Consider the following 260682-nt stretch of genomic DNA (forward strand, 5'->3'; position numbering starts at 1 on the left):
GCTTTCAATTAGTCCCTGTACTGATGGACAGCAAAATGTCTGCTCGAGCTTTTTCATCTTGTGTTTGCCACGCCGCTCGATCCGCTGTCGCTTCTGGGCATACCTTGGAGCCGTGCACATAGTGCCATAAATCGTTTTTCACGAGAATGGCACGCATTCGCAATTTCCACGTGTCATAGTTTTCCGCGTTGAACGGTTCTATTTTTATGAGTGCACTTGCCATATTGCACAGCTTTTGCTTTCACTTATTGTCTTTTCAATTACACATATGGGTCTGGGCCCATAACCTGTTGGGAAGATATGTTTCCGAGAGAATCCGCGATATTGATCGCGCAGCTATGTATAAGTGAAAAGTCAATACACTTATTTGCGAATATACATATGTAACTTTATTAGAACTTAACTACACATTTGTACAGTGCCAAGAACAGAAGCCAACTCTCTTTCTCTGTTAAACGCTGGCAGATCTCCTTAATAATACTAGGGATGCCAGATTGCCACTTTGATATAAACAGCTGGCGCTAATATCGAACAGTAATACGCCTGTGTCCTTAGATCGGAGTGGGTAGACGTTGTACCATTAACTTTACTTAGGGTTATTCGTAACAGGCCCGGGCCTGGTGTCATATGGGCCACTTGTTCGTACTGAGCGTTGTTCTATTATATTAAAGTAGATAATAACGCAGTACCACCATTGATATGTGGACTGACCAATATGTAAATAGAAATTTTTATACCATACACCCATAGGGTGAAATGGTATATTAAAGTCGCCAAAATGTATGCAACAGGCAGAAAGAAGCTTCTCCGACCCTATAAAGTATATATATTCTTGATCAGGATGAACAGCCGAGTCGATCTGTATGAACACGAAGATCTCGGAGACTATAAGAGCTAGAGCCACCAAATTTGGTATGTATATATATAGAGTTAATTGGAATTTCGGCCACGCCCCCAGGAATCACATAAAACTATTTTTCTTAAAAAGTATAACAGCTAGAGACATCAAATTTAGTTTTTATACCCGTTTAGTTAGCGCGTAGAAATTAATTGTTCAAACTTTTTGCCACGCCCCCTTAAGCCCCCAGGAATCACATAAAACTGTTTTTCTTAAAAAGTATAATAGCTAGAGACATCAAATTTGGTATGTAGACTAGTTTAATAGACGCGCAGAAACTGGCTATTTAAAAATTTTGCCACGCCCACTTCCGCCCCCTCGCAAATTAAACAAAACTGATTTTATCAAAAACAAACAAAGCTAAAGTCACAAAATTTAGTATGTATACTAGCTTAGTATGCGCGCAGAGTATATATATTTTCATATTTTGCCACGCCCACTTCCGCCTAATTAAGAAAAAACCGATTTCCTCCTGTAGTTTTTTAACTATCGCATTCAAATTCGGCAGCCTAATTAATCTTATCTATTTCTACAAATTTGAAATTTGAATTTTATTGAAATCGGACTAGAAACATGCAAAATATGCGTATGAACGTATTTTACAAAGCAGTCCACAAGGCCAGACCTTGGCCGTTGGCTAGTGGCGGCGCTAGAGTGCTCGTGTGTTTGTAGAATGAGCGAGATGGCACATAGTATGAAGCATGTTTGGTTTTCGAAATTTGAAATATTTGTTTCACCTGGTGTATGGTATACCCAAATCGACGAGTCGACTTAAAGGCTTCATTTTAGATGTCACTCTGCTTTATTTAAAAGATTTTAAATTGAATGACTTAATTTTGGGCCTAAAATCGATGTACTTTGTAAAATCGAGAAATCGATTGAAATCCATTTTTACATTTAATATTGTAAAAAGTAAGTCATTTATAAGTCATTTATTTTCAAATGCTTTAGTTTTAATCATAGCTTGCAAATAACTGTTAACCGTTTATTTCCTTACGCTCTGTTCGCGAGAACAACCGAAAGAAATCATACTTTGTCGCTCTCGCTCTGAGCAAGACCCTTTGGTTGTTTTCGATCAGGTTTTCGGTGGAGCGCTAACAGTTGAGCAATTTGCTTGTCAGTCTTTGAGTGAACAGCGCGTAAATAGTGAAACGATTCACGCTCACACAGTGAGGCTCACCAACAGACCGATTGACTGAAAAACTCAACGCAAACGGTCTTTTTAACTATTTGTCTTCTTTTCGATGCACAGTGGTACGTTGTGTAAAATTGCGACATTAAATTTCACTTAAGATCTTCTTGAAAAAATTGTATGTATTTCAGACTAATTTTTTGTTTAAAACAGGAATAGTTTTATTTTTTTAAGTATTTTATTTTGAATTAAGCTTAACAACTAATAATGAATTTATGTTTTGGGAACTTAGTGAACTACGTTGCTCGCTTAAAATAAAGTGCAAAGCTGAAAATGCTCTTTCAACGGAGACTTGAGTAGCTGGAGTGGCTAATACAACCTGTGCCAGAGCACTCAAATGTGGCGATTTAAGCTTCACGTTTTGAAAAAAATGTAATATATCCTGGTTTAATGGTAAGCGGCGATATATTTTGTCGAAGTCCTCCACTTCAGCATATAACTTGACATGCGCGTCAGAAACCGGCACTTCTTTTGCTTCTGGAACAGTTTGCACATCATCCAAAAATGCCGAGAAAAGTGACTTTTCTTCTGGCATGGATAACAATGAGCACTCCATGTCCATATGCTGCGATGCAACAGTTTCATTGGAGTCAACCTTTAATAATAAAGCCAAATTATGTTAAAATTTATTGTTTGCAATTATGGCTTAAAACAGGTGTTAGTGTATGACGAGGACAATTTTACTTATTAAAACTAAGAACACGTATCTAAAGGCATCTATAACATAAAGGACACAGGACCTAAACTTCAATTATACTCCGTCTTACGTGCTTCAGTTCAAACAGGCGAAAAGCAATTTTTTTAGGTTCTGCTTTGCCAACCAGTTTTGGTGATCTGTTAAAATACAGTTCACTCGCGGGTCCATGTATATAGCAGATAATAATGCTTCGTTTTCGAGCAACTTACTTTCCCGCAGTTTAATTTGTGCCAACAATTTTTTTTAAATCCAATTTTTGCTGTTTTCGCACTGCAACTTCAGTTCCATCCATATAATGAAAAATTCACTATATACTAGTTTTTCCTCCTGCAGCTTTAAAGTCGCATTATATGCGTCCTTGAATGCGTCGACATATGTCTCCATCCAGTCCCATTCAATATCGTTATTAATACTACTCTGAGTGGCCACAAACTCTTTTAGTTCGAGTAGTTTTTTCACCATTGAGTGGAATTCCACCTAGTGATAACGTCGAGCGATGGTATATTTTTTTTGTGCTCGATTAAGATACGTCTGTACAAGTTACATATAGTATTTATTTTATACATGTATATAAAAAAAACATGTATATTTGAACTTTTCTTACCTATAAGTTTCAGTGCGCAATGTTTTGCATAATTTGCGGCAGATACTAATTTTTTTGCTAATCTCATCCAGCTTGTTTACATCATAGACGCATAGTTGAAGAGTGTGCGCAGCACATCGTACAAGATGAATATTTGCCAAATTCGGGTCATCAAGCTTATCCATAAATTTTTCACTCTCAGTGTCATGTTTAAAAAGAGACCCCTCCGTGTCGTCATTAAGAATTTCTATGGCTTTGACCATGTTTCTCCCATTGTCAGAGGTAACACTGTGTGTATACATTTTCTTTAGTAATAAACATGTTAAAAATTATCTAAAATAACATTTTTACCTGAAGATTTGATCCAGAGTTATCACATAATCGTCAAGAATTTCTAAAATTTTGTCTCTAATGTAGACTCCAGTGTGTGAATAAGTGAGCTGGATCATGCCCAACGTCTTGACAACAATCTCCGACTTGTTTACATTTGTGTGAATAATTTGCAGATTTATACCTAGAATTGCTTTGTCCATTCTAGTTGCCACGTCGATTTTTAGCGACAACAGTTTTCCATTGACTAAAACCCTTATGCCGTCTTTGATGGCCTGTTCTCTTACGGACACGAAGCTCATAATGTTCCTCGATGTGATTGGGTTCATACCAAGGGCATTACAAATGGGATCAACAATTTCCCTAAATCCCTCGCTGTCCAAGAATACAAACGGCTTTCCATCAGTTGTCACAATTTTAATAAGTGAATTCACAACTGTTTCTTCACTTGTTTCATATGTTATTTTTTTCACAACTTTTATTTTGGTGTCTTCTTCACTGTCGCACTCTCTAAATATTTCATAATGTTTAGTTGTCAAGTGGCGATTCAAATTTGTAGTATGAATGCCAGCTAATTTCACGTCGCATATTTTACACACTAATTTTTTGCTTACTGCATCAAATTTAAAAAATTTATGTACTTTTTTATTAGTTTCACGTCCCATTTTGTTAAAACCACTGTGCTCAATCGAAACTCACAAAGCAAATTGACGCGTAAAACCCACGAAACTTCACATACACACATACATGCGCAAAAGACTTTTTGAATCGTCGTTCAGAAGCAAACGGTCCCGGAATGAGCAGAGCAAAAGAGAACAGAAAAAAGTGTTCTTCGAAAAATTTATTTACGAACAATCCAATCGGTTGCTCTCAGACCTTTTGCTCAAAGTCTCAAAGTGAAACGGTTAACATTTATTTGCGTGCTATGGTTTTAATACATATATTAAGTGAAACAGAAACAGGTAAAAAATTTATAGCCGTAAATATATCGACTTTAAAAATAATATTAGTACATCTTGAAGATTTTGAGAGAATCTTTAAAGAATTACAAACATGTAGCTCTTTTTCATTGTGCAATATTTTGCAATCAATAACGAAAATAAAGGTTCTTTGCCAGCCAAATGCTGAAGATTTTTCGTCAATATCTGTTCTTAAAGCAAGAATTTTAGTGAATGTAAACACGATTTGGAGGGAAAATTTAGGCTTTTGGCACAATTCGGCTTTTTTCTTATATCCTCCTCTTAACCGCGTCAAAGAAGTCATTTATATAATGACGCGGATCACTACCCTCACACATACGGGATAGCGCCACTCGTTTGAGTAAACTGGCCTTTCGTACCGGCCCTTGGATTGAAATGATCCACAGCTTTCAATTAGTCCCTGTACTGATGGACAGCAAAATGTCTGCTCGAGCTTTTTCATCTTGTGTTTGCCACGCCGCTCGATCCGCTGTCGCTTCTGGGCATACCTTGGAGCCGTGCACATAGTGCCATAAATCGTTTTTCACGAGAATGGCACGCATTCGCAATTTCCACGTGTCATAGTTTTCCGCGTTGAACGGTTCTATTTTTATGAGTGCACTTGCCATTTTGCACAGCTTTTGCTTTCACTTATTGTCTTTTCAATTACACATATGGGTCTGGGCCCATAACCTGTTGGGAAGATATGTTTCCGAGAGAATCCGCGATATTGATCGCGCAGCTATGTATAAGTGAAAAGTCAATACACTTATTTGCGAATATACATATGTAACTTTATTAGAACTTAACTACACATTTGTACAGTGCCAAGAACAGAAGCCAACTCTCTTTCTCTGTTAAGCGCTGGCAGATCTCCTTAATAATACTAGGGATGCCAGATTGCCACTTTGATATAAACAGCTGGCGCTAATATCGAACAGTAATACGCCTGTGTCCTTAGATCGGAGTGGGTAGAGGTTGTACCATTAACTTTACTTAGGGTTATTCGTAACAGGCCCGGGCCTGGTGTCATATGGGCCACTTGTTCGTACTGAGCGTTGTTCTATTATATTAAAGTAGATAATAACGCAGTACCACCATTGATATGTGGACTGACCAATACGTAAATAGAAATTTTTTAACCATACACCCATAGGGTGAAATGGTATATTAAAGTCGCCAAAATGTATGCAACAGGCAGAAAGAAGCTTCTCCGACCCTATAAAGTATATATATTCTTGATCAGGATGAACAGCCGAGTCGATCTGTATGAACACGAAGATCTCGGAGACTATAAGAGCTAGAGCCACCAAATTTGGTATGTATATATATAGAGTTAATTGGAATTTCGGCCACGCCCCCAGGAATCACATAAAACTATTTTTCTTAAAAAGTATAATAGCTAGAGACATCAAATTTGGTATGTAGACTAGTTTAATAGACGCGCAGAAACTGGCTATTTAAAAATTTTGCCACGCCCACTTCCGCCCCCTCGCAAATTAAACAAAACTGATTTTATCAAAAACAAACAAAGCTAAAGTCACAAAATTTAGTATGTATACTAGCTTAGTATGCGCGCAGAGTATATATATTTTCATATTTTGCCATGCCCACTTCCGCCTAATTAAGAAAAAACCGATTTCCTCCTGTAGTTTTTTAACTATCGCATTCAAATTCGGCAGCCTAATTAATCTTATCTATTTCTACAAATTTGAAATTTGAATTTTATTGAAATCGGACTAGAAACATGCAAAATATGCGTATGAACGTATTTTACAAAGCAGTCCACAAGGCCAGAATTGGCCGTTGGCTAGTGGCGGCGCTAGAGTGCTCGTGTGTTTGTAGAGTGAGCGAGATGGCACATAGTATGAAGCATGTTTGGTTTTCGAAATTTGAAATATTTGTTTCACCTGGTGTATGGTATACCCAAATCCACGAGTCGACTTAAAGGCTTCATTTTAGATGTCACTCTGCTTTATTTAAAAGATTTTAAATTGAATGACTTAATTTTGGGCCTAAAATCGATGTACTTTGTAAAATCGAGAAATCGATTGAAATCTATTGTTATAATGAAAAACAGAATGCGTGTGGTTGGTTGTGCAGTTTATTCGCGACTGACTTCTATTTGTCTCTCATCGAGTCATTGTTCTCTTTAACGCATCTCGAGAGAGAGCATACAAAGTTACATATATATATTCATGTGTGTGATCATGCATGCATTGAGTTGAGAGAGAATTATTTCAACACCCTTCCTCAATGCAAGTATGTCCACAAATTTATCTTATACTTAACAAATTCGTAAACTCTACATGCTTCTTCTTTGCAAGATTCTTGGTTAGGATATCAGCTATCATTTCATTAGTAGACTTATACTTTAAAATAATCTGACCATCATTAACTACTTGTCTAACAAAATGATATCTAATGTCCACGTGCTTCGTCCTTGAATGGTGTACCGGGTTCTTAGCCAATTGCTGCGCGCTGAGGTTATCGCCATACAAAACGGTAGATGTATCTTCCTCTCCGCAACCAATCTCGATGGTTAATCGACGCAATACAATGGCTTCTTTGCACGCTGTTGATAACGCCATGTATTCTGCTTCGGTGCTGCTAAGAGCAACACTCCGCTGCTTCTCCGATTTCCATGATATCGGTCCGCCAGCCAGAAAATATACATATCCTGTATAAGACTTGCGATCAATCCTATCGCCTGCCCAATCTGCGTCCACGAAACCAGTAAACGCCGCATCCGACTGCTTGTAATGAATCTTGAAGCCAACTGTCGAAGCCAAATATCTTAAAACATGCTTTATGGCTGCAAGGTGTTCATTATGGGGGTCCTTGTTACGTTGAGCCAACTTCGATACTGAGTGGAGAATATCTGGTCTAGTAGTCAACGCAAGCCACATTAGCTCGCCTATCATTGACTGATAAAGAGTTGCATCAACCCTTTTACACTCCATTTTATCGCAGGCTACCTGATACCCTGCTTCTAACGGTGTTGCGGCTCTTCTGCACTGAGCATAGCCATATCGTTCCAGTAGATCCTTGATGTACTGTGAATGACCCAATGATATTTCGCCAAGCTCGCCATCACGGTGAACCTCCATGCCAAGGAACAAACGCACAGGTCCCTTGTCAACACATTCAAACGCTGCCATAATAGCTGACTTAATCCTGTCAAGATCCGATTTCTCCTGGCATCCTATGAGAAGATCGTCTACATAGACAAGGATTAGAGATAGGTTACCTTTTGCTTGCTGTTTGTATAGACATGGTTCATTGTCGCAAGGTATGAAACCATTAGCTCGCAAAACACTATCGAGTTTGGAGTTCCACTCCCGTCCCGACTGTTTGAGTCCATATAACGCCTTTTTTAACAGAAGTACCTTGCTTTTGTCTTCAGTTGCGTATCCTTCGGGCTGCCTCATGTATACGGTATCGCCCAAATCACTGTTTAAGTAAGCCGTGCATACATCCATCTGGTGTAAATACAATTTTAACTGCGCTGCTAGGGCCAAGATGAATCGAACACTCTCCAAGCGACATACAGGCGAGTATGTTTCATTGTAGTTCACTCCATAGCGCTGTGAACATCCTTTTGCTACTAGTCTCGCCTTAAAACGCTCGACTTCTCCCTTTGCATCACGCTTTACACTGTAGACCCACTTGCAGCCAACAGGTTTATACCCTTCCGGTAGCGTACTAAGCTGCCAAGTGTGATTTGACATCAAGGAGTCATACTCCTTTTGCATAGCCTCACGCCAATACGAAGCAAACGGACTACTAACCGCCTCATCATAGGTCTCTGGTATGATCACCTCACTTGTAATCAATGCGCTTAAAATGTTGAACTGCTTCTTTGGTCTACCAGGCCTTCCAGTTCGAATCAGCTTCGGCCTACCGGGTCCAACCCGTTGTTCAACCACAGGTTCTGCCACTTCTTGTTCAACTGCCATGTCGAAATCTTCGCTACTGCTGCCCTTCTCGGTGACCTCTGCATCAGACTCGTCTGTATTACTTAAGTGATCTGCTGCATCAACAAATACTGCATCCTGATCATCCGTATATGGAAAATCAAACTTGACGATATCACCATTCGAATCGCCATTGCCGAAACGCTCGTCGAACAAAACGTCTCGCTTCTCAACAACTTGCCTGGTTTCGGCGTCGTACAACCGATACCCTTTCGCATTTCGAGAATAACCAACCATTCGGTATTCTTTGCCCTTTGGATCAAACTTGCCCTTATGATGTCCTTTGTCCAGTGCCACTGCAATAGACCCAAAAACTTTTAAATGACTTATTGATGGTTTCTTACCATTCCATGCTTCCATTGGAGTCATGTTAACCAGGGCTCGAGTTGGTGACCTATTCCGCAGATAAGCAGCTGTATAAACTGCCTCAGCCCAAAGAGATTGATGTAGACCAGACTGGATGAGCAAGCATCTTGACATCTCCACAAGAGTTCTGTTAACTCTTTCTGCTACACCGTTCTGCTGCGGCGTGTATGGTACCGTGAGCTGCCGCAATATTCCATTGCCCTTGAGAAACTCGTCAAACGATTTATTGACGTACTCGCGACCATTGTCGCTCCGAATGCACTTTAGCTTCTTTCCAGTTTGCCGCTCTGCCATGTTTTTAAACTCGACAAACTTTCCAAACACTTCATCCTTTCCCTTCAGGAAATATACAAATATGCGACGAGACCTGTCATCGATAAATGTCAAAAAGTATCTGCTGCCTCCAAGGCTTTTTGTATCAAACGGACCGCAAACATCTGAATGCACCAGCTCCAAGATTTCCTTAGCTCTGTTCTTGGTCGAATCTGGAAATGGCTGTACTGTGATCTTGCTTACCATGCAGATCTTGCAGGGTTCCAACGACGTTGAGTCAAACGTTCCCATGCCACAGGCCAAATCCTTTCGTGCAATTTCAGCTAAACTGCCATAGTTGAGATGTCCGTACCTTTTATGCCACAAATCTTCGTAAGTCTGTTCAATGGCATAGCATTCGCTCGGTGCTGTTCCAAAAATATACAAACGGCCAACTTTGTCCGCTTTCAAAATGCATTCGCCCTTTTGGATCACTCGTGCATACTTTAGTCCAAATTCAACGATGCTTCCATGTTCAACTGCTTTGCTCACCGACACGAAATTACCTCTCATTTTGGGGTACATACAATACATTCTTTAATGTAAGTATACGTGAAACCATATTCAGCTTTACCTCGCCCTTTCCGTCAGCCTGAAGAAAGTTATTATCAGCCAAAACAATTTTTTCCGAATGTTTCTCAAATTTTGAAAACAAATTTCTGTTACAACACATATGGCTGGTGGCGCCACTGTCCAGACACCAGTTCGATCGTTCCAAACATTTCGCGTCCAACGCGTTCAGCAAACCTAACGATGACTGTACTGCCTTATTCGGGTTCGATGCAACCTTCCGACCGTTTACACTGGGACAATTTGCTTTAAAATGGCCTTTGCCGCCACACGCAAAACAGTTCCAAACTTTTTGCTTTTTCTTCCAATTGTCTCTCTGCATCGATTGCTTTTCCACCACTGTAAATGCTTTTGCGCTCTCGATCCGTTTTTCGCTCTCTCTTTTGCGTTCTCCTTCTTCTCTCAGCTTTATGCATAACATGTCGAAACACGGTAAACTGTCGCGTGTCTCTATGGCGACAACGAAATTGTCGAATTCGTCTGGAAGACTGGAAAGCAAAATAATCGTCGTGAGCTCGTCCAATATTTCGATTCCAACGCCAGCAAGTTTGTCCAAGATTTCCTTGAAATCCGACAAATAACTCGATATGCTTTGACCCTCCTGAATGCGTTTACTTAGCAATTTCTTGAAAAGTGCTACTTTTCTAACGGGTCCTCTGGGTTGATGAGCTTCCTGAGGCTTCTTCCAAGCATCATGTGCACTTGCACAGTGCTTCACATGTCCCAACTGTGAAGTCTTGACGCTTAAGGTGATCATTGCCAATGCCTTCTGATCCAGCGTCGTCCATTCGGTGTTCTCCCCCGTAGTTGGCCTTGCCAATATGCCTGACGCCACATTCCACAAATCCGCATGCACCAGCACACTTTTCATCTGGATGCACCACGAGTCATAATTACTGTCCTCGAGTTTATCAATCTGATATAACGCCGACATTATACTTGTTCATATATACTTTGTGAAAAAACCGTCTAGAACACAGCGCGAAAACAAATTTCTTCTAAAAATTACCACAGCAACCACATAGGCACGTTGCCTGGGCCCATAACCTATTGTTATAATGAAAAACAGAATGCGTGTGGTTGGTTGTGCAGTTTATTCGCGACTGACTTCTATTTGTCTCTCATCGAGTCATTGTTCTCTTTAACGCATCTCGAGAGAGAGCATACAAAGTTACATATATATATTCATGTGTGTGATCATGCATGCATTGAGTTGAGAGAGAATTATTTCAACAAAATCCATGTTTACACAATTTAATGTCGAAAACGTAACCAACATAAAATTTGTGACAGATAGCTAATATTGTAAAAAAGTAAGTCATTTATAAGTCATTTATTTTCAAATGCTTTAGTTTTAATCATAGCTTGCAAATAATCTGTTCGCGAGAACCACCGAAAGAAATCATACTTTGTCGCTCTCGCTCTGAGCAAGACCCTTTGGTTGTTTTCGATCAGGTTTTCGGTGGAGCGCTAACAGTTGAGCAATTTGCTTGTCAGTCTTTGAGTGAACAGCGCGTAAATAGTGAAACGATTCACGCTCACACAGTGAGGCTTACCAACAGACCGATTGACTGAAAACTCAACGCAAACGGTCTTTTTAACTATTTGTCTTCTTTTCGATGCACAGTGGTACGTTGTGTAAAATTGCGACATTAAATTTCACTTAAGATCTTCTTGAAAAAATTGTATGTATTTCAGACTAATTTTTTGTTTAAAACAGGAATAGTTTTATTTTTTTTAAGTATTTTATTTTGAATTAAGCTTAACAACTAATAATGAATTTATGTTTTGGGAACTTAGTGAACTACGTTGCTCGCTTAAAATAAAGTGCAAAGCTGAAAATGCTCTTTCAACGGAGACTTGAGTAGCTGGAGTGGCTAATACAACCTGTGCCAGAGCACTCAAATGTGGCGATTTAAGCTTCACGTTTTGAAAAAAATGTAATATATCCTGGTTTAATGGTAAGCGGCGATATATTTTGTCGAAGTCCTCCACTTCAGCATATAACTTGACATGCGCGTCAGAAACCGGCACTTCTTTTGCTTCTGGAACAGTTTGCACATCATCCAAAAATGCCGAGAAAAGTGACTTTTCTTCTGGTATGGATAACAATGAGCACTCCATGTCCATATGCTGCGATGCAACAGTTTCATTGGAGTCAACCTTTAACAATAAAGCCAAATTATGTTAAAATTTATTGTTTGCAATTATGGCTTAAAACAGGTGTTAGTGTATGACGAGGACAATTTTACTTATTAAAACTAAGAACACGTATCTAAAGGCATCTATAACATAAAGGACACAGGACCTAAACTTCAATTATACTCCGTCTTACGTGCTTCAGTTCAAACAGGCGAAAAGCAATTTTTTTTAGGTTCTGCTTTGCCAACCAGTTTTGGTGATCTGTTAAAATACAGTTCACTCGCGGGTCCATGTATATAGCAGATAATAATGCTTCGTTTTCGAGCAACTTACTTTCCCGCAGTTTAATTTGTGCCAACAATTTTTTTTAAATCCAATTTTTGCTGTTTTCGCACTGCAACTTCAGTTCCATCCATATAATGAAAAATTCACTATATACTAGTTTTTCCTCCTGCAGCTTTAAAGTCGCATTATATGCGTCCTTGAATGCGTCGACATATGTCTCCATCCAGTCCCATTCAATATCGTTATTAATACTACTCTGAGTGGCCACAAACTCTTTCAGTTCGAGTAGTTTTTTCACCATTGAGTATGTGGAATTCCACCTAGTGATAACGTCGAGCGATGGTATATTTTTTTTGTGCTCGATTAAGATACGTCTGTACAAGTTACATATAGTATTTATTTTATACATGTATATAAAAAAAACATGTATATTTGAACTTTTCTTACCTATAAGTTTCAGTGCGCAATGCTTTGCATAATTTGCGGCAGATACTAATTTTTTTGCTAATCTCATCCAGCTTGTTTACATCATAGACGCATAGTTGAAGAGTGTGCGCAGCACATCGTACAAGATGAATATTTGCCAAATTCGGGTCATCAAGCTTATCCATAAATTTTTCACTCTCAGTGTCATGTTTAAAAAGAGACCCCTCCGTGTCGTCATTAAGAATTTCTATGGCTTTGACCATGTTTCTCCCATTGTTAGAGGTAACACTGTGTGTATACATTTTCTTTAGTAATAAACATGTTAAAAATTATCTAAAATAACATTTTTACCTGAAGATTTGATCCAGAGTTATCACATAATCGTCAAGAATTTCTTAAATTTTGTCTCTAATGTAGACTCCAGTGTGTGAATAAGTGAGCTGGATCATGCCCAACGTCTTGACAACAATCTCCGACTTGTTTACATTTGTGTGAATAATTTGCAGATTTATACCTAGAATTGCTTTGTCCATTCTAGTTGCCACGTCGATTTTTAGCGACAACAGTTTTCCATTGACTAAAACCCTTATGCCGTCTTTGATGGCCTGTTCTCTTACGGACACGAAGCTCATAATGTTCCTCGATGTGATTGGGTTCATACCAAGGGCATTACAAATGGGATCGACAATTTCCCTAAATCCCTCGCTGTCCAAGAATACAAACGGCTTTCCATCAGTTGTCACAATTTTAATAAGTGAATTCACAACTGTTTCTTCACTTGTTTCATATGTTATTTTTTTTCACAACTTTTATTTTGGTGTCTTCTTCACTGTCGCACTCTCTAAATATTTCATAATGTTTAGTTGTCAAGTGGCGATTCAAATTTGTAGTATGAATGCCAGCTAATTTCACGTCGCATATTTTACACACTAATTTTTTGCTTACTGCATCAAATTTAAAAAATTTATGTACTTTTTTATTAGTTTCACGTCCCATTTTGTTAAAACCACTGTGCTCAATCGAAACTCACAAAGCAAATTGACGCGTAAAACCCACGAAACTTCACATACACACATACATGCGCAAAAGACTTTTTGAATCGTCGTTCAGAAGCAAACGGTCCCGGAATGAGCAGAGCAAAAGAGAACAGAAAAAAGTGTTCTTCGAAAAATTTATTTACGAACAATCCAATCGGTTGCTCTCAGACCTTTTGCTCAAAGTCTCAAAGTGAAACGGTTAACATTTATTTGCGAGCTATGGTTTTAATACATATATTAAGTGAAACAGAAACAGGTAAAAAATTTATAGCCGTAAATATATCGACTTTAAAAATAATATTAGTACTTCTTGAAGATTTTAAGAGAATCTTTAAAGAATTACAAACATGTAGCTCTTTTTCATTGTGCAATATTTTGCGATCAATAACGAAAATAAAGGTTCTTTGCCAGCCAAATGCTGAAGATTTTTCGTCAATATCTGTTCTTAAAGCAAGAATTTTAGTGAATGTTAACACGATTTGGAGGGAAAATTTAGGCTTTTGGCACAATTCGGCTTTTTTCTTATATCCTCCAGCAGCAAAATGGAACCCATTGAGTGGTGGAAAATCAAAGAAAATTGTTATCCCCTATTAGGTAAGTTAGCATTGCAACTTCTTGCAATACTATCAAGTAGTGCTGCAGCCGAAAGGGTATAACCAATAACGGAAAAAAAGAAATAGATTAGGTCCGAAAACGGTAGATAATTTGCTCTTTTTGCACTCCTTTTTCAAAAACAATAATTTGTAATTTAATTTATATTTTTAACTTCACTGAAGAAAAAACTAATTTTTTTTATTTGCACTGAAGAGATAAAATGCTTATATTTCCTTTATGTTTAAGCTTCGTCCGTACGTATGCGTTTTACTCAGCCATTTTAAGAGCTATTGGGTGTGCTTTTTGTGTGTTTTTTATTATCTGGAGCAGATCAAGTATGTAAATTGTCTCTAGAAGAAACATTTTCATAAAAATTGGAGTATGCCCATGAAATTTACTACTATGATAGTATTGGATAGAAAAACGCAGATTCCTAAATTTGAAACTGATCGGATAAATAAAACACAAGTTACAGTCAATATAAATCGGTTCAATCGCTGCCGGCAGCGCTGCTTTCTGTCTACTACGTCATCATCAAATCAACAGAGTACATGCACACACACGCACACGCAAAGCTACATGAACTGTATGTGTATGCGTGCGTTTGTTTGCTTAGGGAATGAGGGAAGAAAGAAAAAGAACAAATTGTAGTATGAAGAGTAAAATTATTTTGTTTGTATATTGATGAATTGAATTGCAGAAAACAAATTTTGAACATGTAAAATTATTATTGTCAAGGACTGCAAGCCGAATTTAACTTCTTTGATATTTTTATATTTTTTTTTATTGTTTACTATTTTTTCTCTTGTGCACGCTAATGCAGCTACATGCACAAAAGAAACCGCAACATCGGCAACACTACATATTTTATGTCTCAATTTTTCTAAACAACTTTTCACCCAACCTTCTTTAGAGGCTCAAGCGCCAGCATATGCCGTACACACATAAATACATATGCAAAAAAATACCAAGTCACTTTTGCAGCTTGTGTGCACAAACACTAAAGTATTTTTGTGAGGCGAGCGATTGTACACATTTGTGCGGTGGGTAAAAACACCCGAGTGTCAAAATCAAACAACATTTACCCGGTGCACCTTGAGTACTGGTGGCTTGTTGCAGTTTTCTGGTTCTTACCTTACCGGTTACCTGAAAAAATTAATCACCTTTAGAGCTTATCCAGACAGAGAATCGCTCCAACAAAGTTTGTAAAACGATATCATAAACCCGTAGCTTTCGAAAGGCAAAAAGCGAAGTTCGTGTCTGTTGTTTTCTTTGAAGAATATAAAGTGCATTCGTCATGTTCAAAATAAAGAGACTCAGATGGCCACTATGCCATCATAAAAGAAACATGTAGATGCGAAACACTATTAACCGTTTGACTACAAACTAATTTCCTAAATATGAATAACCTTAGTATCCATTTACCAAATTAAATAAAGTAAAACAAATAATTACAAAAGTATAAATATAAATAATAAACACAAAATATTTAGTGTAGAAATCCGTTTATGTTAATACTTAAAATTACGGCTAGTCTTATGAAATATATTATAATTTCTTTGGTAGATTCGAAAAAAAAAGCGTATATAGCATTTTATATTGCAAGTTCACGGTAAACTAACTAAATTAAAACAAAAAAGTCACTTGCATACATTTGCCATAGATACATATGTATATATTATTTGTTAAGACTTTAAGAGCTATACACTTTTTGAGTTGTTTTTATCCTAATATTAAACGTAGGCAATTTGTATATCCATTCATACGTATGTATGTACATACATAGACTCTTAATCTATTGTGTTATCCATTATATGATGCAGATCTGAATAGTTAATAATGGCGCGATGTAGGAACTCGTATTGTGCCTGAAAAAAGTAAAAAAATAAAAAGATATTACATTCAATTAACAAATGTTTGCAATACAAAAAATTTGTCTGTAATTGGAAATAATATTAATAGTTCTATTATTTGTATACCATGTACCAATGGTATATTAAATTTGCCAAAATGTATGTAACAGGCAGAAGGAGACGTTTCCGACCCCATAAAGTAAAAATATTCTTGATTAGCATGAAAAGCTCATACGATATATTTTAAAAGCTATTTATTACCCGGTGGTCCAGATCGGACCACTAAATCATATAGTGATATCGCAATAAAATTTACTAAAATGACAGTTTTTTATATCAAACAAATATCCCATAAGATTCCAAAATTTCAAACAGATCGGATAACTATAACACGGCCAAACAAAATTAACTGTCTATTGGCGAAGAAGGTTGTGCTTCTCCGCGAATTTAGCACATTTCACAAAAAGTATTAAACAGTTTTCCGATCAAATAAACTCAGTTAAGTCAAAATGACATATCTTATCCGAACCCGAGGTCTCTGTTAATCGCCTGCGCCCAAAACATAATCAACAAAACTCTTACAATTTGAATGTCATAATCAAAAAATATTAAGTTAAGTCGGAAAACCCAAAACAGCTCGAATACGTTTAGGCATGCTTTATACTAAATTTATCCAAACTTTTTTGTTATTAATTTGTATTGTTGGTCAGGATTTTTTTTGAAAACTCTCCCAGCCATTCTCTCTGCTCAAAATTATGAATTTTACATCTATTCGAAAGTGATCAATACGCATAAATACACGTAATGGTAGTGACTAATCTAAGTGTTCAATTTTTGATCAGTACACCATCTTTTTATCTCGTTTTGAAACATGCCTGGAATGTGTAGAAAATTATCCTCCTCACTTTTTTTTTTCCTATTACCCTCTTTTACTGAATTTGAGGTCCAAAATTGAAAGATCTTGCATTCAATCCGACATCAACCCTCTCATACTTATTATATTATTAAATATTTATTTAAAGAGAGTGTGTCTATGGACACGCGTTAAGAACCAAGTTCCTTACGCATGTGTACTGTTTATGTCAAGCAGAGGTCAGTAATGAAGAAATGGTGATTTTTGATTTATTTCTATTCTTTGCTCCCAACCGCGCTCTCAATTTACAGTTCACATTTTGTTTTTGTTTGTGTGGTGCTGGTGCTCTCTATTCTTTTGTTTTCTCTTTTGATCGCGCTCGCGGCCGTTAACTTCGCGCTTGTGTCAAGTTTTTTAATACAAAAATATTCTCTTTTTTGTTTCTTTTTCATTTGCATATTGCAGTTAGCTTTTGCTTTCGTTTGTATACACCTCACTTAACATTTACATCTTTCCCTTTTAATTTACATATTGATTTATAATTTGTTTTTGATAAATAAATTTTTTAATTTTTTTTTGTTGCAAATACATACATGTAATTGCAATAATCTCAGCAAGACCAGTGAAGACTTTTTTTTTACTGTTGGCTGTGTCACAATGTAATGCACTTAAAGTGTGCTAGATATATAGTCAAGGTGCGCGGTAGTATTGCACAGGGTGGTGGCCTTAAATGGGGCTGTGATTCGTGTCGTGGCTAGGAGCTGGAGATGCGGGGTTTTATGAAACGCACTGGGGATGCATTTAAAACCCTGTCAGCTGGCGAACATAAGCTCCAAGAGGAGCTTTTGGCGATGTAGGTTCAATTCAGAAGTTCTAAACTTTTGATTGAATGTCCAACGCGTAAGAAGGCCAGATTTCAGGGCGCGTCCCTCAGTCCGTCGGCATATAGATCTCTAGCAGTTCCGGCTTCGGACAATGACCCTATGTCACCAAATGTACAGCAGCTGATATCGTTTAGGAGTCCGGCTTTGGCAGGTGTGGAGTCTCTTCCCATTTCCCCTGGAGACAGTATCCCACCTACTAGCATGATATCTGTTGTAGTTTCCGAACCGTCCGGGCAAACATCCGTTCCCAGAAATATTGCCAATAAAGTAGTTACAAGAGGAGCTAGTAAAGTGTTGGCTGCTTCTGCTCCTACTGTTCCTGCTGTTGCAGCTACTGCTGTACCTGGCACTTCTAGTTCCCTTGTTGTAGTCCCACCCAAAAAACAAATTTTTATTTCGAGACTTGATCCCAACTTTACTTCTGATGAAGTCATTGCCTACATCCAAAGTTCAAGCCCCTAACATTGGGGTGGAAAAGTTCCGTTTTTCATATACTCGGGACATTTCGTCCTTCAAAATATGTGTCTCACCAGATCTTTTTGGCCAAATATGTCATAAAGATTTCTGGCCAGAAAATCTTATTGTAAAAGAGTATACAATAAAATAGAAGAATCGGCTTCCGATTAGCCTGCTACCTCCTTCTGGCTCGTCGGCACTTGTTGGCGAGTCAAAAAACTAACTTCGTCCCTAACTCTGGCCTATCAGAATGTATGGGGACTAAAGTCTATACTCTCTAGACTCTATGTAGATAGTTTGGCTTTTGACTTTCAAATTCTTGCCTTTACTGAACTTGGCTGAAGCCTGATATTGCCGATGCTTCAATTTTCACCTCAAAATATTTAACATACAGACATGATCGGACTATCCGTATTGGTGGTGGTGTTTTGATCGCTGTTGATTCAGCGTTCTCGTCTGAAATTGTCCAGTCGTCCAATCAGGAGATTGAATTTGTTTGTGTTAAAATTTTGTTAAATTCTTTTTCTGCCTATATTACTTGTTCGTATGTTCCACCAAAGTCCGACTGGGCACTATACATTCACGATTTGTAAGCTATTCAACTTATTTCCTAATATCTCTCTGACAAAGACTTGCTCGTTGTTTTGGGAGATTTTAGTTTAACTGAGATTACCTGGACCCTTTCATATGATTCTTTATTACTGTTGCCCTCCTCGTCACATTGTTTCATGGATGGTCTGCTGGAGTTGTCCCTAACTCAAATAAATCCTGTCCGGAATAGTCGTGACAGATCACTAGATCTGGTATTTTTGTTGGATTTTTCCAACTGCGATGTTTCCAGGACTGATCCCTTAGTTATCCCCGAAGACAACTTTCATCCAACTCTGGATGTAAACATTGACCTTCCTCTTGGGGTTATGTCTTGTTACACTAGCTCGATGCCTCTATCCCTATGTTTTCGCAAGGCAACCTTTATTAAACTTAGTAAACTATTTTTAGTTAGCATTGGTCATATCTGTATAGTTGCACGGATATGGACTCTGCCATTTCTGTCTTCTATAAAACTCTTAAGTCGTTCTTCGATGTTTGTGTCCCGCGTGTGACCCAAGGATGGTGTGATAGAGCTCCTTGGTTCTCAAGTGAGTTATGTAACTAAAAGAACGTAAAATCAAGATGCTATAAAAGATTTAAGAAAGCTGGTAAAGCATCGGATTTTCACTTTATGTAATTGCTCCGTCAAATTTTATCTTGCTGAATTCACAATGCTATAAGGATTATCTTCAGCGTTGTAAACTTAAGTTTTCTCGCGATCCTAAGCAATTTTATAACTTTGTCAATGTAAAACGTAAGACATCAGTGCACCCGTCTTACTTGTCTTTCGAAAACAATAAAGCTGACACTGATCAGTCAATTGACGATATGTTTGCTGATTTCTTCAAAACAACTTATTCCTCTTCGATTTATCAAGCAAATCCACCTTATACTCATCACTTGCAATCGTCTAACTAAATTTTAGACCCTGTGCTTGATGAAAGTTCGGTTCTTAGCGTGCTCAGTTCCGTAAAACCAGTATATGCACCTGGCCTGGACGGAATACCAGGCTGTGTGTTAAGGTTTTGTGCGGAGGCAATATGTAAGCCAATACTTAAGTTATTCATACTGTCCGTCATATCTTCCGCCTTCCCGTCTTTTTGAAAGGAATCATATATTATTCCTCTTCATAAAAAGGGGAAAAAGACCGAAGTCTCCAATTATAGGGGCATTTCTAAATTGTCTGCCATACCTAAAGCATTTGAGAAAATAATAACTCAATTGCAGCTTTTTGTAGCTCAATTATTTCTTATTATTATTTCGAAAACTACTAAATACTAGAGTTCACATCTAACTCGATCAAAGGATTCAAGGCTGCCGTGCAAACTGACGTCATTTATACTGACATCAGCAAGGCCTTTGACTCTGTTAATCCCCAGCCCTTTGCTACATTCGATTTTTCAATATCTTTCTAAGCGTACACAAAAGGTCCTCTATAAGTCTTCATTTTCTAAGACCTCTGGTGACCTCTGGAGTACCTCAGGGTAGACATTTGGGTCCATTGCTATTCACTCTTTTTATAAATGATCTTTCATTGGTAGTGACACATTGTGTGCTTATGTACGCGGATGATGTTAAGCTTTACCTCAGTTTTAAAAACATATCGTCTTCTTGCCTGCTTCAATCCGATCTTAATGATCTTCAAAGTTGGTGTGAAACCAACCTATTAAACCTCAACGGCTCTAAATGTAAAGTTATGTCTTTTCATAGATGCACTCCATACTTAGCAACTTATTATCTTAACGACACTCCCTTAGAGCGGTTAGATATTATCAATGACTTAGGTGTTCTTATGGACTATAAATTAACTTTTAATCCTCATATTTCTGCTACAGTTAGTAAAGCTCTGAATGTTCTTTGGTTTGTGAAACGATGGTCAAAAGAGTTCGACGATCGGTACACAACCAAAATTCTGTATACTTCTTTAATCCGTCCTATCTTAGAGTACGGATCTTGCATATGGTCACCTCAATATGAGACGCACCAAAGTAAAATTGAATCTGTGCAAAAGCAATTTCTGCTTTTTGCTCTTCGCGGTCTAAATTGGGATCGCAATGTCAATTTGCCATCATACTCCAGTAGGCTTCTTTTAATCAATCTTCCTTCTTTAATTAATCGTAGAATAATGCTTGGTGCTATCTTTATTCATAAACTTTTAATAGGTGAAATAGACTCTCCTGAGCTATTGAACCAGTTAAACCTATCTGTACCCCGTAGACCTACTAGAAATTTTATTCCTCTATCCTTAAAACACTGTAGCTCTAACTATTCTTTGCATGAACCTTTTCGAGTCCTATGTTCTGATTACAATCTTCTGTATCCCGTAATCAGATCAGAAGCCTCTCTTCCCCTTGTAAAAACCTAATTAATTAATGTAATTAGCTTTAATTAATCATATTTTAATTCTTTGTCCGTTTTATTTGTATTTGTCCACGCGATCGTGCCGTCCGATATACGGCTGCGCCCCACGGTCGGTCGGGCAAAAGGTGGATAGCTTGAGCTCGAGCAAAACAGGCTGTCCCAGAACACCAGTGTCGTATGGGCCACTTGTACGTTCTTCGCATTTTCCGCGTCAACGTCCAGACAATAAATAGAGAATTGCTTTTTATTTATTGTGGGTTAATAAAGGTAATCATTTATTTTAATCATTGTAAATGGCTAATGGTTACTAAAGTAAGATACGAATGTCTCAGATTCTATTTTGTCCAAGTATCTCGAAAAAACTGCATTAAAAGTGGTAATGAATTTTGCATTTAATGTTGTCGGGTCGTTATTGATTTTTAAATTAAATTCTTCAAAAAGAAACTGTTTCATTGGGTCTGATTTTTATTACAAAAGTTGATCACCTGATAAAATTAGAGGATGAGTTTGAAATCGAGAGACTGCTTTAGTATATTTTATTACTACTCTGTGAATGAATAGTTGAATATCTAAAATATTTTTATTCGGTGAAACGTAGATGACTGCAATGATCACTGTGATGCCGTTTTGCAATACACACTCAGCTGCACAAAGATGGGCAACTACAGTACGTCTTAAAAGAACGTCCTGAATATTGTTCAACGCATCAATATTTGGCGTTACAATGTTTTGCGTATATCCAGTGTTAGAAAACGCTAAAAGATCGTGTTGAACAGATTTTTGGTGTTAGGCATAAAATCGGCGGTGTTGCTCGCTCACTCGCTCGCATTTTTGAGAAACTTAAGATAAACTTTTGTTTTGAAAACTTTTGATTATCCGTTGCACGAAAACAATTTACTATTTTCTTCATACATTTTTTTAAACTAACACTAAGAGCTAATAAATTAATAAACTTTATGTTACATTTGTGAATCAATTTGCTTTAAACAATACATAAATGCTGCATAATATATATATATATATATCTCTCTTTCTCTGAGACTCTCTTTTTGTGTGTTCGTGCCTTTGAGAGAGTGACTTTCTCCAGGGCCCGGGACGAACACGAGGGTGGATTTAGTTTTCATCAGCATTTCGATGCAAGCAGATCTACATATGTCGCTTTGTTGAGAGAAAACACATGAAAAAATTGATCGCTGCTTTGTTTTTTCTATCTTTTTCTTGTATCAGATTATTGGCTGTGCTCGTTTTCTTGATTTAAGGCAAAGTTTCATGAAGTTTCATTTTTCGCAGTGTATAGCAACATTCGCGCACAAGTGCACACAAACTACGCTTTGATCTGTTTAGCCCCCCTCTTCATAACGCGCCATAAGAAACTTCGTTGCAAAAAACTGAAGTCCTTGTATTTTTCCCAAAGTAGTCGATTTTACCACATTGCGTATTTTCGAAATAAAGCAAAACATCTTAAAAAAATATTTCATCTAGTATCTGAAACATCAATACTTATCATTTGATTAAAAAAAAAATAACGAAATAATTTTTAACTTTTGTGCTTTAACTAGTGTTATCATTTTAGTTTAGTTGCGTAATCAAAAGGTTGAGTCACTGTATAAATCGCTTAATACACATAAAAACTCTAATTAAAGCCTTATTATTCAGATATATAAATATATTATTGCTCTTTTCCCGCAAAACACTGTTTCGTCTCTTGCATTAACGTCTAACTCAATTGTTTGAAATTCAACCAGATTCCGCCCTAATTAAATTAACAACGTAAACTTTTTATTATCTAATTATTGGAAAGTGGCAAACTGATGTTATACGGTTGATCATTCTATGCTTCTTACGAAACTTAACATTAGAACCCAAAAGGTGTCATTTCGTTCCTCAAAATCTAAAACTGTTCGAGTTACCTCAGGTGTCCCCCAAGGCAGTCATCTGGGCCCACTATTGTTTACCTTGTTTATAAATGATTTGCCTTTGGCCTTGGCTCATTCAAGTGTGCTTATGTTTGCGGATGACGTCTAGATTTGTTATTCCTATAATGATCCTTCTCTCCAACAGTACTTGCAATCAGATCTCGATGCATTCTGTGATTGGTGCCACGTTAATAAATAACAACTTAATGCCTCAAAGTGCTTCGTTCCTAGCTCATTACTCTACTAAGTCTGTTCTATTAGATTGTGTATCATCATTCAAAGACTTAGGCATTATTTTTGACCCAAAACTTTAATTTAATATATATATATCTTCAATTGTCAATAGAGTATGGAGGCTTCATAAAACGTTGGGCCAAAGAGTTTGATGACCTCTACGTAACAAAGGTTTTATACACTTAGTTAGTTCGCCCTACTCTAGAATATTGCTTGCCAGTGTGGAACTCTCAATATGATGTTCACCAACGTAGTATTGAATCGGCTCAGAAGCAATTCCTTAAGTTTACATTATGCATTAACAACTCTATATACGAACGTTTTCGGGTTCTTTGCCAATCTTTTAACAACCTTGCTCACCTTATCTCTTCTCATCTTTCTGTCACTTCTCTACGCTCTATGCTTTTCAATAATCTAGAACGTTACGGATGAATATATATTGGACATCGCATTACTTGCGCTGACCACATTGGCTGTAAGCCGGGGAATAGCTGTCACTTTGTGCAAATAAAATTTTTTTAATTTATGCTTAAATATCAAAGAAGCTAACCTCGACTAGGCCGAAGTTTTTATACCATTGCAGTCCTTGGCAATAATATTTTTACTTTTTCAAATTTCTCTCCCTGCACCTCAATTCATCAATACACTAACAAAACATTATTACTCTTTTTACTAAATTTTTTTCTTTCTTTTCCATCTTTCCCTAAGCAACGCACGTCACGCATACACATACAGTTCATGTAGAGTTGCGTCTGTGTGTGTATGCATGTACTCTATTGTTTTGATGATGACATAGTAGGCAGCAAGCAGCGCTGCCGGCAGCGGTTGAACCGATTTATATTGACTGTAACTTGTGTTCTATTTATCCGATCAGATTCAAATTTTGGAATCTGAGTTTTTATATCCAATTCTATCATCGTAGTAAATTTCATGAGGATACTCCAATTTTCATGAAAATGTTTCTTCTAGAGCTATATGATATAGTGGTCCGATCCTGACAATTTTCATACTTTATTTGCTCCGGGATACAAGTAGCTCAAATACCAAGTTTCATCTCGATATCTGACCAATTTTATAATACACTCTGCAAGGGTATAAAAATGTGTCCCAAAATGAAAAAAGGGTAAACTTTCTGTAAAGTAGGTCAGCCTCCAACATTTTTTTTCAAAATGTTAACTATACTATCGTGTTTTCTAAAGATGTATGTAAGGTACGATGGAGAGTTACAGAGGCTTAACAGCAGCAAGCGGACAGATGATCACGAACAGCAGAGTTTAACAGCAGAACAACAGAGAGTACAGCAGACAGCAGAAGTGATGAGCACGAGAGAGAGGCAGTTGAAGTTGTAGAGTCGACGAAGCAGCAGTGAGAGAAAAAGGAAGTGAACCGAAGCAGCAGATTAAGACCTAAACAATTGTAACTTTTCCAAACTACTTTAAATTAAATTAATTAATAAACTTAGTTGAGTAAGCCTACTCAACTCACATTTGGGGGGCTCGTCCTAATTTGGAAAGTGCAAGTTATTTGGAGTTGTCCGGAGGTGTCTCAAAATTGGCCAGAGGAGTCTCAAGAGTTTTGCCGCGAATTTGCCGAGTGACGCTGATGAAAGGGACGGAAGTACAAGCAAAGCGTTCTAGAATACCGATAGTGAGAGTGAGACAACCATACTACACCAGATCAAAAGCAAAGAAGGCAGTTCAGAGAATGGCAGACGAAGCGGGTGGCGTGTTGAAGTTGGATGAAGTTGCATCTGGTGGCGAAGTTAGTGCTACTGGAATTCAGGCCATGGCTGATAACACCAAAATTCTGCAGGAACTGGTGCAGTTGCTCGCTTTGAAGGTTGGATCAGACGAGCAAAATAGAAACAGTGGTACAATCGCAGCGGAAAGCTTTGAAAAAATAATCCCTGAGTTTGATGGCGAAACGATTCCGGTAAAACATTGGTTTCGGAATTTCGAATTAAATGCTGAGGCATATGGCTTAAATATAAAGCAGATGTATGTACAAGCACGTGCCAAAATGACCAAAACGGCAAAGCTGTTTTTGGAGGCCATACAGGTGTGTGCCAATATTCGGAGCTACGGATGACGCTGGAGAGTGAATTTGGCCAACGAAGCAAATGCAGCGCCGAGATTCACGCAGAGCTACGGGATCGGAAAAAGCACAATCAGGAGTCATTTCACGAGTATCTTCTTCAGATGAGAAAGCTGGCAGCGGTTGGTGACGTTGATGTGTAGTTCGTAATACGCTATATTGTCGACGGCTTGCAGTTGAAAAGCGACTTTAGATATACTCTCTATGGTTGCAAATCCTTTCAAGAGCTTCAGGAGCAGTATGCTGTGCCGCGTTGCCGAAAGATCGGCGAGACCTTTTTGGCCAACGAGACGAATCAGAAGAGATCGCCTCATTTCCCAAATAAGCAGAAGCACTGCTTTAATTGTGGATCGGTTGAGCATTTTCGTAAAGATTGCGATGCTGCAACGAAATGCTTTCGGTGCAATAAAGAGGGACATATGACGAAAAATTGTCCTGGCTCAGCTGCAGACATTAATGTTGTTCGTGATGCTACACGTGTGAAGAGGATAGCTGTCAATGGTTCGATGTGGAATGCTTAGTGGATACGGGAGCCGATGTATCCCTGGTGACCAAGTCGGTTTTCAACAATATTCCAGGCGTCATGATGACGAAATGGACTTCGAGGCTGCGAGGTCTGGGAAACAATATGATACGCCCAGTTGGATGCTTTGAAGCAGAGGTTACCGTTGATCAAGAGACGACTTCGCACAAATTTGTTGTTATTGCGGATAGAGACATTCAATACGACGCGCTGCTCGGATTTGATTTCATATCTAAATTCGATCTTTCATCATCGGCAGGGGGATACAGTGAAGATTTTGGGCAGCCGTCCGTTTGAGGGATACAAGATGAAAGGTGGACTTCTTTACAGGGAAGAAAACGGTAACGATCTCCTTGTTGTGACGAAGCAGATGGAAAAGGAGGTGATTATCGACGCTCATAATGTTGGTCACTTCGCCGTGCAAAAAACCCTTCATGCTTTGTATCAATCTTATTGGATTCTCCATCTCAAACAAAAGGTTCAGCAGATTGTGAATAACTGTGTGAAATGTATAATTTTTAACAAAAAACTGGGCAAGAAAGAGGGTTTCCTAAATTATGTTGATAAAGGAGACCAACCACTTCATACGTTGCATATTGACCACTTAGGCCCCATGGATGCCACTACGAAGCAGTATAAATACATCTTGGCGATGGTTGATGATTTTACAAAGTTTATTTGGCTGTTTCCGACCAAAACTACAAGCTGCGAGGAAGCGCTAAAAAAAATAGATATTTGGTCACAAATCTTCGGAAATCCTGTGCGTATAGTTTCCGACAGAGGCTCAGCATTTACGGCCAACTTGTTTGCGGAGCATATGAAAACGAATGGCATAGAGCATGTATGGACCACAACGGGAGTTCCTCGTGGAAATGGACAGGTGGAGAAAGTAAATCGAACAATTTTGTCGGTTATTGCAAAGATTTCCGAAAGCGATCCAACCAAGTGGTTTAAGGCAGTTCCAGAAGTACAGAGAGCTGTAAACGACAAAAAAATCGCCGTTCGAGCTCATGTTTGGTGTGAAGATGAACAATAAACCAGCAGACCGTTTAATACAGCTACTTGAAGAAGAGATGTACCAACGCTTTGATGAAGAACGCCAACTAATGAGACAGAACGCGAAAGCTGAAATTATACAAGCGCAGAAGTCTTATAAGAAGTACTTTGACAATAAAAGAAAGCCTGAGGCCGGATATCAGGTTGGAGACTTAGTCGCCATACGCAGGACGCAGTTTGTCGCAGGAAAAAACTGTCCAGTGAATATTTAGGTCCTTATGAGGTGACGCAAGTAAAGAGGAATGGTAGATACGACGTAAGGAAAGCAGCGGATGTCGAAGGGCCTACAAATACTTCTACCAGTTGCGACTATATGAAAATGTGGAGCTATATTAAGGACAACAAAGACGATTTATCATCTGGGACAGATGAATGATCAGGAATGGCCGAATGTAAGGTACGATGGAGAGTTACAGAGGCTTAACAGCAGCAAGCGGACAGATGATCACGAACAGCAGAGTTTAACAGCAGAACAACAGAGAGTACAGCAGACAGCAGAAGTGATGAGCACGAGAGAGAGGCAGTTGAAGTTGTAGAGTCGACGAAGCAGCAGTGAGAGAAAAAGGAAGTGAACCGAAGCAGCAGATTAAGACCAAAACAATTGTAACTTTTCCAAACTACTTTAAATTAAATTAATCAATAAACTTAGTTGAGTAAGCCTACTCAACTCACATTTGGGGGCTCGTCCTAATTTGGAAAGTGCAAGTTATTTGGAGTTGTCCGGAGGTGTCTCAAAATTGGCCAGAGGAGTCTCAAGAGTTTTGCCGCGAATTTGCCGAGTGACGCTGATGAAAGGGACGGAAGTACAAGCAAAGCGTTCTAGAATACCGATAGTGAGAGTGAGACAACCATACTACACCAGATCAAAAGCAAAGAAGGCCGTTCAGAGAATGGCAGACGAAGCGGGTGGCGTGTTGAAGTTGGATGAAGTTGCATCTGGTGGCGAAGTTAGTGCTACTGGAATTCAGGCCATGGCTGATAACACCAAAATTCTGCAGGAACTGGTGCAGTTGCTCGCTTTGAAGGTTGGATCAGACGAGCAAAATAGAAACAGTGGTACAATCGCAGCGGAAAGCTTTGAAAAAATAATCCCTGAGTTTGATGGCGAAACGATTCCGGTAAAACATTGGTTTCGGAATTTCGAATTAAATGCTGAGGCATATGGCTTAAATATAAAGCAGATGTATGTACAAGCACGTGCCAAAATGACCAAAACGGCAAAGCTGTTTTTGGAGGCCATACAGGTGTGTGCCAATATTCGGAGCTACGGATGACGCTGGAGAGTGAATTTGGCCAACGAAGCAAATGCAGCGCCGAGATTCACGCAGAGCTACGGGATCGGAAAAAGCACAATCAGGAGTCATTTCACGAGTATCTTCTTCAGATGAGGAAGCTGGCAGCGGTTGGTGACGTTGATGTGTAGTTCGTAATACGCTATATTGTCGACGGCTTGCAGTTGAAAAGCGACTTTAGATATACTCTCTATGGTTGCAAATCCTTTCAAGAGCTTCAGGAGCAGTATGCTGTGCCGCGTTGCCGAAAGATCGGCGAGACCTTTTTGGCCAACGAGACGAATCAGAAGAGATCGCCTTATTTCCCAAATAAGCAGAAGCACTGCTTTAATTGTGGATCGGTTGAGCATTTTCGTAAAGATTGCGATGCTGCAACGAAATGCTTTCGGTGCAATAAAGAGGGACATATGACGAAAAATTGTCCTGGCTCAGCTGCAGACATTAATGTTGTTCGTGATGCTACACGTGTGAAGAGGATAGCTGTCAATGGTTCGATGTGGAATGCTTAGTGGATACGGGAGCCGATGTATCCCTGGTGACCAAGTCGGTTTTCAACAATATTCCAGGCGTCATGATGACGAAATGGACTTCGAGGCTGCGAGGTCTGGGAAACAATATGATACGCCCAGTTGGATGCTTTGAAGCAGAGGTTACCGTTGATCAAGAGACGACTTCGCACAAATTTGTTGTTATTGCGGATAGAGACATTCAATACGACGCGCTGCTCGGATTTGATTTCATATCTAAATTCGATCTTTCATCATCGGCAGGGGGATACAGTGGAGATTTTGGGCAGCCGTCCGTTTGAGGGATACAAGATGAAAGGTGGACTTCTTTACAGGGAAGAAAACGGTAACGATCTCCTTGTTGTGACGAAGCAGATGGAAAAGGAGGTGATTATCGACGCTCATAATGTTGGTCACTTCGCCGTGCAAAAAACCCTTCATGCTTTGTATCAATCTTATTGGATTCTCCATATCGAACAAAAGGTTCAGCAGATTGTGAATAACTGTGTGAAATGTATAATTTTTAACAAAAAACTGGGCAAGAAAGAGGGTTTCCTAAATTATGTTGATAAAGGAGACCAACCACTTCATACGTTGCATATTGACCACTTAGGCCCCATGGATGCCACTACGAAGCAGTATAAATACATCTTGGCGATGGTTGATGCTTTTACAAAGTTTATTTGGCTGTTTCCGACCAAAACTACAAGCTGCGAGGAAGCGCTAAAAAAAATAGATATTTGGTCACAAATCTTCGGAAATCCTGTGCGTATAGTTTCCGACAGAGGCTCAGCATTTACGGCCAACTTGTTTGCGGAGCATATGAAAACGAATGGCATAGAGCATGTATGGACCACAACGGGAGTTCCTCGTGGAAATGGACAGGTGGAGAAAGTAAATCGAACAATTTTGTCGGTTATTGCAAAGATTTCCGAAAGCGATCCAACCAAGTGGTTTAAGGCAGTTCCAGAAGTACAGAGAGCTGTAAATTCTCAGACGCATACAACGACAAAAAAAATCGCCGTTCGAGCTCATGTTTGGTGTGAAGATGAACAATAAACCAGCAGACCGTTTAATACAGCTACTTGAAGAAGAGATGTACCAACGCTTTGATGAAGAACGCCAACTAATGAGACAGAACGCGAAAGCTGAAATTATACAAGCGCAGAAGTCTTATAAGAAGTACTTTGACAATAAAAAGAAAGCCTGAGGCCGGATATCAGGTTGGAGACTTAGTCGCCATACGCAGGACGCAGTTTGTCGCAGGAAAAAAACTGTCCAGTGAATATTTAGGTCCTTATGAGGTGACGCAAGTAAAGAGGAATGGTAGATACGACGTAAGGAAAGCAGCGGATGTCGAAGGGCCTACAAATACTTCTACCAGTTGCGACTATATGAAAATGTGGAGCTATACAAACAAAGACGATTTATCATCTGGGACAGATGAATGATCAGGAATGGCCGAATGTAAGGTACGATGGAGAGTTACAGAGGCTTAACAGCAGCAAGCGGACAGATGATCACGAACAGCAGAGTTTAACAGCAGAACAACAGAGAGTACAGCAGACAGCAGAAGTGATGAGCACGAGAGAGAGGCAGTTGAAGTTGTAGAGTCGACGAAGCAGCAGTGAGAGAAAAAGGAAGTGAACCGAAGCAGCAGATTAAGACCTAAACAATTGTAACTTTTCCAAACTACTTTAAATTAAATTAATCAATAAACTTAGTTGAGTAAGCCTACTCAACTCACATTTGGGGGCTCGTCCTAATTTGGAAAGTGCAAGTTATTTGGAGTTGTCCGGAGGTGTCTCAAAATTGGCCAGAGGAGTCTCAAGAGTTTTGCCGCGAATTTGCCGAGTGACGCTGATGAAAGGGACGGAAGTACAAGCAAAGCGTTCTAGAATACCGATAGTGAGAGTGAGACAACCATACTACACCAGATCAAAAGCAAAGAAGGCAGTTCAGAGAATGGCAGACGAAGCGGGTGGCGTGTTGAAGTTGGATGAAGTTGCATCTGGTGGCGAAGTTAGTGCTACTGGAATTCAGGCCATGGCTGATAACACCAAAATTCTGCAGGAACTGGTGCAGTTGCTCGCTTTGAAGGTTGGATCAAACGAGCAAAATAGAAACAGTGGTACAATCGCAGCGGAAAGCTTTGAAAAAATAATCCCTGAGTTTGATGGCGAAACGATTCCGGTAAAACATTGGTTTCGGAATTTCGAATTAAATGCTGAGGCATATGGCTTAAATATAAAGCAGATGTATGTACAAGCACGTGCCAAAATGACCAAAACGGCAAAGCTGTTTTTGGAGGCCATACAGGTGTGTGCCAATATTCGGAGCTACGGATGACGCTGGAGAGTGAATTTGGCCAACGAAGCAAATGCAGCGCCGAGATTCACGCAGAGCTACGGGATCGGAAAAAGCACAATCAGGAGTCATTTCACGAGTATCTTCTTCAGATGAGAAAGCTGGCAGCGGTTGGTGACGTTGATGTGCAGTCCGTAATACGCTATATTGTCGACGGCTTGCAGTTGAAAAGCGACTTTAGATATACTCTCTATGGTTGCAAATCCTTTCAAGAGCTTCAGGAGCAGTATGCTGTGTATGAGCGCGTTGCCGAAAGATCGGCGAGACCTTTTTTGGCCAACGAGACGAATCAGAAGAGATCGCCTCATTTCCCAAATAAGCAGAAGCACTGCTTTAATTGTGGATCCGTTGAGCATTTTCGTAAAGATTGCGATGCTGCAACGAAATGCTTTCGGTGCAATAAAGAGGGACATATGGCGAAAAATTGTCCTGGCTCAGCTGCAGACATTAATGTTGTTCGTGATGCTACACGTGTGAAGAGGATAGCTGTCAATGGAGTCGATGTGGAATGCTTAGTGGATACGGGAGCCGATGTATCCCTGGTGACCAAGTCGGTATTCAACAATATTCCAGGCGTCATGATGAAGAAATGGACTTCGAGGCTGCGAGGTCTGGGAAACAATATGATACGCCCAGTTGGATGCTTTGAAGCAGAGGTTACCGTTGATCAAGAGACGACTTCGCACAAATTTGTTGTTATTGCGGATAGAGACATTCAATACGACGCGCTGCTCGGATTTGATTTCATATCTAAATTCGATCTTTCATCATCGGCAGGGGGATACAGTGGAGATTTTGGGCAGCCGTCCGTTTGAGGGATACAAGATGAAAGGTGGACTTCTTTACAGGGAAGAAAACGGTAACGATCTCCTTGTTGTGACGAAGCAGATGGAAAAGGAGGTGATTATCGACGCTCATAATGTTGGTCACTTCGCCGTGCAAAAAACCCTTCATGCTTTGTATCAATCTTATTGGATTCTCCATCTCGAACAAAAGGTTCAGCAGATTGTGAATAACTGTGTGAAATGTATAATTTTTAACAAAAAACTGGGCAAGAAAGAGGGCTTCCTAAATTATGTTGATAAAGGAGACCAACCACTTCATACGTTGCATATTGACCACTTAGGCCCCATGGATGCCACTACGAAGCAGTATAAATACATCTTGGCGATGGTTGATGCTTTTACAAAGTTTATTTGGCTGTTTCCGACCAAAACTACAAGCTGCGAGGAAGCGCTAAAAAAAATAGATATTTGGTCACAAATCTTCGGAAATCCTGTGCGTATAGTTTCCGACAGAGGCTCAGCATTCACGGCCAACTTGTTTGCGGAGCATATGAAAACGAATGGCATAGAGCATATATGGACCACAACGGGAGTTCCTCGTGTAAATGGATAGGTGGAGAAAGTAAATCGAACAATTTTGTCGGTTATTGCAAAGATTTCCGAAAGCGATCCAACCAAGTGGTTTAAGGCAGTTCCAGAAGTACAGAGAGCTGTAAACGACAAAAAAATCGCCGTTCGAGCTCATGTTTGGTGTGAAGATGAACAATAAACCAGCAGACCGTTTAATACAGCTACTTGAAGAAGAGATGTACCAACGCTTTGATGAAGAACGCCAACTAATGAGACAGAACGCGAAAGCTGAAATTATACAAGCGCAGAAGTCTTATAAGAAGTACTTTGACAATAAAAGAAAGCCTGAGGCCGGATATCAGGTTGGAGACTTAGTCGCCATACGCAGGACGCAGTTTGTCGCAGGAAAAAAACTGTCCAGTGAATATTTAGGTCCTTATGAGGTGACGCAAGTAAAGAGGAATGGTAGATACGACGTAAGGAAAGCAGCGGATGTCGAAGGGCCTACAAATACTTCTACCAGTTGCGACTATATGAAAATGTGGAGCTATACAAACAAAGACGATTTATCATCTGGGACAGATGAATGATCAGGAATGGCCGAATGTAAGGTACGATGGAGAGTTACAGAGGCTTAACAGCAGCAAGCGGACAGATGATCACGAACAGCAGAGTTTAACAGCAGAACAACAGAGAGTACAGCAGACAGCAGAAGTGATGAGCACGAGAGAGAGGCAGTTGAAGTTGTAGAGTCGACGAAGCAGCAGTGAGAGAAAAAGGAAGTGAACCGAAGCAGCAGATTAAGACCTAAACAATTGTAACTTTTCCAAACTACTTTAAATTAAATTAATCAATAAACTTAGTTGAGTAAGCCTACTCAACTCACATTTGGGGGGCTCGTCCTAATTTGGAAAGTGCAAGTTATTTGGAGTTGTCCGGAGGTGTCTCAAAATTGGCCAGAGGAGTCTCAAGAGTTTTGCCGCGAATTTGCCGAGTGACGCTGATGAAAGGGACGGAAGTACAAGCAAAGCGTTCTAGAATACCGATAGTGAGAGTGAGACAACCATACTACACCAGATCAAAAGCAAAGAAGGCAGTTCAGAGAATGGCAGACGAAGCGGGTGGCGTGTTGAAGTTGGATGAAGTTGCATCTGGTGGCGAAGTTAGTGCTACTGGAATTCAGGCCATGGCTGATAACACCAAAATTCTGCAGGAACTGGTGCAGTTGCTCGCTTTGAAGGTTGGATCAAACGAGCAAAATAGAAACAGTGGTACAATCGCAGCGGAAAGCTTTGAAAAAATAATCCCTGAGTTTGATGGCGAAACGATTCCGGTAAAACATTGGTTTCGGAATTTCGAATTAAATGCTGAGGCATATGGCTTAAATATAAAGCAGATGTATGTACAAGCACGTGCCAAAATGACCAAAACGGCAAAGCTGTTTTTGGAGGCCATACAGGTGTGTGCCAATATTCGGAGCTACGGATGACGCTGGAGAGTGAATTTGGCCAACGAAGCAAATGCAGCGCCGAGATTCACGCAGAGCTACGGGATCGGAAAAAGCACAATCAGGAGTCATTTCACGAGTATCTTCTTCAGATGAGAAAGCTGGCAGCGGTTGGTGACGTTGATGTGCAGTCCGTAATACGCTATATTGTCGACGGCTTGCAGTTGAAAAGCGACTTTAGATATACTCTCTATGGTTGCAAATCCTTTCAAGAGCTTCAGGAGCAGTATGCTGTGTATGAGCGCGTTGCCGAAAGATCGGCGAGACCTTTTTGGCCAACGAGACGAATCAGAAGAGATCGCCTCATTTCCCAAATAAGCAGAAGCACTGCTTTAATTGTGGATCCGTTGAGCATTTTCGTAAAGATTGCGATGCTGCAACGAAATGCTTTCGGTGCAATAAAGAGGGACATATGGCGAAAAATTGTCCTGGCTCAGCTGCAGACATTAATGTTGTTCGTGATGCTACACGTGTGAAGAGGATAGCTGTCAATGGAGTCGATGTGGAATGCTTAGTGGATACGGGAGCCGATGTATCCCTGGTGACCAAGTCGGTATTCAACAATATTCCAGGCGTCATGATGAAGAAATGGACTTCGAGGCTGCGAGGTCTGGGAAACAATATGATACGCCCAGTTGGATGCTTTGAAGCAGAGGTTACCGTTGATCAAGAGACGACTTCGCACAAATTTGTTGTTATTGCGGATAGAGACATTCAATACGACGCGCTGCTCGGATTTGATTTCATATCTAAATTCGATCTTTCATCATCGGCAGGGGGATACAGTGGAGATTTTGGGCAGCCGTCCGTTTGAGGGATACAAGATGAAAGGTGGACTTCTTTACAGGGAAGAAAACGGTAACGATCTCCTTGTTGTGACGAAGCAGATGGAAAAGGAGGTGATTATCGACGCTCATAATGTTGGTCACTTCGCCGTGCAAAAAACCCTTCATGCTTTGTATCAATCTTATTGGATTCTCCATCTCGAACAAAAGGTTCAGCAGATTGTGAATAACTGTGTGAAATGTATAATTTTTAACAAAAAACTGGGCAAGAGGGCTTCCTAAATTATGTTGATAAAGGAGACCAACCACTTCATACGTTGCATATTGACCACTTAGGCCCCATGGATGCCACTACGAAGCAGTATAAATACATCTTGGCGATGGTTGATGCTTTTACAAAGTTTATTTGGCTGTTTCCGACCAAAACTACAAGCTGCGAGGAAGCGCTAAAAAAAATAGATATTTGGTCACAAATCTTCGGAAATCCTGTGCGTATAGTTTCCGACAGAGGCTCAGCATTCACGGCCAACTTGTTTGCGGAGCATATGAAAACGAATGGCATAGAGCATATATGGACCACAACGGGAGTTCCTCGTGTAAATGGACAGGTGGAGAAAGTAAATCGAACAATTTTGTCGGTTATTGCAAAGATTTCCGAAAGCGATCCAACCAAGTGGTTTAAGGCAGTTCCAGAAGTACAGAGAGCTGTAAACGACAAAAAAATCGCCGTTCGAGCTCATGTTTGGTGTGAAGATGAACAATAAACCAGCAGACCGTTTAATACAGCTACTTGAAGAAGAGATGTACCAACGCTTTGATGAAGAACGCCAACTAATGAGACAGAACGCGAAAGCTGAAATTATACAAGCGCAGAAGTCTTATAAGAAGTACTTTGACAATAAAAAGAAAGCCTGAGGCCGGATATCAGGTTGGAGACTTAGTCGCCATACGCAGGACGCAGTTTGTCGCAGGAAAAAAACTGTCCAGTGAATATTTAGGTCCTTATGAGGTGACGCAAGTAAAGAGGAATGGTAGATACGACGTAAGGAAAGCAGCGGATGTCGAATGTAAGGTACGATGGAGAGTTACAGGGGCTTAACAGCAGCAAGCGGACAGATGATCACGAACAGCAGAGTTTAACAGCAAAACAACAGAGAGTACAGCAGACAGCAGAAGTGATGAGCACGAGAGAGAGGCAGTTGAAGTTGTAGAGTCGACGAAGCAGCAGTGAGAGAAAAAGGAAGTGAACCGAAGCAGCAGATTAAGACCTGAACAATTGTAACTTTTCCAAACTACTTTAAATTAAATTAATCAATAAACTTAGTTGAGTAAGCCTACTCAACTCACATGTATGCATGTGTTCGTATTCTTAAACAAAAAAAAACGGTTCTGCCCAAACGCTGCCGGGTATAATATGTATTGATTTAATACATTGTGACATTTTGTCATAATAAATACAAATATTTAAATACCCAAAGTACGGTAAAAGTTCACATAGAAATATATAAACATTCCAATGCAAAAGTAATGCGATCTACCGCTTATATACAACCGATCGCAGCGCGTGGGAAACGCTGAGCATGCACTTCGCAGCTCTAGTGGGCAGCCCATATTTAAGATAAGCATGCCTTTTGCCTACATATGTATGTATAGGTATATACAAAATTTATGAAGATATAAGAAAACAATGTATCTACATCACATTTGAGATAAACAAAGGTATAAAAGATTCTGAGTATACGAGTACTATAGGATATACGAGATTGTCATTGTTTTGGAATTTTGACCACGACCACACCAACCGTCCACATGCACAATGTAAAACAAATGGGATATACTATACCACGGATATTTCGTTAAAAACAATTGAAGAGTTTTCTTATAAAGATTATTAAATTTCATTACATCAATTTCAAACTCGCATAAAGGAACTACTAATATTGTTTAAAAATTCTTCAATAGTTTTTCGTCTACATCTAATAAGCGAATCCATGCGTATAGAGGACTCCGAACTGCAAAGTATTTGGTTTTGGCTTAAAAACTTTGCAGTTAATATCCGTTACTTTCAAGAAATAGGACTCTATTGGGTTGATGTTGTCCCGGTTAATACATTTTAATCTTTGCCATCTATAAGAGTCATTTGTAAGTCGTAAGCAATTTCTACTTTAATTTGTTCTTTCTAAAAATGATTCCCAGTTTTTTATATGCATATTTATGAGTTTTTCGAATATAAAATATGCTCCCGACTTTCCTTAATGAATTCGATCTTTAATGGCCTGCAATACATAATACACTGTGGCTTAGGGTTTCTCCAGATAATTCGTCCAATTTGATCAATCATTTAATGAGGAACTATTGTCGTGACAAACAAAGACTGGTCGAGGCTTTTAGGTTCCTGTTCATTAAATCGTTGCTTATATACACCTTGTCCGGAAACATCAAAGCCATAGCTTACGAATAACCTTGTTTTAGATATATTAGTAATTTGTTCAAAAACAGGCTGCTAATGTAAAATTATTCTTGAAGCAGTGTGGTCTAATAAGTTCTGCAGCGGTACTTCAGCAACAGTTTCTGATACATTTACTTCAAGACGCCTGCTGAGACGAACGGACGGACGGATGCACATGGCTAAATCGACTCGGCAGTTGATCTTGAGCAAGAATATATATATAAAGACGCTTGGTCGTTAATTTCATTAAATTATATTGCTAAATTGTATGATTCGATGCCTAATCGAATTTTCGAAGTAATAACAAAAAAAGGCGGGACCACCCATTATTAATTCGTTAAAAATATCAAGTATTTTAGTTATAAACTAAAAAAAAGTGTCTTACATGTCTTACACTAAGACTTATATTTTTTGATATATCTCTGATGGCGCTAACCTGATGAACAAATTTTCAATACCCTTTTTTCATACTTATTTCAAGAAAAATTATAATAAATTAATCTCATAACATTCAATATTTAAATTTGTCTTATTTTAAAGAGAATTCACTGAACTATGGTGTAAAAAAATTTCAGTCAATTATTTTAAACGGTTTGGAAAATATTTAACATTTACGGTGAGTGTAAGGGGGGCGCTAACCTGATGAGGCGCAGTGTATGTATACTTATAATGGGGTCGAAAAAGCTTCCTGTCTGTTACATATATTTTGTCAACTTCAATATACCGTTTCACCCTATAAGTGCAGTAATATAAAAAAGCGAGGGCCGGGGCTAATGTTGTTTACTCTTGCAAGTTTTTTGTTAAATGGAAAAATGAACTCTTAAGTTCGCCAAAAAAAATTTGCGTTTATTAATTCGGACGGACAAACGGACGGAAGTAATGAGGTAATGTGTTCAAAGGATTCCCAGACTTAATTTTAAGTTCAAGGAATATGTGAACATGTTTGAAATAATATATGTACATATATTATATTCTTTAAAATTTGTAATAATATTAAAAGAATAGGGCACTCGAAGCTGTAATTGTCACGATACCTTTTAAAATTAACAGTACTTAAAACCCTTTATCCCACTGATGTGAATGTTTACTTACGTATGAGTTGATAAGTCCCTCTCGCTGAGATCGTAATTTTCTTGTTATTGAACATATGTCAACACTTTTCTCTAATCGTAAATGCTGAACCAAAATGCACATTGCTACAAAAATCGAACTTCGATCAGTGCCCAAGCTGAAAAATAAAAAAAAATTAATTAAACAAGGAAACCATTAGTTTGTTTTATCTACAAACACAGTCATGACTAGCTTTTTTGAGTGCGCACGTCAGTAACTAATAGCGCCGCAACGACATTCGCCTTCATCCGATATCGTTACTTTCCTGAGCTGAGAATACAGTTAAACAAAAATTTGCTACTCGCCTGATGTAGTTTATCACCCGTATCAATTAAATCTTAGAGAATTAAATAGCTTTCACGCGACAACAGAGCACCTCTGATGCTTTGCTTTGATTTAACTAATATCACTTCAGACTTCCATACCCATACCCCGTAACCCCACCAAACTATACTTTTAGAGATCACTGACTAGCTTTTAAATATAATCACACTCATCTTAAACATAATCGCAGTGTAGAAATTTATAAAAGAATGTAATATAACAAGCTAGTACCAATATTTTTATACCCTTGCAAAAAGGGTAAAGTATATATATTCTTGATCAGATCGGCGAGGCGAGTTCATATAGCATTGTCCGTCCGTCCGTCCGTCCGTCCGTCCGTCCGTCCACCCGTCTGTCCGCCGTTTGTCCGTCTGGATCAACGCAAACTTATCCTAGACCGTAAGAGCTACAAAGAAATTTTGCATGTTTCTTTATACTGCAGGGGTTGTATATCTCGGGTTCAGCCGGATCGGACCACTATATCATATAGCTCCCATACAAATGACAAAGTCACGAACAGTGACTTTTCTTAATAGCTTCGTTATTTTCAGAGCTATTCGTGAAATTTAATATTAGTAAGCTTATTACAATTATAAAAGACTGTGCCAAATTTGATCAAGATCGTGTGACTATATCATATAGCCCAAATACGAATGATTCGTGGAATACAGTGACTTTGTGCTTCTTTATACTGCAGGGGTTGTAAATCTCGGGTTCAGCCGGATCGGACCACTATATCATATAGCTCCCATACAAATGACAAAGTCACGAACAGTGACTTTTCTTAATAGCTTCGTTATTTTCAGAGCTATTCGTGAAATTTAATATTAGTAAGCTTATTACAATTATAAAAGACTGTGCCAAATTTGATCAAGATCGTGTGACTATATCATATAGCCCAAATACGAATGATTCGTGGAATACAGTGACTTTGAGCAACAACATCGTTATTTGGCATGCTAAGATTGTAGGCTGTCCATTAGACTTTTTAGATGAAATGTTTTTCTGCTCTGACGGCGGAAGGAAACAGTAACAAAAAACTTGCAAGGGTATACAAATTTCGGCGCGGTCGAAGTTACCCTCGGCCCTCTGGTGAAATATAATGTTATCTCTATAATAAACTAGCTTCCCAGTATGCTTCGCTACACATAAGTAAATTTTAGGAATGGTTTTTAAACCTTGGCAGAGGGTATTATAAACTCTTTGTAATGCTCAGAAGGAGACGTAAGAAGTATTTTTGTACTGAAAATATACATAGAATATAGCATATTACATAAATTACAGTACATCGTCACTTAACGGGGTAGAATATACAGCTGTGTTCACGAAAATAGCAGTGCCCTTAAGCTTTGACTTCAAAGTTGTTAAATCATATTAAAATGAAGCAAGTAAGTCGACTCGTCGACTTGGGTATACCATACACCTGGTGAAACAAATATTTCAAATTTCGAAGACCAAATGTATGTCTATTAAATTGTTTTTACATGTCTTATACTATGTGCTATCTCGCTCACTCTACAAACACACCAGCACTCTAGCGCCGCTACTAGCCAACGTCCAATTCTGGCCTTGTGGACCGCGTAGTAAAATACGTTCATACGCATATTTTACATGTTTCTAGTCCGATTTCAATAAAATTTGGTAGTTTGGTAGAAATAGATAAGAATAATTAGTCTGCCGAATTTGAATAGTCATATAGTCAAAAAAACAAAAAAACAGTCGATAGTCAAAAAAATACAGGAGGAAATCGGTTTTTTCTAAATTATGGAGGCGGAAGTGGGCGTGGCAAAATGTGAAAATATCTAAATTCTCCGCGAGTACTATGCCAGTATACATACATATAATTTGGTGACTTTAGCTTTGTTAGTTTTTGATAAAATCAGTTTTGTTTAATTTGCGGGGGGCGGAAGTGGGCGTGGCAAAATGTTTAAATAGCCAATATCTGCGCGTCTATTAAGCTAGTCTACATACTAAATTTGATGTCGGTAGCTATCATAGTTTTTAAGGAAATCAGTTTTATGTAAATTCCGGGGGCGGAAGGGGGCGTGGCAAAAAGTTTAAACAATTAGTTTCTGCGCGCTAACTAATCGGGTATACAAACTAAATTTGATGTCTCTAGCTGTCATACTTTTTAAGAAAAACAGTTTTATGTGATTCCTGGGGGCGTAAGGGGGCGTGGCCGAAATTCCAATTAACTCTGAACATGTGCATACTACACGAGTATACATACCAAATTTGGTGGCTCTAGCTCTTAAAGTCTCCGAAATCTGCGTGTTCATACGGACGGACGGACGGACGGACGGACAGACGGACATGGCTAGATCGACTCGGCTGTTCATCCTGATCAAGAATATATATACTTTATAGGGTCGGAGAAGCTTCCTTCTGCCTCTTACATACATTTTGGCGACTTTAATATACCATTTCACCCTATGGGTGTATGATATAAAGACCATAATTGCCCCAATATTTTTTAAATTCATAATCTATATTTATATATAATAAAATTACTACCATTTTGGACTAAACAAAATGCCTCCACTTTCAGAAATGAGCAAAATAGTAAAGAAAAGGGCATTTTGAGCTGTTCATAAAAATAGCAGTGACAACTAAGAATTAAAATCTGTCGTTTCCAAATTATTTGAAACTTAAAATTCAGGTCACCTTTGGTTCTTAGAACTTAATACTTAGTTGTGAACCACTTTTTGGCAATATTCGCTTGGCACCTGCGCCGCACCGAATCCTGCAAAGCTGAACTGGGATCTGCTGCTTTGTTTCTTGGATGACTTCCCAGAGTTGAGCTGTACTGAACGGTTTTTGTTTTGTGACACTTCTCTGAATGTTACCCCATTCATTTTCAATGGGTTACCAATCCAGCGACTAAGCGACCAGCGACCTGGCATTACATCGATTCGTTCGAATTAAAAACAACTTTTCCGAGATTGCTTCTATATTTTGGGTCATTGGACCGGTGATATGTCTATATTATAGACATATTCCAGATGATATAGGAGAACATAACCTTCTTAATGATGTTCATGTAGACTTTTCGATCCATACTACCATCAATCTTAAGAATAGGACTAAGTCCAATATGCAAAAAACAATCCCAAATCATTCCCTATAGCCTAGACGCTGTTTGCGTGTGGTTAGGGTGGTAAACTCTGTATATTCTGGGCGACGTACCCTGTTTAGAACCTGCACCACCAAACAAGACTACTTTGCGGTAATCTGCCCGAGAATGTTACCCATTTTGCAATTGGATGATTCATATGGAGTTTTATGGAAATACAAACGTGCTTTTATATTACGTGCTGAAAATATAAATGAAGTAGAATACCTATTTGGTTAAAAGGGTTTTTTGATATTCGTTATAGAAACATAAGCATAGCGCTTAAAAAGTATTAACCAGCGCCAGACGTGGAGTGGCGTTGAAACTTTATATATGTGACTTTATTACACCTATAAACAACAGTACCAAATTTGATCAAGTGACTATATCATATAGATCCCATAGGATCAATCCGTGGTACACAGTGAGTTTGCTCAGTAACTTCGCTATATGCTTTGAATCATCGATTTGGATGAATTTTGGATATGTTGTAGAAGACCCCGTCATTTGAATCAGTATATTTTGGCGCCCTAATCTGTATTTTCTCAATCAAACGTGTTAAAGCTATATTTTCCTGAAAAATCGCGTTTAAAGTTATAGCTTCGGTGAGTTATAGGTAAAACACCGAGTGGGCTTCAAGCAACTCGGCGGTGTAAGAGGGAGATGTCCTAAAATTGAAGAAACCCTGGTTCAATCCCCAACCGAATCTATTATGGCCAAATCTATTTCCATTTATTTTTTTCATTTTTAATAATTATTTTTTCCAATAGCAAAATATGTCTTGATGATTTCTCATTGTATTCATTCATTAAGACGAGAGCTGGTCATTTAGGTAATTTTGGATGCTTTCGTTTTCTATGTACCACGGAGCCCGAGTTGTTGTTCTCAAAATCTTCGACTGCGCCCGTTTTATGGCTTTGATATGGGTGGCATTTGCATTACCCGCCGTAAGTCCAAATGGGCTAGTTCGTTCTGTAGTTGTATAGGAGGACTTTATTCTCCAGACGTAGAGGGGAGCGAGCATTGATGATCCAATGTAAGCTACTCGTCTTCAGTTTTAGCTGTGATTTTTTTGTTTCGATGTGCTTGCGCCAAGTTAGCCTTCTGTCTAGGTGGATGCCAAGGTAAGTGTTTAAGAATAAACAAGGTAAGTGTTTTAAGAACAATTGTCGCCTCTTAGAGTCTAAGAATTCTTTTATATACATATACGTTTGTTAATAAAATCAGTTCATATTTTGAATTCAACGAATGAAGATTGGGTTATTCTTCTCCTCCGGAATCCCTATTCATTTTGGTCCTTCGAGAAAAAAGGAACTCTGTAGTTTTCCCCCACCAGTGCTAAGAGACTCAGAGAGTGAATCAGCTCCTTAAGAGTTTGAGATCTAATGCAAGTGTAAATGCTTAGACCAGCTAAAGGTAGCAAAATAAATTAACTCTTGTTTTCCCCCACCAGTGGTAAGAGACAGAGTATAAAATAAAAGCAAAATATTATTGCTTAATAAATAAAAAGTGCGTGCGTTCGAATTTAAAGGCAGTTTGGCTAGCGGAGCAACTGTAGTAATTTCGGCGGCGGAGTGTTTTTTTGTGTGCGGCGTAATCGAAGCCCAATATTAAAAAAAAAGTGCGTGCGACCTAATATATAAAGGCAGTTTGGCTAGTTGAGCAACTGCAATAATTTCGGCGGCGGTAAAAAAAGAAGAACTATATAAACTTGGTGTGTGGCGTATTTGAAGCCTAATATCGAAAAAAAAAGTGGCTGGCAGTGTATGTAGTTGCAAGTCGGCAACTACCAACAGCAGCAGAGCAAGAGGATATATAGCTGCAAAGCTAGAAACTGAAGAACGCGCAGTGGCAGTATACGAAATTCTGGTGCGATGTCCGGCACCGGTACCGCCTGAGCCCATAGGCCCTGGACAACTGCAGCTGAGCGACGAAACAATAAAAAATAAAACGGCGAACTCTACCCATTGGCGGACAAGCAGCAGCGAACAGGATCATCAGATAAGATATAATTTAAAATAGTTATAAGTACTACATATTTTATTATTATCATTATAAATTATATCGATATCCTATAAGACAAAAATGTTCACTAATAAGGCTGCAAAAGTGTTGGAGAAGCAGGCAGAGTTACATGCCAGGTTAAGGCAGTTAGAAGCACTAGATCCTAGAAGCATAACTGGCAAAGTTGTAGAGGAAGTAAAAGAGATAAGGAATCAATGGATACCTAATAACAAAAAATTGATCCAGTCTGCTCCAAATTTCGAGCATGATTATTTCAGAAATAAAATACATGAAGAAGCTTTAACGATAGTTGCCAAAATTATAGCCATAGGAGAGTCAGAAAAACCAGGCACTTGTAAGTCGGTGTGCGTTGAAACGGAGGCAAACATGTCAGAGATAGTTGATGATAGCATCGCGCGGGAATGCGACCTCCAGTAATGAAAACCCTAAGGTTAACCAGGAGATATTTATGGATAGAGTCCAACAGCTCCAGGAATATTTGGATAGAATAGTCAAAGATTTACACACTTTAGACAATTCAACAGGCAATGAGACATGCATAGTGTATGTTAATAAGATCAATTATTTATGGGAGAAAGTTCAGGCGTGCCAGGTACTGACAAGTAATGCAAGATTTAAGAATACTATGGATGATTTAGAATTCGATGTCCGGAATTCGCTATCAGCGTTAGAAATGAAAATAAACAATAAGGAAAATTGTAAGAGTTAGAATGTTACCGTGGGGGCGAATTACCGGTGTTGCCAAAGATTCAGGTACCCACATTTTCTGGAGAGGCAAGAGAATGGGACCTGTTTGTAGAGTTACTTGCAGAATTAATTGAAAAAAAAAAGATTTAAGTCTTGCTCTTAGAGAGTTTAATTATTTAAAATCCGCGTTAAAAGGCGAAGCTAAGAGCATGGTAGCTCATCTATCGTCAGGTTCAGCTGACAATTATAGTGCCGCTTGGGAACTGTTAACCAAGCGGTATGAAAATAATCGGAGGGTATTTTCCGAGCAATTAAATCGGATCATTGATTTACCGATGATCAACAATGAATCCGCAAAAAATATAAAGGTAGTGATTGACATAGTTAATGAGTCAGTGCACTTAATTATAATTAAAACAAATTTGTCCGATGAAGTGGACATAATATTTGCACAAATACTACTAAGGAAATTTGACAGAGATACTCTACAATTATATGAGAGTCAAATTAGAAAAACAAGGCAGATACAATTGCTATCTGATGTCATGGAATACTTGGAGCAAAGATATTGTTCGCTAAGTGCCATGAGCAAAGAAGAGAAAAAAACCGTTACAGAAAACGTCGGGTTCGGTGTTCCAAGACAATTGTCCGATTTGCAAAGTTGCAGGGCATAAGGCGTATAAGTGTTATAAATTTAAAGGTTTGACACCCATGGAAAGGTATGAAATGCCCAAAGAAGTACAGATTTGCACAAGATGCTTAAAGCATTCAAGCAATAAAGTATGCACAAATGAAATGGTCTGTTCATTGTGTAGTAAGGGACACCATACCTTACTCCATTTTGAAGAAAAACAGGAGAGAGTTAATACTTGTGTAACGGCACAATCAACACTGTTGGCTACAGCTCTAATACAAGTAAAAAATGTAAATGGAGGAGACTCTAAGAGCCCTTATTGATAGTGGTTCACAGAGTACCATTTTGTCTGCAAAGGCGGCTCAAATACTAAATTTACATAAAATTAAACAATATACAGAAATAAGTGGCGTGTCGTCAATAAAATCCAAAAAATCAAAATATAAGGTAAAAATAGATGTGAGGACGCGGAATCCACGGGATAAACCTCTTAAGGTTGAGGCAATTGTATAATGAAAGCTCTTCCATTAAAAAGGGTAAGCGTGGATATGTCAAAATGGCAATCCTACGTACTTGCTGATCCTACCTTTAACAAACCTGGTAAGGTTGATATAATAATGGGGGTAAACGTATATACCCAAATCATAAAAGAAGGAGTTACAAAGATTGATGGCCTACTAGGTCAAAATACTCAATTTGGTTGGATCGTCTCGGGATGCAACAAATCAAAAAGTAATAAATCTGTAGTCGCAACAACAATAGATGTCACAGGTTTAAAAAAGCGTTGGGAAAAGAAGAAGAATGGTAATAGTGAGGATAAATACAAGACATTTCAAAACAAACTCAACCACAAAACTCAAGATCCGCACTTGACTCCCCCGGCAGGACCTCACCTTAGAGGTAAGATAAAAGCTGAGGTAAAAGAAATAATTTTTGAAAGTAAAAAAGAAATAAGTTTATGTCCCCCGGCAGGACCTCACTTTGGAGGTAAAGTAAAATGTGGGGAAGAAAAAGTATATATCCCAGTACAAAATGAAAATATTCAGATGGCAATGGTTAAATTAAATAATGATCATCTAAAAAATAGTCACAAAATAGATTGCGGTAACAAATTGTCCGAGTCTATAATACAAAAAAGGCAGATATTGCAAAATGTTCATAAAGGGGCAACATTTAAACAGAATAAACGCTCAAAGGTCAGCTATCAGCGAAATGTCAAAACGGTGGAGCAAAAGCCGAGAGGTAGAAGTTGTTGGTCTTCAAAGTCTCCACCGTATAAAAAGGCTAGAAGTCAACACAGTAATACAGATCAGGAGTGGGTAGATATCCCGAAACAAAAATTGTTAAGCATCGGGCGATATTAGTAAACAAATTTGGTAAATCATACAAAATAATAAGAAGTCAGTTTATAAGAAGGATAACATTGATTTGCTAGGGTTAACTTCTCTCATGTAGCTCGTCATGCTTCTTTAACAAGAGTTATCTTACTAATGACAATATTAAAATTAATTTGTATAAGACAACTAACTATTTAAATCAAAAACGTCACATTTGGCGGCCCTTTGGCAGAATGTTTAAGAATAAACATCGCGTTCATCTGAAATGGCTTTACCAAATCAGATTGAACAAAGAAATAAACAATGAAGCAAGTAAGTCGACTCGTCGACTTGGGTATACCATACACCTGGTGAAACAAATATTTCAAATTTCGAAGACCAAATGTATGTCTATTAAATTGTTTTTACATGTCTTATACTATGTGCTATCTCGCTCACTCTACAAACACACGAGCACTCTAGCGCCGCTACTAGCCAACGTCCAATTCTGGCCTTGTGGACCGCGTAGTAAAATACGTTCATACGCATATTTTACATGTTTCTAGTCCGATTTCAATAAAATTTGATAGTTTGGTAGAAATAGATAAGATAAATTAGTCTGCCAAATTGCGATAGTCAAAAAACTAAAGGAGGAAATCGTTTTTTTCTAAATTATAGAGGCGGAAGTGGGCGTGGCAAAATGTGAAAATATCTAAATTCTCCGCGCATACTATGCCAGTATACATACTAAATTTGGTGACTTTAGCTTTGTTAGTTTTTGACAAAATCAGTTTTGTTTAATTTACGGGGGGCGGAAGTGGGCGTGGCAAAATGTTTAAATAGCCAATATCTGCGCGTCTATTAAGCTAGTCTACATACTAAATTTGATGTCGGTAGCTATCATAGTTTTTAAGGAAATCACTTTTATGTAAATTCAGGGGGGGGAAGTGGGCGTGGCAAAAAGTTTAAACAATTAGTTTCTGCGCGCTAACTAACCGAGCATATAAACCAAATTTGATGTCTCTAGCTATTATACTTTTTAAGAAAAACAGTTTTGTGTGATTCCTGGGGGCGTAAGGGGGCGTGGCAAAAAGTTTGAACAGTTAATTTCTGCGCACTAACTAATCGGGTATACAAACTAAATTTGATGTCTCTAGCTGTCATACTTTTTAAGAAAAACAGTTTTATGTGATTCCTGGGGGCGTAAGGGGGCGTGGCCGAAATTCCAATTAACTCTGAACATGTGCATACTACACGAGTATACAAACCAAATTTGGTGGCTCTAGCTCTTATAGTCTCCGAGATCTGCGTGTTCATACAGACGGACGGACGGACGGACAGACGGACATGGCTAGATCGACTCGGCTGTTGATCCTGATCAGGAATATATATACTTTATAGGGTCGGAGAAGCTTCCTTCTGCCTGTTACATACATTTTGGCGACTTTAATATACCATTTCACCCTATGGGTGTATGGTATAAAAATAGCTGATACAGATTCATGGCTCAAAAACCAAACCAAACATGCGTCCACACTCTGTGGAAAAGCACTTAAGATTTAACAACGGCGCAATATCAAGTCGCCAATGCTGTGCATGATATAAACAAGCATTAATATAAACATTAGAGTAAGCATTTTTAAGAACAATTGTCGCCTCTTAGAGTCTAAGAATTCTTTTATATACACATACGTTTGTTAATAAAATCAGTTCATATTTTGAATTCAAGAGATGAAGATCGTTTTTTAGTTTGCGGTGCTGAAAATCCTCTTCAGTAAGTGATATCATCGGCTTGAGGATGACTGTTTCTTTTGTTAAGCGTAAATATTTGTACATGTTTGCATTTCTGCTCGTTAACCCGGATACGCTGGGTTGCTAGCCATTCCTCTACCACCTTTAGGTGTTCCTTTAATTTTGCATAGGCTGTGTAGGGCATTTGGATCGGCGGTGAATTGGCGTGTTTTCGGCTTAAAAAGACGTTGTAAGCCCTAAACACGTTGATAAGTGTGCAGTGTACATCAGCTTTAATTTTGAAGTCAGCTGAAACGTTTTCATTGCATCTAACAACGGATTGTAAAGGTATGATTCCATAAAAATTACCTAGACTAAGAAGGAACATTTGCAACTTGTGCCGTGAACATTTAAAATTAAGTAAGACGTCGCTCCGACCTAGGTATACCATACACCAGTAAAACAGTTTACATGTTCAAAATTTGTTTTCTGCAACTCAATTCATCAATATACAAACAAAACAATTTTACTTTTCATACCACAATTTCTTCTTCTTCCCTCATTCCCTAAGCAAAGCATCGCACGCATTCACATACAGTTCATGTAGCGTTGCATCTGTGTGTGTATGCATGTGCTCTGTTGATGACGTATGACGTAGTAGACAGCAAGCAGCGCTGCCGGCAGAGCTAGGAGCAGAGCAAAGATTATTATATTAACTGTAACTTGTGTTATATTATATTTATCCGATCCGATTCAAATTTTCGGATCTGTGGTTTTATATCCATGTAAGGGTGCGCTGTTTCAAACATTAAATTATATAAATCTACTAGCTAGACGAATATATTTGGCATATACTATTTCTACGGCGAATTGACCTTGAGCTTTTTTTTTTGGAACCGAGCTTACACGATCCACTTCCATAGAAAAGCTCATGCCAGATAAGGGCCCAAAAAGTGAGCTTGAATAGTGTGGGGGGAGTCTAGAATGGTCTGAGATAGAGTGCAGTTGTGCGAATAAGAGGAGGGCGAAAAAATCCGCAAGTGCAAGCAATGCACGTGGTGTGACGTAACACACCGGTACCCTCGTGGACGTTACATAAGTCCACGCCTTTTTTTTCGGGTTTCAATTTTAATTAAGGAACGAAATTAAAACGCCACTGCCAGCGCTGTCTTGCCTCCGTTAAATGCAAGCGCGTACTCATTGTGTTAGCCACCATAAGGCCAGAAGACGACCCCATCAATGGTTTCATGTCGGATTTCTGGGGACTACGACCAAATAAATGTCGACCCGGTCCATGAACTGACCATCGGAAAATTGTTGGAGAGCGATTTGGCCATAAGTGCGCACACATATTGCTGTGTGGGGCGTAGCCAGCCAGCCTAATTCCTAGGTGAACCCTCGTTGGAGTGAACGTTTCACCTGAGGACACGGGATAACCCTCGCAACAAAGACTGGAGATTACTGCTGGGAAGGCGTTGCCGCAGATTCAAAAACCCAGCATTGATGACCCCAACCTCACCCCCCCAGCCCGTAGGGGGCCCTCAATCAGCCGTTTTTCTTTTTCTTTAAGTATCGTAGAAACATGTGTTTAAAATTATAAGCATAAAATTTATAATGAAATTTCTATATAGTAGGTTCTAAAAGTCATAACATTGGTAACGAGAAGCATGTTATATTTTGGTACCCTTCTTAATAATTTTAACAGCCTCTAGTGCTCCACCCATCATCAGGCCTGCTGACTGGATTGGACTCTACAAACTGTAAGTACGGCATAGCCGCATAAAATCTATTGGCGAAATATAACCGCTTGCCGCGACCACAGAGTTAGTTGGTTTTTTTTACTTTTTCAAATTGAAATAAATGCTTAACGTAAAATTTAGTTAGATCAAATTTATACTTATAAATCACCCACATTTTTGTACGATTCCTCTCACCGAATTAATTAGGAATTATATATATTTGAAATTATTGTTAATGCTTCTATTTTATAAGTGGTATACGAAATCCGATGTTATGTTCTTATCTTAATGGCATATGCCTATTCTTGCCTTGAATTGAATATATGTATGAAATGATGAATTGCTGAGTTAGTTTATTTGGGCACCTGACGTAAGAAATTTAACAGCCACAATATGGGTAATAACGGGTTTCCTTAGGTATTACAAGGTTGGGTGGGTAAAGAGAAGGCAATGACATCTAGGTCCTTCGAATAACACCCATCACTTCTGCATAAAAATTCCTATTTAGGTGTAGTCCTTTATTCCTTATCTCTGTCTTCGTTTTACTTATGTAGCGCATGTTTTGGGAGAGCACAAGAACCACCCCATTTTCCCTGAGCTCAGCCGAGCCACATGTTAGAAATACAGAGAGTGCACTCCGACACCCGCGTGTTCGTTACATCCAATATTATCACATATGTAAATTGCATAGCGATACTCCAATGAAATGAAAATGTTTGTTCTGGAGCTATATGATATAGTAGTCCGATCCTGATCATTTTCATACCTGATCTGCTCCAGATAATAAAAAGCACAGCCCGATAGCTCTTAAGATGGCTGAGTAAACCGCATACGCACGGACGGACAGACGGATACCCTTGCAGAGGGTATTATAAAATTGGTCAGATGTTTGTAACGCACAGAAGGAGGCGTTTCCGACCCCATAAAGTATATATATTCTTGATCAGCATGAGAAGCTGAGTCTATATAGCCATGTCCGTCTGTCCGTTCGTGAGTATGCGTTTTACTCAGCCGTCTTAAAAGCTATTGTGTTGATTTTTTTTCTCTGCTTTTTATTACCTGGAGCAGATCAAGCATGAAAATTTTGAGGGTCGGACCACTATATCATATAGTTCTATACGAACAGTATATATAAACTTTGGCATAGCCGAAGTTAGATTTTTTTATATATTTTTTTAAAATCTTTACCATTTGAAGAACGTTGTATAAAAATTTGAATTCGGAATAAAACAGACAAAGATATAGCGCTTCAACTGGCTGGCCTTCAGTGAAGCTATTCGAGTATAAACCAGAGGACCGGGGCTAACTTCGACCGCGTCAAAGTTTGTAAACTCTTGCAACTTTTTTGTTAACTCTTTCCTAACCTATAGCTATCAAAAAGGAAAAACGTTTTTTCTAAAAAGGCTAAAGCTTGCGAAGTTTGCCTACAATCTTAGCATAGGAAATAACTAAGATATTGATCAACGTTACTGTTTTCCACCGATCGTTCCTATGGGAGCTAAATGATAGTCTCACCCGATCTTTATAAAATTCGGCACAGTCATTAACAGATATATTAAACTAAAAAATGTTTAATTTGAAAGCAATCGCGTTAAAAGTAACGAAGTTATTTACAAAAGTCACTGTTTTCGACCGATCGTTCCTATATTATAAACTAATAATATTAAGTTTCACGACAATAGCTCAGAAAATAACGAAGTTATTGAAATAAGTCACTGTTCGTGACTTTGACGTTTGTATGGCAGCTATATGATATAGTGGTCCGATCTGGCTGAATCCGAGATATACAAACTGTGCACTATACACAACCCTACGTGCAGCTCTGTAGCTCTTACGGTCTAGGAGGAGTTTGCGCTGATCCAGACGGACGGACAGACAAACGGACGGACGGACATGGATATTTGAACTCGTCTCGTCGTGCTGATCAAGAATATATATACTTTGTATGGTCGGAGATGCTTCGTTCTATGCGTTGCACACTTCTGACCAAAATTAATATCCCCATTTTGCAAGGGTATAAAAAAATACATTTTAGAGAAGATAGAGGACTATGGTGCGCAGTACAAGACAACCAATGTTGTGTGAACACCTACAAGCAGTTGCTCAAAGGTTCTGAGATTGTAATCTGTTGAGGAACAAGTATTTAATATGGCTCTTAATAAGGACTCCAATCTCACAATGCCGTGGGATATGTCGCGTACAAGGCATATTTTGGTTTTTAAAAATTTTTTTAGCTGTCAAATGTGTTTCTGATTTCAGCATGACGATGATCTCACGTGGGGCTAGGAATAATGACAGCTTGTTTCTGGTATTGGGGATGCCATTAGCATTCCTAAGGAAAGCCATTAGCTATTGTTGCAAAGAGCTGGTTCTAACACGAAAAATATTCCAGGTGTGATTGGGGAGGCGTTGTAGGTAGGTAACAGACGGTTGCTGGTGGTGTGCGACCGTTTAGATCAAGTATGGCCACGTAGTGGCTCTTTTTGGCTCCCGTGGCTCTTTACCGGCAGAGGCTGAGCAGAGAAAAAGGTAACTTTTGCGAGTCGACGCACACAAAAATTTGTGTGTCTCGAGTTTTATGACGGGTCATAAACGACCTTTTTTGGTCGAGCGAGCGATCGTCGTCGAACTTTTAGGCACAGGGACGGCCAAAAACCGATTTTTGCGGGGAGGGGGAAAAGGGTCACGATCTCGAGCTCGCAACTTAGCGACAGAGGGACGGCCAAGTACTGAATTTTACCGGGAGGGGGGAAAAGGGTCGCGATCTCGAGCACTCATCAATAACAACCCTTATTTTTTACTTGTCCCTCACTCCCTTTGCCAACAAGTTGCGAGCTCGAGACCGCGACCCTTTTCCCCCTCCCCGTAAAATTCGGTTTTTGGCCGTCCCTCTGCCTAAAAAGTTCGACGACGATCGCTCGCTCGACCAAAAAAAGGTCGTTTATGACCCGCCATAAAACTCGAGACACACAAATTTTTGTGTGCGTCGACTCGCAAAAGTGACCTTTTTCTCTGCTCAGCCTCTGCTGCTGATGCTCTGGCTCCCAAGTTAAATTTCCGTGGCCACCCTTGGTTTAGATGTCGTTTAGTGTCATTAAGTACAGTACATCCTCTGTAGTTGGTCGTACGGTTCCATCTACAGTTACTGCATAGTCTTTTGTCCTAAATGTCAACTTTATGCGTTTGCGATTGTTAGTCGTGTGGTTCTAGTCTTGGTAGTTTTTGCACTGAGCTAGGCCACCTTTAAGGTGATTCTGCATTTAATTATTACACGGATATTTAGTGGATAGCATTAGCGCCAATTTGGGCGTCTTGCTGATCGGCAAGAATCTTAAACCGATTCTCGCTTAAGGGTGCCCCGATTTCATTTGGTTAAGTTATCTTTTGCGAATCCAACTTCCGATTAGTTATTTTAATATATCTATCCTCTCCAGTTTGGGTAGAAGGCGTTAAGTTTACTGATTTGGTTGGCTTTTGGTTACTTGATGTTGACAGCATGAGACAGGTCAATACTTCAACAGACGTTGCTGTAGTTACTGTAGACATAGTTGTTTTTTCTTTTTGTTGTAGTCGTTGTTGTGGTTGTCAACGAGCTGCCGGTGCTAACCGTGAAATCGGTGACTTAGTTAACAATATTGATGGAGAAGAACATTGCTCTCTCCACGACAGCAATGTTATAGGTAAGTAAAAGTGTCTGGCAAACCGATCGAAATAGATTTAAAAGATAATGATCATTTTACGTAAAGTTGGATGTTTGATTTGTAGTGTAGGTTCTGGAAAACAAGTTCGATTATTCGTTGAATAGCTTGAACTTAACCAAGAGGCGAGACTTGTAAATTTCCATATTGCTCTTCCCTCACTTACGCACTAGCATTCAACAATGAAACAATTCCGACTGCCAGCAATGTCACATATTTGGGCGTTACAATGGACAGAAGATTAAATTGGAAAAAACATGCTCAAAAAACAATAAGCAAATGTACCAGAAAACTCCAAATGCTGGACTTGATGCCCAGAGGGTCCAGCACGTTGTCCCTCGAAAGAAAAGTAAAAATTTAAACAGCGATCGTGGTCCCAACATTCACATATGCCCTTCCTATTTTGCACTCTGCAGCTACGTACATCAACTGTCAAAAATGTCCAAGCCATGCAAAACAAAACGATCTGGGCCTACCCAAGATAGCTGAACTAATGGACCGACACAGCACGCGCTATAGAGACCGCGAAACTCATCCGAATACAGTAGCCAACGACTTGGCCGTCAACAACTCTAGGCGTTGGCTGAAGCGTCTGCATCCATTGGATTGACGACCAACACCGATTGCTCGTTAACATTTGATTCAGCTTAATTTATAAAGCTCACCTATTCATAATATTTAATATTATAAACACAAATTAGATATAGAATTAATGTGCAAATTCGTTGTAAAAGCTGTCTGAAAGTAAGACTGCACAAATGAAAATAAAAAACCAGAGGGCCGGGGCTAAGTTTGACCGCGTCAAAGTTTGTATACCCTTGCAACTTTTTGGTAACTCTTTCCTTAACTATTAGCCATCAATGTGGAAGAACGTTTTATCTAAAAAGGCTTATGTTTGCGAAAGAATGGCCTACAATCATAGGAAATAACGAAGATATTGACCAAAGTCACAGTTTTCCACCGATCGTTCCTATGGGAGCTATATGATATAGTCACCCGATCTTTATGAAATTCGACACAGTCATTAACAGATATATTAAATTAACAAATGTTTAATTTGAAAACAATCACGTTAAAAGTAACGAAGTTATTTACAAAAGTCACTGTTTTCGCCCGATCGTTCCTATGGGAGCTATATGATATAGTCACCCGATCTTTATCAAATTCGGCACAGTCATTAACAGATATACTAAACTAACTGTTGAGGAACGGTTGCTGAATTCTTAAACTTAAATTTATTTGAATGTAAACGATCTTTGTATTTTATTATTTTTAACTTTAAGTTGCATGGTCACACCGTTTTGGCTGATGCAATAGGTAGCGTGTGGTGAAAACGAGAAAATGTGTGTTGAGTTAGTTAATTGCTTATTGGCCAACCGAAACCATCACATGGAGTGAAATAAAAGTTATTTATTATTTTTAAACGAACCAGCAAAGTTAATTTATGTATCATCACTAACAAATGTTTAATTTGAAAGCAATCGCGGTAAAAGTAACGAAGTTATTTACAAAAGTCACTGTTTTCGACCGATCGTTCCTATGGGAGCTATATGATATAGTCATCCGATCTTGATCAAATTTGGCACAGTCGTTTATAAGCGTAATAAACTCTTTAATATTAAGTTTCACGATAATAACATAGAAAATAACGAAGTTATTGAGAAAAGTCACTGTTCGTGACTTTGGCGTTTGTATGGGAGCTATATGATATAGTGGTCCGATCCGGCTGAATCCGAGATATACAACGCCTGCAGTATAGCCTAGGTGCAAAATTTCAGCTCTGTAGCTCTTACGGTCTAGAAGGAGTGCGTTGATCCAGACGGACGGACGGACGGACGGACGGACGGACGGACGGACGGACGGACATGGCTATTTGAACTCGTCTCGTCGTGCTGATCAAGAATATATATACTTTGTATGGTCGGAGATGCTTCGTTCTATGCGTTGCACACTTCTGACCAAAATTAATATACCCTTTTTGCAAGGGTATAAATATATAACATAGTTTGTAAAACGCAACAAAGCTATTAATAAAAGTCAATGTTTTCATCAAGAGGTATGCATATTACACTGACAAATTTAAACTTGTATGACAATGGCTTGGAAAATAACGAAGGTATTATAAAAGACATTTTGTGTGAGAGCTACATATGTATTTGACATTCTGACTCCGAGATATATGATGAATAAGACGGACGGACAGACGGACGAAAGGATATGGCTATTTCAACTATTCTCGTTGTGCTGACCAAGAACATACTTTATATGGTCGAAATTGATTTCTTCTATGCGTACTTTTTATGCAAGATAGCAAAATATCTATTATGAAAAGGATCAAAACTTTCCTTGGAGATTACATTCAATATGGACTTAAAAAAATGTTGTTGTATACCTGCAATGAACAGTAAGAGGAGATCTGCATCCAGTGTTTTTCTGGCTTTTGTAATGACTGTAGGCCTGATCTACAAGTTCTATTATGCCTCTGCATACTTCTGGAACTTCTCCGTCAACAGTAGGCCAACCGTTGTATTGAAATTGTGTAACTTTTAGGGTATCGTCAATTTTACAATTTGTAACGTAGAATTCCCTACGTGTATAATAAGGACAATTTTCACTATGGACATATTTCACAAGGATATGATCATATTGAATTTCATCATCTGCCCAGTAACGTGGGCAGCGTAAGCCGTCTCCAATCTGAAAAGAATAAAAAATTTATATATTTTTTAATCTTATCTAATCAATAAATAGTTAATTAAATCAAAGTGTATATTTCGTGACAAATATAAAAACGGGCAACTTTATAAGTAATGTAACATATTCATTTTTGATTTTAATTTTTTTTTTTTTTTTTTTTATGGAAAGCACCATCCAAATGTGTCGAATTTTGATTATCTAGAAGTATATTTTCCAGTGTTTCGTAGCTCAATCTAAGGTAATTTTACAAAGATTGAATTAAACATACATACATTGTCTTTTATTATTATAAATAAAACCTTTGAAAACTGGCACCAAATAGCATGGCGAGTCTTACAAGGGGAACTTAAGGTATGCGAATCACCGATTTGGATGAATTTTGGATATGTTGTAGAATACCCCCTGTGTGAAATATTTCGGCGCACTATTCTATATTTATCTGAAAAATCGCTTTTAAATTTATAGCTTTGGTGACTTATAGGTAAAAGCCGAGTGGTCTTCAAGCATCACGGCGGTGTAAGGGGTAGAGTTCCTGCCTAAATGTCAAGAAATCCTGGTTCAACCGCCGCCCGGAACTAGATAGTTTTGGTTTTTCGTTCTTTTTTTTTTTTGCATTATTTAATAATAGCATATTTCACGATAATAGCACAGAAAATAACGAAAATATTGAGAAAAGTCACTGTTCGTGACTTTGGGGTTTGTATGGGAGATGATATAGTGGTCCGATCCGAGATATACAACCCCTGCAGTATATACAAGCCTACGTGCAAAATTTCAGCTCTGTAGCTCTTACGGTCTAGGAGGAGTTTGCGTTGATCCAGACCGACGGACGGACGGACATGGCTATTTGAACTTGTCTCGTCGTGCTGATCAAGAATATATATACTTTGTATGGTCGGAGATGCTTCGTTCTATGCGTTGCACACTTCTGACTAAAATTAATATACCCTTTTTGCAAGGATATAAAAAATTATTTACTTAAACATAATAGCAATATCCAAAATGAAAAAAGGAAGTCGACTCGCCGACTTGGGTATACCATATATGTGAAGAGGTGTTGTGCAGATCAGAATGGTTATGCCCGTCCCTGGTAATTGAGAAGGCGTCTACAAGAACATTGATAAAGCGAATTGGAGCGAGAGTCGTCAGTAGTCAGTTGCAGTTGAGAGTTGAAAGTCGTCAGTCGAAAGTTGTCGCGAAGCTCAGTTAAGTTGTTCTCAGTTGTATTTCACAAAACCAATGTATTGTAACCTAACCACTCAGAATCGTCTATAATACTTTAGTTAATAAACATAATCAATATAATAAACTTTACATTTGGGGGCTCGTCCCGTTCTGAGTTGGATCAGGAGTTACAATTGTGTACTCAGGTTCGTCCCGTTCTGAGTTGGATTAGGAGTTACAATTGTGTCCTCATGGGATTGGCATTCTGGAAAAATCGTTGCCTAGTGGAGGAGAGGTGTAAGGAGAACAAAAAGTGGACAAAGTTGAACCCGTAGCAAGCAGACAAACTACCCAATGACAGAACGCACACCACCTTACAAGTCGAAGTCTCAGAAAACGCCAAGAAAAACGCGAAACGCAGTGGCTGTGGCGCCAGCGTCAGCAGAGAAAGCACCGTTATTGTTGCCAAAAAATCAGCGTCAGAAGCCGAAAGAGGAAAGAGAGAAACAGATAGATACAGTGCCCGAAACAGTGATCGAAACACCGATACAGTGATCGAAACAGCAAGCGAAGAAATCACAGAAGCAGAAACCGAAACAGCGCTTGACCTAATGAACAAAATTGAAACAGTGGAAACGGAACAAGCTAACGCCGTCGAAATGCAAAGTCAATTGCAACAGATGATGCAATTACTAACGCTTAAAATAAAAGCCGACGAGCAGCGAGAAAGCCAAGTTCATATGGCACCGAATTGCCTTGAAAACATTGTTGGAGAATTTAATGGAACTGGCCCAAGGAAATGGTTTGAAGTTTTCGATCACAATGCGGATGCATTTGACGAAAAGCAAATGTACGCACAGGCGAGAGGCAAGATGAAAGGTGCTGCCAAACTGTTTTTGGAATCAGTAAGTGTTAACAATTATGCCAATTTGAAAAGCTGTCTAATCGAAGAATTTGAGTGCGAATTAAATAGCGCGGAAGTCCACCAACTGTTGAGAGAACGGAAAAAGCATAAACTACGCCGTTTGGATTTAAAAATTCACCTGCCGCATTTATAAGATTTGTCAATTATGTCTTTCAAAACTTAATCAACGATAATATAATGCAGTTGTACATGGACGATATAATCGTGTATGCCCATTCCGCTGATGACTGCTTAGAGAAGACACAGAAGGTTCTGCAATTGGCTGCAAAGTATTAGTTCAAAATCAAATGGAAAAAATGCAGTTTCTTACAGTCACGAATAAACTGTCTTGGACACATCGTTAGCGGTGGAAAGATTTGGCCAGGCAAAGAAAAAACGGATGCCGTCAATCGATTTGGAACGCCCAAAAATGTTAGAACAGTTCAGTCTTTTCTTGGACTCAGCGGATTTTTCCGAAAATTCATTAAAGACTACTCTCAAATCGCAAGACCATTAACAAATTTACTTCGAAAGGATGTAAAATTTCATATAGGTACAGCTGAACTACAATCTTTGCAGAAGCTAAAGGAGTTGCTAACGAGCGAACCACTGTTGCATCTATACTGGGATTCACTTTAAAGTAGTGACGGACTGTTCAGCGTTCAAGCAGAGGACAAAGAAGGAGACATTTCCAAGAGAGGTGACCACGAGAGGTGACATTTCACCTGCGATATCATTCACAAACCAGGAAAAAGTATGCAGCACTTGGATCATCTGAGCTGCTATCCACAATCAATTTATAATATATCAACGGAGGTATCGGCACGCATCAAAAAGGCGCAAAGTATTGATAACCATATTTAGGCTGTGGTAACTATTCTCAATCAACAGTCGTACGAGAATTACAAGATGAAAGGCGGTGTACTGTACAAAGCAATAGATGGAAATGATTTAATGCCAAAACAGATGGAGAATGAAATAATTCGAGAAGCGCACGAAATTGGCCATTTTGCTACCTGCAAGACAATGCATGCGATTCGTCAGCAGTATTGGATCCCCCATTTAGAGCGTAAAGTGTCTAATTTTATTGATAACTGTATCCGTTGTATAATTCACAGCAAAAAAACTTGACAAGCAAGAAGGTCAGATGTATTTAATTGATAAAGGTGACACCCCGTTGCATACTCTGCATATCGACAATTTGGGGCCGATGGATGCCACGTCTAAGTCGTACAAATATATCCTTGCCATGGTAAACGGATTTGCAAAATTTGTGTGGCTCTTTACCACGAAGTCAACAGGCCACGATGAAGTCATAAAAAAGCTGACAGAATGGTCTCACATATTTTGTAAATGTGTGCATAAGCAGGAGATCGAGTATTATGTCTAATCAATGAAGAATTCATCAATAACTTAAATGCTGAGCGAGAGAGTTTGCGTGACGAAGCCAAGAAGAATATATTAGAAGCACAGATGACTTACAAACGCAACTTTGACAAAGGACGCAAGCAGGATCATGGGTACTTGTTGGGTGATCTCGTCGCAATCAAGCGACCCCAATTTGTCGCAGGCCGAAAGTTGGCCAGTTGTTCTCTTGGCCCTTATGAGGTAACTAAGATAAAGAGGAACGGCCGCTATGATGTACGCGAAGCAGCCCAAGTGGAAGGACCAAATCAGACCAGCACAAGTTCCGACAATATGAAGCTGTGGAGGTATGTTGTTGACAATGACGATCCGGAATCATCTGGGACAGATGATGATGATCAGGAGGGCCGAATGTGAAGAGGTGTTGTGCAGATCAGAATGGTTATGCCCGTCCCTGGTAATTGAGAGAGCGTCTACAAGAACATTGATAAAGCGAATTGGAGCGAGAGTCGTCAGTAGTCAGTTGCAGTTGAGAGTTGAAAGTCGTCAGTCGAAAGTTGTCGCGAAGCTCAGTTAAGTTGTTCTCAGTTGTATTTCACAAAACCAATGTATTGTAACCTTGCCACTCAGAATCGTCTATAATACGTTAGTTAATAAACATAATCAATATAATAAACTTTACATATATGGTAGTAAAATACGTTCATACGCATATTTTGCATGTCCGATTTCAATATAATTTAATAGTTTGGTGGAAATAGATAAGACAATTTAGTCTGCCGAATTTGATTGCGATAGTCAAAAAACTACAGGAGCAAATGTGTTTTTTCGAAATTATGGAGACGGAAGTGGGTGTGGCAAAATATGAAAATATATACTCTGCGCGCATACCAAGCCAGTGTACATACTAAATTTGGTGGCTTTAGCTTTGTTAGTTTTTAATTAAAATCAGTTTTGTTTGATTTGCGGGGGGCGGAAGTGGGCGTGGCCAAATTTTCAAATAGCTAACATCTGCGCGTCTATTAATCTAGTACAACATACCAAATTTAATGTCGGTAGCTGTCATAGTTTTTAAGAAAATCAGTTTTATGCAAATTCCGGGGGCGGAAGTGGGCGTGGCAAAATGTTTGAACAATTAGTGTTTGCGCGGTGACTAAACGAGTATATAAACCAAATTTAATGTCTCTATCTGTTATAGTTTTTAAGAAAAATAGTTTTATATGATTCCTTTTGGTGGCTCTAACTCTTATAGCCTCCGAGATCTGCGTGTTCATACAGACGGACGGATGGACGGGCGGACAGACTGACATGGCTAGATCGACTCCGCTGTAGATCCTGATCAAGAACATATGTAATTACTTTATAGGGTCGGAGAAACTTCCTTCTGCCTGTTACATACAATTTAGCGACTTTAATATACCAGTTCACTCTTTGGGTGTATGTTATAATGATTATGATGAGAGTTGTAGCAAAAAAAATATATATATAGGTATATTTCATTTGCTCTCATCGCGCTCTAGGTTTTAATATACGGCTACGTACGAAAATTCTTTCTTTTTTTTGCTATTGCTTTTGCTATAGATTTTTTTAACGCCATAAACTATAGCAGAGAATGGGGAGCGGTAGCACGAGCATAGCAAAATTTACATTGCTCTTGCTGCTACAGAGTAGATTTTGCAAGCCCTGGTTTTAATTGACATTTAAAGTATCATTGGAAAATTTTGGAGTTATGTATATATGTTTATACTGCCGCCGTGTACAGACGTGCTTTTTAATCCACTCCGCAAAAATCCGAAATACGAACAGCATTCGAACTAAAAGAATACTGTGCGGCTGTCTTTCTCGACGTTGCCCAGGCTTTCGATAAAGTTTGGCTGGAGGGTCTAATGTTCAAAATCTGGCAAAAACTGCCACAGTACACCCACAAACTCATGGAATCTTACCTTTACAATAGGAAATTTGCTGTAAGATGTAATGGCTCCGTCTCGGCTGATTTTGAAATCAAAGCTGGTGTACCGCAAGGCAGTGTACTCGGCCCATTGCTCAACCTACTGTACACTGCAGACTTACCAACGAGTTTTGGACTTACAACGTCCACTTTTGCCGATGACACGGCAAACCTCAGCAGATCCAAATGCCCAATACAAGCCTTTGCAAGATTAGAGGAACACCTCAAGGTGGTAAAGGAATGGCTAGCAACCTGGCTTATCCGGGTCAACGAGTAGAAATGCAAACATGTTACATTTACGCTGAACAGAAGAAACTGTCCAGCTCTAATGCTAAACAACGTACCAGTTCCTCAAGCCGTGGATGTCACTTACCTTTGCATCCACCTAGACAGAAGATTAACTTGGCGCAAGCACATCGAAGCAAAAAAGTCACAGCTTAAACTGAAAGCGAGTAGCCTACATTGGATCATCAATGCTCGGTCCCCTCTACGTCTGGAGTATAAAGTCCTCCTATACAACTCCGTACCGAAACCCTTCTGGACTTACGGTGCCGTACTATGGGGAAATGCAAGTACCAGCAATGTCGACATTATACAAAGGGCGCAGTCGAAGATTTTAAGATCAATCACGGGGGCCGCGTGGTATATACGGAACGACAATATTCAAAATGATCTAAATATACCTAGCGTAAAATCTGAAATAGGAAGTCAACAACTAAAGTATTCTGCGAAACTGGATGCACACCCTAATGTTCTTGCCAATTCCCTTAGGCGAACTAATTATAGAACTCGTCTTAAAAGAAATGACAGACCAACCCAATAACAAGTGATTAGGGCCGCCTGCAATATCCCCAGGATTCATCTGAAGTACTAGATTAAAAAAAATATCTCAAACTTGTTGTTGGGCTCTAATTTAAGAGTAGATTCAACAAATATATTTTAAACGTTAAAAAAAATGAAGCAAGTAAGTCGACTCGTCGACTTGGGTATACCATACACCAGGTGAAAGAAATATTTAAAATTGCGAAAACCAAATGTATGTCTATTAAATTGTTTTTACATGTTTCATAGTATGTGCTATCTCGCTCACTCTACGAACACATGAGCACTCTAGCGCCGCCACTAGCCAACGGCCAATTCTGGCCTTGTGGACCGCTTAGTAAAATATGTTCATACGCGTATTTTGCATGTTTCTAGTCCGATTTCAATAAAATTTGGTAGTTTGATAGAAATAGATAAGAATAATTAGTCTGCCGAATTTGAATGCGATAGTCAAAAAAATACAGGAGGAAATCGGTTTTTTCTAAATTATGGAGGCGGAAGTGGGCGTGGCAAAATGTGAAAATATATAAATTCTCCGCGCATACTATGCCAGTATACATACTAAATTTGGTGACTTTAGCTTTGTTAGTTTTTGATAAAATCAGTTCTGTTTAATTTGCGGGGGCGGAAGTGGGCGTGGCGAAATGTTTAAATAGCCAATATCTGCGCGTCTATTAAGCTGGTCTACATACCAAATTTAATGTAGGTAGCTGTCATAGTTTTTGAGGAAATCAGTTTTATGTAAATTCCGGGGGCGGAAGGGGGCGTGGCAAAAAGTTTAAACAATTAGTTTCTGCGCGCTAACTAAACGAGCATATAAACCAAATTTGATGTCTCTAGCTATTATACTTTTTAAGAAAAACAGTTTTGTGTGATTCCAGGGGGCGTAAGGGGGGCGTGGCAAAAAGTTTGAACAATTAATTTCTGCGCGCTAACTAATCGGGTATACAAACTAAATTTGATGTCTCTAGCTGTCATACTTTTTAAGAAAAACAGTTTTATGTGATTCCTGGGGGCGTAGGGGGGCGTGGCCGAAATTCCAATTAACTCTCTAAGTGTACATAATACACGAGTATACATACCAAATTTGGTGGCTCTAGCTCTTATAGTCTCCGAGATCTGCGTGTTCATACGGACGGACGGACGGACGGACAGACGGACATGGCTAGATCGACTCGGCTGTTGATCCTGATCAAGAATATATATACTTTATAGGGTCGGAGAAGTTTCCTTCTGCCTGTTACATACATTTTGGCGACTTTAATATACCATTTCACCCTATGGGTGTATGGTATAAAAAATGTATATATGTAAAGACGAGATGGGCACACTGCTCTCAGATTACTCCTATTTTGCAACAGCTGAGTGAGAGGCATCTATCGTGCAACAGCTGAGTGAGAGGCATCTATGCGAGAGAGTCGAGGAGTAAAAGTGCAGACGTCGTCGAGAACGGGCAAGAAGTAAAGAAATTACGAGAGGGTTCGGCAGTAATGAAATTAATTATTAACTTTGTACTACACCGCAATTTTAAAAATTTCAGTTAATATTATGTACAATAAACTATTATAAATATAATGTTAACCTCATTTGGGATTAATAAATACTGAAAATAATTTACTGACTTCATTTACGATTTTTTTTATGTTTGTATATCAACATAGTTACCTTTTAGCTTAATATTCATTGTCGGCGTAAAAACGTCAAAAATTTTAAGCAAAAGCCTACCATTTAAGTGCCTTGAGCAATGAAAAATCTTCGTTTTTTAGCGATAACTTGAAACTTAATCCGATTTTATAATTTTTTATTTTCGTATTCGATGCGTTATGAATCAAAGATTGGTATAAGGTAAAAGACTGTTTATAATCTCATCTAGAAGAGGGAAATATTTTGATTTTTCTTAATATATTCTGAAATTACGCGGACCAAAGAAAAAAAAACTATTTTTAGATACTTGCCTAATAAGCAACCAGGCTAAAAAAAAATTTTAGATATAGGCAGCGAGTAAGAAGAAAAAAAGTGTTTAAAGTAGCATGCAACGAAATATGGCTGCTACTAACTTTATTCATATGAATCGACATAGATACTTTTAAATAAAAACCAGAGGGCCGGGGCTAACTTCGACCGCGTCAAAGTTTGTATACCCTTTCCACTTTTTTGGTAACTCTTTCCTTACCTATTAGCCATCAGTGTGGAAGAGCGTTTTATCTAAAAAGGCTTATGCTTGCGAAAGAATGGCCTACAATCATAAGAAATAACGAAGATATTGAACATAGTCACTGTTTTCCACCGATCGTTTCTATGGGAGCTATATGATATAGTCGCCCGATTTTGATCAAATTCGCCACAGTCATTAACAGATATATCAAACTAACAAATGTTTAATTTGAAAGCAATCGCGTTAAAAGTAACGAAATTATTTACAAAAGTCACTGTTTTCGACCTATCGTTTCTATGAGAGCTACATATATGATATAGTCGCCCGATATTCATTAAATTTGGCACAGCTCTATAAACAGCCTATATACGCGTAATAAACTCTCTAATAACACAGGCCGACATTTTTGAGGTCATGAAAAAGTGTTTGAAGTTCAATAGGTCTCCTATAGTAATTGGGGGCTGCTAATCACGGCCCTGTACTTAGTTTTTCTCCATCACGTCAGGATTTCGAAAAAAATGCGTTCAAATTATTCAAAAGGACCTAATTTGCAATATATTTTTCCATGATATAAGCATAATATTGTACTAAAAACATTATTATTTTATCCTATTAATATATTAGGCTTGATTGAAAATGAATTTACAAAATATCAAAGAGTTATTTCTTTGTTATAATGGATAATATCTTACACTCCGGATATAGTTCTATAATGAGTTAAATTTCAACCAAACAGTATGCTATACAGATTTCAAGAATTGTCTGCTTTTAAATTTTAAAGAATTGTGGGAATTTGCTGCGTCTTACAAATTGTATATTAGTTATATGTGCAAACAAGAACTAATTTTCTTACACAAAATATTCTAAAATCCGTAAAAAGGTTGAAAATTTTTGTTTTAAACTTTCTATAGTATACTTTTGGGTGCCTATTTTTCAACCCCAGATCTCCAGATTTCACAAAATCTAGACGTGATGGACAAAAACCAAGTATGCAGTTAGAATCAGCGTACCCGAATTAGTTAAGAACACCTCTTAAGTTAACGTCAGCAAAAATCATGTCGGCCTGTGTAATAGGTTTCACGATAATAGCACAGAAAATAACGAAGTTACTGAGAAAAGTCACTATTCGTATTGGCGTTTGTATGGGAGCTATATGATATAGTGGTCCGATCCGGCTGAATCCGAGATATACAACCCCTGCAGTATATACAAGCCTACATGCAATTTCAGCTCTGTAGCTCTTACGGTCTAGGAGGAGTTTGCGTTGATCCAGACGGACGGACAGACGGACGGATGGACGGACGGACATGGCTATTTGAACTCGTCTCGTCGTGCTGATCAAGATTATATATACTTTGTATGGTCGGAGATGCTTCGTACTATGCGTTGCACACTTCTGACCAAAATTAATATACCCTTTTTGCAAGGGTATAAAAAAACATAGTATGTGCAGTGCGGAGTCACCGGCTCATACATATAACCTACAAATAAATGTGTATGATTTTAATGACTTATTACACCCTGCCTGTCATCATATTTTCTTATGACGCTGAGAAAAGCAATGATCATTGAAACGAAAACAGCGGCTAAAAGGAACGACTAAACAGTTATTTATATGGATCGCACTTGTTCATATGGTCATAAAAGAAGTCAAGTCAGAAGCAAAAAAAATTGAGGCAGAAAAGAAAATTGCAAACACAAAAAATAGGTTTTGATTGAAAAAATATTAAAGAAGCTAACTTCGGCTATGCTGAAGTTTATATACCCTTGCAGTCCTTGGCAATTATATTTTTACATGTTCAAAATTTGTTTTCTTCAACTCAATTCATCAGTATACAAACAACACAATTTTTTTCTTTATACTACAATTTTTTTCTTCTTCTTCCCTTATAAGAAGCTTTCTGCTCTCTGACGTGACGGTCGTGTTTTTGCATAGCTCCTGAGTTTTTATTAATATTTATTGTTTTTTCTCAATTTTTAATTGTGCTTAGTTTGTTTACGCTTTCGCTGGTATTGTTCGCTTGACTCCCTTGTGTTTTATTTCCATAATTCGCCAAATTAATCAGTTTAAACAGTTTTTACTTTTTCGTGATTAGTGTTTGGTGCATTTACATATTTTTTTATTTTTTTCTTTCATCATTGCTTCTGCAGTTACTCCCCTCATCGCCCAGCTTCTCTCCCGCGTATTCACTTTTGTAAGGCCGCCTCTCAAAGCTCGGCTTATAACTGTTCTTGCACTCTCTGTTGTGCTGTGCACTCTAGCTGTCTCTTTGTTTTATTTGTAATTATTGATTTTTTATCAATAATTATCTTTGTGCTGTGTATTTAAATTTTTCTATATATTCTTATATATATATATATTTTTTTTTTTTTGCCTTGTGTTTCTTTCGGCTTTTCAATGGCTTGTTGTCTACCTAATTGCAAGCATTCTGATCGTTTTGATGATCAGTATAGAGCAATATCTTGTTGGCTCTGCGATAATCTGATTCACTTAAAATGTGCTGGCCTCAATGGCCGCGACTACGACAAATTTTCTGGTTTGTCTGTGTCTAAGCCTGAGCTTGGCTTAATGCGCTGGACTTGCCCATCTTGTGCCAGCCAGCAGCTTGATTTCCCGGCATCTTTCCCGGTAATTTCTAACTACCGTGGCATTGTCAAACTTTCGGCAATACCTAAACTGTTTGAGAAAATTATTACGTGTTCCCTTCAACATCTATCCAGATCCACTATTTCTCCTTGTCAGCATGGCTTCATGAAAGGTCGTTCGTCGCTTTCCAACCTTTTAGAATTGACTACCCTTGTACACCATGGCTTCCGCAAAAAGTGTCAAACTGATGTTATTTATACTGACTTTAGTAAGGCTTTTGATACGGTTGATCATTCTATGCTTCTCGCGAAACTTAACATCATGTGTTTTTCCCCAAAACTATTGGCTTGGTTAAAGTCGTATCTTATTGGCAGAACCCAAAAGGTGTCTTTTCGTTCCTCGATATCTAAAACTTAATAAATTACACCTTAGTGCCTCTAAGTGTTCTTTTATGACTTTTAGTCGTTTGTCTCCGCTCCTAGCCCATTACTCTATTAAGTCTGTTCTGTTAGATTGTGTACCATCATTCAAAGACTTAGGCGTTATGTTTGACCCTAAACTTTCATTAATTGTTCATATTTCTTCAATTGTCAATAGAGCATGCAGCCTTCTTGGCTTCATTAAACGTTGGGCCAAAGAATTTGATGATCCCTATGTAACAAATGTTTTATACACTTCGTTAGTTCGCCCTACTCTAGAATATTGCTCGCCAGTGTGGAACCCGCAATATGATGTTCACCAGCGTAGTATTGAATCGGCACAGAAGCAATTCCTTAAGTTTGCGCTACGCGGTCTAAATTGGGACTCGGGTCTTCGCCTACCTTCTCATTCTGACAGACTTCTTTTTATTAATCTTCCTTCACTTTATAACCGTAGGCTTGTTTTTGGCATTCTCTTTCTCCATAAACTAGTCAACGGCGAAATCATTTCTACCAATTTACTAGATACGCTATATTTTTTGTGTTCCCTCACGTCGGACCAGAAACTTTTTTCCTATTCACCTTAGTAGATGTCTGACTAACTACTCTCTTCACAAACCTTTACGTGCTCTTTGCCAATCTTTTAACAACCTTTCTTATCTCTCCTCATCTTTCTGTCACTTCTCTTCACGCTATACTTTTTAATCATCTACAGCGAAACCAATGAAAATATTCTGGACTTGGATTGTCTGCAACTCATCCCTGACCACATTGGCTGTGAATCGGGGCATAGCTGGCACCTTGTGCAAATAAAACACCTCCACCGGGTCGGGGATGTTTAGTTGTGTATAAAGCTAAGCTACCTTCTTCATTTAATTACTATCTGTCTTTAGCTTAAGCTGTGGATGACGAATGTAGACATCAGGCAGCGCTGCCGGCAGAGCTGGGAGCAGAGCCGATTATTATATTGACTGTAACTTGTGTTCTATTTATCCGATCAGATTCAAATTTGGGATCTGAGGTTTTACACCCAATTTCATAGCGATACTCCAACTCCTTCAACTACTTTTCGTATAGAACTATATGATATAGTGGTCCGATCCTCAAGGTTTTCATACTTTAGAGATAAAGTGAGTGCCCGGGTAATAAAAATCCTAGCGCCGCACCTGACAACGGACATCTGGAACGGCCTTATGGAAAAACGTTTATTTGCATGTTAGCACAGGCGTCTCTCTGTGATACAACGCCTTCTATTGAACAAATAGAAGCATGCCCTGCACCCCGACCAACTATGATGCAGCGAGATGTAAATGAAACGCAATACCAGAAACCGCTGAATAAGTTCCGGATAGTATACCCGCCCTCATTAGAAGTCACGTAGGCAACACACACATCCCATAACCTTAAGTACATTGTGACCCATCTCAACCCAAACTATCCACTTGTTCCATTATTGAATTCCTATACCTCGAGGAAGCACTTTACCGCTTAACCCAATACTAACTTCCAATCACATAGCATAAACACTCTTCTATCATTTTTTGTAACCAAGACGTTTCTGCTGAGCTCACCGGAAGAGCTGCCTACTCCCACGATCGGCCACAGTACGATCAATAGACGTTGATCAGCCCGCTTGAGTTATATTTAAGGCCTAATCTCTGGAAGAATGGCAGAAGACCTCTGGAAGAAGGGCAGTCTTTTTATACTCTTGCAAAAGGGGTATATTAATTTTGGTCAGAAGTGTGCAACGCATTGAACGAAGCATCTCCGACCATACAAAGTATATATAATCTTGATCAGCACGACGATACAAGTTCAAATAGTCATGTCCGTCGGTCCGTCCGTCTGGATCAACGCAAACTACTCCTAGACCGTAAGAGCTACAGAGCTAGCTTGCATGTAGGCTTGTATATACTGCAGGGGTTGTATATCTCGGATTCAGCCGGATCGGACCACTATATCATATAGCTCCCATACAAACGCCAAAGTCACGAACAGTGACTTTTCTTTTTCTTCTTTTCCAATAACTTCGTTGTTTTCTGTGCTATTGTCGTGAAACTTAATATTATACAGTTTATTACGCCTATACACTGTGCCAAAATTTGATCAAGATTGGGTGACTATATCATATAGCTCCCATAGGAACAATCGGTCGAAAACAGTGACTTTTGTAAATAATTTCGTTACTTTTAACGCGATTGCTTTCAAACTAAACAGTTGTTAGTTTAATATATCTGTTAATGACTGTGCCGAATTTGATAAAGATCGGGTGACTATATCATATAGCTTCGTTATTTCTTATGATTGTAGGCCATTCTTTCGCAAGCATAAGCCTTTTTTAGATAAAACGCTCTTCCACATTGATGGCTAATAGGTAAGGAAAGAGTTACCAAAAAAGTTGCAAGGGTAAACAAACTTTGACGCGGTCGAAGTCAGCCCCGGCCCTCTGTTTTTTTATTTACGTCAACTTACCAGCAATCGAAGAAAAAGCTTAAGGGGTTATATACCTTTTTTATTTTCAAAAAATCGAAAATAAAATATAACCCAATTTAACCGCCGCCGTGTGCGGACATGTTTTTTAATGCACTCCGCGAAATTTAGTGTAAAAATAAAAAAGTGCAAAAATTGTGTAGGGCTCTCAGTTGCCTCAGAGGCGCCTATTTACAATTATATTGCTATTAGTTTGTTCTAAGAGCAATAAATACTAAGTTGCAACAACAAAGTGCGTAATTTTTACAAAAGCCATGTCCACCAATTCGGGCCCAAGCTCTCTCGATCCCCAACAGCAACAGCTACAATAACTAATTGTACAACAACAACGTGAGCGTCGACTCTCGGTCCAACGCAACAACGCGTACTTTTCGGTGGTGTCGCCGACCCCACGCAATGCTAACGTAAGCAATAACACCGAAAGTGCCAGCCACTCAGCAATCAAAAGCAACTTACCGTGGAGAGAGCAGTGTGCTTCTCCATCAATAACCATAGCTGGGTCACCGATTGCACCGACCAGCACCGTCAGCTCGTTGACAGCAACTACTGCAACGTCTGCCGAAGTATTGACCTGCCTCAAGCCGTCAACGACAAGTCGCCCTGAGTCAGCCACAATAGTAAACCCAACGACTTCTGTCCAAACTGGAATGGATAGATATATTAAAATAACTAAGCGGAAGCTAAGCCCGCAAAAGAAAAAAAGTGGCAATACGGCGAAAATAACCAAACCAAATGAACAAGTAGCACCCCTTAGCGGGAATCGTTTTAAAATTGTAGATAAAGTCAAATCGGCTAGACCACCCCCTTTATACATCCGTAGAGCCAACTGCAGCGCCCTGATTTCGAAGCTAGTAGAAACAGTAGGGGCAAATAACTTTGTTGTAACCCCTCTCAATAGGGGTAACATTAAAGAAATTAAATGTCAAACCCAAACTAAGGACAATTTCCGCATCATCGAAAAGTACCTCCATAATGCTAACATCAACTTCTATACCCACCAGGTTGTGTTAAAGGGGATTGAGCCACCGGTCCCAACTCAAGAAATGGCAGACGCATTGGCCGAAAAAAACTTTGCGGTTAAGTCTGTGTTCAACATCATCAACAGGAACAAAGTCGCACAGCCGCGCTTTAAAATAGAGCTCCAACCAGTTGCAAAGCGGTCGAAGCCAAATGAAGTGCACCCAATCTACAACCTTCAGCACAGAAGAATCACCGTAGAGGGGCCCCATAAGATATACCAACCACCGCAGTGTAAAAACTGCCAGGAATACAACCACACCTCTAACAATTGCAATCTTAGGTCAGTGTGTGTTGGCTGCGGCGAACATCATAAAGGCATTTGCACCAAGGACAGAAACAACGTCGCACTAAGGCTATGCAGTAACTGTGGAGGGAACCACACGGCCAACTACAGAGGATGTCCTGTCTTCAAAGATCTTAAATCACACCTAAACGGGCGCAAACCCCCCGCTGGACCAAAAATCACCTTCAACGCCTCCAAAACTACACCGGAGGTACTCTTCGCCAAGGCGAAGAGATTATGCCGTCTACAAACAGTCCTAGTGTTTCCTTCGATAGTGTGCTCCGAACTGGACAGACGGAGCCCGCGAAAGAGATCCCGTCACTCCACCAACTACAGAATCCGCAACCTAGCGCACCAGAACTTGGCCAGCAAACTCCAAGTGGCTTAGAGGCACTATTGATCTCACTGAATCAAAACATGACTCAAGTGAAATCGACGTTTTGCTGATATCGGAAACACATTTAACATCAAAAAATAATTTTCATATATCAAAATATACCTTCTACGCAACAAACCATCCAGACGGAAAAGCTCCGCGTAATCGGATCACTGCGGATACACTGCTAGATTTATCTTCCGATCACTCTCCAGTGCTATTTACACTCTTAACAAGACCTCAAGTACTTGATCCCCCATATAGGCTTACAAACAAAAAAAAAACAAAACATTGACTGTTCGCCGAAACTGGATGCTGCAGAGGACATTGATATGTGCGTCTCTGCACTTGAGACGATGATGGGAGCTGCACCAAGAGTGTCTACTCCACCTGCCCCTACTTACACGAAACCTGTTGACAGGCCTACGAACCGGCGGATAGAACAATTAGTAACGGAAAAACGACGTCTAAGAAGAGAATGGCAGATTACTCGCTCACCAGCAGCGAAACTTCGCCTAAGGCATGCTAATCGCAACCTCTTCAAGGCGTTAAGACAAGATGAAACCTGGGCTCAAAGGACATACATAGAAAAGCTCAGTCCAACCAGCACTAAACATCCTGTGTGGAAAGCCCATCCAACTTTAAGCGCTCCTGCAGAGACAGTTTCACCGATAAGGGGTCCAACCGGATGGGCCCGCAGTGACGAAGAGAGGGCATCCGTATTTGCCACACATCTTAAAATGGTTTTCCAGCCAAATCCAACATCAAACTCATTTGTACTACCCCTTCGAGCACATTAACGGATAGTAAGTACTCGAAACTTCAGTTATTAAAAACCAAAGCCGAAAAGAGCCCCTGGCCATGACCTAATTACACGAAAATTATCCCAGAACTCCCTATCATCGCCTTAATATATCTTCAAACTGTTCAACGCTATAATAAAAATTGGCTACTTCCCAAGAACATGGAAAAGGTCCACTATCATCATGATTCCCAAAGTGGGAAAGGACAAAACCCAGCCATCATCCTATAGGCCAATTAGTTTGCTGTCATGTCTTTCGAAGCTTTTTGAAAAGGCCCTGCAGATCCGACTAAATTCATTTCTGGCTTCGGAGAACACAATCCCTTCACACCAGTTCGGCTTCCGCGAAATACATGGAACAATTGAACGAGATACGAACAGCATTCGAACTAAAAGAATACTGTGCGGCTGTATTTCTCGACGTTGCCCAGGCTTTCGATAGAGTTTGGCTGGAGGGTCTGATGTTCTCAATCCGGCAAAACTCCCACAGTACACCCACTCATGAAATCTTACCTTTACAATAGGAAATTCGCTGTAAGAAGTAATGGCTCCGTATCGGCTGATTTTGAAATCAAAGCTGGTGTACCGCAAGGCAGTGTACTCGGCCCATTGCTCTACCTGCTGTACACTGCAGACTTACTAACGAGTTTATAACTTAAACCGTCCACTTTTGCCGATGACACGGCAATCCTCAGCAGACACCTCAAGGTGGTAGAGGAATGGCTAGCAACCTGGCGTATCCGGGTCAACGAGCAGAAATGCAAACATGTCGCACATTTATTTACGCTTAACAGAAGAAACTGTCCAGCTCCAAAGATAAACAACGTACCAATTCCTCAAGCCGTGGATATCACCTACCTTGGCATCCACCTAGACAGAAGATTAACTTGGCGCAAGCACATCGAAGCAAAAAAGTCACGGTTTAAACTGAAAGCGAGTAGCTTACATTGGATCATCAATGCTCGGTCCAGTCTACGTCTGGAGTATAAAGTCCTCCTATACAACTCCGTACCGAAACCCATCTGGACTTACGGTGCCGTACTATGGGGAAATGCAAGTACCAGCAATGTCGACATTATACAAAGGGCGCAGTCGAAGATTTTAAGATCAGTCATGGGGTCTCCGTCGTACATACGGAACGACAACATTCAAAATGATCTAAATATACCATTCGTAAAATAGATAGTTTTCACTCGTTGCAGAAAACGGACGTGATTTTTTTGCGCTTATCAAATTTTATTTTTTTCTCGCGATTAAATACTTTTCTATAACTTTTAATCGGTTTAATAATAAGTTCAGCATTCGAATTTTATTTTCATTTCGCGAATTCTTGTAGTCGCTTTTGTGATTTTGTTTAAATATACATAAATCAAAACTTTCTACAAAACTTGCATTAGCGGTGTTGTTGTTTTGCTTATTTCTTTTGCCTTTTTGTCTTTACCGTTGTAACTAACTCTCGCGCTCTTGCGTACAAATTGTTGCATGTGTTCAATTTGACGCGCTCTCCCGCTCTTTCCTATTCTTTTTTGATTTGCGATCTCGTCTTTTGCCTACCCGCGACTCTGTGTTACGTGTTTTTTGTTTGTGTGCATACTTGCTCTTTTAATTCTTTAGTTGTGAAGGCTTACTCTGCACATTAACCCTTGTGTCAGAACTGGTCAGTATATTCTTATACACAGAATTTTTTACCTTTATAATTTGTATTTTATTTTTATTTTTTTGTATTTCCTTTTTTAATTAAATTAAACGTTTTTGATAAAATGGCTGTCTGCTCAAAAAATAATTGCGTAGTTGCCACTAATGCGGTTGACTCCCATGATTATATTCTTTGTTGGTTGTGTGATAATGCGGTTCACGTTAAGTGTGCAGGTTACACAAGCAGAATCAAGGAGTCTATTGCTAAAGGTGGTGGCTTAAAATATGGATGTGATGCTTGCCGCGCTGTTTCATGAGGCGGACTAGAGATAGTTTTGACACTTTAAGGGCAGGTTTTAATAAACTCCAAGCGGAGTTTACTGCGGTGGCGACTCAGTTCAGAAGTTTATCGCTTATGAATGATTCTCCGAAACGTAAAAGGACCAGTCCCTGGGGTGTTTCTGTATCTGTTGATCCGCCAGCATCTCTTATCGTTCCCGACCGGTCTCATGCACCGTCCACTCCTAATATACAGCAATTGATATCGTTTAAGGGGGTTTCTACCTTGTGTTATAAAAAAATTCGATTTTTTTTTTTTTGCATTTTCGGATAGGTATGTGTTTCAAGAATACTGTGTAAAAATCAAGTTGAAATCTATAAAATTACGAAAGTTATCGGCCGTTAAGTGGAGCGTTGTCAAGCGTGCTGGGCTCGTTCCTAATTTTCAAAGGCATTTTTCCCAAAACTAAATTTTTAGAGCTCATGGAAGTCCTACAGGGCGCAAAAATTAACCAATCGCTATGAAATTTGTTACACATGTTCTTTAGGATATTGTTCATCGGTTGGAGTTAGAATTGGCGAAAAATATTAAAAATTGTTAATTTTAAAAATTAATTAGTAACGAAAAATAGGCAAATTTTAAATTTTTTTCTAAAAAAAGCTCATAACTTTTAAATTTTTCATCCTTTTTTCCCAATTCTACCACCAGCGCTGCGGAAAAGTGTCGATTAAAAAAATTTTTCATTTTGAAATTCAGACTTCATTTGCGAACGGTAGGACTTCCATAAGGACGAAATAGGGATGCCATTGGAAAATTCCCCCCCTGTATTTTTATACATAGAATAAAGTTTTCCCAACAACTGTGGAAAATTTCATTCCTTGATCTATTATACTTTTCTCAAAAAAAAATTCTTACTAAAAAGCGCCTTTTCGGCCCAACAAGGTAGAAGCCCCCCTTAAGAGCCCGGTTGTGAATGCGATTAGTAAGGAATTACCGGTATCACCTGGGAATGATCTCTTCAAAACGATGCCTATTGTGGTGTCCGATGTGTCCGGGCAATTACCCATTCCAATGGAAATTGCCGATAGTTCTAAAAGTATCGAGGGCCCAGTAAACAAGTTGACATGACTTTATTGATGGCCTTTTAGGCTTGTCTTTATCCCAAGTCAATCCTGTCTTGAATTCTAATGGAAAATCGTTAGATCTTATTTTTGTATTGGATTCTTCTTATTGTGATGTTTCTAGGATTGAACCATTTGTTCTTCCCGAAGACAAATTTCATCCTACATTAAATTTAAAAATTGATCTGCCCTTGCTTTCACCATTACTTGGTTCAAATGAGTTACCTCTAACTAGGTGCTTTCTCAAGACGGACTTTGCCAGCCTTAATGAAAACATTACTACTACCGATTGGTCTTATTTGTACAATTGTAGAGATATGAACTCAGCTGTTCGTTTTTTTTATGATACTCTGAATTCACTCTTTGATATTTGTGTGCCTCTTGGTAAGCTGGAGCGGCTCAACAAACCTCCCTGGTTCTCTCGTGAGTTATCCAATTTGAAAAATGTGAAGACACGATATTATAAGAAGTTTCAAAAAACACGTCGTTCATCAGATTATGCTCCGTATACAGTCGCTCGTTCAAAATTCATGATGCTTAATACACAATGCTGTAAGAATTATCTTCAGCAGTGTAAGCTTCAGTTTTCTTCTGACCCTAAACAATTTTATAATTTTGTTAATTCTAAACGTAAGACCTCTGAGCACCCATCTTTTTTGTCTTTTCAAAATAAAAAAACGAGCACTGATCAGGCAATTGCCGATATGTTTGCGAGTTTTTTCAAAACAACCAAACAACCAGTGATTGATGAAAGTTCTCTTCTTAGCGAACTTAAACTAGTTAAACCTGTTTATTCTCCGGGCCGGATGGTCTTCCTGGATGTGTACTCAGGTTCTGTGCAAACGCATTATGTAAACCCATTTTAAAATTGTTTCTTTTGTCTGTGGAATCTTCCTCTTTTCCATCTATTTGGAAAGAGTCGCATAAAAATGGCAAAAAGTCCGAAGCCTCTAACTACAGGGGGTATCTCAAAATTGTCCGCTATTCCGAAAGCTTTTGAGAAAATTATAACTTCTCAATTGCAACATTTTTGCAGCTCTATTATTTCGCCATCCCAACATGGGTTTGTGAAACGTAGGTCTACTACCCTTAATTTAGAATTTACCTCTATAATTATCAAGGAGTTCAAAAATGCTAAACAAACTGATGTAATATACACGGACTTCAACAAAGGCTTTGATTCTGTTTATCATACTCTATTACTTTCTAAACTGAACGACATTGGATTTGCACATCTTTTCCTCTCTTTGGTTCGAGAATATTTAACAAATAGAAAACAGAAGGTACTTTTTAAGTCTTCTTTTTCCAATTACATTCCTGTGACTTCTGGTGTACCTCAAGGTAGTCATCTTGGCCCTCTGCTTTTGACACTATTCATTAACGATCTTCCATCAGTCATTGATCATTCGCGCGTGCTTATGTATGCTGACGATGTCAAGCTTTGTCTTACTTATAATGATACAGATTCATTTAGTCGGCTACAAGCTGATCTTAAAAACTTTCAATCCTGGTGCCAGTTTAATCTATTAAATCTTGACACTACCAAATGTAAGGTAATGACTTTTTTTCGTAACTCACCTCAACTGGTCACAATAGTCCTTTAGAACGTCTAAATAATATGAATGATTTGGGCGTACTTATGGACCATAAGTTAAATTTGAACACCCATATTTCCACCACGGTCGCAAAGGCCATGAGTGTCCTGGGTTTCATTAAAAGATGGTCAAAAGAATTTGATGACCCCTATACAACTAAAGTTCTTTTTACTTCGCTTGTCCGTCCTATTTTAGAGTATGGATCTTGCATTTGGTCACCTCAATATGAGTCGCACCAGATTAGACTTGAATCCGTTCAAAAGCAGTTCTTGCTATTTGCTCTTCGTGGCTTAAGCTGGGATCGCAATGTCAATTTGCCTTCGTATTCTAGTAGACTTCTCTTGATTAACCTTCCGTCCCTAACTAACCGTAGAATTATGCTTGGTGTCATTTTTATGCACAAGCTCCTAATTGGTGATATTGACTCGCCCGAGTTATTGGCTCAGGTTAATCTGTCGGTACCATGTAGACGGAGTAGACATCCTTTGATACCTTTATCCCTTAGTCGTTGTTCTTCTAACTATGCCATGCATAAACCTTTTAGGGTCCTCTGCTCTGATTACAACCTTCTATTCCCTGTAATCGGCTCAGAGTTTTCTATTAATATGCTTAAAACATCTATCCTATCCCATTTAGTTAATAGATAGCTATAGTATTATTTGTTTGTCTGTTTTTTCTATTGTGTATTTGGCCACGCGATTCGTGCCGTGCGATATACGGCTGCACCCCTCGGTCGGTCGGGTGGGAGGTGGCCAGTTATCTGCTTGGGCTCGCGCGTAACAGGCTTGGTCCTGGTGTTGTGGGGTCCACTTGAATGTACTGCGCATAGTATCGTCAACGTCCGCTAAAAAAATCTGAAATAGGTAGTCAACAACTGAAGTATTCTGCGAAACTGGATGCACACCCTAATGTTCTTGCAAGTTCCCCTACGCGAGCTAATAATAGAACTCGTCTTAAAAGAAATGACAGACCAACCCAATAATAAGTGATTAGGGCCGCCTGCAATATCCCCAGGATTTATCTGAAGTACTAGATAAAGAAAAATATCTCAAACTTGTTGTTAGGCTCTAATTTAAGAGTGCATTCAACAAATATATATTAAACGTTAAAAAAAAAAAAAAAAAATCGAGAATTATTTTTTATTGCTTTATCTTAAAGAACAACTCCTTGAGAACCTTTTTCCAAATTTTCATAGAGATTGGAGCAGTAGAAAAAAATTACAGCCATCCTAACCGCGCCCCTCGTCGCGGCCCAGAACCTGAACTTGAAACTTTAAATGCGAATATCTCGAAATATATATATTTTTTTAAATGACTTTGCGGTGATATGGATTGGCAGAAAACTACTGAACCGATTTTCTTCAAATTTTTTTTCAAATGTTCGTAATGATATACTTATTTCGGTGCTTGAACGATCGACTTTTCACCCACAAAATTTTTTTTCGCCAAAATGAACTTTTTAGTGAAATTTTTAGCGACCAAAAAGTTCATTTTTACCATAAAATGAAATACACAAAACTAATTAAATTTGTTTTTTTTATGGTTTCAATTGACCTGTTCGACCTGGGAAATTATCACCGCCAGGATCTTCCAAAAAAAGGCCTTTAAGGGAAACACCCACACCTTAAAAACTATTAAATATTTTTCCACAAACATGTTCAGCGGTTTCGTTGATTATGATTAAAAAGTAAAGCGCGAAGAGAAGTGACAGAAAGATTAGGAGAGATAAGGTGAGAAAGGTTGTTAAAAGATTGGCAAAGAACACGAAAAGGTTCCTGGAAAGAGTAGTTAGTCAGACATCTACCAAAGTTAATAGCAAAAAAGGTTCTGGTCCGTCGTGAAGAACACAAAAATATAGCGTATCTAGTAAATTAGAAGAAATGACTTTACCATTGACTAGTTTATGGAGAAAGAGAATGCCAAATACAAGCCTACGGTTGTATAGTGAAGAAAGATTAATAGAAGAAGTCTATCAGAATAAGAAGGTAGGCGAAGATTCAATACTACGCTGGTAAACATCATATTGCGGGTTCCACACTGGCGAGCAATATTCTAGAGTAGGGCGAACTAACAAAGTGTATACAACCTTGACCCCTACATCAAATTCTTTGGCCCAACGTTTTATGAAGCCAAGAAGACTGCATGCTCTATTGACAATTGAAGAAATGTGAAAATTAAATTAAAGTTTTGGGTCAAACATAACGCCTAAGTCTTTGAATGATGGTACACAATCTAACAGAACAGACTTGATAGAGTATTGTGCTAGGAACGGAGACAAACGACTGAATGTCATAAAAGAGCACTTTGAGGGATTAAGTTTTATTAACGTGGCACCAATCACAGAACGCATCGAGATCTGATTGCAAGTAGGAATAACAAATCTTGACGTCATCCGCAAACATAAGCACGCGTGACTGAGCCAAGGCCAAAGGCAAATCATTTATAAACAATGTAAATAATAGTGGGCCCAGATGACTGCCTTGGGGGACACCTGAGGTAACTCGAACGGTTTTAGAAAATTAGGAACGAAAACACACCTTTTGAGTTCTGCCAATAAGATACGATTTTAATCAAGCCAGCAGTTTCGGGGAGAAGCCCATAATGTTAAGTTTCGTAAGAAGCGTATCGAAAGCCTTGCTAATGTCGGTATAAATAACATCAGTTTTACACTTTTTCCGAAAGCCGTGATTTACAAGGGTAGTCAATTCCAAAAGGTTGGAAAGCGACGAACGACCTTTCATGAAGCCATGCTGACAAGGAGAAAAAGTGGATCTGGATAGGTGTTGAAGGGAAGACGTAATAATTTTTTCATACAGCTTAGGTATTGCTAAAAGTTTGGCAATGCCACGGTAGTTAGAAATACCCGATTTGTTGAACTTTTAAAAAATCGGAATTATAAAAGACTCCTTCCAAACATCAGGAAAGCTACAAGTCTCACTCGATATAAAGAATAACCGAGATAAAGGGCTAGATAGGGAAATCGAACACATTTTAAGGATGCAACTAGGTATATTATCAGGCCCAGGTACGAAGGAAGACTTCAGAAATGATAAGCTAGAGATAGAGCCGTCTTCAGTAATACTAGGAAAAAACATTTAATTTAAATGTGAGATTGAGAAAGGATAGGATGTGGGATCCGAAACAGTAGTAGAATAAGTCGACTGAAAGAACTTAGCAAACAGATCTGCAATATCTGAATCATTATTAGCATTCTGGTCATTAAGTCTGAAGGTGGATGCTAGTAAATTAAAAACATTTATATAAGGAACGCATTTATCAATTAGAAAATTAAGAGCAGAGTAGAAAAACTCACTGCACAATCTATATCACAGCACTCAAATAAAAATAACAAATCAAAAGAGGAAATAAAGTTGTTAAGAAGATTAAAATTTGTTTTACGAAAACATCTACGACGAGAAACTGAGATGTTATTAAATGAATTAGTAACGAAATTGTAAGAAATAATAACTTCAATGGTAGGGTGATAAGGATCTTCAGGCTTCACAAGGAGCTGTGTTTAAGATACAGAACTAACAGTGGGATCTGAGACAAAAACAAGATCGAGGATTATTTTAGAAGAGTTAAGTAAAGAATTCCGATTTTAATCAAATTTGATATGTTTGTAGAAATTAAAAGGGCTAATTAGTGTGCTAAACTTGGGTTTGATATTTCAAAATTTTTTCATAATTTTAATCTGTGCGCATACCGAACAAATCTAAGTTCCAAATTTGTTGTGTCTCGTTGTGTTGGTTGTCAATAAAAACCAACAAATAATGTCTGCGCGATTAAAAAAAATCCTATTATAGTCTTTCAGAGAGTAGGTTTTGTTCAATTTAAAGGATTACTCAAACCAAATTTGTTGTCTCTATCTATTATAGTCTTTAATAAAATCAGATTGCAGAGGCGGAGGGGCAATTAATTTTTAATGTATACGTGCTTACTAAGAAATTATTCATACCAGATTTGATGTCTCTGGCTTCTTTCAGCAATTCGGTTTTTATGAGTATATATACTTATACTTAATGGATGGTCGCCCAATCTTAATCTGATGAGAAGTTCTATTTTTGAATAATTAGAGTGCTCGTTTTAGTTTTAGAATTAATATTAACACTCCGGAAAATAAGTGTGCATACTAAAAACTTCCGATCAATCAATTTTTTCAAGCGAGAGAGAGCGTTGCTACTTTTTTTTTTTTTTTTTTCCTCGCAGCTTTCAGCCTTCCAGACGATATAGGTTTCCTAATTTTGATGATTATGTTTATTATGCTTGGGCTCGCACAAAATTTACCATGTAGTGTACGCGTCGACGTCCAGTTAATTACACGTAATCTTTTAAATATTTGGCTTTGGTTCCCCAAAGTCTTTGTTTCGCCTGTTCATGCGATAACTGACTGTGCGTCTCTGACTGTACTTACCTCTGATATCATCACCAGTGTGGAGATACTCTGTTCTGAGACCATTCTCCAAAAATCGTTAATTGTAGTATCCAGGGGATCTTGTGCGATTATGAATGTTTCGGTATTGTCATATCCCTCAACGAAGGACGCATTAATATACGTTGAATTGTCTCTCATGGGCAATGGACTTAAAATTACCTAAAAATAAAATTAAAAGATGTGGTGGTTAGTTTATACGAAAAATTAAGTAAGTAAGCCGTCTCGCCGACTTCGGTATACCATTTATTAAGTAAAAAATATATTTTAAACTTATAACAACAAATGCATTTATATATTTATAAACATTCTGTTCAAATGCTTTTTACAAGCATAACTCAGTATCTTGCTCACTCAAGCATTTGCGCACCCTAGCCCCCTCACCAACCAACGGCCAACTCCGGCCTTATGGAAAAATGTTTATATGCATAACTTGGCTCTTTTTTGTCCGATTTGGATTTTGCTATGTTGCTAAGTGTGCCAATTGGATGGCATAGGGTGAAATTACGAGAGATAATTATTCAAACTATTAAGCAAATATACATACATACCAAATATGGAGTCTCTAGCTAGAATAGTCTTTTAGATAAACGTTTTTTTTTAACTTTGGGGGCGAAAGAGGGGCGTGGCAAAAATTTTGAATAAACTCGATCACTTTACATACTACACGAATCTACATACCAAATTTGGTGGCTCTATCTTTAATAGTCTCTATCTTTAATAGTCTAGACAAACGGACATGGCTAAAGACTCGGCTGTTAATACTGATCAAGAAAATATATAAGTACTTTATGGGAAAGTATATAAAAGCTTTCATTAGCCTGTTAGATACAGTTTGGCGACTTTGATATACCATTTCACTCTATGAGTGCATGGTATAAAAAGAAAATGTTTAAGAATAAAAATCGTGTTCATCTGAAGCGGCTTCACCAAATCAGATGCACTAAAGAAAACATAATACAACTGTACTTTTGTCACAAACAAGTAATCTAGCATATGACTACAATTACAATCAGCCACACACATTGTAGAAAAACACTTGTAAATTTAAACTAACCCAAAATATCACAACGGCAGGATGTCAAGTGGCCGAAGCCGTGCCCAAAAATAATAATAATTTTCAACCCCCGAAATCTTGGGTTTGAGTCTCATTAGAATAAGATATTTTAAGAACAATTGTTACCTCCTAGAGCCTAAGATTCCCTATATAAACTCCATACTTTTGTTAATAAAATCAGTTCATATTTTGAATTCAACGAATGAAGATTGGGTTATTCTTCTCCTCCGGAATCCCTATTCATTTTGGTCCTTCGAGAAAAAGGAACTCTGTAGTTTTCCCCCACCAGTGGTAAGAGACTCAGAGAATGAATCAGCTCCTTAAGAGTTTGAGATCTTATGCAAGTGTAAATGCTAAGACCAGCTAAAGGTAGCAAAATAAGAAAGAACTCTGTAGTTTTCCCCCACCAGTGGTAAGAGACTCAGAGGTTCAATCAGCTCCTTAAGAGTTTGAGATCTAATGCAAGTGTAAATGCTTAGACCAGCTAAAGGTAGCAAAATAAATAACTCTTGTTTTCCCCACCAGTGGTAAGAGACAGAGTATAAAATTAAAGCAAAATATTGCTTAATAAATAAAAAGTGCGTGCGACCGAGTATATAAAGGCAGTTTGGCAAGTCGAGCAACTGCAATAATTTCGGCGGCGGTAAAAAAAAAAGAACAATATAAAGTTCGTGTGTGGCGTATTCGAAGCCCTAATATCGAAAAAAAAAAAAAAGTGGCTGGCAGTGTATGTAGTTGCAAGTCGGCAACTACCAACAGCAGCAGAGCAACAAGATAGATAGTTGCAAAGAAGAGGCTGGAAAAGTGCCAGTATAAGAAAATCTGGTGCGAAATCCGGCACCGGTACCGCCTGAGCCCAAAGGCCCTGGACAACAGCAGCTGAGCGACGAAACAGTAAAAAAAAAAAACGGCGATCTCTACCCATTGCACTTTGGGCGATTTTTCATAATGGGCGGCATAAAGTCATAAAATTTATGGTGAAATATTAAGAAAAATGTTATTTTTTATTAATAGTAAACACTTCAGTTAGCTGAAAAACAATTTTTTTTTTATGGGGTGGCAACTCTCTTTTTGTGGCAGCCCTTCAAACCACCTGATCTGTTGAAGCTCGCAATTATATAAATTGGCGCGAAAAATTTCATGCTGTTGAAAGTGCTTAAATTATTGTTGGTTTCGTTTAAATAAATAAGTTTAATATGGATAGCAAAGCTCAAGGTATTTAGAATCTTTTATTTACGCTAAATGTGTATAAATGTTCGTGGTGTTTTTAATGTCCAGTGTTATTGTTGATTGTATTTTTAGCGAAAATCTAACAATTTTAATTGTGTTCCGTGGAGTATTTCTTGAAAATTGCATATCAAAACATGCAACTAAAAATGGCAAGTTACTAACGGATGTGTCTAGTTTATTGTAGTAATCATTTTTTTTGCTCATTTTTGTTCCTTTTAAAAAAAATTGCACTTGAAGTTTCCTTTACGTTCAACAACAACACGCTTGTTGATATTTGGAACAACAACAATCGCAATGCTGATGCTGTCGTAGCGTACATAATGGAAGAAATAAATGAAGATAATTTGAACAAATCAAACATACAGCAAATTAAGGCAAAAGTGACTAATTTTGAATATTATATAAAACGATACTTGCGCAAATACAATCGAAATCTTGAGCGATTCAAGTCAATTCATACAGAATGGTTTGCAAAATGTATGGAAATAAAAATTGAAGTGGAGGATACTGCTAAGCCATCACCATCGAAGATGGGTCGTCCAAAAGTAGGGTATGCCAAGGCCGGGCCTAGACTACGAAGGCAAATGGCATCAGAAGTTGCCGTTCAAAATGACTGCTCTACTGCATTACTTTTGCATGCCGCCTCTGCGTCTGCCCGTAAAAGTAATGAAAATAAATTGGTTGGCGTATTGCGAAATGTAATGACTGAGGAAAATGTTGTAAATCCCGAAATAACAAATCAAGCGGGACCAGATCGCATTTCTAATATTGAAGCATTAGCTTTTTTATTGGAGAATAATTTAACAAAGCAGCAATATATCAGTTTTACACAACTCAACAAGGCGCACGGCTGCAATATATGTCCCGGGTACGACTTAATAAGATCTACAAAATTGCAATGCAGACCGTCAGGAATTAGTATTTCCGAAACTGTGGCAAAGGTTTCTCTGCAGGATTTGCTAAACCACACAGCTGAACGAATATTGACCTTACAAAATGATGTTTTAGAGAAAATGGAAAATGTAACGGACTGCACCCTTATTATTAGCTATGGGTTTGATGGATCGACGGGTCAAAGTTCATATAAACAAAAATTTGATTCAGATCAACCTGATTTCTTAGATCAATCGTTGTTCGTATCCACTGTCATACCAATACGTCTAATTGATTCTTTAAATCGCGTAATATGGTTAAATAGAAGCCCACAGTCAATAAGGTTTTGCAGGCCTTTAAAAATTGAATACGCGAAAGAGAGCTCCACAAAAATCTTATGCGAAAAAGAAAATTTAGATATGCAAGTAGCGAAATTGGAAAAGTTCAAATGGCAACCTAAAAATATTTCTGTGGATTTTAAAACATATATGTCATTAATTGATGGAAAGGTATTAAACGTCATAACTGGTACAAAATCCAATCAATGTTGCCCAATCTGTGCCGTAAATCCCAAAAAACTTATCGAAATCACAGATTTTAATTCTGAAACCTTTCAACCTCAGCCTGGCTCTTTAAAATACGGCGTAAGTCCATTACATGCATGGATTCGATTTATGGAATTCGTCTTGAATATATCGTACCGTATGGATATAAAGACCTGGCATATCAAAGGCGATGATAAAAATAAAATGATGATAAGAAAGAAGGAAATTCAGCAAACAGTATGGAAGGTAATGGGTTTGCATATTAGCATCCCAAAACAGAACGGAAGTGGTAACAGCAATGATGGTAACACGGCGAGACGAATCTTTGGAAATACAAAACTGTTTGCATCCATAACATTGTTTGATGAGGTCATTTTGAATAATTTTTACTATATATTAATAGCAATATCGTGTGAATTCTCGATCAGCCCAAAAAAGTACCGACAATTTTGTAAATACACTTTTAATCTATATATGAAAACATATCCGTGGTACCCAATGTCTCCAACTGTACATAAAATATTAGTTCACGGAGCAGACATTATAAATTTGTGTATAGTTCCAGTTGGATGTTTGGGTGAAAATGCATCAGAAGCTCGTAACAAACATTATAAAATGGACCGACGTTCTCATGCCAGAAAAAATTCTAGATTAAGTAATATGGCTGACGTTTTTAATAGAGCCATGGACTCATCTGATCCATTAATATCAAGCTACTATATAAATAAGAGGCTGCAAAATTTGAAAAAGAAACCGCTTCCAATAGAAGTTATAAACCTTTTAGAGTGTCCAACATCAGAGCTGAGTTCATACAATTTTGGAAATGATGAAGACACCGAATCAGACAACGAAAGCGATGACAAACATGAGAATTCTTTTGTTTTGGATGAAGAAGATTATTAACTTTTTGATTTTTTGAGTTTGGAATATTGTTAAAACATGGTAAAATATTATTTTTTCTATTTTTATGCTTTGTTTTATAATAAAAATTTAAATTTTTGTACAGGTGCCGGGGTTATAAAGGGGCGGAAAATAAAGGCGTGGTCAAATTGACTAAAAAAAAAATCCGAAATTAAACTAAAATATTAGTAACACTTAAAAAAAAATTAAGCGCCTAGCTCTATGTGTGGACTTTATGCCGCCAAAATCAACTAATCGCCCATAGTGCATTGGCGGACAAGCAGCAGCGAACAGGATCATCAGATAAGATATAAATTAAAATAGTCATAAGTACTTACATCAACCTACATATTTTAATATTATCATTATAAATTAAATCGATATCCTCTAAGACAAAAATGTTCCCTACCAAAATCGAAAAATTGTTAGCGAAGCAGCACGAGTTGCATAAAAGGGTAAAGAAGATAGAAGAAATAGACGCTAGTAAGTTCACTAGCAAAGTTCTTAATGAATTAAGAGACATACAGAAGCAATGGATTAGTTACAATAACCAAATGCTAGAGAGTGGAGCAACCGAACATATCTATTTTACAGATGGAAAATATGAGGAAGGCTTAAATATGATTAATAGATTAATAGCCAAAGGAGAATCAATCAGGCAGGGCACTGTTGATTCAGAAAACATTGAAGCAGATGCAACGATGTTAGAGGAGTTTGATGACAGCAGCGGAGAGTCGCGGGGAAACGCGACCTCCAGTAATGAGAATGCTAAGGTTAGCCAGGAGAAGTTGCAAGAAAAGGTTCGTCAGCTGCAGGAATATTTGGACATGGTGAGCAAAGACTTACGTACGATAGACAATAGAACAGGTGAAATGTATGTTAAAAAAATAAAATTCTTGTTCAGGAAGGTACAGATGTGCCAAGCTTATTCAGTTGAGTTTATAGTTAACGATACGTTTAAAGAGGTCATAGAAGAATTAGAGTTCGACCTTCAGAATACCTTGGTAGCATTAGAAGAAAAAATAAACGATCAGAAAAATTTGAAAGTTGAGAATGTTACCGTGAGAGGCGAACTACCGGTGTTGCCAAAGATTCAGGTACCCACATTTTCTGGAGAACCTAGTGAGTGGGACCTGTTTGTAGAATTATTTACGGAGTTAATTGAAAAAAAGAGAAGATTTAAGTCTTGCTCTTAAGTTCAATTATTTGAAATCCGCGTTAAAGGGCGAAGCAAGGAGCATGGTAGCTCATCTATTGTCAGGTTCAGCTGACAATTATAGTGCCGCTTGGGAACTGTTAATCAAGCGGTATGAAAATAATCGGAGGGTGTTTTCCGAACAGTTAAATCGGATCGTTGATTTACCGATGATCAACAATGAGTCCGCAAAGAGTGTAAAAAGGAGTGATTGACATAATTAATGAGTCAATACACTTAATTAAAATTAAAACAAATTTATCCGATGAAGTTGACATAATATTTGCTCAACTTATACTTCGGAAATTTGATAGAGACGCTCTGCAATTATTCGAGAGTCAGATAAGAAAAACCAGGCAGATACAATTGCTATCTGATGTCATGGAATACTTAGAGCAAAGATATTGCTCGCTAAGTGCCATGAGCAAAGAAGAGAAAAAACCAATAGAAAAAAACGTCGGCTGTGGGGTTCAATGATAGTTGTCCGATCTGCAAAGGCCCCTGGCATAACGCACTTCAGTGCTATAAGTTTAAAGCGCTAACACCTATAGAAAGGCTGGAAATAGCAAAAAAAGTACAATTGTGTACACGATGCTTGAAGCATTCAAGCAACAAGAGATGCAATAATGAAATGGTCTCCTCATTTTGCAGCAGAGGACACCATACGTTACTCCATTATGAAGAAAATCAGGAGAGCGTTAATACCTGTGTAACGGCACAACAAAAATTGTTGGCCACAGCCCTAATACAAATTAAGAAAATAAATGGAGGGTTTCAAACATTAAGAGCTTTGGTTGATTGTGGTTCTCAGAGTACTATATTATCTGAAGAAGCCGCTCAAATATTGAAATTACGTAAAATTAAACAATATACAGAGATAAGTGGCGTGTCCTTAATAAAAGCCAAAAAATCAAAATATAAAGTAAAAATAGATGTGAAGACGCGGAATCCACGGGATAATCTTCTTAATGTTGAGGCAGTTGTGTTGCCAAATTTAATGAAAGCTCTTCCGTTAAAAATAGCAAACGTGGATATGTCAAAATGGCAATCCTACGTACTTGCTGATCCTACCTTTAATAAACCTGGTAGGGTCGACATGATAATAGGGGTAGACTTATATACCCAAATCTTAAAAGGGGGAGTTAGAAAGATAAATGGCTTACTAGGTCAAAATACTAAATTTGGTTGGATCGTCTCGGGATGCACCAAATCAAAAATGAGTAAATCTATAGTGGCACCAACAATAGATGTCACAGTTTTTAAAAAGCGTTGGGAGAAGAAAAAAGGTAAATATGAAAATATTTACAACACAAGTCCTAACAAACTCAACAACAAAACAAAACAAGAAATAACCTTTCGGGCCCCGGCAGGACCTCACCTTAGAGGTAAGATAAAAGCTGAGGTAAAAGAAATAATTTGTGAAAGTAAAAAAGAAATAAGTTTGTGTTCCCCGACAGGACCTCAGTTTGGAGGTCAAGTAAAATCTGGGGAAGAAAAAGTATATATCCCAAAGCCAGTAAAAAATGAGAATATTCAGTTGGCAAACGTTAAATTAAATAATGATCATTTAAAAAATAGTGTCATAATAAATGCAGGTAACAAATTGTCCGAGTCTATAGTACAAAAAAGGCAGATATTGCAAAATGTTCATAAAGGGGCAACATTTAAACAGAATAAACGCTCAAAGGTCAGCTATCAGCGAAATGTCAAAACGGTGGAGCAAAAGCCGAGAGGTAGAAGTTGTTGGTCTTCAAAATCTCCACCGTATAAAAAGGCTAGAAGTCAACACAGTAATACAGATCAGGAGTGGGTAGATATCCCGAAACAAAAATTGTTAAGCATCTAGCGATATTAGTAAACAAATTTGGTAAATCATACAAAATAATAGGAAGTCAGTTTATAAGAAGGATGACATTGATTTGCTAGGGTTAACTTTTCTCATGTAGCTCGTCATGCTTCTTTAACAACAATTATCTTATTATTGACAATATTAAAATTAACCTGTAAGACAACTACTATAAAAATAAATTCCAAAACGTCAAATTTGGCGGCCCTTTGCAGAATGTTTAAGAATAAACATCGTGTTCATCTGAAGCGGCTTCACCAAATCAGATGCACTAAAGAAAACATAATACAACTGTACTTTTGTCACAAACAAGTAATCTAGCATATGACTAGAATTACAATCAGCCACACACATTGTAGAAAAACACTTGTAATTCTAAACTAACCCAAAATATCACAACGGCAGGATGTCAAGTGGCCGAAGCCGTGCCCAAAAATAATAATAATTTTCAACCCCCGAAATCTTGGGTTTGAGTATCATTAGAATAAGATATTTTAAGAACAATTGTTACCTGCTAGAGCCTAAGATTCCCTATATAAACTCCATACTTTTGTTAATAAAATCAGTTCATATTTTGAATTCAACGAATGAAGATTGGGTTATTCTTCTCCTCCGGAATCCCTATTCAGAAAATATAAATGTGAAATGGTATATTTACCAAGAAAATATACTAAAATCATTGGATTTTCGAAAAAAAATCCGTTTTCAAGCATTTCTTGTGAAGATATGAATATTTTGGAGCTGTATCTTTTCTAGTTTTTCGAATTTTGTTAATTCACATTTAAAGTATCATTGGTAAAATTTTGAACTCTACATAAACAGCTGCGAACTTAAAAATAGCAGCACTTGCTAAGGTAATGTGTTCTAAGGGTTCTTAGATATACATATACATATACATTCGGAAGAACTTTTCAAAAGCCTGCCGCGGAAAAAAGGCTCCACTTTTGAACTCAAGACATATTGACAATCAATTTATCAAAAATCTTAAGAATTGGCCTGTCCAAAAGTGGAGAAGCGTGATATGGGGTGATGAAAGTAAAATTATCATGTATGGTAGAAAATGTTCTAAAGCTTACGTCTAGCGTACACATAACTTGGAATTCAACTAAAAAAAAAAACCCCTTGAAGAATGAGAACAGTGTCATGGGATGGGGCTGTTTTTCTTATTATAGTGTCAGTCTCATTTAGTGACTCTAGTCGGGCAAGTTTATGTAAACATCTTGGAGACGGTTATATCACCGTAATATGTATAATATGCCACTAATATGAGTCTTTCAACAGGACATTGACCCAACGAGTAAGAAAGCCAGGTAATGGTGCTTAGAGAATTATCTAAACGTAATAGAGTGGCCGGACTGTGCCAGTTCCAAAACCCATTGAAAATCTTGACTCAATTCCAAGATGTTGAGCAACGGTTATTGCCAATAAGGGCAATGCAACCAAGTATTGAGTTTATAATTTAATAGTATGTATTTTCAAAATGTTTGTAACACACAGAAGGAGACGTTTCCGACCCCATTAAGTATATATATTCTTGATCAGCATGAGAAGCTGAGTCGATATAGCCATGTCCGTCTGTCTGTCATTGCGAATGCGTTTTACTCAGCCTTCTTAAAAGCTATTGAGTTGAATTTTTTTCTGTGCTTTTTATTACCTGGATTAGTTCTACTATGACCAACTATACCATATATACGAAAAGTAAGTGAAGGAGTTGGAGTATCGCTAATAATTTACATATAATATTGGATATAAAATTTCAGATCCCAAAATTGAAATCTGATCAACAGAAGTTACAGTCAATATAATAATCGGCTCTGCTCCCAGCTCTGCCGGCAGCACTGCTTGCTGTCTACTACGACATTCGTCATCAACAGAGTTAATGCATACACACACAGACGCAACTCTGCATAAACTGTAAGTGTATGCGTGCGTTGCTTTGCTTAAGGAATGAGGGAAGAAATAGAAACAATTCTAAGGTAAATATTTACTTAAGCTACTCGGGCCCAAAACGCGCTTAAACTACATAAATCTGCTTAAAATTGGACTAAAACACGCGAAATATACGTATAAACGAGTTTAACTAGGAGGTTGACGGAGTTGGCCGTAAGCTAGTGGGGGCGCTAGATTGTACGTGTGCTTGTGAGAGTGAGATGGCCTATGCTATGTTGTTACATGTAAAATAATTTAGTAAACATACACTCATGATGAAAATAATAGGTACACCCCATAAAATTTAATTTTTTTGACTTTAAATTAGCACAACTTTTTTTCTATTACCTTAATCAACAAAATTTAAATGCACTTTTCTTTATTAAACATTTGTGTATTGTTTACCTGAATTTGGAAAAGAAAAATTATTTTATTCAAAAGTTACAACCAAAAATATGAAATTTCAGAATTCCGTGCTTGATGAAAATAATAGGTACACTTTAATTGACTAAGTTTTATTTTTTTTTTTTTGGTTTTGAAATCACTGAAAATCTATTTTTGTTTTATTATCTGATTAATATAAAATGTATCCACCTTAATTTTACCGTTACTTTTCTCATCCGATTGGGGATACTCTTAATCAAAGCTTGGCAGGACTCTATCGAAGTCTTCTTCGACGCACTCCCACAATTGTCGGTTGTTGCCACTTTTTTCTGTTCGAGACTGATCCTATAGCTCACCCCACAAGTTATGGTGTGTTTTACGTCGGTGTCCTGTTGATAAACCCACCACAGGGACTTTTTTTCCTCTAAATATGCTAGCATAATATTTTCCAGGACATCCCTATAGTCAGCTGCTCCCATCATGTCAGATATTAGGAATATTGGATAGTGTTCTGACCAAGACAAACAACCCCACACTATAATATTTTTAACACCATGCACCACTGTAGCGGTGATCAAAGTTTTTGGTTATAGGGCGCCTTAAATGTTAGTTAAGCGGACGTTGACGATACTATGCGCAGTACGTTCAAGTGGCCCCTACGACACCAGGACATAGCCTGTTACGCGCGAGCCCAAGCACCACCTCCCACCCGACCGACCGAGGGGTGCAGCCGTATAACGCACGGCACGAATCGCGTGGACAAGTACACAATAGAAAAAACAGACAAACAAATAATACTACAGCTATCTATTAACTAAATGGGATAGGATAGATGTTTTAAGCATATTAATAGAAAACTCTGAGCCGATTACAGGGAATAGAAGGTTGTAATCAGAGCAGAGGACCCTAAAAGGTTCATGCATAGCATAGTTAGAAGAACAACGACTAAGGGATAAAGGTATCAAAGGATGTCTACTCCGTCTACATGGTACCGACAGATTCACCTGAGCTAATAACTCAGGCGAGTCGATATCACCAATTAGGAGCTTGTGCATAAAAATGACACCAAGCATAATTCTACGGTTAGTTAGGGATGGAAGGTTAATCAAGAGAAGTCTACTAGAATACGAAGGCAAATTGACATTGCGATCCCAGCTTAAGCCACGAAGAGCAAATAACAAGAACTGCTTTTGAACGGATTCAAGTCTAATCTGGTGCGACTCATATTGAGGTGACCAAATGCAAGATCCATACTCTAAAATAGGACGGACAAGCGAAGTGAAAAGAACTTTAGTTGTATAGGGGTCATCAAATTCTTTTGACCATCTTTTAATGAAACCCAGGACACTCATGGCCTTTGCGACCGTGGTGGAAATATGGGTGTTAAAATTTAACTTATGGTCCATAAGTACGCCCAAATCATTCATATTATTTAGACGTTCCAGAGGGCTATTGTTTAGAAAATAAGTGACCAGTTGAGGAGAGTTACGGAAAAATAGGAACAGTCATTTCCGAAAAGATAAATTTTAGTTAAATAAAATTTAGAAGGATATTAGGCCGGTTTTTTTGAACTTCAGATGCTGCCCATGTGAAGTAGTCGTTAAGAAATCTTTGCTACATGATGAAATCTTTGGTTCGCATCAAAGGAACCCTTCTTGCAATACGAACTGATAGATTAGCCATTTGTAGTCATATCCTAATTGGAAAAACATTAATATCATTGTCCATTTTGGATCCAATGGCTCTCAAGGACTCGAAAGTGTCCGAATTTTCTAGGTTAGGAGTTGTTTTCGCTTGGCCCAGTTAGTCTCTGGATCTGAATCTCATCGATAACTTGTGGGGTGAGCTATAGAATCAGTCGGGAACAGAAAAAAGTGGCAACAGTCGACAATTGTGGGAGTGCGTCGAAGAAGATATCGATAGAGTCCTGCCAAGCTTTGATTAAGAGTATCCCCAATCGGATGAGAAAAGTAACGGTAAAATTAAGGTGGATACATTTTATATTAATCAGATAATGAAACAAAAATAGATTTTCAGTGATTTGAAAACAAAAAAAATTAAATATGACTTAGTGAATTAAAGTGTACCTATTATTTTCATCAAGCACGAAATACTGAAATTTCATATTTTTTGTTGTAACTTTTGAATAAAATAATTTTTCTTTGGCAAATTAAGGTTAATAATAAAAAAATGTTCAATAAAGAAATGTACATTTAAATTTTGGTGATTAAGGCAATAGAAAAAAAGTTGTGCTAATTTAAATTAAATTTTAAAGGGTGTACCTATTATATTCATCATGAGTGTACATTTGGTTATCTAAATTTAAAATATTTGGTTCACCTGGTGCATGGTAGTATATCAAAGTCTGCGAAACGACTAACTTAGTTTTAAGTAAATATTTGACAACACATAACCTCAGCAAGTAGTACTATTGTCAGCTGTATATATTTCGATCCAAGGTAGTGCATTTGCTGAGGCTCCATGAAAATACAGGATCATCGAAACATCGGAAAAAATAAAATTGCTTCTAAAAGCTACAAATTCTTTTATTTTTGACACTTTCAAACTACGGCCAAATTTTTGACTAATTTTAAATTCTAAAAAAAACTTCGTCAATAACTGTTTAATTGTGTGCTTAATTTTTGTGACAAATTTAAAAACGATCGGTCAAATCAACATATAATTTTTTTATACTCAAACAGCTTTACTGAAGGCAAATCAGTTGAAGCGCTATATCTTACAAGGGGAACTTCAGGTATGCGAAGTTCCCCTTGTTAGTCTGTTTTATTTTGATTTACTTCAAAACTGCACATAACATTCTTCAAATGCTAAAGACTAAAAAAAATGAAGCAAGTAAGTCGACTCGTCGACTTGGGTATACCATACACCAGGTGAAACAAATATTTCAAATTTCGAAAACCAAATGTTTGTCTATTAAATTGTTTTTACATGTCTTATACTATATGCTATCTCGCTCACTCTACGAACACACGAGCACTCTAGCGCCGCCACTAGACAACGGCCAATTCTGGCCATGTGGACCGCTTAGTAAAATACGTTCATACTCATATTTTGCATGTTTCTAGTCTGATTTCAATAAAATAATTTGGAAGTTTGATAGAAATAGATAAGAATAATTAGTCTGCCGAATTTGAATGCGATAGTCAAAAAAATACAGGAGGAAATCGGTTTTTTTCTAAATTATGGAGGCGGAAGTGGGCGTGGCAAAATGTGAAAATATATATGGCAAAAAGTTTAAACAATTAGTTTCTGCGCGCTAACTAAAGGAGCATATAAACCAAATTTGATATCTCTAGCTATTATACTTTTTAAGAAAAACAGTTTTGTGTGATTCCAGGGGGCGTGGCAAAAAGTTTGAACAATTAATTTCTGCGCGCTAACTAATCGGGTATACAAACTAAATTTGATGTCTCTAGCTGTCATACTTTTTAAGAAAAACAGTTTTATGTGATTCCTGTACATTTGCATAATACACGAGTATACATACCAATTTTGGTGGCTCTAGCTCTTATAGTCTCCGAGATCTGCGTGTTCATACAGACGGACGGACGGACGGACGGACGGACAGACGGACATCGCTAGATCGACTCGGCTGTTGATTCTGATCAAGAATATATATACTTTATAGGGTCGGAGAAGCTTCCTTCTGCCTGTTACATACATTTTGGCGACTTTAATATACCATTTCACCCTATGGGTGTATGGTATAAAAAATTTAAACCTCATCCCTTACATAGAGCCATTGCACAAAACCCCAATACTCAGTCGGGTATTCCAGCAGGGCCAGGTAATCCTTCATTAAACGCAGGATTTAAGATGCAATTAGACGTTTTTAAGTGATGAGGATGAGAAGGATTCGCTTGACAAATCGTAGAGGAATAAGTTGTTTCAAAAATATCAGAGAACATATCGGCAATAGCCTTATCAGGGTCAGCTTTATTGTTTTCGAAAGACAAGTAAGACGGGTGCACTGATGTCTTACGTTTTACATTGCCAAAGTTATAAAATTGCTTAGGATCGCGAGAAAACTTAAGTTTACAACGCTGAAGATAATCCTTATAGCATTGTGAATTCAGCAAGATAAAATTTGACGGAGCAATTACATAAAGTGAAAATCCGAAGCTTTACCGGATTTCTTAAATCTTTTATAGCATCTTGATTTTACGTTCTTTTAGTTACATAACTCACGTGAGAACCAAGGACGTCTATCACACCATCCTTGGGTCACACGCGTGAAGACAGAAATGGCAGAGTCCATATCCGTGCAACTATACAGATATGACCAATGCTAACTAAAAATAGTTTACTAAGTTTAATAAAAGTTGCCTTGCGAAAACATAGGGATAGAGGCATCGAGCTAGTGTAACAAGACATAACCCCAAGAGGAAGGTCAATGTTTACATCCAGAGTTGGATAAAAGTTGTCTTCGGGGATAACTAAGGGATCAGTCCTGGAAACATCGCAGTTGGAAAAATCCAACAAAAATACCAGACCTAGTGATCTGTCACGACTATTCCGGACAGGATTTATTTGAGTTAGGGACAACTCCAGCAGACCATCCATGAAACAATGTGACGAGGAGGGCAACAGTAATAAAGAATCATATGAAAGGGTCCAGGCAATCTCAGTTAAACTAAAATCTCCCAAAACAACGAGCAAGTCTTTGTCAGAGAGATATTAGGAAATAAGTTGAATAGCTTACAAATCGTGAATGTATAGTGCCCAGTCGGACTTTGGTGGAACATACGAACAAGTAATATAGGCAGAAAAAGAATTTAACAAAATTTTAACACAAACAAATTCAATCTCCTGATTGGACGACTGGACAATTTCAGACGAGAACGCTGAATCAACAGCGATCAAAACACCACCACCAATACGGATAGTCCGATCATGTCTGTATGTTAAATATTTTGAGGTGAAAATTGAAGCATCGGCAATATCAGGCTTCAGCCAAGTTCAGTAAAGGCAAGAATTTGAAAGTCAAGAGCCAAACTATCTACATAGAGTCTAGAGAGTATAGACTTTAGTCCCCATACATTCTGATAGGCCAGAGTTAGGGACGAAGTTAGTTTTTTGACTCGCCAACAAGTGCCGACGAGCCAGAAGGAGGTAGCAGGCTAATCGGAAGCCGATTCTTCTATTTTATTGTATACTCTTTTACAATAAGGTTTTCTGGCCAGAAATCTTTATGACATATTTGGCCAAAAAGATCTGGTGAGACACTTATTTTGAGGGACGAAATGTCCCGAGTATATGAGAAACGGAACTTTTCCACCCCAATGTTAGGGGCTTGAACTTTGGATGTAGGCAATGACTTCATCAGAAGTAAAGTTGGGATCAAGTCTCGAAATAAAAATTTGTTTTTTGGGTGGGACTACAACAAGGGAACTAGAAGTGCCAGGTACAGCAGTAGCTGCAACAGCAGAAACAGTAGCAGCAGAAGCAGCCAACACTTTACTAGCTCCTCTTGTAACTACTTTATTGGCTATATTCCTGGGAACGGATGTTTGCCCGGACGGTTGGGAAACTACAACAGATATCATGCTAGTAGGTGGGATACTGTCTCCAGGGGAAATGGGAAGAGACTCCACACCTGCCAAAGCCGGACTCTTAAAAGATATCAGCTGCTGTGCATTTCGCGAAATCGGGTGATTGTCGGATACCGGAACTAGTCAAGTGTTTTTCTGCCCTTTGCTATGCTACGTAGCCGTTCGAAATCAGAGCAATAACGGAAGCAAAAAAAAAAATATCAAAGAAGCTAACTTCGGCTATGCCGAAGTTTATATACCCTTGCAATCCCTGGCCATAAAATTTTTACATGTTCAAAATTTGTTTTTCCAACTTAATTCATCAATATACAAACAAAACATTCTTACTCTTTTCACTGCAATTTTTTTCTTCTTCTTCCCTCATTCCCTAAGCGAAGCAACGCACGCATACACATACAGTTCATGTAGCTATGCGTCTCTGTGTGTATGCATGTGCTCCGTTGATTTGATGATGACGTAGTAGGCAGCAAGCAGCTCTGCCGGCAGCGATTGAACCGATTTATATTGACTGTAAGTTGTTGGGATCTAGGGTTTTATATCCATTATTATCACATACGTAAATTTCATAGCGATACTCTAATTTTTATGAAAATGTTTCTTCTAGAGCTATATGATATAGTGGTCCGATCCTGACAATTTTCATACTTTATCTGCTCCGATAGCTCTTAAGATGGCGGAGTGAAGTTGATTTGCACAGACGTACGGACGGACAGACGGACATGGCTATATCAACTCAGCTTCTCATGCTGATCAAGAATATATATACTTTATGGCGTCGGAAACGTCTCCTTCTGTGCGTTACAAACATCTGACCAATTTTATAATACCCTCTGCAAGGGTATAAAAATAAATAGACTTACCTTTTAATATTACTTCACTTATTGGGAAAAAGTTGATCTCTGTAGGGTGTTTGAACCCGATAATAACAATATTGAAGTCTGAGTAGGTCCCCCCCCGGTCCCCACTGAGCCGCCGACCACACTAGTTTGAACATATAGCAATCACATATAGTTCAAAAATATACGTTACAAATTAATACTAAAATCAGCATTGGGATTCAAATGTATTCGAATCATAGCAACTCATTGTATTACTTTCTTACTTATTCAATTCGTGTTGTTTCGTTTAAATGTTGTGCTACTGAGTTGTACGTCGGCACACTTATTCACTTTTTATTTTTTTTATTTTAACGTTTAACATATATTTGTTGAATCTACTCTTAAATTAGAGCCTAACAACAAGTTTGAGATATTTTTCTTAATCTAGTACTTAAGATAAATCCTGGGGATATTGCAGGCGGCCCTAATCACTTGTTATTGGGTTGGTCTGTCATTTCTTTTAAGACGAGTTCTATTATTAGTTCGCGTAAGGGAATTGGCAAGAACATTTGGGTGTGCATCCAGTTTCGCAGAATACTTTAGTTGTTGACTACCTATTTCAGATTTTACGCTAGGTATATTTAGATCATTTTGAATGTTGTCGTTCCGTATATACCACGGGGCCCCCGTGATTGATCTTAAACTTTTCGACTGCGCTCTTTGTATAATATCGACATTGCTGGTACTTGCATTTCCCCATAGTACGGCACCGTAAGTCCAGATGGGTTTCGGTACGGAGTTGTATAGGAGGACTTTATACTCCAGACGTAGAGGGGACCGAGCATTGATGATCCAATGTAGGCTACTCGCTTTCAGTTTAAGCTGTGACTTTTTTTGCTTCGATGTGCTTGCGCCAAGTTAGTCTTCTGTCTAGGTGGATGCAAAGGTAAGTGACATCCACGGCTTGAGGAACTGGTACGTTGTTTAGCATTAGAGCTGGACAGTTTCTTCTGTTCAGCGTAAATGTAACATGTTTGCATTTCTGCTCGTTGACCCGGATACGCCAGGTTGCTAGCCATTACTCTACAACCTTGAGGTGTTTCTCCAAATTTGCAGAGGCTTGTATTGGGCATTTGGATCTGCTGAGGATTGCCGTGTCATCGGCAAAAGTGGACGTTGCAAGTCCTAAACTCGTTGGTAAGTGTGCAGTGTAGAGTAGGTAAAGCAATGGGCCGAGTACACTGCCTTGCGGTACACCAGCTTTGATTTCAAAATCTGCCGAGACGGAGCATTTACATCTTACATCGAATTTCCTATTGTAAAGGTAGGATTCCATGAGTTTTTGGGTGTACTGTGGCAGTTTTTGCCGGATTTTGAACATCAGACCCTCCAGCCAAACTCTATCGAAAGCCTGGGCAACGTCGAGAAAGACAGCCGCACAGTATTCTTTTAGTTCGAATGCTGTTCGTATTTCGGATGTTATGCAATTGACTTGTTCAATTGTCCCATGTTTTTCGCGGAAGCCGAACTGGTGTGAAGGGATTGTGTTCTCCGATGCCAGGAATGAGTTTAGTCGGATCTGGAAGACCCTTTCAAAAAGCTTCAAAAGACATGTCAGCAAACTAATTGGCCTTTCCCACTTTAGGAATCATGATGATAGTGGACCTTTTCCATGTTCTTGGGAAGCAGCCAATTCTTATTATAGCGTTGAACATTTTGCAGATGTATTGTATGGCAATGATAGGGAGTTCCAGGATCATTTTCGGTGTGATTAGGTCATGGCCAGGGGCTTTTTTCGGCTTTGTGTGGTTTTTAATACCTGCAGTGATCTCGTCCGATTGGAGTTCCGAGTACTCACTATCCGTTAATGTGCTCGAAGGGGGAAGTACAGATGAGTTTGATGTTGAATTTGGCTGGAAAACCATTTTAAGATGTTTGGCAAATACGGATGCCCTCTCTTCGTCACTGTGGTTCCATCCACCGGTTGGACTCCTTATCGGTGAAATTGTCTCTGTAGGAGCACTTAAAGTTGGGTGGGCTTTCCACAGAGGATGTTTAGTGCTGGTTGGGCTGAGCTTTTCTATGTATTTTCTTTGAGCCCAGCTTTCTTGTCTTAACGCCTTGAAGAGGTTGCGATTAGCATGCCTTAGGCGAAGTTTCGCTGCTGGTGAGCGAGTAATCTGCCATTCTCTTCTTAGACGTCGTTTTTCCGTTACTAATTGTTCTATCCGCCGGTTCGTAGGCCTGTCAACAGGTTTAGTGTACGAAGAGGCAGGTGGAGTAGATACTCTTGCTGCAGCTCCCATCATAGACTCAAGTGCAGAGACGCACATATCAATGTCCTCTGCAGCATCCAGTTTCGGCGAACTGTCAATGTGGGCACTCATGTACATTTTAAATTTAAGCCAATTTGTTTTGTTGTTTGTAAGCCAATATGGGCGATCAAGTACTTGAGGTCTTGTTAATAGTGCGAATAGCACTGGAGAGTGATCGGAAGTTAAATCTAGCAGTGTATCCGCAGTGATCCGATTACGCGGAATCCTCTTGACTACTGCGAAATCAATCAAGTCAGGCACTTTCTGTGGATCTGTGGGCCAATAAGTAGGCCTACCCGGTGTGACGCAATCCATCTTATTGAGAGGGTTGACTATTGTGTTGTACAACTGCTTGCCTTTAGGATTTACCAGGCGAGATCCCCAGTGCGTATGTTTGGCGTTATAGTCCCCTGCTGCAATGAAGCGGTCTCCGAGTGTGTTAAAGAAATCGGTAAATTCATTTTCAGAGATTGAGAAGCGTGGTGGGCAGTACAGGGCAACCAATGTAGTGTTGCCGCAGCTGGTTTGGACGGTTATAGCAGTTGCTTGTAGGTGCTGTGTTTCAAATCTGTTGAGGAACGAGTGTTTTATACGGTTCTTGATTAGGATACCAGTCCCGCCATGAGCTTTTCCATCTGGATGGTTTGTTGCATAGAAGGTATATTTTGGTATTTGAAAATTATTTTTTGATGTTAAATGTGTTACCGAAATCAGCAAAACGTCGATTTCACTTGAGTCTAGGAATAGTTGCAGTTCATTTTTGTGCTTGGAGATGCCGTTAGCATTCGATAAGCTTCTGGATAAGCAGGTTTTGATTCCGCATCAGTTCGTGCATACAGTTTTGCATGAACGTCATAAAAGTGGTCATGTTTTGATTGAGTGAGATCAATAGGGCTTCTAAGCCACTTGGAGTTTGCTGGCCAAGCTCTGGTGCGCTAGGTTGCGGATTCTGTAGATGGTGGAGTGACGGGGTCTCTTTTTGCGGGCTCCGTCTGTCCAGTTCGGAGCACACTAGCGAAGGATACACTAGGACTGTATGTAGCAGGCATGTTAGATGATCTAACAGCCTTGGCGAAGAATACCTCGGGTGTAGTTTTAGAGGCGTTGACGGTGATTTTTGGTCCAGCTGGGGGTTTGCGCCCGTTTAGGTGAGATTTAAGATCCTTGAAGACAGGACATCCTCTGTAGTTGGCCGTGTGGTTCCCTCCACAGTTACTGCATAATCTTAGTGCGACATTGTTTCTGTCCTTGGTGCAAATGCCATCTTTATGATGTTCGCCACAGCCAACACACACTGACCTGAGATTGCAGTTGTTAGAGGTGTGGTTGTATTCCTGGCAGTTTTTACACTGCGGTAATTGGTGTCACTTATGGGGCTCCTCTATGGTGATTCTTCCGTGCAATAGGAGCTGTAGGTTGTAGATTGGGTGCACTACATTTGGCTTCGACAGCTTTGCATCTGGTTGGAGCTCGATTTTAAAGAGCGGCTGTGCAACTTTGTTCCTGTTGATGATGTTGACAACGGATTTGACCGCAAACCCTTTTTCGACCAACGCGTCTGCTATTTCTTGAGTAGGGACCGATGGCTCAATCCCCTTCAACACAACCTGGAGCCCTTTACTGCTTTTTAGTTGGTAGGTATAGAAGTTGATGTTAGCATTACGGAGGTACTTTTCGATAATGCGGAAATTGTCCTCAGTTTGGGTTTGACATTTAATTTCTTTAATGTTACCCCCTATTAAGAGGGGTTACAATAAAGTTATTTGCCCCTACTGTTTCTACTAGCTTCGAAATCAGGGCGCTGCAGTTGGCTCCACGGATGTATAAAGGGGGTGTTGTAGCCGATTTAGCTTTATCTACAGCGCCGGCTTGATCATCTTGCTGATCGGCAAGAATTTTAAAACGATTCCCGCTAAGGGGTGCTACTTGTTCATTTGGTTTGGTTATTTTCGGCGTATTGCCACTTTTTTTCTTTTGCGGGCTTAGCTTGCAGTGGGGTCGGCGACACCACCGAAAAGTACGCGTTGTTGCGTTGGAACGAGAGTCGACGCTCACGTTGATGTTGTACAATTAGTTCTTGTACCTGTTGCTGTTGGGGATCGAGAGAGCTTGGGCCCGAATTGGTGGACATGGCTTTTGTAAAAATTACGCACTTTGTTGTTCCAACTTAGTATTTATTGCTATTAGAGCAATCTAATAGCAATATGATTGTAAATAGGCGTCTCTGAGGCGACTGAGAGCCCTACACAAATTTTTGCAAACGCGGTCTTTTTTTTTTTTTTTTTCTGTTTTACACTCAATTTTTGCGGAGTGCATTAAAAAACACGTCTGTACACGGCGGCAGTTAAATTATTAATTATTATTATTATTATTCACTTGAAGTCTATTTTTAAAGACATTCAATCACTTGTCTCACTAGATTTTAATATAGCTTTCGACAGAGTCGTAGTCCACTCAGTACTCAACCAACTTTTAGAATGGAAAACCGGCCCCTGAATTTTACACTATGTTAAAAACTTCTTTAACATTCTCTTAAGTCCAGGGGTCCCCACCCTGTGTGATACTCTTCATAATAATATAATACAAATTAACCACAATAATAGTTCAGCACCCTAACATCAGATTAAGCGCCTACGCGAATGATTTTAACAAAACAAAGCCAAATGAAGAACATAAAAAATACTACTATCGACCTACTGCCCATCTTAAACACAGATTTAAACTGATGCAACTATTCAGGGGCTAAGCTTTTAAAACCAAAATGTAAACACATGCATATCTGTAGAAAACACAACTGCAATAACTATAATGTATGGCGATTTACTTCTAACAATATTTAGGACAGGTGTTGACATAGGTTAAATAAGTAGAAAAAAAAAACAGAAATAAGTAGAGAAAGTTTTTTTGCTGCCATGCGAATCTTGCGGAACTGCCTTGCGGTATTGCGTTGCAGGGATCATGGCGGGCATCAGTTATGCCCCTCCAGCGTGACGTTCTCGCTCAAGGAGCCTTAGCTTGCTCATAGTCTCGAATGCGTAGTTGCACACTGCTGACCATGACCGTTTTGTTGTCATCATGCATTTCGTCAAATTGGCGACTGTGGGTGTCTTGCATTTCCACCGCCAGATTCCGTCGCTCTTTTTGGAACCTCGGGCACTCGAATATGATGTGTTCCGGTGATTCCGCCACATCTTGGCATCATGTGCATTCATCACTGGTTTCATGTCCAAACCGGTGCAGGTATGTCCTATAACAACCATGAACACCAAGGAACTGCGAAACCTCATAGGTGACTTCGCCATGACGCCTATTTATCCAATCATTGATATCAGCTTGTGGGGCCATTGAACTTTTGTTGAGACTGCCCATCGATGCTGCCATTCTGCCAGGCTGGCTTCTTTCGCCATTTTGGTAATTGTTCCCCTGGTCGAGGGGGTCCATATTGTCCCTGCCGTTGCTGGAAGATCGTTTGCGCCTGTTTTGCCAATATGTCCAGCGGTGTCATCACTGCAATGGCTACTGCAGCGTCATCGGAAATAATCCGGAAACCACGACAAACACGCAGAGCGCCAAGACGGTATGTAGAGTCAAGTCCTCTTCTGTATGTTTTTCGCTGCATCGCTTCTGCCCATACCGGTGCACCATAAAGTATGGTCGATTTGACGACATTCATAAGCAACATTTTTTGTGCTTGCCGTGGGCCCTTTGCATTCATCATTATGCGGTTCAATGCGCTACATGTTTCTGCTGCCTTTTTGCTGACATGTCGCAGGTGCTCCTTAAATGAGAGTCTTGTGTCATGTAAGACACATAGGTATCTTATCGATCTAGTAGATTCTATGGTACACGTTTCCAGTTCGGTTTTGGCAACTTCTACCATCTTGCGGCTGCTTACAAGGACAGCCTCTGTTTTATGGTCCGCTAGGGTCAGTCCTGCATCAAAAAGCCACTGTTTTGCTGCGCCCATGGACACCACCGTTTTCACCTCAGCCTCACTAAGATGTTTTGCAACGACAACTAGCGCTACATCGTCAGCAAATCCTACGATGTGGCATTCTGGTGGCAGATTTATGCGCAGTATGCCATCATACATGGCGTTCCACAGAAGCGGGCCAAGTACTGAGCCCTGCGGTACGCCTCCCCTGATTTCAAGAGAGCGTACGCCATTTCGTGTATCGAAATTTAATATGCGGTTCCGCAAGGAATCATTTACGGTGAATATGAGATTTTCCGGTACTTGGAATCTGCCGATTGCATCAATGATATTTGTCCAGTTGGCCGTATTAAAAGCGTTTTTAAAGTCGAGTGTGGTTATAAGGCAGTACTTTTTCCCGCCACCTTTCCACCGTTGCCCTTCAATCGCCTTCTCCGCTATGTCGACTACTGTCGATAGTGCATCCAACGTGGTTTTGGCCTTTCTGAACCCAAATTGCATGGGCGAAAGTTCTCCAGCCTGTGAGATGGCGGTTTCCAGCCTTGTGCTGATGATTTTCGCTAGCATTTTCGCCGCAGTGTCAAGCATGCAAAGCGGTCTGTATCCAGAAGGATCTTCAAGCGGCTTGTTCGGCTTCAGAATAAGCACCAGGTTCTGCTTTTTCCAAATTTCAAGAAACGTGCACTCTTTAAGACATTTGGAAAATACATCCGCAAATTTTTCCGTCTGCAAGCGGGCAGCTAGCTTAATGGCTTTGTTAGGAATTGCATCGGGGCCTGGGGCTTTGTTGTCTTGCAGGTGTCCTGCTGCTAATAGCACCTCCTCTCTGGTTACCGGGCTGTATTGGCTTAATATGGGACTCGCGTTCCTTGGCAATACCGTTGACGTACTTGGGAACAGCGTTTTAACGATACGCTCCATATGTTGTTCTAACGGTTCTAACGGCGCTGCTGGCTTTATCGCCTTAAGCTTCTTCATTGCTAGCTTGTGTCGTAATAATGTCGATGCAAATGTTTCCGGATTAAGTGTGTCCACCCTGTACATTTTTGGTTTGTCCGATGTAACTGCAGCTGCTGCTGGACTTTCGCCAATAGTGCAGATGATTTCTGTATGGTCGCTGGCTGTATAATGGCTGCAAAGCTCCCACTTAGCTGTGTTAAAAATTTGCCTGCTGGTGAAGGTCACGTCGATGACAGAGCCGTAGCCCGCTCTGTTAAATGTGAACTCGCTGCCTGTGCTCAACACTACCAGATCTGAGGTGGCGAATGCTTCGAGTATGCTTCACGTATGTTTAGGCTTATTGCCAAAAAACAACTGTAGAGCCATACTTAATCTATTTTTGATCGCACAAAACAGTTGTTTCGTTGCACAGACTGGACTGGATGAGCAGTGAGTTTTTGCCACAGGTCTAAATAGCCGCTTGTGCGAGCAAGTTTTGCGCAGCTGCACAATGATTAAAATCCAACTGCATGAACCTAACCATTATAGACAGGTTGGTTGCTCTACTGTTTTGCCCTGAGGGCACTCTTTGCTGGGGTCGCGATCTGTCGCTGCGCAGTTAAAACAATTTTGGGCTTCGTTGCATGCCACAGACTTGTGGCCTGTCTGTCTGCTGTTGCATTTAGCGGCAACGTGTCCAAAGTTTAGGCACTTATAGCACCTTTGTGTGGCTGCTCTCTGTTTAACTTGGCACAGGCCAACGACGAAGTCCTTTTTCCTCAGAAGAATTGCCGCACTATTCTGTGTTAAGCAAACAATGGCCATCTGGGTTTCGTTGTATGTGGGTCTCACCATTATTTGGCTTGAGCCGGGGTGCCAGGTGCCCTGGTTATAGCAGCAATAATATCTACTTTTGTTACCAGGCAGTCCAGTTTGCGAAGCTCGAGATGCGTCACATCAGTGAATGTGCGAATTTTGACGCCTGTTCCCAGTACACTGCTCAGTTCTTCTTGTAGCTTGTTGCCTCCATCCTTAGTTTTTAGCTCCAACAACAGGTCGCCATTCTGAGTCTTTTTGGCCCTTGTAACGCTATCTTTTACGCAGCTTAGCCGCCCATCTTCGCGCCTGGTGACCATCCTGAGCATATCCGCGTAAGAAGTCCCCTCGTCCGCCTTAATTATTATGGCATCAGGCTTGCCTCTGCGCATAGTTGGCTTGCGCTTTGCGCCTACCATTTGTCACTCTGGGCCAGAGTCATCTTTTCCTGCAGATTTTGCACTGGTGCTATCGCAATCTCTGCGATATGATTTCTCGCTGTGTTTCGCCGAGATGCGCCGCCTCTTAATTTGGATGCATACGTCTGCCCGCTGCTACGTTGCTTTTTTGGCGGAGTATTTCTTTGCGCCACTGCATCTTCTCTTTGCCGCTTTCGGCTGTCAGCATGGCAAACTGTGGCTCCAATGTACTGAGCTTTGACGGTGACCGGCAAAGTTTGCGTGGCCACCTCAACTTTACATACTGCTTGGCTTTTGTCACCGAGTACTTTGTAACAGATGACAATTTACATACAGTTTATGTAGAGTTGCATGTGTGTGTGTGTGTGTGTTTTTTTTTTTTTTTTTTTTAATTCCTTTATTTATAACATAAAAATATCAAAGAAGTTAAATTCGGCTATGCCGAAGTTTATATACCCTTGCAGTCCTTGACAATAATAATTTCACATGTTCAAAATTTGTTTTCTGCAACTCAATTCATTAATATACAAACAAAACAATTTTACTCTTCATACTATGTACAATTTGTTCTTCTTCTTCCCTCATTCCCTAAGCAAAGCAACGCACGCATACACATACAGTTTATGTAGCGTTGCGTCTGTGTGTGTATGCATGTGCTCTGTTGATTTGATGATGACGTAGTAGGCAGCAAGCAGAGCTGCCGGCAGCGATTGAACCGATTTATATAGACTGTAACTTGTGTTCTATTTATCCGATCAGGGTCAAATTTTGGGATCTGAGATTTTATATCAAATTCTATTATATTGGTGAATTTCATGGGGATACTCCAATTTTTGCAAAAATTTTTGTTCCAGAGCTATATGATATAGTAGTCCGATCCCAAAGATTTTCATACTTTATCTCACCCGGGTAAAAAAAAGCTCCCAAAAAAAATTTCATCCCGATAGCTCTTAAGATGGCTGAGTAAAACGCGTACGCACCGACGGACAGACGGACAGACGGACATGGCTATATCGACTTAGCTTCTCATGCTGATCAAGAATATATATACTTTATGGGGTCGGAAACGTCTCCTTCTGTGCGTTACAAACATCTGACCAATTTTATAATACCCTCTGCAAGGGTATAAAAACAATAACATAAGAATATACAATGTTTCCTATCGGACTGCAGGCATAATACGAAACAAATTTTTGCGGGACGTCCCAGGGGGAATTGCTTCGCAAAAACGTGTTGCTAGCATACTTATCCGTTTCTTGCGCGTTCCTCTTGTCTAAGGACTTGACAGACCACACCCGCAAAGCCGCATACTGCGTCCCAGTTCGCCGATTTGGCCAGCATAGCTGTGACCAAGTTGTCAGGTGTAAGGGCAGTGTTGATCAGGTCTGCCACCCTTTGTCGCTCGTTGTTGAACCTGACGCATTCAAACAGGATATGTCTTGCGTCTTCGACTGTGCTGCTGCCGCAGACCGAGCAGAAGGGTACATGCTCATGCCCAAACCGGTGCAGATATGATCTGCAGCATCCGTGACCTGAAAGCAGTTGTGTGAGTTGGAAGGAAACTTGCCCATGTTTTCTCTCCGTCCACTCCGTTACGTTGGGGATCAGGAGATGCGTCCACCTTCCCTTGCTAGAGGCATCCCAGCGTCTTTGCCAGTTCACAAGACTCCGAATTCTCGCCTCAGAGCTGGCCTCTTTTTTGGGTGTGCCGCGGCTGACAGCTACGGCGATCACCTTGGCTTCATCGGCAAGTAGGTCGATTGGGATCATACCCGCAATTACCAACGCAGCGTCCTCCGAAACGGTCCTGTAAGCGCTGCACACTCGAAGTGCGCATAGACGATATGTGGCTTTAATGCCTCTGCTGTATGACGTGCATAGCTTGCGACCATACTTGCGCTGAGTACAATATCACTGACTTTAGCACACTCGCTAGCAGCAGCCTGCGCTCCTGTTTCGGGCCTCTGGTATTTAACATGATTCGGGACAAGGCCTGCCCAGTACTCGCCGCCTTGGTATGTACGTGATTCAGATGTTCCCGAAAGCAAAGACGAGTGTCTATCCATACGCCCAGGTAACGTATGGCCAGCTTTGAGACAATCGCAGATCCCTCTACTAGTATCCTCGCCACTTCCACTGTCTTCCTACTACTAATAAGCACCGCCTCCGTTTTGTGCACTGCCAGTGAGAGACCGACTGAGTGAAGCCAGTTCGTAATTTTTTCAATCGCGCAGGATGCAAACGCTTCAGTCGTCGCAAGATCCTTGGCTACGATCACTAACGCCACGTCATCTGCGTATCCGATTGTTTCGCATCCTGGTGGTAGAGGGATCCTCAGAATGCCGTCGTACATTATGTTCCACAGTAGCGGGCCCAATACGGACCCTTGTGGAACCCCGGCGGAAATGTGGCGACTGTCGCAGCCCTCATCTGTGTTGAATCGCAGCACTCTCCCTTCAAAATAACTCCGTATGATGGCTTGCAGGTATACCGGCGCTTCCAGCCTACACACCGAGCTCAGGATGCAGCCCCAGTCCGCTGTGTTGAAGGCGTTCTTAAAGTCTATTGTGACGACCAGGCAGTATTTTTTAGAGCCGCCCTTCCACCGGGAGCCCTCGATTGCATTTGCAGCAATATTGACTACTTTGCTGATTGCATCTATCGTCGACCTTGCCTTCCGAAAGCCGAATTGGTTTTCCGAGAGGCCATTGCTCCTGCTGATTAGCTCGTTTAACCTAGTGTTGATTAGTCCTTCCAGGACTTTGCCGACTGTGTCTATTAGACAAATCGGCCTGTAGGAGGATGCTACGTCAGGTGGCTGCCCCGGCTTTGGCAGCAATACCAGTTTTTGAACTTTCCACTGCGATGGAAAAACTCCCAGTAAGCATTTATTAAAGGTTTCAACAAATGCTTCTGGGCGTAGCGTCATAGCCAGTTTGACTGCACGATTCGGGAATAAATCCGGGCCTGGGGCCTTACCGGGCTTAAGCGATTTGGCTGCGACTAAAATTTCTTCTGTGGAGACTGCATTGATGCTAGAAAGCCTTACAGGTGCGATGGGCGATGCGCTAAAAAGGTTCGATCGGCTTGGAAAGAGAGCGTCGACTATTTTTTTGAGGTCTGCGGCACCTGTTGGCGCGGATTGCCGGTTTGCATGGATACGTTTTACTACTAGTTTATAGGCCTTACCCCAGGGGTCGTGCTCAGCTGAGTCACACAGATTGAGGAAAACCTCTTTTTTGGCTGCTAGGATGGCCTTCTTCAGGGATTTTCTCGATTGGCTAAAAGTGGAGTGCATCTGTGGCCAGTTTTCCAGCCGCTTCCTTGCCCTTTGGTAACGCCTTCTTGCGGTTAGGCAAGCCCTTCGCAGATTTCCAATTTCATCATTCCACCAGAAGACTGGTTGGTGATGTTTGTTGAAAGGTCTGGAGCGGGCCATACTCGCATCGCAGGCTGATGCCAGCATGCCACATAGCTGGTCTGCCATGCCTTGAGCAGATCCCGCAGCCAGCGTCGCATCGTAAATTGCAGTTGTAAATGCCTGGGTGTTAAGCGTGTCAGCCTTATATGGTAATTCCACTGCCTGGGTACGCGTCTCTTGTGGTCGAGCTGCCTGTCCAAGGGAAAAAATGATGGCCTCATGGTCGCTGGCTGTGTAGTTGTCATCCAGCCGCCATGCAGCAAATCTCGCCAAGCTGTTGCTGACGAAGGTAAGGTCGATTATTGATCCTCTGCCTGCGCTGTTGAACGTGTTGCGAGAGCCGCAGTTTAGAAGTGCGACGTCTAATGCGGCTAGCGACTCTAGAACGGCGCGCCCGCGAGCATTTGTTATGCTGCTGCCCCATTCTTGGGCCCACGCATTGAAGTCTCCAGCTATTACGAACGGGATGTGCGCTCTCGCGTCCGCCGCTAGTTCGTCCAGCGATTCGCAGAAGTCCAGATAGTCTAGACTAGGCGGGAAATAGCAGCTGTAGATCCACTTGCCGTTTATTAAGGCTCTGACAAAATGCCCGCCTGCTAGCCTCGAACGCAGTTGTACATTGGGATTGCCACATGCCCAAAGCACTGCCTTGCCGGAATTACTGCATATCCAATTCTCAGCAGACATCCTACGAAAAGGCTCACTTATGATTGCCACGTCAGACCTCGTTTCGCGCACCCGCTGCTTCAGCAGCTCGTGAGCCGCTTCGCAGTGATTCAAGTTTAATTGGATAAAATATATTTCTGCTTTGGTGGCCTCTTCATCCATTTCCAACACGTCCAATCTGACAAGATTTGCCAACGATTTAGCCTCGACTTGGCCTTCAAGTGCTGTGTCGATGTCCTGCTGTCTCTTGCTGACATTTTCAGCGCCGACTTGGTTTAACTCTAGCAAGAGATTACCTTTTGCGGTACGCCTCACCTTTTGAACGCTATCGCCAACAGCCTGCAACTTTGCATCCTGGCTTCTGGTCACCAGCTTCAACATATCGCTGTATGACATGCCGCCCTTGCTTTGTACCGGAATAGCGGCCTTAGTTTGTCATTTATATGACGTTGCCGCTTTACCTCGCCCTTAGAGGCATCTTCAACTTGTTTCTCCTCATCGGAGTTTTTCTTTGCCTCGCTCAATGGGCTGGTGGCTTCGATTATATGCTGCAACAGGGATCCCTTTTCCTCGATTTCATCATCAATCGTGGCGCCACGCTGTTGCATTGACTTGGCTCTTTTCGGAAAATTTCCGCCTGGAGAACCTGCCTCCTTTCTGACTCGCTTTGCTGGTGCATGCAAAATACTCGTATGGGCGCCTGCCGACAGAATTGTCGTAGCCGCCGGTGACGCTGCTATTAAGCCGCTTTGCAGTGCCACAATCGATCCATTTGCTCTTGCGCTGCTATTGGCGACATCAGCTTCTGCTATGACAGGTCGCACCATGGGAGAGTTGCTCTTTGGGGCAACAGCTGCTCTGCTCTGTGGCGGCGGGGAGCGTAACATCGCACCACACTGTGGCTGAGCAACCTCGTCTGTATTGTCTTCAAGGTCGAAAAGATTGGCAGGGGGGTGTGGCAAGTATAGAATAATAGTTATAAACAGATACAATATATATTTATATAAACAGATGAATATAAATATATATATATATAAAATATAAATATAAATATATTTAAATTATTCCAAGTGGCTGACGGCACAGCGGGGGTTCGAACCTGGACCCACGGCCAGGTGGCCGCTTGCTTACCGGCACCGCTAGCGATCAGTTGTTCGCCGCGAGGCTGAAAAGTCTGCTATATACTGCTGGAGCTTGGCTTAGGGGAAGAGGGGAGCTTAAAAGCTCGGGTTGTTGCGGTGCAAAAGCTCTGCTCGCTGATGATGGGTCTCCAAGAGCGGCTTGGCAGGGCCGGCAGTCAGCTGGTAACCACACCACTTTTAGTTTTATTTTTCCTTGTGTGTGATTCCTGTTCCTGCTCCTCTTTGCTTTGTGTGTGTGTGTGTATGTGTGTATGCATGTACTCTGTTGATGACGAATGGCGTAGTAGACAGCAAGCAGTGCTGCCGGCAGAGCGGGGAGCAGAGCCGATCTATATTGACTGTAACTTATGTTCTATTTATCCGATCAGATTCAATTTGGGATCTGAGGTTTAAGTCCAATATTATCACATATGAAAATTTCATAGCGATACCCCAACTCCTTCACCTACTTTTCGTATAGAACTGTATGATATAGTGGTCCGATCCTCAAGACTTCATACTTGATCTGCTCTTAGGTGCTAGGGGGTTAAGTTTTAATACTCACTCTGTTGCGGTCGTATGGTAAAACATCTGGGTTTCGATTTTTTGCAATATTATCTTCATGCTCGCCTACCGAACAGGACTTATTAATTTCATCCGTAATGTCAATCAGTTTCTGTAATAACACACAATTTGAATCATTAGTTGTATAAACTTATTTTTTAAAAATATCAAAGAAGCTAAATTCCGCTATGCCGAAGTTTATATACCCTTGCAGTCCTTGGCCATAATATTTTTACAAGTTTCAAACTCTTTTTCTGTAACTCAATTCATCAATGCACAGACAAAACCTTCCAAATATCATTTCCATTTCTTGATCTCCTTTTTTCCCATTACATTTTACATGCTTACAGCGATTAAAACGCATTCACATACAGTTTATGTAAAGCTGCCTCTGTGTGTGCATGCGTGTTGACGTAGTAGGCTACCGGCCGCAATTGAGCAGAGTTGATTTATATTGACTGTAACTTGTGTTTTACTTATCCGGTCTGATTAAAATTTCGGGGTCTGGTGTTTTATATTGAAAACTATCATACTAGTTAATTTCATAAGATATTCTAATTTCTTCAACTATTGTTCTTTTATAACTATATGATACGGTAGTCTTTTTAAAAAAAAAAAAAAAAAAAATTATGTGCCATAGAACTTCGAGTGATTTAGTTTTTTTTGAACAGAATTGATTGGTTTTGATGTTGTGCATCAATTTATTTTTATACCCTTGCAAAAAGGGAATATTAATTTTGGTCAGAAGTGTGCAACGCATAGAACGAAGCATCTCTGGCCATACAAAGTAGGTATATATATTCTTAATCAGCACGACGAGACGAGTTCAAATAGCCATGTCCGTCCGTCCGTCTGGATCAACGCAAACTACTCCGAGACCGTAAGAGCTACAAAACTGAAATTTTGCATGTAGGCTTGTATATACTGCAGGGGATTCAGCCGGATCGGACCACTATATCAGATAGCTCCCATACAAACCCCAAAGTCACGAACAGTGACTTTTCTCAATAACTTCGTTATTTTCTGTGATATTATCGTGAAATATTAGAGAGTTTAAAACTACTGTGCCAAATTTGATCAAGATCGAATGACTATATCATATAGCTCCCATAGGAACGATAGGACGAAAACAGTGACTTTTGTAAATAACTTCGTTACTTTTAACGCGATTGCGATCAAATTAAACATTTGTTAGTTTAATATATCTGTTAATGACTGTGCCAAATTTGATCAAGATCGGACGACTACATCATATAGCTCCTATAGGAACGATCGGTGGAAAACAGTGACTTTGATCAATATCTTCGTTATTTCCTATGATTGTAGGCCATTCTTTCGCAAACATAAGCCTTTTTAGATAAAACGTTCGTCCACATTGATGGCTAATAGGTAAGGAAAGAGTATTAGAAATGTTAAGCTTTATTTGTAGACTTAAGATTTTTCCATATTGGCCTCGACCTTTTTTTAAAAATTATTTTTCTGAGTCACTCACACGACATAACTCACACGACATTTTCTCCAGTACAGTTTTCAATGCATTTTCATAGAAAGTTTTTGTTAATTTATTAGTATTTCAGCTATTAATATAAACCAAAATAAGAAAGAGATTATTTATGAGTTGATACCGACTAATAAATACTCTATTTATTTAATGTTAGAGAAAGAAAAATTTATTTTCAAATTGTGCCCAAGAAATATATATTAATTTATGTAGGACTTTTGGGAATATAAAGTTCGGCCCACATTTATTTTCTTTTCGGTGTCATATTCCCTTAGGTTAAAAAAAACCTACTTTCGACGTCAATTGGATTCTCTGCCTTTGATTTTCACTTTTTTTTATTTATATTTTCTTTCTCCATCTAAATTTCAATTAAAAAAAAGATAACAATAACTTTACAAACAAATATATATATAAGGGTTTCCACTTATGGTCACTCACATGACAAACTTTCGTAGTTAATAAAACAAAAAATGATTTGGCCAAAGAATTTTTTTTTTTTTTTTTTTTTTTATGATTGTTTGACGAATTTGACGCAAAAGAAATATTTTCATCTATTCTTTTTTTTTTTTTTTTTGTGTAGCAAATTTACAAAAAACACAAACTCAACTTTTATTACAAATATTTTGTACATTTGAAATTTTTGTCACTATATCTATCCAAAAATATAAAATTGGAACATTTCTTAAGAAAATATAATGGAAAAAGGACAGATCTTTGGTACTTTATGTTTGAATCTTGTGGTTAACCTTTTTCCGGAAATGCCCATATAGAAAATTACTTAAAAATTTGTCTTTTATTATACCCTTGCAAAAAGGGTATATTAATTTTGGTCAGAAGTGTGCAACGCATAGAACGAAGCATCCCCGACCATACAAAGTATATATATTCTTGATCAGCACGACGAGACGAGTTCAACTAGCCATGTCCGTCCGTCCGTCCGTCCGTCTGGATCAACGCAAACTCCTCCTAGACCATAAGAGCTACAGAGCTGAAATTTTGCACGTAGGCTTGTACATACTGCAGGCGTTGTATATCTCGGATTCAGCCGGATCGGACCACTATATCATATAGCTCCCATACAAACCCCAAAGTCACGAACAGTGACTTTTCTCAATAACTTCGTTATTTTCTATGCTATTATCGTGAAACTTAATCTTAGAGAGTTTGTATTACGCCTATAAACGACTGTGCCAAGTTTCATCAAGATCGGGTGACTATATCATATAGCTCCCATAGGAACGATCGGTCGAAAACAGTGACTTTTATGAATAACTTCGTTACTTTTAACGTGATTGTTTTCAAATTAAACATTTGTTAGTTTAAAATATCTGTTAATGACTGTGCCAAATTTTATCAAGATAGGATGACTATATCATATAGCTCCCATAGGAATGATCGGTCGAAAACAGTGACTTTTGTAAATAGCTTCGTTACTTTTAACGTGATTGCTTTCAAATTAAACATTTCTTAATTTAATATATCTGTTAATGACTGTGTCGAATTTGATAAAGATCGGGTGACGATATCATATAGCTCCCATAGGAACGATCGGTGGAAAACAGTGACTTTGATCAATATCTTCGTTATTTCCTATGATTGTAGGCCATTCTTTCGCAAACATAAGCCTTTTTAGATAAAACGTTCTTCCACATTGATGGCTAATAGGTAAGGAAAGAGTTACCAAAAAAGTTGCAAGGGTATACAAACTTTGACGCGGTCGAAGTTAGCCCCGGCCCTCTGGTTTTCAGAAGTATGCAACGCATAGAACGAAGCATCTCCGACCATACAAAGTATATATAGTCTTGATCAGCACGACGAGACGAGTTCAAATAGCCATGTCCGTCCGTCTGTCCGTCCGTCTGGATCAACGCAAACTCCTCCTAGACCGTAAGAGCTACAGAGCTGAAATTGCATGTAGGCTTGTATATACTGCAGGCGTTGTATATCTCGGATTCAGCCGGATCGGACCACTATATCATATAGCTCCCATACAAACCCCAAAGTCACGAACTGTGACTTTTCTCAATAACTTCGCTATTTTCTGCGCTATTATAGTGAAACTTAATATTAGAGAGTTTATTACGCCTATAAACTACTGTTCCAAATTTGATCATCGGGTGACTATATCATACAGCTCCCATAGGAACGAACGGGCGAAAACAGTGACTTTTGTAAATAACTTTGTTACTTTTAACGTGATTGTTTTCAAATTAAACATTTCTTAATTTAATATATCTGTTAATGACTGTGCCGAATTTAATTTATCAGATAGATAGGGTGACTATATCATATAGCTCCCATAGGAACGATCGGTGGAAAACAGTGACTATGATCAATATCTTCGTTATTTCCTATGACTGTAGGCCATTCTTTCGCAAACATAAGCCTTTTTAGATATAACGTTCTTCCACATTGATGGCTAATAGGTAAGGAAAGAGTTACCAAAAAAGTTGCAAGGGTATACAAACTTTGACGCGGTCGAAGTTAGCCCCGGCCCTCTGGTTTTTTGAGTATTTTAAGAACTTTTATAAAAAATTTTTGGAAATTAATATAATTTTTTGTACATGTTCCTTAAACCATAAATCATATCTAATAATCCTTTAAACTCATTACCTTAGCAAGTGGTGCTATTTTTAAGTTCGCAGAAATATATTCTTGATTAACATAAACCGGATTTGCATACTGCATCTCACCCAGGTATATATAGCTTAAATACCAAATTTTATCTCAATCAAATTGACGGAGTAAAGTGCAGAGAAGAATTTATGACGTTTTTTTTTTATCTTTGACTTAAGTTCTGATTTTCTCGGCGCCTAAGTAACTAAATGGAATCATTTTTTCTGTAATTTGTTGGTTATTGTATGTCGTTGTCCAGATCAGAACCTGAATGAATCTCTGTCAATGAAGAGAACGAGAACACAGAGAGAGAACGAAATGGAGCAAGTATAGTCAGTCATCAGTAGCAGTTGAGAGTTGAAAGTCGTCAGTCGCAGTCGTCAGTTATCTGTTAAAAGTCGTCGCGAAGCTCAATCAGGCCCCAAACTTTACGTTTGAGGCCTCGTTCGGCTCTGAGTTGAGTTAGGCTTGTACGATCGATGTGCTACGATATTTTAGAAAACGTCTAATAATACAATACGTATATGTACATATGTGCAAAAAAAAAAAAGAACAAAAGTTGACAAAGTGACACCCGCAGCAAACATCTAAAGTATCTAAAGTAACAGAACGCACACCACCTCACAATCAAAGGTGAGAGAAAGCACCGTCAGTGACGACAAAAAATTGGCATCAGAAGCCGAAAGAGGATAGAGAGAAGCAGACAAAAACAGAGCCCGAAACAGCGAACGGACAATTAACAGATGCAGATATCGAAACAGTGACTCAAACAGCTCTTGACCTAATAGACAAAATTGAAACAGCGGAAATGGAGCAAGGGATGGATGGCTAACGCCGTGAAAATGCAAAGTCAATTGCAACATATGATGCATTTACTAACGCTTAAAATACAAGTCGGCGAGCAACGAGATATGCAAATCGTTGGAGAGTTCAATGGAACTGTCCCAAGGAAATGGTTTGAAGTTTTCGAATACAGTGTGGCTGCATTTGAGCTTAACGAAAAGCAAATGTACGTACCGAAGAAAAGTAAGATAAAGGGTGCTGCCAAGCTTTTTTTGGAATTAGTAAGTGTTAACAATTATGTCAGTTTGCAAAGCTGTCTAATGAAAGAATTCGAAGAAGGCTGTTCTGTTTTCAGTGCGGACCAGCTGAACACAAAATAAAACATTGTGTAACGACAAATTCTTGTCCTTCGGGATATTATCAATATCTCTTGGGGCTAGGTTCGGCACAACAAAATTTGTTTTGTGCCCTGGTGAAATTAGAACTCGTTTGTGTTGTGAATTGATTTCGAAGTTTATATTTCTATATATATTTAGAGTTTCTTTGGAGAAGTCTCGATCTTGGTCAGCGTTGAGCATATATTGTTGGTCCCTCGTTGCTTCCGCCGGGTCTCTCCCTTGCTTCGTGTGCTTCCGCTGTTTGCCACACCAGGCTCGTGATTTTAATGCTCCACTTGTAGTCCTCTTCGCAAGACCCTCTTAAACGTCGATTGGCCCTCGGATGCATCCTGTGACTTTTTTCTCTTTGCGCGCTCTTTTGCCACCAGGATAAATACCGTGGCCGTTACCTTTCAGCAGGCTTTTCCTCAGTAATTTGAAATCTTCAGGATATATAGATCCTGGAATTCTGGCAGTAGGATTTATCCTCTTGCCTTCCTTCTCCATGTGTAAATGTTTGGGTACGGTGTTTTAGTCCTGTTCTGAGAACTTATTGTTGTCTGACAAACTTGAAAGGTTACTCGTAAGGCCTTCTATGTTCTTAGACTTTTATCTAGACCCTTTTCTCAGAATTTGTTTTCACTTGATAAGTTTTTAAGGTTTTTCGTAAGGCCAAAATAAACTTGTTGCTTGATCACGACTTGACGACTTGATGATCTTTCCTTGAATTATGCCGCCTTTATATATGCAGATCCTATGACCTCAGGAATTGATTGGTGGAATACCGCTATACAGGTGGTATTTTTCCATCGGCCCATTGCTTTCACCCACGCATTCCCTTTGTCCCTCTGCCTTGCCTGCATGGCGTCACTATCGCTATGCGGCATCTGTCATTTTCTTTTTCATTTGCGGCGACTTCCTATTCCTTCCTTCCTTCCGCCCAGCTTCACCCGTTGACTTTTGATGGTTTCTCTCCACTCGTCATACCAGTTTTGCCCTCTCACCCATACTGGAACTTTTATTTATTTTATTTATTTATTTATTTATTTACGTCAACTTGTTAGCAGTCGACGAAAAAGCTTAAGCTAAAGACAGACAGTAATTAAATGAAGAAGGTAGCTTAGCTTTATACACAACTAAACATCCCCTACCCGGTGGAGGTGTTTTATTTGCACAAGGTGCCAGCTTTGCCCCGATTCACAGCCAATGTGGTCAGGGATGAGTTGCAGCCAATCCAAGTCCAGAATATTTTCATTGGCTTCGCTGTAGATGATTAAAAAGTATAGCGCGAAGAGAAGTGGCAGAAAGATGAGGAGAAATTAGGTGAAAAAGGTTGTTAAAATATTGGCAGAGAACACGAAAAGGTTCGTAAAGAGAGCAGTTAGTCAGACATCTACCAAAGTGAATAGCAAAAAAGTTTCTGGTACGTCGTGAGGGAACACAAAAATATAGCGTATCTAGTAAATTGGTAGAAATGACTTCGCCGTTGATTAGTTTATGGAGAAAGAGAATGAAAAAAACGAGCCTACGGTTATAAAGTGAAGGAAGATTAATAAGAAGAAGTCTGTCAGAATAAGAAGGTAGGCGAAGACTCGGGTCCCAATTAAGACCGCCTAACGCGAACTTAAGAAATTGCTTCTGTACCGATTCAATACTACGCTGGTGAACATCATATTGCGGGTTCCACACTGGCGAGCAATATTCTAGAGTAGGGCGAACTAACGAAGTGTATAAAACATTTGTTACATAGGGATCATCAAATTCTTTGGCCCAACGTTTAATGAAGCCAAGAAGACTGCATGCTCTATTGACAATTGAAGAAATGTGAAAATTAAATGAAAGTTTTGGGTCAAACATAACGCCTAAGTCTTTGAATGATGGTACACAATCTAACAGAACAGACTTGATAGAGTAATGTGCTAGGAACGAAGATAAAGGACTGAATGGCATAAAAGAGAACTTTGAGGCATTAAGTTGTAATTTATTAACGTGGCACCAATCACAGAACGAATCGAGATCTGATTGCAAGTACTGTTGGAAAGAAGGATCATTATAAAAATAACAAATCTTGACATCATTCGCAAACATGAGCACGCGTGAATAAGCCAAGGCCAAGGGCAAATAATTAATGAACGGGGTAAATAACAGTGGGCCCAGATGACTGCCTTAAGGGACACCTGAGGTAACTCGAACAGTTTTAGAAAATGAGGAACGAAAACACACCTTTTGGGTTCTGCCAATAAGATACGATTTAAATCAAGCCAACAGTTTCGGGGAAAAGCCCATAATGTTAAGTTTCGTAAGAAGCATAGAATGATTAACGGTATCGAAGCCTTACTAAAGTCGGTATAAATAACATCAGTTTTACACTTTTTCCGAAAGCCGTGATGTACAAGGGTAGTCAATTCTAAAAGGTTGGTAAGCGACGAACGACCTTTCATAAAGCCATGCTGACAAGGAGAAAAAGTGGATCTGGATAGGTGTTGAAGGGAAGACGTAATAATTTTTTCATACAGCTTAGGTATTGCTAAAAGTTTGGCAATGCCACGGTAGTTAGAAATACCCGATTTGTTGCCCTTTTTAAAAATCGGAATAATAAAAGACTCCTTCCAAACATCAGGAAAGCTACAAGTCTCACTCGATATAAAGAATAACCGAGATAAAGGCTTAGATAGGGAAATCGAACACATTTTAAGGATGCAACTAGGTATATTATCACGGCCAGGTACGAAGGAAGACTTCAAAGATGATAAGCTAGAGATAATACTGTCTTCAATAATACTAGGAAAAACATACAATTTAAATGTGGAATTGAGAAAGGATAGGATGTGGGATCCGAAGCAGTAGTAGAATAAGTCGACTGAAAGAACTTAGCAAACAGATCTGCAATATCTGAATCATTATTAGCATTCTGGTCATTAAGTCTGAAGGTGGATGCTAGTAAATTAAAAACATTTACATAAGGAACGCATTTATCAATTAGAGAATTAAGAGCAGAGTAGAAAAAATTCACTGCACAATCTATGTAAAGTACGATGAAGAGTTACAGAGGCTTAACAGCAGCAAGCGGACAGATGATCACGAACAGCAGAGTTTAACAGCAGAACAACAGAGAGTACAGCAGACAGCAGAAGTGAAGAGCACGAGAGAGAGGCAGTTGAAGTTGTAGAGTCGACGAAGCAGCAGTGAGAGAAAAAGGAAGTGAACCGAAGCAGCAGATTAAGACCTAAACAATTGTAACTTTTCCAAACTACTTTAAATTAAATTAATCAATAAACTTAGTTGAGTAAGCCTACTCAACTCACATTTGGGGGCTCGTCCTAATTTGGAAAGTGCAAGTTATTTGGAGTTGTCCGGAGGTGTCTCAAAATTGGCCAGAGGAGTCTCAAGAGTTTTGCCGCGAATTTGCCGAGTGACGCTGATGAAAGGGACGGAAGTACAAGCAAAGCGTTCTAGAATACCGATAGTGAGAGTGAGACAACCATACTACACCAGATCAAAAGCAAAGAAGGCAGTTCAGAGAATGGCAGACGAGGCGGGTGGCGTGTTGAAGTTGGATGAAGTTGCATCTGCAGGCGAAGTTAGTGCTACTGGATTTCAGGCCATAGCTGATAACACCAAAATTCTGCAGAAACTGGTGCAGTTGCTCGCTTTGAAAGTTGGATCAGACGAGCAGAATAGAAACAGTGGTACAATCGCAGCGGAAAGCTTTGAAAAAATAATCCCTGAGTTTGATGGCGAAACGATTCCGGTAAAACATTGGTTTCGGAATTTCGAATTAAATGCTGAGGCATATGGCTTAAATATAAAGCAGATGTATGTACAAGCACGTGCCAAAATGACCAAAACGGCAAAGCTGTTTTTGGAGGCCATACAGGTGTGTGCCAATATTCGGAGCTACGGATGACGCTGGAGAGTGAATTTGGCCAACGAAGCAAATGCAGCGCCGAGATTGACGCAGAGCTACGGGATCGGAAAAAGCACAATCAGGAGTCGTTTCACGAGTATCTTCTTCAGATGAGAAAGCTGGCAGCGGTTGGTGACGTTGATGTGCAGTCCGTAATCCGCTATATTGTCGACGGCTTGCAGTTGAAAAGCGACTTTAGATATACTCTCTATGGTTGCAAATCCTTTCAAAAGCTTCAGGAGCAGTATGCTGTGTATGAGCGCGTTGCCGAAAGATCTGCGAGACCTTTGTTGGCCAACGAGACGAATCAGAAGAGATCGCCTCATTTCCCAAATAAGCAGAAGCACTGCTTTAATTGTAGATCCGTTAAGCATTTTTGTAAAGATTGCGATGCTGCAACGAAATGCTTTCGGTGCAATAAAGAGGGACATATGGCGAAAAATTGTCCTGGCTCAGCTGCAGACATTAATGTTGTTCGTGATGCTACACGTGTGAAGAGGATAGCTGTCAATGGAGTCGATGTGGAATGCTTAGTGGATACGGGAGCCGATGTATCCCTGGTGACCAAGTCGGTATTCAACAATATTCCAGGCGTCATGATGAAGAAATGGACTTCGAGGCTGCGAGGTCTGGGAAACAATATGATACGCCCAGTTGGATGCTTTGAAGCAGAGGTTACCGTTGATCAAGAGACGACTTCGCACAAATTTGTTGTTATTGCGGATAGAGACATTCAATACGACGCGCTGCTCGGATTTGATTTCATATCTAAATTCGATCTTTCATCATCGGCAGGGGGATACAGTGGAGATTTTGGGCAGCCGTCCGTTTGAGGGATACAAGATGAAAGGTGGACTTCTTTACAGGGAAGAAAACGGTAACGATCTCCTTGTTGTGCCGAAGCAGATGAAAAAGGAGGTGATTATCGACGCTCATAATCTTGGTCACTTCGCCGTGCAAAAACCCCTTCATGCTGTGTATAAATCTTATTGGATTCCCCATCTCGAACAAAAGGTTCAGCAGATTGTGAATAACTGTGTGAAATGTATAATTTTTTACAAAAAACTGGGCAAGAAAGAGGGTTTAATAAATTATGTTGATAAAGGAGACCAACCACTTCATACGTTGCATATTGACCACTTAGGCCCCATGGATGCCACTACGAAGCAGTATAAATACATCTTGGCGATGGTTGATGCTTTTACAAAGTTTATTTGGCTGTTTCCGACCAAAACTACAAGCTGCGAGGAAGCGCTAAAAAAAATAGATATTTGGTCACAAATCTTCGGAAATCCTGTGCGTATAGTTTCCGACAGAGGCTCAGCATTCACGGCCAACTTGTTTGCGGAGCATATGAAAACGAATGGCATAGAGCATATATGGACCACAACGGGAGTTCCTCGTGTAAATGGACAGGTGGAGAAAGTAAATCGAACAATTTTGTCGGTTATTGCAAAGATTTCCGAAAGCGATCCAACCAAGTGGTTTAAGGCAGTTCCAGAAGTACAGAGAGCTGTAAACCACCAAAAAATTGCCGTTCGAGCTCATGTTTGGTGTGAAGATGAACAATAAACCAGCAGACCGTTTAATACAGCTACTTGAAGAAGAGATGTACCAACGCTTTGATGAAGAACGCCAACTAATGAGACAGAACGCGAAAGCTGAAATTATACAAGCGCAGAAGTCTTATAAGAAGTACTTTGACAATAAAAAGAAAGCCAGAGGCCGGATATCAGGTTGGAGACTTAGTCGCCATACGCAGGACGCAGTTTGTCGCAGGAAAAAAACTGTCCAGTGAATATTTAGGTCCTTATGAGGTGACGCAAGTAAAGAGGAATGGTAGATACGACGTAAGGAAAGCAGCGTTTGTCGAAGGGCCTACAAATACTTTTACCAGTTGCGACTATATAAAAAATTTGGCGCTATATTAAGGACAACGAAGACGATTTATCATCTGGATGAATGATGAATGATCAGGAATGGCCGAATGTAAGGTACGATGGAGAGTTACAGAGGCTTAACAGCAGCAAGCGGACAGATGACCACGAACAGCAGAGTTTAACAGCAGAACAACAGAGAGTACAGCAGACAGCAGAAGTGAAGAGCACGAGAGAGACACAGTAGAAGTAGAGTCGACGAAGCAGCAGTGAGAGAAAAAGGAAGTGAACCGAAGCAGCAGATTAAGACCTGAACAATTGTAACTTTTCCAAACTACTTTAAATTAAATTAATCAATAAATTTAGTTGAGTAAGCCCACTCAACTCACATCTATATCACAGCACTCAAATAAAAATTACAAATCAAAAGAGGAAATAAGGTTGTTAAGAAGATTAAAATTTGTTTTACGAAAACATCTATGACGAGAAACTGAGATGTTATTAAATGAATTAGTAACGAAATTGTAAGAAATAATAACTTCAATGGTAGGGTGATAAGGATCTTCAGGCTTCACAAGGAGCTGTGTTTAAGATACAGAACTAACAGTGCGATCCGAGACACAACAATATCGAGTATTCTTTTAGAAGAGTTAAGTAAAGAATTCAACTGATATAGTGGACATTCAAGTAGGCTATCAAGAAAAACATGTTAATATGAAGGAATTAAGAAAGATAGATTGTCATCAACCAGCCAAGAAATATATGGCAAGTAAAAATCACCTAAAACTATAAAGAAATCACGATCTTTAAGACGACTAAAAATAGTTTGCAAAGCATCACCATGGTACATGTAGGTCATGACATCAGAAGCTGTAACTTCAACGCAAATAAACTCAACACCTAAGAGCAGATCAATCGGCACAACACTTGAACACAGATTTGAGATGACAGCAATGAGCACTCCACTGCCACGACGACCAACACGATCAAGCCTATTAGAAATAAAGTTATTAGAAAGAATTTCGTTATCCAAAACAGAGGAGTTGAGCCAAGTTTCAGAAAAAGCTTATATGTCAGCCGAATAAGATGTTTCAAAAATATCAGAAAACATACAGGCAATAGCCTTATCAGGGTTAGCTTTATTGTTTTCGAAAGACAAGTAAGACGGGTGCACTGATGTCTTACGTTTTACATTGACAAAGTTATAAAATTGCTTAGGATCGCGAGAAAACTTAAGTTTACAACGCTGAAGATAATCCTTATAGCATTGTGAATTCAGCAAGATAAAATTTGACGGAGCAATTACATGAAGGGAAATTCCGATGCTTTACCGGATTTCTTAAATCTTTTATAGCATCTTGATTTTACGTTCTTTAAGTTACATAACTCACGTGAGAACCAAGGTCTATCACACCATCCTTGGGTCACACGCGGGACACAAACATCAAAGAACGACTTAAGAGTTTTATAGAAGACAGAAATGGCAGAGTCCATATCCGTGCAAGTATACAAATATGACCAATGCTAACTAAAAATAGTTTACTAAGTTTAATAAAGGTTGTCTTGCGAAAACATAGGGATAGAGGCATCGAGCTAGTGTAACAAGACATAACCCCAAGAGGAAGGTCAATGTTAACATCCAGAGTTGGATGAAAGTTGTCTTCAGGGATAACTAAGCGATCAGTCCTGGAAACATCGCAGTTGGAAAAATCCATCAAAAATACCAAATCTAGTGATCTGTCACGACTATTCCGGACAGGATTTATTTGAGTTAGGGACAACTCCAGCAGACCATCCATGAAACAATGTGACGAGGAGGGCAACAGTAATAAAGAATCATATGAAAGGGTCCAGGCAATCTCAGTTAAACTAAAATCTCCCAAAACAACGAGCAAGTCTTTGTCAGAGAGATATTAGGAAATAAGTTGAATAGCTTACAAATCGTGAATGTATAGTGCCCAGTCGGACTGTGGTGGAATATACGAACAAGTAATATAGGCAGAAAAAGAATTTAAAGAAATTTTAACACAAACAAATTCAACCTCCTGATTGAAAGACTGGACAATTTTAGACGAGAACGCTGAATCAACAGCGATCAAAACACCACCACCAATACGGATAGTCCGATCATGTCTGTATGTTAAATATTTTGAGGTGAAAATTGAAGCATCGGCAATATCAGGCTTCAGCCAAGTTCAGTAAAGGCAAGAATTTGAAAGTCAAAAGCCAAACTATCTACATAGAGTCTAGAGAGTATAGACTTTAGTCCCCATACATTCTGATAGGCCAGAGTTAGGGACGAAGTTAGTTTTTTGACTCGCCCACAAGTGCCGACGAGCCAGAAGGAGGTAGCAGGCTAATCGGAAGCCGATTCTTCTATTTTATTGTATACTCTTTTACAATAAGGTTTTCTGGCCAGAAATCTTTATGACATATTTGGCCAAAAAGATCTGGTGAGACACTTATTTTGAGGGACGAAATGTCCCGAGTATATGAGAAACGGAACTTTTCCACCCCAATGTTAGGGGCTTGAACTTTGGATGTAGGCAATGACTTCATCAGAAGTAAAGTTGGGATCAAGTCTCGAAATAAAAATTTGTTTTTTGGGTGGGACTACAACAAGGGAACTAGAAGTGCCAGGTACATCAGTAGCTGCAACAGCAGAAGCAGTAGCAGCAGAAGCAGCCAACACTTTACTAGCTCCTCTTGTAACTACTTTATTGGCAATATTCCTGGGAACGGATGTTTGCCCGGACGGTTCGGAAACTACAACGCCAGCTGACAGGGTTGTAAATCAGTGGTCGGCACGGCCCATTCCCCGGAATAGGGCCTAGCTCTGCCGCAGCGCTGTCTTCTCACATACACTGTAAATGCTCGTGTAGGTTCGGCAATGACACTTCGGAAACAATTCGACTCGTGCTTGTCAGAAAAAAAATGATTCTCAAAAAAAAAAAAAAATTGGTCCACATTACAAAACTACACTTAAAAAATGTTTGTTGACGAATGGAAAAATTAGTTTTCTCTTAATTGACAATTTGAATTCGATGTGCAATGCGTTATTTGCTTTCAAGTTTCTTTAAAGTAGGTTATAATTAAACGAAAAATTAAAAAAAAAGTTTCGGACTTCGTGTTTGTTGCAACACACAAATCAGTTGCTGTTCAGCAAGAAATATTTCTTTTTGCTATACTTTTTTTTCAGTGTAAAGCAAGAAAAAGTTTCGTACTTCGTGCTTGTTGCCACACACACAAATGCAAAACCTAATTTTTGATTGTATGCGTGCCGACCCCTGTTTTAAAAGCATCCCCAGCCCGTTTCATAAAACCCCGCATCTCCAGCTCCAAGCCACGACATGAATCACAGCCCCATTTAAGGCCACCACCCTGTGCAATACTACCGCGCACCTTGACTGAATCACACAGCCAATAGTAAAGAAAGTCTTCACTGGTCTTGCTTAAAAAACTGATTTATCAAAAACAAATTACAAATCAATATGTAAATAAAATGAGAAAAATGTATATGTTAAGAAAGGCGTATACAAACCAAAGCAAAAGCTAACTGCAATTAGCAAATGACAAAGAGACAAATAAAAGAGAATAGTTTTTTGTTTTAAAATACACAACAACAAAAACATGTCACAAGCGCGAAGTTAACGGCCGCGAGCGCGATCAAAAGAGAAAACAAAAGAATAGAGAGCACCAACACCACACAAATAAAAACAAAATGTGAACTATAAATTGAGAGCGCGGGTGGGAGCAAAGAATAGAAACAAATCAAAAACTAAGCAGCGCAACAACAAAATAATAATTTCGTTTGCAGCGCAACAACAAAATAATAATTTGGTTTGTTAATGTTTTAATGTTTATCAAAATGTAAATGAAAATTTAACTTTGAACTTCGCGATGAATATGGCGATTATAAAAATTGGTTGAGATCATTTAATTTAATGTAAATGTTATAAATTAAGTGCACAAAAGAACGAAAAAAAAAGTAGTTGAGCGAGAGCGCAAAAAAAACACGACCGACTTCGACGAGTGACAATAATGTGACAATATTCACCCGATCTTGATCAAATGACTGTCATTAACAGATAGATTAAACTGTGGAACTGAGAAATATAAATTAAAGTATATATATTCTTGATCAGCACGACGAGACGAGTTCAAATAGCCATGTCCGTCCGTCCGTCTGAATCAACGCAAACTCCTCCTAGACCGTTAGAGCTACCGAGCTAAAATTTTGCATGTAGGCTTGTATATACTGCAGGGGTTGTATATCTCGGATTCACTTGGATTAGACCACTATATCGTATAGCTCCCGTACAAACGCCAAAGTCACGAACAGTGACTTTTCTTAATAACTTCGTTATTTTCAGTGCTATTATCGTGAAACTTAATATTATACAGTTTATTACGCCTTTAAAAACTGTGCCGAATTTGATCCAGATTGGGTGACTATATCATATAGCTCACATAGGAACGACCGGTCGAAAACAGTGACTTTTGTAAATAACTTCGTTACTTTTAACGCGACTGCTTTTAAATTAAACATTTGTTAGTTTAATATATCTGTTAATGACTGTGCCAAATTTGATCAAGATTGGGTGACTATATCATATAGCTCCCGTAGGAACGATCGGTCGAAAACAGTGACTTTAATCAATATCTTCGTTATTTCCTATGCTAAGATTGTAGGTCATTATTTCGCAAACGTACGATAAAACGTTCTTCCACATTGATGGCTAATAGGTAAGGAAAGAGTTACCAAAAAAGTTGCAAGGGTATACAAACTTTGAGGCGGTCGAAGTTAGCCTCGGCACTCTGGTTTTAACTTTGAATGTGTACAAACGTCCGTAGCTAAACCACGAAAATGTCCATATACTTTATTTTAAAAATATGTAAAGAATTTTATGCTGTATTGGTGTATTGTGATGTTTGATTTAATGTGTCTTATGTGGCGATAGCACAAAAAATAATATTATTTCTGTGCGGGACTGGTGTTTTTGCTACGCAAAATAAAAAAAATTAAATTAAAATAATGTTAGAGTAATTTAAGCTTGACGCAAAAAATTGTATTCGGATACAAACCTCAAATTCGATTTCCAACTTGCATTTGCCATCATTGGCCTTTCTTTTAAGGGATTCAATTGTTGACTGCATGGCATTAATAGATATATCTGTATTTCCAAATGTCGCAGTGTCCAATAGAGCACGATAAAGGAAAATATATTGCTTCTGCAAATAGAACGTATGTTTAATTTGAATTCGCACATATAAAAACAGTCTTACTTAATATACAATAATATTTTAATAAAATAACTACCGCAACTGCAATGAAGTAAATAAGTCGTCTCCCCAATTTTGGTATACCATGCACCAAATGAAAAAATCTTTAAAATTTATAAGTCCATAAAAATAACAGTGATTATTAAATATAAAAATCTGTCGATTCTAAATTATTTAAAACTTAAAATTTTATGTAACCTTTGGTTCTAAGGACTTTATACCTATTCTTGGCAATAAGGGGTGGCAGCAACTGCTTTCATTAAATCCACCAAAGTTGAACTGGGATCTGCCGCTTAAGATCTTATTGTTAGATAATTTCCCAATAAAAGCTTTACTTTCCTTCTTTCAATGCTTTTGTCTGTGCCGAGAACACTACTCCTCTTTGCAGTAGTCCAATTCATATGGGTTTTGGCAAAATTCAAAAGCGCTTATATATGTTTCGAAGTCTCGTTCAAGGAGCCTACTATGAACAGTAAGATCGCTTACCGACAGCTTTAGACCTTATTTGATTAAATTGGAGGGTGCAAACACATAGACCTACTGAATTAAAGAATGTGCCAGTCATCTAAAGCTGATTTTGCACGTTTTACGCTAAGTGTTTCGGGTTTTATTTGGTAATCTAGGGCATTGGCGACCAACCTTGCAGAGTATCCAACAAAACTTTATTTTTTTTATACCATACACCCATAGGGTGAAATTACCATTAAAGTCGCTAAAATGTATGTAACAGGCAGAAGGAAGCATCTCCGACCCTATAAAGTATATATATTCTTGATCAGGATCAACAGCCGAGTCGATCTAGCCATGTCCGTCTGTCCGTCCGTCCGTCTGTATGAACACGCAGATCTCGGAGACTATAAGAGCTAGAGCCACCAAAATTGGTATGTATACTCGTGTATTATGCAAATGTACAGGAATCACATAAAACTGTTTTTCTTAAAAAGTATGACAGCTAGAGACATCAAATTTAGTTTGTATACCCGATTAGTTAGCGCTCAGAAATTAATTGTTCAAACATTTTGCCACGCCCCCTTACGCCCCCAGGAATCACACAAAACTGTTTTTCTTAAAAAGTATAATAGCTAGAGACATCAAATTTAGTTTGTATACCCGATCAGTTAGCGCGCAGAAACTAATTGTTTAAAAATTTTGCCACGCCCCCTTCCGCCCACGGAATTTACATAAAACTGATTTTCTTAAAAACTATGATAGCTACCGACATTAAATTTGGTATGTAGACTAGCTTAATAGACGCGCAGATATTGGTTATTTAAACATTTTGCCACGCCCACTTCCGCCCCCGCAAATTAAACAGAACTGATTTTATCAAAAACTTACAAAGCTAAAGTCACCAAATTTAGTATGTATACTGGCATAGTATGCGCGGAGAATTTAGATATTTTCACATTTTGCCACGCCCACTTCCGCCTCCATAATTTAGAAAAAACCGATTTCCTCCTGTAGTTTTTTGACTATCGCATTTAAATTCGGCAGACTAATTAATCTTATCTATTTCTACCAAACTACCAAATTTTAATAAATCGGACTAGAAACATGCAAAATATGCGTATGCCATATGCGTATTAGGCCAGAATTGGACGTTGGCTAGTGGCGGCGCTAGAGTGCTATCTCGCTCACTCTATAATCACACGAGCACTCTAGCGCCGCCACTAGCCAACGGCCAATTCTGGCTATATGGATCGCGTAGTAAAATACGTTCATACGCATATTTTGCATGTTTCTAGTACGATTTCAATAAAATTTTGCCAAATTTGAATGCGATAGTCAAAAAACTACAGAAGGAAATAGGAAGATGTATACTCTGCGCGCATACTAAGCCAGTGTACATACTAAATTTGGTGACTTTAGCTTTGTTAGTTTCTGATAAAATCTGCTTTGTTTAATTTGCGGGGGCGGAAGTGGGCGTTGCAAAATTTGTAAATAGCCAGTTTCTGCGCGTCTATTAAACTAGTCTGCATACCAAATTTGATGTCTCTAGCTATTCCGGGGGGCGGAAGGGGGCGTGGCAAAAAGTTTGAACAATTAGTTTCTGCGCGCTAGCTAAGCGAGTATATAAACCAAATTTGATGTCTCTAGCTGTTATATTTTTTAATAAAAATAGTTTTATGTGATTCCTGGGGGCGTAAGTGGGCGTGGCCTAAATTCGAATTAACTCTATAAATTTACAACCTACACGAGTATACAATGTATAAAACCCGTATAACCGTAATAACATTAATAGAGAACATCAGAGCGGTCAGTTCAAGCGTAAAAACGGAGAAACCTTCAGTGGACAAACAAGAAAAACTAATTTTTCCCAACATTCATTCCCAACAGGATAAGGTCAAATAAAATAACAATCAGGGAGAAATACATAATATTTAACGATAGCAGCCAATAACCAATTAGCAGTCAACAACCAACCAGGGTGTATAACCAGAGACAGGCAGGGAACCGAACTACCTTATATTTTAATAAAAAAACGTGTTTGTTAAACAATTGAGTTTTCTTGTTGATACAGGATCTATCTTTATTTGTTCGACCAGAACACCATGTAAGATTAAACGAACCAAAAGTAATAAAGACAATAATAAACTCACACAAATTAGATTTAGCCTGCACATTGGAAATATTTGATGAGTTTCAACAACGCGGAACATTAAAATTTTTTATACCCTTGCAGGCGGTATTATAAAATTGGTAAAATGCTTGTAACGCACAGAAGGAGACGTTTCCGACCCCATAAAGTATACATATATATTCTTGATTAGCATGAGAAGCTGAGTCGATATAGCGATGTCCGTCTGTCCGCCCGTTCGTCGTTGCGTATGCCTTTTACTCAGTCTCAGCAGTTGAAGTAGTCCTATGATATACTTGATAGTATTGGTCATCAACGTTCATTGGTCATCACCAGAGTACGTGCATACACACATACACGCAATGCTGCATAAACAGTTTTTTTTTTTTTAATTCATTTATTTATAACATAACAACACATATGATTAAGAATCTTAATTTATCGGACTGCAGGCATAATAAGAATCAATTTTTACGGGACGGCCCAGGGGGAATTGCTTTGCAAAAACGTGATGCTAGCATACCTATCCGTTTCTTGCGCGTTCTTTATTTCTGAGGACTTGACAGACCACACCCGCAAACCCGCATACTGCGTCCCAGATCGCCGTTTCTGCCAGCATCGCTGTGACCAAGTTGTCAGGTGTAAGGGCAGTGTTGGTCTGCTCTGCCACCCTTTGTCGCTAGTTATTGAATCTGACGCATTTGAATTGGATGTGTCTTGCGTCTTCGACTGTGCTGCCGGTGAAGATATGATCTGCAGCATCCGTGACCTGATAGCAGTTGTGTGAGTTGGAAGAAAACTTGGCCATGTTTTCTCTTTATCCACTCCTTTACGCTTGGGAAGAGGAGATGCGTCCACCTTCTCTTGCTAGAGGCATCCCAGCGTCTTTGCCAAGTCGCAAAAATCCGAATTCTCGCCTCAGAGCTGGCCCCTTTTTTAGGTGTGCGGCGGCTGATTTTTGTCAATTGCGCAGGATACAATCGCTTCAGTCGGAGCAAGATCCTTAGCTACAATCACTAACGCCATGTCATCTGCGTTTCCGATGGTTTCGCATCCTTGTGGTTGAGGGATCTGCAGAATGTCGTCGTACATTATAACAAGATTTGCCAACAATTTAGCCTCGACTTGGTCTTCGAGTGCTGTGCCGATGTCGTGCTGTATCTTGCTGACATTTTCAGCGACGACTTGGTTTAACTCCAGCAAGAGTTCGCCTTTTGCGGTACGCCTCACCTTTTGTACGCTTTCGCCAACAGCCTCCGACTGACTTTGCGTCCTGGCTTCTGGTCACTAGTTTCAACATATCGCTGTATGACATGCCGCCCTTGCTTTGTACCAGAATAGCAACAGGTCGCTTTTTCGGGACTGATCGCTTTGCTGGTTTAGGTGCCACTATTTGCCAGTCAGTACTGTGCCGCTGCTCATGCTGTTGCTGCTGCTGATGCACTAGAGATGGAGAACCATCGATGGGACCATCGATAGTATCGATGGAAATTTGCCGATGTCGATATATCGACGCTTCAGAAAAACTTGAGAAGTTTTGCATGTAAGTCAGAAATTTAGTCTTTTTATTTTATTTATATTTATATACATACATATATAACTATTTTAATTTAATATTAAAGCGAACGAAACCAGGCAACCTCTTGTTCTATCTGGCAGTTCCTCATTAAAAATGGACAAATTTGTCGCTACATCAAGTAAGTCTTTTTATGCAAAAGTAATTGTAGTCTAATTCTAATACATTCTGTTATTTTTTAGAAAAAGATTCTGCTTGCTCTTCACCAAAGCCTTCTAATATAACTGATGACGCTGCTGTTGCAAAACCCGATCATAAGCGAAAAAAATGCGTGTCGGAAGTTTGGTTTCATTTTGACCGATCAAAACATAAAATGTTTGCCAAATGTCGACATTGCCAAAGAGAATACCGCACAAGTGGCAATACATCTAACTTGATGGAACATCTAAGACGAGTCCACCCATTTGTTAATTACGAACAGAGGAGTACCAATACAATGAAGCAATTGTTTGCCCGAAGCGAATGTTACGGCTCCACATCGACCAAGAAGGCACAGATTGACAAGTCTCTTGCTCGCATGGCGGTACTTGACTTGCAGCCTTTTAGCATAGTCGAAAATGTCGTCTTTAGGCATTTTGTACGAACATTAGATGAAAAATATGTTTTGCCAAGCCGACCATATCTGAAAGACGTTCTGTTAAAAAATATGTACGGGGATTCGTTGCAGAAGCTTAAAGTTATATTAAATACAATTGATTATTACTCATTAACGACCGATACTTGGACATCCCGAGCCAATGTAAATTACCTTACGGTGACATGTCATTTTATAGACAATTTTAAACTGAGTTCTGCTGTATTGTCTACGCTCCCTCTTGTTGACCAAACGAATCACAACAGTGAAAATATTGCCACAACACTGCGAGCAATTTGCGAAGAATGGGCCATATTTGACAAAATTCAAACTATTGTCACAGATAATGCATCGTCTATGATACGAGCATGTGATATTTTGAAGAAAAAGCACTTGCCATGTGTCGCTCATACCTTAAATCTTGTTGTGCAAGACGTTTTGGCTAAAAACCAGAGGGCCGGGGCTAACTTCGACCGCGTCAAAGTTTGTATACCCTTGCAACTTTTTTGGTAACTCTATCCTTACCTATTAGCCATCAATGTGGAAGAACGTTTTATCTAAAAAGGCTTAAGCTTGAGAAAGAAAGGCCTACAATCATAGGAAATAACGAAGATATTGATCAAAGTCACTGTTTTCCACCGATCGTTCCTATGGGAGATATATGATATAACCACCCGATGTTTATCAAATTCGGCACAGTCATTAACAGATATACTAAACTAACAAATGTTTAATTTGAAAGCAATCGCGTTAAAAGTAACGAAGTTGTTTACAAAAGTCACTGTTTTCGACCAATCGTTCCTATGGGAGCTATATGATATAGTCACCCGATCTTGATCAAATTTGGCATAGTCGCTTATAGGCGTAGTAAACTCTCTAATATTAAGTTTCACGACAATAGCTCAGAAAATAACGAAGTTATTGAGAAAGTCACTGTTTGTGACTTGGCCGTTTGTATCGGAGCTATATGATATAGTCACCCGATCTTGATCAAATTTGGCATAGTCGCTTATAGGCGTAGTAAACTCTCTAATATTAAGTTTCACGGTAATAGCATAGAAAATAACGAAGTTATTGAGAAAAGTCACTGTTCGTGATTTTGGGGTTTGTATGGGAGCTATATGATATAGTGGTCCGATCCGGCTGAATCCGAGATATACAACGCCTGCAGTATACACAAGCCTACGTGCAAAATTTCAGCTCTGTAGCTCTTACGGTCTAGGAGGAGTTTGCGTTGATCCAGACGGACGTCCGGACGGACGGACGGACGGACGGACGGACGGACGGACGGACGGACGGACGGACGGACATGGCTAGTTGAACTCGTCTCGTCGTGCTGATCAAGAATATATATACTTTGTATGGTCGGAGATGCTTCGTTCTATGCGTTGCACACTTCTGACCAAAATTAATATACCCTTTTTGCAAGGGTATAATAATGTGAAGCAAATATTACAAGTCGTTAAACGCATTTTTACATTCATTAAGAGCAGCTCAATCGCCAATGCCAAGTTTATGAAAGCTCAGGCCACCGATAATCCTCTTAAGTTGTTGCAAAAGGTGCCAACAAGATGGAATAGCTCATTTTATATGCTGCAACGGGTCCTACGTACGAGGGAACCGCTTATTGCGACTCTTTTAAAATCGCAAAATGCGCCGATTCCTTTATTGGAGGACCAATTTCGTGTGATCGAGTATCTTTGCTCTCTACTTGAGCCCTTTGAGACAGCAACAAAACACTCTTCATCGTCAGATTCTGTAATGATTTCGCTAATCATTCCTTGACAAAAAAATTTGGAAGAGTTGTTACCTAAAATGACCACAGTTGGCACGGAAACCTGTTCATTTTTAATGAACTCGGTGAAAAAGAGGCTATACCCTTACGAGAATCGGTCTGGTCCAAGACTTGGAACCCTTCTTGATGCTCGCTTCAAAAAGGAGGGATTCCAAAATGCAGGAAATGTGGAACAAACTGCATTAGCACTAGAAGAAGAGTTGTGTACCTTTAAAGATTATGCGATAAAACCCAACAATGAGGAACTGCCAAAGGAGAACAGATCACCATTTTTGTTTAAATTTGTGGAGCAAAAATTTTGTGATAAAGTATCAAATCGCCGGGCGGATGCGATTGTAATGCTGCGACAGTACATGGAGCAACGCAATGCATCTCACGATACCGATCCGCTTCAGTACTGGAAGGTAACCAAAAACATTTTTTTACTTAATTGGTTTTAATTTTCTCTTCTTTTAGATTAATGAACATCAATTAAATGCCCTTAGTCGCATTTTTAGTAAGGCAGGGGCGATTATCACGGACCGCCGGAGTTCCTTAAAGGAAAAGCACGTTAACCTAATAATTTTTTTGAATAAGATTTAATGGTTGGAAGAATACGATCATTAATGAAGATTTTAAACCAAACATAGATCTCTTAGACTAACAATAAGTACATATGAAATATGAATGTTAATTTGTTTTAAATTTTAACAATTTAACAAAAAACTGAATGAAATTTTGTATTATAGCTGTAAAAAAAAAACAGGTATCATCAATAAACTTGTTTTGTTTTCTTATGAATTTTAGACTTCATTGCATGAAAAAAAATATTTTTGATTTTCCAAAAATTCAAATTTTAACAGCAAATAAATCTTCGATGGTTAAAACCATCGATGGAAAAACTATCGACTAACGCCACTATCGATGGTTCTCCAGCTCTAGAATACATACCACTTTTGGTGGCTCTAGCTCTTATAGCCTCCGAGATCTGCGTGTCCATACAGACGGACGGACGGACATGGCTAGATCGAATCGGCTGTTATGAAAATCAGCTCATGATGCCGAAGTCACTTACATGTGTACATAAGTGTGAAATTTTTTTTTTATTTTATTTCATTAATTTTTTAATTTTTATACCATACACCCATAGGGTGTATACTCGTGTATTATGCAAATGTACAGAGTTAATTGGAATTTCGGCCACGCCCCGTTACGCCCCCAGGAATCACATAAAACTGTTTTTCTTAAAAAGTATGACAGCTAGAGACATCAAATTTAGTTTGTATACCCGATTAGTTAGTGCGCAGAAATTAACTGTTCAAACTTTTTGCCACGCCCCCTTACGCCCCCAGGAATCACACAAAACTGTTTTTCTTAAAAAGTATAATAGCTAGAGACATCAAATTTGGTTTATATGCTCGTTTAGTTAGCGCGCAGAAACTAATTGTTTAAACTTTTTGCCACGCCCCCTTCCGCCCACGGAATTTACATAAAACTGATTTCCTTAAAAACTATCATAGCTACCGACATTAAATTTGGTATGTAGACTAGCTTAATAGACGCGCAGATATTGGCTATTTAAACATTTTGCCACGCCCACTTCCGCCCCCGCAAATTAAACAGAACTGATTTTATCAAAAACTAACAAAGCTAAAGTCACCAAATTTAGTATGTATACTGGCATAGTATGCGCGGAGAATTTATATATTTTCACATTTTGCCACGCCCACTTCCGCCTCCATAATTTAGAAAAAACCGATTTCCTCCTGTGGTTTTTTGACTATCGCATTTAAATTCGGCAGACTAATTAATCTTATCTATTTCTACCAAACTACGAAATTTTAATAAATCGGACTAGAAACATGCAAAATATGCGTATGAACGTATTTTACTAAGCGGTCCACAAGGCCAGAATTGGCCGTTGGCTAGTAGCGGCGCTAGAGTGCTCGTGTGTTCGTAGAGTGAGCGAGATAGCACATACTATGAAACATGTAAAAACAATTTAATAGACATACATTTGGTTTTCGAAATTTGAAATATTTGTTTCACCTGGTGTATGGTATACCCAAGTCGACGAGTCGACTTACTTGCTTCATTTTTGTTAATTTTCTTTTCGTTGTCATTGAATATGAAAATATATGTATAATCTTTTGTGAAATTGATTTCCTTGACTTAGCACATGAACAAACTCATACGTGTTGATTTAAATAAATGTTGAGCCGATACAACATACGCCCAAAAGATCGGTAGCACATTGATCATGAATAAACTCAACAGTGAATTCGTGTACATATGAATGTTTCATCGGTTGAGCCGAATGGCACGATTATTCGGATAAGCCGAAATGTGTACCGAAGGCTGTGCATATACGCAATTCGTATGGTCATCAGCATGAGCTGATTTCCACTCAACGCTGACTTTCGTTCAGGGAGTGGAATTGAGTCAGAATTTTAACGTATGAGTAAATCAAGAAAAAAAGTGAATTTTGCAGATCTCTTATACTTTATAGGGTCGGAAAAGCTTCCTTCTGCCTGTTACATACATTTTAGCGACTTTAATATACCATTTCACCCTATGGGTGTATGGTATAAAAAAAAAAAATTCAACATATGTCATTAAAATAAAGCAAGTTAGATCTCTCGCTGACTTATGTATACCATGCACCAGTTAAACAAATATATGTATTGATAAAAAATTCTGTTGACAACCATTTCTCAGTATCTCGCGCACTCTGACATACATATAAGCTCCATAGCGTCAAACTCCGACCTTATGAGAAAAACGTTTATATGAATAACATGTTGCCTGTTGATACTGATCAAGAATATATATACTTTATGGGGTCGAAAAAGTGTTGCCTGTTACATACATTTTGGCGAATTTAATTTACCATTTTATCGTATGGGTGCATGGTATAAAAAGTGAAATATTATTAAAGTAAATTTTATTTATAGTTAAAGTAAATGTTAATGTAAATGTTCGGTGCAGTTTATTGAAATTTGTGCCCTTAGAAGAATGCCGCCAATCTAAGCAATGTTGGACAAAATTTTACTAAAAATATGAAACGACGAAGTGAGGTGCAAGATTTGCTTCAAAACTCTTAAAACATCAGGAAACACCTTTAACATGTATAAGCATAAAAAGAAAGAAGATATTTATATTGGGTGCATGTCATAACGCCCAGTGTCATAAGGCCCATGGTGCGAAGAAGGGAGTAGCTGCTGCAAATCCAATCACTAAAAGAGGTCCATGGACTGCTATAGAGCGTAAACGGAAGGCCATGACACCAGAAAGGTGCCAGAAACTGGTAGACTTCATGCCGCGTCACTGCGCAGCCGTAATGGGGATCAGTGGACATGCCACTTAATAAAAATAGGCTGATATTGAATAGGTCTAGGTTATTTTAAAACTACTTCCCTGAAATAAAATTCTATACTTTGAAATTTTGTGGTCTTCAAAATTTATGCTACTATTATTTTTCTCGTCCAATTTGGCACTATTGAAACCTAACCTCATTATTTTCGAAAAATCAAAATGGAGCGATTGTTTTTTGTTTATAATATAATTAATAACAGTCCGAATAATTAATTTGCATACCAAAAAATCTTGGTCTAGCGCAGATAACATAACTTTCAATGCTATATGTAAAAGGGGCGATATATCTCCCTAATTAGTGAAATTTATACAAGCATGCCAGCGATGCGTCGACGAGAAAAGCAAGCTCATTCTCTATTCTCTAAAGCTGAGGGTACTATTACAAAAACTTGCCTCCGACTTTCACCGAAACGACTTGGCAAACTGCTCTTCTTAGGCGATTGCACGGAGACGGAGTAATTTAAAATTTACTTTTATTTTTTCATAAAAATCTAACTCGGATTTAGTAAACATTTGGCCCGAGTATAAATACTCGATACCTTGCTTTATTTTGTTAGTATGTTTTTTGTGTGTTATTTGTGTCGTCCAATTGTAGAGAAACCTAACCCGTCTGTCTATTATGGTTAATAATTGTGTGCGATATTGTGCGAGAAAGTATATCAGTGCAAACTGTTTACAAACTAATCCTAGTCACCGTTTTTGCGGAAATTGGCGGCCGTGTGCGTATATTCTTTTTTTTTCAGTTGAGATAGAGTTCGCCTATGAAATGTTGCTTAGTATTTACCTTGAGAACAGTCGAAGCGCCGAAGCTGTTTCGAGTTGGATTGTGGATGAACTGAAGGCACACAACATAAGCACGGAGAAAAGGGATGGAATAAATACTAATGTTAGAAGCTTTTACCTACAAATCCAAAAGTATTTGGCAAAATGCAGCAGAAATATGTCATTTAAAAAATATCAAAGAAGGTAATGCCGAAGTTTATATAGGTACCTTTGCAGTCCTTGGCAATAATAATTTTACATGTTGAAAATTTGTTTTCTGCGACTCAATTCAACTCTTTACTCAAATTTTTCTTCTTCTTCCCTCATTCCCTTAGCAAAGCAACGCACACATACAGTTTTTGTAGCGTTGCGTGTGTGTGTGTTTGTTGTCATGTACTCTGTTGATGACGAATGACGTAGCAAGCAGCGCTGCCGGCAGAGCCGATTTATATTGACTGTAACTTGTGTTCTATTTATCCGATCAGATTCAAATTTTGAGATCTGAGGTTGTTTATACTATCACAATTAGTAAATTTTATATACTCCATCTGCTTCACCTACTATATAAAACTATATGATATAGTGATCCGATCTTAAAGATTTGCATACTTGATCTCACGAAGGTAATGAAAAGCCCAAGAAAATTCATCCCGATAGCTTTTACGATGGCTGAGTAAGACACATACTCACCGACGGACAGATGTACAGACTGATCGACTCAGCTTCTCATGCTGATCAAGAATATATCCTTATACTTTATGGGGTCGGACACGTCTCCTTCTGTGCGTTACAAACATCTGACCGATTTTATGATACCCTCTGCAAGGGTATAAAAATAAAATAGGGTTGCAAAGGAGATGGAACAGGAGCTTTGGAGACAGAAATAGATTAAAACATTCAAAGTTCTGCAAGGTTATATGAACTTCGGCATAACCGATGTTAGTTTTCTTGATATTTTGTTTGCATTTCCCATATGTTTTGTTTTCATTCTACAGTCATTTGCACGATTTCCTACCTTAGCACAGTAGTAGCATTTACCCTTATATATTCTCGTCTCTTCAGGTGTATTTTCTTCGTGCTTTCTGCAGTGTTGCTTGCTTGTGTCCTTTTTCTTTGTATATGTGGGCACTGTTTCATTTTTTATTTCGCCCTCTTCTCTTTCTTCTAAAAATGTTATTTTTACCGTTTAAAATAATGACAGTTCAAGTGCCTCAATTAAGATTACAAAATTACAGTATTCAAAGAAAAAAATTTTTTAAGTCATAATCTACATTTATATAGTATGTTATACGGAACAAAAAGTTAACCATTTTTAGAAATGAGCAAGATAGTACAAAACAGACATTTTGAGCTGTTCATAAAAAAAAACCGCAATGACAACTAAGAATTTGAATCTGTCGATTCCAAATTAATGTTATTATTTGAACTGAAAGTTCCTATGTTTTGGGTCGATTTACTGAAAATATGTCCATTTTATGGGCTTATGTTTGCGAAAGAATGGCCTACAATCATGGGAAATAACGAAGATATTGATCAAAGTCACTGTTTTCCAGCGATCGTTCCTATGGGAGCTATATGATATAGTCACCCGATCTTTGTCAAATTCGACACAGTCATTAACAGATATATTAAATTAAGAAATGCTTAATTTGAAAACAATCACGTTAAAAGTAACGAAGTTATTTACAGAAGTCACTGTTTTCGCCCGATCGTTCCTATGGGAGCTATTTGATATAGTACCCCGATCTTGATTAAACTTGGCACAGTCATTAACAGATATACTAAACTAACAAATGTTTAATTTGAAAGCAATCGCGGTAAAAGTAACGAAGTTATTTACAAAAGTCACTGTTTTCGACCGATCGTTCCTATGGGAGCTATATGATATAGTCACCCGATCTTGATCTTATTTGCCACAGTCGTTTATAAGCGTAATAAACTCTCTAATATTAAGTTTCACGATAATAACATAGAAAATAACGAAGTTATTGAGAAAAGTCACTGTTCGTGACTTTGGGGTTTGTATGGGAGCTATATGATATAGTGGTCCGATCCGGCTGAATCCGAGATATACAACCCCTGCAGTATATACAAGCCTACGTGCAAAATTTCTGTAGCTCTTACGGTCTAGGAGGAGTTTGCGTTGATCCAGACGGACGGACGGACGGACGGACATGGCTAGTTGAACTCGTCTCGTCGTGCTGATCAAGAATATATATACTTTGTATGGTCGGAGATGCTTCGTTCTATGCGTTGCACACTTCTGACCAAAATTAATATACCCTTTTTGCAAGGGTATAAAAAATCTCTGTTAGCATCTACTGCGCCGCTATTTGTTGAAACACAGCTGTGTGAATAAATTAGCGTACTAAGCAGCGCTGTTACCATGTTCCATTTTCAGCCATAGCCATTTTTAGTATAACTGGACTTTTTTTAATTGGATCTTGAGGCAAATGAGGTAAAGACTTTGCATCAACTGCGTTGGTTTCATATTCAGTATTAAACTTGCCAAAATCATTTGATTTTTTTTTATCTCTGTTAGCATCTACTGCGCTGCTATTTGTTGAAACACAGCTGTGTGAATGAATTAGCGTACTAAGCAGCGCTGTTACCATGTTCCATTTTCAGCCATAGCCATTTTTAGTATAACTAGACTTTTTAAATTGGATCTTGAGGTAAATAAGATAAAGACTTTGCATCAACTGCGTTGGTTTCATATTCAGTATTAAACTTGCCAAAATCATTTGATTTTTTTTTATCTCTGTTAGCATCTACTGCGCTGCTATTTGTTGAAACACAGCTGTGTGAATGAATTAGCGTACTAAGCAGCGCTGTTACCATGTTCCATTTTCAGCCATAGCCATTTTTAGTATAACTAGACTTTTTTAAATTGGATCTTGAGGTAAATAAGATAAAGACTTTGCATCAACTGCGTTGGTTTCATATTCAGTATCAAGCTTGCCAAAATCATTTGATTTTTTTATATCTCACTGTTGCACAGCCTCCTATTTGTATTCTCAATGTTTTTTCTATTTCCAACGTTTTCTAGTCTTTTATTTTCACAAATCATTTGGAATCTGGGCCCATAACCTTTGTTGAGATATTTAAATTTAAAAGGTTTTATTTTGGTTCGAAGAATTACGGAATTTCGATATTCAACAAAATATTAGAAAGCTACCTGAACGCAAAAGTCGCTAACTACAGTAGAAGATTGTTAAAATTGAGTTCAAAGTCGAAAAAGGTCTGGCAGAACCAGGTTTGCAGCGGAGGTTCAATATTATAAAAAAAAACAACAAGATTTTGGTTTATTTTCGCTGGATTCCGTGGTTAACTTTTTTGCGGGTCTTTATTAGAGCCCAAATGCAACATATCGTTATTTTTTTATTATTTAAAAACTTTTAAGAAATTATTAATATTTAATATTATTCTTTTGTTGATTATTTTGAACTCATAATTTTGTGATTGATCATTAATTTAAACACTCTTTTGCACTAGTCCCATTCTTTTTAATACTGAAAATTTCTTCAGACTATTTGTTCTACGAGGTTTATACTATCATACCATGGGTATAAAGTACACACACTACATTAAAAATTATTACTTACCAATGATTGGACCAAAAAATTACGCTGGTGACGCAGATCACAAACGGTATTATAAATTGAAACCGTATCTTCCTCTTCCAGTTGTTGAATGAGTGAGTCTAGCGCGACAAGTGTGCCAGTTCTGCCTACACCAGCACTGCAATGTACCAAAATAGGTCCTCTTTGAAGCGAGTAAACAGAGTTTATTTGCCGAATAAATTTAATAATGCCGTGTGGATACTCAGGTGCCATAAAGTCTTTCCAAGTTAGATAGTGATACTGAGTTATTTGTCTACGGTCCTCCTCCTCCCCAATAAGATTTGCTTTCGATACATTTAATGACCGCACAACATAATCACCAGTCTTTCGCTCTTGGGTAAATTTAATAATAATATCTCCAAATTGCTTGCTATCAAAAACTTTTTCCGGCCAATATTTCGCACATTTCGCCTTGTTATATTCTTCTAGGTTGGTAAGCATAACAATGATTTCTAAATGTTGCTCCCAAATCATTCGCCAAAAATCATCGATTGTACTTTCCATTGGCCCTTGTGCACAAATAAATTTTTTCTCTCCTTGTAGCCAATTACGAAATTTGCATTAATATAATCGGAAGATTGAACTCCGTTAATAGGAGACAACCTTACTCGAGTTTGGTCATAAGCTTTTATATCAGGATATCTGTTCTTAGATGAGTTTTCTTTAATATCACTATTTTTAGTAGTTCGATCACTGAACCTATTAGGAAGCATTTCGTACTCCCGTAAAAATCCGTAGTCCGTATCCTTGTGACGGTTTTTATAGGCACTTATGAGGTCAAATTTATGAATTGGGCCGACATCAAATCCTTTATGATTTCCAGAGCTAATAAAGTGACTGTGATTATTGCTTCGTCGTCCAAAAAGAACCCTAGTAATAAATAAATAAAAGCAAAAATATATTATAAACATCAAAGAAAATAACATCGGGTTAACAAGAATTTTTTTTCAAAATTTTAAAGATTTTTTTTTAGTCTTTAGCATTTGAAGACAAACAGACAAGCATATAGCGCTTCAAATGACTGGCCTTCAGTGAAGCTGATCGAGTATAAAAAACTTTAAGAACTTTCGATTTTCTGACGAGCATTTTAATAGCGGGAAAACCACTAGACCGATCGTTTTCAAATTCTTCACAAAAATTCTACACGTAAATAAGCAGGTATATATAATTTAACTGCCGCCGTGTACAGACGTGTTTTTTAATGCACTCCGCAAAAATTGAGTGTAAAAAAAAAAGACCGCGTTTGCAAAAATTTGTGTAGGGCTCTCAGTCGCCTCAGAGACGCCTATTTACAATCATATTGCTATTAGATTGCTCTAATAGCAATAAATACTAAGTTGCAACAACAATGTGCGTAATTTTTACAAAAGCCATGTCCACCAATTCGGGCCCAAGCTCTCTCGATCCCCAACAGCAACAGCTACAAGAACTAATTGTACAACAACAACGTGAGCGTCGACTCTCGGTCCAACGCAACAACGCGTACTTTTCGGTGGTGTCGCCGACCCCACTGAATGCTAACGTAAGCAATAACACCGAAAGTGCCAGCCACTCAGCATTCAAAAGCAACTTACCGTGGAGAGAGCAGTGTGCTTCACCATCAATAACGATAACTGGGTCACCGATTGCACCGACCAGCACCATCAGCTCGTTGACAGCAACTACTGCAACGTCTGCCGAAGTATTGACCTGCCTCAAGCCGTCAACGACAAGTCGCCCTGAGTCAGCCACAATAGTAAACCCAACGACTTCTGTCCAAACTGGAATGGATAGATATATTAAAATAACTAAGCGGAAGCTAAGCCCGCAAAAGAAAAAAAAGTGGCAATACGGCGAAAATAACCAAACCAAATGAACAAGTAGCACCCCTTAGCGGGAATCGTTTTAAAATTGTAGATAAAGTCAAATCGGCTAGACCACCCCCTTTATACATCCGTGGAGCCAACTGCAGCGCCCTGATTTCGAAGCTAGTAGAAACAGTAGGGGCAAATAACTTTGTTGTAACCCCTCTCAATAGGGGTAACATTAAAGATATTAAATGTCAAACCCAAACTGAGGACAATTTCCACATCATCGAAAAGTACCTCCGTAATGCTAACATCAACTTCTATACCTACCAACTAAAAAGCAGTAAAGGGCTCCAGGTTGTGTTGAAGGGGATTGAGCCATCGGTCCCTACTCAAGAAATAGCAGACGCGTTGGTCGAAAAAGGGTTTGCGGTCAAATCCGTTGTCAACATCATCAACAGGAACAAAGTCGCACAGCCGCTCTTTAAAATCGAGCTCCAACCAGATGCAAAGCGGTCGAAGCCAAATGAAGTGCACCCAATCTACAACCTACAGCTCCTATTGCACAGAAGAATCGCCGTAGAGGAGCCCCATAAGAGACACCAACCACCGCAGTGTAAAAACTGCCAGGAATACAACCACACCTCTAACAACTGCAATCTCAGGTCAGTGTGTGTTGGCTGTGGCGAACATCATAAAGATGGCATTTGCACCAAGGACAGAAACAATGTCGCACTAAGACTATGCAGTAACTGTGGAGGGAACCACACGGCCAACTACAGAGGATGTCCTGTCTTTAAGGATCTTAAATCTCACCTAAACGGGCGCAAACCCCCAGCTGGATCAAAAGTCACCGTCAACGCCTCTAAAACTACACCGGGGGTATTCTTCGCCAAGGCTGTTAGATCATCTAACATGCCTGCTACATACAGTCCTAGTGTATCCTTCGATAGTGTGCTCCGAACTGGACAGACGGAGCCCGCAAAAGAGACCCCGTCACTCCACCATCTACAGAATCCGCAACCTAGTGCACCAGAGCTTGGCCAGCAAACTCCAAGTGGCTTAGAGGCCCTATTGATCTCACTCAATCAAAACACGACCACTTTTATGACGTTCATGCAAAACTGTATGCACGAACTGATGCGGAATCAAAACCTGCTTATCCAAAAGCTTATCGAGAATAAATAATGGCTTCCCTACGTCTATGTCTTTGGAATGCTAACGGCATCTCCAAGCACAAAAATGAACTGCAACTATTCCTAGACTCAAGTGAAATCGACGTTTTGCTGATTTCGGAAACACATTTAACATCAAAAAATAATTTTCAAATACCAAAATATACCTTCTATGCAACAAACCATCCAGACGGAAAAGCTCATGGCGGGACTGGTATCCTAATCAAAAACCGTATAAAACACTCGTTCCTCAACAGATTTGAAACACAGCACCTACAAGCAACTGCTATAACCGTCCAAACCAGCTGCGGCAACACTACATTGGTTGCCCTGTACTGCCCACCACGCTTCTCAATCTCTGAAAAAGAATTTACCGATTTCTTTAACACACTCGGAGATCGCTTCATTGCAGCAGAGGACTATAACGCCAAACATACGCACTGGGGATCTCGCCTGGTAAATCCTAAAGGCAAGCAGTTGTACAACACAATAGTCAACCCTCTCAATAAGATGGATTGCGTCTCACCGGGTAGGCCTACTTATTGGCCCACAGATCCACAGAAAGCTGATCAAGAATACATATACTTTGTATGGTCGGAGATGCTTCGTTCTATGCGTTGCACACTTCTGACCAAAATTAATATACCCTTTTTGCAAGGGTATAAAAAATCTCTGTTAGCATCTACTGCGCCGCTATTTGTTGAAACACAGCTGTGTGAATAAATTAGCGTACTAAGCAGCGCTGTTACCATGTTCCATTTTCAGCCATAGCCATTTTTAGTATAACTGGACTTTTTTTAATTGGATCTTGAGGCAAATGAGGTAAAGACTTTGCATCAACTGCGTTGGTTTCATATTCAGTATTAAACTTGCCAAAATCATTTGTTTTTTTTATCTCTGTTAGCATCTACTGCGCTGCTATTTGTTGAAACACAGCTGTGTGAATGAATTAGCGTACTAAGCAGCGCTGTTACCATGTTCCATTTTCAGCCATAGCCATTTTTAGTATAACTAGACTTTTTTTAATTGGATCTTGAGGTAAATAAGGTAAAGACTTTGCATCAACTGCGTTGGTTTCATATTCAGTATCAAGCTTGCCAAAATCATTTGATTTTTTTATATCTCACTGTTGCACAGCCTCCTATTTGTATTCTCAATGTTTTTTCTATTTCCAACGTTTTCTAGTCTTTTATTTTCACAAATCATTTGGAATCTGGGCCCATAACCTTTGTTGAGATATTTAAATTTAAAAGGTTTTATTTTGGTTCGAAGAATTACGGAATTTCGATATTCAACAAAATATTAGAAAGCTACCTGAACGCAAAAGTCGCTAGCTACAGTAGAAGATTGTTAAAATTGAGAAAGTGCCTGACTTGATTGATTTCGCAGTAACCAAGAGGATTCCACGTAATCGGATCACTGTGGATACACTGCTAGATTTAACTTCCGATCACTCTCCAGTGCTATTCACACTATTAACAAGACCTCAAGTACTTGATCGCCCATATAGGCTTACAAACAACAAAACAAATTGGCTTAAATTTAAAATGTAGATGAGTGCCCACATTGACTGTTCGCCGAAACTGGATGCTGCAGAGGACATTGAAATGTGCGTCTCTGCACTTGAGTCTATTATGGCAGCTGCAGCAAAAGTATCTACTCCACCTGCCTCTTCTTACACTAAACCTGTTGACAGGCCTACGAACCGGCGGATAGAACAATTAGTAACGGAAAAACGACGTCTAAGAAGAGAATGGCAGATTACTCGCTCACCAGCAGCAAAACTTCGCCTAAGGCATGCTAATCGCAACCTCTCTAAGGCGTTAAGACAAGAGGAAAGCTGGGCTCAAAGAAAATACATAGAAAAGCTCAGCCCAACCAGCACCAAACATCCTCTGTGGAAAGCCCACCCAACTTTAAGCGCTCCTACAGAGACAATTTCACCGATAAGGAGTCCAACCGGTGGATGGGCCCGCAGTGACGAAGAGAGGGCATCCGTATTTGCCACACATCTTAAAATGGTTTTCCAGCCAAATCCAACATCAAACTCATCTGTACTTCCCCCTTTGAGCACACTAACGGATAGTGAGTACTCGGAACTCCAATCGGACGAGATCACTGCAGTTATTAAAAACCACATAAAGCCGAAAAAAGCACCTGGCCATGACCTAATCACACCGAAAATGATCCTGGAACTCCCTATCATTGCCATACAATACATCTGCAAACTGTTCAACGCTATAATAAGAATTGGCTACTTCCCAAGAACATGGAAAAGGTCCACTATCATCATGATTCCTAAAGTGGGAAAGGACCAAACCCAGCCATCATCCTATAGGCCAATTAGTTTGCTGCCATGTCTTTCGAAGCTTTTTGAAAAGGTCCTGCAGATCCGACTAAACTCATTTCTGGCATCGGAGAACACAATCCCTTCACACCAGTTCGGCTTCCGCGAAAAACATGGTACAATGAACAAGTCAATCGCATAACATCCGAAATACGAACTGCATTCGAACTAAAAGAATACTGTGCGGCTGTCTTTCTCGACGTTGCCCAGGCTTTCGATAGAGTTTGGCTGGAGGGTCTGATGTTCAAAATCCGGCAAAAACTGCCACAGTACACCCAAAAACTCATGGAATCTTAGCTTTACAATAGGAAATTCGCTGTAAGATGTAATGGCTCCGTCTCGGCTGATTTTGAAATCAAAGCTGGTGTACCGCAAGGCAGTGTACTCGGCCCATTGCTTTACCTACTCTACACTGCACACTTACCAACGAGTTTAGGACATGCAACGTCCACTTTTGCCGATGACACGGCAATCCTCAGCAGATCCAAATGCCCAATACAAGCCTCTGCAAAATTAGAGGAACACCTCAAGGTGGTAGAGGAATCGCTAGCAACCTGGCGTATCCGGGTCAACGAGCAGAAATGCAAACATGTTACATTTACGCTTAACAGAAGAAACTGTCCAGCTCTAATGCTTAACAACGTACCAGTTCCTCAAGCCGTGGATGTCACTTACCTTGGCATCCACCTAGACAGAAGACTAACTTGGCGCAAGCACATCGAAGCAAAAAAAGTCACAGCTTAAACTGAAAGCGAGTAGCCTACATTGGATCATCAATGCTCGGTCCCCTCTACGTCTGGAATATGAAGTCCTCCTATACAACTCCGTACTGAAACCCATCTGGACTTACGGAGCCGTACTATGGGGGAAGGCAAGTACCAGCAATGTCGATATTATACAAAGAGCGCAGTCGAAAAGTTTAAGATCAATCACGGGGGCCCCGTGGTATATACGGAACGACAACATTCAAAATGATCTAAATATCCCTAGCGTAAAATCTGAAATAGGTAGTCAACAACTAAAGTATTCTGCGAAACTGGATGCACACCCAAATGTTCTTGCCAATTCCTCTACGTGAACTAATAATAGAACTCGTCTTAAAAGAAATGACAGACCAACCCAATAACAAGTGATTAGGGCCGCCTGCAATATCCCCATGATTTATCTTAAGTACTAGATTAAGAAAAATATCTCAAACTTGTTGTTAGGCTCTAATTTAAGAGTAGATTCAACAAATTATATATTTGTTTGTTAAAAGTTAAAAAAAAAAAAAATAAGCAGGTCTTGACGAAGCGTTTTTATACCCTTGCAAAAAGACTATATTAATTTTGGTCAGAAGTGTGCAACGCATAGAACGAAGCATCTCCGACCATACAAAGTATATATATTTTTGTTCAGCACGACGAGACGAGTTCAACTAGCTAGTCCGTCCGTCCGTCCGTCCGTCCGTCTGGATCAACGCAAACTCCTCCTAGACCGTAAGAGCTACAGAGCTGAAATTTTGCACGTAGGCTTGTATATACTGCAGTTTCACGATAATAACATAGAAAATAACGAAGTTATTGAGAAAAGTCACTGTTCGTTTGTATGGGAGCTATATGATAGTGGTCCGATCCGGCTGAATCCGAGATATACAACCCCTGCAGTATATACAAGCCTACGTGCAAAATTTCAGCTCTGTAGCTCTTACGGTCTAGGAGTTTGCGTTGATCCAGACGGACGGACATGGCTAGTTGAACTCGTCTCGTCATGCTGATCAAGCATACAGCAAATATCACACCCCACGCCATTACTAGAAACGTATGGTAACCTATCGTCCGATGAAAGACATCTTAACTTTTAATTTACCCTATCTGAGCTTGAGTTAGCCCTAAAACCCGGCAGAGGCAAAACCCCGGGGATTGACCGCGTGTCATACCCAATATTAAAGAACCTCCCTATCGTAGTGAAAATCAAAATGCTAGAAATGTTCAACATGATCTTTGAAGCGGGATATTACCCTCACGTGTGAAGATCTGCTACAGTTATTCCTATTTTAAAAGCTACCAAACCAACCGACGAACATACGTCAGCGCCTGATCTCATTGGTTTCATGCCTTAGCAAAACCTTAAAAATATATTAACAAAAAAAGTTCGTAACTAAACAAACTAATCAGTCCCACCAAACCGCCTTTAAAAAACAACACAGTAGATTAGACACCCTTCTGCATCTCCACCAATACGAAACCGATACCCTTTCGGAAAAAATCATGGCAACTTCTTAGCGACTGATTTGGAAAAGGCGTTCGACCGTGTTGGAGTGCACCCCTTCAATATGGTGAAGGCATTCATGACCAAGCGTTTTATCCGTGTAAGAGCCATGAAAAAATTTCAAAATTTTACAATAACACATTCAACAAAATACTGCATGAAATTGAAATTTAGAAGAGAGCCTCGGTTGCCTGTCTCTCTATTGATAAATGTATATTATCCTATTGTTTTCTGACCGTGAGTCGCGTGCCATTGCAGAGTTTTAACTTATTAATATTACGGAGCATGATTATTGTCACACATATTTTCAATTTCAATATGTGTGGTGGCATTCTAGGCAGACCAAGTGAGTTCGAAAATTCCGTTGGATGTCTATCGCCTTATATGTAATTTCCTCTGTTTCTATGCTGGATTGAATAAAATGATTAAGTTGATAGACATCTTCATTCTTGGCGGCGAGAATCGCTCGATTACTGATCCAATCGTGATTGGATTTGGTATTGGCTTCGTCTCTATCATCACCGATGAAGTACATTTAAAGAAATTTATGTTCACTATCTGGGAAGGAGAGCACGGCGCCAGCTTTGTGATAGATTTGCCCTGTGACTTTGAAAGTTGGCATGAATTGGGCTGTCGAAATTTCCGCCCCAGATGACGTCATTTGGAAGCAGGAATTATATTTCCTAATGTTTGATAGAATATGCTTCGATTCAGTAGTGGATCCGGAAAGTAGAGTTCGCAGTGGCTCTGGTAGTGCTTCAAGTTGAGGTAATTTGATTTTGCCGCCAGCACAACACATTAATTTCGTTTCATTATTGAACTTCAGAGCCTGACAGTAAGTGTAGACATGACACATCTGGCCAATGACGACATAGCGGCTGAAGCCATAATCAGCAGCTGGGTCATATCGAAATGCAAAACGATGGTATTGCTCATGTCGATCTATCTTATCTGTGCGCGGGATTCAGCTACACTTTCCCTATCCAGTTCACTTCTTGGCGAGCGAAGCAATTGCATTGCTGCAGACCGCTTCATGCTCAAGCGTGGCTGCACGCCTTTCGCTCCATAAGAATGCTCTGCCTTTGGCTTAGCCGCTCTGTCTCCCGTACCAATTCCCGCTCTTCTTCAGTCCTATTCGAAACATTGCATCTGATTCTTTCTGCCCTGCGAGTAAGACGACCCAAATTCGCTTTTTTCAGGAGGCATTATTTCGTTAGTAACTTTTCGTTTGTAACTGAAATAGGAATGAATGAATTTCCTACCACGTTGTTGACATGTAACTGCCCCGCCTACTGCGGTCGATACACGGAAAGCCATTATAAAACCATTTTTATTCGCGCTCATGAGTATGATATTGACATAAAAAGTAGACAAAAACCATGCTTGAACCTGACTCCACAGTGTGTCAAAATTTAAACGCAATTGGTTCAGTAGTTTCTGAATGCATAGCGGTTGTAGGTACTCACACAACATTTTTATCCCTTGCGCAAAAAGGGTATATTAATTTTGGTCAGAAGTGTGCAACTGATAGAATGAAGTATTTCCGACCACATAAAGTTTATATATTCTTGATCAGCACAATGAGACGAGTTCAAATAGCCATGTCCGTCCGTCTGGATCAACGAAAACTCCTGTATATACTGCAGGGGTTGTATATCTCGGACCATATCATATAGCTCCCATACAAATTGTAAAGTCACGAACAGTGACTTTTCTTAAAAACTTCGTTATATTCAGAGCTATTGAAATTTAATATTAGTAAGCTTATTACACTTATAAACAACTCTGCCAAATTTGATCAACATCGGGTGATCTTATCGGTATATCATGTAGCTCCCATAGGACCGATCGGTCGAAAACAGTGACTATTGTCAATAACTTCGATACTTTCTACGCGATTGCTTTCAAATTAAACTTTTGTCAGTTTTATGTATCTGTTAATGACTGTGCCATATTTTATCAAGATCGGGCGACAATATCGTATAGCTCCCATAGGAACAATCGGCGGAAAACAGTGACTCTGATTAATAACTTTGTTTTTTCGTTTGTAAGCCATTTCTCAAACATTCGACTTTGAAGAAACCCTTAAAAACGGTTTTCCCACTTTGAAGACCATAGGTAAGGAAAGAGTAAAAAAAAACTTGCAAGGGTATACAATTATTGACACGGTCGAAGTTAGCTCTCGCCCTCTGGTTATATATATAAGATAGATAGTTAATGTAAATAAATAAATAGAATAAATATATGATATACCCCATAAGATCAATTGTACTTATGCTATGATATAAAGTAATTATAAGTTTACGCATAAAAGTGTTAGTGTTAAAGATTGAATCTTTTCTATGTAAACTATATTTTTCGCAAACTCTGCTATCATCTATTAAGTATTCTTAATCTTCTCTTTCTGAAACATAGAATTTCAACCCATCTAATGGTGAAGCATTAGCACAACACTAATGATAACTTCGTTATCATTTTATCTAAAAATTTTAAAGATATTGTAATTGCATTTCTTAACGAGCTCGAAGCGGAGCTTAATTTAATATCATATATATGCCCAGACTTCGACAATGATTAAATTCGATGAAAAACATATTAAACATGGCATTATTAGAAGTACACTTAAAAAGCAAAGCCGCAGAAGTGTTCAGTGTCTTTAATCGTCATCTGCTGAGACCAAGGAGACTAGCCCTACAGACAAGATCAAGCCTGAAAGGTAGATACAGAGGGCGCAATCCTTTTTAGTCTGCGAGGATAGTTTTCATTTGGCAAGTCTGCTGCCAGCCGGTTGGGGTGATTGGTGAGTCTGCAGAGGTGGGGACCTCCGAATCTCAGGACCTCCTTGTGGACTGAGGGGATTTGTAAGTCCCTGTGTAGAACAGAGTTACGGATATAAAATGGGGCACCAACCAATCTACGTAGCAGCTTGTTTTGGAACCTTTGTAGTATTTCCACGTTGGAGTGACACGCTGTACTCCACAGCTGGATGCCGTATGTCCAGTGGCAATTGGTTAACCCACGGTACTTGTAATCAGTATTCTATCATAATATCAAGTAAAAATAAATAATAGGGTAGAATAATATAATAATGCAGAGGTAAAAGCACGGGCGAAACTTTTAATAAGTCCTATTTAGGTAGCTAGTAGTAGACGCAGATAAACGAACGAGAACGAAAGAGAAAACTAATGCATTGTTTGAAAAAATTTCAACTAACGATAAATGGGTTTCCATTAAGGCACTGAGCATATACATAATAGAGGCAGCCTTAAGTCAAACAACAACAACAATATTGGATATATTTGGACTTTTGCCTTTTTGCGTATGAAACGAACTCATACATTTAAAGTTTCGAACTTTGTTGTGCGAAGAAATATAAAAACAAAAACATTACTTTCTGCTTACACCACTAATTTTTATACCCTTGCAAAAAGTATATTAATTTTGGTCAGAAGTGTGCAACGCATAGAAGGAAGCATATATATACTTGTTCAGCACGACGAGACGGGTTTAAATAGCCATGTCTGTCCGTCCGTCCGTCCTTCTCATAGACCGTTAGAGAAATTTTGCATTTTTTTAGGCTTGTATATACTGCACAGTTTGTATATCTCGGATTCAGCCGGATCGGAGCATTATATCATATAGCTCACATACAAAGACTTTTCTCAATAACTTCGTTATTTTCTGAGCTATTGTCATGAAATTAAATATTGGTGAGTTTATTACACTTATAAACAACTGTGATAGATTTGATCAGGATCGGGTGACTATATCATATGGCTCCCATAGTAACTATCGGTCGAAAGCAGTGACTTTTTTAAATAACTTCGTAAGATCTGACGCGATTGCTTTAAACTTTTGTCAGTTTTATGTATCTGTTAATGACTGTGCCAATTATGATCAAGATCATATAGCTCCCATAAGAACGATCGGTGGAAAACAGTGACTCTGACCAATAACTTCGTTGTTCCCCATGTAAGGCTTTTTTTCGCAAACATTAGAAAAAACTTAAAACGTTTCTTAACTTTGAAGACCTTTGGTAAGGAAAGAGTAACAAAAAACTTGGAAGGGTATACAAACTTTGACACGGTCGAAGTTAGCCCCGGCCCTCTGGGTTTCAATCGCTTCTTTTTGCCTTAATAATCAAAATATTTTTCTCAAAATAGGTAAAGCTCATCTAGAGTCCAATACCTACATCATAATTTTTTAATTTTAACTCTTTACGTTGGACTTTTAACGCTCCAGAGCTGTTGGAAGAAAAGTGCTTGTCATGTAATAATAAAGACACATTTTTTTCTTTAGAAAAAAATCCATTTCTTCCCTTCTTCACGCGGTGGCGTGAGCAAGATTACTTCACGAACAAATTTTCTGCCAGGCTAATAATACTTAACATTCAATACCACAATTACCTTAATGAATCTCGCAGCGTTACAGTGTCATCACCAGGTACAGTGTTTTTTGTTTGATGGTGGTGAAAAATCCATAACGTTAGAAAAACGACTACACCTCCTAGTAATATTCCACCAACTTTGATCCAAATATTGAAATAATAATCCATACTCAATTCATGAATTTGTTCTGCTTCGGTAGCTGGCGTTATCATGTCAAAGTAATCACTATAAGCCATAAAAACGGAGTCTTTGTCCCTAACTGTAATAAATATAGGTCTTTGTTGTTAGTTTAAGCAATGACAGCAAAAAAAAAAAACGAGTAAATTTACTTACCAATTATCTCTAAGAAACCGGTGTAATTAGCGGTAATGTCGATTTCACCATCCCAAACATTTACTTGTGTATCTCGATTATAATTCTGATTCTGCGTACTTAAATTTGTTTCGGTTTTCATGACTGCAGCTGTGGGACTTCGCAGTACTCTTCCTTTATTTTCTAAAATTTTAAATGCATGCTCGGTTAAATTTCCAGATTTAAATAACTGCTCCTTTTGTGATAATATAGGTAAAGCAGGATCTGTGTAAATGTAGAAAAATAATCATAAGTTTATATCACAACATCAAATTCAAACACAACATCTCACAAAATAACCAAAAACATTGCATTGGGAAACAAAAAAAAATGCAGCTGGGACTCGCTAACATTGCCTTTTATTAAATCCGCAGATACTTTTCATTCCGGTTAAAAAGTAAATTCTTTTGCACTTTATACTACCGCCATGTTATATTCAGTCTGAATACTTGGATAATTTACTTTCCTTAATGAAAACAAACATATAAAAGCAATAGTCTAAAATGACGTTGAATCTTGCATCGAAGACAATGACCAAAAACATTTATAGATAAATTTGCTTATTGTTGATTTTTTGCGACCTTTTATTGTTAAATGTATGTTTTGCCGGCTCGAGGTCAAATTTTCTTTTGTGAATAAAGAATAATAATATTTTGTGTTGTTCTTTTCCGATATATTTCGACCACTCATCGGTGGTCGTCTTCAGGGCAACTATAAAAACATTTAATTGTGATTAACTTTAACATAATATAATTTAACAACAAACCAGAGAGCCGGGGCTAACTTCGACCGCGTCAAAGTTTGTATACCCTTGCAACTTTTTTGGTAACTCTTCCCTTACCTATTAACCATCAATGTGGAAGAACGTTTTATCTAAAAAGGCTTATGTTTGCGAAAGAATGGCCTACAATCATAGGAAATAACGAAGATATTGATCAAAGTCACTGTTTTCCACCGATCGTTCCTATGGGAGCTATATGATATAGTCACCCGATCTTTATCAAATTCGACACAGTCATTAACAGATATATTAAATTAAGAAACGTTTAATTTAAAAACAATCACGTTAAAAGTAACGAAGTTATTTACAAAAGTCACTGTTTTCGCCCGATCGTTCCTATGGGAGCTATATGATATAGTCATCCGATCTTGATCAAACTTGGCACAGTCATTAACAGATATATTAAACTAACAAGTGTTTAATTTGAAAGCAATCGCGTTAAAAGTAACGAAGTTATTTACAAAAGTCACTGTTTTCGACCGATCGTTCCTATGGGAGCTATATGATATAGTCACCCGATCTTGATCAAATTTGGCACAGTAGTTTATAGGCGTAATAATCTCTCTAATATAAAGTTTCACGATAATAACATAGAAAATAACGAAGTTATTGAGAAAAGTCACTGTTCGTGACTTTGGGGTTTGTATGGGAGCTATATGATATAGTGGTCCGATCCGGCTGAATCCGAGATATACAACGCCTGCAGTATATACAAGCCTACGTGCAAAATTTCAGCTCTGTAGCTCTTACGGTCTAGGAGGAGTTTGCGTTGATCCAGACGGACGGACGGACGGACATGGCTAGTTGAACTCGTCTCGTCGTGCTGATCAAGAATATATATACTTTGTATGGTCTGAGATGCTTCGTTCTATGCGTTGCACACTTCTGACCAAAATTAATATACCCTTTTTGCAAGGGTATAAAAACACCTACTTATTTTTACACGTCCGCACACTGTGACGTGGAGCTACACACTGACTTGTCCCTAATAAATGTCTGTATAAATGCGCGCAGTTGTCTGTATCTACCTTATAATTAAGTCTTATATTTGTACTCTTGTCCATTGTATCAATCTTGCTTTTTGTCCTGTTGAAAATACTCCGTAGCGTGTTGTTGGGTTTATGTGCTATCTGTATTTGTTCTTTGTCATAGCAATCCGAGTTTGCCAATCTTTCGGACAGTTGTGGGACATATGTGACAGACATAAAGCGTTTTGTCAAAACCTCTTTATTGGTTTTCTTATTGTTGGATTTTAGTAAAGTCCTTATGGTGTAGTTTGGAAAGTCATTAGCCTTTAAAATTCGTCGTATTTCTTTCTTCGTTTCTTCGTGAAAAATTGGGTCCGATATGTTGAGCATCCGTTGTATACAACCTCTTGCTGTATTCATTATCATCGACTTCGGATGTTTGGAGTTGAAGTTGATGATTCGTCCTGATGATGTTGGCTTTTTGTACCATTTTAATTTTAGCTCGTTTCCTCGTCTGTGTATTGATGCGTCTAGATATGTCAATTTGTTGTCATTTTCTAACTCTATTGTAAACTTTATGTTTCTGTCAAATGAATTTAGGTTGTCAAGTGTGTTTTGGATCTCGTCTTCTTTAATTATGGCAAAAAGGTCATCTACATATTGTGTCATTGATCCTTGTCTTAAATTCTGAGGCGTTCTTTACGTTGTATGTTGAGTCTGCTGTTATATTTTTTAATATGTTGACTATGTATTTACATAGTCCGTATGATGGAGAACCAATTGATGAGCAGATTGGTCTCAATGGCGTACCTTCTTTATGAATTTTAGGTAATCCATATATTCTTGGTGGAATTGATGTGTTTATTATAAGCTTATTTCGTTCGGTCCGTGAAATAAGTTCTTTTTTGTATAATTTTTCCACCAATTCGTTGTTTCTGGTCTGTAGTCTTGTGGTCGGGTCCTTCCTTAAAGTTCTATATGTATTTAAATCGTTAAGTATATTATCCATTTTATTGTCATACTCAGTCTTATCCATTGCAAAAAAAAAAAAAAAAAAAAAAAAAAAAAAAATATATATATATATATATATATACAGTGGTGGTCAGCGTGTAAGCCCCTTTTTTTTTTTTTTTTTGATTTTAAATTTGATTTTCTCGGCTCCTAAGAAACTTAATGAAGAAATTTTTTCAGTTATTTGTTGGTTATTGTATTTAGAATCTGACACGTAATTATTGTCATTCCAGCTTTCGACGTTTTTTTTTACAGGTGCGTTTGAAAAAAAAGCTCCCCCAAAATGTTTGACAATAGTTTAGCCCGGTCATTTCAAAATCTTTAATATTATAGTTAGACATGTGTATTCTTTGAAAAAGTTGTAGATCTAGGTAATCTAAGATAAACTGCATACCAAAAATTTTCATTTTAGCCCCAGTATTTATTTTGGGGCCTATCGAAATTTCGGGATTTTGTATGTAATTCTTGAGGTCTCTTTGTTTGGCGACGTTTTACGATACCAATTTAAACTTAAGTATTATTTTCTTATTCTAAGTATGAAAGTGAATTGAATTTCCCGTCAAATGATACATGTTTCATAAAAATCGGACAAAAATAAGATTGATTTCACCGCCCATACTTAAAAAAAACCAGGTAAGCAAAATTTCCCATACATGCGTGCAAAGAAAGAGACGGAGGATGTGTGGGAAAATTTGCTAGTTCTAGTCTTTTTGTTAAGTATGGGCTATGAAATCAATCTAATTTTTGTCGGATTTTTATGAAACATGTATCATTTGTATATATATATATATATATATTTTTTTTTTTTTTTTTTTTTTGCAATGGATAAGACTGAGTATGACAACAAAATGGATAATATACTTAACGATTTAAATACATATAGAACTTTAAGGAAGGACCCGACCACAAGACTACAGACCAGAAACAACGAATTGGTGGAAAAATTATACAAACAAGAACTTATTTCACGGACCGAACGAAATAAGCTTATAATAAACACATCAATTCCACCAAGAATATATGGATTACCTAAAATTCATAAAGAAGGTACGCCATTGAGACCAATCTGCTCATCAATTGGTTCTCCATCATACGGACTATGTAAATACATAGTCAACATATTAAAAAATATAACAGCAGACTCAACATACAACGTAAAGAACGCCTCAGAATTTAAGACAAGGATCAATGACACAATATGTAGATGACCTTTTTGCCATAATTAAAGAAGACGAGATCCAAAACACACTTGACAACCTAAATTCATTTGACAGAAACATAAAGTTTACAATAGAGTTAGAAAATGACAACAAATTGACATATCTAGACGCATCAATACACAGACGAGGAAACGAGCTAAAATTAAAATGGTACAAAAAGCCAACATCATCAGGACGAATCATCAACTTCAACTCCAAACATCCGAAGTCGATGATAATGAATACAGCAAGAGGTTGTATACAACGGATGCTCAACATATCGGACCCAATTTTTCACGAAGAAACGAAGAAAGAAATACGACGAATTTTAAAGGCTAATGACTTTCCAAACTACACCATAAGGACTTTACTAAAATCCAACAATAAGAAAACCAATAAAGAGGTTTCGACAAAACGCTTTATGTCTGTCACATATGTCCCACAACTGTCCGAAAGATTGGCAAACTCGGATTGCTATGACAAAGAACAAATACAGATAGCACATAAACCCAACAACACGCTACGGAGTATTTTCAACAGGACAAAAAGCAAGATTGATACAATGGACAAGAGTAACGTAGTATATAAAATACCGTGCAACGGGACAAACGAAGAAAGCTGTGATAAAATGTATATAGGGACAACCAAATCGAGGCTAAAAACTAGACTATCACAACATAGATCTGACTATAAACTTCGGCAACACTCCAATATACAAAAAACAGCACTTATGGCCCACTGTGCTGCCAGTGGACATTCCCCAAATTTTGACGAAGTAAACATAATAGACCAAGAACAACATTACAACAAACGTTATACTTTGGAGATGCTGCACATAATAAATACACCGACAAATATAAGACTTAATTATAAGGTAGATACAGACAACTGCGCGCATTTATACAGACATTTATTAGGGACAAGTCAGTGTGTAGCTCCACGTCACAGTGTGAGGACGTGTAAAAATAAGTAGGTGTTTCTTGTTGTTAAATTATATTATGTTAAAGTTAATCACAATTAAATGTTTTTATAGTTGCCCTGAAGACGACCACCGATGAAATATATAATAAATATCAAAATATATCGGAAAAGAACAACACAAAATATTATTATTTTGTTTTATTCTAAAAGAAAATTTGACCTCGAGCCGGCAAAACATACATTTAAATTTGCTTATACTAGGAAACCTTTTTGACAACTTAGATTTTGGTCTCAAAGTTCAAGCAAATGTTAATCTTCTATTAAACCAATAAGAATAATTTATAAAGTCATGACAAATAGAATTAAGCAACGAAAACTTATCTCATTATATATACCTATATATATATATATATATATACCTATATATATATATATATATACCTATATATATATATATATGTAAGGTGGCAATAATGCATGAACCGACGGTGTGGCATCCCTAAAGAGGGCAGGCTTTCGGTCGGAGGTTGCCATCATGGGAGAAGAAGAAATAGAGCGTCAGTAGTAGAAGAAGTCGTGAGCGGTCGGTCGAGAGTTAAGTCGTCGGTCGAATCAAGTTGCAAGTCGTCAGTTGCTTAAGTTGCCTAAAGTTGTTTAAGTTGCCTACTATAAGACGTAAAATATAAATATCCTAAGCTAAATATAAACTTAATGTAATAAAACTACACAATAATCTACATTTGGGGGGCTCAACCCGGTCTAAAACCAAAACGCCGCAAAGTTTGTGAAATTCTAAGAAAGATTGCGTCATCCAAAAAACGCATAAGTGCCAATATGAGCGACGAAGAGGGAGCTACATTCTTTGAGGCAGCGGAAGAGAGACAACATCATACCGGTGTGCAAACTCGAGCACAGTCGCAGCGGCAGAAAAGTAACGCCATTAAACAAAATCAGCCTGAACAGATATATAACAAAATAGAATGCAGCGAAAATTCTGGTCAAGGGTGCGACTCAGGAATAAACGAGATGAACAATCAGAGTCTGCAGCGGATCATCCAGTTGTTAACACTTAAAATACAGGCGGACGAAATTACTCAGAATACACGAAGCGAACCAAAAATTACAGCAGATAATTTTTCCAAAGTTGTGCCTGAATTCGATGGTGATTGCGTCCCTGTGAAACATTGGTTTCTAAATTTCGAGCAGAATGCAGACGCGTATGAGCTAACGGAGAAACAAAAGTATGTGCAGGCACGAAGTAAGATGACTAAAACGGCACAATTGTTTTTGGAATCCACTTTTGTAAGTTCTTACGACCAGTTAAAGACCGCGATAATAGCAGAATTTCGACGTACAGCGCAGAAATTCATAAGAAGTTAAAAGAGAGAAAGAAGAAAAGAGATGAAAGCTTTCACGACTACGTTTTGAATATGAAGAAGATTGCTATGCTTGGTAAAGTAGATATGGACTCAGTTATTGGATACATAGTGGATGGCCTAGACATAAAAACTGAATACAAGTTTAATATGTATGGGTGCAAAACAGAGTACGAGCTAAAGGCAAAATACGACATATATGAACGTAAGTGTGGAAGCGAGATGCAATACAAGCAGCACGGCGTCAGACACAGTCATGGCCAAAATAACATGTCGACTACAAAAATAAATCGTTGCTTTAATTGTGGCTCGACTGAGCATGTTCGAAAAAATTGCAATGTTGAAACAAAGTGCTTCAAGTGTAATGCTTTCGGGCACATTTCGAAGAATCGCCCCGAAGTACAGCACGTCATGCAGATAGTCAAGGACAAGAGGCGCATAAAAAGCATTACGATTAATGATGTCCATATCCTTTGCTTGATTGACACGGGTTCTGATGTGTCAATTATATGTCTCTCAACGTTCAATAAAATCAAAAATGTCATCTTGAAGAAATGCTATTCAGAACTTCATGGCTTGGGAAACAAGAAAACACAACCGATTGGTATGTTTATAGCTGCAGTGCAGATTGGCGAAGATGAGGTGCAACAGAAGTTCATAGTTGTTCCCGACGGTCACATTGCTTATGAGGGATTACTAGGATTCGACTTTTTGTCAAAATGTTGCTACGAATGGAATGGAGAGGGCTACGTATTTTCGACGGTGTCAGCGCGACCGAATAGCGCTGAAACAAATAAGCTAAGTATATATAACATTGTTGAAACAGAAACTGATGTAAATGCACCTCCACAGTTTAAACAACTGATTCAGACGATGGTGGATGAATACAAACCAGCTCCACAAGTTGCCAAATGCTCCGTTTTCCTGAAAATTGTACCAGAGGGACAAATGGTTCCGTTCCGCCAGCAGGCCAGTCGTCACCCGCCCGTAGAGTCTGATGCAGTCAAAAAACAGGTTGAAGAATGGCTAACCAAGGATATAGTGCGCAAATCAAACTCGAATTTTGCCAGCAGAGTGGTTGTAGTCAAAAAGAAGGATGGAAATTATCGAGTTTGCGTTGACTTTCGCCAACTCAACAATATGGTACTCAAAGATTGCTTTCCAGTGCCCTTGATGGACGATGTGTTGGAAAAACTGCAAGCGGCAAAGGTGTATACAGTAATGGATTTAGAAAACAGTTTTTTCCATGTTCCAATAGACGAAGAAAGTCGCAAGTTCACAGCATTTGTCACGAAGGAAGGACTTTTTGAATTCAATCGAGCACCATTCGGATTTTGCAATTCACCAGCGGTCTTCATCCGTTTCATCAGTTCCATATTTCAAGACTTAATCGCTCAAGATATCATGCAACTTTATATGGATGACATTATAATTTATGCTCAGACAAATGAGGATTGCCTTCGGAAACTGAATATTGTGCTCAAGAAAGCTGCTGAGTACAAATTGATTATCAACTGGAAAAAATGCTACTTTCTCCAAAATAAGGTTAATTTTTTGGGCCATACAGTCGAAAACGGTAGAATTCTCCCAGGAAAGGAAAAATCACATACGATTCAAAAATTTGTAACACCGAAGAATATAAGAGCAGTTCAGTCCTTTTTAGGACTATCAGGTTTTTTCCGGAAGTTCATAAAAGGTTATGCATACATTGCACGTCCGTTGACTGACCTGTTAAAGAAGGATGTCGTTTTCAAATTTGAGACTGCTGAGCTAAACGCGTTCAACAAATTAAAGGATTCACTGTCCCAGGAGCCAATTTTGAAAATATACTGCAGAGGTGCGCTTACAGAACTTCATACAGACGCATCCAAAGATGGCTTCGGCGCAGCATTGCTTCAGAAGTTCGAACAGCAGTTACACCCGATATTTTTCTGGAGTAAAAAGACTTCGGCGAGTGATTCAAAACGACACAGCTATATACTGGAAGTTAAAGCCGCTTATCTTGCCGTTCAGAAGTTCCGACACTACCTTCTTGGTACGCCCTTTAAGTTGGTGACAGACTGCACCGCGTTCACGCAAACAATTAAAAAGAAGGATGTGCCACGCGAAGTTGCACAGTGGATATTACACCTTCAGGATTTTGATTTTCAGGTTGAACATCGATCTGCAGAAAAAATGAAACATGTCGATTGTTTAAGTCGATATCCCATAGATGTATTGCCCATCTCGTCGGAAATCTCAGCTCGCATGAAAGTTGCGCAACAAAAGGATCCTTACATAAAAGCAGTACTGGAAATTATTAAATCTCAACCTTATGATGACTTCAAACTTAAAGGTGAAATATTGTACAAAGTCGTTGAAGGAAATGATTTACTGGTTTTACCCAAAGCAATGGAACGAGAAATAATCACAGATAGTCATAATGTTGGACACTTTGCGGTGCAGAAAGCAATTCACGCTCTTCAACAGCAATTCTGGATTCCCCATGTCGAGAACAAAGTAAAACAAATCATAGACAATTGCATTTCTTGTATCATCAGCAATAAGAAACTAGGAAAACAGGAGGGATATCTGCACTGTATTGAAAAAGGGGACAGACCATTACACACTCTGCATGTTGACCACCTTGGACCTATGGACTCATCGGCAAAACAGTACAAGTTTATATTCGCTGTAGTTGATGCTTTCTCAAAGTTTGTATGGCTATTCAACACTAAAAGTACAGGAACTGAAGAAGTTTTAAAAAAACTTGAGGAGTGGTCGAACGTTTTTGGACAACCCCACCGCATAGTGAGCGACAGAGGAAGTGCATTTACATCAAACGCCTTCGTTGACTACATGGAACAGAATGGAATCGAGCACGTATTGACAACAACTGGAGTGGCCAGGGGTAATGGTCAGATAGAGCGAGTAAACAGGGTTATTCTTTCGATGATTTGCAAGCTGTCGGCTGAGGATTCCTCAAAATGGTATAAATTCGTGGCTCAAGTCCAAAGAGCTATAAATTCGCATGTACACTGCTCAACGAAAAAAACCCCGTTTCAGTTAATGTTTGGAGTAGAGATGCAGAACAAATCAAACGACAAAATTTTATCTATGTTGGAACAGGAGCTTATTGAAAATTTTGAAAACGACAGGATGCAAATGCGTGTGGAAGCAAAGAGCCAAATAGAACAAGCACAAAAAATTTATAAGCAGAACCATGACAAAAAACGCAAAGACGATCGTAAATACCAGCTGGGCGACCTGGTCGCAATAAAACGTACTCAGTTTGTTGCTGGTAGAAAACTAGCAACCACTTTTCTTGGACCATATGAAGTAGTTAACATCAAGCGCAACAGCCGATACGAAGTGAGAAAAGCTGCTCAGGTAGAAGGTCCCACAACAACTTTAACAAGTTCAGACAATATGAAACTCTGGAAGTACGTCGAGACCAACGAAGAACTATTGTCGTCTGGGTCAGACGACGAGGATCAGGATGACCGAATGTAAGGTGGCAATAATGCATGAACCGACGGTGTGGCATCCCTAAAGAGGGCAGGCTTTCGGTCGGAGGTTGCCATCATGGGAGAAGAAGAAATAGAGCGTCAGTAGTAGAAGAAGTCGTGAGCGGTCGGTCGAGAGTTAAGTCGTCGGTCGAATCAAGTTGCAAGTCGTCAGTTGCTTAAGTTGCCTAAAGTTGTTTAAGTTGCCTACTATAAGACGTAAAATATAAATATCCTAAGCTAAATATAAACTTAATGTAATAAAACTACACAATAATCTACATATATATATACCAGAATCGAAGTCGAAGATGATTGGTGGAAAACAGTGACTTTTCTCAATAAACTCGTTACTTTGTACGCAATTGTCATATAATTCCATATTTGTCAGTTAAACATAGATATTAATGACTATGATAAATTTGATCAAGATCAGGTGACTACACCATAAAGCTCCCATAGGAACGATCGGCCAAAACAGTGACTTTTATAAATAACTTCGTTGCTTTTGACGCGATTGCTCAAAAAATAATCATTTGTTTAAGATATCTGTTTATGACTGTGCCAAAATTTGATCAAAATGGGGCGACTATATCCATACATAGCTCCCATAGGAACGATCGGTGGAAAACCGTGACTTTTGCTATGCTAAGATTGTAGGCCATTCTTTCGAAAACATTAGACTTACTAGGTAGGTAACGAAGGAGTAACAAAATACTTGCAAAAATTTTTGTTGAGTACATTCGAGTCACAAAGTAGTTAGAGGGACTAGCCAACTGTTTGGAACCCTTTGGAAAAATTTTCCACACCATTTGCGGATCTAACATTATCGTTAATTGTAGTACAGGAGTAATTATTGCTGGTCAAGGTTTTCATATTTGATCAAAATTTTACTATTGTGTACACCCTTAAAAATTCTTTCAATTTCAATTCTGACTTAGATAGCGTTTATATTCTTTTAATGTAAACCAAATCAGCTTAAAATGAAGTAAGTAAGTCTTCTCGCCAACTTTGGTATACCATGCACCAGGTGGAACATATATTTTAAGTTTCGAAGACCAAATGCATGTTTATTAAATTATTGTACATACATACATGTCTCATCATGGGATATGCTATCTCGCTCACTCTTGCAAACACACGTGAACTCTAGCGCCGCTACTAGCCAACGGCCAACTCCGGCCTTTTGAACCGCCTAGTAAAATGCGTTCGCGTGTTTCTTGTCCAATTTTAGAGAAATTTCATCTTTTAAAATCAGTGTTTCAATTGAGTTCTTTGACAGTATCTGCAGTTCTAGTTTCTGGCCGAAAAGCTTAATTGTGAAGGAGTTTACATCCAGAAAAAGGAAGACACGGGGCCAAACAAGGATTCCTTCACCATATATTCCTCTTTCTTCTTCATCTATTCCCACTCCTTCCTTACCTATTCCTTCTTCCACTCTATCAAAAAACTAACAACTTCCTTCTCTGTCGGCTATCAGAATGTCAGAGGCCTTAATACTAAACTTAATAAACTCTTTGTAGATAGTCTGTCTTTTGATTTTGACCTGATTGTCTTTACTTAGACTTGGTCAAAACCTGACGTTTTTGACACCACTGTGTTTCCCTCTAATTTCAATATTTTTAGACGTGATCGTACTGATCGTAGGGGTGGTGGAGTTCACACCAAATTCGGTGTCTTTAGCTAGTATAGTCTTTGAGAAAATCGGGTTTTAATTAATTTGGGACGGAAGGGGACGTGGCAAAAATTTTAAATAAACTCAATAACTGTACATACTACACGAGTCTACATACCAAATTTGGTGGCTCTAGCTTAAGAGCTACTATAAGAGTCTCCCAGGTTTAGGTATTCATTCATTGCTAGATCGTCTCAGCTGGTAATGATGATCAAGAATATATATAGACACTAAACCACTGAAAATACGTTTTAATTTGGCAAATAATGAGAATGAAACGCAAGGAAACAACAAATGCATCTTTGAACCCATCTCATCGATCCATCACTCGGAAATTAATTGGATCCATATAAGTTTATAATCCATGTATAACCCACTATTATTAATTAGTGCCAGATTAACCAGAAAGCGGGATTAATGTGGGCACTAAGGGGCGCTTTTAGAGCGTCGTAGAACGATTTTAGCGTTACGTATATTACAATGTTCAATTAAATATCTTTTTTTTTTTATACCCTTGCAAAAAGGGTATATTAATTTTGTGTAAAGTGTGCAACGCATAGAACGAAGCATCTCCGACCATACAAAGTATATATATTTTTGATCAGCACGACGAGACGAGTTCAACTAGCCATGACTTTTGTAAATAACTTCGTTACTTTTACCCCGATTGCTTTCAAATTAAACATTTGTTAGTTTAGTATATCTGTTAATGACTGTGCCAAGTTTGATCAAGATCGGGTGACTATATCATATAGCTCCGATCGGGCGAAAACAGTGACTTTTGTAAATAACTTCGTTACTTTTAACGTGATTGCTTTCAAATTAAACATTTCTTAATTTAATATATCTGTTAATGACTGTGTCGAATTTGATAAAGATCGGGTGACTATATCATATAGCTCCCATAAGAACGATCGGTGGAAAACAGTGTCTTTGATCAATATCTTCGTTATTTCCTATGATTGTAGGCCATTCTTTCGCAAACATAAGCCTTTTTAGATAAAACGTTTTTCCACATTGATGGCTAATAGGTAAGGAAAGAGTTAGCAAAAAAGTTGCGAGGGTATACAAACTTTGACGCGGTCGAAGTTAGCCCCGGCCCTCTGGCTTTTTTTTTTTTACGCGGGAGCCCAAGCAGACAACTGCCCACCTCCCACCCGACCGACCGAGGGGTGCAGCCATATAACGCACGGCACGAATCGCGTGGACAAATAAACAATAAAAAAACAGACAAACAAATAATACTATAGCTATCTATTAACTAAATGGGATAGGATAGATGTTTTAAGCATATTAATAGAAAACTCTGAGCCGATTACAGGGAATAAAAGGTTGTAATCAGAGCAGAGGGCCCTAAAAGGTTCATGCATGGCATAACTAGAAGAACAACGACAAAGGGATAAAGGTATCAAAGGATGTCTACTCCGTCTACATGGTACCGACAGATTTACCTGAGCTAATAACTCAGGCGAGTCGATATCACCAATTAGGAGCTTGTGCATAAAAATGACACCAAGCATAATTCTACGGTTAGGTAGTGAAGGAAGGTTAATCAAAAGAAGTCTACTAGAATATGAAGGCAAATTGGCATTGCGATCCCAGCTTAAGCCACGAAGAGCAAATAGCAAGAACTGCTTTTGAACGGATTCAAGTCTAATCTGGTGCGACTCATATTGAGGTGACCAAATGCAAGATCCATACCCTAAAATAGGACGGAAAAGCGAAGTAAAAAGAACTTTAGTTGTATAGGGGTCATCAAATTCTTTCGACCATCAATTCTTTTGACCATCTTTTAATGAAACCCATGACACTCATGGCCTTTGCGACCGTGGTGGAAATATGGGTGTTAAAATTTAACTTATGGTCCATAAGTACGCCCAAATCATTCATATTATTTGGGCGTTCTAAAGGGCTATTGTTCAGAAAATAAGTGACCAGTTGAGGAGACTTAAGAAAAAAAGTCATTACCTTACATTTGGTAGTGTTAAGATTTAGTAGATTACACTGGCACCAGGATTGAAAGTTTTTAAGATCAGCTTGTAGCCGACTAAATGAATTTGTATCTTTATAAGTAAGACAAAGCTTGACATCGTCAGCATACATAAGCACACGCGAATGAACAATGACTGATGGAAGATCGTTAATGAATAGTGTGAAAAGCAGAGGGCCAAGATGACTACCTTGAGGTACACCAGAAGTCACAGGAGTGGAATCGGAAAAAGAAGACTTAAAAAGTACCCTCTGTTTTCTATTTGTTAAATATTCTCTAACCCAAGAAAGAAAAAGGGGTGGAAACCCAATGTCGCTCAGCTTAGAGAGTAAATGACATCAGTTGGTTTACCATTTTTGAACCCCTTGCTAATTATAGAGGTAAATTCTAAAAGGTTAGTGGTTGTATATCTACGTTTCACAAACCCATGTTGGGATGGCGAAATAATAGAGCTGCAAAAATATTGCAATTGAGAAGTTATAATTTTCTCAAAAGCTTTCGGAATAGCAGACAATTTTGAGATACCCCTATAGTTAGAGGCTTCGGACTTTTTGCCATTTTTATGCAGAGGGGAATGATATACGACTCCTTCCAAATAGATGAAAAAAAGGAAGATTCGACAGACAATAGAACAATTTTAAAATGGGTTTACATAATGCGTTTCCACAGAACCTGAGTACACATCCAGGTAGACCATCTGGCCCCGGAAAATAAACAGGTTTAACTAGTTTAAGTTCGCTAAGAAGAGAACCTTCATTAATCACTGGATTGAAAATGCAATTAGCCTTTTTGAATGATAAGGATACGGACTTGCTCGATATTCCGTTGAGGAATAGGTTGGTTTTGAAAAAACTCGCAAACATATCGGCAATTGCCTGATCAGTGCTCGCTTTTTTATTTTGACAAAAAAGATGGGTGCACAGAGGTCTTACGTTTAGAATTAACAATATTATAAAATTGTTTAGGGTCAGAAGAAAAGAAGATAATTCTTATAGCATTGTGTGTTAAGCATCATGAATTTTATACGAGCGACTGTATACAGAGCGTAATCTGATGAACGACGTGTTTTTTCAAACTTTTTATAATATCGAGCGACTGTATACAGAGTGTAATCTGATGAACGACGTGTTTTTTCAAACTTTTTATAATATCGAGTCTTCACGTTTTTCAAATTGGATAACTCTCGAGAGAACCAGGGAGGTTTGTTAAGCCGCTCCAGCCTACCAAGAGGCACACAAATATCAAAGAGTGAATTCAGAGTATCATAAAAAAAACGAACAGCTGAGTTCATATCTCTACAATTGTACAGATAAGACCAATCGGTAGTAGTAATGTTTTCATTAAGGCTGGCAAAGTCAGTCTTACGAAAGCACCTAGTTAGAGGTAACTCATTTGAACGAAGTAATGGTGGAAGCAAGGGCAGATCAATTTTTTAATTTAATGAAGGATGAAATTTGTCTTCGGGAAGAACAAATGGTTCGATCCTAGAAACATCACAATAAGAAGAATCCAATACAAAAATAATATCTAACGATTTTCCATTAGAATTCAAGACAGGATTGACTTGGGAAAAAGATAAGGCTTAAAGGCCAAGAGGCCTAAAAAGGTCATGTGACATAGAGGGCAGCAACATGATAGATTCATCTGTTGGTGACCATGCTAAAACTGGTAAATTAACATCACCTACAACTATGAGCATGTCTTGACTGGAAACTAAAGAGGAGACAAACTGAATTGCCTTTAAATGATTTAAATATACCACCATGTCTGACAATGGTGGAATATAGGAACAAGTAATAAAAGCATTAAAATATTTAAAATTTACTTTAACACCGACAAACTCAATCTCCTGGGTACTAGAATTGAATCATTTCAGATGATAAAGCAGCATCAACAGCTATCAGAACGCCACCGCCTATGCGAGAAATCCGGTCACGTCTGAATATAGAAAAGTTTGTGGAAAAAACCGATGCATCAGCAATATCCGGTTTTAGCCACGTCTCTGTAAAAGCTAGAATGTTATGTTCAAAAGAAAGACTATCTACATAGAGATTAGGAAGTTAAGATTTCAGTCCTCTAACGTTCTGGTAACCCAGGTTAAGGGACGAAGCTAGTTTTTTGACACACCAGCAGATGCTGATGTGGCAGGAATAGTGTTAGTTTTTGTTGGCAGGCGACTCGGTTGCCGATTTTTTTTTTTTTTTACAGTATATTCCTTAACTATTATATGTTTCGGACAAAGGACTTCTCGACATATAGTGTCGAAGATACCGGCAGAAACACTGATTTTAAAGGACGAATACCGCAATATTTCAGACGTTAACTTTCTTCCGAATATAGGCTATTACATCATCAGATGTGACAACAGGGTCTAGCCTAGAAACAAATGTATGTTTCTTTGGTGGTATGCCAACGAGAGGCCGCGGTCCCGAAGCGTCAGCCGCAGCAGCTACGTTGGACAAGTCACCCACTGCAGCAGTCAACTGTTTACGGGGCCCTCAATACTTTTAGAACTATCGGCAATATCCATATAATGGGTAATTGCCCGGACACATCGGACACTACAATTGGCGTCGTTTTTAAGAGATCATTCCCAGGTGATACCGGTAATTCCTTACTAATCGCATTCACAACGGGGCTCTTAAACGATATCAATTGCTGTACATTAGGAGTGGACGATGCATGAGGCCGGTCGGGAACGATAAGAGACGCTGGCGGATCAACAGATAAAGAAACACCCCGAGGACTGGTTTCGGAGACTCGTTCATAAGCGATAAGCTTCTGAAGTGAGTCTCCACCGCAGCAAACTCCGCTTGGAGTTTATTAAAACCTGCCCTTAAAGTGTCAAAACTATCTCTAGTCCGCCTCATGAAACAGCGCGGCAAGCATCACATCCATATTTTAAGCCACCACCTTTAGCAATAGACTCCTTGATTCTGCTTGTGTAACCTGCACACTTAACGTGAACCGCATTATCACACAACCAACAAAGAATATAATCATGGGAGTCAACCGCATTAGTGGCAACTACGCAATTATTTTTTGAGCAGACAGCCATTTTATCAAAAAGTTTAATTTAATTAAAAAAGGATATACAAAACCAGAAGGCCGGGGCTAACTTCGACCGCGTCAAAGTTTGTATACCCTTGCAACTTTTTTGTTAACTCTTTCCTTACCTATTAGCCAGGAAATAACGAAAATATTGATCATAGTCACTGTTTTCCACCGATCGTTCCTATGGGAGCTATATGATATAGTCACCCGATCTTTATCAAATTCGGCACAGTCATTAACAGATATATTAAACTAACAAATGTTTAATTTGAAAGCAATCGCGGTAAAAGTAACGAAGTTATTTACAAAAGTCGCTGTTTTCGACAGATCGTTCCTATGGGAGCTATATGATATAGTCATCCGAACTTGATCAAATTTGGCACAGTAGTTTATAGGCGTAGTAAACTCTCTAATATTAAGTTTCACGATAATAGCGCAGAAAAAAACGAAGTTATTGATAAAAGTCACTGTTCGTGACTTTGGGGTTTGTATGGGAGCTATATGATATAGTGGTCCGATCCGGCCCTTTTTGCAAGGGTATAAAAATAAAAATAAAATACAAATTATAAACGTAAAAAATCCGTGTATAAGAATATACTGACCAGTTCTGACACAAGGGTTAATGTGCAGAGTAAGCTTTCACAACTAAAGAATTAAAAGAGCAAGAATGCACACAAACAAAAAACACGTATCACAGAGTCGCGGGTAGGCAAAAGACGAGATCGCAAATCAAAAAAGAATAGGAAAGAACAGGAGAGCGCGTCAAATTGAACACATGCAACAACAATTTGTACGCAAGAGCGCGAAAGTTAGCTAAAACGGTAAAGACACAAAAGCAAAAGAGATAAGCAAAACAAGAATACCGCTAATGTAAGTATGGTTGTAAGTTTTGATTTTAGTTAAATTTAAACAAAAACACAAAAGCGACAGCAAGAATTCGCGAAATGAAAATAAAATTCGGATGCTGCAATTATTATTAATTAAACCGATAATGAATTTAAGAGTTCTGGAAAAGTATTTAATCGCGAGAATAAAATAAAAGTTGATAAGCGCAAAAAAAACACGTCTGAGTAAAAATAAAAGTTAAACTTCATGCCAAGAAAGTAAAGGTTCTTGTTCATTTTAAATTTGAGAATACTTAAAAAACGATAAAAAGGAAAAAAAACCTTTTAGATTATTATAAGAACAATAGAGGATTTTATTTAAAGAATAATAATAAATCACTGTGGACCACACCAGGACTATGTAAATTTATTGACGTGATGCCTAATCTAACCTAACATATTATCATCTACACGAAAATTATGTGAAAACAAATGTGAGTTTATCAAAATAATGCGTTTAAATATTTATGTAAAAAATTAAAAATATTTAGAAATGTTTTTTTTTTATAATTGTTTAAAAACGTTTGGTAAAAAAATTTCAAAAGGTGTGTTAAATACATTACTTGAAAATATATCCACCGATGTTTTTATTATGTTTTCTGGTTTTTCAACAAATCCAGTTGTAGCAAAACATTTGCGGCATATTTCATCGTTTTCCAAAATGACATCACTTCTCTCAATAAATCGTGCACTATCGCCCAAAAATATTTCTGGTTTAAAATATTTTTTACTAATCATTTCTGCTATATATAGTGTAAAGTTTTCGTTTTCATTTTGATTATGTGAATTCACATTTATTTTTTCTGGCGGTGGTAGTTCTTTGATACCGTTTTTAATTTTTATAATATATAGTCGGTAGCAGCATATGGGTCCATTTCGCTCACTTATTTTTGGCAAATACAGCTTTAAAACATATTTTGATCCGTTTTTAACTTTTGTCCACATTGTTCTGCCAATACTTTCTGGCACAGATATGGGCATAAAACAACTACTTTCTGCTGATTCCCCATTCTTCTTATGACGTGTAATTGCGGAAACTGCTACTGTATAATTTGTATTTGGGCTTAAACCGTCATACACGGTTTTATGATGCGGTTCATCGACTCTTCGAATTTTCGGTCCCCATCTTTCTTTATGTTCAGTGTTTTCAAGAGTATATTTATATTTTCCCTCTAAAGTAATTAAATAAGAAATTATTTTTCCATTTGGTGTTTTGGGAACATTCCAATTTATAGAAATAGAATTAAGACGTGAATTGTTATGATAATTACAGTTCACAGTTAAGTTCGTTGGTTTTGTTGAAACTCCATCCATTGTAGTTCCGTTGACTACTTCTGACCATGGCCCACACATTTTTGTGAGATCACTACAAGCCCTTACCTTGAACTCATAGTCTGTAGCCGTCTTTAAGTTATCAAACATGTATGGTAAATTTCTGGAGTTTTGTTGGTAAATAGCTTCTTCAATTAACTTTGGCACATCACCAGACTCAGACACTATTAATTCGTAATATTGTATGAATTCAATTAATCGCTGCGGTGGAGGACTCCAGCCTATAGTTATCGTAGACGCTGTACTACCAGTAGTTTCCACTTTTGGTACAAAAATCGGGTCAAAATTTAAAGTAGTAATTGCGAGTGGATATTGGTTCGGTACTCCGTCACCAATTGAATTTTTTCCTGTTATTCTTAAGAAATATGTAGTGTTAGGGTGAAACGTTTCTAAAATATATGATGTGTTTTTCCCGTTTATTATGTCTTTGTAATATTTGAAAGTTGGCGATCCTTCTTGGGAGTATTGAATAAAATATTTTTGAACAGGGTCATTTCCGTCATTTACTGTCCAATTAAGGAAAATTTTGTTTCGGCCGACCGCTTTTGCAAAATCAATACGTATTTGGGGTACTTCCATAACAAACAATGATATTTCTTTAGAAAGTACCTCTGTTTTGGTCTCTCCATATACATTACATTTATAGGTACCATTTTCTTTTTTATACACCTCAGTGAATTCCAATGTAAAGTTTAAGAAGGTTTCATTTATTTTGGAAATGGCAGAGAAATTATCAAGAAATGCCAATGGAGTACCGTCCTTTAGCCATTTTAGATGATTATGAAAAGACACATTTTGCGGATAAATTTCGATTAGGCAGAACAAAACAACATTTTGTCCAATTTTCCTCTTAATATATGGCGAGGTATTTTGAATAATTTTAGGCCGAAGAAATGGCTGTATATTAAACTCAACCAAAATGCTTTGCTGTGAATTCTTGCATTTATAGTTACCGGAGTCTGTAAAATGTATATTATGAATTATAAGTATGTTTTCATATAAACTGTTATTGGTTTCGTTGAAGTCCGGTTCGGGTTTAATCATATCCGCACTTATTGTGTACCTGTAAATAAAAAACGGAAAAGGTATGGGCTTATAAAAAATGTTTTACCGATAGCGAATAAGAAATAATATGTCATTCATCGTCCTATACCCTAAATTTGTATCCTTAAGGGGTTTGACCTCGGGAAGTGTGTCGGGAGATTAACCAGGGATGTAAGTAAAAGGTAGTAGGCACATAGTGGTTCTTCACGGGCAGAGGGTGGACAGCGAAAAAGTCTAGTTTTGTAGGGCGGCGCACACAAAAATATGTGTGCCGCGAGTTTAATGATAGACCATAAGCGGCCTTTTGGGTCGAGCAAGCGATCGTCGTCACGGAAAGAATCGTTTGTTGACAGAGGGACGCACTTCTTACCGATCTATCGGAAAATGAGGAAAAAGGGCGCGGTCTCTTCAAACTTTCCCCCCTCCTATTTCATACAAGTTGCGAGCTCGAGATCGCGATTTTTTTCTCCTCCGCCGTAAATCTCGGACGTGGCCGTCCTTCTGACAACAAACGGATGACATCGCACGGTTGACCCAAATTTGACTTTTCGTGAATCTGTCGACGCACAAATTATTGGGTACTTCTACAAGCAAATAATCCATATTTCTTTGCCCATCCTCTTCCTGCGTTGCTCTATCTTTCAAGTGATATTATATTCACCCTTGATATAAGTTATATTTAAAAAAATTTCATGATGATTAAATTTTAATATTTTTATATTTTCTTTAAGAAAGATAACACAGGCAGACATGATTCTGAGTGACGTTAACTCAAGAGGTGCTCTTAACTAATTTGGGTAATTTTGATGCTGACTGCATCTTGGTTTTTGTCCATCCCGTCCAGATTTTGTGAAATCATGGGATCTGGGGTTGAAAAATATGCACCCAAAAGTATACTATAGAAAGTTAAAAAATTGCAACTTTTTTAGCAGATTTCAGAATATTCTGTGCAAGAAAAATAGTTCTTGTTTGCAAACATTAGGATTTTCATAATTCTTTAAAATTAAAAAGCAGACAATTCTTGGAATCCTTATAGCATACTTTTTAGTGCAAATTTAAATCATTATAGAACCTTATACAAAGTGTAAGATATTATGCATTAAATCAATAAAGTAAAAAAAAAATTTCTGTTAAATTATATTTAATGGGTTAAAAAAAAACTGTTTTTAGCACAATATTATACAATAAAATACTGCATATACTTGGATGACCTCAAAAATGTGGGCCTGTGTAATTAATGTTGATTAATAATATCCTTCAGAAAATATTTTTATTATTTTTTTTTGGCTCAAAATAAAACGCACTATTAAAATAGTGTGTTAAAAATTTCCGAAGTATTTTTTTTATTCGTTGGTTGTTTTTGGCGACTATGTTGATTAATATTTGCTTCGAGAATGAATAATTTTTAAACCTTTGCAGAGGGATATAGTGGTCCGATCCTGATGATTTTCATACTTGAGCCATTGATAACAGTGGTCCCATGATAATAAAGGCATAACGGACCCTTCAACCTTAGCGCGATACTTAGGGCTGTCATTATGTATCAAAAAATTTTTCCAGTATTTTTACTTTTTTATAAAGCTCAATTAATAAATTATTTGAGACATAGAAAAAGACTTGAAAATTTTTTTCTATTAAAATATCATGTTTTATTTAAGAAATTCAAAGTTTTTGTTTTAAGAAGACAAAATTGATATTTGAAATAGCGGGCTCATATTTTGGGCACACGACAACAATATCAAGTGTTTGGTGTCACTTGAAAGTAAACATTTTTTTTTTTCGTCTAAAATACACGAAAACTACCCAATTTATTAAATAACCAAAAGCGTCACCTAATAAAAAGAGCTTTAATTTACGTTTTAAAACATTTACTTTGGTTAATACCAACTAATTAACACAATGATTTAGATTTTACTTTTCGAACTATGGACTATGTGGCAACCATGTTGTTGCCAGTGGATTTATGCCTGATAAAATTGGTGATTTGCTAAAACGTAAAATTTAACATAAACCAGAGGGCCGGGGCTAACTTCGACCGCGTCATAGTTTGTATACCCTTGCAACTTTTTTTGGTAACTCTTTCCTTACCTATTAGCCATCAATGTGGAAGAACGTTTTATCTAAATAGGCTTATGTTTGCGAAAGAATGGCCTACAATCATGGGAAATAACGAAGATATTGATCATAGTCACTGTTTTCCACCGATCGTTCCTATGGGAGCTATACGATATAGTCACCCGAACTTGATCAAATTCTGCACAGTCATTAACAGATATATTAAATTAAGAAATGTTTAATTTGAAAGCAATCGCGTTAAAAGTAACGAAGTTATTTTCGTTCCTATGGGAGCTATATGATATAGTCGCCCGATCTTGATCAAATTTGGCACAGTAGTTTATAGGCGTAATAAACTTAAGTTTCACGATAATAGCACAGAAAATAAGGAAGTTATTCAGAAAAGTCACTGTTCGTGACTTTGGGGTTTGTATGGGAGCTATATGATATAGTAGTCCGATCCGGCTGAATCCGAGATATACAACCCCAGTATATACAAGCCCACGTGCAAAATTTCAGCTCTGTAGCTCTTACGGTCTAGAAGGAGTTTGCGATGATCCAGACGGACGGACGGATATGGCCATTTGAACTCGTCTCGTCGTGCTGATCAAGAATATATATACTTTGTATGGTCGGAGATGCTTCGTTCTAAGCGTTGCAGACTTCTGACAAAAATTAATATACCCTTTTTGCAAGGGTATAAAAAGTTGCCGCTTGCAGACCGACATGGTTCCTAAAAAAAGCTACATTGTTAGAATGGGCAGCTCAGGGCAGCTAATGTTGGACAATTCACACAAAAATATAATTTTTACGGACCAATACAGGCCTCAAAATTTTTTATTCTACAGAAGATAAAATTGGTTAACAATAGGGTATTAGAGAGACAGATGGTTAAAAGTACAATTAAACAACACAAGATATATTCACAGGTCACAAAACATTTAGATTCTTAAAATACATACCTTCACCTTGTGAAATACATAAAAAAACTGGATTAAAAATTAATAAAACAACGTTTTTTTCAACAATCTAAGATCGGTGTAAACACGTGGGTAAAGTGCAACGAAAAGCTGCTTTTCGATATTTTGTGTTTGTGAGCTCAGGGCTCATAAACGATATACATATTATCTATATAGATGCTACCGATTTGTTAAATGAACATATTACTATCGGAGGGGAATTAAATTCCGCATGACTTTAAATGTTAAATAATGGTATTTCGTTCCGCTAGATCAGGGTCGTTTAGAATTAACAAAGTTGTAAAATCTTTTGGGGTTCTTATAGAATTCGACCTTACAGCGCACGATATAATTATTGTAGCATTGAGTATTTAAGAAATAATCGAGTCGCGAACCAGTTTTTTTAAACCTTTTAAAATAGACAGTCTACGTGTGAACCAGACCGGCGCACTGGAGACGGTAGAGACATTTACATAAGGAACGCATTTATCAATTAGAGAATAAAGAGCAGAGTAGAAAAAAATTCACTGCACAATCTATATCTATATCACACAATGTATATCACAGCACTCAAATAAAAATGACAAATCAGAAGAGGAAATAAGGTTGTTAAGAAGATTAAAATTTGTTTTACGAAACTGAGATGTTATTATATAATTATAATTAATAACGAAAGAAATAATAACTTCAATGGTAGTGTGATAAGGATCTTCAGGCTTCACAAAGGGCTGTGTTTGAGATACAAAACTAACAGTGGGATCCGAGACACAACAAAATCGAGGATTCTTTAAGAAGAGTTAAGTAAAGAATTCAACTGATATAGTGGACATTCAAGTAGGCTATCAAGGAAAACATGTTAAGATGAAGGAATTAAGAAAGATAGATTGTCATCAACCAGCCAAGAAATATTAGGCAAGTTAAAATCACCTAAAACTATAAAGAAATCACGATCTTTAAGACGACTAAAAATAGTTTGCAAAGCATCAGCATGGTACGTGTAGGTCATGACATCAGACGCTGTAACTTCAACGCAAATAAACTCAACACCTAAGGGCAGATCAATCGGCACAACACTTGAACACAGATTTGAGATGACAGAAATGAGCACTCCACCGCCACGACGACCAACATGATCAAGCCTATTAAAAAATAAAGTTATTAGAAAGATGTTCGTTATCTAAAACAGAGGAGTTGAGCTAAGTTTCAGAAAAAGCTTATATGTCAGCCGAAAAGGTTTGGCTATCACAGAACAGGTTCGAGAGCTTGGTAAGAAGTCCTCTTACATTTTGATAATGAATGCTAAGACTAGACATTATTAGTTTTTTGAAGCAGAAGATAAATTAGGAAGGTGGACAGGCAACGGACGAGAGCGCTTATTGGGCGCAAACTCGTGTACAACTAGGCCCTCTGGCCAAAAATTAGGGTCAACCATAGCTGAGAAGTACTCATTTGGTATTGTAATTTTAAAAGAGGAAATTTCGCGAGGCCTAAAAAACTTAAACTTTTGAATTAAAAGCTTAGCAGGGCATATATTACCAATGTAAGCTATTACAGGGCATATATTACCAATGTAAGCTATTAAACAATTATTTATTGTTTGCGATAAAGCACTACAGTTAGTGAAGGCGGAGGGGCATTGGAATCCACAAGCGGATTGGGGTACACCAAGGCTTGCGCTGGGTACTTCAATCTGAAAAGAAGAGCATAAAGAGGGGCAAGATGATGGTGTAGGCCAGGGGTAGTCACAAAGAAAGCCAGCGCAAACTGTCAGTGTATGTGTGTGCTTTACACTGCGAAACATGAATAGTGAATAAAATATGGCTCAATCGCTCAAACCAGCACAATCAACGATCTGCTGCAAGAATATAAATGAGAAAACAACACCCAAATTATTTGTTTCATGTGCATTTATCCAACAACGCGAAATATGTATGTATGTAGATGCGCTCGCGTCGAAATGCTGCAACAGACTAATTCTGTTTTTACTCTCTTAAGTGCAATTCTTGTTGACTTCGTAGTGGGCGTCTCACATCGCTGATAAATTTGTTTTTCTTTGGTTGGCGTGAATTATTTCAGACAAGAAAAAGTGACAAAAGACAAAGAAAAAGTGTGAATCATGCATCGTTTTTTAAAAATGTGTATGTTTAATGTAATATACATAAGTATTAGACAATACATATATGTTACCTATTTAAGGTAAACGCCGAGCGTCGCACTGGATACAAGTCCCCAGAAGTCGTTGTTTGATTTTTTGGGTGAGCGTCCTACAAACAAAGCTGAAAATTCACGAGTGGATTCTATTATAACGAAAAGGCAATATCTGGAGGGGGCAATTGCCAACCAAGATACTGACCCTTTGCTATGGATAAAGGTATGCCTAAAAACATATTACAAGTTCTATATAATTAAATATACTAATTTTTTTTCCAGGTTAATCAAATTGATTTTCCCATCAAAAGCCTTTTCGGAAAGTACCCCTGCGTTCCCGCTACGTCCGTAGAGTCGGCAAGGGCCTTCAGCAAGGCGGGCCAAATTGTTTCGGAGAGGCGAACCCGACTCAAAGAAAAAAATATAAACATTCTTCTCTTTCTCAATCGTAACTATTGGCTAAAATAAAGCACAATTTTCCTATATATGTTGAAAATAAATTTGTTTTTTGGGTTATACTATCGATGGCACCATCGATAGTGCCGATGGCACTATCGACCACTATCGTTGGTTTAAAATTTACTATAGTCCACTATCGATGGTGCCTACTATCGATAGTTCTCCACCTCTACTGGCGACTGCTTATGAGGCAACTCAAGGGTACATTTCTTGGGCAACTTCTCAGGAGGTGGCACGAACTTGAATTGCGACAATAAATGTACGCTAGAGTCGAACTCGTTAGACAGCTGTTTGGCCAGCTTGTTTAAAGAAAGAAACTTAAAACGAAGTTCCCTGTACAGCTGCTGGCTGGCGCAAGCATTTGTTAGTTTAATATATCTGTTAATGTTCCCATAGGACCGACTTTGATCAATATCTTCGTTATTTCCTATGATTGTAGGCCATTCTTTCGCAAACACGATAAAACGTTCTTCTACATTGATGGCTAATACGTAAGAAAAGTGTTACCAAAAAAGTTGCAAGGGTAACAAACTTTGACGCGGTCGAAGTTAGCCCCGGCACTCTGGTTAATAGTTTCTTATTATTTTAAAACATCACATGCTTCTTCAATACGCCTTAAGACCACATAAGTACCAGGTGAATCTTAAAAATATATAAATTAATGAATATGGTTTACCTCGAATTAGTTTCTATACTTCTATTGTTAAAATCCCATGATGCACTTGTCATTTCGGATGTACACCTCAGTGATAAATCCTTTCCAATTTCTGTCCAATCTGAAAAATAAAACAAGTTGATGCATTTTATCAAAAAAAAATATCAAAGAAGCTAACTTCGGCCATGCCGAAATCTTATACCCTTGCAGTCGTTGGGAATAACATTTTCATTTTTTAAATTTTTCCTTTCGCTGCAACTCAATTCATCAATATACAAACCAAACATTATTACTTCTTCCATCATTCCCTAAGCAAAGCACGTCACGCATACACATACAGCTTATGTAGCGTTGCTGTTGTGTGTGTATGCATGTGCTCTGTTGATTTGATGATCACGTAGTAGGCAGCAAGCAGCGCTGCCGGCAGCGGTTGAACCGATTTATATTGACTGTAACTTGTGTTCTATTTATCCGATCAGTTGCAAATTTTGGAATCTGATCTTTTGTATACAATATTATCACATATGTGAATTTCATAGCGATACTCCAATTTTTATGAAAATGTTTGTTCTAAAGCTATATGATATAGTTGTCCGATCCTAAAAATTTTCATACTTTATCTCACCTGGGTAACAAAAAGCCCTATATGGCTATATCGACTCAGCTTCTCATGCTGTTCAAAAATATAATTACCTACTTTATGGGGTCGGAAACGTCTCCTTCTGTGCTTTACAAACAACTGACCAATTTTATAATACCCTCTGCAAGGGTATAATTAACTAAATCGTCAGCCGTCGTACTGACTTCGGTATACCATGCATCAAAGCGAAGAACTTTTTTAATTCTGAGGGCCGGACTAACTCCGACTGTGGCGAAGTTTGTATACCAAATTCAAATTTTTCTTATTTAGTTAAAAGTTAATAATATCAAAGTACTCTGGCTGTGCCGAAATTTATAAACCCTTGCAGTCCTAGGGCACAATATTATTACTTGTTCCAAACTCTTTTTCTGTAACTCAACTTATCAATGCACAGACCAAACCTTCCAAATATCATTTCCATTTCTTTATAGGAAATAGGTTTTCAAGGTGTATCAATAGGAATGGAAAAACTGCTATGACCAGGATGAAATGAAAAAGTGTATAACGGGAAACATTTTAAACAAACAACTCGTGTTATAGGGGAGAGGGCCCAGTTATGACCCGGGTTTTGAAAAACCTCAAAATTTTTTCTACAGTTCCGCAAAATTAAAAATTAAGAAGTTTAACATTTAAATATTAACCAAACGCAACTTTTTTCCAAAGAATGTATGTTTATTTGAGTTACTCAAAAAATTTTGGAACAGGTTTAATGTGGATAACTTTTTTTAGGCCGAAAAAAAAGTGGCCCAGTTATGACTCACCTTAAGAAATTCACGAATATATGAAAGTAAAATCACTCCAATTGTTGTGATTTAATGGTTTACTTATTATGAAGGCCTTCAATGAGAAAAATAATGAAAAACACAAATGAACATTGACTTAAACTATATAAAGTTTTTTAATTCCCAAACATTACTTAATTTGTGTTTTTACCAAATGAAACAATCCCGCACCTTCCCGCTCGAGATCTTCCAGAATATTTTCGGACAAACTATCCTATCCTAATCCTATTGCAAAAAAAAAATATGGGACATAACTGGGCACCCCAGCTGAGTCATAACCGGGCCTTTTCATAGTTTAAAGTTTATATGTATATTTTTTATAGACACTACATAATCATATAAATCCTTATAGGATCACAAAATATACGGCAAATAGAATATTTTAATGCATTACACTCACATTTTCACTGTTAATTTTACAAAATTTTGATACTTTGAAAAAAATCAAAAAAACTTTTTCGCACGATTTTCAACACGATGTTTGGTACGCATATATGTAAATATACAATACGATTATTAACGTTGGGGTCTGTCCAAAAACTGCAGAAAGATTTCAAAGATTTTTCGTAATAACGTCATAAGTTAAATTACATTGACTACTTGGATCAGAAACAGCATAATAAAACAAGATTTCATTTTGTAGTTTGAGTGTGGATACACAGCTTTAGATACGTCTTCATTTTAAAAGATAATTATACCCTTGCTAAAAGGGTATATTAATTTTGGTCAGAAGTGTGCAACGCATAGAACGAAGCATCTCCGACCATACAAAGTATATATATTCTTGATCAGCACGACGAGACGAGTTCAACTAGCCATGTCCGTCCGTCCGTCCGTCCGTCCGTCCGTCCGTCCGTCTGGATCAACGCAAACTCCTCCTAGACCGTAAGAGCTACAGAGCTGAAATTTTGCACGTAGGCTTGTGTATACTGCAGGCGTTGTATATCTCGGATTCAGCCGGATCGGACCACTATATCATATAGCTCCCATACAAACCCCAAAGTCACGAACAGTGACTTTTCTCAATAACTTCGTTATTTTCTATGCTATTATCGTGAAACTTAATATTAGAGAGTTTACTACGCCTATAAGCGACTATGCCAAATTTGATCAAGATCGGGTGACTATATCATATAGCTCCCATACAAACGGCCAAGTCACGAACAGTGACTTTCTCAATAACTTCGTTATTTTCTGAGCTATTGTCGTGAAACTTAATATTAGAGAGTTTACTACGCCTATAAGCGACCATGCCAAATTTGATCAAGATCGGGTGACTATATCATATAGCTCCCATACAAACGGCCAAGTCACGAACAGTGACTTTCTCAATACCTTCGTTATTTTCTGAGCTATTGTCGTGAAACTTAATATTAGAGAGTTTACTACGCCTATAAGCGACTATGCCAAATTTGATCAAGATCGGGTGACTATATCATATAGCTCCCATAGGAACGATTGGTCGAAAACAGTGACTTTTGTAAACACCTTCGTTACTTTTAACGCGATTGCTTTTAAATTAAACATTTCTTAATTCAATATATATGTTAATGACTGTGCCGAATTTGATAAAGATCGGGTGACTATATCATATAGCTCCCATAGGAACGATCGGTGGAAAACAGTGACTTTGATCAATATCTTCGTTATTTCCTATGATTTCGCAAGCATAAGCCTTTTAGATAAAACGTTCTTCCACATTGATGGCTAATAGGTAAGGAAAGAGTTACCAAAAAAGTTGCAAGGGTATACAAACTTTGACGCGGTCGAAGTTAGCCCCGGCCCTCTGGTTTTTAGTTTAAATAGTGCTATATAAAATAGTGGGTTTGCATACTCAGCGCCACTGGATCATGTAAAGCTGTGTATCCACACTCAAATTTGTATAACAAACAAATCAGTTTCGTCAAACACGTCGAAGATAAAACCTGTTCTATTTTCGTCAACCGCGCACTTCAAACACAAAAATTACTGCAAACAACACTATCCACGTTCAAAATTTGCTTTAAACTCAACACGTTTGTCATACAAATTTGAGTGTGGATACACAGCTTAAAATAACCTGAATTGGAGGAATACGATAATGAAAATATATTTATATTTATATTTATATTTCTTAACCCTTCAACACGATTTGACGAACATATTTTACCTTTTTCTGTTTTTCTCTGTATTTTTCTCGTTCACAACAATGTTAGTTTGGGATGTGCTTTTAAACTGAGCACAAGCAAAGCCGCACAAGCAAAACGTAAGTATTTGCAACCAAAAACACATACTTCGTCGAAACGACAAAGTTTAGCGTTTGTGTGACTTTTAGCTTTTTTATTGGCATACTATACTATATTATACTATATACTATACTATACTTTAAGCGAATCAAAATGGCACAATTGGATTATCGGAAACGAAATAAATTCGAAGATGTTGTTTTGCAAGACAAAGATACAGACGACGACAACGAAGAATGCATGCAATATTCTAGCAATGACGATAATGTAAAGCACGTTCTCAACATAGTTCGCAAAAAGGGCGAAGCAAGTGCTTTCAACAGTTTATACGCGGACAAGTGCTAAATGAAATTCTTAAGTGGATGAAATCGAAGCAAAAGCTGAAGAATATGCAGCGGAACGTGCCACTACACGACCAACCAATACTACAGAGCTGATAGCGTATATTAGAATTCTGGTTTTGTCTGCAGCGTTGAAAGACAATCATATATGTATATACCCGGGAGCTCTTCGATTCTTCGTATTGCGGCAGTAGATATAACTTGCCTATTCCAAAAAGTCGTTTTAGTTTTTTGACTGCTTGTTTTTGATTTGATGAAAACAAGCCTTAGCTTTCTTTGATGACGGAAAAATCAGTGCCAATACGCAAAAAATGGGACATTTTCATACCGTATTATTTTTATCAGAAGTGTTCAACGCATAGAACGAAGCATCTCCGACCATATAAGGTATATATATTCTTGATCACCACGATCAATATAGCCACGTCCGTCCGATTGGATCAACACAAACTCCTCTTAGACCGTTAGATCAACAGTGACATGTACATATACATATACTGCCACAGGTTGTATTTCTCGGATTTGGCCGGATCGGATCACTTTATTATATAGCTCTCATACGATCTCTCTCACGATTAATTATATTAATATTTGTTAGTTTTGTATGCATATTAATGACTGTACCAAATTTGTTCTTATTATTATGGTCATGGACAATTGGTTCACCTCTATTACTTTAGTTAAGTTCTCACTTCTTAACCATACAAGCTGACGATTACCGGGACGCTGCGAAGCAATAAGAGGGGAATACTGGACGTAATGGCCAATAATCGAAAAAGACGAGTTGATACATCGGTATTTGACAAAGACAACAAATTAATGATTCTTTCCTACAAGGTCAAACCAAACAAAGTGGATTTGTTGATTCATGAAGAAGGTTCTATAAACCTATTATTTGATTGAATTTTTCAATCAAGGAAATGTACACTGACGAGCAAAACTGTAAAACCAGCTTGCATTCTTCGGTTGCGTAGGTCATAACTCTTTTCGGAGTTAACCTAGAATGATGATTCTTCTACCATTTGATTTTGTGGCTATTTAATAGAGAGCTGCATGAGTAGTCAAAAAACCTTATTCGAATTGACAATGCTCAAAATGAGTTGAGTGAGTTCGAGTGCGAGGCCGAAAAAGTATGAGTGAGTGAGTGCTCTAGCACAGGACTCATACACACAAAGCTAAAACACATAAGAGAATTGAATGAATTGTGACAGGTAAAGAAAAGTGAGTTGGTTTCGAATGGATTCGAGTTGCCAAGTAGTTTGTCATTTCATTTATTTGTATAATAGAAAAGAAAGAGAGAAGGAGACAAAAACCAATGAAATGTACACTGTTATTTTTTTTTGCATATATTTTATTACATTTATTTCTATTTTATATTGGAATGCAAGAATATAATTTTATTTATATTTTCTGAGTTACTAGAAATAACGCTTTTCTGAAATAAAATTTCTAGCGTTGGAAAATGTTCGTTCCGAAGCTGCGCTGCTCGCTGGAATACAGAATATTTTGCAACTTGTCTTATAAAGCAGAGGAAAAAAATTTGCATGCAAATTCCACCAAGCCAATGGGTCAAAATCTTTTCAACGACACAAACGGAATGACTGTACAAAATTTGTAAGCTATAACTCGAATGAATTCGAATTCGAATTGTGTTAGCCAAATTTTTCATTCGGTTTTATACTTCATTCATTCGAACTTTTTTCGTTGGATGCTGTGAGTTATGAGAAGCAATATACATTCACACTCACACACATTCACTCTAGTATTAGCAAGCACTCACTCAATTCAATTCAATTCGAGTCCATTCATTTCTTTATATGTATTGAGTGAAGCCGAGCAGCTCTCTACTATTTAACTCTCTTATCCAAAAGTTTGAAGTCATTTGGTCAACCAGACTAGAAATGGTAAGCAAAATTGAAGAAAAAGACAAATGTTACAGTTTTGCACTCTCTTAGTTTTTAGATAACAATTTTTATTTTTATACCCTTGCAAAAAGGGTATATTAATTTTGGTCAGAAGTGTGCAACGCATAGAACGAAGCATCTCCGACCATACAAAGTATATATATTCTTGATCAGCACGACGAGACGAGTTCAACTAGCCATGTCCGTCCGTCCGTCCGTCCGTCCGTCCGTCCGTCCGTCCGTCTGGATCAACGCAAACTCCTCCTAGACCGTAAGAGGTACAGAGCTGAAATTTTGCACGTAGGCTTGTATATACTGCAGGCGTTGTATATCTCGGATTCAGCCGGATCGGACCACTATATCATATAGCTCCCATACAAACCCCAAAGTCAGGAACAGTGACTTTTCTCAATAACTTCGTTATTTTCTATGCTATTATCGTGAAACTTAATATTAGAGAGTTTACTATAAGCGACTATGCCAAATTTGATCAAGATCGGTTGACTATATCATATAGCTCCCATACAAACGGCCAAGTCACGAACAGTGACTTTCTCAATAACTTCGTTATTTTCTGAGCTATTGTCGTGAAACTTAATATTAGAGAGTTTACTACGCCTATAAGCGACTATGCCAAATTTGATCAAGATCGGGTGACTATATAATATAGCTCCCATACAAACGGCCAAGTCACGAACAGTGACTTTCTCAATAACTTCGTTATTTTCTGAGCTATTGTCGTGAAACTTAATATTAGAGAGTTTACTACGCCTATAAGCGACTATGCCAAATTTGATCAAGATCGGGTGACTATATAATATAGCTCCCATACAAGCGGCCAAGTCACGAACAGTGACTTTCTCAATACCTTCGTTATTTTCTGAGCTATTGTCGTGAAACTTAATATTAGAGAGTTTACTACGCCTATAAGCGACTATGCCAAATTTGATCAAGATCAGGTGACTATATCATATAGCTTCCATAGGAACGATTGGTCGAAAACAGTGACTTTTGTAAATAACTTCGTTACTTTTAACGCGATTGCTTTTAAATTAAACATTTCTTAATTTAATATATATGTTAATGACTGTGCCGAATTTGATAAAGATCGGGTGACTATATCATATAGCTCCCATAGGAACGATCGGTGGAAAACAGTGACTTTGATCAATATCTTCGTTATTTCCTATGATTGTAGGCCTTTCTTTCTCAAGCTTAAGCCTTTTTAGATAAAACGTTCTTCCACATTGATGGCTAATAGGTAAGGATAGAGTTACCAAAAAAGTTGCAAGGGTATACAAACTTTGACGCGGTCGAAGTTAGCCCCGGCCCTCTGGTTTTATTTTTTAAAGGGTATCAAGTGTTTTTATACCCTTGCAAAAAGGGTATATTACATTTGGCTTTTTCCTCAATTTTGCTTACCATTTCTAGTCTGGGTGACCAAATGACTTCAAACTTTTGGATAAGAGAGTTAAATAGCCACAAAATCAAATGGTAGAAGAATCATCATTCTAGGTTAACTCCGAAAAGAGTTATGACCTACGCAACCGAAGAATGCAAGCTGGTGTTACAGTTTTGCTCGTCAGTGTAGGTGTTCACTTATTTATTCGAATATACGGCAATATGTCGACTTTCTCCCGCCCGATTGACCATGGGGCGCAGCCATATATCGGACAAAACGATCACGTGGACAAATACAAATAAAACGGACAAACAATTAAAATATAATTAACTACAGCTAATTACGAGCTTAATGTGATAGAATAAAGGGTTTTAGAAAACAAAAGGAGGCTGCTGATTTGATTAGACATAAGATAAGTTTGTGTATAAAGATAGCACCAAGTATTACTCTACGATTAATTAAAAAAGCAAGATTAATTTAAAGCCTAATGGAGTATCGATCCCAATTTGCCCGCAAAGAGTAAAAAGCAGAAATTGGTTTTGAACTGATTCAATTTTACTTTGGTGCGTCTTATAATGAGGTGACCATATCCATATGCAGGATCGTACTTTAAGGTAGGACGGACTAATGAAGGAAACTGAATTTTGGTTATATACGGATCGTCAAATTCTTTTCACCATCGTTTTACAAACCCAAGAACACTCATGGCTTTACTAACTATACCACGATTAAAAGTTAATTTATGGTCCATTAGAACACCTAAGTCATTTGTCATGTCTAACCGCTAAGTTGCCAAGTATGAAGTGCATCTGAAAAAAGACAACTTTACATTTAGAGCCGTTGAGGTTTAATAAGTTGGTTTTACACCAACTTTGAAGATTATTAAGATCGGACTGAAGCAGGCAAGAAGACGATATGTGTGTGAAGTAAATTCTAATAGGATTGTCGATCAACGTTTCTTAAACACATGTTGGGATGACGAAATAATAGAGCTACAAAAATGCTGCAATTGAGATGTTATTATTTTCTTAAATGCTTTAGGTATGGCAGACAATTTGGAGACCTATAATTGGAGGCTTCGGATTTTTTTAAACTTTTATGAAGAGGAATAATAGATGATTCCTTCCAAATAGATGGGAAAGCGGAAGATGTGCCGGACAGTTTAAACAACTTAAGTATTGGCTTACATAGAGCCTCAGCACAAAACCTCAATACGCAGCCGGGTATTCTATCAGGGCCTATACTGGTTTGACATAACTGAGAACGGTAAGAACCAAACATTCATCAACCACAGTGTTTAATTTGTACCACATGGTTGCTGAAAGCAGTAAAACTCTTCTTCTCCGCCAGTACTTGAAAGCACTTCATAGCGCCTTAGTTGAACCGTAGCTGAGAGCCAGGATAGGTTAAAATAAAGATGATTACAACTAATTACGAGCGAGGAAGGACAAGATCGCAGTTTTTATACCCGGAAGCGATGTTTCGGAACCGATAACGTGCCAAAGTCTGTTGTAGTCACTACATAGTATACGAAAAGGTTCATGCAGAGAAAAGTTAGTTGTACAAGTGGGAAGTATAAGCGGTGTGAAATTGCGGGTCCTTCTAGATGGAACAGAAATGTTAATTTGGCTCAACAGCTCGGAAGAGTCAATCTCACCATTCAAAAGTTTGTAAAGAAAAGTTACACCAAGCATTGTTCTACGATTAGTTAAAGAAGGAAGGCTAATTAACTGAAGTCGACTAGAATAAGATGGAAGTTGTACAGTTGGATCCCAGCGCAAATCACGAAAGGCAAAGAGTTTAAACTGTTTTTGTACAGATTCTAATTTGTTTTGATAAAACTCATATTGAGGAGACCAAACACAAGATCCATATTCTAATATGGGGCGGACTAAAGAAGTAAAAAGTATTTTGGTAGTATATGGATCCTTGAACTCCTTCGACCAGCGTTTTATAAAGCCAAGAACACTTTTAGCCCTACTAACAGTAGTCGATATATGCTGATTAAAACTAAGTTTGTGGTCGATTAAGATCCCTAAATCTTTTACAAGTATCATTAATTTTTTCTAACGGGAAATTATTTAAAAAGTAACTCGTTAATTGGGGAGAACCTCGATAAAAAGACATAACTTTGCACTTAGAACAGTTTAGAGATCACAAGTTAGTCCTACACCACCCCTGAAAAGCATTCAGGTCAGCTTGCAAGGTATGACATGAGAGAGAGTCTACGATGCGATTAGCGATTTTTACATCATCGCCATACATAAGAACTCTGGAATTTAAAAGAACGGAGATCATTAATAAAAATGGTAAATAATAATGGGTCAAGGTGACTGCCCTGTGAGACTCCTGATTCAACACAAATGATCTTAGAAAGAGAGGACCTAAAAAGAACCCTCTGCCACCTATTGCTTAGATATTGTGAAATCCAAGCAAGCAGAGCATCCGGAAAGCCAACTAAATTCAGCTTATGTATTAGTAAGGCATGGTTTACCGAATCGAAAGCCTTACTGAAATCCGTATATATAACATCAGTTTGCTTTTGTTTCTTAAAACCTTGGATTACAAAAGATTTAAACTGTAAAAGGTTAGTTGTGGTAGACCTATTCTTGACAAACCCATGCTGGTATGGCGAAAAAATAGATTTACATAAATGCTGTATTTAAGACGTCATAATTTTCTCAAACAGTTTAGGTATCGCTGACAATTTAGAAATTCCTCTGTAATTAGTGACGTCGGATTTATTGCCACATTTGTGAAGAGGTAAAATAAACAAATCCTTCCATATAGTTGGAAACTCGGACAGTGTAACGGACAACTCAAAAAGCTTAAGTAAAGGCGAGCACAATGACTTCGCACAGAACCTCAGGACACAAGCGGGAATACCATCTGGGCCCGGTGAGTATACCGGCTTAATCGTCATTAGTTCCTTAGCTACCGAACTTTGCGTTATAATAGGATTAAGAATACAGTTGGATTTCGTTATAGGATATGGATATATCTGACTAGAGTTGTACTTAGTAGATATGTACGTAGTCGAGAAGAAGTTAGCAAATAAATTAGAAATAGATTGATCAGAAGAGGCCGAATCATTATTAAAAACTGCAAACGATGGAAGGGAGATAGAATTTTGCTTTGAGTTCACGAAACTATAGAACTCTTTAGGATTTTCGGAGAATTGCAACTTGCAACGTTGTAAGTAATTATTATAGCATTTAGAATTAGAAACAATAAAATTCGATTTAGCAACCAAGTAACGAGACAGATCCGATGATAGACCCGTGACTTTATATTTTTTGTAATACCTAGACTTAAGATTCTTCAGTTTTGACAGCCCCCGCGTAAACCATGGTAATTTTTGCGTCACCACAGGAGACACTAAGGGTACACAGTCGTTAAAGATCGAGTCAACAGTGGTATAAAATAAAGAAATGGCGGAATTCATATCCGTACAAGTGTATAAATTAGTCCAATCGGTATTAAGAAAGGCATTGTTTAGTGCGACAAAGTCAGTCTTCCGAAAACATCGGGTGCGTACCATAGGATGACACTCGGAGATGGGCTCGCGGCTGGGAAACTCAATAGATAACTCTAAAGTTGGATGATAACTATCCTCTGGTAACACCATTGGACTAGTTCTAGATACTTCACAAAAGCTAGGATCAGAAGTAAAAATCAGATCCAGAAATCTGCCAGACGTATTAGAAATCGAATTCAGCTGGGCCAACGAAAGCTCAAGCAGACCATCAATAAAATCATGACACCCAGAGGGCAGCAACGTTTTGCTACCATTAACTGTTGACCAAGTCATAGTGGGCAGGTTAAAGTCCCCAAGGACAATTAATAAGTCTCTATCAGATAGTAGTTCAAGTATAAATTTAATAGAATCTAAGTGTAGTAAATATGTTGGCCATTCCGATTGGAGCGGAATGTAAGAACAGGTAACAAAAATGGAAAAACGAGTAAAAGATACCTTAACGCATATAAATTCGATAGTACTTGAGACAGGTATTGTTATCAGACCCGATGATAGGGCGGAATCTACAGCAATAAGAACTCCACCACCCCTACGATCAGTACAATCACGTCTACAGCAATAAGAACTCCACCACCCCTACGATCAGTACAATCACGTCTAAAAATATTGAATTTGGAGGGTAGAACTGTGGCGTCAAAAAGTCAGGTTTTAACCAAGTCTCAGTAAAGGCAATTAGCTCAAAATCAAAAGACAGACTATCTACAAAGAGTTTAGAAAGTTTAGTATTAAGGCCTCTGACATTCTGATAGCCGACAGAGAAGGAAGTTGTTAGTTTTTTGATAGAGTAGAAGAAGGAATAGATAAGGAAGGAGTGGGAACAGATGAGGAAGAAAGAGGAATAGATGGTGAAGGAATCCTTGTTTGTCTCCGTGTCTTCCTTTTTCTGGATGTAAACTCCTTCACAATTAAGCTTTTCGGCCAGAAGCTAGAACTGCAGATACAGTCAAAGAACTCAATCGGAACACTGATTTTAAAAGATGAAATTTGTCTAGAATATGAAAATTTAAACTTTTCTATTGATATATTGGGGACATTCAGTTTAGCCCGAATGTGGGCCATGACATCATCCGATGTAGCATCAGGGAGAAGTCTCGAAACAAAAATGTGTTTTTTAGGTGACACTCCCACGAATGGTTTCGGCATTGCAGGTATTGCATCAGCTACCGCATTAATTGTAGCATCAGTTGCAACAAGTGGCACTCCGGCACTACTATCACTAGAATCCCTATCGGCAAAATCCATTGGTGTAGATTCTTGCCCAGACAAAACGGACACTACAGACATCGTCTGCGGAATTAGAGTTGGCATTGGTTGAGAGGGGGGACGGAACCGATATAGATGTGGAGACCGCCAAACACAAGGACAAATCAGAAGTCTGTTCTCCTGCCTTCTTACGCTTTCGAGACTCAGTCAGTAGCGTTAAACTACTAAACTGTGACTCGACAGCTTTAAACTCTTGCGAGAGTTTAAGAAAACTGGTGGACAGACTCATCAGGTTATCCTTTGTTTGCCGCATGAAAAGTTCCATTTCATCTTCCACGATACGGCATGACTCACATCCCTTTTTTAGATATAGAAGATCCTTAACCCTGCATGTAAAGCCGGCGCACTTAACATGTACTGTAGTTTTACACAACCAACAGTAAATAAAACTATTCAGGGGTGAGGCGGGCTGCAAACAATTTTTAACCGAACAGACAGGCATTATGAGTTAATTGGATGACCAAACAAATAAAAATGAGATATGTATTGGTATTAAAATATATAACTCACTCTGAGGTCCAGAAATAATAGGAAAGCGAGATATTGAAAGTGCACAAGGGTTAAAAGATAAAGAGAGCACTATAGAGTCTTAATTACAGACACAACAGACTGCAGTAAGAGCGCAAATAACGGCGACGAGTGAAACGAAAACGAAAAAAGTTAAAGAGCGCGAGCGCGGGAGCTAGAAATCACAAAAACAAAAACACTGCAACAAGAACTCACAGAAATTGCAAGACAACAACAAATGAGCGTTGCTTGTGATTTACAAGAAAGAAAAATAAAGTGGGAAAGAGAGAAAGAAAAGAAAAAAAAAACCAACAAAGGTTTTAACAGAATTAAGGTTGTTAAAAACTATTAACACAAACACACAAAAACGCAAACGAGTGATATGGTGCAAGTTAGATTTAATATTATAATTATAATTTTCGATCGCAATGCCGATAAAACAAAATAAAAAAATTATAAAATCAGTTAAAACGCGGGAGCTTAAAAAAAACACGTCCGTCTTCCACGAGAGCGTTGATGTATATGTTCATTCAAACTATATAAAACAAATATCCAGATATTCCACTTGTTTTCGGCAGTGTATTTTTAGATTCATAAGAGGAAGCACTATGAATTCTGACTGAATAATATTTGTCAATGTTGGTTTTAAAAATTAAAAGGATTTTTAAAGTTTTTCGCGCCTTCGAAAATTTAAATGATTTTATTTAATTGATAACGTTAACAAACAGAGCAGTCGACAGAAAAAAAGTTTATGCTAAAAAACAGTTTATTATAAAATAAGTAATTGTGGTAGTTTTTGCGACCTTTGTGTTATTATCTTTAGTTGTTCTCAGGCTTCAGGTCATTTGTTTTAAATAAAAATAAAAAACTGTAGTTTTTAATTTATTTCTTCTTCGAAGACAGGGCAACTACAATAGAATACAAGAACATTTAACAATTTTTATTAACGAAGAAGAAAATAATAAATATTTTAAAGGACAACAATTTTCCGGATAACGTAATCAAGACATTATTCAAAAAACATAAATCCCCCATTGACAAAGCCAAAAATGAAAAAAAACCTATTTATCTGTCACTTATGTACCTAAATTATCAGAAAGACTATCACATTTGGTATGTTATGACACAGATCAAATAAAAATAGCACACAAACCTGACATATACATATACATATTCAACATATACTACATATTCAACAAAACAAAATCTAAGATAGAGATGACAAATAGAAGTAATGTAATATACAAAATTCCATGTAATGAACAAGGAAACATACCGTGCAATAATATACATAGGGACGACCAAACTGAAATTAAAAACTAGGATTTCACAACACAAATCTGACTATAAAATGAGAGATTATTCAGACACACCAAAAACAGCACTAATGACACACTGTACAACTAGTGGCCAAGCACCGATTTTGGAAGAGACAACAATTTTGGATGAAGAGCGGCACTATAACAAAAGGTTTACCATGGAGATGCTACATATCATCAATACTGCCACACGACTTAACTTTAAGACTGATACCGACAACTGCGCTCACATATACAGACATTTACTTGACAAGAATTAGTTCTTAACTCCACGTCGAACGGTGCTGACGTGTTAGATTGTTAAATGTCACATAATTGTTAAATGTTCTTGTATTCTATTGTAGTGGCCCTGAAGACGGTTGCCGCTGCGCAACCGAAATATATCGGAGAAGAAATAAATTAAAAACTAAAGTTTTTTATTTTTATTTAAAGCAAATGACCTGAAGCCTGATAACAACTAATGATAAAATAAGTAAACTTAAACTTAATACGCAATTATAATTTCCTAGACCTGCTGGAGTGGCTTGCGATTTCCAAAATATTATCAGCGATTTCATTGTAGATTATTGTAAGGTAAACAGGGAAGTGGCATAAAGATGAAAAGAGATAAGCTCAGAAAAGTCGTTAAAAGATTAGCAAGGAACATAAAGAATTAAGTGCAGGATGTAGTTAGTAAAACATATCTAAGATGAATAGGAAAAAAGGTAACTAGTAGAAATGACTTCGCCATTGATTAGTTTATGGAGAAAGATAATGCCAAATGTTGCATCTTAAAAATTTATTTAAAGTAGTAATATTTACGATTTGAATATTTTGTACATGAAAGCAAATTTTCTTTGCCAATATGATTTTCACTTCACGTTAGCTCATTTCGGTAATTCAGTATCTTATTGTAAATATTTATTTTTATTTAAGAATTTGTCGTTAATTGAGACAACACGAGTTTCTCGCTCTGAGTGGCGACAAAATGCTGTTTTGAATGACTAAAAAAACGGCAAAGCAAGATTCTTTTATTTGGAGAAAAGGGCTTTAGGTAGTATGTATGACGTCCAGCAAACACCTAATATAAGTCTAGGTACATCAAAAAATAAATAGTTAGGCATGGTGGCATAAGCAAAATGATATGGGCACACTTTTCAAAGCTAAGATCTGGCACAAAGATCCCACAACTTTTGTCGTTGTATGTGTGAACTTGCTTGTTTGCGTATGTTGTTTTACACACACAAAAAGAGAAAAACAAAGCAACGATAAATTTGTTCATGTGTGAACATGTCCCGACAAGGGCACGTTTGCATGACAAATTACATTATATACATACATATGTACACAGATATGTATTTTTGAGAGCTTTAATACTGTTTTAACCTCTCTAAGCATTTGAGAATTCAGAATAGAACAGGCCCGGACTGGCCCACCGGGCAACCGGGCACATGCCCGGTGGGCCCTCAAGGTAGGGGGCCCCTTTTGATGATATTTTATGTAGTAGAGTAGCACTTTTTAGTCACTAGGGCCCTTCGTACGAGGTTCCCAGTAAGAATCATTTTTTACACTTAATAAACTGATGTACGCTGGGGCCCCTGGAATTCAGAAGCCATGTAAACTACTGGAACTTTAGACATCATTTTCAAAAGTGAAGAAATATTGTGTAGCGGAGAACCGAAAAAAATTGATAGGAAAAAATTTTCTGTTCTTATATAGAATAAACAAAAGGCCTGAGCCCCGGACGTTTAGGGGCCCCTTCAGTGTACTATAATTGTATAGTTTTTCCATAGATTTTCCTGCCAAAGCTATATTTTGGCAAGTCTGTGTCATTTTTTCATATTTAAAAAAACTTGAATCAAATTGAAGATAAACGAATTATTAACGCCTTTTCGTTACTTGAAAAACTTTTGACTGGTTGATGAGTGTTAAAATCTAGTAAAATTACGCCTTACGTAGAAACGATCAAACTTGACGTAAAACCTAAACATGTGTACCTTTCATTTGCCTCGGAAATAATTTTTCAAGCATATAGTATATAGGGGGCCCTTCAACTTGTAATATACATATCCTTGCAGACTTTGGTAATAATATTTTTAACCCTTTTTGTCTATATCACATTCTTATGTATATATGTATATATGTCAATAGTATTGACTATAGCTTGTGTTGTATTTTTCCGATTGTATTATAATTTTGGGATAAGACGTTTTACACGCAAAACAATCTTATTATAGTATAGCACCTAATTACATAACGTTTCGATCCGTATGATTATCATACTTCATCTCACCCAAGTTATCAATTTCTTAAATACAAAGTTTAATCCTAATAGATTTTAGGTTAATTCGCATACGCGCCGACGGACATGGCTATATTGATTCAGATCCTCAACATCTCCTTTTGTGCGTTACAAACATCTGAATAAAAATATCCCATCATTCAAAAGTTTAAAAATGATTTTTATACCATACACCCATAGGGTGAAATGGTATATTAAAGTCGCTAAAATGTGTATAACAGGCAAAAGAAAGCTTCTGCGACCCTATAATGTTTATAGCCATGTCCGTCTGTCCGTCCGTCCGTATGAACACGCAGATCTCGGAGGCCATAAGAGCTAGAGCCACCAAATTTGGTATGTATACTCGTGTAGTATGTAAATGTATAGAGTTAATTGGAATTTTGGCCACGCCCCCCAGGAATCACATGAAACTGTTTTTCTCAAAAAGTATAATAGCTAGAGCCATCTAATTTGGTTTGTACACTCATTTAGTTAGCAAGCAGAAATTAATTGTTCAAACTTTTTGCCACGCCCCTTCCGCCCCCGGAGTTTACATAAAACTGATTTTCTTAAAAACTATGACAGCTACCGACATCAAATTCGGTATGTAGACTAGCTAAATAGATGCGCAGATATTGGCTATTTATAAATTTTGCCACGCGCACTTCCGCCCCCGCAAATTAAACAAAACTGATTTTATCAAAAACTAACAAAGCTAAAAACACCAAATTTAGTATGTACACTGGCTTAGTATGCGCGCAGAGTATTAATCTTTTCATATTTTGCCACGCCCACTTCCGCCTCCATAATTAAGAAATAACCGATTTTCTCCTATAGTTTTTTGACTATCGCATTCAAATTCGGCAGACTAATTAATCTTATCTATTTCTACCAAACTACCTAATTTTATTGAAATCGGACTAGAAACATGCAAAATATGCGTATGAACGTATTTTACAATGCGGTCCACAAGGGCAGAATTGGCCGTTGGCTAGTGGCGGCGCTAGAGTGCTCGTGTGTCTGTAGAGTGAGCGCATCACCGTAAAACATTTTTATTAATTTTTCGACATGTTAAACATCAAAAATTAAATTTTTATTTTTCAAAGAATATGATATAAAGATGTGACTAGATTCCGTTTGTTTAACATTAGTTTTTATAATATTTTAATGACTTTTGCGAAATACACCAAAAAGTGCCTGTTCAAAATTATAGTAGTGGCTACAAAGGAGTAAAAAAACAAAAGTTTAATTTAATTCAAAGGTGATTTTTTTATTTATTCTTTCTTAATAATGTATAGTATTTTGTTGTATAGTCTTTTTTCAAATTTCGGCATCGCATCTCCGTGTCATTAACTTGATGAGGTCCTGACAACGCTTCAAGAGAATTTGCAACCATGCTTCCTAAACTTTTTGCCAAAGCTCAGCTTTTTTTATAGATTTGATGTTGCCACAACCCGCTTAACTTCTCCCTATAAGCCCTCGATCAAATTAAGATCTGGGGACTGAGGTGACCATAGCATAACATCGATCTTTTTGGATGCAAACCTATCTTTTGCAAGCTTTCTGGTATGTTTCGGATCGTTATCCTGTTGGAATATCACTTTTGAATTAAATTAAACTGTTTTTTTTTTTACTCCTTTGTAGCCACTACAATAATTTTGAACAGGCACTTTTTGGTGTATTTCGCAAAAGTCATTAAAATATTATAAAAACCAATGTAAAACAAACTGAATCTAGTCATATTCTCATCTTTATTTCGTATTCTTTGAAAAATAAAAAAAAAAAATTAATTTTTAATGTTTAACATGTCGAAAAATTAATTAAAATTTTTTAAGGTGATGCGCTACTATATTTTTCAACACAGCTGTACATATGTACATATATACGAAATATTTGGAAGTGATAGTCTTTAAAATCAATGACACCGGCTAGCATGTACGAAAAAGTGTCCTGCTTTATTATTACCATGCACTCCCATACAAACAAACTCGTGTTGTTTTAACTGATGACTTCATATTTGGCGCCAATTTTTATGTGTAAATATTTACAAGAACATAATCAATTACTGATCTAGGCCAACGTAACATAAAAATGGTAAACCAAATTTGCTTTCATCAGTGTATATGAACATACAAATGTATGCACAAAATATTTATATTTTATATGATGCTAATTTTAAATTGATATACATACCTCACAGGTTTGAATTTGTTTAACTATAAAGTTTATACTTTATGTGCGGAAACCAAATTAGTAGGTTTTTTTTATACCCTTGCAGATGGTATTTTAAAATTGGTCAGATGTTTGTAACGCATGTTTCCGACCCAATTAAGGATATATATTCTTGATCAGCATGAGAAGCTGAGTTGATATAGCCATGTCCGTCTGTCCGTCGGTGCGTATGCGCTTTACTCAGCCATCTTAAGAGCTATCGGGCTGAAATTATTTTTCTGTGCTTTTTATTATCTGGAGCAGATCAAGTATGAAAGTATTTTCAGGATCGGACCACTATATCATATAGCTCTAGAAGAAACATTTTCATAAAAATTGGAGTATCCCCATGAAATTTACTAATATGATAGTATTGGATACTCAGATTACAAAATTTATGTATAAAAACTGATCGGATAAATAGAACACCGCTGCCGGCAGCGCTGCCTTTTTTATATTAAGGTTTGTTGAAACGCTACTGAAGTGATGCTTGTATGACATATACATATTCATAAATATTATATATATATTAACTATAAATTAAAATTTTATAGTTAATTCTATTCTGTATTTTATAGTTTATTCTATAAAATATATGAATATGTATGTATATGTCTTACAAACATTCCTTCAGTAGCAATTTAACAAACCTTGATATATTGTGCATTTTTATGTATTTATATAAATAAATATGTATTGTGTTCTATTTATCCGACCTGATTGAAATTTCGTGATCTGATGTTTTTTATCCAAAACTATCATATACATAAGTTGATTTGCACAGACGGACATGGCTATATCGACTCAGCTTCTCATGCTGATCAATAATATACGTACTTTATGGGGTCGGAATCGTCTCCTTCTGCGCGTTATAAACATCTGACCAATTTTATAACACCCACAAGGGTATAATAAATTACCGACAATTGTTTTCAGTATTCGGAACTACTTCGGAACAACAGAATTGTAGTTCAATATGGAAAACAAAGGTCAATGTATTTATAAACTTTTATTTGATATAATGCCTAAATGTTCGTTTTATTTTTACTGTCCAGTGTTATTGTTGTTTGTATATTCAGCAAAAATCTAAAAAAAAAAAAAATCTTCTATTGTGTTCCGTGGAGTATTTTTTAAAAGCCGATATTTAAACATGCATTTACAAATGGAAACTTCCCAACTAACCAACATGTCTAGATTATTGTAGTAACCATGTTTTGAGTTCGTTTTTGCTCCTTTTCAAAAAATACACCTGTTATTTCCTTTGCGTTCATCAACAACACTAGCGAAATAAAGCTACAGTGGCCAATTTTATACTATACTCAGGTGAAATCTAGGTGCCACAGACTGACATTTCGATCGATTTTGAATCCTCTCAGCGCTGTGCTAGCTAAACGGTCTATTGCAGGGAACTTACAAAGTTTTTCTTAAAAAAATAAACGTCGTTAAACAAGTTCTTTAGTTACTAATGATTCTGTTTTAAGGTATTAAAAGGTTTGATTCTTTTTATACTCTTGCAAAAAGGGTATATTAATTTTTGTCAGAAGTCTGCAACGCTTAGAACGAAGCATCTCCGACCATACAAAGTATATATATTCTTGATCAGCACGACGAGACGAGTTCAAATAGCCATATCCGTCCGTCCGTCTGGATCATCGCAAACTTCTTCTAGACCGTAAGAGCTACAGAGCTGAAATTTTGCACGTGGGCATGTATATACTGGGGTTGTATATCTCGGATTCAGCCGGATCGGACTACTATATCATATAGCTCCCATACAAACCCCAAAGTCACGAACAGTGACTTTTCTGAATAACTTCCTTTTTTTCTGTGCTATTATCGTGAAACTTAAGTTTATTACGCCTATAAACTACTGCGCCAAATTTGATCAAGATCGGGCGACTATATCATATAGCTCCAATAGGAACGATCGGTCGAAAACAGTGACTTTTGTAAAAAAAACTTCGTTACTTTTAACGCGATTGCTTTCAAATTAAACATTTCTTAATTTAATATATCTGTTAATGACTGTGCAGAATTTGATCAAGTTCGGGTGACTATATCGTATAGCTCCCATAGGAACGATCGGTGGAAAACAGTGACTATTATCAATATCTTCGTTATTTCCCATGATTGTTGGCCATTCTTTCGCAAACATAAGCCTATTTAGATAAAACGTTCTTCCACATTGATAGCTAATAGGTAAGGAAAGAGTTACCAAAAATGTTGCAAGGGTATACAAACTATGACGCGGTCGAAGTTAGCCCCGGCCCTCTGGTTTATGTTTAATTTTACGTTTTGGCAAATCACCAAAAATTTTATCAGGCATTAATCCACTGGCAACAACATGGTTGCCACATAGTCCATAGTTCGAAAAGTAAAATCTAAATCATTGCGAATTGCAAACAATTATTGGACACACTGTACATCTAGTAAGTATGTCAAACAAATCTTTGCCCAAGCGAAGTTGGTACTGAAATTTGTATTCACCATGGTATTTCATGTATTTTGAAACAATTTTTTGCTTAATATTATAAACAAATATATACATATGTACATATGTATATGTTGTGCTCAGTAAAAAAATCGATTTTTTCTTATCTTAATCTTCTTTATCTTAAAGTACCGTTTCTGAAGAATGTTATTCCAAATTTTTGTAGCGATTCAACCAATAGAATCAAAGTTATAGCGCCTTCATTTTTGCTTATAGAGGCGCGCGCTCGCCCGATTATCTCGGAATCATATTTTTCAAAAAGTGAAAAGAAGTTTTTAACTGATTTCAAAATTTTTTTTAATTTTTCGTAATAAGTTGGTGTGTACTTGAACGAAGCATTTCTGCAAATTATTTTTTATAATGTTATGAATTTTTTAACACATTTCATAACGAAAAAAGTGCACTTTTTAGAGTGCATTTCAAAAAAAAAAAAAAAAAAAATGATTTTGTTTTTTTGGTTGAGCTGCTGGACTAGCATCGTGGTCACGGGAAGCCTCGGAAAAAGCGTTTTGCAGAAATTGTTGTAACTTTTATAATTGATAACATTATATTATTTTGTCATTATTTTGTTTTTGAATATCAGACATTGCACTACGCAAACCCTGTAAAAAATTTTTAATTAAAATTATTTCTTCATGCCTTTACAAAACTAAATCCAACAATCTCATTGCCAGCAAATCGCAGCTCAGTACATCTAATAAGATTCGGGTTTACAAGTCCATTCTAAAGCCCATATGGACCTACGGCATCCAGCCGTAAATTTTAGTACCAACTCTGCTTGTGCAAAGAATGGTTTGACATATTGTATGTTCATGTACATATGCCTGTTTGTTACGAACATTCCTGAGAACATATGTAAGTATGTACATAGATATATATGTATGTATGTATGTACGTGTGTACTACAATACCGACAATAAACATTATTGATAAGTAATATCTAAGCAAAAATGTATTGAAAGAAGTGTGAAATACATTTGTATATTTTTCATCTATTAACTTAAACAGAAGTATCCGTATGCAGCAGACCTCTTTTCTATTCCACCCTTGGGCGTTACCATTTTAAGCAGAATGTACATTGTATGTATGTATACTTATTTATGTGTGTATATACATACATACGAATGTTTGATTTGCGGTCTAACATTAATAAGACATTACGTACCAATACTTATAAAGAAATGTTTGTGAACTTTTATTTGAATACAATTCACATACTCTATTAGGTAGTCGCAGATTAATAATTACTGTTTTAAATGTGAATGGTATACCTTGTTCCGAATGTCCAAGAACGCATATAGTGCTCAAAATTACGTTTGTTAATACTGCAAAGCGCTTGCCATATAACGCCATGGTTCTAAGTATGAATTTATATGCACACAAAAAAAAAACAAATAATTGGACTTTCTTATCAAGCACAGGATATTTCTTTATTTATAAACCACATATCAAAAAGTAGCAACACAACTACCTCAGTAATTTCGACGCCGATAACAAATAGTTATCGGTGAAGTAGCAAAGCAGTCCAACTAGTTCCTCGAATGATTTTTCAGATTTATTTTTTTGGATAATAATATGTTCTCACCAAGCACATTTTTCTGGCAAAGGTATGGCGTCTGATATTATCAGTGGATATGAAACAACTATTTCCACTAGCACCAGTCATTAATCTTGGTGATTTAAGAATTAGGCCCACACAATCCGTCTGCGGGGAACGGTTGGGATAAACGATGGAAGTGAAAAGATTCCCACTGGCACCATATCTTAACAGCTGCCACAGTGAAATTTTTTACAAAGTGTTGAAGTCACTGTCAAGCGTGGAAGAGTGGCGTTGAGTAAATGTCTAAAAAATTAATTCTCTTGCTTGCACTATATTAAATTATGACTAGTTTTTAAGGTTTGGAAAAACTGCCATCAGACCAAAGCTGGAAAAAGCTGCGTCTGCTTTCGGCTTAGGCAGTGCTTCTGAGGTGGTAATTGCTCCGACACTAAGTTGTTAACCTATTTAAAAATTTCTTGTTTTTGGGAACACCACCACCAAAAATAGTTTTGTTTATTTATTTATTTTATTTACGTCAACTAACACAGCAGTCGACGAAAAAGCTTAAGCTAAAGACAGATAGTAATTAAATGAAGAAGGTAGCTTAGCTTTATACACAACTGAACATCCCCGACCCGGTGGAGGTGTTTTATTTGCACAAGGTGCCAGCTATGCCCCGATTCACAGCCAAAGATGTGGAGAGATAAGGTGAGAAAGGTTGTTAAAAGATTGACAAAGAACACGAAAAGGTTTGTGAAGAGAGTAGTTTGTCAGACATCTACTAAGGTGAATAGGAAAAAAGTTTCTGGTCCGACGTGAGGGAACACAAATATATAGCGTATCTAGTAAATTGGTAGAAATGACTTCGCCGTTGACTAGTTTATGGAGAAAGAGAATGCCAAAAACAAGCCTACGGTTATAAAGTGAACGAAGATTAATAAGAAGGAGTCTGTCAGAATAAGAAGGTAGGCGAAGACCCGGGTCCCAATTTAGACCGCGTAGCCCAAACTTAAGGAATTGCTTTTGTACCGATTCAATACTACGCTGGTGAACATCATATTGCGGGTTCCACACTGGCGAGCAATATTCTAGAGTAGGGCGAACTAACGAAGTGTATAAAACCTTTGTTACATAGGGATCATCAAATTCTTTGGCCCAACGTTTTATGAAGCCGAGAAGGTTGCTTGCTCTATTGAACATTAAATGAAAGTTTAGGGTCAAACATAACGCCTAAGTCTTTGAATGATGGTACACAATCTAACAGAACAGACTTAATAGAGTAATGAGCTAGGAGCGGAGACAAACGACTGAACGTCATAAAAGAACACTTAGAGGCATTAAGGTGTAATTTATTAACGTGGCACCAATCACAGAACGCATCCAGATCTGATTGCAAGTACTGTTGGAAAGAAGGATCATTATAGGAATAACAAATCTTGACGTCATCCGCAAACATGAGCACGCGTGAATGAGCCAAGGCCAAAGGCAAATCATTTATAAACAATGTAAATAATAGTGTGCCCAGATGACTGCCTTGGGGTACTCCTGACGTAACTCGAACAGTTTTAGATATCGAGGAACGAAAAGACACCTTTTGGGTTCTGCCAATAAGATACGACTTTAACCAATCCAATAGTTTTGGTGAAAAACTCATGATGTTAAGTATCGCGAGAAGCAAAGAATGATCAACCGTATCAAAAGCCTTACTGAAGTCAGTATAAATAACATCATTTTGACACTTTTTACGGAAGCCATGGTGTACAAGGGTAGTCAATTCTAAAAGGTTGGTAAGCGACGAACGACCTTTCATGAAGCCATGCTGACAAGGAGAAATAGTGGATCTGGATAGATGTTGAAGGGAAGACGTAATAATTTTCTCAAACAGTTTAGGTATTGCCGAAAGTTTGGCAATGCCACGGTAGTTAGAAACATCCGTATTGCTACCCTTTTTAAAAAGCGGAATAATAAAAGACTCCTTCCAAATATCAGGAAAGCTACAATCTCACTCGATATAAAGAATAACCGAGATAAAGGCTTAGATAGGGAAATCGAACACATTTTAAGGATGCAACTAGGTATATTATCAGGCCCGGGAACGAAGGAAGACTTCATAGATGACAAGCTAGAGATAATACAGTCTTCAGTAATACTGGGGAAAAAACATACAATTTAAATGTGGGATTGAAAAGGGATAGGGTGTGGGATCCGAAACAGTAGTAGAATATGTCGACTGAAAAGATTTAGCAAACAGATCTGCAATATCTGAATCATTATTAGCAGTCTGGTCGTTAAGTCTGAAGGTGGAAGGTAGTGCATTAGAGCGTCTTTTGGAATTGACAAAGTTGTAAAATCTTTTGGGGTTCTTATAAAATTCAACCTTACAGCGAACGAGATAATTGTTGTAGCATTGAGTATTTAAAAGACAAAATTGAGATTTGGCTATACAATAATTTGCATAGTCAAGTCGCGAACCAGTTTTTTTAAATCTTTTAAAATATCTCGATTTAATGTTACGAAGATTAGAAAACATACGTGTGAACCAGACTGGCGAGCTGAAGACGGTAGAGACATTCACATAAGGAACGCATTTATCAATTAGAGAATTAAGAGCAGAGTAGAAAAACTTCACTGCACAATCTATATCGCAGCACTCAAATAGAAACGACCAATCAAAAGAGAAAATAAGGCTGTTAAGAAGATTGAAATTTGTTTTACGAAAACATCTACGACGAGAATTTGAGATGTTTTTAAATAAATTAGTAACGGAATTGTAAGAAATAGTAACTTCAATGGTAGGGTGATAAGGATTTTCAGGTTTCACTAGTGGTTGTGTTTGCTATACAGCACTAACAGTGGGATCAGAGACAAAAACAAGATCAAGGATTCTTTTAGAAGAGTTAAGGAAAGAATTCAACTGATATAGTGGACATTCATGTATGCTATCAAGAAAAACATGTTGAGATGAAGGAATTAAGAAAGATAGATTATCATCAACAAGCCAAGAAATATTAGGCAAGTTAAAATCACCTAAAACTATAAGAAAATCACGATCTTTAAGACGACCAAAAATAGTTCGTAAAGCATCAGCATGGTGCACGTCGATCACGATATCAGAAGCTGGAGGAATATATGAACAAGAGGTATATAGGATAAAGTTAGAACATGTAACTTCGACGCAAATAAACTCAACACAGTTGACAGCAATGAGTACTCCACAGCCACGACGACCAACACGATCAAGCCTATAAGAAATAAAGTTATTAGAAAGAATTTCATTATCCAAAACAGAGGAGTTAAGGCAAGTTTCAGAGAAAGCTAATATGTCAGCCGAAAAGGTTTGGCTCTCACAGAACAGGTTCGAGAGCTTGGTAAGAAGTCCTCTTACATTTTGATAATGAATGCAAAGACTGGACATTATTAGTTTTTTGAAGCAGAAGATAAATTAGGAAGGTGGACAGGCAACGGACGAGAGCGCTTATTGGGCGCAAACTCGTGTACAACTAGGCCCTTTGGCCAAAAATTAGGGTCAACCATAGCTGAGAAGTACTCATTTGGTACTGTAATTTTAAAAGAGGAGATTTCGCAAAGCCTAGAAAACTTAAACTTTTGAATTAAAACCTTAGCAGGGCAAATATTACCAATGTAAGCTGCCACAGACGACTCAGAAGTATCTGGAGCAAGCCTAGATATAAATAATTGTTTGCGATGAGGCACTACAGTTAGTGGAGGCGGAGGAGCATTGGGATCCGCAAGTGATTGAGAGCCAGCATGATCCTGTGATTGATCAGAGTTCCCGTGAGGGATAGATTGAGGTACACCAGGGCTTGTAATGGGTACTTCAATCTGAAAAGAAGACATAAAGAGGGACACGAAGATGGTGTAGGCGAAAGTAAAATTGGAGAGGAAGTAATAGAGAGAGCTGGCGACTGCTTAAGAGGCAACTCAAGGGTGCATTTCTTGTGCAATTTCTCAGAAAGTGGAACAAACTTGAATTGCGACAATAATTGAACGCTAGAGTCACACTCGTTTGACAGCTGTTTGGCCAGTTTGTTTAAAGAAAGAAACTTTAAACGAAGATCCCTATACATACGGCTAAAATCAAGCTGCTGGCTGGCACAAGATGGGCTAGTCCAGCGCATTAAGCCAAGCTCAGGTTAGACACAGACAAACCAGAAAATATGTCGTAGTCGCGGCCATTGAGGCAAGCACATTTTAAGTGAATAAGATTATCGCAGAGCCAACAAGATATTTCTCTATACTGATCATCAAAACGATCAGAATATTTGCAATTAGGTAGACGACAAGCCATTGAAAAGGCGAAACAAAGGCAAAAAAAAAAAAAAATAATATATATATAAGAATATATAGAAGAATTAAATTCACAGCACAAAGATAATTATTGATAAAAAATCAATAATTACAAATAAAAAAATGAAGCAAGTAAGTCGACTCGTCGACTTGGGTATACCATACACCTTGTGAAACAAATATTTCAAATTTCGAAGACCAAATGTACATATGTCTATTAAATTGTTTTTACATATCTTATACTATGTGCTATCTCGCTCACTCTACAAACACACGAGCACTCTAGCGCCGCTACTAGCCAACGTCCAATTCTGGACTTGTGGACCGCGTAGTAAAATACGTTCATACGCATATTTTGCATGTTTCTAGTCCGATTTCAATCAAATTTGGTAGTTTGGTAGAAATAGATAAGATAAATTAGTCTGCCAAATTTAAATGCGATAGTCAAAAAACTAAAGGAGGAAATCGTTTTTTTCTAAATTATGGAGGCGGAAGTGGGCGTGGCAAAATGTGAAAATATCTAAATTCTCTGCGCATACTATGCCAGTATACATACTAAATTTGGTGACTTTAGCTTTGTTAGTTTTTGATAAAATCAGTTTTGTTTAATTTACGGGGGGCGGAAGTGGGCGTGGCAAAATGTTTAAATAGCCAATATCTGCGCGTCTATTAAGCTAGTCTACATACTAAATTTGATGTCGGTAGCTATCATAGTTTTTAAGGAAATCACTTTTATGTAAATTCCGGGGGCGGAAGGGGGCGTGGCAAAAAGTTTAAACAATTAGTTTCTGCGCGCTAACTAACCAAGCATATAAACCAAATTTGATGTCTCTAGCTATTATACTTTTTAAGAAAATCAGTTTTGTGTGATTCCTGGGGGCGTTAGGGGGCGTGGCAAAAAGTTTGAACAGTTAATTTCTGCGCACTAACTAATCGGGTATACAAACTAAATTTGATGTCTCTAGCTGTCATACTTTTTAAGAAAAACAGTTTTATGTGATTCCTGGGGGCGTAAGGGGGCGTGGCCGAAATTCCAATTAATGCTGAACATGTGCATACTACACGAGTATACATACCAAATTTGGTGGCTCTAGCTCTTATAGTCTCCGAGATCTGCGTGTTCATACAGACGGACGGACGGACGGACGGACGGACGGACGGACGGACGGACGGACGGACGGACGGACGGACGGACGGACGGACGGACGGACGGACGGACAGACGGACATGGCTAGATCGACTCGGCTGTTGATCCTGATCAAGAATATATATACTTTATAGGGTCGGAGAAGCTTTCTTCTGCCTGTTACATACATTTTGGCGACTTTAATATACCATTTCACCCTATGGGTGTATGGTATAATGAAGCAAGTAAGTCGACTCGTCGACTTGGGTATACCATACACCTGGTGAAACAAATATTTCAAATTTCGAAGACCAAATGTATGTCTATTAAATTGTTTTTACATTTCTTATACTATGTGCTATCTCGCTCACTCTACAAACACACGAGCACTCTAGCGCCGCTACTAGCCAACGTCCAATTCTGGCCTTGTGGACCGCGTAGTAAAATACGTTCATACTCATATTTTGCATGTTTCTAGTCCGATTTCATTAAAATTTGGTAGTTTGATAGAAATAGATAAGAAGTCTGCCGAATTGGAATGCGATAGTCAAAAAAATACAGGAGGAAATCGGTTTTTTCTAAATTATGGAGGTGGAAGTGGGCGTGGCAAAATGTGAAAATATCTAAATTCTCTGCGCATACTATGCCAGTATACATACTAAATTTGGTGACTTTAGCTTTGTTAGTTTTTGATAAAATCAGTTTTGTTTAATTTACGGGGGCGGAAGTGGGCGTGGCAAAATGTTTAAATAGCCAATATCTGCGCGTCTATTAAGCTAGTCTACATACTAAATTTGATGTCGGTAGCTATCAAAGTTTTTAAGGAAATCACTTTTATGTAAATTCCGGGGGCGGAAGGGGGCGTGGCAAAAAGTTTAAACAATTAGTTTCTGCGCGCTAAGTAACCGAGCATATAAACCAAATTTGATGTCTCTAGCTATTATACTTTTTAAGAAAAACAGTTTTGTGTGATTCCTGGGGGCGTAAGGGGGCGTGGCAAAAAGTTTGAACAGTTAATTTCTGCGCACTAACTAATCGGGTATACACACTAAATTTGATGTCTCTAGCTGTCATACTTTTTAAGAAAAACAGTTTTATGTGATTCCTGGGGGCGTAAGGGGGCGTGGCCGAAATTCCAATTAATGCTGAACATGTGCATACTACACGAGTATACATACCAAATTTGGTGGCTCTAGCTCTTATAGTCTCCGAGATCTGCGTGTTCATACAGACGGACGGACGGACAGACGGACATGGCTAGATCGACTCTGCTGTTGATCCTGATCAAGAATATATATACTTTATAGGGTCGGAGAAGCTTCCTTCTGGCTGTTACATACATTTTGGCGACTTTAATATACCATTTCACCCTATGGTTGTATGGTATAACAAAGAGACAGCTACAGTGCACAGCACAACAGAGAGTGCAAGAACAGTTATAAGCCGAGCTTTGAGAGGCGGCCTTACAAAAGTGATTACGCGGTAGAGAAGCTGAGCACAAGCACAAAGCAGAGAGAACAACAAAGCCACTAGCACTGATGGTATGATGGGGGCGATGAGGGGAGAAACTGCAGAAGCAATGACGAAAGAAAAAAATAAAATAAATATGTAAATGCACCAAACACTAATCACGAAAAAGAAAAACTATTTAAACTGATTAATTTGGCGAATTATGGAAATAAAACACAAGGGAGTCAAGCGAACAACACCAGCGAAAGCGTAAACAAACTAAGCACAATTAAAAATTGAGAAAAAACAATAAATTTTAATAAAAACTCAGGAGCTATGCAAAAACACGACCGTCACGTCAGAGAGCAGAAAGCTTATGAGTTTAGAGCCAGTAGACACAGAACTATCCAGTCCAAGCAATGGGTGAGCAGCCATTATCAGGGATATGGTGTATGAGATGTGGGAGCTGAACAATGGAAACCAGGAAATGAAGCAACTACTGCTCGAGAATATGAAGCAGCAGCTCGAACAAAATTCAATGCCATTTTTGAGAGATTTGTGGCAAAGTGGAATAATAATTATTATTATACCATACACCCATAGGGTGAAATGGTATATTAAAGTCGCCAAAATGTATGTAACAGCCAGAAGGAAGCTTCTCCGACCCTATAAAGTATATATATTCTTGATCAGGATCAACAGCCGAGTCGATCTAGCCATGTCCGTCTGTCCGTCCGTCCGTCCGTCTGTATGAACACGCAGATCTCGGAGACTATAAGAGCTAGAGCCACCAAATTTGGTATGTATACTCGTGTAGTATGCACATGTTCAGCATTAATTGGAATTTCGGCCACGCCCCCTTACGCCCCCAGGAATCACATAAAACTGTTTTTCTTAAAAAGTATGACAGCTAGAGACATCAAATTTAGTGTGTATACCCGATTAGTTAGTGCGCAGAAATTAACTGTTCAAACTTTTTGCCACGCCCCCTTACGCCCCCAGGAATCACACAAAACTATTTTTCTTAAAAAGTATAATAGCTAGAGACATCAAATTTGGTTTATATGCTCGGTTAGTTAGCGCGCAGAAACTAATTGTTTAAACTTTTTGCCACGCCCCCTTCCGCCCCCGGAATTTACATAAAAGTGATTTCCTTAAAAACTTTGATAGCTACCGACATCAAATTTAGTATGTAGACTAGCTTAATAGACGCGCAGATATTGGTTATTTAAACATTTTGCCACGCCTACTTCCGCCCCCGTAAATTAAACAAAACTGATTTTATCAAAAACTAACAAAGCTAAAGTCACCAAATTTAGTATGTATACTGGCATAGTATGCGCAGAGAATTTAGATATTTTCACATTTTGCCACGCCCACTTCCACCTCCATAATTTAGAAAAAACCGATTTCCTCCTGTATTTTTTTGACTATCGCATTCCAATTCGGCAGACTAATTATTCTTATCTATTTCTATCAAACTACCAAATTTTAATGAAATCGGACTAGAAACATGCAAAATATGAGTATGAACGTATTTTACTACGCGGTCCACAAGGCCAGAATTGGACGTTGGCTAGTAGCGGCGCTAGAGTGCTCGTGTGTTTGTAGAGTGAGCGAGATAGCACATAGTATAAGAAATGTAAAAACAATTTAATAGACATACATTTGGTCTTCGAAATTTGAAATATTTGTTTCACCAGGTGTATGGTATACCCAAGTCGACGAGTCGACTTACTTGCTTCATTAGTATAGCATATGGTAAAACTAACAACATATAGCTTAGACTATAACCACATCCCTACACTAGCCTGGGTTCCTTGTTGTTCAGTTGCGTTTATGATCATCCCACTTAGACAACTCATCTACCCAGGACAGTATAATTTTGATTTATTGATAATTGTTGGGATATGCACCTTAAACCAAAGCGAATGCGATGGATACCCATTCAACCGCCGCCGTGTGCAGATGTATTTTTTAATGCACTCCGCAAAATTTAGTGTAAAAATTTAAAAAAAAGATCGCGTTCGCAAAAATTGTGTAGGGCTCTCAGTCGCCTCAGAGACACCTATTTACAATCATATTGCTATTAGTTTGTTCTTATAGCAATAAATACTAAGTTGCAACAACAAAGTGCGTAATTTTTTTGGAGAAGCCATATCCACCAATTCGGGACCAAGCTCTCTCGATCCCCACCAGCAACAGCTACAAGAACTAATTGTACAACAACAACGTGAGCATCGACTCTCGGACCAATGCAACAACGCATACTTTTCGGTGGTGTCGCCGACCCCACTGAGTTCTACCGCAAGCAATAACACCGAAAGTGCAAGCCACTCAGCAATCAACAGCAATTTACCGTGGAGAGAGCAGTGCTTCTCCATCAATATCGATAACTGGGTCACCGATTGCACCGACCAGCACCGTCAGCTCGCTGACAGCAACTACTGCAACGTCTGCCGAAGTATTGACCTGCCTCAAGCCGTCAACGAAAAGTCGCGCAGAGTCAGCCACAAGAATAAACCCAACGCCTTCTGTCCAAACTGGAATGGATAGATATATTAAAATAACTAAACGGAAGCTAAGCCCGCTAAAGAAAAAAAAAGTGGCAGTACGCCGAAAATAACCAAACAAAATGAACGAGTAGCACTCCTAAGCGGGAATCGTTTTAAAATTCTTGCCGATCAGCAAGACGATCAAGCTGGCGCTGTAGATAAAGTTAAATCGGCTAGACCACCCCCTTTATACATCCGTGGAGCCAACTGCAGCGACCTGATTTCGAAGCTAGTAGAAATAGTAGGGGCAAATAACTTTGTTGTAACCCCTCTAAATATACCCATAAAAGAAATTAAATGTCAAACCCAACTGAGGACAATTTCCGCATCATCGAAAAGTACCTCCGTAGTGCTAACATCAACTTCTACACCTACCAACTAAAAAGCAGTAAAGGGCTCCAGGTTGTGTTAAAGGGGATTGAGCCATCGCCCCAACTCAAGAAATAGCAGACGCATTGGCCGAAAAAAACTTTGCGGTTAAGTCTGTTGTCAACATCATCAACAGGAACAAAGTCGCACAGCCGCTCTTTAAAATTGAGCTCCAACCAGATGCAAAGCGGTCGAAGCCAAATGAAGTGCACCCAATTTTCAACCTTCAGCTCCAATTGCACAGAAGAATCACCCTAGAGCAGCCCCATAAGAGATACAAACCAGCGCAGTGTAAAAACTGCCAGGAATACAACCACACCTCTAACAATTGCAATGTTAGATCAGTGTGTGTTGCTTGCGGCGAACATCATAAAGATGGCATTTGCACCAAGGACAGAAACAACGTCGCACTAAGACTATGCAGTAACTGTGGAGGGAACCACACGGCCAACTACAGAGGATGTCCTGTCTTCAAAGATCTTAAATCACACCTTAACGGGCGCAAACCCCCAGCTGGACCAATAATCACCGTCAACGCCTCTAAAACTACACCGGAGGTATTCTTCGCCAAGGCTGTTAGATCATCTAACATGCCTGCCACATACAGTCCTAGTGTATCCTTATAGTGTTCTCCGAACTGCACAGACGGAGCCCGCGAAAGAGAACCCGTCACTCCACTATCTACAGAATCCGCAACGCAAGCGCACCAAAACTTGGCCAGCAAACTCCAAGTGGCTTAGAGGCCCTATTGATCTCACTGAATCAATATTTTAAATTGTCAGCACAATTAGACATATTAAATTTCACCGATAATCAACAAGCGCGAATATATGGTAGTCGACTGTCTCAATTGCCGCAGACTTTATCTCAATATGACAACCATCTAAATAAAGAAAACAGATATATGAATATTTTAATGAGTTTATATTGTTAATTACTCACCAATCACACTAACACTGGGGAAACCTAAGAGCTTCAAATTCTCGTACGCAATGACCGATTTTCTCGGATGTGAGGTAGTTCGGAGTGAAATTTTGCAGACCAGTTCGGTGCAATGCCAAATATCCGATCCGAGAGTGCAAAACGCAATGGCTATTCGTTTCTCTAGGGTATCTTTTTTCGCACCGTCTCCAGTCTGCCCACCAGCATCCAGAAACTTTCTTTAAAGAAATCTTCGTCGTTTTATGGAACATCTTTCTCCCAAAATATACCAAATCTTTTTTGAAATATATTAACATATTTATATAAACAATTACAAGGAGCGTTACATTTTTAAATATTTTAATTGGTGCACTCACAGCCATCCAAATGCTCTTGGAAATCCGTATTCCCATAGCAACACACAAGTCATCGACATCATCCAGCTCGGTTTGTCAATGTTGTGATTTTGTTGTTGAGATACAGCTAATACTAAAGCCAATTTGTTGGTGTTCATTATTATTTTTGTTATTTTTTTTAGAGATGGTGGATGGTGTTATTGGAATTCGCTGTTTCACTTCCACCGTTAGTCCCAAGCGTTCCCCAGAGATAGATCAAGTGGGAATAGGGCCTTATGGTAGGTGGTCGCTAGCGAAAATCGGGCTTCACCCACCGTTTCCCCATAGTGATGGTAAATGGTCTCTGGTGGGAATTGAGTATAACCATGGGTGTTGGCGAAACAATTAAAGGCTGGAAATCAATGTTATCGAAATCGCTATCAAATTTTTTTGCTGTAAATAGAAATAGAATAGCTACAAATATTTTTTTTTAAATTCCTCTGACATACAGTAAATGTTTTTGATATGAATGAAATAAGTACGCGTGTTGCAGCATTAAAACTATGCTCTCACCCTAAAGAGTTTGCTGAAATAAGAGAGAAACCTATCTTATTACCAATTAAGTGGAGAGATTGTAAGTTTTTGATTACCAACTACAACCGATTTTAATTCATGTATGTACATACATATATGTATGTATGTTTTCCCCGTTTATATTTTTTTAGCACAGACAAGCTTTGTTCTTACGTTTGCTTCTGCCCGCAGTAGTGTAGAACAGGTTGCCGCTGTTAAAAGCATATTCCATACCTGTCGGGATGACAACACAACAGCCGAATTTCTTTCTGATTTGTTGTTTGCATGCCCTCTCAAGCATGCTCTACGCAACCAATTAACCAAGTACGAAGTCACAGTTTTGGCAAGAGCGTTTATTTTTTTAATTTTAATATTATTCTCTAGAAGATGAGGATTTCATTGGTTTTTTTTAGAAATTCAAATCAAAATGTATGACAGCCAGATTGCTCGTGCTAACTTCGGCCGTACCGAAGTTCTTATACCCTTGCAAGTCTTTGGTTTCTCGTTTCTTACCTTCAAGCATCAATGACGAAAAAATTTTTTTGAAAAGAGTTATTTGCATGAAAGAGCGGCATACAATTATACATAGGCTTGATTATTCGTCCTGAAAATCACTGTTTAAGAATGTGGGATAGTAGTACTGTTATTTTCATTCCTTTTTACACCGATTTTCGCGAAACTTTTTCTTCTATACGCTTTTTAGTAGAACTACCACGTGTTTCGGTTGGAAAAAATAATAGAAACGCTCAGTATTTTTCACGTCAAAAACAGTTTAGATCTCATAAAAGTTAATTTTTGCTTTTATTTTAATATTCTTTAGTCGTTCCACCCTTAGTTTTCAACACTTCGCGGCAACGACGTCCCATGGAATCAACTAACTTAGCACAGATTGCTGGGTCTATAGAATACCATTCATCCAGGACCTTTTCCCATAAACCTTGCTTATTTTTTGGTTTATAACCAGCAATCCTCTTTAATATTTCCCAAAGGTGTTATATTGCGCTTAATTCCGGGGACTGAAACGGCCACTCCAAAACATTAACTTTATTGTCTTTAAACCACTTTTTTTGCCAGCTTTTGACAGTGTTTGGGATCGTTATCCTGCTGATATTTCCATTTTAAAGGCATTTCTTCTTCGGCATAAGGAAGCGTAGTATTGGTAAGGATATTTACGTAGTCGATGGCAGACATTTTATCTTTAATCCAAAATAACGGACCTACACCTGAGAAAGAAAAGCATCCCCAAAGCATAATGTTTCCACCTCCGTGCTTAACAGTCTTTACAGTATGTTTTGGATCATAAGCAGTGTTTTTTGGCCGTCTTACAGACACCTTGTCAATAGATCCAAACAAATTGACCTTTGTTTCATCCGACCATAGCACTTTTTTCCAATTGCCCCGAAGCACATGTTGAGTAGCAAAATCTATTCTCCGTTTTATATTTTGCTTGCTCAAGCACGGTACTTTTCTAGCACTATATGTCTTTAACCCAAATGATACCAATCTTGTCCGGATAGTTCTATTTGTTATTGATGCATCTAGTTCATCTGTTTTTTAGCTTTTCCGATGAAAGAAATGTTTTTTTTTTCGTTTTTCGCAAGATGACCTGTTCAAATTTTGTTGTTGTGGTACGTTTTCGACCTCGATTTTGTTGTTTATATTTATAATGAATAGCTGAAAACACTTTGTTAGCAATTCATTAATTCTGCGATTTCTGCCATTGAACGAACAGAGTTTTTTACTTTTTTCATGATTTCCCTTTCTTTCTCTAAGGAGTGCGTGCCTCGACCCATACAGCATATAATATTAATAAATTAAAACAGAAATTACAACCAATTTTAATGGATATTAAATACCTTTGAGGTAGAATATTAAAATAAAAGCAAAAATTAACTTTTATGAGATCTAAAATGTTTTTGACGTGACGTTTTGACTTTTCTATTATTTTTTCAACCGAAACACGTGGTAGTTCTACTAAAAAGCGTATAGAAGAAAAAGTTTCGCGAAAATCGGTGTAAAAAGGAATGAAAATAACAGTACTACTATCCCACATTCTTAAACAGTGATTTTCAGGACGACTAATTTCACCAACACTGCAAAAAATGATTGTACTAAATGAGTGTACTTTAAATGGTGGGATATGCTTACTTTTATGTGATGAATAATATGAATACATATTTCCTTTTTGCAAGGGTATAATAAGTCAAAAAAGTAGCACCCCGCAGCTACCCCTTGGTTTTTACACTCATATAATTGAAATTTACATTGTATTTTTGCCTAAAAGACTTTTCTCAGATAAAGCTGTATGCACTCAAACAGCAGTCGGTCCTACAAAACAATCTTTGCTGCAGGCACTTATATTGTCGTTACGTGGCATAGCCGTTGCCATTGAAGAAAGTCCAAATAGAGAAAATGGTTGGCTTAACGATATGTTTGTATCTATGAATGCATGCCTTCAAAACTTTCCATATGGTCAGGAGGCACTTAAACAGGAGATACACCGTTTTTTTCCCACTGTTGCCTAAAGCCTTAGATGGTTACATGGAGGCCATTAGGTGAGCTAAACACTTTAAATTGTCTTTACCAAATGTTCAAAATAAACAAATGATTTGTCTATATATTATTTAATTACTAATCTTAACCCGCGATTTGGCTGCGCTCAAACCTAGATTAGAGAGCATCGTTATAGCGGTGTTCGTAGTCTCTAGCAGGCGTTTATCTGCTTGTTTAACTATTTTATGTTGAAAACATCTCACAGTAAGTGTAGAATTAATGGTGTTTGGCAAACAACAGGCGGAACATTTGAATGTTTTGAGTCTAACACGTTGGAATTTTTTTCATCCAATCTAATAATGAAATAGGCCTGTACACAGTATTTTTTAGGGATAATTCTAACTGTTTGTTGTCGCGCACGATAGCACGCGCGATAAGCACGTTTTTTATACCCTTTCAGAGGGTATTAGATCTTGTAACGCACAGAAGGAGACGTTTCCGACCCCATAAAGTATATACATATATTCTTGATCAGCATGAGAAGCTGAGTCGATATAGCTATGTCCGCCCGTCTGTGCAAATCAACTCCACGCCGCCATCTTAAGATCTAGCGGGATGAAATTTGATATTTGAGCTACTTATAGCCCGGAGCAGATAAAGTATGAAAATTGTCAGGATCGGACCACTATATCATATAGTTCTAGAACAAACATTTTCATAAAGATTGGAGTATCGCTATGAAATTTACATATGTGATAATATTAGATATAAAACCCCAGATCCCAAAATTTTAAACTGGCGACAAGGATACAGCTCGTAATAATGATCTAATATAAATGAAACAAAGTGTAACCGACGCAGAATGGCCACAATTCTAGCCCTGACCTCACTAAACATTTTTTGATTTTTGTACAATTTTTTCTTAACATTAAACAATGTTGCACATGCTGCATGCTGCGATTGGCACGCATACACATACAGTTTATGTAGAGTTGCGTCTGTGTGTGTATGCATATGCTTAACTGCTCCGTGGATTTCAAGCAATGACGTAGTAGGCTGACTGCAGCGCTGTCAATTTGTATTGACTGTAACTTGTGTTCTAACTACACGATCTGTTTGAAATCCGGGATCTGATGTTTTATATCCAAAACTATCATTAGTATATTTCATAGAGAAACTCGAATTTTTATACCCTTGCAGAGGGTATAAAAAAATTAGTCAGATGTTTGTAATGCACAGGAGAAGACGTTTCCGACCCCATAAAGCATCTGATCGGATAAATAGAACACAAGTTACAATCAATATAAATCGGCTCTGCTTACAGCACTGCCTTCTACGGCATTCATCATCAACAGAGCACATGCATACACACACAGACGCAGCGCTACATAAACTGTATATGTATGCGTGCCGCGCTTTGCTTAGGGAATGAGGAAAGAAGAAGAAAAAATTGTAACGTTTTGTTTGCGTATTGATTTTTGAACATGTAAAAATATTAAAGTGCTGCAAGGATATATAAACTTCGGCATAGCCGAAGTTAGCTTCTTTGTTTTTTTATGTTTAAAATCATGCTATCAAATTTTGCATACTTTGATATTAATATCGAGCAACGTAATAAATTTTATCCAAATCGAAGAAAAATAGCCAAGCTGTGCATATAAACGTTTTTCCTTAAGGCAGGAGATAGCCTTGGCAGGTGGCGGTGTTAGGGTGTTTATATGCTTGAGTGAGCGAAACACTGATATACATACATACTTACATATTGTAAAAAGCATTTAAACAGGATTTTTTTTTTTAAATACATACAAGTTCAAAATTTGCGGTATATAGTTTATGTTAGTTTTGCTAGATCTACAACGTCTTCAAAGATGTCAAACGTCTCTCTTTAATATTTAAGATTTTGGAAAAACGTCTTAATTATATGCCCCTCAAAAAACGGACTTCTCTTTGATCAAATGCACCTGTGAAAAAACGGATTAAACTATGAAGACCATTCTTACGGTCAATTATCTGAATACAATAACCAATAAATTACAGAAATTACAGAAAATTATTAGAAAAGTGAAAAGTGGGAGTAAATCCAAAACCTTAGGAAGCAAGGTAAAACCTATAAAGAAATCCAAAGTTTAGTAAAATATTCTACAAGTAAGGTGTCTAATGCCCTAGCTTACCAATTGAAACTTGAAAGACCTGGCCTAAAACGCGCAAAAACGGCGTCAGATGACCAGCACAATGTTTAATACAGCAGATCTAATCCGTTTGCTTCTTCCAATTGAATCAAACAAGATCTAGACCTGTCGATAAGCGATGTCACTGTTTGGCTTAGCCTCCTTGAACAAGAGCTGAAAACAAAGGAAAGTCCCCCTCTTAACTTCGAAGCATGTAAAAGCACTTTTGCATTTCGTCAAAACTCACATGAATTGCATAGTGGCGTAAAATAATGGATCGAAATGTCCACATGAACATCATACAAAGTTATGCTTCGATATACCATATGGAATATGTCCAGCAATCGCAAAAAAGTTGCTTTCAATGAATACGATGCCGCGCAATTGCCAAGCCGCTATTGCCAATAAGAGGTTCACAATTAAGTGTTAGGACGTAAGAACCAAATGTAATCTCAATTAAAAGTTTCAAATATTTTGGAATCGAAAAATTTTTTAGTTAGTAATAATCACTGCTATTTATACCATACACCCATAGGGTGAAATGGTATATTAAAGTCGCCAAAATGTATGTAACAGGCAGAAGGAAGCTTCTCCGACCCTATAAAGTATATATATTCTTGATCAGGATCAACAGCCGAGTCGATCTAGCCATGTCCGTCTGTCCGTCCGTCCGTCCGTCTGTATGAACACGCAGATCTCGGAGACTATAAGAGCTAGAGCCACCAAATTTGGTATGTATACTCGTGTAGTATGCACATGTTCAGCATTAATTGGAATTTCGGCCACGCCCCGTTACGCCCCCAGGAATCACATAAAACTGTTTTTCTTAAAAAGTATGACAGCTAGAGACATCAAATTTAGTTTGTATACCCGATTAGTTAGTGCGCAGAAATTAACTGTTCAAACTTTTTGCCACGCCCCCTTACGCCCCCAGGAATCACACAAAACTGTTTTTCTTAAAAAGTATAATAGCTAGAGACATCAAATTTGGTTTATATGCTCGTTTAGTTAGCGCGCAGAAACTAATTGTTTAAACTTTTTGCCACGCCCCCTTCCGCCCCCGGAATTTACATAAAAGTGATTTCCTTAAAAACTATGATAGCTACCGACATCAAATTTAGTATGTAGACTAGCTTAATAGACGCGCAGATATTGGCTATTTAAACATTTTGCCACGCCCACTTCCGCCCCCGTAAATTAAACAAAACTGATTTTATCAAAAACTAACAAAGCTAAAGTCACCAAATTTAGTATGTATACTGGCATAGTATGCGCAGAGAATTTAGATATTTTCACATTTTGCCACGCCTACTTCCGCCTCCATAATTTAGAAAAAAACGATTTCCTCCTTTAGTTTTTTGACTATCGCATTTAAATTTGGCAGACTAATTAATCTTATCTATTTCTACCAAACTACCAAATTTTATTGAAATCGGACTAGAAACATGTAAAATATGCGTATGAACGTATTTTACTACGCGGTCCACAAGGCCAGAATTGGACGTTGGCTAGTAGCGGCGCTAGAGTGCTCGTGTGTTTGTAGAGTGAGCGAGATAGCACATAGTATAAGACATGTAAAAACAATTTAATAGACATACATTTGGTCTTCGAAATTTGAAATATTTGTTTCACCAGGTGTATGGTATACCCAAGTCGACGAGTCGACTTACTTGCTTCATTTTTTTTATAAACAGTACAAGTACCTTTAATACCGCCCATAGGGTGAAATGGTATGTTAAAATCGCCTAAATGTATATAACAGGCAGAAGAAAGCTTTTTCGACCCCATAAAGTATATATACCACTTTCTAATAAATTTTTCTATTGCAATAATGAGCTCTATTAATACCAACCAACCTTAAAATTTTATTAAAATCGGACTAGAAACATGGAAAATATACGTATAAACGACTTTTACTAGGCAGTTTATAACAATGGAGTTGGCCTTAGGAGGCGCAAGAGTGCTCGTGTGTTTTTGTGAGAGCGAGCGAGATAGCATATGCTATGAGACATGTAAAACGAATTTAATAGACATACATTGTTAATGGTGCATGGTATACTGAAGTCGGCGAGACGACTGACTTACTTTATTTTCTTTTAACCCAAAATGACATTATTTCTGGTGCATTTAATTTAAATTTTAATTTAAAATTTTTGCACATGTGTTTGTAAGAGCGAGCGAAATAGCATATGCTATGAATAGGCATGTTAAACAATTTAATATATGTACATACAGTTCGTCTTACTCAGCAATCTTAAAAGCTACATATTGGGATGAAAATAAATTTTACTGTATTTTGTTGATAGAAACATGTTCAGTAGAATTTACCACAATTTGTGTTCTATTTTTAAAAAACTAAGAAAGAACCGTTAACTTTTGCTGTGTGCTACCATATTTGCTTGCATTTTTGCAAATTTGCCTTTATTAAGTGCAGAGCAGATATTTGGATTTACAGACATTGTAATTAGGTGAATTTAGATAATTTTTAAGAAATGCCACGTGGAGAACAATTATATGATTATGAAAAGGGCCGTATATTCCCAGGAGAGTCTATTTCGAGTATATCACGAAATTTAAAACGAAGTCGACGTGCAATTAAAAATTATATGGACAATTCCGAAGAATTTGGATCAAGGAAATGAACTGGGCGAAAACCAATACTATCATCATAGTAAATTTCATGGGGATACTCCAATGGTTATAAAAATGTTTCTTCTAGAGCTATATGATATAGTAGTCCGATCCTAATAATTCTCATACTTGATCAGCGGCAGATAATAAAAAGCACAGAAAAAAATTTCAGCACCACATCTCTTAAGGTGGCTGAGTAAAACGCATACGCACGGACAGACGGACATGGCTATATTGACTCAGCTTCTCATGCTGATCAAGAATATATATACTTATGGGATCGGAAACGTCTCATTCTGTGCGTTACAAACATCTGACCAATTTTATAAAACCCTCTGGAAGGCCGCACTAAATATTAATATTAGTTTTTTTTATCATTCCGCAACGGTTTCGGATTTTTTTGGCCAAAACATGAAATTGGGTTATAATTGTGATGCAGCAAATATGTGCTTTTTTTCCTTCTTTTTATGAAATTGGTATTAAATCTTGAATTTTAAGTGAAAAAGTTATTTTTTACCCTTGCAGAGGGTATTATAAAACTGATCAGATGTTTGTAACGCACAGAAGGAGACGTTTCCGACCCCATAAAGTATATATATTCTTGATCAGCATGAGAAGCTGAGTTGATATAGCCATGTCCGTCTGTGCGTACGCGTTTAACTCAGCCGTGTTAAGAGCTATCGGGCTGAAATTTTTTTCGGGGGTTTTTATTACCCGGCAAAAATAAAGTAAGAAAACCATAAGGATCGGACCACTATATCATATAGCTCTAGAAGAAACATTTTCATAAAGATTGGAGTATCGCTATGAAATTTACATATGTGATAATATTGGATATAAAACCCCAGATCCCAAAATTTGAATGTGATCGGATAAATATAACACAAGTTACAGTCAATATAATAATCGGCTCTGCTCCCAGCTCTGCCGGCAGCGCCGCTTGCTGTCTACTACGTCTTTCGTCATCAACAGAGTACAGCCATACAAACACAGATGCAACGCTACATAAAGTGTATGTGTATGCGTGCGTTGCTTTGCTTTGGGAATGAGGGAAGAAGAAAAACAAATTGTAAAATAGAGAGTAAAATTGTTTTGTTTGTATATTGATGAATTGAGTTGCAGAAAACAAATTTTGAACATGTAAAATTATTATTACTAAGGACTGCAAGGGTATATAAACTTCGGCATAGCCGATGTTAGCTTCTTTGATTTTTATTCATAATTTAAATATTGAACTACTCATTATTCAAGGTTTTAAAGGTGTGTATATATCATTTGGGAAAAATTTTTAGCCAATGTGTTTTTTTCGTTTAAAAGTGGGCTATAAATATGATAAGCACTACGATGGTTTTTTTTTTTTATAAATGATCCCGAAGTTTTCATCCGATCGGATAAATAAAACACAAGTTACAGGCAATAAAAATCGGCTCTGCAGAAACGTTGCCGGGAGCGCTGCCAGCAGACAACTATGTCTTTGCTCGAATCATCAGAGCACCCGCATACACACAAAGACGCAACGCTTCATAAACTGTGTAAATCAAGCTTCTTTGATATTTAAATTTAATTTTAAATGTCACTAAAAAAATTAACTAAAAATTGACTAAGAACTGCTGAAACTGAAGTTTGCAGAAAAAGTCTATAATCATTTCTTAATGAAATATTTTAAAAATTTACGCCATCAATATTTTCGCAATCAGCCATTACGCGTCTGCGATAATACTTTGTTCATTTTTATAATCAACCGACATAAAATAAACATTAGCTTACCAAATCTTTGGCTCAAGAATGATTTCTACTTCTAATTACATACAGTAGCGGACAGTAGTAGGTGTCACCCGGTCTTGATCAAACTTGGCACAGTCGTTTATACATAGGTATAATTAACTCTCCAATATTAAATTTCATGGTTCATAGTTGAGAAAATAACAAAGCTATTCAAATAAGTCACTGTTTGTGACTTTGCCGTTTGTATGGGAGGTATATGATATAGTGGTCTGATCCGACTGAATACGAAATAATTATACAAACTGTGCAATATACAAGCCCACATGCAAAATTTCAGCTCTGTAGCTCTAGGAGGAGTTTGCGTTGATCCAGACGGATGGACAGACGGACGGACATGGTTATTTGAACTCGTCTCGTCCTGCTGATCAAGAATACATATATATACTTTATATGGTCGGAGATGCTACCTTCTATGCGTTGCACACTTCTGACCAAAATTAATATACCCTTTTTGCAAAGGTATAAAAATGTTGTGTGCATTCAGACACTACTGAACCAATTGCGTTTAAATTTTGACGCTCTGTGGAGTCAGGTTCAAGCATTGTTTTTGTTTGCGTTTTATGTCGATATCCTACTCACGAGCGCGAATAAAATTGGTTTTATAATGGCTTTCCGTGTATCGACCGCAGTAGGCGGGAGCAGTTACATGCCAACAACGTTTTAGGAAATTCATTCATTCCTGATACAATTGCTTCGCTCGCAAAGAAGTGAACTGCATAGGGGAATGGTAGCTGAATCCCGCGCACAGATAAGACTAGATCGACATAAGCAATACCATCGTTTTGCATTTCGATATGACCCAGCTGCTGATTATGGCTTTAGCCGCTATGTCGTATTACTGTCAGGCTCTGAAGTTCAATAATGAAACGAAAGGAATGTGTTGTGCTGGCGGCAAAATCAAATTACCTTAACAAAGCACTACCAGAGCCACTGGGAACTCTACTTTCCGGATCCACTACTGAATCGAAGCATTTTCTATCAAACATTAGGAAATATAATTCCTGCTTCCAAATGACGTCATTTGGGGCGGAAATTTCGACAGCCAAATTCAAGCCAACTTTTAAAGTCAAAGGGCAAATCTACCACAAAGCTGGCGCCGTTCTCTAAACATTAATTTCTTCAAATGTGCTTCATCGGTGATGATAGAGACGAAGCCAATACCAGGCTGGAAGATACATTAGCAGCAATGAGACTGTATGGCAATGCGTTGATATTGCTGGCAGGAGATTTCAGGCAAACGTTGCCTGTAATTTCTCGATCGACACTAGAGGACGACATAAATGCTTGCCTGAAATATTCAACATTGTGGCGACACGTACGTACGATGATTTAGCTAAGCTATTCTCACAACAGTTACCGGACATTGGGAAAGGGAAGCTGCCAGCCGATGAGACGTCAAGAAAATTATATATTTGTAATTTAGTTGCATCAAAAAAAAGAACTGATCAAAAAGTATTCCCTGATATTCAAATGAATTATGAACTCGTCTCCTCGTGCTGATCAAGAATATATATACTTTATATGGTCGGAAATGCTTCCTTCTATGCGTTGCACACTTCTGACCAAAATTAAAACACCCTTTTTGCAAGTGTATAATAAAAAGTGAAAAATGTCGAAAATGACTGAATCTGATAAAGGTGCCATATTGCCTTTACGATCGCAAAATTTATGCCTCCGCGATATAAGCGTTTAAGTTGTCTTTAGTAAATCTTTCGTGGGTGATTTCTTAAAGAATTTTGAAAAAACCGACACGCTGAAGCAAAATCCTGGGCCAGGAATAAAGAAGGCCACCAGGAAGATCGCATTCTGAAGCGCCTAAGCATGGCCAATCGATTCAAAACTGCAGAAGATATTAAATTGGAAATTGTTCAGTCGATAGGAGTCAAAATTATCACTCGAACAGTACAAAGACGGCTTTAGGATGCAGGACTTAAATCCCGCAGACCAGCAAAAAAAAAAAAAACACTCAAAACACAAAAAACCGCTACAATGAGCTAAAGAGCACTAATCTTGGACCTTAAAAGTTTGGAGAAATGTGATTCTTTTAGATAAGTCCAAAATAAACTTTTTTGGTTGGCCTTTTGAGTGCTTTCACGGACGGTCAGGCATGGTGGATCCCGTATCGTTTGGGGATACTTTTCCTACTTTAGAGTTGGAGATCTGGCACTAATTGATGGAACAGTAAACGCCGAAATGTACCAACAAATCTTGTACCATCAATTAAGGAGCATCTTTCGTATGCCGATGATGAGGAGGTTACTGCTCCTTTCCATCGTGCAAAATCGGTAAGTCATATTTTTTTTAATTTCTTTATTTATTTAATAAATGATACCTAAACTCCTAAATTTACAATATTTTTCTTTTTAGATTACAAAATATTTGAAGCAAATGGGAATATCTTCATCGGATTGGCAAGGCAATAGTCCTTATTTAAATCCTATTGAGAATCTTCGGCATATTATATTAAAGGTTAAAAAAACGAAGAAGAAACCTTAAACTGTAGAAGAGATCGATTTAAATTCGGAAAATGTTTGGGACAACGATATAACCGTAGAATAACATTTAATAAAAAAATAATTTCAAATAATTTGTAACTCACTTAAAAAAAAAAAAAACCAGACGGCCGGAGCTAACTTCGACCGCGCCGAGGTTTGTATACCGATGCAAGTTGGCACAGTCGTTAATAGGTGTAAATAACTATCCAATGTTTAATTTCACGACAATAACCTAGAAAGTAAAAGTTTTTGAGAAAAGTCACTGTTCGTGAGTTTGCAGTTTGTATAGGAGCTATATAATATAGTGGTCCGATCCGGATGGATGGACAAACAGACATGGCAATTTGAATTTGTCTCGCCGTGCTGATTATGAATATTTGTATATACTTTACATGGTCGGAGATGCTTCCTTCTATGCGTTGCACACTTCTGACCAAAATTAACATACCTTTTTGCAAGGGTATAATGAAAATTTGTGTTCCTTAGTTTTTTAAATATTATCAATAATTTTAATCTAAGATTAATCCTAAAAAAAACATCACTGGAATCTAAAAAATATTTGTTTCGGTTAGCAAATACATTTATTTAACAAGTTTAGTATAACTTTTCTTGAAAGAATAAACAAATTTCTTTGTCCACTACTGTACATTCTAGCCGGTGATTGAAAATGCTATGCTACATCGGAGTTTTCTTTTTTGCTCCCGCTACTGCTCTGATTTCGAAGGATTACGTAGCATAGCAGAGAGCACAAACGGAAAACGGCTGGTCTTCTGCTCTGCTCAGAGCAATAGCAAGAGCAAGAAATTATCGATACGCTATTTGTAGTTGTAGCAATAGCACAAGCATTACAAGCGAGATGAGAGCGGAGCAAACAAAAGAAATTTTTTTGCTCCTGCTACAGAGCATTTCCTTTTCTGTTGTTCTCGTAGCAACTTCGTATTGGCTCTCGTAGCAAGTTCGTAGTCGCTCTCACAGTAGATCTGTACTAGGGGTAGGTATGGGTCGAATCGTTAAATCCAACCCAACCCAGTCCATGGACTGAAAAGCAAAATTTTACCCGCACCCGAGTTAAAAAAAATTTTGGAAAATCTGAGAAAATTGTAATTCTACAAACTGGGAGCTCAACCGGGATAAATCCAACATTCAAGTTAACATGGACAAGAGGGTATAGCGGATGCATCTGCAATATTGGCAGTGGCCACGATCGCTAGGTAACATGAGTTGGCCAATGCTTATGCTTCTTGGATTTGGCGCCTACTTAAATTTTATTTATATTTATTTCACAGTTGCTTGCCGATAGGCATCAATGTGTTTCGTAAGGTGAAAATCCAAGGATCAACTCTGGAGTGATGCCACCCTGTTGGTTGATGTCGTTGGGTTTTACTACCATGGAGAGCAGTCAATTGACCTTCTTTCCTTTCCGGTCTCTGCTCCATAACCGCCCGCACCCAACCCGAAATTTGGTTTTTCAGCCCATGGGCTGGGTAGGGTTGGATGTAACATTTCGGCCCATGCCCACCTCTATTACAGATCTACTATGAGAGCGACTACGAAGTTTCTACGAGAGCGACTACGAAATTGCTACGAGAGCAACAGAGAAGCAAATGCTCCGTAGCAGTAGCACAAAAATTTATTTTGTTTGCTCCGATCTCATCTCTCTTTTAATGCTTGTGCTATTGCTACAACTACAAATAGCGTATCAAAAATTTTTTGCTATTGCTATTGCTCTGTTTTCCGACGATGTACATATGCTATGGAGCAGAGCAGAAGAGCAATCGATTTCCGTTTGTGCTCTTTGCTATACTACGTAGCCCTTCGAAATCAGAGCAGGAGCGGGAGCAGAGCAATATTTTTATTGAAATTGCTGCTATGTAGCAGCAAATGCAAACACTGATTCTAGCGACTTTATTATAGTTTTTTTTATCGTATTGGTGCAGGTTATTCTGTACAATTTTTAATATTTGCTTAAACTTAAAACAATTTTTTTTTTTTCAGGAATATGGGTCATGGTGTTTCACCTACTCGCCGTAATCGCTACTACCTATTTATTCAAAACATTTTACGCTTTCATGTAGCAGTAATGTCAGAATGGAATATTCAGCTGTTAATAAGGGATCGTGAACCTGTTAGACAGTTACAAATATTAGCTTACAAAGTGGCTCGTGATGGAGACACGCCCTGGGATGTAAGATCCCTAGCTGGTTTGACAATTGGACATAATTCTAGATTCTTGCACGAGTTCGATATATATCTTAAAAATTGTTGCGATCCACTGGGTCTCAATGAACTACCCGTTCAGGCAGCTGCTTTATTAGTACTTCAAGCTGGAGAATATGCAACTTTGGCCAAGAACGCATTAAGCATACTACAACGCATTTTGGCAGTGGCTACTTCCGATGACAATTTTTCAAGCGTTTTGGTGTTTCTGTCCAAAAATTTGTTGATTTATTCAAAATCTTTGGGAAAAGTTACAGACTTACATGATTCCGCACTGAATTTCTTCAAATTAATTATTTGTGCCTTACAGGAGTTTTTCTGTGTATCACATCTGTAGCAATATAGATTCTGTTCGCCACATATGTAGTGCACTCCTTAGGCAAGTCTTTCAACTTGCGTTGTCTTTGAATTTAGAAAAGGCATTTAAATACGTTTATGCACTGTTTGAGCGGCAACGGATGCCTCTTGGTAGCCGATGTCTAATACTGGAGCAACTTGTACTTGTGCTGGATGTAAAGTTGGTTGTCAGCAATTGTCCTAGTCTATTCGAAATGATTTTTCCCAATTATCTAGGATATGAAGACTGCGTTGATTCGTTGTTTAAAAGTAAGTATGCAAAATCTATAATTGACTTGTATATATTTAGTCATCAATCAGCTCTACCCATATTAACGTATCCTCGCGTGAACTATTAATCTCCAACTCACCACAAAATGACTAAAATAGGTGAAGAACTTGCAATAACCCTATAAAATTCTAATATGATAGTTTTTTTTTTTTTTTTTTTTTTAGAAAACAACAGATCCAAAAATTTTAATCAGATTGGATAAATAAAACCCAGGTTACAAGTTACAGAAAAAGAGTTTCAAACATGTACAAATATTATGGCCAAGTAGAAATATTTCGATCTTCATTAGTTGAATTCAAAATATGAACTGATTTTTTTTTGCAAAAGTGTTGTGTATATAAATGTAATCTTAGAATCTAGGAGGCGACAATTGTTCTTAGCCCACGTTTTTCGGTGGTTGAAAATGTTTATATTTCATGCTCAGCGTTGGCGACTTGATATTGCGCCGTTGTTAAAATTTTAAGTGTTTTTCCACAGAGTCTGGAGGCATGTTTTGTTTTGTTTTTAAGCAATTTTTGACATATGAATCTTATTTTTGACTAATTTTTGTTTTACATTTTTCGTTTTGTATATTTCTTTGGTCAATCTGATTTGGTGAACCCATTTCAGAAGAACCCAATGTTTATTCTTAAACATTTTGCAAAATTCCGCTAAATGCGACGTTTTGCTTTTTATACCATACACCCATAGGGTGAAATGGTATATTAAAGTCGCCAAAATTTATTTAACAGGCAGAAGGAAGCTTCTCCGACCCTATAAAGTATATATATTCTTGATCAGAATCAACAGCCGAGTCGATCTGTCAGTCTGTCCGTCCGTCCGTCTGTATGAACCAACAGATCTCGGAGGCTATAAGAGCTAGAGCCACCAAATTTGGAGTATATAAGTATACATAGTTTCACAGGGATTTCATAGGGTATTTTCATATTCCAAGTTCTTCACCGATCTTTCCCGAAATATCAATCAGATCGGTTAAATAAAACACAAGTTACAGTCAATATAAATAGGCTCACTTCAAACACTGCTGACAGCGCTGCCAGCAGCTTACTACACGCACACACACACAGACGCAAAGCTACACAAACTGTATGTTATGCGTGCCATGCAGCATGGTGAAGAAAAAGAAAAATAAATGGAAATAATATTTGGAATGTTTTGTCTGTGCAGTGATAAATTGAGTTACAGAATAGAAATTTGGAACATGCAAGGGTATATAAGTTTCGTCACAGCCGAAGTTAACTTTTTTGATATTTGTACATAAAGTCAAAAAATTGTTGTTTCTTGGCAGACTGTACTTAATGAAGAATTGAATGGACCCGTTTGATCGCCTAAATCTCGGGAATTGTCATAACTACATCTGCACGCAAATGAGGCTTGTTTAAAATTTTGGCCTCGCCCTTCTAAATTAAAAATGAAGAAAGTAATACATATGTCTCGCCGACTTCACTTCCATGCACCAGGGAAAAAAAATTTTAACTTTCGAAAACCAAATGTGTGTCTATTAAATTCGTTTCGTATTCATAGCTTGTTCTATCTCGCTCACTCTCACAAAAACACGGTCAAATCTGGCCTTATGGACCGCCTAGTAAAACTCGTTTATGCGTATATGTTCCATGATTCTAGTTTCTTTGGTGGGTTGGTAGAAATTGATAGAAATAATTAGTATGCTGGATTTGGATTCGAAAGTCAAAAAATGGCAGGAGACAATGAGAAAATTGGTTCGATTAACTGTGCAGCTTTTTACTAGTGCCATTAAAAACGTTTTCGTGGGTTTTTGTAATTGTAAAATTTTATTTCTTGTTTCTTTCAGCCATGATGACGAACGCCTTTTCAAATCAGTCTTTTATCGATTGGCACAAAATGTGGTGTGACATGCTATTGACAATTGCAAAAGCATGCGATAAACGTTTGCCAGCTGTAGAACGAATTATAATGCACTCGGCAAATTTATCACAGGAGTTTTTAAATCTCGTGCTGCGTGAAAACGTACCAATGAGTACAAAGTTAGCAGCCATGCTAACTATTCGCCAAGTGTCGCTACACCGTGAAGTTCAAGTCCTTTACAAGCAGCAATTAAACGAGGCTTTGGTCGGCTTGGACGACCACACTCGCATCTTGGCGTTGCGCTTCATGGTAGACATGCCACGTCCTAGTAAATGTTTTGGATCAGACGAATTAGATGCAATAATGCTTTATTTGCAGCACAATGCAAATAATCCTAGCGCTCATATTCGACAACTAGGTTTCGGTCTGCTTAAAAAGGCTTTACAGCGAATAGAGCTGAATTTAGAACAGCATATGAAACGACCAATATGTGGTGGCGAGGAACTACTACAATTTTTAACTATATTCATGGCCAAACTATCTTATAATCTTTTTCCCACGGCAAACTATGGACGGCGCTGGATTTCATTACGCTTGCTTGACCTATGTGTTCAAATCTGTTGTCGACAGAGTATACCTTTTATGGAAAAACTTCCCAATGTGACTGTGCCCTACTTGGAAAATTGTTTGGGCGATAGTTATGAGCATAATAAAACGCATGCTTCGAATTTGCTTTGTAAAGTAAGCAAGAAATCCCGGTTACAGCCAGTCAAAATAATGGAAATGCTATTGTCGTTACGGCCTCCCGACTCATTAACGGGAGCCTATCAGTTGCAAGTATATTGTCAATCAGTAGAGGTAGAAGAAGAACTACCTTTATTGATAGACACAACTGTTTATCATCCGAAGACCTACAAGGCTTTAATGTGGTGCTACAAACATTTGCGAGAGGGAACTTTTTTTGCTCAGCAAAACCTAGCTGAGGCTGCTAAAATGAATCCTCTTTACGGTTTGCTTTGTGCAAGTCGTCATTTAATAATGCAATTAAATATGGACAAATTAGCCCAAGAACTGAAATGGAGGCAATATATTTATGAGCTCTTAGATCTTTGCATGACTATAATCAAAGTGGTATTGCCCATTGTGAGCAGCTCTTCACCTGAAGGATATTTACCGGCTAGTCAGTATGATAAAATTAAGGATATGGAAAACGCCAATGTATTGCGCCGGCGATTGGGAGCTAAGACAGTTCAACAGTTGCATACCACTCCGCAGATGGTCCTACTATGTGGCTGGCGCAGCGTGAAAGAAATTGCTCTCATCTTGGGTGAATTGGTGCAACGAGCACCACTCGAGCTCGAAAACTCGGATTCGTTTTTGCTTGAAAAGTCACAACTGTCCGCCATTGGAGATCATTTTTTGATGCTTTTATCCGAAACAAAACATCGCGGCGCATTTGAACAAGCATATGTTGGATTTACAATGCTTTGTCACCGCTTTTGGCTGAGCGATGAGGTATCCTTAAATCAAAAACCCAACCTTTGGGTACAAGAGGCCATGCTTATGATCGAGGATAGCAACCAAAATCTCTGTTTAACTCGTCGCAGTGCTGGGATGCCTTTTATTCTGCAAGCGCTTATATGTACAGAGCTTACGTTAGGAACTCACGGTACTCTTTATAAAACGATATTTCTTTTGTTAAATATTTGCGAACGCCGCACTTCTAGTAAAGAAAGCGTAGTCTCACGCAGCCACGCTCTTAACACATTACGAGTTCTTTACCGTTGTAGCGAACTTTCCGATTTGGTGGTCGAATTCGTGTCGCGAGGAGTGATGTGCGCACTAGGCTGTCTGCTCGCCGACGAGTGGTCAGAACGAAATTCTGCAACTCTCACGCTCGCCGCAATAATTGTTCGTGTTTTTGGTGTGGAAAGGGCACGGTCTTACAAGGGAGACTTCCATATTCGCAATCGTATGACAGGTCGCGTATTCTTTACCCGCTATCCAGAACTATTTGATTTTCTTTACATTGGACTAAAACACGCAGCCGTTAAAATCAACGACCAGAGATCGGGGAACCCGTCTACTGAACAAACTATTCAACTGGAAGCCATGTTACTTATTCTATGCCGTCTATATCCTTCTTCAAGTGAGGGGTCAGAATCCAGTATAAGTGTAAGTGCCTTAAATGTATATATTTATGATAATAAATTTGTTTTCCTAAGCAGCTTGTTGAATTCGTTCCGTTCCTTAAATCAATTACCAAGTCTCATGATCTTGTGACACGCCAAAGAGCTTCTCAAGTTATCGCCAATTTCGTGAGTCTCCATAGGTCTGTCGATTTGATTCGGAAAATTATATTTCATCTAATAGTGCTGGAGCATCAGCTACGACGTGAGTTTTTACCATTGAAGAGTGACTACAGTGGACTAAGACTAGATTGGAATTATCTTCACGGCAAAATATTACAGCTGCACCACCTCTATCGAGTTGTTCGTTGGACATATCCGTCACTTTCTCGCTTGGTGGTACACACTTTGTCGCAATTGGCTATTCAGGTTTGCCATTGTGATATTTTTGTATTCATTGCTATAATAGATGTGTTAGTCACCATTATGGAGGATATATGCGACTTAAATCAAATTAACCCATTGGTAATGGATGTAGTATTTGCTGTTTATCGGCTAAATCATGATTGGATTTACAAAAGATGCGAAATGAATGCAACTTCACCACGATCGTTTGCGGTTTTCTCACTTCACCTGAATCGTCTGATCTTTACAAAAAAAGGCATGATGCAGTATTTGAAAGATTTTATGGAACAGGAGAATTTGCCTCCCGATATTGAGCAACTTCAGATAGATCTATGGTTATATATAATGTTTCAAAACAACAAAAACACTAGTAAGAATAGTCGTACAAATGGACTTATTGATAACTTCGATATTGACTTTTATCGTATAAAAGGAGATGTCGCCCAATACTACGATTCTTTTGAAAAGCCACTGCGCGAGGAAGTAACAAAAATTATGCTCATATCAAAACGAATACATATAAGTATTCTAAAAATGAGGGATAATGCAGTCACTGGAAAGTATTTTAGTCCGAAGCGGGCCTGCCGTCTTTATGCATTGCTGGGATTGTTGCCTAAGCAAACACTAACTATGGATGAAATACTCGACCATTATTTAATTGACGATAGCAACGAAATACAGCCTGGTTTGGTTTTAAGCGTTATTCGTCTGGTTGCAGAGTATGGTATCGAACAGCATCAGTGGATCCCAGTTTTGTCTTACACCCTTCGGATAGCCAATCCTAGTCAGACAAAATATATGCGGCGGAAGGCTTCACAGTTATGCGAGTGTTTAAAACAATGTATCAGTCTACAACTTAGCATAGGTGACGTAGAAATCATAGGTTATTATTGCAGACTGGTTATTATACTTTTGGCAGATGAATCGGATTCTGTGCGCAACTACATGGCTCAGATGGTCAATAAAAGCCAAATATTTTTAACAAACTCAGAAATTTTGCCGTCCTTGGCAATGCCCAAATTTTTGAACCATATTCTGTTCAATCTACAAAACCACAGTGTTTCATATCTTCTGCGCCTTTATAACATTATTGTAGAGCCTTTTGTCAAATTTTCACAGTTTCAACATAAGCGCGATTTATTAACTTTGTCAGAGAAACAGATGGAGCTAGACGAGGAATTCGAACTTTTTGAAAAACAGGAAATAAATCTTTATTGTGAGGAGGTTTATATAGTTTCCAAAGTGAAAAAATGCTTTGAAACTGTGTTTTGTAATAACGAACGACTCATAAAGGCTTTACATGACTCAGACGCATTTATTTCATTTGATGTCTTTGACAAAGAGATAAATAATGTGCCGAAAAGTAGCTTAACTTGCGACCTAAATTTTTAATGTGTCAGATTACAAATATAAAAAAAATTTTTGTTTATTTATACTGCACAATAAAGGTTTAAAATTTGTAAAAACTGACATAATTTTATTGGAAAGTAGTCCTAGGAAAAGATTACATGGCAAAACCAATTGAAATCACTACAGAGAATAAGGCAAGTATTAAATTGAAGGTGATGGCCGACCTATTTCGTGAATTTAGCCGCTGTGGTCTTGTCTGAAATGGAATTAGTAAAACGAATACACCTTCATGAGAAGCACAGGCGCACCAATAGCCTGTGACACCAGCACCGGCACACCAATAGCCTGTGAGACCAGCGCCGGCGCCCAACCAGCCTGTGTAAAGACCAGCACCGGCGCTTCAAGCTAGACCAGCAGAGTCACCCAGGACCGGACTGCCATATTATATTTATTACATCATAAAAAATGAAGTCGTCTCGCCGACTTTGGTATACCATGCACTAAGTGAAACAAATATTTTAAATTTCAAGGACCAAATCTATGTAAGGTACGATGGAGAGTTACAGAGGTTTAACAGCAGCAAGCGGACAGATGATCACGAACAGCAGAGTTTAACAGCAGAACAACAGAAGGTACAGTAGACAGTAGAATATCACAGGGGAGAGACACAGTGGAAGTTGGAGAGTCGAAAAAGCAGCCGCAGTGAGAGAAAAAGAAGTGAAGCGAAGCAGCAGATTAAGAAGAATTGTAACTTTTCAAAACTACTTTTAAATTAATACAATCAATAAACTTAGTTGAGTTTACTCAACTCGTCCTAATTTGGAAAGTGCAAGTTATTTGGAGGTGTCCGGAGGTGTCTCAAAATTGGCCAGAGGAGTCTCAAAAGTTTCGCCGCGAATTTGCTGAGTGACGCCGATGAAAGGGACGGCAGTACAAGCAAAGCGTTCTAGAATACCGATAGTGAGAGTGAGACAACCATACCACACCAGATCAAAATCAAAGAAGGCAGTTCAGAGAATGGCAGACGAAGCCGGTGGCGACTTGAAGCTGAATGAAGTTGCATCTGGGAGGCGAAGTTAGTGCTACAGGAAATAAGGCCATGGCTGATAATACCAAAATTCTGCACGAACTGGTGCAGTTGCTCGTTGGATCAGACGAGCAGAATAGAAACAATGGTACAATCGCAGCGGAAAGCTTTGAGTAAATCATCCCCAAGTTTGATGGCGAAACAATTCCGGTGAAACATTGGTTTCAGAATTTTGAATTAAATGCTGAGGGATATGGCCTTTTAACGTTTAATATATATTTGTTGAATCTACTCTTAAATTAGAGCCTAACAAGTTTGAAATATTTTTCTTAATCTACTTAGTACTTAAGATAAATCCTGGGGATATTGCAGGCGTCCCTAATCACTTATTATTGGGTTGGTCTGTCATTTCGTTTAAGACGAGTTCTATTGTTAGTTCGGGTAAGGGAATTGGCAAGAACATTAGGGTGTGCATCCAGTTTCGCAGAATACTTCAGTTGTTGACTACCTATTTCAGATTTTAGATCATTTTGAATGTTGTCGTTCCGTATGTACCACGGAGCCCCCGTGATTGATCCTAAAATCTTCGACGGCGCCCTTTGTATAATGTCGACATTGCTGGTACTTGCGTTTCCCATAGTACGGCACCGTAAGTCCAGATGGGTTTCAGTACGGAGTTGTATAGGAGGACTTTATACTCCAGACGTAGAGGGGACCGAGCAATAATGATTCAATATAAGCTACTCGCTTTCAGTTTTAGGTGTGACTTTTTGCTTCGATGTGCTTGCGCCAAGTTAGTCTTCTGTCTAGGTGGATGCCAAGGTAAGTGACATCCACGGCTTGAGGAATTGATACGTTGTTTAGCATTAGAGCTGGACAGTTTCTTCTGTTAAGCGTAAATGTTACATGTTTGCATTTCTGCTCATTGACCCGGATATTCCAGGTTGCTATCCATTCCTCTACCACCTTGAGGTGTTCCTCTAATTTTGCAGAGGCTTGTATTGGGCATTTGGATCTGCTGAGGATTGCCGTGTCATCGGCAAAAGTGGACGTTGTAAGTCCTAAACTCGTTGGTAAGTCTACAGTGTACAGTAGGTAGAGCAATGGGCCGAGTACACTGCCTTGCGGTACATCAGCTTTGATTTCAAAGTCAGCCGAGACGGAGCCATTACATCTTACAGCGAATTTCCCATTGTAAAGGTAAGATTCCATGAGTTTGTGGGTGTGCTGTGGGAGTTTTTCCCGGATTTTGAACATCAGACCCGCCAGCCAAACTCTATCGAAAGCCTGGGCAACGTCGAGAAATACAGCCGCACAGTATTCTTTTAGTTCGAATGCTGTTCGTATTTCGGATGTTATGCGATTGAATTGTTCAATTGTCCCATGTTTTTTGCGGAAGCCAAACTGGTGTAAAGGGATTATGTTCTCCGATGCCAGAAATGAGTTTAGTCGGATCTGGAAGACCCTTTCAAAAAGCTTCGAAAGACATGGCAGCAAACTAATTGGCCTATAGGATGATGGCTGGGTTTTGTCCTTTCCCACTTTAGGAATCATGATGATAGTGGACCTTATAGGTTGGGTGCACTTCATTTGGCTTCGACCGCTTTGCATCTGGTTGGAGCTCGATATTAAAGAGCGGCTGTGCGACTTTGTTCCTGTTGATGATGTTGACAACAGACTTAACCGCAAAGTTTTTTTCGACCAATGCGTCTGCTATTTCTTGAGTTGGGACCGATGGCTCAATCCCCTTTAACACAACCTGGAGCCCTTTACTGCTTTTTAGTTGGTAGGTATAGAAGTTGATGTTAGCATTACGGAGGTTATTTTCGATGATGCGGAAATTGTCCTCAGTTTGGGTTTGACCTTTAATTTTTTTTATGTTACCCCTATTGAGAGGGGTTAAAACAAAGTTATTTGCCGATTTAACTTTATCTACAGCGCCAGCTTGAGCGTCTTGCTGATCGGCAAGAATTTTAAAACGATTCCCGCTTATGGGTGCTACTCGTTCATTTGGTTTGGTTATTTTCGGCGTATTGCCACTTTTTTTTCTTGTTCGGGCTTAGCTTCCGCTTAGTTATTTTAATATATCTATCCATTCCAGTTTGGACAGAAGGCGTTGGGCTTATTCTTGTGGCTGACTCTGCGCGTCTTGTCGTTGACGTCTTGAGGCAGGTCAATACTTCGGCAGACTAGGTCTTGTAGCTGTTGCTGGTGGGGATCGAGAGAGCTTGGGCCCGAATTGGTGGACATGGCTTTTCCAAAAAATAACGCACTTTGTTGTTGCAACTTAGAATTTATTGCTATTAGAACAAACTAATAGCAATATGATTGTAAATAGGCGTCTCTGAGGCGATTGAGAGCCCTACACAATTTTTGCAAACGCTATCTTTTTTATTTTTACACTAAATTTTGCGGAGTGCATTGAAAAATACTGCACACGGCGGCGGTTGAATTATGAATTTTGTTTGCAGTTGAAAAGCGACTTTAGATGTACTCTCTATCTTTTCAAGAGCTTCAGGAGCAGTATGATGTGTATAAGCGCGTTACCGAAAGATGGACGAAACCGCGTTTGGCCAACGAGACGAATCTAAAGAGATCGCTTCATGTCCCAGATAGAAAGAGGCACTGCTTTAATTGTGGATCCGTTGAGCATTTTCGTAAGGATTGCGATGCTGCGAGGACATGTTGCGAATAATTCTTCTGGCTCAGCTGCCGAAATTCATGTTGTTCGTGACGCTTCACGTATGAAGAGGATAGCTGTCAACGGAGTCGAAGTAAGTGCTTGGTGGATACGGGAGCAGATGTATCCCTGGTGACCAAGACAGTATTCAACAATATTCCAGGTATCATGATGAAGAGATGGACTTCGAAGCTGCGAGGTCTGGGAAATAATTTGACACGCCCAGTTGGATGCTTTGAAACAAAAGTTATCGTTGATCAGGAGACGACTTCGCACAGATTTGTTGTTATTGCGGATAGAGACATTCAATATGACGCGCTGCTCGGATTTGATTTCATATCCAAATTCGATCTTTCATCGTCGGCAGGAGGATACAAGTTTTCTTTCCCGCAGGGGGAGAAATGCTTGTGAGGCGATAAATCAGATAAGTATTTTCAACATTAGTAATACAAATGATGAAATCGATGCTCTTCCACAGTATGCGAAAGATGTAAAACGGCTGATTCAGAACTACAAGTTGACAAATGCGTTAGCAGAAGTACCTGTCAGGCTAAGAATAGTTCCAGATGGAGAAATAATTCCTTCCAGCAAAACCTAGCTGAGGCTGCTTAAATGAATCCTCTTTACGGTTTGCTTTGTGCAAGTCGTCATTTAATAATGCAATTAAATATGGACAAATTAGACCAAGAACTGAAATGGAGGCAATATGTTTATGAGCTCTTAGATCTATGCATGACTATAATCAAAGTGGTACTGCCCATTGTGAGCAGCTCTTCACCTGAAGGATACTTACCGGCTAGTCAGTATGATAAATTTAAGGATATGGAAAACGCCAATGTATTGCGCCGGCGATTGGGAGCTAAGACAGTTCAACAGTTGCATACCACTCCGCAGATGGTCCTACTATGTGGCTGGCGCAGCGTGAAAGAAATTGCTCTCATCTTGGGGGAATTGGTGCAACGAGCGCCACTCGAGCTCGAAAACTCGGATTCGTTTTTGCTTGAAAAGTCACAACTGTCCGCCATTGGAGATCATTTTTTGATGCTTTTATCCGAAACAAAACCTCGCGGCGCATTTAAACAAGCATATGTTGGATTTACAATGCTTTGTCACCGCTTTTGGCTGAGCGATGAGGTATCCTTAAATCCACAACCCAACCTTTGGGTACAAGAGGCCATGCTTATGATCGAGGATAGCAATTAAAATCTCTGTTTAACTCGTCGCAGTGCTGGGATGCCTTTTATTCTGCAAGCGCTTATATGTACAGAGCTTACGTTAGGAACTCACGGTACTCTTTATAAAACGATATTTCTTTTGTTAAATATTTGCGAACGCCGCACTTCTAGTAAAGAAAGCGTAGTCTCACGCAGCCACGCTCTTAACACATTACGAGTTCTTTACCGTTGTAGCGAACATTCCGATTTGGTGGTCGAATTCGTGTCGCGAGGAGTGATGTGCGCACTAGGCTGTCTGCTCGCCGACGAGTGGTCAGAACGAAATTCTGCAACTCTCACGCTCGCCGCAATAATTGTTCGTGTTTTTGGTGTGGAAAGGGCACGGTCTTACAAGGGAGACTTCCATATTCGCAATCGTATGACTGGTCGCGTATTCTTTACCCGCTATCCAGAACTGTTTGATTTTCTTTACATTGGACTAAAACACGCAGCCGCTAAAATCAACGACCAGAGATCGGGGAACCCGTGTACTGAAGAAACTATTCAATTGGAAGCCATGTTACTTATTCCATGCCGTCTATATCCTTCTTCAAGTGAGGGGTCAGAATCCAGTATAAGTGAAAGTGCCTTAAATGTATATATTGTAAGATGTCAGTTACTTACGAATTGTGTTAATGGTTTGTACATATATCGAAGTTAGTATTTTAAGTATCAATTGTTAGTAGTAAGTTAGTATTTGAAGTATCGATTGTGAGTATGGAAAATATCGGTATGCGGCCTAAGGCCACACTAGAGAGTTCCTCTTTCTTCTTCCGGCAACGATACAAAGAGACAGACGCACTAGCTGCGCAGCTAAAAATAAATCCAAGTTAGTATTTGAAGTATCGATTGTGAGTATGGAAAATTTAGGTATGCGGCCTAAGGCCACACTAGAGAGTTCCTCTTTCTTCTTCCGGCAACGATACAAAGAGACAGACGCACTAGCTGCGCAGCTAAAAATAAATCTTTTGCCGTCGTGACTTATAATAATATTTTTCAGAAAATAAATAGGTGTTTACAACTCAGAAGTGGGATGACTACCCGAAAGGACACATATTACAAGGCAGGCCACACGCTCCACATCCAAGGTGGCCGCCTCCACGCCCGCTGCTGCTACTAACTCCACTGCCATGTTCACTACGGTGCCGGTTGCCATTGTGCCCGCCGCTGATGTCGTACCCACTGCCGTGCAGGCCGCTGCGGTACATGTGGCCGCCGTGCCAACCACCGCTGCACCCGCTGCCACCGCATCCACTGCTGCACCCGCCGCCGTATCCACTGCTGTACCCGCCGCATCCACTGCTGCACCCGCCGCCGCCGCGTCCACTACTGCACCCGTCGCCGTATCCACTGCTGTACCCGCCGCCGCCGCATCCACTGCTGTGCCCGCTGCATCCACTGCTGTACACGCCGCCACTGTACGCGCTGCCGCCTTACTTGCTGCTGTGCCCGCCGCTGCCGCACCCGCCTCTGCTGTGTCCGCTGATGTGGCGTCCGCCGCCTACCTAGCTGCTATGCAAGCTGCTGTCTCGCTGGCCGCACCCGTCACTGACCCTGACGTTCCCTGGGCCGCGGACCCATGGGAATATATGCCCGCCCGAGTACCCTCCGTGCCGTCTGCCGCTGCCGCTCTCACACCGTCTGCTTCTGCCCCCCAGTCTGGACGAGCAACTGACGACGCTACGGAAACAGCATGAGTTGCTACAGTTGCAACAGCAGATCCTCAAGCTGCAGCAGAACATAGATGAAGTCCTCATGCTGGAAGGGACGGCGGCGTTGTTGCTGCGCACGGTATCGGTGTACAGCTATGGAGAACTTAAAGTAATCCTCCTCCGAGAGTTTGGACGCTCGCGCAGTGTGGAAGAAGTGTACCACACTCTGCGTAGCGGGGCATTAAGGCAGGCGAAGGATGCTTGAGATTCGCAATCGAGATGCAGGAGATTGCCATGAATGCTCCGATTCCGGAGAACGAGTTGGTCGACATGATTATCGATGGACTGCGGGACAATTCTACTCGAGTCGGCATGCTGTACTCAGCTCGCACGGTGGCCGAACTGAAGCCCCTACTAGAACCGTATGCAGGCGGCTGCCTCCAAGCAAAGTCTTAGTGTGAAGGTGTAGCCAACACCAACTGCCTCGTCGTCTGGAAACAAAGCCCCAGGCACTACCATAAGTAAGACCAGATGTTTCAACTGCTCGGGATGGGGGCATTATAGAAGCCGATGCCCGAAGCCGATCAGACCGCCGAACTCCTGCTTCAAGTGTGGCATAGTGAGCCACATTTATAAAAACTGCCCGCCGCCGTTCCTGATGATGTGGGAGATAGATTAAACCATCTACAACTGGTGAGTGTTGCTTTTGTTTGTGATGAAGTGCAAGATAGGAAATTTATATATATGTTTTCCCTTCTCGACTCGGGCAGTTCGAAGAGTTTTATCCCGTGGTTTAGGAAATAGCCAACTTTGGTCTTTAGGCCAAGTCCAGTGTAGTGTTCACCTCCGCAGTACGGAGACCATACATACGTTTAAAGTTTTGCCGAACAAAGCAACCGAACTGCCGATGATTATGGGCAGAGATCTCCTGTATAAAATTAATATAAGACTTTGTAAACTGAAAGAAATAAAATATGAAAAAGAATCTACATATGTTACTTATGAATAAACCGACTGAATGTAGAAGTATGAAACTCACTGCTGTTCTGAAGTCCTTTGACATATTTAGGGAAGAGAAAGTGATACTGCCGTATGATAGGAATGAGATTGTATCTGCCGAATTGTTGTCTGATTCACCCCTTCCGAAAACTTCTCCTGTACATCCGGAAACACTGGATGATGCACTTCTGGCTATAAATGCTATTGAGGTCCCTGCTGTCAATGATTTAGAGTTTGATATAGAGACCACTTTACGGGAAGAGCAAGCCGCACACTTAAGGTCTATGATTTCCATTGCATATGTACAGGTTGCCCCTGAGCTAGTGAAGCCCGTGAATTATGAGATGAAGATAGAACTGACTAGCCAAACTCCCATTTTCTGCTGTCCCCGCCGTCTGTCGCACCACGAACGCATCGAGGTGCGGGAGATCTGTGATGATCTCTTGAGAGCTGGCATTATTCGCCACAGTAGTCCCCCTTACGCTGCCGCGATTGTCCCAGTACGTAAAAAGGACAACACCCCGAGGAAGTGTGTAGATTACCGTCCGTTGAACAAACTTACTGTTCGGGATCGTTTTCCGATATCTCTGTTAGACGATTGCATCGAACATCTGGGTGGTAAATCATTCTTCACTGTCTTGGACTTGAAGAATGGATTCCACCATGTGAAAATGCACCCGGATTCAATCAAATATACCGCCTTTGTAACCCCTGACGGCCAGTTTGAATATGTATGCATGCCCTTCGGACTCTGTAATGGCCCTTCCGTGTTCGCTAGATTTGTTTATTTTGTCCTTAAGAAATTTATAAACCAAGGTCAGCTAGTGATATACATGGATGACATCCTGGTGGCATCGCATGACTTTGAAACCCACCTTGAGATTCTGAAGGAAATATTGTATGTGTTAAGAGTGAACGGGTTATGCCTGAAGCTGACGAAATGCCGTTTTGCGTATAGGGAATTAGAATACTTGGGTTACTTGGCCAATTCTGCCGGTATCACGACTAAACCAGCTCATCTTCAGGCGATACGAGATTTGCCCATACCAAGGAATAGCAAGGAATTAGAGCGCTGCTTAGGTTTATTCTCATACTTCCGCCGGTTTGTACTTGGTTTCGCCAAGATTGCGTATCCGATGTCCCGATTGTTAAGAAAAAATACCCCTTACGTCTTCTCCGAGGAATGCCTCGAATCCTTCCGAACCCTGAAGTCGAAACTGATGGAATCACCCGTGTTATCTATCTATAACCCGAAGTCTGAAACAGAGTTACACTGTGACGCTAGCTCAACTGGTTTCGGAGCAGTGCTCCTCCAGAAACAAACTGACGGTAAATTGCACCCAGTGTTCTACTTCTCTAAGATAGCCTCCGCTGCCGAATCGAAACTACACAGTTATGAACTAGAGACGTTAGCTATCGTGTATGCCTTGAAACGTTTTGAGACGTACCTTAAGTTCATTCCGTTCAAAATCGTGACGGATTGTAATTCCCTGGCACTGACACTGAGAAATGGTGGGCATTCCGCGAAAATTGCCTGCTGGGCCCTGCTGTTAGAAAATTACAACTACACAATTATACACCGCTCGAGGGTTGCCCCATGCCCCATGCCGATGTCTTAAGTAGAATAGAAACCGCCGCATACGTTGACGATTTAAACCTCGACTTCCGCTCAGGATAACCGCATCACGCTACACAGTATTCCGAAAGTGCCCCTGCCGTTTGATACCATTCATATTGATCATCTAGGTCCCCTTCCGTCCATACGCTCTAAGAAAAAATATCTTCTGGTTGTCATTGACGCTTTCACTAAATTTGTGAAGCTGTACCCTGCGGCCACTACTAATTCGCGTAAAGTATGTCAGACGTTAAAATCTCAGTATTTCGCGAATTACAGTAGACCCCGACGAATTATCAGTGACCAGGTACCGTGGTCACTTTGGTGGCTTTACTTCTTCCGAATTCGCAGAATTTCTAAGGGCCAACAATATAGTTCATGTGCAGAATGCCACTGCCTCACCCTGGGCCAATGGCCAAGTCGAGCGGGTTAACCGTGTCTTGGGCCCTATGCTAGGTAAATTGACAGAACCTGTGGACCACGCGGATTGGGTCCAACAACCGCCGAACATAAAGTTTGCTTTAAATAACTCTGTCCATTCCACAACGAAATTTGCCGCTTCCGTACTCCTATTCGGGGTGGAACAACGAGGTGTTGTAGTAGATGAACTAACCGAACGGTTGGGTGAGAGGACGGCGGAAGTCGATGCCTCAGAGGTAGACGTCCGGAGATTAGCCTTCCGTAACATTGCCAAGTCTTAAGAATATAATGCTGAATATTATGCGAAGCATCACCCACCTGCCGTTAGTTTTGAGGAAGGGGATTTCGTAGTTATTAGGAATGTAGATACTTCGGCAGGTACAAATAAAAACTTATCAGATGGTTTGGTGGCCCATACGTTGTTCACAAAAAACTTCCGAATGACCGATATGTTATCAGAGATGTGGAGGGCTTCCAGATCACCCAACTGCCGTATGACGGGGTACTCGAAACCTCCAAATTAAAGCTATGGGCAGCCCCTGATCAAGATTGCACTTCAGATATCCAAACAAAGGCGACACTAGCCACTTAATGTTATTACTTACCCCTTTTGTTAGCAACTAGAATCGAGGTCGATTCCTTGTCAGGACGGCCGAGTTGTAAGATGTCAGTTACTTAAAAATAATTCTTTTGCCATCGTGACTTATAATTATATTTTTCAGAAAATAAATAGGTGTTTACAATATTTACGATAATTTTTATTTGTTTTCCTATGCAGCTTGAGGAATTCGTTCCGTTCCTTAAATCAATTACCAAGTCTCATGATCTTGTGACACGCCAAAGAGCTTCTCAAGTTATCGCCAATTTCGTGAGTCTCCATAGGTCTGTCGATTTGATTCGGAAAATTATATTTCATCTAATAGTGCTGGAGCATCAGCTACGACGTGAGTTTTTACCATTGAAGAGTGACTACAGTGGACTAAGACTAGATTGGAATTATCTTCACGGCAAAATATTACAGCTGCACCACCTCTATCGAGTTGTTCGTTGGACATATCCGTCACTTTCTCGCTTGGTGGTACACACTTTGTCGCAATTGGCTATTCAGGTTTGCCATTGTGATATTTTTGTAGTCATTGCTATAATAGATGTGTTAGTCACCATTATGGAGGATATATGCGACTTAAATTAAATTAACCCATTGGTAATGGATGTAGTATTTGCTGTTTATCGGCTAAATCATGATTGGATTTACAAAAGATGCGAAATGAATGCAACTTCACCACGATCGTATGCGGTTTTCGCACTTCAACTGAATCGTCTGATCTTTACAAAAAAAAGGCATGATGCAGTATTTGAAAGATTTTATGGAACAGGAGAATTTGCCTCCCGATATTGAGCAACTTCAGATAGATCTATGGTTATATATAATGTTTCAAAACAACAAAAACACTAGTAAGAATAGTCGTACAAATGGACTTATTGATAACTTCGATATTGACTTTTATCGTATAAAAGGAGATGTCGCCCAATACTACGATTCTTTTGAAAAGCCATTGCGCGAGGAAGTAACAAAAATTATGCTCATATCAAAACGAATACATATAAGTATTCTAAAAATGAGGGATAATGCAGTCACTGGAAAGTATTTTAGTCCGAAGCGGGCCTGCCGTCTTTATGCATTGCTGGGATTGTTGCCTAAGCAAACACTAACTATGGATGAAATACTCGACCATTATTTAATTGACGATAGCAACGAAATACAGCCTGGTTTGGTTTTAAGCGTTATTCGTCTGGTTGCAGAGTATGGTATCGAACAGCATCAGTGGATCCCAGTTTTGTCTTACACCCTTCGGATTGCCAATCCTAGTCAGACAAAATATATGCGGCGGAAGTATCAGTCTACAACTTAGCATAGGTGACGTAGAAATCATAGGTTATTATTGCAGACTGGTTATTATACTTTTGGCAGATGAATCGGATTCTGTGCGCAACTACATGGCTCAGATGGTCAATAAAAGCCAAATATTTTTAACAAACTCAGAAATTTTGCCGTCCTTGGCAATGCCCAAATTTTTGAACCATATTCTGTTCAATCTACAAAACCACAGTGTTTCATATCTTCTGCGCCTTTATAACATTATTGTAGAGCCTTTTGTCAAATTTCCACAGTTTCAACATAAGCGCGATTTATTAACTTTGTCAGAGAAACAGATGGAGCTAGACGAGGAATTCGAATTTTTTGAAAAACAGGAAATAAATCAAAGTGAAAAAATGCTTTGAAACTGTGTTTTGTATTTTTAACTTCGTAAAACACCTTAAATCCGGACTGAATAGGGTTTGTCAATATAAATCAAGACATTTTTAGAGAAAAAATATGCTTGGAAATATTTTCTGACTTTGACCTTGAACACCACGAACACCCAGCACACTTGGCAAATATCATTTGAATCATATTCTTTATCATAAGCCTTTTAATTTTTAAAACGCTTTTCAGGTTTAGAAGCTATGATTTTTGCAATGTAAAATGCCAAAAGGTCCCATTGTGCGTCGACTGGATAAAAGGGGGTTGGACCATGTTAAAGACCCATTCGTATAGGAAGGTGGAATCGGCCTCCGATCGAATATGTGCTCCCCACCACGATGGTGAAGGGTGACAATCGCGGTGCCTAAGAGCCCTCTGCATGGGGTCGATGCCAAATAACTTTGTGCATTCGTGAGCTTGCCGTTCGTGGACGTGCGCTCGGTAGAGCTGAATGGCGGGACTCGCGCAGCGGACGATGAGGACACGGACACGTTGGTACGATGCAACAATGTGTGATGACGCTCCTTGCACGTATGACATATATGCGCATTTGAGCAGTCTTTCATTTGATGGCCGCGAGCGAAACAGAGGCCCTGTTGTCTAAAAGTTTCCGAACGCCTCTGGACGGACATGTCCATGGAACTTGGGCAAAGCCGTATTGAGTGACTTTCCCGATGGCAAAGCCTGCAGGACAAAGGCTTGCGCTAGGCTTTCGCGGGAAACGCTTGAATCTTCATAGTCGCGGAGTATTTGCGGTGGCCAATGGGGATGGCTTGTTTACTTGGGGCCGACTTTTGGTCTTCGGTGGCATCCAGGACATAGATGGCGATGAGCAGGACATCCCAATACTCTGTACTAACACCCGAGAGCTCAAGTGCCCACCCTTGAAACGTCGTCTACATCTCTCTCAATGCTTTGCCCGACTGTTGTACCACCGCGAGAGTCTGAAGGAGTTGCCTGGCTTGGGTCATGACAAGCAGACGGCTGTTCTTTCGACCTCACACGGAGGAATTGTATGGCCCGGAGGCCCCTACGGAGCTGTTGGCTGACGCATAAGACTCGCAGTCTGTGCTGATAGCGGTTCGATGCGTTCTCCGAACGACGTCCCGCACCGCAAATACACTGCGTAAGCGGACTCATGCTTGGCTTTGTTGTGGTTTATGTTTGCTAGACTTTCCTCGTCTTTTTGGGCCGTCAAGACCTTGTAACAATAGGAATATTCCGTCTCGAGGGTTGACCACCGCGGTCACCGGAGTCTTTAAAGGTCGAACTTTCTGAGGAGGTTTAGAGGGAGACGTGAGGTGGTTAGACTTCGGCGCGGGGCTGTATGGCTCCGTGGACATACTCAAGTGACGACTTCACCGACGAAGTCCGAGTTTGAGTGCCCTTTGTTTTTGAAAACAAAAAATAAGATGAGAAGTGGACTTTATGATTGAGGAAGAATTTTTTTGCGCTTATCTCGAAAAAAGGAGCCCGTCAAAGTTCCTGCCATATCAAAGTTCCAAATGATATTAACTACCGTTGGATATACTTTCGCACAGCTATTTAAGGAAGAAGCTGCCACCCAAAATCAGATAATTATTTACAACGTAGTCGAAATAAACACTGACCCTGATGTGCCTTCACAGTATATTCATGTTGTTCAATCGATGATTGAGGATTTTGGCAAAAGAGAGAAGACAGCTGACTGCCCCATCACGTTGAAGATAGTGCCTGACGACAATATCAAGCCATTTCGACAGAGGGATGGCAATTATCGAGTGTGCATTGACTACTGGCAGTTAAACAAGATGGTATTAAAGGATTGCTTCCCTGTGCCTATCGTCGAAGATGTTTTGGAAAAATTGGGCAATGCAAAAGTGTTCACCATCATGGATCTTGAAAATGGTTTCTTTCACGTTCCACTGGAGAAAGTAACAAGAAATACACCGCATTCATAACGAAAGAGGGCCTTTTTGAGTGCAACCGCGCGCCCTTTGGCTTTTGCAACTCTCCAGCCGCTTTATTCGTTTTATTAATTATTTCAAAAGCTCATTAATGATAACGTTCTCGATCTTTACATGGACGAAATCATAATACATGCTGAAACAGCCAACGAATGTCTCACGCAACTGCGAAAAGTTCTGGATGTAGCAGCTGAGTACGGGCTAAAAATAAAATAAAGAAAGTGCCGATTTCTGCAGACTGAAATTGAGTTTTTGGGTCATCAAATTGGAAACGGAAACATTAAAGCGAGAGCAGAAAAGAACAAAGCCATTAAAATGTTTTCAATGCCAAAAAACGTCAAGGCTGTTCAGGCTTTTTTCGGATTAACTGGCTTTTTCCGCAAAATTATAAGAGACTACTCATTGATCGCCAAGCCGCTAATCGAATTTAAATTGGGCCCGAAGGAACAAAACGCTGTTGAAGTCTTGAAAGATGCCTTAATAAAAAAGCCTGTTTTGAAGTTGTATCGAAGGGATGTCAGAACAGAAATACATACCAACGCATCTAAAGACGGGTTTGGTGCTGCATTGCTACAGTGGCAAGAGGGTCAACTTCACCCCGTTCTGTTTTGGAGCAAGAAACCCTCAGAGTCTGATGCACAACTGCATAGCTATGTACAAGAAGCCAAAGCTATATTTTTGGCTTGCCAAAAATTTCGGCAGTTATTCTTGGAATTAATTTTAAGCTTGTAACTGATTGCGCTGCGTTCAAACAAACATTGAGTAAGAAAGACGTTCCTCGGGAGGTTGCCCAATGGGTTCTATACTTGCAAGACTTTGATTTTAAGGCAGTACACAGACCAGGAGAGCGGCTAAGACACATGGATTGCCTAAGCCGATACACAAGTAAAATAATGTTAGTATCGTCAGTAGTACGATGATTATACGATTATTAAAGCAATTTCCGAAATTCTTAGAAGCAAGCCATATGACAACTTTAAGCTTAAAGGAGGTTTGGTGTACAAGGTGGTACAAGTAACAGATTTGCTTGCTATACCAAAACCCTTAGAAAGAGAAATAATTACAGAAGCTCACAACGCAGGACACTTTGCAGTGCAGAGTGTCCTTTGTCTTTATCAAATCGACAAAGGATCCGAACCGCTGCACACTTTACAAGTGGATCACCTCGGTTCGACAGATGCCACATCAAAGCTGCATAAATACATATTTGCAATGGTCGATAGTTTCAGCAAATTTGTATGGATGTACCCCACAAAAACCACTAATGCCGACGAGGTCATCAAAAAGCTACAGGAATGGTCAGATATATTCAAACATCCAGCTCGCATCATAAGTGATCGCGGATCAGCATTTACATCGTCTAGTTTTGAAGAATATACGAAGCAGAATGGAATTGAACATGTTTGGAGCACCACTGGAGTGCCAAGAGGAAATGCACAAATTGAACGTGTCAACCGATCGATCCTTAACATTATATCCAAGTTATCATCGGAGGAGACTGAGAGATGGTATAAGTTCAAATCGAGAGTTCAGAAAGCGATTAATTCTTCTGTCCATAAGTCCTCAAAGCGGTCTCCATTTGAGCTGATGCTCGGCGTGAAAATGAGGAGCGGAACCGAAAGCGATATCTTACAGTTGCTCGAGGAAGAAATTCTTGATACCTTTGACTTAGAAAGGCAAGAGATGCGTGACAAAGCAATTGAAAATATACGGATGGCTCAGATACGTTATAAAGAACAGTTTGATAATAACCGAAAGAACGAGGTCGGATACAATGTTGAAGATCTGGTGGCCATTTGTAGAACCCAATTTGTAGCAGGTAAAAAGTTGGCAAGCGTGTTTTTAGAAGATAGTAAAGTTGAAACGTGCAGGACGCTATGATGTTCGAAAGCAGCAACAGACACCGAGGGACCAAAATATACGACCACTAGAAATGACAACATGAAATTGTAAAGTTTTTTAGCAGAGAAAGAGGTTGCATGGTCATCATAGGCTAATGACTAATCAGGAAAGCCAAATGTGAGATGGGATGAGGTAGTTGCAGCGTGGTGGCAACTTCCTTATGCAGATTGGCAACGCAGCAGCAGTCGTGAGGTGTCGTGGGAAGTCAGCAGTCGATGTTCAGCAGTCAATAGTCGAGGTTCAGCAGTCAGCAGTCGAGGTTCAGCAGTCAGCAGTCGAGGTTCAGCAGTCAGCAGTAAGAAGCCGATAAATCGCAGGCCACAGAACCCGAGATTTAATTTCGATATTGTAATCAATATTCGCCCGTCCACGATTGTACAAATTAACATCTTCCTTCACTCACGGTATAAAAAAATAAAGTTTTTATTTAAAGTCACTTTACAATTACAGTATATTTAATGATAACTGAAAGATTCTGACTTATGAGTGAATTCCGCGGAGCTAAAGCGAAGTTACCGGATGATTTGAACTTAGGGTCAAGACTGATTTTCTATGATTCGATTATGTTGGATGAGGACTTGCGTAATTGACGTCGTCGCAGGCGGCGGCGTTGGCTGAGTCCAATAGTCCACTAAGTGCGTGGGACCATTATTTGTTTACACAAGTGTTCAGGGCCATTCTTTGTTTATTGCCGAAATTTGTGGAGTGGTTCTGGGTATCAGGATTGTTGTTTATCCTAGCGTTCGGACTGTTACTTGTGTTCGTGGAGGGGCGGAAGTAACCAAATAAAAATACAAATAGCTGGCGGGTGCCAAGTTCTTCTGGTCGGTGAGCTGGTAAATAATTAAAAACGCGCGGGAACTTCGTTTAAAACTATGATTTTTATTTACAGTATAATCTCACACACGAAAAAAGTTCGGTTAAAGGTAAACTAAATATTTTAGCAAGTGGAAAAAGGTGCCGGTATTCGGGGAAAAATCTCGTACTGGAATGAGTATGGCGATTTACACGAGAACCCTTCGTCACCCTCCTCAGTATGACCGAATTCGGTTTTGGGAAAAACCCTACCCCTCACTCTCTGCTGTTTACCCGGTGGCGTGAACATACCGCCCCCCTTGCAATAAGTTGCAATTGCTTCGCTGGACATGTCTAAGGATGGGTGATGGCAGCGTTCTGGATCGCCAAGACACGGGTGGAGATGGAGGGGGAACTTTGGATGCAGATGGAGTAGGCGGCACGATGGTTGATGACCTCTGGATAGAAGTCAGAATGAAAGGCGGGTGCCTTTCGGGTCTTTGCTCCTTGGGTTGGATGTACGCGACCGAGCTGTTGATGTGCAAAACGTGTGTTGTTGCTTGCCACATCGGTGGCATCCTGCTGTGCTCCTGCAGAAACCATTGGAATGCTCATGAGCCAAACAGTTCGGGCAGTATCCGTTACTCAAGACTACCCGTAGCCTGTCGTCAGCTCGTAGTCTTCGAAACTGTCGGCACTGACGGAGCGCGTGTGCCCCTTGACAAACGCGGTACCTGAAGCAATTGGAACTGCGTTCTTAATCGGATGGTGCTGCTGTTCTTAGAGACATCTTCGGACTGCTGGAGGAGGTGGACCGAGACCTTCTGGATTTTCCAGTAACGGATCCACAGAGAACTCATCCGAACATCGTCTCAATCCCCCGAAAGAATCACCAACATTCTTGATAATTCGTTCCCCAAGAATAGTGGGAAGGAGCTCGGCTCCAAGCACCAAATCCACAGGAGCTCTTTGGTGAAATTGCGGATCAGCGAGCGGAAGGTCAAGCGAATCCTGCTTCACCTTATTCGGGACGGCGCGGGACGGAAGTGCTTCAGCTACACTAGGCAGCACCACGGCGACTGCTTGGAACTGTCGCAGCGGTTCGTCAGGAGGAGAAATCTGTAAGCGGCACACTTTGTCGCCGCTACCAGCATCGCATTGCCCAATGCCGCGAATGCTAGTTTATACTTTGCAGCTTGGAGGATTAATCAATTCAAACATTCTTTGGGAAATAAAGGACGCTTCGGATCCCATATCAATCAAAGCGCGGATTTGAAACTGCTTGCCACGACGATGAATAGTTACCCTCGCAGTACCCAGGAGGCCAGTGTTGCGAGTGGAGGCGAAGTAACTTCCCACGTTTACATGAGGGCTGCTGGAAGTATCAGAGGATGCAGGATTCGGAATTATACAAGCATCAGGTGCTGAGCTCTCTTGCACTTGAGCGGAAAAGGCCTGAGCTCTTGCCGTAGGTTTTTGGCTTACGGATGGAAAGGTCTGACCGCTAGAGCTTGGTTGAAGGACATCTGTGGCCTCTAGTACACGGTGGCGATCAGTTAGGAATCGATTGAGGTTGTCCCAGGATGAGACGGCGGTTTTATTTGGAACGGACTGTTCCCACAACAGAAGGGTGGATTTGGGTATTTTGCTCGTACAGATTGCTATGAGAGGGATATCCCAATTGTCTGTACGAGCCCCGGAAAGCTCAAGACCTGTAGAAGCTGCTTGGCTTGGCTCATAATCAATAATCGATTATTTTCGTATCGCGCAGTGAGGTTATCCCACGCGGACTGGAACCCTTCATTGGTCAAGGGTGAGCTAGAAACAATGGCTCTCGCTTCACCGCGAGTTTTGCAACTTAAGTGGTAAAGTTTCTCCACTTGTGTTAGGCTTGGATTATGGATAAAAATCGCGGTAAACAAATCACGGAATGTAGGCCAAGCCAGGCTGTCTCCGTTGAAGATTTCGAATTCGCACGGGGAAACTGTGTGCCTTTGATGGGTGGAATCGACGGAGAGCCTGACTGGTAGGGGAGCCATTTTAGCGGACAACACCCGCTATTCGCTCTCCAAACAAAGTCCCGCCTCGTACATATACCATATAGCAATATTCATGTTTAGCTTTAATTGTAGCTATGTGCTTCGGACTATCTTCGTTCTTTTGAGCCGTCAAGGCTCAAAATCATGAAAACTCATCCTCGAATTTTGCCCAAAGTGACTTAAGCTGGTCGAAGTGTATTTTAATAGAGCCGAGTGGCACATCGTCAGCTAAAGCCTGGTCCTCGCGAGCCTTGAACGCCGTTAATGCCTCGCACACGGCAACAAAGTCGGAAAGAGACATTGTAGAGTGTTCTCTGAGCTATTACGAATCGAATGGAAACAAATAACTTCGTGGAATTGGAGCTCTCAAGCGAGGAGATCGAAACGAAGTTGTAAGTGGAAGTGGGGGAGTGAGAAGGAAAAATGTCTCCTCTTTTTAATGAACACAATGAATAAGCATAGATAGCATAAATGAAATTAGTGGAAATATGTTGAAATTTTTAAGAGTATTTAAAAAATATGGGAAAATTGAGATCATTAGGATTGGGAGTGAAAAAAAACTCGGAATTAATTTTCATTAAACGGACTAGATCAATTTCATGGATCTGTGAGGAAAAATCAAAATGCACCAAGACAAGACAAAATATTAATTCCGTATGAATAAAATTGTACTTATTTTTTTATAGAAAATATTTTGGGAATTAAATTCACTCAGTCGATTGAAATAAATTTTTTTTTGCACAATACGAAAATCACGATAGAAAAAATGGATGTCGTGACCGAGTCACGGCTTGGCTCAGGTGTCAGCACTGATCGGAGTCAGCTGTTCTGCCGTTGTTTACGTTTTGTGAATAAAATTAATTTTAAATTGTTTAACGAAGATCACGATTTCCTGCTTTAATTATGTAGGTTTCGAATTATTAAATTGCGGAAAGCCAATCGGAGTGGCTGCAATTAATTTTGTGTGTGTGAAATCAAATTGTATGTGGACATATGTATGTATGTAAGTATGTCGTATGAGTGTGCTTACCGCGGCAAAAATTATTACATATGTATGTATGGATGTACAAAGTATTTGGCATAAATAATTTATGCCGCTGGACTAATGATCAGCCCGTGGAGTGTGCTTTACACTTTAAGTAAAGGTAAGTGGTACTTTATAAATTCTCGATTATTAAACACTTTTACTTTTAAGCGGACGTTGACGATACAATGCGCAGTACGTTCAAGTGGGCCCTACGACACACAGTGGGGCCTTCTGGCATTTAGCATTGCAAAAATCATAGCGTCTAAACCAATTAAGCGATTTCAAAAATTTAAAAAGCATATAATAAAGAATACCTTAAGCTTCAAAATAAATGTTTGTCAAAAGTGCTAGGTGTTCGTGGTGCTGTAATATTCAAGGTCAAAGTCAGAAAATATTTCCAAGCATGTTTTTCCTTTAAAAATGGATCGAAACCCGGTTTTTTTCAATCACAAATGGATTTTTTCATTGTTTTAGACGACTATGTAACATTTTTTTATGTTTTAATTTGATTTTTTAACATAATTACAAAAAGAAAAACAAATTTTTTTTTTTTTTTTTTTTTAGGTTAATTTTGAAAATGTGCTATTTAGACGACTATGTAACATTTTTTTATGTTTTAATTTGATTTTTTAACATAATTACAAAAAGAAAAACAAATTTTTTTTTTATTTTTTTTTTAGGTTAATTTTGAAAATGTGCTATTGATGGCTGATTTTCTTCAAAATAATTTTCAATATTTACATCAGTATCTAATAAACTCAACATTTCGGGACTATAGTTGCTATTTTCCAAATACTTTCGTGATCGCACGTGTCTCAGTGATGCAATAAGTGGGTCCGAAGAGGCTGCTAGCATGTTCATTTTGTCTAACACGATAAGTTTTTAATGTATTAGTGTATCTGAACCTTTTGTAGTCCTTGTTTTTACATTCCTGTGCTTCTTCGGATAGCTCTCCAAGTGGTAAACACTGATATTCTATTAAATCCTTTCCGTGAGCCAAAATCCTATGTACCGTTGGGGTAAGCTTTTTTTGCGGATACAATTTACTCAAAAGATGAGTCTTTGAAGTATATTCGGCAAATTTTTCACCATTTACCGTTTCCTTGCAATTTATAATATTCAAGATAACAGCCAACCTTTTAATGATCCCTTGACTAACACCTGTTATAAAAGATGTCACTTCATCATTTTCAAAAAATCTTCTTGAAGTATTTCCAACATTCGTATTTCCGTATCCGTACTTTGGGCAGTCAACTTTCAGTCCCAGCTTGCGAGAGTATTCAGCTTGTATAATCTCCTTCCTGCTCTGAATATCCTCACGAGATGTTTTATCCGTTTTTGTTTCTCCTGACCGAGGAATTAATTAATTAACAATTTATCATTGTAGAAAGGTAAACAGGTAGTATTTGCAAAACAGCATTACGCAATGTTATCATTTAAATACAAAGAAGCTACAGGCCAATACGCATGCGCTCTTCTTCTTCCTTATACCTGCAGCGCATTTTTTAGGCGAGGTTGCCTTAGTTTTATGGCTTACGCATCGCTGTCGCAGGTCTCCGCATATTGGGACTATATACATCTGATAGGTAAATATTTCACCTACCTAGTGTATGTAGTCCGGTATTGATACTCGTTGAGTCTTGCTAGTTTTATTCCATCAAAGTTCAAAAAATGCCTATATTTAGTACATTTTTTAAACGCTTCTAGTTCAATAACTATTTAAGTAATTATTAAAATTTATGAAACATGCTATTAATAAAGAACATACTTTTCAGATAAAATATCCAAGATCGATTGTTGAAATCGCCCAATATTCAGTTTTAAAGTTTCGATTTTTTTTAAAAATTATAATTTTTTCCTTTTCACTAAAAATGTCTCAACTTTGGGCGCCTCTAGCACCCATGAATCTCAACCGATTTCAAAAATTTTTCGGATTCATAATCTCTGAAGTATTTCCTATCGATTGCATATATCATTTTTGCCAAACGCGATCATGAAATAACGTATTTTTGCAACGCTATCCGAGCAGAGGCCCAACTGTGCGACACCAGGACAAAGCCTGTTACGCGCGAGCCCAAGCAGATTACTGCCCACCTCCCACCCGACCGACCGAGGGGTGCAGCCGTATAACGCACGGCACGAATCGCGTGGACAAATACGCAATAGAAAAAACAGACAAACAAATAATACTATAGCTATCTATTAACTAAATGGGATAGGATAGATGTTTTAAGCATATTAATAGAAAACTCTGAGCCGATTACAGGGAATAGAAGGTTGTAATCAGAGCAGAGGACCCTAAAAGGTTCATGCATGGCATAGTTAGAAGAACAACGACTAAGATATAAAGGTATCAAAGGATGTCTACTCCGTCTACATGGTACCGACAGATTTACCTGAGCTAATAACTCGGGCGAGTCGATATCACCAATTAAGAGCTTGTGCATAAAAATGACACCAAGCATAATTCTAAGGTTAGTTAGGGACGGAAGGTTAATCAAGAGAAGTCTACTAGAATACGAAGGCAAATTTACATTGCGATCCCAGCTTAAGCCACGAAGAGCAAATAGCAAGAACTGCTTTTGAACGGATTCAAGTCTAATCTGGTGCGACTCATATTGAGGTGACCAAATGCAAGATCCATACTCTAAAATAGGACGGACAAGCGAAGTAAAAAGAACTTTAGTTGTATAGGGGTCATCAAATTCTTTTGACCATCTTTTAATAAAACCCAGCACACTCATGGCCTTTGCGACCGTGGTGGAAATATGGGTGTTAAAATTTAACTTATGGTCCATAAGTACGCCCAAATCATTCATATTATTTAGACGTTCTAAAGGGCTATTGTTCGGAAAATAAGTGACCAGTTGAGGAGACTTAAGAAAAAAAGTCATTACCCTACATTTGGTAGTGTTTAGATTTAGTAGATTAAACTGGCACCAAGATTGAAAGTTTTTAAAATCAGCTTGTAGCCGACTTAATGAATTTGTATTTTTATAAGTAAGACAAAGCTTGACATCGTCAGCATACATAAGCACACGCGAATGAACAATGACTGATGGAAGATCGTTAATGAATAGTGTGAAAAGCAGGTTAGAAAACATCTGTTTTTACATGTACGTATATACAAGTTAGCACACTCATCCTCACACGAGGTCTCTTTCTCCTCCTCTTACACAACAAGCACCCCTGGGACGCCTTTCCCTTTACAAGCCGGACCATGCCCCGCACCCCGACCTCTCACATTACAAAGGGACTCGATCGGCACACTCTACCATAAACGCCTGAACGAGTATCGGGTAAAATACCCTCCCTCGATCTAAGTAACACTAACCCTTGACCACACACACACCCCTACACATTCTAGGTACACTAACAGACCACACACACGCGTATGACCTAAGTGCATCGCGACCTATATCACTTGTCACTTTAGTCAACTAAGAAACCCCACATCTTTCATTTCCTGTAAACACTTAACACGCTTAGTCAAGTAAGCAGCTTATATTTCCTAGTGTTTATGCGACCCAAGCAGATATGTGACCAAGACGACCCATGGTGGGTCACACTAGACACTTCACTTCCTTTTTCTAGCATAAGCACTTTTGTATCATCTAGCCTAGCCGTTCTTTGAATATTGCCGATAAGCAGAATTCGCCGGAAGAGACGACCCACTTTGGAGACGGTCCCAACGCTGCTGCCAACGGCATGACGCCGCGGCCACGCGCGCTCGACAGAGCGGGCAGTCTTAGTTTAGACGTATAAGTAACTAAATCAACTACAACTAAATAAAATCTTATAACGTTCTAAATCAAGTGTTGTGTTGTGTCTCACTATAAAAACCCAGAGTTTCCCAAGTCCAATCCTTGTTCCTAAGGAATGAAATGGTAAGAATTCACCTATAAAGGAAATGGAAACTCCTAACTGGCGCCCGAACAGGGACCCGCAATTTTTCTAGAAGCCATAATAGTGCTAACCACCCGTCAGGGACAATCTAGAAACATTACGGGTCTAGACAATAGTAGGAAGAGCTCCACAGTTAAATGCAAGCCATGCCAGCAAAACGAGTATTAAAATAAAATAATTAATTGTTCAGCGGAAATGCTTCACCTGATTATGGTGATAGTCGAAACCAACTCGTGTCTCGGCTTGCATAAAACTGCTGACTCTTCAAGTAACAATCCCGAACGCGTTTTGCTAACCACTGCATTCTCACGCCAGCAGAGTCAGGCAAGGTGGAATAAGCAAAAACGAAGGGAAATTTTGCGCCTCTTGCATTCTTTGGGCGTTAACATACAAATTGAAGAAACCGAAAGGGGAGCGTTACGCTTCCGTGTTTGGCAGCGGGGCCCTAGAAACAAAAAAAAAAAAGAGAGAAAAAAGAATAAAAAAGAAAGAAAATCTGACCACATGTAGTGGCAAGGTTCAATCACCCCCATGGGTGGATATGTCATTTAAACTCCCTCTTCCGGTGTCTTGCAATAATAAATGAAAAGCCTGAAAAGCCAAGCCCTCCTTCAAGTTAAAAAAGGAGGGAAAAAGTTAATTTTTGGTTTAAAACCAAGCCCTAGTACAGTAAATGAATGGTTGAAAGGCCAAGCCCTCTTTCAAGGAGCTGCGGAAAAAGTTCATTTTTGGTTGAAAACCCAAGCCCTCATAAGGAGCTGCGAAAATACGAGCTAGTACCCCAACTAATGAAAAAAAAAAAATCAAACAAACTCTTGCTCTTTGATTCTGTAATTTAGTTTATTAATCAGGTTATCTTGGCCGTCTGCGGGCAGGGAGTGGCTATTGAGTATAGCCCTCAAGTTGGGACACCCAGCTCGCCTTCTATTTTCCTCGTAACGGTAAACTGACCCCAGAGATCGTCTTTTCAAGCTGGGAATAGTGGAAAGCGACTCCTCAAATGGTGGGGGATAATCCAGATATTCCTGAATGATCAACTCAGGAACGTTGATCGGCATAGGGAACAGGAAAGGGATTGTTTCCTCATCTTCATCCGGAACAGGCACAGTAATTCCTGAGCTGGTAAAGTCATCCTCCCATAAATTGTAACTCTGATCAGAGCTCGGTGACCCACCTCTGATGACCCGAGGGAATAATTCGGAACTTGAGTCCGAATCCCCATCAGATTCAGAACTTGAATCTACCTCCATGATTTCCAACTCCATGCTCTCGTCATCAGAAGAGGAGTCGCAATAAATTATTTCCGTTTGCGCAGTTGGATTGAAATTTTCGTCCGATCGATCCATGTTCTTGGCTGATACTAAATTAAACATTACACCTACTTTGACCACTATGGGTTTCTGAGAAACACAAAATGAGAATATGCCTAGTTAGACGGTTGATGCATTTCCAATTATTCTCGCTCAGCAGAAAAACCCAAAAAATTGTTACCCCTTTTTGAAAGTTTAAGGCATAATGACAACATAAATGAGCTACTAAATAGGTAGCAATCTAAGCATATGGTATCCTAATGTGTATTTTTCATTCTTACAGATAATATTGTTTT

General features: G+C 38.7%; 3 protein-coding genes across 3 annotated transcripts; 2 read left to right on the forward strand and 1 right to left on the reverse strand.

Annotated features, from left to right (window-relative positions):
- Positions 1-15854: 15854 nt before the first annotated feature.
- Positions 15855-203706, reverse strand: Ptp69D (Protein tyrosine phosphatase 69D). Its single transcript, XM_068283924.1, is given in 13 exon segments — positions 15855-16236; positions 38543-38678; positions 56219-56523; positions 81903-82082; positions 112467-112577; positions 128612-128758; positions 143054-143604; positions 143607-143941; positions 155037-155277; positions 155352-155513; positions 173277-175108; positions 181387-181486; positions 203520-203706. Coding segments are annotated over 13 exon segments (4260 nt in total). The 5' UTR covers positions 203602-203706; the 3' UTR covers positions 15855-16158.
- Positions 203707-215302: 11596 nt separating this feature from the next.
- On the forward strand, positions 215303-229130 carry LOC137572153 (tRNA (32-2'-O)-methyltransferase regulator THADA-like). Its single transcript, XM_068283923.1, has 4 exons — positions 215303-215485; positions 215577-215748; positions 217709-217979; positions 228992-229130. The coding sequence occupies exons 1-3, from the start codon at positions 215377-215379 to the stop codon at positions 217947-217949; spliced, it is 522 nt and encodes a 173-aa protein (XP_068140024.1). The 5' UTR covers positions 215303-215376; the 3' UTR covers positions 217950-217979; positions 228992-229130.
- Positions 229131-229373: 243 nt separating this feature from the next.
- On the forward strand, positions 229374-235665 carry THADA (Thyroid adenoma-associated protein homolog). Its single transcript, XM_068283922.1, has 3 exons — positions 229374-229819; positions 231652-233840; positions 233894-235665. The coding sequence occupies exons 1-3, from the start codon at positions 229672-229674 to the stop codon at positions 235589-235591; spliced, it is 4035 nt and encodes a 1344-aa protein (XP_068140023.1). The 5' UTR covers positions 229374-229671; the 3' UTR covers positions 235592-235665.
- Positions 235666-260682: the final 25017 nt, after the last annotated feature.

Source organism: Drosophila tropicalis, unplaced genomic scaffold (assembly GCF_018151085.1).
Source record: "Drosophila tropicalis isolate 14030-0801.00 unplaced genomic scaffold, ASM1815108v1 contig_23, whole genome shotgun sequence".
NCBI classification, from domain to species: Eukaryota; Metazoa; Arthropoda; class Insecta; order Diptera; family Drosophilidae; genus Drosophila; species Drosophila tropicalis.

What these genes read in the sequence shown, in the direction of transcription:
- LOC137572153 (XM_068283923.1), top strand. Translation starts at nt 215,377, where the DNA reads ATGAATGAAATAAGTACGCGTGTTGCAGCATTAAAACTATGCTCTCAC. An exon ending in ACCAATTAAGTGGAGAGATT is followed by an intron (nt 215,486 to 215,576) that starts GTAAGTTTTTGA and finishes ATATTTTTTTAG; the next exon opens with CACAGACAAGCTTTGTTCTT. An exon ending in CTACGCAACCAATTAACCAA is followed by an intron (nt 215,749 to 217,708) that starts GTACGAAGTCAC and finishes TTTGCCTAAAAG; the next exon opens with ACTTTTCTCAGATAAAGCTG.
- THADA (XM_068283922.1), top strand. Translation starts at nt 229,672, where the DNA reads ATGCCTCTTGGTAGCCGATGTCTAATACTGGAGCAACTTGTACTTGTG. An exon ending in CGTTGATTCGTTGTTTAAAA is followed by an intron (nt 229,820 to 231,651) that starts GTAAGTATGCAA and finishes TGTTTCTTTCAG; the next exon opens with CCATGATGACGAACGCCTTT. An exon ending in GGTCAGAATCCAGTATAAGT is followed by an intron (nt 233,841 to 233,893) that starts GTAAGTGCCTTA and finishes TTTCCTAAGCAG; the next exon opens with CTTGTTGAATTCGTTCCGTT.